Source organism: Podarcis liolepis (assembly GCF_965112155.1).
Source record: "Podarcis liolepis genome assembly, chromosome: 11".
NCBI lineage: Eukaryota > Metazoa > Chordata > Lepidosauria > Squamata > Lacertidae > Podarcis > Podarcis liolepis.
Window position 1 is genome coordinate 54,245,712 of NC_139565.1, and position 245,962 is coordinate 54,491,673.

The 245,962-nt window shown below is 45.0% G+C and overlaps 4 protein-coding genes across 9 annotated transcripts; 1 reads left to right on the forward strand and 3 right to left on the reverse strand.

Moving 5' to 3' along the window:
• The first annotated feature begins 5,018 nt into the window (after positions 1-5,018).
• Positions 5,019-145,324, forward strand: MEX3C (mex-3 RNA binding family member C). Its single transcript, XM_083465824.1, has 3 exons — positions 5,019-5,023; positions 113,805-115,272; positions 141,832-145,324. Exons 2-3 carry the CDS (start codon positions 113,826-113,828, stop codon positions 143,058-143,060), a joined length of 2,676 nt encoding a protein of 891 aa, XP_083321950.1. The 5' UTR covers positions 5,019-5,023; positions 113,805-113,825; the 3' UTR covers positions 143,061-145,324.
• A 9,243-nt stretch (positions 145,325-154,567) lies between these two features.
• Positions 154,568-182,908, reverse strand: SMAD4 (SMAD family member 4). Of its 5 annotated transcripts, none has more exons than XM_083466046.1 (12): positions 182,379-182,908; positions 169,598-169,919; positions 169,145-169,319; positions 167,372-167,401; positions 165,000-165,215; positions 162,228-162,347; positions 161,994-162,107; positions 161,340-161,390; positions 160,776-160,959; positions 160,189-160,357; positions 158,253-158,391; positions 154,568-157,248 (listed from the first exon to the last, which is right to left on the reverse strand). In XM_083466046.1, the coding sequence occupies exons 2-12, from the start codon at positions 169,844-169,846 to the stop codon at positions 157,037-157,039; spliced, it is 1,659 nt and encodes a 552-aa protein (XP_083322172.1). In that variant the 5' UTR covers positions 169,847-169,919; positions 182,379-182,908; the 3' UTR covers positions 154,568-157,036. The 5 variants fall into 5 exon arrangements, with proteins under 5 accessions (XP_083322172.1, XP_083322176.1, XP_083322173.1 ...); XM_083466050.1 differs by having other exon boundaries at positions 160,776-160,953; positions 182,379-182,796; XM_083466047.1 differs by having other exon boundaries at positions 177,329-182,772.
• Positions 182,909-185,229: 2,321 nt separating this feature from the next.
• On the reverse strand, positions 185,230-196,916 carry ELAC1 (elaC ribonuclease Z 1). Of its 2 annotated transcripts, XM_083466378.1 has the most exons (5): positions 195,594-195,656; positions 195,414-195,456; positions 191,174-191,354; positions 189,247-189,714; positions 185,230-185,890 (listed from the first exon to the last, which is right to left on the reverse strand). In XM_083466378.1, exons 3-5 carry the CDS (start codon positions 191,328-191,330, stop codon positions 185,406-185,408), a joined length of 1,110 nt encoding a protein of 369 aa, XP_083322504.1. In that variant the 5' UTR covers positions 191,331-191,354; positions 195,414-195,456; positions 195,594-195,656; the 3' UTR covers positions 185,230-185,405. The 2 variants fall into 2 exon arrangements, with proteins under 2 accessions (XP_083322504.1, XP_083322503.1); XM_083466377.1 differs by lacking the exon at positions 195,414-195,456 and having other exon boundaries at positions 195,594-196,916.
• Positions 196,917-199,757: 2,841 nt separating this feature from the next.
• ME2 (malic enzyme 2) lies at positions 199,758-241,051 on the reverse strand. Its single transcript, XM_083466033.1, has 16 exons — positions 240,893-241,051; positions 226,009-226,130; positions 221,486-221,619; positions 218,628-218,777; positions 216,986-217,061; positions 214,662-214,823; positions 212,282-212,385; positions 211,733-211,842; positions 211,528-211,625; positions 210,882-210,995; positions 210,663-210,777; positions 208,860-209,002; positions 206,493-206,595; positions 205,827-205,897; positions 205,266-205,364; positions 199,758-204,482 (listed from the first exon to the last, which is right to left on the reverse strand). Exons 2-16 carry the CDS (start codon positions 226,114-226,116, stop codon positions 204,318-204,320), a joined length of 1,752 nt encoding a protein of 583 aa, XP_083322159.1. The 5' UTR covers positions 226,117-226,130; positions 240,893-241,051; the 3' UTR covers positions 199,758-204,317.
• Positions 241,052-245,962: the final 4,911 nt, after the last annotated feature.

Here is a 245,962-nt window from a genome sequence, read left to right on the forward strand (position 1 = left end):
CGCTGCTGGGCTACAAAGATCCACCCAGTGCCCCCAAATTTAGTTTAGTTTCTTGTTGTTGTTTAGTCGTGTTCAGCTCTTCGTGACCCCATGGACCAGAGCACGCCAGGTACTTCTGTCTTCCACTGCCTCACGCAGTTTGGTCAAACTCATGCTGGTAGCTTCGAGAACACTATCCAACCATCTCGTCCTCTGTCGTCCCCTTCTCCTTGTGCCCTCCATCTTTCCCACCATCAGGGTCTTTTCCAGGGAGTCTTCTCTTCTCATGGGGTGGCCAAAGTCTTGGAGCCTCAGCTTCAGGATCTGTCCTTCCAGCGAGCACTCAGGGCTGATTTCCTTCAGAATGGAGAGGTTTGATCTTCTTGCAGTCCATGGGACTCTCAAGAGTCTCCTCCAGCACCATAATTCAAAAGCATCAATTCTTTGGCGATCAGCCTTCTTTATGGTCCAGCTCTCACTTCCATACATCACTACTGGGAAAAGTTTAGTTTAGGTGCCCCCAAATTAAGCTTTTTGGGGGAGGGGGAAGCCAAAGTTGTTGACCTTTTTTAGGGGGAGCGAACTCAAAGATGTTGAGCTTTTTTGGGGGGGGATTGTTCACCTGTAATGATGATGCTGTTGAAAAAACTGCTTTTGTCTCCTGACTCATCGGAAATATTTGATGCTATGGAGTAACAGAGTGACGGGGGGGGGGACTTTCACTCCATTGCTTTTCACTGCCGCCGATCGAGAGGGACCGGTATACAGTAGGTATACATTTGGCGCCCCCCAGAATTTGGCGCCCGGGTGCCCCGCACCCCTTGCACTCCCAGGTAAAGACGGCCCTGGCCAGCATTATCTGGTAATCACCTATTGCAATGCAGCAAAAGAGCTTCAGGTGTTCCTGGCTCTTCTGCAGTGGAGTCCTCTGGGTCCAAGATGCATTTTGGTTCTTGAATTCTGCTGGGGAGTGCAAATGAGAATGGATTGCCTTTAAATAAGAAGTGTACTGATAACATCTCTCTCAGCCTTACCTCAGCACCTGCTGCCTGGGGCTATTGTCTCACTCTGCCTTATGGTAGGGCCGGTCTCACTGATAACCTGATTGCGCCGAACCCTAATCTTGCATTTCTGCAAAGAGATTTCTCCGGAGGGGAACCTACGGTGGTTTAATTCCGAGCACTTCCGAGGAAATAAAGAGAGAACGGATGCTGAGGGAGCCAGATGAACCTTGACAGAAGACTCTTGTTGCTGCCCCATACCGAGACTCGGTTTGGCCTGCAGTTATTGCTTTCCTATTAAATCATGTCGGGAATGTTTACGCCACGAAGCACCACAGGATATTAACAGTGGCAATAACTATTTTATGGTCCTAGGAGGTTCGTAGGCCCGAACTAGAACTAATGATGAGTAATGAGGGACTCGTGGCGTTGGTAATTACTTCCACAGCCAAGAGGGCTCAATTAACCCCAGTGGCGTGCCCAAGCCCAGGTGCCATATCCCTGGGCAGCCTTCTACAGGAGAGTTAATAGAGCCCCTGGGGGGAACCATCTGCGTGGATAACCCCCAAGTGCTGCTCCACACAGCAGATCGCACCGTCAAAATCAGTAAATGCGGAAAGGAAGAAGGCTGAATGTCACTCTTCCCAGTCGTGCAGGATTGATCAAGCTTAGACTGTGAACTGTGGGCAAAGGCAGCCCACAAAGCCTAGTTGCAGCTGAGGCAGCGAGCCTGTGGCTGCTTTGGTTTTAACCTTTTCCCCCATGACATGCTGCTTTTCTACATGCGGGGAACAGTCTTCTATGGAGAAGCTTCCTGTTGCCCTCAGTATGAAATGGTATCACCTAGACTCAGGTGTGCCACCACTGTGGCCGTGACAAACTGAAGTGTGGCTAAAAGAGAGCAGGCAGGATGGTGAGGTTTATTTTCTCAGATTTTAATTAATGTATAGGCTTTATTCTGGAAGTGAGAGCTGGACCATAAAGAAGGCTGATCGCCTGGGGTTGCGGCACTCATCTCGCTTTATTGGCTGAGGGAGCCGGCGTACAGCTTCCGAGTCATGTGGCCAGCATGACTAAGCCGCCTCTGGAGAACCAGAGCAGCGCACAGAAATGCCGTTTACCTTCCCGCCAGAGCTGTACCTATTTATCTACTTGCACTTTGACGTGCTTTCGAACTGCTAGGTTGGCAGGAGCAGGGACCAAGCAACGGGAGCTCACCCCGTCACAGGGATTCGAACCGCTGACCTTCTGATCGGCAAGTCCTAGGCTCAGTGGTTTAACCTGTATACATTAAAAGTAGTTAATTAAATGAGCAAATTAAATGAATTTGGATATGCGAAAGATATAAAAAAATAAATTTAAAGAATGGCAGAAAGGGGGGGAAGGAAGTGAAACTTTGAAATGCCAAAATGATTGTAAAATTAATGAAATCTGTAAATTTGAAAAGTATAAATAAAAACTTTTTAAAAAGCAAAATTATGATCTGCCCTTCACCAATTAAAACACGCATCTCAGGTGTCAAATGCCATGGTAAAAAGGTGTGTGTCTTAAGTATTTGCAAAAAGCTGTATAGCAAGGAAGCCAGATACACTTCTGTGAGAAAGGAATTCCACAGCTTTGGGGCTGCCACACAGAAGGCTCTGTCTTAGGTCACCAACCTTCTAATGGATTTCAGTCTGGGGGACAGTGGCCTTTCCAGGATGAAGAATCATAGAGTTATAAGGGACCCTGAGGATCATCGAGTTCAACCCCCTGCAAAGCAAGAATATGCAGCTGTCACATATGGCAGGCATGTCCAACAGGTAGATCGTGATCTACTGGTACATCGTGGGGTGTTCCTGGTAGATCCTCGTTGACCTCTGGCCCCTCAGTGATCTCCTTACAAAAAAAAACACCCAACTTTGGCTTCCTAAAAAAAGCTCCACGACTTTGGATAGATCACTGCCAGTCTTTTTACGACAATGGGTAGACCACTGCCAGTTTTTTTTAATACTGTGAGTAAATCGCAGTCTATTGAGAGTTGGAAGTCCCTGCAATATGGGGACTAAACCTGTCATTATCAGCACCATGCTGGATAGCACCATGAGCTATCCAGGCTCAACATAATCTTTTTTTTTATAACTTTTTTATTCAAAATTAAAACAAAACATATTATCCAGAAACATACCATCCTTATTTCCCCCCCATTTTTCCTCCCTCCCCCCACAGAACCCACCCACCCCCACCCCCCGACTTCCCTCAGTTCCAGTCTTTGATTGCATGTTACACAGTTGTATAGATCCTCAAACTATTTAGCTGATTATTATCAATAAAAAGTTTGTGAATGTTTATTCAAAGCCAGCTCAACATAATCAGTCACCTTCTGCTTTCACTGAAACAGCATGTTGGTCATGAACTTCCTTGTTCAGATGGTGACCATATCGTTCATCTTGGCAGCCTCTCCTGAAGCAACAACCATAATAGCAACAGGCCCTGTCCTGGGGTCACCATAACTCGAAGGTCTGAGGGAGGTGGAACTACCAAGAGTGAAAAGTCGCAAAGTGATTTCATGCTCTTTATTCAGCTCATAGTGGTGAGGAGGAATGAATGAATGTCCCCTCAAAATATCTGCTTTATATACATTATTTACACAATGGGCTGCACATGATTGGCTAATTCTGTAATTCTACTGTAAGCCAATCAGGTTGTGGATTCACTTATATCTGGAGCATGATTGGGTGGTTCCTGCCAACCAATCATACTGCTGCATTGTTCTAGGACCAATCAGACTGCTGCATTCTGAATCCTATTGTTCTAGGACCAATCAGACTGCTGCAGTTTGGATCCTATTGTTCTAGGACCAATCAGACTGCTGCATTCTGAATCCTATTGTTCTAGGACCAATCAGACTGCTGCAGTTTGGATCCTATTCAACTCAGTACATAACAAAGAGGAACCCTTCTGCTGATCTTAACACCTGGGAGGGAAGGAGGTGGTCTTTCAGGTATTGGGAGCCTAAGTCATTTAAGGCTCTAGTGGCTTAACATGAGTGCCTTGGACTGGACCTGGAAACAAAATGGCAGCCAATACAGCTGTTTTGGAATAGGGGTTACAGGAGTTCTCAAGGCAGCCTCAGCTGGTTGCTGCACTTTGGACCGGTTGAAGTTCCCAAGTCATCTTCAATGGCAGCCCCACATAGAGCTCGTTGCCATAACTGTATTGCATAAGGCACTTTCCTGTGTTCCTAAGCTGAAAACTACTAACCTAACTCCGAAACTGTATGTTTTTTCTTCTCTTCGTGGTGCTTGCTCTCCATGCATCTATTGTCTTCAGTATCAACAGTTCCATGGGTGCTGGTGCTCATCTATAATAGCCATTATGATGTCATCTAAAAGAGACTTGTGTTGTGTTCATGACAAATGTTTCAGTGGGGTCCCTTAAGGTTTCCTTAACATCCAAAATTACACCTCGAAGTCAACTAGCTTTCCCCCAAGGAGTTGTTCCTACGGCTTCAGTTTTGTAAAAGGTAACGCACGGAGGGAAGTGAAGAGGAAAGCATCGGAGACAAAGCAAGCAATTTCACTGCAGAGGACCTGATGCCTCCAATTATATCATCACCCAAGAAATCTATAGTTAAAACGTTTAAATTCTTAACCTCCCTCTAAGAATGGCTTTTGTGCATTGTTCAAGAGACGTTGCAGAACACGCAGTGTGAGTCAAAACGTTATCACGAGGGCAGGTGCAATCAAAGCCGATTCCTTCTCCAAAGCAATGATTAACGACAATCTCGGGACATCTTCAGTGCATTAAAGAGACATCCATTAATACATCAAAGTATGAAATGGAATCAAGCATGACAGCCACAGAGGAAATGTTACTCCTGCTTTTCAATGGTTGGGGAATATTGCATGCATTATTTGAGTTTATTTAAAAGACAGTTCTCTTACAGATGTGAAAGACGTCGAAGATTCTGGTTTTGAACTTACTTAACCAGAGATTATAGCCCACTGATTTATTGCAAGACGAGCAGAAGTATAAGAACATAGGAACATAAGGCGAGCCTGGTGGATCAGGTCAACGGTCCGTCCAATAGCCCATCATCCTGTTCTCACAGTGGCCAACCAGATGATGATGATGATGATGATGATGATGATAATAATAATAATAATAATAATAATAATAATAATAATAATAAATTTTATTTATACCACGCCCTCCCTGGCCAGATTCGGGCTCAGGGTGGCTAACACCAGTAAAATCACAGTAAAAACATTATAGGGGAAAAAGAGAAGGGGGGGCAAGCAATTTAAAATGCAGGTCAAAATGCTATTTAAAATGCAGCCTCAAGACCATAAGGGGAGGGAAACATAAGGGTCAGACCGAGTCCAAACCAAAGGCCAGACAGAACAGCTCTGTCTTGCAGGCCCTGTGGAAAGATGTCAAGTCCTGCAGGGCCCTAGTCTCTTGTGACAGAGCGTTCCACCACGTCGGGGCCAGTGCTGAAAAGGCCCTGGCCCTAGTTGAGACCAATCTAACCTCCTTGAGGCTTGGGACCTCCAAAGTGTTGTTATTTGTGGACCTTAAGGTCCTCCGCAGGGCATACCAGGAGAGGCGGTCCCGTAGGTACGTGGGTCCTAGGCTGTGAGGAGCAAGCACAGCAGCACTCTCCCCCTCCTGTGGTTTCCCACAACTGGTGTATGGCATCTGACAAGGAAGGCACAGCATAGCAATGGTGGTTAGTAGCCACTGACAACCTTAGCCTGCAGGAATTTGCCCAGTCCTCTTTGAAAGACATCCAGGGCTGTAGCTCAGTGGTAGAGCACCGGCTTTGCATGAAGATGGTCATGGGTTCAGTCCCCAGAATCTCCAGGTAAGGCTGGGAAATATTCCCTGCTGGAGAGACACTGCCAATCAATGTGGATGATAGTGGGCTTGATAGACCAATGGTCTGACTCAGTACAAGGCAACTTCCTAAGTTCCTGAAGCATCTTAACATAGCTTGAAATACTGGTCTATTTCAGTTCCATATAGGGAAAGTGTTCTTTTTTTATAAGGATTTCTAAACTGCATTCCAAGCAATGTTTCCAAAGTGGTGGACAACAGGACAAATTGATGTACTCGTTGTATACATGTGACGGTATTTCATCTGATCCATCCACTGTAATTATTAAGTTTGCAGATGATACTACCATAATGGGTCAAATTACAGGTGGAGATGAATCAGCGTACAGGGGTGAGGTTCAAAAAGTATCTACCTGATGCTTAGAGAATAACTTGCACCTAAATATTAGCAAGACAAAGGAGATGGTGTTGGACTTTCGGAGGAAGAGAGGGGAACTAGCCCCATTGTATATCGGGGGGGGGGTTGTGGAGAGAGTCTCTTCCTTTAAATTCATGGGAGTTTACCTTAGTGAAGACCTCACTTGGAAAAACAATGTAACTCAGGTGGTTAGGAAGGCCTAACAGAGACTCCATTTTCTCAGGGTCTTGCGAAAGAACAATGTTAAACAACAATTGATGACCTCCTTCTACCGGTCCACAATAGAAAGTGTCCTCTCATATTGTACCACAGTGTGGTATGTTGGCTTGACAACCACGGAGAGAAGGTCTTTACAGAGGGTGGTGAACACAGTACATGATATCATGGGCTGTCCCCTGAGCCCGCTAGATGACATCACAAGGGATCGTTGCCTTAGGAGAGCAAGAAAAATTCTCAGGAAGGATTCACACCCCGGCCAGCACCTCTTTAATCTTCTACCCTCGGGCAGGAGATATAGAAGTATAATCAGTCGTACCAAGAGGCTAAAAAACAGTTTCTATCCATGGGCTGTTAGGCTGCTGAATGGAAAATAATATAGTGCAACTGACTTTCGGGGAAGGTGGGTTGTGCAACAAGCACACAGAGTGCAATGAGATTGAGTGTTTGGGGGGGAGGCTTGGTTAATTTCATTGTACAGAGGTTATACATTGACAATAAAGGTATTATTATTATTATTATTATTATTATTATTATTATTATTATTATTATTTACAGAAGGTACCTCTTTATAGTATACGGGAATATAAGAAGTTGCCTTATATTGAATCATGCTATTTGTCCATCCAACTCAGTTTTGTCTACACTGACTGGCAGTGGCTCTCCAGGATTTCAGACAATGGGCATTCCCAGACTCCCAGACCTTCTGCATGCAAAGCATATGGTCCATCATGGAGCTACATCACCAGTGATCATCTCAGCCAAACAACATCCAAATGTGTCAACACAAGCTAGGGATCAATAGTGCAGTTTCCTGTTGATTTGCTTTTGCAACCATGCAAAATGAACTGATCTGCACAGTTGAGTTTTTAAGACACACTATTGTCACAATCACATGGACTGTAATGCCCCAGGCCAAGTCCTAGAACAAATACCTTGCTGAAATTCCATACTTGGGCCAGAGTCCACTGGCTGGATCCTGACTGAGACTGCAACCCTAACTCCACTGACCTGGGAGCAAACCCCATTGAATTCAAGGGGACTTTCGTCTTAGCAGAACCATTGGCTCTCCAGAGGTTGTTGGACTACAACTGCCATCATTCCTGACCATTGGCCATGTCAGCTGGGGTTGATGGGAGTCAGAGTCCAAGAACAACATCTGGAGGGCCATCATGGGTGCCTATGGTCAAAGTAGCCCACCTAGTCAGGTAAAAGGGAAAGAGAGAAGAATTACACAGGGTTGTTGCTTTTTCATTGTAACCTGCATAATGTATTGAAACAGGCATGTTCAACAAAATGTTCCTTATGATATTCCATGAATCAAGACTGACATTGTTATGCATTCTCTGTTTCAGTTCTTAAAGATGTAGCTCTTCCTTGTGTAAGATATTGTGATAATAATGGATTTACCGGAATATCCATTGATATAATCATACTGGTTAATTTCTAAGTGTAGTGTATCATGTAGCTTTGCTTTTGTACTTTCATTTAAAAGAAACTTGCAAAAGATGTATTGTATGCATGGTTTGGTGTGAAAAGATTAAAATGTTGCGCGGAGGTAGGTATTAGAAGACTATGTATAGTGCTTGCTCACTTAAGCATGGATTATAAGTGCATTCATTCACATTATAGAATTATCAGAATTATCACCAGAATGTTGGGGTTTAGAGCTGCCATTTTGGACCCAAATCCATGGTGTCTCTCTCTCTCTCACAGCCCCCCTCCATTTTCAGCAATAAGGTAACTTCCAGATAAGGGATGGGGGAAGAAATTTGATTCAGTTCACATTTAAAGGAGAAGATATCACATTCACGCTTTCCCAAACAATACGAGAACCAAGACAGTCAGCATTCAAAATTCGCGTTTATCTGAATTTTGTGGTGCAGTTCTCCAACAAAACCAAAAATGTGTGTATTATTGAAAAATGACGATAAAAATTAATACATTGGGGAAAATAACATGCAAAATGCAATCTCCTAGGAGAAATTGCTTGCAAAAATGTATATATTAGTCAAAACTGCATTAAAGGGTGTTTTATTAGAAATCCACACTAAAATGCTGGTGAATATTCATGAGGCTTAAGAAAAAAGAATTGCAGTTTGTTGCAGAAATGTTATATTCTGTGTGTGTGTGTGTGTGTGTGTGTGTTGTGTGTGTTGTGTGTATGTGCACGTGCACACACGCACATGAATCCATAACTACTGTTTCACATTGCAATTTATAATTTAGTATTATAATTATGTGTTTTTCAGTTGTATTCATGTATTGTATTTATGAAACTGTTTAAGTGCAAGCGCAAATAAAGTGATGATGTTAATAACTGAATTTACAATCGGGGGAAATGAGAAAGTAAGAGAAGCAAAACTGGCAGATCCTTCCATCCCTACTTCCAGAAGATCTGTTTATTGAGCATTCATCCTGATTTGCTTGCAGAGAGGTTATATGATGTGGCATCAGCCCAGTGTTTTCCCACATTTTGCAATGCATTCTCCCCATAACTTCCCTTACTGAAAAAAGGGGCAAATATACTCCCATAGAGACTACCTTACACTGTGTTTAAAACTAAAATCGCATTTGGATAGAAACTGTTTCTCAGGCAGCTAGTCCTAGTCTTTATAACCCTGTACCTTCTTCCAGAAGGCAGAAGCTGGAAGAGATCATTTCCGGGGTGTGCACTATCCTACACTATCTCTGCAGCTTTCTTATGGCACCTGGAAGCATAGATTTGATCCAAGGTGGGAAGAGTGCACCCAATTATTCTCTCCGCAGTCTTTACAACCCTGGACAGCATTGTTTTTTCCCTGACCGTGCAGCTCCCAAACCACACACACAGACCATAAGTTAATACACTCTCAACAGTACAATGGTAAAATGCCATCAACAGGTCCTTTGAGAGATTGTTTTTCTGGAGGATTCTCAAAAAATACAGCCTCTGCTGTGCTTTCTTCATCAGGTCTTTGCTGTTTTCTCCCCAGGTTAGGTCATCTCTCAACTCCATTCCCAGAAATCGAAACACCGAGACCTGTTCCACACATCTGTTCCATTGGCCTGATCCTGCAAACACCCCTTATGTCCTTACATTACAACATGCCTGCTCTTTCCTCACCATGTGTTGGGCTAGATAAGGGGAAATGTATCATCCAATCATTTCTAAGCTAATGGTGAACATGCACATGCGAACCAACTTGATGGTTTGCAACAAAAGCAAACAGTTCACCTCCTTTCTCTACATCCATGACCTGCCACTGTGAATAAGGCTGTGCCTACATAGATCAAAAGCTATGAAAGTTTTCCATGCATAACACTCTCCCTCCTCCCAGAATAGCAAGCTCAGTTCTTCTTACTCTTTTACTTAAAACAAAAACTTAATTGGCATAAAATCAAAGGTAGAGCACAAAGATTGTCAGATCCGAGGATACGGCGTGGGTTGGGCTCCCCTCCGCATGCAGACAGCTGCAGGAGATCATGCGCAAACCTGGAGCTGTCAGCAACTAAGTCAAAGTTAATTTGGAGGGTCTTAAACTGACAAGGCACCTTCAGAAAGTTGAGAACAGCCGAAACAAGTTGGGTGAGATTAGTTAACATGAGAAGAGCTTTTCTCGAACAGGCCAGAGGCCCATCAAGTCCAGGATCCTGTCCAAGCAAGCCCTGAGTGCAACAGCACTCTCCCCATTTGCAATTCCCAGAAACTATAGAGGCATTTTTTAAAAAGGTAAAGGACCCCTAGATGGTTGAGTCCAGTCAAAGGCGACTAGGGGGTGCGGCGCTCATCTCGCTTTCAGGCCGAGGGAGCCGGCGTTTGTCCACAGACAGCTTTCCAGGTCATGTGGCAACATGACTATACTGCTTCTGACGCAACAGAACACCGTGACAGAAACCAGAGCACACAGAAACACTGTTTACCTTCCCACTGCAGTGGTACCTATTTATCTACTTGTTATTTATCTACATGCTTTTGAACTGCTAGGTTGGCAGCAGCTGGGGCAGAGCAACAGGAGCTCACCCCATCGCAGGGATTCAAACCACCGACCTTCTGATCGGCAAGCCCAAGAGACTTGGTTTCCCTCTCTTTTAGGCATGTCAACACGCCACACCCCACAGCAGCCATTTTGTGTTTGTCATGCCCCATGGCAGCCATTTTGTGCTAGGCTCGCAACATTTTCTCTAAATTCTATACCTGCTCAGTGGCCCAAAATGGTTTGGCAACCCCTGGAGTAACTTTTCAGAGGGATAGCCGTGTTGAGCTTGCTCCAGCAAAAGCCAAAAAGGAACCCTGTGGTAGACTGGCAGATTTCAAGGCTAGCAGACTTACTGCGGCATAAGGCTTCGTTGACTAGACCCTCACATTCTTGGATGTTATACCACAGCAAATCTGCTCTCCCTTAAGGTGTCACGAAACCCCTTGATGTGCAAACCAAAAATCTGCCTCGCAGATCCTTCAGCCAGCAAAATCCTTCAACGATTGCTGGCAATCGGAACGGAGGCAGCTTGTGAGGTTGGTTGGAAAACCCAGATTAGCACTTCCACCCACAGAAGTGAGCTGCGTCTGTCGTTAGCGAATTGCTCTGTTTTCGGAGAGAGATTGGCAGCGCCGGCAGTAACAACAGTGTCATTTGGAAGGTTTACTTTGCCGAGGTGGTGAAGACGCCAGACAGTAGCTCAGGGGCAGGAGAACCAGCCAGCTCTGAGAGGGACAACAGCTCCCTGCTGGGAAAGAAAACTGAAAGTGACCTCATAGCCTTGAACCTGCATGCCGGCTGCAGCGCTAATGTTCAAGCATGGCTATTGTCACGGTCATTAGCTAATTGCATCCCAGGGGTGTTTCCAGCAAGCCAAGCACAGGCTCTTTCTCACGCAGGTGATGCTCTAATGCAAGCTGTTTCTCCAGTGGAGATCACCTCATTATTGCTCATGCAAGTCAAAAGCCAAAAATTCCTGAGCACCACTGAAGAAAGGGCTGGGCAGTGGCCAGGGATAGGCAAATCTGTCTGTCTTGGTTTCTCCATTTTGCATTTCTCCAGATCTCCACATTTTGACATCAATTTGAAAATTCATCAGCATATAGTGTCAATTTCTCCTAATATGTCCATTACAGTGGTACCTCGGTTTACGAACTTAATCCGTTCCGGAAGTCCGTTCTTAAACTGAAACCATTATTAAACTGAGGCACGCTTTCCCTAATGAGGCCTCCCACCGCCGGTGCCCTTCTGCCGTTCAGATTCCGTTCTTAGACCGAGGTAAAGTTCTCAAACACTTCTTCCAGTTTTGTGGAGTTCGTAAACCGAATCAATCGTAAACAGGACTGTTCTTAAACCGAGGTACCACTGTATTGTATGCAACTTTGCCCAACAATTTTGGAAAGAAGAAGAAGAGTTTGGATTTGATATCCCGCTTTACCACTACCCAAAGGAGTCTCAAAGCGGCTAACCATCTTCTTTCCCTTCCTCCCCCACAACAAACACTCTGTGAGGTGAGTGGGGCTGAGAGACTTCAGAGAAGTGTGACTGGCCCAAGGTCACCCAGCAGCTGCATGTGGAGGAGCAGAGACGCGAACCCGGTTCACCAGATTACGAGTCTACTGCTCTTAACCACTACACCACACTGGGAAAAGCAATTTCCCTTAATTTAATGCCCTCCAGACAGCTCCCCTCAGGATGCACGAAGGTCAAGAATGATGGGAGTTGTAGTCCAACAAAATCTGGAAAGAAATAGGTAGATCCTTTTCAGCCTGGTCTCATGCCTAGTTATGAGACAGAGACAGCTTTGGTCACCTTGGTGGATGACCTATGCTGGGAACTGGACAGGGGGAGTGTCCCCCCTTTGGTTCTGCTGGACATCTTGTCAGCTTTCACAGAATCATAGACTTGTAGACTTGGAATGGACCCCAGGGGTCATCTAGTCCAACCCCCTGCAAGGCAGGAATCTCAACTAAAGTATCCATGACAGATGGCCATCCAACCTCTTCTTAAAATTCTCCAAGGAAGGAGAGTCCACAACCTCCTGAGGGCATTCGTTCCACTGTCACGCAGCTCTTACTGTCAGAAAGTTCTTCCTGATGAGGTGCTGTGGGTTAAACCACAGAGCCTAAGACTTGCTGATCAGAAGGTCGGCGGTTCGAATCCCCACGACGGGGTGAGCTCCCGTTGCTCAGTCCCTGCTCCTGCCAACCTAGCAGTTCGAAAGAACGTCAAAGTGCAAGTAGATAAATAGGGACCGCTCCGGTGGGAAGGTAAACGGCGTTTCCGTGCGCTGCTCTGGTTCGCCAGAAGCGGCTTAGTCATGATGGCCACATGACCCAGAAGCTTTACGCTGGCTCCCTTGGCCAATAAAGCGAGATGAGCGCCACAACCCCAGAGTTGGCCATGACTGGACTTAACGGTCAGGGGTCCCTTTACCTTTACCTTTCTTGAAACTTTTGATACTGTCAACCATGGGATCCGATCCTTGACCACCTTGCTGGGATGGGACTTGGAGTCACAGTTTACAGTAGCTCTGTTCCTTCTTGGAGGGGTGAACCAAGAAGGTAGTGTTGGGAGACTTCTGTTCTACATCTTGGCCTCTTACCCACTGGGTTGCTCGGGATTCTGTTTCTTCCCCCATGCTATTTAACATTTACACGAAGCTGCAAGGAGAGGTTGTCCAGAATTTTGTATTTCATTCTATTTAGTTTTCTGTTTTACAATTGAATATACTCATTTTACATCCTTAAGATATCAATGACTTCCCTTCTTCTCTTTCCATGGTTCATTTTACATATCATAAATCCCTGCATATTTTACAAAAACTGTACCATTCAGTATTCCATTATTGCATCCATCAAAACTTGTTTACACTGTTGAATTTATCTTAATGCTGCCAGCGTTTTCAGCTGTACACACTTATTTCCCATATATTCAATAAACCTTTTCCAATCTTCTTTAAACGTATATTCTTCTTGTTCTCTTATCCTGGGAGTTGTGGAGGTTGTCTGGAATTTTGGGGTTTGGTGTCTCCAGTATGCTGATGACACCCACTTCCAGTTCTGCTTTCCACCTAAATCCTAGGAAGGTGTTTTGGTTCTAAAACAGTGTCTGTCACAAGTTATGGACTGGATGAGGGTGAATGAATTGAAACTTTGCCCAGAGAAGACAGTGTTGCTCTTCATTAATCAGAAGGGAGAACAGGGAACAGAGATTCAGCCTGGGCTGGATGGAGTAATGCTCCCCATGAAGACACCAGTTTGAGTTTGCAGTTTGGGCATGTTCCTGGACTCAGCCCTGATGCCCAGGTTTCTGCAGTGACCAGGAGTGCATTTGCACGGTCAAGGTTAGTGCAGTAACCGCACCTCTTCCTTAAGATGTCTGATTTGGCTACAGGGACACAGGCCTTAATTACATCCCATTTGGCTCACTGTACCACGTTCTGTGTAGGGCTGCCTTTGAAAATGCTCAGAAACGTCAGCTGGCTCAAAGAGCTGCAGCCAGATTGCTGACAAAGGCTGATAGGGAGCCAGGGCCGAATTTAGGTTTGATGAGGCCCCAAGCTACTGGAGGTAATGGGGCCCTTTATATGTCCAGCTGTCCTTTATCAACAACAAAATGTCAGTGTTTTTTTGTGTTGAATATATGCTAGATGGTAATTTATGGACGTAATAGGTATCTAACACCAGTCCTGAAAGATCTTCATTGGCTCCCAGTATGTTTCCAAGCACAATTCAAAGTGTTGCTGCTGACCTTTAAAGCCCTAAACGGCCTTGGCCCAGTATACCTGAAGGAGCGTCTCCACCCCCATCGTTCTACCCGGACACTGAGGTCCAGCGCCGCGGGCCTTCTGGCAGTTCCCTCATTGCGAGAAGTGAGGTTACAGGGAACCAGGCAGAGAGCTTTCTCGGTAGTGGCGCCTGCCCTGTGGAACACCCTCCCAGCAGATGTCAAGGCAATAAACAACTATTTTACTTTTAAAAGACAACTGTTTAGGGAAGTTTTTAATGTCTGACTCTGTATTGTTTTTAATATTCGGTTGGAAGCCACCTAGAGTGGCTGGGGAAACCCAGCCAGATGGGCGGGGTATAAATAATAAATTATTATTATATTGTTGTTGTTGTTGTTTAGGGCCCAAAAGAGTGCAGCCCTAAGCTATAGCTTGTTTAGCTTATACGTAAATCTGGCACTGTAAGGAGCTGATAGGTAGCAGGAAACTTCCTTGCTAGAACAAGCTCCACTGCCTACCAGTCTGTCTCAGGGAACAATTCAAAGTGCTGGTTCTGACCTGTAAAGCCCTACACAGCTTAGGTCCAAGCCAGGCATAGGCAAACTCCGGCCCTCCAGATGTTTGGGACTACAGTCCCCATCATCTCTGACCACTGGTCCTGTTAGCTAGGGATGATGGGAATTGTAGTCCCAAACATCTGGAGGGCTGGAGTTTGCCTATGCCTGGTCCAAGCTATCTAAAAGACCATATTCCCTCATATGAACCTACCCAGGTTTTGAGAATTTCAGGGGGAGGCCCTTATTTCAAACCCACCACCCACACAGGTAAGGACAAGGGAGAGGGCCTTCTTGGTGGCTGCTCCCAAGCTTTGGACCTCTCTCCCTAGTAAAGTTAGACTGGCTCCCTCCTTGCTGCACTTCTGCCAGCAGGTGAAGACTTTTTTTTTTTTTTTAAGGGCTGGTGCCATGCTGTGGGGTTTTTTTTTTTGTAATTATCTGCATGGTTTTAAATAGATTTTATATGTGTATATAACATATTTTTCGCCCTATAGGACGCACCGGCCCATAGGACGCACCTAGTTTTTTGGGGCGGAAATCAAGGGGGGAATTTATTTTCCCCCCAAGTTTGCGCAGCCATCCCCAAGCTAGAAGAGGGAGACGGAGCGCTCCGTCTCCCTCTTCTGCCTTCAGGGACAGCCTCTCTAGCCTCCGTGGGGCAGCAGCTTGCCCCGCTGTCCCCCGAGCTTGTGGGGCTGGCGATGGGGAGAAGCAAGCTTGCTTCTCCCCCCCACCAGCCTCCAGACCAGGTCCGGGAATAGTGGGGTGGCGGCGCTCCGCCTCCCCGCTATCCCCCGAGCTTGTGGGGCTGGCAGGGGGGGAAGCAAGCATTCGCCCCATAGGACACACACACATTTCCCCTTCATTTTTGGAGGGGGAAAAATGCGTCCTATAGGGCGAAAAATACGATAGTTTTACGTCTATCAATGTTTAATTAATTTTTTCTATGTTTTTAGTGGGCCTTGTTTTAATTCTGTAAGCTGCCTTGAGTCCCATCAGGGGAAAAAGGTGTTGTATAATAATAATAATAATAATAATAATAATAATAATAATAATAATAAATTTATTATTTATATCCACCCATCTGGCTCCCCAGCCACTCTTGGCAGCTCCCAATCAAATGTTAAAAACAGTACAGCATTAAATATTAAAAACTTCCCTAAACAGGGCTGCCTTCAGATGTCTTTTAAAGATAGGATAGCTGCTTATTTCCTTCACATCTGGTGGGAGGGCGTTCCACAGGGTGGGCGCCACTACCGAGAAGGCCCTCTGTCTGGTTCCCTGTAACCTCGATTCTCTCAATGAGGGAACTGCCAGAAGGCCCTCGGCGCTGGATCTCAGTGTCCGGGCTGAATGATGGGGGTGGAGACGCTCCTTCAGGTATACAGAACCGAGGCCGTTTAGGGCTTTAAAGGTCAGCACCAACACTTTGAATTGTGAGGAGGAGGAGGAGGAGGAGGAGGAGGAGGAGGAGGAGGAGGAGGAGGAGGAGGAAGACGACGTCTACCCTTGGTCTAGACCAGGCTTCCTCAACCTCGACCTTCCAGATGTTTTTGGCCTACAACTCCCCTGATCCCTAGCTAGCAGGACCAGTGGTCAGGGATGATGAGAATTGTAGTCTCAAAACATCTGGAAGGCCGAGGTTGAGGAAGCCTGGTCTAGAGTCTATTTGTTCCCTTAATACTGTGTTGTCTTATTTACTGATTTGATACATTTCCAAGCCACCCTTTCTCATCTTATTCCATCACAAGCATCCATCCTGAAGTTCACGAGATCTTCCAGTTCACCAGCCTCGTGAACTCCATCAACCTTCTCTCTCCTTAGGCCTGAGAACAAAGCATTAAAAATTGAACGTGCCTCTACTTTGCTGAGCAATTATCTCACTCATTGGCTCGATTGACTTGATATCTTAATGACAGCTTCTCCCCACTGCTTTTTTTTAATGTTTAAAATATGAAATAAATGTGCCCCGTCAGGCTGAAGAAATCTGCGTAGGCTTGAGTCGCTGTTTTCAATAAATAATAGGGAGTTTCAATTTACTCATCATCTGACACATCGCTATGTGATGGGATTGTCATTTCCCTTCAGGCTTTAAAAACTCACTCCTGCTCACCTTGATGATGCCAAAAGAGAACATTTCATCATCTTAAAAAAGAAAGAAAAACAGTGTTGTTTTTTTCCCTCCCCCTCCACATTAATCCAAAATAAACAGAATGGAAGGAGAGAATATGTGATCTGCAGGGAAAGTTTATTTTTACAAAGCATTCCAAATGGCTACACAAAAGAGGCGGTTGGGAGTCTCATTATGCTGTGATGGTGTTTTGCTTGCAAAGTAAATATTATGAGCTTTGGAGCAGATTTAAGAATGTTTCCCGATTACCTGCAAAATCCAGCTAGGGGTAACATGTATATAGAAATTGGTTTCTGAGTGCATTTCTCTGCAGAGGTGGTGAAGCAAAAATGTAAATGGGTGCTGAAGACTCCTTTTTCCTTCTGGATTCAACAGCAGGCCTTTTTTAAGAGGTCAAATCCTGCTGGTTGGCAGTTTTGGAACAGGAGCTAAGGCCTAGATTCACTCCGTCCAAAAGAACCTCTTGGTGTGGATGGGCAAATCTGTTAATTCCATTTTCTCTCTTCTTCTCATTTTTTTTCAATATTAAATTCAGTTCTCCACATTAGTTTGTGGTTTTTTTTTAAAAAAAATTAAAAAGTCCTTGTGAAAAATTGTCTATGTTTTTCTCCTAATGCACACATTTTATATGCAGATTTGTGTAATATGCACATTTCTGCAAAGCAGTTTCCCCTAATATAATGCATTTGGAGTGTTATTTATACTCCATAACTTTATATGCAGGTTTTAACATAGCATGTGCAATTTGTACAATTTACTTAGCTGGAGCCCAGAGAACTGTATTGCAAAATTTGGGGAAGTGTGAATTTTCAACACTGCAATCCCACGCTGTGACATTTTGTTGCAGGCTCTTGTTTCTGAATGGTCTGTAAACTGTAGCTGCGCAATCAGAGTCACTATGAAATGAAACACCCTATTAGACCCTCTTAAGCTTTCTTCTTTTTAAAATCAGTGCTTATGGTCAGTTTGCTAAGAAACTCTCCTCCCGAAGCCAGTGTAGGACAGATCTCTGAAAAGCAAATGCGTGGCAATTAGAGATCACACTAGAAAAGAGTTTCAAAAAGCATGGGGAAAATGCTGAGAATACTTCACAAAACAGTGTCTTAACATACATACCTGGACTTGTTTCGATTAATGTCTGCAGGAGACTTTGTGGATATTTAAGTTATAATTAGAAAAATCTTAATAAAGGAAACAGTTTATAAGAAGTAAATAAGGAGGCCAGATACAGGATCAAGGAAGTCTTTTATTTCGTTGTTTGTATGGTTGCATGTTATGCTCACTGTATGTTATGTTCACGTTTAGTGAGGGTGGATTGTGTATTGGGGGGGTGGGGGGTTATGTTACATTGCAAATAAAATTCCAATAAAAATTATTATAAAAAATAAAGAGCAAATGAATACAAGAAGAAAATAGTGCCGGGGAAAGACTCTGGCATGAATATGGAGATGTTCTAACTACTCAAGTGTGTCTCCAGACTCACCTGTAGCCTGTTGGAGCCTATGGCGTAATCCCCGTTGAAATGGACTGATTTATTTTAATCCTTCTGTTTTTCATTCAGCAGCTGTTCAGTCGCTCCGGCTTTGCTGTATTGTAACTGGGATCACTTCCTGGAGTTTTGGGGGGAGAGGAATATTTTGTTGTTTTAACCTATTTGTAAACTGCTTTGGGGACCTCTTGAACTAAAGCGGTGAGATATCAATATCTAAAATAAGTGAGCAAATATGTATTTTAAGAGAAGACATGAAAAGGTAAAGGTAAAGGACCCCTGACAGTTAAGTCCAGTTGCGAACGACTCTGGGGTTGCGGAGCTCATCTCGCTTTACTGGCCAAGGGAGCTGACGTTTGTCTGCAGGCAGTTTTTCCGGGTCATGTGGCCAGCATGACTAAGCCGCTTCTGGCAAAACCAGAGCAGCACATGGAAACACTGTTTACCTTCCCGCCAAAGTGGTACCTATTTATCTACTTGCACTTTGGGTCTGCTTTCGAACTGCTAGGTTGGCAGGAGCAGGGACCGAGCAACGGGAGCTCACCCCATTACGGAGATTCGAACATCCGACCTTCCGATCAGCAAGATGTCACATAGAAAGCAGACCACAGGAGAAGCTGTTTGACAGCAAACAGGGTACAGACTGCCATGGATGCTCTCTCCTTTACCGGAAGTATTTGAGATGAAGTAATGGCACCGGTGATCACTGGAACTCTCTGCTGCTATTAATATAGGCAGGCAACTTTGTGTGACTGGTTTTGACCCTGCTAAAACCTTTCTCATTTAGGCAAGTCTACCCATACTTATAATTTTATATCGTACATTTGGTTTTTAGCACTGTTGAGTGAATCTATAATTTTATTGATAGTTTTATTATTATTTATTTGATTCATTAGTCAAATGCAACCCCCACCCCACCCAGGTCTCTCCATCTGACCCTGGGGACTGTGCCTAGGCCATACCCCTCTCTGTAGTTATGTGCACTCTCCTTTGGCTGCAACATGCTTCTTCTTAGCCTGGATGCAAGATGGGTGTGTGAGAGAGGATGTGTGGCCACTAGCTTCCTGCAGAAATTTACCATCATTGCTGGGTTGTTGCCATTGCTTAAAAAAAAATCAAATAAAACTTTCCACATGGACATCTGAACTCTCGCCTGGCAGGTGGCCCCTTCTGTTCATCCCTTGGTCTAACCTCGGCCCGTGCTGTCAATCCGTCATTTCCTCAGGTTAAAGGCACCCTGTCCTTTAAAGCTTTGTGCCTGGCTGTGTTTTATTTTTTTTATTAACGGCATTTCACATTCCGTTCACAGAGCTGTTTGTAATACCACGAAGAATGAGCCGCAATGGATATCTTTCAGACAAAATCTCTTCAGGTCTCTGTTTCATCCTTCTGGTTCGGAAAAGAGAGAAAGAGAAAAACCAAGCAGATTATATCAAAGGCTTCATCAGATGCCTATTGTCCTGTTGGGTTAGATTAATCTGAATGGCTTTCAAAAGAAAGCCGCTACCTGCTGGTATCTTATGGTAGCTGTCAGTTACCAGATGTCTGGCTTTTGTTGTCTGTAACTTCTATAATTTCTGCACAAAAAAGGACTCATGAAAAATGCTCGCAATTCTTCAGAACAAAATGCACCCGGTGCCAATTTATCCCAATGGCCTCTCCTTGGTCTCAAATTTTATTTTAGTTGGCTGACTGCATATCTTTTTCAACCTGCCTTTTTATATAGCCAAATGAGGCACCCTGCTTTTGCCTTTCAAATGCCATCTTCACATTCATGATCTTGCTTTTAAGAGCTGGAATCACTGTCATTTGTCCACGACACAAGGAATGGGTTGCAATTCATTGTTTCAACGGGTGTCTTGGGTAGGGACTGATGCCTCATTCCTGCTATCAGGGGACAACTACAGTGAGCCTGAGACCCTGGAGAGCAGCTGCTGGTCAGAGTTGAAAATACTGATACATTTATTAAAAAAAACAAACCAGAAGCATTTTTACTTGGCATTGTAGGGGAGGATATTAACAGACAGGATAGTAAATTGTTTTTATATGCAACAATGGCAGCAAGAGTATTATTGGCACAGAAATGTAAACAAGAAGAACTATTGACGAAAGAAGAATGGCAGACGAAATTAATGGACTATGCAGAATTAGATGACAGGAAGGATTCAAAACCTGCGGGACCAGAGATTCTCAAAGGACTGGAGCAAATATGTGAACTATTTGAAAAGCAATTGTAATAAACAGATTATGCTAGTACGGCTGCAAGAAGTTTTGTAAGGAGGACTATGCGAAATATTGCAGAGAAAATTATGAAGAGAATTATTAGTTAAGGATTATTAAAAGTAGTAATGAAATGAATGAAATGTAGATTAAGTGATAAAGACTGAAAAATCTTCAGATGTGGTTGATGGCAGTCCAAAACATTGTATAAGATAAGAAAATGTGTTATATGATTTTTGGAAATTATATGTAAAAATCAATAAAAATATAATAATAAAAAATAAAGACAATACTGAGCCAGATGGGCACATAGCCTGCCTTGTTTATAAACTTCTTACATCGCTGTGCTTTTTGGGAGATAGATGTGTCCCAGGGATTCCATGTATGTTTCTGAATAGGGAACAGCACCTGGAAAGAGCACTGTTGCACTCAGGACCTGTTTGCAAGGTTTCTGGCCATCGAGAAGAAGGTGCTGGACTAGATTGCATTGCAGGGTCCCTTCCACCTCTAAGGTTCTCTGATTCTCTGACTAGATGGACCTTTTCTGGACTAAATGACAAAAGCATTAAAGGAGGTTGTGGATCAGGTTTGGTAAGAGGTGTGGCCTACCCCGTCTGAGATAACCTAGGGCCAATTATTTAGGACATTTACAAGAAAACCTAGGGTAAAGTATGACTTGGATTTGTATAGACTCATGTGTGAAATATTAGTGGCTGGGTGAGGTCTTGCCTTGCAGCCAAACATTCGATTATCTGGCCTTTTGTTTCCTTCCGACTTTGTTATTTCATGCCAATGGAAAATAACCTGGGAAGCAGCCCTGAACCTTCGCAACTTCAGTGGCCAAAGATCACATGGTTAACTCCGGCAGTGGCCCTGGCAGCAGGTGTGAAATCTCTGCCATCATCCAATGTGCAGTTTCTAATCTCTAGACAAATGGATGGTGTCAGTTTCCAGATTGTCAATTTGCTGTTTTAAAAAGGTACACAACATTCACCGAAGAAAGAGAAATAGCATCTCGGTAGGTTTTCACCTTGAGGTCATCTTTATATTTTTCCATCCATCCCTTTTGACTCTCCTTATGACTTACTCAATCCATCTGTCTGCAAATTCCTACTTAGATATCCAAGTTTGCTGGCATGTGAATTTATTTGCATCACCTTTATCAATGCTACTGTATTATTCTGCCATCTTCTCTTGTCTTTCGTGTAGATTTGTTAACTCTGGAATTTACTCCAAAAAAAAAAGTGGTGGCTGTCAGATTGGACAGCCTCCCAGGCACCAGGATCCCTGGAAATTTTCATTTCCCAAGCTTTCTGGGCCCTTCGTAAGAACCCAGGAGCCTTGGGAAGTTATAATTCACACAGATAGTAATTCCTAGAAAGCTGTTCAGCATGCCCATGGATACTAGGATCCTTGGGAATTTAACAGGACATACTGAGAACCCAGAAGTCCTATTTTCCAGAGGTTTCAGCACACCAGAATGCTGTTTTCACCTAATTAATGCCTCAGGAGCATTTTGGGGGAACGGAAGGGGCGGCTGTTGAAGAGCTGGGGTTGGATTAATTATAATCAAAGCCTGAAATATGGATTGATTTGGACTCTTCCCATAATCAGCCTGGAAGTTCTGAAGAAATGTATACTCTGAACTCCCTAATTTTGAACTTAAGAGCATTGCTAGTTGTATGAAGAGGAACATAGTTATTTATTTCATAAAATTTATATACTGCTTGATCATTTTTAAAAACAACAACCTCAAAGTGGTTTACAAAGAGAACAAAACAATAAAATGATCAGTAAATGCAGTGAAAGACAGCTATGTAAAGCATTCAAAAATAATCAAAATCAACAGTAAGTTAAAAGAAGGTTAAAACACATGTCAACATATCTGGGTAGACTTGCCTGAACAAAAATGTTTAGTAGTAGTAGTAGTAGTAATAATAATAATAATAATAATAATAATAATAATAATAATAATAATAATAATTTTTTATTTATACCCCACCCTCCCCAGCCAAGGTCAGGCTCAGGGTGGCTAACAAGCAATAATAAAACAAGTTGAATGAATACAACTTAAAAACAAGATTAAAATACAACATTAAAATACTGAAACAGTAAAATGTTAAAATGTTAAAATGCAGCCTCATCACAGGAGGAGAAAGGAAAGAAAGAGGTGGAAGGAATCAAATTGGCTCCAAGCCAAAGGCCAAGTGGAACAACTCTGTCTTACAGGCCCTGCAGAAAGAAATCTGATCCTGCAGGGCCCTGGTTTCATGAGACAGAGCGTTCCACCAGGCTGGAGCCAGTGTTGAAAAGGCCCTGGCTCTGGTTGAAGCCAATCTAACTTCCTTAGGGCCCAGGACCACAAGGTCCTAGAACAGTGAAGGACCTACCCTAATGTCAAAAGGCGGGGAGTTCCCAAGTGTGGGTGCCTCCTTTTGGCAGTCCTGACCTTACTAGCCCATCAGTTTATTTAAAAGATCCCAACTTGCAGTATTGCAAGAGGACAAAAATAAATGGCAGTGACCTGGCCACAAGAAGAAGCCAAGAGGCACAACAAGGCAAAGCAGGCCAGTAGCTGCAGCACCCTGGACAGCTCCAGGTGAGCTCCTTGCTGCCATAAAGGCTCCAAGAGCATTCCAGGATTGCTGAACCTACCCCTCCACCATGTCCTGAGCAACCCAGTCCCATCACCATCCACACACTGGATCTGAAGATCTGGTGCAGGGAAGCTGATGTAGAGCAAGTTCCCTGCTTCAGACCTTAGGAATATGGGCATAAAGGAAGATGCCTTTGTGCCATTGATCCATTTAGCTCTCCAGGATTGCAACTGGGAGATCTACCAAGTCCTAGCTGGAGATGCTGGAGACTGAATATTGGACCTTCTGCATGGAAATCGGTTGCTCATCCACTGAGCTAAGGATCTTACCTAAATATAGAAACACAAGAAGGCTTACAGATCAAATGTTCTTCTAGCTCAGCAATGTCTTCAATGAATGACAGTGGCTCTCAAGGATTTCATTCATTCCCAGTCCTACTTGGAGACTCTGGGGACTGAACATGGATCCTTTTCAGGCAAGGCAGCTGTTCTACTATTGAGCCGTGACTCTTTCCCAGTGCATGGATGGTGGCAGAGCTGGGTCATTAGGGACACAACAATGGAGGTGTGGCCAGCAGGTGCAGTCCCCCCCCCTTTCCTAGTCCATTCAGTTCATATGTACTGCTACCCCTGACAAGAGCTAATATCTGGGAATGAACTGAACAGTCAGTTGATGATAAAATCATCTCTAGCATTGAATTTCCTTTGGAGACAAGAGCAGAATGATGGGCGGCCATCCTGGAAATGGCACAAAGCTATCGGCAGTGCAAAGGCAGCCCGATGTGCTTATGATTGCCATGGCAAAGCATTCTGAAAATTGAAGGTATCACGGCAGGACAGAGGACGCCCCCCCCCCCATTCAAGGGTTAGGATACAATTGCAGTTAGGCACTGTATATTGTAAGAGGTTTTCTTCCTTCCTTTGTGTGGGTTCAGTTCAGGGATCATTTATAATATTGAAGCCTAAATCGTTATCCTGTTGTCAATGACACACTGTAAATACAAGAGCAATTTTCAATGACTACCGGGGCACTGCTTTTTGGAGATAACAGATTTCTTGAATTAATGCCCAAAAGATCCTATTCTGCAATATTTTAAATGGCTGTGGTGGGAAAGGAGAAGGTAATGACAGGTACACTCCAGGGTTGATACAGTGAGAATGGGTTATTTGGGTAATTGGTGACTTTGCTCAATATACTTTTTCATGCAAAAAAAGTGTTGTTGTTTTTTTAAAAAAGCAGTAGGTTAAAAAAGCATGAAGGTGTAAAACTAAGTCATACTCAGAGCAGTAGATCCATTGAAAGCAACTTAAGCCATTTAAGTCCAATGATTTCAACCAGTCTACTCATAACCAACTATGATTAATATTGGATGTCATCCAACATATCAACACAGGAGATATATGAGATGGCAACAGTCACTTCCAGACATATGGAACAATTGTGCTGATTTGGTTTCACATTTGTGTGGAGGTCATATGACTTTGCTTTCAAGTAGTTGTTAATCTGCCCTTGTCACAATTTTCTTACTGCACAAAGTCCATGGGGGAGGAAACAATTTTGTCGCACAAGAGTGCTATGTAGCCATTACTGCTACACACCACACACCTGCTTTCTATGCGGCAGGTTCGGAAGATGCACATCTACTTGAATGAGGTGAGTGCCATGGGCCTCTTGGTTCCATCAGGATCTGGCAGAATTTGGCAGCCTCAGTTGGAAGAGGAAGGAGAGGAATCAGGGGTGTGTCATAACCCACCTACTCTCAGCAACCAGAAACATCATAACCAGACTCTGGAAGAGACCTGTCAGGAGTAAGCATGGACCAATGGTACCAAATAGTATGGGAAACAGCCCTACTAGAAAAATTAACCAATAAACTGAAACTGGCATGGGGACAAATAGAAGAAGACGCCTTTACCCCAGAATGGCTCCTCTTTGTCACATACAAAGCCCAACAAGACAATGACAAGAATCCATCAACAGCATACGAATCAATATGGCTAACCTGATCCAAAAACACCCACCCACCCCACTCACACATGAAAACAAAGTTCACCACAGCCAATCACAAACAAGCAAGCACACCCTAGGCCAACCTCAACCTCTCTCACCACCAAAGGAACACAAGTGAATAGTAAAGAGAACCCGCACAAGTGACGCTGACACAAAATCCCACACATACATTAAGTAGAATAGAAACATCACCTCCCAACCCCACCTCTTCCCCCCTTTTCTTCCTAATGTAACCCTAATGTCTCAACAAATGAAACTGACCTATGGAAAATGTAACTTGAAAAAAGAGACATCGCGCCTACCTTTGTAAACCAAGAAAACTTTAATAAAAATATCAACTGGAAAGAACCAGGGGTGTGGGCTTGAAATCTGGCACCGAGGGGTGGAACATGGTGGTCCTTTCCTTGTGATTCCAGATGTCAGAGAGAGGGAAGGAGATGCACCAGCTCTCTCCATCACCCCTCCTGAGGAGCACAGATGAGCACAGAGCCTCATAGGAGAGGTGGAAGGTTTTGGCCAGCCAGTGAGAGGAAATGACCAGGAGTCACTGGGGGTCAGGACAGAGTCTTGTCACTGAGAAGCAATCGTTGCCTTCATAGATTAGATCAGATGCACCCATTCAGGCAGAGAACACATATAGGTCTTGTAAGGCGAGAGAATCTCATGAGTGAGCTCACCCTCAACTCGCCTTTACAAGCTGGGTAGAAAGGGTGTGGCAATTGTTGAGGTATCTTCATTGCTTCTGTTCTGCGTCTCTTGCCTTGCTCGTGAACCTTGGAAGCATGGCTATACCACTATTAACCTGCATAAATACATTTTCCCTATTCTCAGGCAAGAGCTGCTCTCGTTGTGTTTTGGGATGGGAGTATGGCAGTGAGAGATCCTCACAAAAGGGCAGCAGCCTGTTAGCACCCAAAGACGACGCAAGAAAATCGGGTGGGTTAACTGGTCTTCTGAAAATGCATGATGAATGAGAATGGGTTGAATCCAATGCTGGTTCTACTCAGAGAAGACCCATTGAAATTAATAAACACGACTAGCCAAGGCCCATTAATTTCAATGGGCATACTCTGAGAAGGGCTTATTTATTTAGGCCCGGAAAGCTTGCCTGAGTTGTGGGTTTCAGTTTTAATTTCACCTTCACTCCTTTCTTCCGTTGCCGCAAGTAATGGCTGATGATTCTAAGTAAAGATTTGGCTTGCAGTTTACTTCTGTGCTTGTCTTCCATGAGATAGAAAGCTACTCTGCAGAACATTCATCCTGAATTCTTCCTTGCAGGCTGTTTACACATCTTCCTGTTAGTCATTCATCCATCCCACACTTTTCAATGCACTCCCCTGTCACTTTCCAACCTACAGGCTGCTTTTGTTTTTAAAGAGGGTTTGTTGTGTTCAAGCAGGAATGGGGGAACTGCAGATCTCCAGATATCACTGCACTGTAACTTCCATCATCCCTGGCCATTGGCCATGCTGGCTGGTGTGGATGAGAGCTAGAGTCTAACAGCATATGGAGGACCACAGGTTCAGCACCCCTGTGCAAAGGTGACAGATCCCTTTAGGTAAAGGTAAAGGGACCCCTGACCATTAGGTCCAGTCACAGATGACTCTGGGGTTGCGGCGCTCATCTCACTTTACTGGCTGAGGGAGCCGGCGTACAGCTTCCAGGGCGTGTGGCCAGCATGACTAATCCGCTTTTGGCTAACCAGAGCAGCGCACGGAAATGCCATTTACCTTCCTGCCAGAGTGGTACCTATTTATCTACTTGCACTTTGACGTGCTTTCAAACTGCTAGGTGGACAGGAGCAGGGACCGAGCAACGGGAGCTCACCCCTTCGCGGGGATTCGAACTGCCGACCTTCTGATCGGCAAGTCCTAGGCTCTGTGGTTTAACCCACAGCGCCACCCACGTCCCTATGACAGATCCCTTTAACTAGCTTTAAATGCCTGGTCCTAAATTTTTGGTATGCAACTGAATCACTCCTGCAAAGTTCCGATAGTGTGGAAGGGCCCCAGGTCAACTCTGCTGCCTTTTGTCAGTTAGATGCCTGCAGTTCCAGAAATGATCCACCCTGGGCATTAAGGGAACAGGAGCAGTAATATATGCAAGCCATCTCTCTCTCTCTCTCTCTCTCTCTCTCTCTCTCTCTCTCTCTCTCTCTCTCTCCTCCTGCCACCTCTAGTTGAGGCCTGCTGAACTCTCCAGGAACCTCACGCTGGAGAATAACAGTGGAGGGCTTTGAACTTATGAGACTCCCACTCTGCAGCGATGACAGCCACCCCAGACCCACCTTTGCCAATGAAACCGCAGCTGCGCACCACATGAATAGATAAACAAGCTTGATTGCAATGACAGCTCTCGATTCCTAATGCATTCTCCCAAGGTGCTTCTGGGCATCTGTTACACAATTAGCTTTTTTTAAAAAAGAGAGAGAAAGGCAAGTTATTTTGTCAATGCACAAGCAATTCCTTTTTAAGAAACACTTTCTCACATCACTCCATCACGATTAATGGTGGTGTCGTTAAATTGATGGGTCTCTCCAGTGGTGTCATTGGAGCCATGAGCCCAAAGAGTCAAAAAGTGCATGCATACAGCCTTCACCAAGGGTGTCATGGACTTTGAAGAAGCACAAGCTCAGGGCGAAAAGGAGAAACGAGCTAAGAGGAAGGCACGTTTGGCAAACCCTCACAGTGATCAACTCCCACCCAGAAACCTATGTCCCCACTGTGGAAGGATGTGTGGATCCAGAATTGGCCTCCACAGTCACTTACGGACTCACTGTTAAGACTGTGTTTATGGAAGAAGAAGGGTTTGGATGTGATATCCCACTTTATCACTACCCAAAGGAGTCTCAAAGCGGCTAACATTCTCCTTTTCCTTCTTCTCTGTGAGGTGAGTGGGGCTGAAAGACTTCAAAGAAGTGTGACTGGCCCAAGGTCACCCAGCAGCTGCATGTGGAGGAGCGGGGAAGCAAACCCGGTTCACCAGATTACGAGTCTACCGCTCTTAACCACTACACCACAATCTTACTCAGCTATGAGTGATCGCCAAAGAAGAAGAAGCAGCATGCAGCAGTCTTGATCCATTATATCAGAGATGGGGAACCTCTGGCTGGAGAATCAAATGTGACCCTCCAGCCCTCTCTAAATCTGGCCTGGGGACTCTCCCCAGGCTGCAACCCTGAGGCACCCTCCTCAAATGTTTTTGCTAGGCTGGCACATGTCCTTGAGCTCTGACCATGCTTCTTATTTACCTAGATCAGGGTTTCCCAAACTTGAGTTTCTAGCTGTTGTCGGACCTCAGCTCCCATTACCTCTAACTAGCAGAACCTGTGGTCAGGTCCCCCACCCCAACATTGCACCGATGCACACACTCACACATCCACATATCCCACAAATAGCAGCAGTACGTGGCCTAACGCCCAATAACCCTTTGCGTAGCATGATTGCAGTCCTAGAAAAAGGAGAAATCGCTGGTCATTTTCAGCAGCGAGTCCCTGTATATGAGCTGCCTTTCCATCTCCAACTTGCCTATCTTCATGGAGGTGGCAGGCTCAGTGGACTAGAAGCAGGCAAGAATTCAAGCAGACAAGCAGGGCAGTCCGAGGGGAGGTCACTTTGCAGTTAAGCAAAGCCTTGAGCAGACCGGGAGCCAGGCCAAATCAGCAGCTGAATTCAGGAGCAGGCAAAACCCTGATGACCTCTTCTTTCACCTGGTGCCTTCCAAGTTGGAAACTGCAATGCCACCGGCTGGCCACATTGAGTGTTGGCAGTGTAGAGCAAGCCAGTAGCTCTTTCCAGTGGCAAGCTGACATGACTGGACCTCAGTGCCACAGCTAGCACCTAGCATTTTGCAGAGGGGAAGGCTGTAGCTCAGTGACAGAGCATCCGTTCTCCATGTAGCAGGTCCCAGGTTCGATACTCAACATCTCCAGGTAGAACTGGGAGAGTCCTGCTTGAAATATAAGGGAGCCACCACCAGTTAGTGTGGACTATATTGATCTAGATGGGTTAATGGTCTGACTTGGTAGACAACACCTTCCTCCATTCTTTTTTCAGAACCAGTTCTTTATTCAAGATCATGAGGAATAGAACCTTACTTTACCTTTAGGGGAAGGATAGCAGCTCAGTGGCGGAGCGCCTTAGGTACAGCTGTGAGAGAATCCTACCTTAAAACCCTAGAGAGTCTCCACCAATCAGCGAAGACAATGCTGAGCTAGAATGACCAATGGCCTTAAAGACTACCTGCAGAAATACTGCAAAATTAATGAATGTTGAAGGAATGTTGGACTGAAAATAAGCGGTATTGGTAAAAAGATGAACAAGAATATGTAAATGCAGATTGACAATGGTTGGAAATATATAGTTATAATAGGTTAAGATAATAAGTAAAGACAAATGATAGAGGGTAAGGATTTGCTGAACTAACTATGTGAACTGGAATACAGAAAAGGGGGGTGTGAGGAGGTCAGGAAATAAGTAAATGAAATATAAGACATGAAAATATTGATTATTTTTCTTTCTTTAACTTTCTTCTTTACTTTTTATGTATTTTGTCTTTGGATTTTTTTGTCTTTTATTATTGTTATGCTTTTTTATTTTCTATCTATAATTTTGTAACTTTCTACTGTCTGAAAAAGTTTAATAAATATCTTTTTAAAAAAATAATAGAATGACCAATGGCCTGCCTCGGTGCAAGTCCCTGAAAGGAACTCTTATTAGGCCTATACAAGAGTTAAGGAGAAAGCCTGAAATGGGGGAAGGAAATTGACCCATTACAAAATGGTGGCGAGTCCTTTTCATCAGTTGGAAGGACATCCTCTGATTCCCGCATCATCTCCAGGTACTGCATTATTAGAAGCGGGGAGGGAAATCCCCCCCCCCGACCTCTTTGTCTCATAGCGTACCAAAAATAGAGAAAGCCACACTGAATAATTTAATAAGTCACGGCTGTTGCCAAGAATTGGAGGTGCTTCTGGAATGCAATCAGAGACACTCTTCTCCTCCACACGACGCAGGCTTATAGTTAGTAATTGAATCTAAATATGTGGAGTTTTTCACATTCCAAGTAGCCAAGCGCCGGGGAGAGCATTTGGATCCAATTTGCTTGTCGCATGTGCTGTTGGCGATGGGCACTTTGACAAGAGAAGCGGGGGAGGTATTCTTTGGGATTTGAACGCCTGGGGTAGGCTGGCAGACGAGGCCTGGGCGATTGCCTTCAGGAACATAAAACGACATGGTCCCTTGTTTATTTTAAGGCAGCCAGGATTAATCGACGCAACTGAATCAATAAGAGATTTGCTTGATGAGTGGGCAGGGAGCAATTTCAATCAGAGGGGCTAAGAATTAAGCAACTGCCCATAACAATGGCCAATGGGGAAAGAGTGTTAGGCCCCATCTGCACTGTGCATTTAAAGCTGTGTCGTACCACTTTAAACAGGGATTTCCCCCAAAGCATCCTGGGAAAAGTGAAGAAGAAGAAGAAGAAGAAGAAGAAGAAGAAGAAGAAGAAGAAGAAGAAGAATAGTAGTAGTAGTAGTAGTAGTGGTAGTAGTAGTGGTAGTAGTAGTAGTTTGGATTTGACATCACTCCCTTTAAGGAGTCTCAAAGCGGCTAACATTCTCCTTTCCCTTCCTCCCCCACAACAAACACTCTGTGAGGTGAGTGGGGCTGAGAGACTTCAAAGAAGTGTGACTGGCCCAAGGTCACCCAGCAGCTGCATGTGGAGGAGTGGGGAATCAAACCCGGTTCACCAGATTACGAGTCCACCGCTCTTAACCACTACACCACACTGGCACAAAGTGGTTTGTTAAGGGTGCTCCTATTCCCCTCACAGAGCTACAGTTCTCAGAGTGGCCTAATAGTCCATCCATCGCACCAGGGAACTCTGGGAACTGCAACTCTGTGAGGGGAACAGGGGTACCTTAACAACTCTCAGCAACCTTCACAACTACAACTCCCGGGGTTCTTTATGGGGGTGTGGTCAGCCAAGACTGTTAAAGGGGCATGATCCTGCTTTAAAGGAATAGTGCAGATGGGGGGGTCTACACTTCTAGTTGTCTGAAGAGTTGTTTGTAGCTTGTTATGGACCCATAACTGGCACCAACCTTTCATTTGACTTGTCCTCCATCTGCACCAGGGGTGGCCCACCCATGAGGCAAGGTGAAATAACCCCCTTGGTTGGGAGAATCCACACAGGCAGCAAATCTAGCCTCCAAAGAATGCATCGACTGCTGCTGCCACCACTATGGCAATGGTGCCTGAGTCCTGCTCCTTGGAGAAAGGATTTGCCATCTCCTCAGCAACACCCCCATCAATGCCACCTCTACATTAACTTCTTGGCAAACAGGAGGCAGTGCTGGTCTCCTCCCACACTGGTTCCTGATATAGATCTTCACTCACCCCTACTTCTCTGGCTATGAGGGTGCCATTTTGAGGTAGGCTTGGCTGAAAGACAGTGACTGGTCCAAGGCTACCCAGCGAGCTTCCTGGTTGAGTAAGAATTCAAACCCTGATCTCCCAAGTCCTAGTCCAATGCTCTGCTCAACTGTCTTGTGCTGGCCCTAAATAATAATTGTTGTTGTTGTTGTTGTTATATTTATTTATACCTCGCCCATCTGGCTGGGTTTCCCCAGCCACTCTGGACGGCTTCCAACAGAACATTTAAAAACACAATAAAACATCAAACATTAAAAGCTTCCTTAAACAGGGCTGCCTTCAGATGTCTTCTAAAAGTCAGATAGTTGTTTAAATGACTCTCTATTAACACTGTCCCCTCTTCAAAACAGCCCATAATAAAACTCTCTCTCTCTCTGAAACACTTAAGAAAAGTTCTGCTTAGTGGGAGATTGAAAAGGGTGCAATTTCCAAACAGGGAAACTTACAGAATCGTAGAACTGTAGAGGTGTAATAATAATATAATAACAATAATTTATTACTTATACCCTGCCCATCTGGCCGGACCTCCCCAGCCACTCTGGGCGGCTCCCAGAACATTAAAAACACAATAAAACAGCAAACATTAAAAACTTCCCTAAGCAGGGCTGCTTTCAGATGTCTTCTAAAAGTCAGATAGTTGTTTATTTCCTTGACATCTGATGGGAGGGTGTTCCACCAGGCAGGCGCCACTACCAAGAAGGCCCTCTGCCTGCTTCCCTGTAACCTCACTTCTCACAGTGAGGGAACCACCAGAAGGCCCTCAGAGCTGGACCTCAGTGTCTGGGCTGAACGATGGGGTTTAATATGTCAAGGGCTGTCACACAGATGGTGGCAGGAATGTTTTTCTGCTGCTCCAATAGGTAAGGCCAAAGCCAAGAGTTTTAAATTCTCAGAAAGGAAAACTGCGCTAACTTTCCAACAATAGGATCTATTTAACAGCAGAACAGACTTCTGCAAGGTGGTACTGGTGTCACGCACCTCTGATTTTGCAAGATTAGTCTCAGAAGATTTTGTGAATATGTTCACGTATTCATGTGGCTTGGGGAAGTTTTATTAGTACATTTAATGCAACCTCTTAAGAACTGCATGAATGAAAGAATGAAGAGTGATCCTCTGCAAGGTCATCAAAGAAGGAAAACGGGCCCCCGTGACTGGTGGCAATCGTGAATAAAGAGGGCTTTGTTTCAAGGAGAACACCAGAATAAAGGAAAGCAACGTTCCTTGGAAGATGAGCCAGCAAAATCCAGGGCAGGTGTTTCCCATTTGCCTAGAGGCACCCTGATAAGCGGCATCTTAAAAAGCAGAGACATCACCTTGCCAACAAAGGTCCGTATAGTGAAAGCTATGGTTTTCCCAGTAGTGATGTATGGAAGTGAGAGCTGGACCGTAAAGAAGGCTGATTGCCAAAGAATTGATGCTTTTGAATTATGGTGCTGGAGGAGACTCTGGAGAGTCCCATGGACTGCAAGAAGATCAAACTGATCCATTCTGAAGGAAATCAGCCCTGAGTGCTCACTGGGAGGACAGATCCTGAAGCTGAGGCTCCAATACTTTGGCCACCTCATGAGAAGAGAAGACTCCCTGGAAAAGACCCTGATGGTGGGAAAGATGGAGGGCACAAGGAGAAGGGGACGACAGAGGACAAGATGGTTGGATAGTGTTCTCGAAGCTACCAGCATGAGTTTGACCAAACTGTGGGAGGCAGTGGAAGTCAGGAGTGCCTGGCATGCTCTGGTCCATGGGGTCACGAAGAGTCGGACACGACTAAATGACTAAACAACAACAACAACAACAACAACACCCTGATAAGGCCATAGATCCTCACCACTGACATCGTCTTCATCAGTTTATTTGTATGCCCCTTTTCCACTAAAATTGTGCCCAAAGTGACTCACAATATATCAAATGAACAATAACTATAACAATGCAAAATGTATTAGCATGAATAATCGTAATATCAACAAGGTGCGCCGGCTTATTTGGGCCACCTCTGATTTGGCCAGAGCGGGTGGAGGCAGCCCCAAGTTTTCCCAGGTCAGATTGGGTCCACCCAGAGTGATCCCGGGCTGTCCAAGGGAGAGGATGGCCTAGAATTGAGGGTGGGGAATACACACATGGGCCTCATTCCATGCAGGCAACAACTGAGTTGAATCCCATCCAACATTTTGATTGGTCTAAAAATATAGCCTTTGAAAAAATAATAATTTGGGGCAGCACTGAGCAGGAATTTGGACCCCTTGTGACAATGGAAACATTGCCCAAATGAGATGTGCCTTTGCGCTTTTCCCATTCATTCCAATGGGATTGGTGTGCGAAAATTCCCTGGTGTATTATCCCCATAACCATCTTCTTCCACTTTCAGGGCTGTCACACTGCTGCAATCAACATTTTGAAAGAAGGATAATGCAGGCCAGTACAGGCATTGACCTTTATAATACACATTGATACTTGCTGATGGGTGTCTTCTTCTGGTGGCTAATTTCAGATCGGTTTTGGCCCGAGTCAGATTATATTTTTGGCTGGAAGGCTGTGTTTGGCTAGTGAACTGGCAGGCGGTGTGCTTGGGGCCATTCCAGCTGTCTGCAGTTTCTGGAACGGAACATGCTTTCCACTGGCTTTGGCCAATACAGTGGGCATTAATTGAATAATTGTTAATTCTCCTCTGAGAGCCATCTGCTGAAAGCCAGGCGGGTTTGTTCCTTGCCGGAAACCTGTGAGACACCGCCATCTAGTGGTGCAGGAACTGCCAGTGTTTTACTCCCAGAGTCTGTGCACTCTGCCACAATGAGAAAAGTTAAGTCAGCGTCAAAAACCTTCCAGCAAGTTAATGAATAAATGGCAATGCAGGATATGACAGCTTTACACACAATTTCTACTCCTGCAAATGGCACACAATAAAGCACAGTTCCTTGATGCTAGCCTGTTGTCTGATTGCTAATCCCTCCTGATGTAAACTTCATTTTACCCATAGCCTATCATGACCTGGCAAATAGAAGGCGAAGAAATGGAGGCAGTGAGAGATTTTACTTTCTTGGGCTCCATGATCACTGCAGATGGTGACAGCAGACACGAAATTATAAAAGTTTTTTATTGCGTTTCTTTTCATGGGTTCACAAGTTTATTTACATAGCAACATGCAAGAAACATTTTTTATATATAAAGAAAAATAGAAAAAGAAGAAAAAGTTAAATATGTTTCACATCATCTTTCAACGACTTACTTTCTTTTGGACCTCCTCACATCTTCCCAACATTGCATTCATTATTCTAGCCTAATCAGCAAATTGTTACCTTGTTTCACCACTTATTGTATCTTTGAATTTATTATGTTACCAATTTCAAAAGTTTGTAGTTTAATTTTAATACCTTTACAATAAACATAATATATTGTTTCAAATTTGTTTCCTTTTCTTTTTTATCTAAACTTACTTTATCATTTACTTAAATAAGTTGCAGAAGCATAACGTTTCCTAATCGTGCACAATCTTAACATTCAAACAGCTTATAGTATTTTTGCAAATATTCCTTGAATTTTTTCCAGTCCTCCTCCATTGTTTCTTCGGTCAGATCTCGAATTCTGCCAGTCATTTCTGCCAACTCCATGTAATCCATCAACTGTGTCTGCCAGTCCTCCAGTGTGGGTAAATCTGGTGTCTTCCAGTACTTTGCGATAAGAATCCTTGCTGCTGTTGTTGCATACATAAACAAAGTTCTGTCCTTCTTTGGCACCTTCCGGTCCACCATGCCCAGAAGAAAGGCCTCTGGTTTCTTAAGGAAGGTATATTTAAATACCTTTTTCAACTCATTATATATCATTTCCCAGAAGGCCTTAACTTTCGGGCAGGTCCACCAGAGGTGAAAGAATGTCCCTTCTGCCTCCTTACATTTCCAACACTTATTATCAGACAGGTGGTATATTTTAGCCAACTTGACTGGGGTCATGTACCACCGGTATACCATTTTCATAATGTTCTCTTTCAAGGCACTACATGCCGTAAATTTCATACCGGTGTTCCATAACCTTTCCCAGTCCGCAGACATAATGTTATGTCCTACATCCTGTGCCCATTTTATCATAGCAGATTTAACTGTCTCATCCTGTGTATTCCATTTAAGCAGCAAGTTATACATTCTCGAAAGTACCTTAGTTTTTGGTTCTAATAACTCCGTCTCTAGTTTCGATTTCTCCACCTGGAAACCAACTTTTTTATCCGTTTTAAAGACCTCTTGAATTTGAGCATAATGTAACCAGTCTCGCACCTTGTTTTTTAATTTGTCTTGGCTTTGGAGCTTCCAATTATCTCCAACTCTTTCAATTAATTCCCAATATTTTGGCCAGTAGGCCTCCATATTGGGCCTTTTTTTAGAAACCTTGGCTTCCACTGGTGATAACCACCTCGGGGTCTTACTTTCTAGTAAATCCTTATACTTCATCCAGACAGCAAAAATTGATTTTCTGACAATATGGTTTTTAAACAATTTGTGAACCTTCGCCTTGTCATACCACAAGTATGCATGCCAGCCGTAAACATTGTCGAACCCTTCCAGGTCTAGGACATCGGTGTTTTCCAACAAGAACCAGTCCTTCAACCAGCAGAAGGCTGCAGCTTCATAGTACAACCTTAAATCCGGCAGGGCAAACCCCCCTCTTTCTTTTGAGTCAGTTAGTATTTTAAATTTTATTCGGGGCTTTTTGCCCTGCCAGACAAACCTAGATATATCCTTCTGCCATTTTCCGAAACATTCCATTCTGTCCACGACCTGTAGGGTTTGAAATAAAAATAACATTTTTGGCAAAACACACATCTTTATAGCTGCAATTCGGCCTGACAAGGTAAGTTTCAATCTTGACCATATATCCAGATCCTTTTTAATTTCCAGCCAACATTTTTCATAGTTATCTTTAAATAAATTTAAGTTTTTGGTGGACAAAAATACCCCCAGGTACTTCACTTTTTTTACCACACTTAGCTCTGTTTCTTTCTGATACCCCTCCGTCTCTGTAGGTGTCAGATTTTTGACCAAAACCTTGGTTTTTTGTTTATTTAGCTTAAATCCCGCCACCCGACCAAACTCCGAGATAAGTTCAAGAACTCTTTTTGTGCTAGATTCTGGCTCCTGTAATGTCAAGACTAGGTCATCTGCGAAAGCTTTCAGTTTGTACTGTTTCGCTCCGACCACTATACCCTGCACCAACCGGTCCTCTCTAATCATGTTCAGCAATACCTCCAGGACAGAAATAAATAACAGAGGAGATAGGGGGCACCCCTGTCGTGTCCCTTTTTCAATTTTGAGTTCCTCCGACACCACATTGTTCACTATCAATTTGGCTTTTTGTTCTGAGTAGATTGCTTCTACTCCATTTTCAAACCCCCGTCCCACTCCCATCCCTTTCAAGTTTTTCTTCATAAACCTCCAAGAAATGTTGTCAAATGCTTTCTCCGCATCAATAAAAATTAAAGCCGCCCTTGTATTCCTAATTCGCAAAAGCTCCAATATGTCAATAATATTCCTGGTGTTGTCCGACATATGTCTACCAGGGAGAAAGCCTGCTTGGTCCTTGTGAATTACTTCATTTAATACTTTTTAAAATCTATTTGCTAGAATGTCTGCAAATATTTTGTAATCCACATTCAGGAGTGAGATGGGACGGTAGTTCTTAAGCTGGGTCTTTTCCGTTTCTGACTTGGGAATCAATGTGATGAGTGCTTCTTTCCACGTTTCCGGTGCCCTCTTCCCCTCCATAATCTGGTTGCAAACCTCCAACAACGGTTGTATCAAAAAGTCCTTCAAAGTCTTATAATATTTGGAGGTGAGTCCATCCGGGCCTGGAGATTTGCCGGGTTGCATATTTTGAATGGCACCTTCAATTTCCTGTTGAGTTATTTTACTGTTGAGAATTGATCTTTGGTCTTGACTTATTTTAGATAGTCCATTTGTCCTCAAAAATTGGTCTATTTCCGATTCTTTCTGAGGCCCCTGTGCATAAAGATCTTTAAAATATCTGTGGAAGCACTTCCTTATTTCTTCTGGTTTCTGCACTATTTTTCCTTGAATCTCTAAATTTGTAACCGTATTTAACTTTTGTCTTTTTTTCAACTGCCAAGCTAGCAACTTTCCACATTTATTTGCTGATTCAAACGATCTCTGCTTCATTTGTTTAATTTTCCATTCAATCTCTTGATTAATCAATTTCGAGTATTGTGCTTGGTGGAATTTAATTTCTCTTAGCACCTCTTTTGATTTTGGTTTGGTTCTCAACTTTTTCTCTCCTTCACTTATTTTGTCTAAGATTTTTTCCTTTTTCCCATTCCAAAATTTTCTTTTTATTGTGTTCTGTTGTATCAGAAACCCTCTCATTACAGCTTTGCTTGCGTCCCAGACTGTTCTTTTCTCGACCGTGGTGTTCAAATTTATTTCAAAATAGTCCTTTAGCGTTTTTTGGGCCTTCTTAACAATCTCTTGATCTCTTAACAAGGTGTCATTCATCCTCCATCTGAAGGATCCGGTTGGGATAAGTCTCAGTTCCATTTTTAAGGCATTATGGTCGGAGCAGGTTTTTGGGCAGATTCCCACTTTTCTTGTTTTAGGTGCCAGCCCTCTAGATATCCAAATTTGGTCGATTCGTGTCCATGACAGATGGGCCTCAGAAAAGAAGGTTCCTTCTTTGCCCAAGGGGTTCCTTGTCCTCCAAATGTCAATCAAGTCCATATTGTCTGTCATTTCAAAAAACGTTTTAGGAAGTCTGCCGTCTGTTGTTAAGTTTTGATTTTGGGATTTGTCCATGTTTGTTGAGACCACCCCATTCATGTCTCCCATCACGATAATATTAGAATAGTCCAGATAGTCCAGCATTGTCTCATGCAGCTTCTTGTAGAATTCTGATTTTCCATCATTTGGCGCGTAAATTCCTAGTATCAGAATCTTCTCCCCTTGTGTTTGAATTTCAATTGCGAGAATTCTTCCATGGTCGTCTTTGAATAAGAATTTTGGTGTCAGGTTCTCCTTTGCATATATAACAACGCCTCTTTTTTTAACTTTGTCTGATGAGATAAATTCTTGGCCTAGTCTTTTGTTGATTAATACTTTCCTGTGGAGCCTGGTCACATGTGTTTCTTGAAGACATATTAAATCCAATTGTTCTTTTTTTAGGATGTGAAATATCCTCCTTCTTTTTTCCGGAGAATTCCCGCCATTTATATTCCAACTAAGTAGCTGCAGAGACATCCTGTTCTAGTTAAGATGTTCTTAAGATGAGGTGTCTTCCTTTTGCTCAGATCCCGAGGGTGCAGGCGTTGGCCCGCTTCCAGGCAGTATTGGTGTTGGTAAAGATGGAAGCCAATCTACTCCTTTTTGGAGATCTTCACCGTGTTCGTGAAGGAACTTTTGGTTGTCTTCAGGTGTTCTAATTTTAACCTTCCTTTCTTTGTAAGTGAAGGATAATCCTTGTGGAAACTCCCACCTGTAGGGAATTGCGTTGTGTCTCAGTAATTTTGCTAGTTCTGTATAGGTGGCTCTGAGGTCCAACAGCTGTCTCGGAATATCTCTATAAATTTCCACCCTTTTGTCTTGTATTTCAATTGCTTTTTTGAAATGAAGGCCTAGGATCTTATCTCTCTCTTCCCTTGATCTTAGAATTATCAAGCAGTCCCTGGATCTGTCTTTCCTTACCAATCTTCCCAGTCTATATGCCGAGACAATTCTGAAGTCTGTATCTTCTGTTATGCCCCAGAACTTTGAAAATTCTTGTGTCAAATATCCAATCAGGTCTCCTTGCTCAAGTTCTGGAATACCTCTCAATTTGATGTTGTTCTCACGATTTTTCAATTCCACCATTGACAGATAAATTTGTTGTTCACCCACCTGTTTGTGCAGTGGCTTGACTTCTCCTTTTATTTCTTCAACTTCTTTTTGTAAAGCTCCCACTTTTTGAATTGCTTCTCCAGCTAGTTCCCGGTTTTCCGCTGTTGCTCCTTGCAAGTTCTCTATTGCTTGCGTGTGCTGGGAAACTTGTTCAGTCAATTTTTGTATCGAGGAAGTCGCTTTGTCTATTTTCAAAGACTGATCATCCACCTTCTGATTTAAGCTTGATAATTGCTCCAATATTTGTTTTAATAGTGTATCTGACCCACCTGCTGCCATATCTTCTTCAGTGGACTTCTCGGTTATTTCAGCTTGCTCCCTCTGTGTCACCAGTACAGCTGGGACCGACGATCGACGTCCTTGGGTCAGTGTTGTTTGTACAAATTGTGCTGGTTTTCTTTCCTTTTCTTTTTCCTTAGCCTCTTTAGTTTCCTTAGCTTTAGATGCTCTTGTTCTCCCTGCACCACTCATTACACATCTGTCAGTGTTCAAGGTCAGATTGTCTATTGTTCCATGGGAAAGACAGGACCAGTTATAAACAACCAGTAGGATGAAAGTCAAAACAAAAATCAGTTCCCAGGATTTTGTAATCCGAAAGCCCTGTAGGGGGAGTGCCACCAAGTTTCAAAGACAAAGAAGGAAGTATTCCGCCATTAAAATTCCAAATTGTTTCAGCTCAGTAAATCCAATAATCCAACAGTCCCTTCACCAACCAAGAAATTCCCCAAAGCAACTCTTAAAGTTCAACAAAGTTTCATCAACTGTGCTTGCAACAGTATCTCATCCAGTCTTTTCTGCTCAAATGTATCAGTTGCACTCCAAGAAAGTTTTTGCAACTGTTTCCGCAGTTAACGCAGCCTCTCTCCCCGGCAGCCCGACGATCTGGCTCTTTAGAAATACAGCCCAAAAGGGGAAAGAAATAGGAGGAAAGTCCACGTTTACAGCTTGATTTAATCAGTATCCGATCCTACCTTCCGTTTGATAGAAAACAAGTCTAGTAGCGCAAGAAAGTTAAAACTTCCCACAGTCCCGTTTCAAGCGCTTTCCGCTTCTTAAGACTTTGCTTTGATCTTGTCAGCAATGTCGGGAGACGGACTTCCCTTTTCTCGTCTCCCGCTTTCAACCAAGTCCAACAAATTCTTTATCAAATTTAAATCCCTTTACTCACGGGTATGTTGCTTGCAGTTTAGTGTTGATTTTAGGAAGAAAGGTCAGCGCTCATCTGCAACAGCCGCGCGGCTTCACTTCCGCGGAAAGAGCGATGAACTCACAGCACCGCTACCCCTCCTTCACTCCGGGTCTCCTTACGGGGTCCCTTCTGTGTTTTCAGAGCAGCTTCTGGTGCCCGCCGAGTCCCACGGCCACGGGCTCACTCTACCCATGGTTTATCTTGATGGGTCGTCGCTATGCCGCAGCGAACGACCCTTTTCCGCGGAGCCCCTCTTCAGAGAACGAAGAGGACCGCCATTACAGTTTCGCGCCGCCTCCGGAAGTCTGACAGCAGACACGAAATTAAAAGACGCCTGCTTCTTGGGAGAAAAGCAATGATAAACCTAGACAGCATCTTAAAAAGCAGAGACATCACCTTGCCAACAAAGGTCCGTATAGTTAAAGCTATAGCTTTCCCAGTAGTGATGTATGGAAGTGAGAGCTGGACCATAAAGAAGGCTGATTGCCAAATAATTGATGCTTTTGAATTATGGTGCTGGAGGAGACTCTTGAGAGTCCCATGGACTGCAAGAAGATCAAACCTTTCCATTCTTAAGGAAATCAGCCCTGAGTGCTCACTGGAAGGACAGATCATGAAGCTGAGGCTCCAATACTTTAGCCACCTCATGAGAAGAGAAGACTCCCAGGAAAAGACCCTGATGTTGGGAAAGATGGAGGGCACAAGGAGAAGGGGACGACAGAGGACGAGATGGTTGGACATTGTTCTCAAAACTACTAACATGAGTTTGACCAAACTGTGGGAGGCAGTGGAAGACAGGAGTGCCTGGCGTGCTCTGGTCCATAGGGTCATGAAGAGTCAGACACGACTAAACGACTAGACAACAACAACAACAAATTGTGACCTGTGGCTTAGTCACAAGTTTCTAGGCAGTGTTTACATACGGCTTTGACTGGCCAACTAAACCAGGAGAGGGTAGCTGATGAGTCTCAAACCCTCGGTGTGTTAGGGATTTGTCCATACCTTCCAAGTGTCCTGATATTCCAGGGGCAATCCTGGAATTACAAAAGCCACCCCAGCTTCTGATTTGATCCCTATTTCCCCCACCAGCACCATGAACAGCGAGGAGGACGCTTGTCCCAAGTGATGACAATGGCAGCAGTGACAGCTGCGAGGGAGCACCCCATTGCCTCTCCATGGCTGCCGCTGCTGGCCTCCTCCCTTGGGCAGCTCGTAGCAGGTGATGGAGAAGAGGAGGAGAGGCTGCGGCTGCCCAGATCCAGCTGTGTGCCATCAACACAAGTATAATGTCCAGCTCAAGGAAAATCACAGTACCGCTCTTATTCTGCCTTGGTCAGACCACACCTGGAGTGCTATGTCCAGTTCTGGCGCAACAATTTAAGAAGGATATGGAGAAGCTGGAACAGAAGAAGAAGAAGAAGAAGAAGAAGAAGAAGAAGAAGAAGAAGAAGAAGAAGAAGAAGAGTAGTTTATTTTTTTCCCCTTGAAGGAGTGATTAGCAGCCATTCATTTGCACGGGGCTTAAATTTTTATTAGTATTATTTCTGTGTCTAATGCTTGCTTATCCTTAACTTTGTGGTTTTGATACTGCATCTTTATACTTTAATCTGCTGGTGTTCTTTTTGGGGGGACGTTTTGTGTACATATTGGTCAACGTGAAGGCAAAAATACAATTTTCCCAATGATAGTCAGCACCCAGACATTCCCCGTCCCTACTCCTTGAGGTCATGTTCCTTGGGGTGACGTCAGAGTGCCCTATTAGAAGAAGAGGAGGAGGAGGAGGAGGAGGAGGAGAGGGAGGAGTTTGAATTTGGGAAAGCCCAGCCAGATGGGCGGGGTATAAATAAATAAATTATTATTATTATTATTATTATTATTATTATTATTACTTGATATCCCGCTTTATCACTACCCGAAGGAGTCTCAAAGTGGCTAACATTCTCCTTTCCCTTCCTCCCCCACAACAAACACTCTGTGAGGTGAGTGGGGCTGAGAGACTTCAAAGAAGTGTGACTGGCCCAAGGACACCCAGCAGCTGCATGTGGAGGAGCGGGGAAGCAAACCTGGTTCACCGGATTACGAGTCCACCGCTCTAACCACTACACCACACTGGCAGTGGCAGAGCTTCAAGCTCTGGTGGGGGGGCGGAGAGCAGGTGGGGGCGTGGCTGGCGAGCGTCCCAGATTGTGGGGGGGCTGGACTAGATGACCCTTGGGACTCCTTCCGACTCTACAATTCTATGATTTTTTCGGTAACATCTGTACTACCTTTCAATCATATTGCTCTTTTATATCGTCCGTGCTGCACCTTCTCATATAATCTAGTTTTCTTGTAGCCTCTCACATCAAGATGCACGGGTATCAATGGGCTTAAAAGTGATTGAAAGTGAGAAGATTCAACCTCGATTCGCTGAATTAAAATCCTCTGCAACTCTTGAGGAGGGGCTACGCTTATTTCTCAGGAACAGGACCGCTCTACAGGCCCAACAGGTTCAACCTGAACAACGTTTTTAATTTGCTAACCTCATCCGTTATAAATAAAACATTTCCAAGAAGCCTGTTCTGACAGGAAGACTTAAGCCCTGGCCTGCTTCTGTCAGAAATTACTCCATTAGGCACAGGAGGGAAGGCGGCAGGAGGTCACGGTGTCAAAGACTTGGCTTGGCTTCTAAAACCAGCCTGCATAATTTCATGACTACTAACCAGGTTTCTTGAGACACAAAAGACAGCTAATTAAAGGATATAAAGAGGCAAAGGAGTCTGTTAACCAATCAGGCAAAAAAGAGTAACTAATCTCCTCTTATAGACCTTGCTTCAGATGGCCGCTCACCCCTAGTACAAGGATAGCTGGGTATTTACTAGGAAATTGTGGGTTTGTCCATTTTGATATATCCCAGATTCTCATTTATTTTTTCCCCCTCTTCAGTTCTCCACATTCCACACCAGTTTGCAAGGGAGTAAAGAAGTATGCATGAAAATTCACCACTGTTTCGGTGTCAGTGTCTCCTGACACACATTCATATGCAATTTCGCCTAAAATACACTTTGTTCCAAAGCAATGCCCCCCCCAATGTATTTTGGAGGTCATTTTGATTTCAGCAAGGCATTTGACAAGGTGCCCCATGATATTCTTGTAAAGAAGCTGGTAAAATGCGGTCTTGACTATGCTACCACTCAGTGGATTTGTAACTGGCTGACTGACCGAACCCAAAGGGTGCTCATCAATGGTTCCTATTCATCCTGGAGAAGAGTGACTAGTGGGGTGCCACAGGGTTCTGTCTTGGGCCCGGTCTTATTCAACATCTTTATCAACTACGTGGATGATGGACTCAAGGGCATCCTGATCAAATTTGCAGATGACACCAAACTGGGAGGGGTGGCTAACATCCCAGAGGACGGGATCACACTTCAAAACGACCTTGACAGATTAGAGAACTGGGCAAAAACAAACAAGATGAATTTTAACAGGGAGAAATGTAAAGTATTGCACTTGGGGGGGGGAATGAGAGGCACAAATACAAGATGGGGGACACCTGGCTTGAGAGCAGTACATGTGAAAAGGATCTAGGAGTCTTGGTTGACCACAAACTTGACATGAGCCAACAGTGTGACGCGGCAGCTAAAAAAGCCAATGCAATTCTGGGCCTCATCAATAGGAGTATAGCATCTAGATCAAGGGAAGTAATAGTGCCACTGTATTCTGCTCTGGTCAGACCTCACCTGGAGTACTGTGTCCAGTTCTGGGCACCACATTTCAAGAAGGACACTGACAAACTGGAACGTGTCCAGAGGAGGGCAACCAAAATGGTCAAAGGCCTGGAAACGATGCCTTATGAGGAACGGCTAAGGGAGCTGGGCATGTTTAGCCTGGAGAAGAGGAGGTTAAGGGGTGATATGATAGCCATGTTCAAATATATAAAAGGATGTCACATAGAGGAGGGAGAAAGGTTGTTTTCTGCTGCTCCAGAGAAGCGGACACGGAGCAATGGATCCAAACTACAAGAAAGAAGATTCCACCTAAACAATAGGAAGAACTTCCTGACAGTAAGAGCTGTTCGACAGTGGAATTTGCTGCCAAGGAGTGTGGTGGAGTCTCCTCCTTTGGAGGTCTTTAAGCAGAGGCTTGACAACCATATGTCAGGAGTGCTCTGATGGTGTTTCCTGCTTGGCAGGGGGTTGGACTCGATGGCCCTTGTGGTCTCTTCCAACTCTATGATTCTATGATTCTATGATTCTATGATTTTCACCAATACATGCATTTGTGTGCAAATTTACATGCAGGTGGTCCCTTTACCAATGACCTTTAATGCCCTAAACAGTCTAGGTCTTTCCTAGAGGAAAGAGAAAACAGTTTTGAGTATAAAGCGCAGGTCAGTCTTGATAATAATAATAAAAATTGATCTGATCCTCCAGCCTCCCGCTTTTTTCCGTCAAAAGACAGATTGTGCATAATGTAGCAACTTGTACCGACACTTCATTCAGCTGGTATCTCATGTTCCAGCGGTGCAGTTACGCCGCTGCAGATAAGCTTGCATAATTGCTTCCATAATAGGGCCTCTTTGCTTTCTGCTCTTCTGGTGCATCATAGCTATGTAACTTGTAACCCAGATCAAGTATGACTTTCACAAAGTAAAGAGCAGCTTATTGTTGCTTGGCCTTTAAATAAGCTCAGGTTGAGAAGGGCGACAGTCGCCTTATTTTACCCAAACGTGGTTTTCTTTTTTTAAGTATAGATAGTGCTAAATGCTTGTTTATTTTGAGACCTCTCTACTAAGCGCTGTTTATTTATTTTATACATCTCTACATCAGTTGCTTTCTCGCTTTGTGTATTGAAAAACCTGTCAAGATTCAGCCCACAACATAGAAAGCTAGATCTCTGGGAGCAGTAGTCCTAGCCTAGCTTTCAAACCGGAGGGGGGAGGGAGATTCTTGGGACCACAAGCCAGTGGTGAGTGGGGCCAGAAGCAAAATGTGGGAGGAGCGACAAATACGACTCTTACCTATGCATAGCAAGCTACATTCCAACCACATCAAAGCCAGGCTTCACTTTCAACACACACATCTCCCAACCTCCCAACCTTTTTGTAAGAGGCCTTATCACCATCCAATGACCCATTTCAGCCAGGAAAGAGCTCGCAAGGACTGAAATGCTGAATGTATTCAGTAGCCACAGATTGTTGAGTGCCTGTTGGAAAGAAAAATGGAAAACTGGGAGAGAGGAGTGTTAAGTCGTGGGTTGACATAGCAGCCGGCACAGCGATTTCTTCAAGTAGCTCTTTATTATGGTAAGCTGGAATAGAACTGACTGGGAACAGCTCAGCCGGCCTGTATTTATAGGCAGCCGGCTGTCAACATTGTAACCACCACAGCCCAGAGTTCCCGCCTAAAATAACTGCCGCGGACCTGAGTGAAAACTATCTACAGACCTGAGTGAAAACTATATACAGTATCCCCCTGTTGGCCCAGGGTGAAACTACACTACATAACACCCCTCCCCACCGAGATAAGGCGTTAGTTACAATCGTAATGGTTTCCTTATATACAGCACTACGCGTAATGGTTCAATTAAGGACAAAAGCGTATCGGTTACATTTCCCATACTTAGACCAACAGTGATACCTGTCCAACAACATAGTCCTTTAAATAAGTTGGGCGCTTGGAAACTCTGCCAGACCGCCGGGGACTGGTAGCCAAGTCCGGAGGGCCACACAGTTCTCGCTGAGGCTGTGGTGCGACCCTAGGTGGCGTTGGAACCAACTCCCCTGGATCCGCTGCTGTGGGTGGAGCCTCCGCAAGTGGAGCGGTCTGAGTCTGTTCTGAAACGGCTTGGTTCGGCTCCACGCTGGCAGTTTGCGAGGGAGGTGTAGGTGGGGCCTCGCCATCTGTACGTGTCTCTTCTGGAGCCGCAAGCGCAGTTGGGGGCACCTCGGTAGTGTCCAAGTCCCCAACCCTGCGCCTAAGCTGGTCTATGTGCCGTCGCCACAAGCGTCCGTCTTCGAGTGCCACCTGGTACGAGCGAGGTCCAGTGACTCCCACTACTGTGGCTGGCACCCAAGGGATGTCCCCCACATAGTTCCGGGCAAAGACCTGGTTTCCTGGGACAAATGACCGTGGTGCGTTGGCACAGCCTGGGGGTTCAGCCACGGCAAAGTCTGGGTGTAGCCGGTCGAGCGGTGACCTGAGGCGGCGGCCCATAAGCAGTTCAGCAGGACTCCTCCCTGTGGCCGCATGAGGGGTGATGTGTTGCACGAACAAGTATTCGGCGACCCGCTCATGCCAGTCTCCCCGGTCCAGGCGCGCCAGTGCCTCTTTTGTCGAGCGCACCATTCTTTCCGCTTGCCCGTTGCTGGATGGATGAAAGGGTGCCGTTAGGGCATGGCGGATGCCCAGTCCCAAAAGATACCGCTCAAACGTGCCTGACGTGAACTGCGGTCCGTTGTCAGAGACAAGGACATCAGGACACCCATGCGTTGCAAACAGGCCTCGCAGCACCCGGATGACAGCTTCGGTAGTGGTGGAGGGCATCAGGGCGACCTCCAGCCATTTGGAATAGGCGTCCACCACTACCATAAAGGTCCGGCCGTGAAAGGGGCCAGCCAGATCGATGTGCACCCTCGACCAGGGTGTCTTTGGCGTCTCCCAGGTGTGTCCCTTAGCTGCCGGTGGTGCAGGCCTCGACTCCTGGCACGCTTGACAGGCGGACACCCAGGCAGTGATGGCATCGTCCATATTAGGCCACCAGACGTAACACCGAGCCAACGCCTTCATTTTGACAATTCCCGGGTGGCCAACGTGCAGAGCCTCCAGGACGCGCTGACGGAGTCCCTGGGGAATCACGACGCAGTCTCCCCACAGCAGGCAGCCGCGATGAGCTGAGAGTTCATGTTGTCTGGTTGCGAAGGGCTGGAACTCCGATGCAAAAAGCCCTTGTGGCCACCCCCTCCACACCTAGTTGAGCACCCGGCTGATGGTGCGATCCTGGGCAGATGCGGAGGCCACAGTGGCAGCCGATACAGGCGCTGCCGGAAGATCCTCAATCAGAAGGAGCGATGAAGCTGGAGCCGGGTCTTCCACAAATGCTGGAAGAGGGCAACGGCTGAGGGCGTCGGCATGGCCCATCGATTTCCCCGGGCGATGGATGAGCCGGTAGTGGTAGGCAGCCAGGAAAACAGTCCATCGCAGCATGCGTGGTGAGAGGACCGGTGGAGTTGGACGATCACCGGCGAGGAGGCCCAGGAGTGGCTTGTGGTCAGTGATGAGGTCAAAAGTCCTGCCATAGAGGTATTCATGGAACCTCTTCACTCCAGCCACAAGTGCCAATGCCTCCTTGTCGAGCTGGCTGTAATTCCGTTCCGTCGGAGATAGTGTCCTGGAAAAGTAGGCGAGCGGTGCTTCTCTTCCATCTGGAAAACGGTGACTAAGGACAGCACCGATGCCAAAAGGTGAGGCGTCGCAGGCAAGGACCAGCGGCCTGGATTCACTGTACTGTACCAGCACACTGTCTGAAGAAAGGAGAGCCTTGACCGCGTTGAAGGCCGCCGTCTCCCGATGACCCCAGGCCCAAGGCGTCTTAGTGCTAAGGAGTCGGTGAAGAGGCTCAGCCACTGTGGCTTTGTGGGGCAGGAACATGTTATAAAAGTTCAGCAGCCCCAGGAATGCCTGCAACTCCGTTTTGTTCTTTGGGGTGGGGGCCTGCTGGATAGCGCGGATCTTGGATGTGGTTGGATGAAGACCGGAGGCATCGATAAGATAGCCCAGGAACTCTACCTGTGGAACGGCGATCTGGCACTTCTCCCTCTTTACCTTGAGCCCGGCCTCCTGGAACCTGGTCAGCACGGCACGGAGGCGCTCGAACAGCTGCTGGTGTGAGTCTGCAGACACCAAGACGTCATCAAAATATGGTACCACGCCCGGAAGCCCTTGCAGGAGACGCTCCATAAGGCTTTGGAAGATGCCAGGAGCCACACTCACCCCGAACTGCAACCGGCGGCAACGGAATGCCCCCCGGTGGGTGACGATCGTCTGGGCTTCAGCAGTGGCATCATCGACTGGCAGTTGTTGATAGGCTTGGGCAAGGTCCAGCTTAGCGAAGACCTTACCCTCACCCAGGGAATGCAGCAGGTGTTGGACAACAGGAACCGGATAAGCGTGCTGCTGAAGTGCCTTGTTGATCGTGCACTTGTAGTCAGCGCAGATTCTCACCGACCCATCTGGCTTGACAGGTGTGACGATGGGGGTTTCCCACTTTGCGTGGTCAACCGGCTCCAAAACTCCTTGGGCGATCAGTTTGTCCAGTTGTTCGTCCACCTTAGCCTTGAGAGCAAAGGGAACCCGGCGTGGCTTTAGCTTGATGGGGGCGACTTGTGGATCAAGGCTAAAGGAGATGGGCGTACCTGTATATTGGCCCAAGGTGCCGTCAAAAACCTCGGCAAAGTCTTTGACCAGACCCTCAGTCTCTGCGTTAGAGATGCAGTTGATGCCGGTGACTTCCAGGCCGAGGGCATCAAACCAGTCTAGCCCTAGGAGGCTTGGCCGCTGACCTTCGACCACCACCAACCGGAGCAGGCCCGAAAAATCCTTGAAGGCGATCCGGAACCGGCCAACGCCTACCACGGGAATGTCGTTTCCCTGGTAGTCTCTCAGGTGTACGCGGTGAGAGTCGAGTTGCCTTTTGGACACTCTGGGTACCAGTCTTTTGATGGTGCTCCATGACACGATGGACAGGGCAGACCCGGTGTCGATCTCCATGTCACATGGAGCTCCTTCAATGAGCACCGTGACGTTCAGCTTGCGTCGCGTAGTCGAGTCGGTTTGGCCAATCGTGGTTCCAGACGGGCAGCGGCAGTTGGTGAGAGCGAAACAACTTTCCTTGGCAGACTGGAGTGAAGACTTGGACTTGCGAGTCGATGAAGGGGGGGTGTCAGACGGAGCCGATCGGCAGACCTTAGCGATGTGGCCCCTTCTGGAACACTTCCTACAGATGGCGTCTCTGAATCGACACTTGGCACGGGAATGGTTGCCTCCGCAGCCAGCACATTCCGGTTGGCCCTTGGACTTCTGTTGGAACTTCCTGCGCTCCCGCTTTGTCTGGTGCACGTCATCGTCTTCACTGGAGGATGCCTCCTCACTGCTGGCCTCTTCATGATGCACCGGAACTGGCTCCCTAGCAAGACGCGGGCTGCTGGACTTGCGGATCTCCTGGGCGGAGCGTTCAGCAGCTTCTGAGGCCACAGCCTCCTCAATGGCTTTCTGTAGCGTGAGGTCTGGCTTGGCTAGGAGGCGCCGTTGCAGATGGATGTCCCAGACCCCGCAGACGATTCGATCCATCAGTGCATCGTCTAAGTCTCGGAACTCACAGTGCATTGCAGCCTGTCGCAGGGCGGTGGTGTAGTTGTTGATTGACTCCCCCTCTGCCTGGTTCCGGTGGTAGAACGCATGGCGGGCAGCAATCTTGGACGGCTTTGGTGCGTAGTGGTTGCGGAGCTTCTCTTGGATCGTGTCCCATGGTGTTGCCTGGACTGCTTCAGGCGCAACCAACGCTCGGGCCGTCTCAAACACCTCAGGCCCACAGAGGCTGAGGAATAGGCCCCGCTTCCGATCCTTTGATACTGCTGTCAGCTCGTTGGCTTGGAGGTAGCAGTCGAACCGAGCGAGGTAGGAGTCCCATGATTCAGAGGCTGGCGCAAACGGCGGTAGAGGCACAAGTGAAGCCATGATTCCGATGCCGGCGTGAAGGGCGATGGATGGAACACAGTGCTCTAGCCAGAACAGTCAGCTCTGAATTGGTTCTTCCCAGTGATTTCGCTCAGTGATTTCGCTCTGTGATTCAGCTCAGTGATTCAGCTCAGTTCAGAGGCTGGCCGCATCTGGCTGTGCTCTGATGTCCATCCATCCCATCCTCGTCGCCAGTGTTAAGTCGTGGGTTGACATAGCAGCCGGCACAGCGATTTCTTCAAGTAGCTCTTTATTATGGTAAGCTGGAATAGAACTGACTGGGAACAGCTCAGCCGGCCTGTATTTATAGGCAGCCGGCTGTCAACATTGTAACCACCACAGCCCAGAGTTCCCGCCTAAAATAACTGCCGCGGACCTGAGTGAAAACTATCTACAGACCTGAGTGAAAACTATATACAGTATCCCCCTGTTGGCCCAGGGTGAAACTACACTACATAACAAGGAGTATCCTGGAATGGAGTGAGGTTGCCTGGTTAGAATTCTTAAGAGGAGAACTCCTATTGCAACATGATGGTGCCGGTCCCAGTAGCGATGATGAACGACAACAATGTCCTCAATAGTGTAAGGAATATGCCCAATGGAAAAGCCAAGTGATTAGTCACACTGCAACGTTGTACTGAATGTCTTGGTCAAGGAATGCTTGATGATGTGTTCATGGGCCACCAATTCCTTGTCTTTTTGTGTGTGTGTGTGTGTGTGTGTGTGTGTGTGTGTGTGTGTAGGGACGCGGGTGGCGCTGTGGGTTAAACCACAGAGCCTAGGACTTACTGATCAGAAGGTTGGCGTTTTGAATCCCCGTGACGGGGTGAGCTCCCGTTGCTCGGTCCCTGCTCCTGCCAACCTAGCAGGTAAAGGGCGTTTCTGTGTGCTGCTCTGGTTCGCCAGAAGCGGCTTAGTTATGCTGGCCACATGACCCGGAAGCTTTGCACCGGCTTCCTCAGCCAGTAAAGCGATATGAGCACCGCAACCCCAGAGTCGGCCACAACTGGACCTAATGGTCAGGGGTCCCTTTACCATATATATATATATATATATATATATATATATATATATATATATGTGATATATATCAGATTTTTTTATATATCAGATTTTTAAATTTACAAATTTACAAATAATTATCAAACAACCAACACAGAAAGAGAATTCCAAAGCATTTCCAAGTGTTATTCCAGTCCTGCTAATAAGTGTTATTCCAGTCCTGCTAATAATTTTAATTGTTTATAATGGTTTTTAAGGTAAATTATATATTTTCCTCATTCCTTATTAAAATTTTGGCCTTCCTGATTTCTGATTCATTTTTGCCATTTTGGCATAGTCCGTCATCTTAATCCGCCAATCTTCTGTGGTTTGGGACTCTGTCTTCTTTCCATCTCTGGGCTAGTAACATCCGAGCATCAGCGGTCGCGTACGTAAATAGCACCAATGAAGTCCATTCCTGGTGGACTTCATTGAGATCCGGCAGCCATACTTTGAGTTCAATATACTCAAAAGAACTGGGCAGAAAAGCTATTGAATGAAGGACAACATTTTTACAGAGTAGAAAATTAAAGGAGCAACAGTGTGCAAAATCCCACAAAATGATTTCCAAAAGTGAACAGCACGGTGTATACCTTGATGAGAGTGTGAATTGGATTGATTTTTGTTAGTATGATCAGTATTTATGGGAGATGAGAGTTTGATAGGCTGGAACATGTGCAGAGGAGGGCAACCAAGATGACCAAGGGTCTGGAAGCCAAGTCTTATGAGGAACAGTTGAGGGAGTTGGGTATGTTTAGACTGGAAAAGAGGAGACTGAGAGGAGATATGACAGACATCTTCAAATATCTAAAGGATTGTCCCATGGGAGATGGAGCAAGCTTGTTTTCTCCTGAGAGAGAAGTGTGGCTCTCCTGATGAGAGCCAGTGTGGTGTAGTGGTTAAGAGCAGTAGATTCGTAATCTGGTGAACCGGGTTCGCTTCCCCGCTCCTCCACATGCAGCTGCTGGGTGACCTTGGGCTAGTCACACTTCTCTGAAGTCTCTCAGCCCCACTCACCTCACAGAGTGTTTGTTGTGGGGGAGGAAGGGAAAGGAGAATATTAGCCACTTTGAGACTCCTTCGGGTAGTGATAAAGTGGGATATCACATCCAAACTCTTCTTCTTCCTGCTCCAGAGGGCAGGACTCAAACCAAGGCTTCAAGTTACAAGAAAGGGGATTCCGACTCAATATCAGAAAGAACTTTTTGAAGGTAAGAGCTGTTCAGCAGTGAAACGGACTCTCCTTCATTGGAGGTTTGTAAGCAACAGATGGCCATCTGTCACGGGTGTTTTAGTTGAAATTCCTGCATTGCAGAGGATTGGACTAGATAACACTTGTGTTTAAACTTGATTTCCTACAATATAATTTTTCACAGAATGGTATTTCATATAAACAGGTGCAAGAAGGAAGAATTATCCAGGGTGTACATTTTTAAAAAAAAAAAAAAAGTTTATTAAATAATACCAGTTTGGGCAAAGGGAGGGGTAGGGAGAATCTAAGTATTTTTATCAGAGCAACTAAATAGTTCCATTAGATATTTCTGCAAAAACAAAACATCCCCCCCAAGTTCAACAGTAAATAATTTTTGTGCACAATGTACATTACCATTAAGGATTTTTGCACTGCGGTAATAGCTTTCATATGCCAAATTATAAATGGTTTTGCATATAGGGCTTTCTGTGTGGTACAGCATTTTAAAGAATGCAGGAAACTTGTGTTTGGAAAAGCCAGCGGAATTTATCATTTTTAAGGCTTCAGGCTTTATTTACTGTATTGCTTATTAACTTGGCATTGCTGAAATCTGCAATATGTAAATTGTTGGTTTCTATTAATGCATGAAATACTTTTCTGGTGCAAACAGAACTAATTCTGGAACATTTAAACATTCATTTCACCCTTCTGGAGCTACACCACTTCAGACTGCAGTTGAAATAAAATTCCTGGATCTTCCTCTCCATATATGCAATGGCAGCTGGCAACATTTTCACTTTGCAGGGCTGCCATTTTTAACCTTGCTGTTTTCATCACAACAGGACTTTTATTCAGGGCAGTGTGCCATTGCACATGTGCAGAGTGCCCTTGCCTTCTTCTGCCTAAAAAGAAAATCAATAACACTGGTCAACAACAAATTTGTTGTCTGCGTTTTTTCAGTTGATTTAGGATGAATCTGATGCGCTGAATCCAAAAATCACATTGGTTTTGCTCAATCAGGTCAGGTTTTTGAGCTATGGCCACATGTCTTTTTTACGTTTTTGTTCACATGTACGCTTGTGTGGAGCATTTTAGAAGAAGTTGGTGGGGGTAAAATGCCATGTCGCATAATTGTTTTGATTGGAAATGATTATTTTAATGACAAGAAGTATTCAGGTCCGATAGTTCTGGGTGATTATGTCGAAAAGGGATCAGTTTGAAGTCATAAAACCTCAAAAATCTTCCATAAATTGGTGCAGCACTGCATAAAGTTGGGGGATCAAAACTAAGTTAATGGGGCAGCCGCCCCATGAAGTGTCCTGATCTTCAATCAGCACGTCGTCCTGTAGCTCATTGTGATGAAATTCCAGTGCCTATCTTCGGAGAACTTCCTGACATTAGTGACGAAGATGCCTCCAGTGTTGAAGGACATGAAGAAGAAGAAGTGGTTCTTGAAGATGATGCTCCACATCCATTTTCCCAAAAGGAGTTGAATGATCTAGTTCGCGACCTCAGCTTGTCAAAGGACTCTGCCGAACTGTTGGCATCCAGATTGAAGGAAAAAAACCTCCTCTCTGACAGTGCTCACATCAGCTTCTTCCGCAACAGGCATCAAGAGTACCTCCATTTTTTCTCGGAAGAGAAGGACTTGGTGTACTGTGCAAATATTGCGCAGCTTCTGCTCAAGCTTTGAGTGCCACAGTACGAACCTAAAGATTGGAGACTGTTCATTGACAGCAGCAACCGATCACTGAAATGTGTTCTGCTACACAACGGCAACCAGTTTGCCTCTATACCCCTGGCTCACTCGAGTACATTGAAGGAGAACTATGAAGCGGTGAAGTATGTGCTGGAGAAAATTGGTTATGATCAGCATAAGTGGTTTATTTGTGTTGACCTGAAGATGGTGAACTTTTTGTTGGGACAACAGTCTGGCTTCACCAAGTAGCCATGTTTTCTGTGCATGTGGGATAGTAGGGACCGTGCTCAGCATTACACGAAGAAGGACTGGCCTGTGCGGGAGGAATTGGTGCCTTGCAAAGAAAGGAACGTCATCAACGACCCTCTGGTGGACAGAGACAGAATATTCTTCCCACCGCTGCACATCAAGCTCGGCTTAATCAAGCAGTTCATCAAGGCTCTGGACAAGGATGGTGACTGCTTTATTTACTTGTGCCAGGCTTTTCCAGGATTGACCATGGAGAAGTTGAAAGCTGGCATCTTTGACGGTCCTCAGATCCGTCAGGTCATCAGAGATCCAGAGTTCGGAAACTCAATGAACGAAGTGGAACTGGAAGCGTGGAAGGCATTTGTTCTGGTAGTGAAGAACTTTCTTGGCAACAATAAGGCCAGAAACTACGCAGAACTTGTCAACAACATGCTGATTGCTTTCAGAAACCTGGGCTGCAACATGAGCATCAAGATGCACTACCTATTTTCACATATGGACCGGTTTCCTGAGAACCTGGGTTCAATGAGTGATGAGCAGGGGGGGAGATTCCATCAGGACATGAAAGAGATGGAGACCAGGTATCAGGGTCGCTGGGACGCAGTCATGATGGCTGACTACTGTTGGACTCTGAAGAGAGACCTCCCTGCTGCTGAGCATTCCAGGAGTTCCAAGAAACAGAAGTTCAAGCCCTGAAGTTTGAAAAATGGTGAAGCAACATGCAATTTACGTGTACTTACCTTTATCAATGCCCACCATTCAGTTTACAGTAAACCTGACCTGATGGAAAGAAACGGATGCCATTTCCTGATTCAGCAGTGCAAAAATACCCTAAATCGGTTGTAGAAATCTATGCAACATTCAAAGAGTAAAAAATTGTTGCCCAGTGAATTCTCTCCACAGCTATGCACAGGGAAAGAGCTTCCATGCAAGAGAGCCATTCTTCTTCTTCTTCTTCTTCTTCTTCTTCTCCTTCGATCACTCGAAGTCAAGTAAGATTGTCTTCCATAAACACGGTTTTAGCAGTGGGTCTGTCAGTGACTGTGGAGGCCAATTCTGGATCCACACGTCCTTCCACAGTGGGAACATTGGTTTCCTGACAGGAGTTGATCACGGTGTGGATTTGCCAAGCATGCCCTCCTCTTAGCACGTTTCTCCCTTGCGTCCTGAGTTCGAGTGTCTTTAAAGCCCCTGACACCTTTGGTAAAGGCTGTTCTCCAATTGGAGCGCTTGCAGGTCACTGTTCCCCTATTGTCGGTGTTTATATTACAGTTTTTAAGATTTGCCTTGAGAGAGTCTTTAAACCTCTTTTGTTGACCACCAGCATTACGCTGTCCATTTTTAAGTTCAGAATAGAGTAGTTGCTTTGGAAGACAGTAAACAGGCATCCAAACAACATGACCAGTCCAGCGAAGTTGATGTTGGAGAATCATCGCTTCAACACTCATGATCTTTGCTTCTTCCAATACACTGGCATTAGTTTGCCTGTCTTCCCAAGTGATATGTAAAAAATTTCAGAGACACTGTTACTGAAGCTTTCGAGGAGTTGGCGATGGCGTTTATAAGTGGTCCATGTTTCACAAGCATACAGTAAGGTTGGTGGTACAAGAGCGTTGTAAACAAGCATTATGATTTTCAGACACGATTGACTCAGTACCTCTTATTTAGAAACTAAGTCATACAATATGACATAAGTTTTTGAATGCATGTATTGTTTACACCTCCACATCCATTGCCAATTGATCAGTCAGGTGCCAGGACAACATTCTCTGTTGCTGCTCTCTGCATCCACGTAGGTCCTGTTCTTGGTTTTATATCAGGCGTAGGCAAACTCCAGCCCTCCAGATATTTGGGACTATAATTCCCATCATCCCTAGCTAACAGGACCAGTGGTCAGGGATGATGGGAATTGCAGTTCCAAACATCTGGACTATGCCTGTTTTAGATCATCCACCCATCACCTAGGTGATTGTCCCTTTGGTCTTTTGAAATTGTAGGGTCTCCACACTAACACTTCTTTGTTCCTTCAACCTGAGTCATCTTCCGCCAGATGTCCCTCATATTTCCATTTTAGCTTTGTGGCCTTTTCCACTACATTCACAACTTTTGATCTTTGCCATATCCAATCATTTACTTTTCTCTCCTGCTATTGCGTGTTGCCCTGTTCTTAGGCTGCTTGTGTTTCTCTGTGTCACAGTCCAGCTCTCCGGCTCCATAATATATCACAGATAATATGCACATATTGAATATTTCAGCTTTCAAATCTAGGGAAATATTTTTTTACTTTTTCCATTATGAAGTTGAGTTTTCCAAAGGTCACACACGACTGCCTTGTTCTCCTCTTTATTTCCACTGTTTGGTTCTTCCCTCCCCGGTATGACTTTTTTTTGTCCTAAATTGATATATTATTCAACTTCTTCAACTCAGCTCATTTATATGCCGCTTAATTAATGAAGTTTCCAAACAATGTTTCTACATGCTGGAAGGAGGCTCAGCTGGAGAGCTTTGTTTTGTAACATCCACAGCACGATCCAACTTCCATGCTTCTTTTACAGTGGGGTGGCATTTGAGGGTGCTTACCCCCCCCCCTCTTTCTAGCCACTGCTGTCTCTGAGAGAATTCTTCCTGTCGTAAAACGATCAATTCAGATAGAATGGCATGCATGCTTAAGCAGCTTTCAGAAAGCAAATAGGCATCACTCCCCGCAGTGCCTTCCTAAACGAAATGATGGCGAGATGAGTGGCAGGGTTTGTTAATTTAAGATTGCCAAATGGTGCGTTTCTAGGCTCCGAAGAAGGTGAGAAAGGCCAGTGTGTGTGCTGTACACAACTTGGCTTGAAAGCTATGGGGCATAAGAATAATAGAATTGTATAGCATTCAAAGGGACCCTCCTGCTCAGGGTCATCTAGTCCAACCCCCTGCAATGCAGGAATCCCAGCTAGAGAATCCCTGGCAGATGGCTGTCCAACCCCTGTTTTAAAACCTCCAACGAAGGAGAGTCCACCAACTTCTGAGGGAGTCTATTCCGCTGTCAAACAGCTCCTGCCTTCAAAAAGTTCTTCCTCCTAATGTTGAGGACTTGTAACTTGAAGCCATTGGTAGAGACCGATAAGGGAGAGACATGTTTTGTTGCAGCTGGGGCAGATGAAGGCGTCCAGTTGCGCTGCTGCAGATGTACCATGGCGTTTCTTCTCTCTGCGCTCCCCCCAGCAGCCATTGCTCTTCTGGTCACTGCTGCGGCTGCACAATCTGACTGTCTGCCTCCAGGCACTGTGGTCACCTGCAAGCAGTTCCCACACTGCAGGGTTGGTGTTGCCAACCTTCACGTCACATTTACAGACATCTTTGTAGCAATTCCCAGCAACTTGCATTCACGGGCATTTTGCCTACAACAAGGCAGATAGGACATAGCTATTGCAGTTGATACATGCTGTTCCTAGTGAAGATCTGACCTTTTGTGGTTCATCCAACAGGGAAGCTGTGATCTCTTGCCAGCTGCTGCAGCCACTATTAAAACTTACATAGCTGCAGGGAGCAAGGAACCTGATCAGGTACTAAGAACATCGTAAAAGCCTTGCTGGATCCGAACATTGGTAAAGGCTTCTTTCCCTCTGTTTACCTGAAAGAGTTTCTCCACCCCCATCGTCCAGCCCAGACACTGAGGTCCAGCTCCAAGGGCCTTCTGGCGGTTCCCTCCTTGCAAGAAGTGAGGTTACAGGGAACCAGGCAGAGGGCCTTCTCGGTAGTGGCACCCGGTGTCACGGCAAAAAATTGGCCACTGTTTCTTTAATGTTAAAAGAACTAAGTCAGCATGAGTCAGCAGCCTACAATGATTCATGCAACCTTTCACCAAATTGTACCTGTATATATACAGTGGTCAATGTTAGTGTTGGGTGTGGGTTGGTTGGATGGTAGAAAGCTGGTTGCGTTTGGTGTGTGTGAAAGCTGTCAGTCGTGGTTGGAGAAGAAGACTTTTTAAGAATAAAAGCAGCAATACTTTGCAAGAATACTCTTTCTCAAAGACTCTTTTGTGCCAAGTAAGGTCTGAGGACTAGGCAAAGGAGTAAAAAGGAGGTCAGAACCCTTTCTTTTTCAAACACTGACACCCGCCCTGTGGAACGCCCTCACATCAGATGTCAAGGAAATAAACAACTATCTGACTTTTAGAAGACATCTGAAAGCAGCCTTGTTTAGGGAAGTTTTTAATGTTTGATGTTTTATTGTGTTTTTAATATTCTGTTGGGAGCCGCCCAGAGTGGCTGGGGAAACCCAGCCAGATGTTCAGGGTATAAATATTATTATTATTATTATTATTATTATTATTATTATTATTATTATTATCTCCCATACTCTATTTTAATCCAGCTAAAGTTCATGTACATGAAGCTATTGTATAGCCATTGCTTCTTCATCCCTGACTCCATTTTCCCTTCCCTTCCTGTAATGGCGCCATGCTTTCCTTCCCCTTTGACAGTAACTGCTGCTTACCCACTTCAACCAAAGACCCACAAAACAGTCTCCCAAACAGAGAGACTTAGTTCTTCAATGAAGATAGATAGGGCTGTGATTTAGCCCCTTCCAGATCCCGCATTACTCCTTCAGATCAGACTGCGCTTCGTTGAGCAAACCTGATCTAATATACAAGGAGGCGAAAAGCTCCATTTTTCACTTGTAAGAACTTGCCGTCGTCTCAGCCATTCTTGGTTAGTGCTACGCATAGCTGCCGATATTGGAACATCTGCAGGAAAGGAGATTGAAAGCTGACTGGACTATCGCAGACTGCAAATGTCAGGTCTCCTCTTTGAGGCTCTCTCCATGTCAATAGCTGTTTCTTGGATAGTTTGTAGGTCCTCTAGATCAGTGTTTCCCAACCGGTGTTCCGCGGCACACTAGTGTGCCGTGAGATGTTGCCTGGTGTGCCGCGAGATGTTGCCTGGAGGGAGGCGGGCGAGGGCGTTTGCTTCCCGGAGGACTTGTGGGAAGCCGCCCCTTCCCTGGGCGACGCGCCGCCTCGCGACTCCGGAGTCAGTCCCGAGGGCTCTCGGAGGGACTCGCGAGCGACGGCGCGACGGCTCCGGGGCGCGCTCAGCCGGGCCGCCGCGCGCCCCTACTGCAGCTGCCCGGCGTGGAGCGCGACGCGGAGCCGGCCGGGCTTGGAGGCGCCCAGGTAGGGCCGAGCCGGGCGGGGGCGGGGAGGTCTCGGTCTGCTGCGGGCGCAGGAGGGCGAGCGGGAGAGGGGGAGCCGTCGGGTCTCCTGGAAGGAAGCGAGGCGGCGGCTGAGGGGGATGCAGCCCCGTCCCCAGCAACAGGCGCTCCTCGAAGTGAGGCCACAAGTCGGGGCTCGGACAGGGCCTGGAAGCAGCGGCTCCGGCTCTTGGGAGCGGAGAAGGGGACTTCGAAAGCGGCCTGGAGGAGAAAAGCCCCGATGCAGCGAGAGCGGGGAGCGTGCTGCCTTGTCCAGGCCTCCTCGCTTTGTGCCGTCCGCTGCCGGGAGCAGGACACGGGGGCTCCTCGTTCGCATGCTTTCCCGGGTGATCGGTGAGGGTTAGGGTTAGGGTTAGGGTCCCTCAGTCCCTCGCTTTGCTGCCTCCTCCCCCCCCCCACCCCCAAAGCTTGGAGGTTCCCCGGCAAGGGGGAGGGAAAAAAATTGAAAACTTCCCTTTCGTGCGTCCCTCCCGGCGTGATGCTGCGCGCTGACGTCACGGGGCTGTAATGGTGGTGTGCCGCGAGATTTTTTTCATCAAACAAGTGTGCCTTTGCCCAAAAAAGGTTGGGAAACACTGCTCTAGATCTTAGAGCCCAATCAAAGCATGTATAGGGGATTCAGTTTGCATTTTAATGCAAACTGACGTAATTTGCACTTTGCAAACCAATAAACGAACCAAAATCCTTCAAAATGTTCACTTCTCTGAATTTAACAATGCAGTTCTCCAACCAAATATTGCATAAAGGACCAGGTGCACAGCCTGGGGAGTTTTTTGGACTCACAGCTGTCCATGGAGGCACAGGTCAATTCTGTGTCCAGGGCAGCTGTCAATCAGCTCCATCTGGTACACTGGCTGAGACTCCAACTGCCTGCACATTGTCTCACCAGGGTGGTACATGCTCTGGTTGTCTCCTGCTTGGACTACGGCAATGTGCTCTTCGTGGGGCTACCTTTGCAGGTGACTTGGAAACTACAACTAATCTAGAATGCGACAGCTAGACTGGGGACTGGAAGCGACTGCTGGACCATATAACATCAATCCTACATTGGCTCCCAGTACATCTACAAACTCAATTCAAAGTGTTGATGCTGACCTTTAAAGCCCTAAACAGCCCTGGCTCTCTATACCTGAAGGAGCATTTCCAACCCCATCATTCAGCCCGGACACTGAGGTCCAGCTCTGAGGGCCTTCTGGCAGTTCCCTCCTTGCGAGAAGTGAGGTTACAGTGAACCAGGCAGAGGGCCTTCTCGGTAGTGGCACCCACCTTGTGGAACGCCCTCCCATCCGATGTCAAGGAAATAAACAACTATCTGACTTTTAGCAGACATCTGAAGGCAGCCTATTAGGGAAGTTTTTAGTGTTTGATGCCTTACTGTGTTTCTGTATTTCCTTGGAAGCTGCCCAGAGTGGGTGGGTAAACCCAGTCAGATGGGTGGGCTTGAAGGACAAAGCTAGAAGGAGTGAGCCAGAAGTCAGGACCAAAGATACAGGAAGACCTTGTTTTTCAAGAAAGGCTTTCCTTTTATACACCATTCTCTCCAGATGGAAGTCACGCCAAAGCCTCGAGGTGCTTATCAGCTGCAGCTCAATGGTTCACCACATGGGGGAGATGCACATAACCCCTTCAGAGTTGATCTCTCCATTGGAAACCCAAAGAATGGGTGAAAAGGTCAATTTGCAAAACCTGAGTGCTATTAGAGGCAGGAGAAGCCAAGTGGTCACTGTGAGCAAAGGGAAATGGGAAGAACTTAACGCCACAATGACTGTTAAGCGCTCCTATGAATCCACCTGGGTTCCATGGGACTGGTTACAGCAGTCGCCACGGCAAAATGTCTCTGGAAGAGTTCTCTATTGTGCCTTGGAAAACGCCTTTCATCCCAGCAACAAGAGGCTTGTAATTAAATGAAAATGAGACTATTAATGCAAATTGCATTGAAATGTAATTTGGGTGATTTCAGACGGAAGAGCAAAGACGCAGCGACTAACTCATTATGAAATATACATGAAGGGCCTGATGCCTTTCAAAAATAGTTACATATTTATCACTCTCCTTTTTAAGTGGATTTTTCATGCTGGGGTCACGCTGCGTTTGATACTCCCAAAGCTCAGGCAGGAATATATGAAAGGTCCGACACTGAGAACATCTGGGGAGATCATGATGTGTGCTTCCTTGATCTGGCAGAGGATAAAGAATTCGTTATCATTATTCATGAGCCAAAAAAGGGACCGATGTGTTCAAAACCTCCCCTTTTTAATAGTCAGGCTTGAGGTTCCCCCCCCCCAACTTGCTTCAAAACATACATATGCAGTTGGATATCTGGATGGAGGGTCCAGAACCACTCAGGAGCAATTTGTCCAGATCTCCTTTTATAGAAAAATGAGTTTACTTGCAGGGAGTGCCAGAGCCATCAAAGGGTGTTGGAGACTGCCAATCAGCATATGCCTCGTTGATCCGCCTTTGCAAATTCCCCGCTCCCCCGCCCAAAAGAAAAACCTCCCTTCTAAGGAGCACAGCACTGGTACTGTTCTAATTCATGTACCTGCTGCCCCCTCCTGGACGCAGTCTCATACTGGACCCTAATGCCTAGCGAAAAACCTTCGCATTTGAAGATTCTTACAACCTGCTTTTTAAAAATGTAAGACTATAGGTAAAGGTAAAGGGCCCCTGGACAGTTAAGTCCAGTCAAAGGTGACTATGGGGTTGTGGCGCTCATCTCGCTTTCAGGCCAAGGGAGCCGGCGTTTGTCCACAGACAGCTTTCCAGGTCATGTGGTCAGCAGGACTAAACTGCTTCTGGCACGATGGAAACCAGAGCACACAGAAATGTCATTTACCTTCCCACCACAGCGGTACCTATTTATCTACTTGCACTGGTGTGTTTTTGAACCGCTAGGTTGGCAGGAGCAGGGACCGAGCAATGGGAGTTCACTCCGTCACGGAGATTCGAACCGCCAACCTTCTGATCAGCAAGCCCACGGGGCTCAGTGGTTTAGACCACAGTGCCACCCACATCCCATAAGACTATATAACAGGAGCTTTGCAGGACAATAGATAGCTCTACCTTCATTTCGATCTGCTCGTTTGACTCAATATCAGGGAGAATTTTCTGGTGGTAAGAACTGTTCGATCGTGGAACAGACTCCCTCAAGAGGTGGTGAGCTTCCCATCTTTGAAGGTTTTTAAGCAGAGGTTGAAATTCTTGCATTTCAGGGGGTTGGACTAAATGACCCTCAATATCTCATCCAACTCTACAATTTTATGATCTCAGGAAGGCTGGAGAACTCTTGGGATGGTGCCTGGAGGTTGTTTTGGGATGGATGGGGGATAAACAAGATGAGGATGAATCCAGGTGAGAAGATGAAAGTGGGGAAACCAGGTGATCTGGGTGGAGGTTTGCAACCAGGGAGGCTGGTCCATTAGAGTGAATGGCTGCTCCCACCTGTCTGCCTTCTTATTTACAAGCAATCCAGACTGTCTGACTGTCTGACTACAAGCACTGACTGTCAGCTTCCTCCTCAATCTTAGCGACGCCTTTGCAGACCACAGAGAGGAGATTGAGGACAAAGCTAGAATTATTAGGCTCTGTCTCCTCCGGGCTGTAGCCTTCCTAATTCCCACCCTACCTGTCTCAAGAGGCGCCCATCACCACTCTTACCATTGTGATACCATGTGACTTTAATAGAGGATGATGAGGATGATGATGATGATGATAATAATAATAATAATAATAATAATAATAATAATAATAATAATAATAATAATAATAATAATTTATTACCTATTCCCTGCCCATCTGGCCGGGCCTCCCCAGCCACTCTGGGCAGCTCCCAACACTCCCTGGTTCCTGCTATAGATCTTCACTCACCCCTCCTTCTCTGGCTGTGGGGGCGCCATTTTGAGGTTGTTGTTTAGTCGTTTAGTCGTGTCCGACTCTTCGTGACCCCATGGACCAGAGCACGCCAGGCACTTCTGTCCTCCACTGCCTCCCGCAGTTTGATCAAACTCATGCTAGTAGCTTCAAGAACACCATCCAACCATCTCATTCTCTGTCGTCCCCTTCTCCTTGTGCCCTCCATCTTTCCCAACATCAGGGTCTTTTCCAGGGAGTCTTCTCTTCTCATGAGGTGGCCAAAGTATTGGAGCCTCAGCTTCAGGATCTGTCCTTCCAGTGAGCGCTCAGGGCTGATTTCCTTCAGAATGGAGAGGTTTGATCTTCTTGCAGTCCATGGGACTCTCAAGAGTCTCCTCCAGCACCATAATTCAAAAGCATCAATTCTTCGACGATCAGCCTTCTTTATGGTCCAGCTCTCACTTCCATACATCACTACTAGGAAAACCATGGCTTTTACTATACGGACCTTTGTTGAGGTAGGCTTGGCTAAAAGACAGTGACTTGTCCAAGGCTACCCAGTGAGCTTCTTGGTTAAGTGTGTATTCAAACCCTGGTCTCCCAAGTCCTAGTCCAATGCTCTGCTCAGCTGTCTTGTGCTGGCCCTAACAATATTTATTTATTTATTTATTTATTCATTCATTCATTCATTCATTCATTCATTCATTCATACATACATACATGCATACATACATACCCTGTCCATCTGGCTGGGTTTCACCAGCTACTCTGGGCAGCTTCCAACAGAATATTTAAAACACGATAAAACATCAAACATTGAAAACTTCCCTAAACAGGGCTGCCGTCAGATGTCTTCTAAAAGTCAGATTATTTATTTCCTTGACATCTGATGGGAGGGCATTCCACAGGGCGGGCGCCACTACTGAGAAGGACCTCTGCCTGGTTCCTTGTAACCTCACTTCTCGCAGTGAGGGAACCACCAGAAGGCCCTCAGAGCTGGACCTCAGTGTCTGGGTTGAACGATGGGGGTGGAGACGCTCCTTCAGTGGGTCACCACTGAATACAGTTTTCCTTTTCGGCTGTCACTTAATCACCAAGCAAAGGCGATGCAGGGAGCCTGAGGGTACTTAATAAAGTTGCACAGACAACATAGGGAGATTTCTCCCAAGGCTTCCCCATGGGCCGGCCAACCACCAGCACAGCTGAAGATCAACATGGAAGAAGCTTGTCAGCCTGATGGATTGCAAGTGATGGGTAATTGGATTCTCAAGGCTGGAAATTGCTTCTTAATGATTGTCATGACAACTTGGCTACACACTAATGCATTCTGCCTAATTAAGAGTCCACACGGGGTATCTACCTTCTGGAGTAAATTCAGGCAGGACGCTTGCTGGCATTTACTTGGCAAATCACTCTGACTCAGAGAGGAAATATCTCCCAAAGAGTAGCGATCCCACCTTAAAGTCGGTATCTTTAGTTATAAGACACTTATAAGACACCTAAGAGGAACTCGCAGGCAAGTATGGCTTCCAGAATAGACCCTAACCCGAAACCTATTCCCCTCACAGAACTGCAATTCCCAGAGCTCCCTGATTGATTGTTAAGCCAATCTTGGGATCTGCAGAATCCCATAACAGCCAACTCTTAGGGGCCAAGGTCCCTGTGGGGCCCCCAATAAAATACCAGCTGCCAAAGTTGATGGCCATTGACATTCAAATAGTGTGCATGCGCCACATCATGTGACTGATTATACAGGGTGGGGCTTACCTGCCCCCTCCCCCAATATTTTAATCCAGTTGGCACCCCTGGTGTCTCCTAGCAACTCTCGGCATCCTCAGCCCAGTATACCTGAAGGAGCGTCTCCACCCCCATCGTTCTGCCCGGACGCTGAGGTCCAGCGCTGAGGGCCTTCTGGCGGTTCCCTCATTGCGAGAAGCAAAGCTACAGGGAAGCAGGCAGAGGGCCTTCTCAGTAGTGGCGCCCGCCCTGTGGAACGCCCTCCCACCAGGTGTCAAAGAGAAAAACAACTACCTGACATTCAGAAGACATCTTAAGGCAGCCCTGTTCAGGGAAGTTTTTAATGTATGACATATCCGTGTATTTTTGGTCTTTGTGGAAGCCACCCAGAGTTTCCCCAGCCAGATGGGCGGGGTACAAATAATAAATTATTATTATTATTATTATTATTATTATTATTATTATTATTATTATCCTGAACAAACCACATCTCCTTGAGAAGAAGCCATGGCTGTTTGAAAAATGGTGTGAATGTGGCCTAAGAAGTAATACAGTTAAATACTTTGATGTGAACTTATGTCCATGACCGTTTGCAACAGCTGCCCACCCCTTTCCCCCACTCGCACATCACCAAGGATGAGGGAGAAGAAATTTGATTCGCTTCGCATTTAAAAGCAAAGCTATCGAATCCACACTTTCTGAAGCAATATGGGAACTGAAGCGCAGCCATCCTACAGAACTGGAGTACACAGGAAACTCCAGAAAAGAAGAAGACTTCATCCACACGAGAGTCTTTTCTCTCATGGTTCTGAATTAAACACTACATCACAGTTGCCTTCAGCTTTAAGAGCAGCCAAATTAGGAGCGACAGCGTTTTTTATTTCATTATTTCTATTTAGTGCTAATGTAACGGAATTAATCCTCTCGTGCACCAGCGCAAGGCTGTCACCCCAAAACTAACGCTGAGGCCATCTCTTTATGCATCGCTTAATTGCATTATTGAACTATATTATTAACAGCCGCTCGTTTGCGTGTCCGTTTGCCCTGAGGGTATTAGAGCAGAGATATTTTGGTGTCTGAAGCTATGCTTGTGGGTTTTTAATATCCAATTTCGAGGGGGGGAGGAAATGTTTTACTGCCCTATTATATAGCCTGAAATGGTCCTTTCTCTCACCCTCCCACCCCACAAATGCCTTGTAATTGAAAATAATAGATCCAAATGGCTTTTATTTGACCTGTTTAAAAATGTACACGAACAAATGAATTGAAAACATAATATGGCAATGTTCTCTCTTTCCTGCATAGCATCAGGTCACACACTCATCAAAGGACAGATGGGCTTATGAATACAGATGACCGCTTATTAACTTGGAACTGAATCATACAGTCAGATGAGTCCTGGGATGTGTGCTACTTTAGTCAAATTACAGGTGGGGGAATCATTCGTTTTATCTCCCATTTCAGTGTTAAAAATGTTTCCCGTACACAGAAACCTAACATATTGGGACAAAGCTTAAGGGCATCCCAAAGCACTGTGGGTTAAACCACTGATCACTGAGCCATCGAAGCATTCCGTTGCCCTAGTCCCAAAAATCCACTTTTTAAAATGTATTTTTGCAGTTAGGAAAGTGACAGGAAAATGCGTTGAAAAGTGTGGCGCGAACGAATGATTATCAGGAGGACATATAAGTATTAGGCAAGCAAATCAGGATGAATGCCTATTGCTATGGAACCTCCCTGCAGACAAATCACATTGGATGTTTGATAAAGACCAGGTATCTGGCACTGGTTGAAGTTCAATAGATGACACAACCGTCAAAGCCTGGCCATGCCTCTTTTGTGTGGGCTTTCTTAATACAGGAGGTAAAGGTAAAGGGACCCCTGACCATTAGGTCCAGTCGTGGTCGACTCTGGGGTTGCAGCGCTCATCTTGCTTTCTTGGCCGAGGGAGCCGGCGTACAGCTTCCGGGTCATGTGGCCAGCATGACCAAGCCGCTTCTGGCGAACCAGAGCAGCTTACAGAAATGTCATTTACCTTCCTGCTGCAGTGGTACCTATTTATCTACTTGCACTTTGACGTGCTTTTGAACTGCTAGGTTAGCAGGAGCTGGGACCGAGCAACGGGAGCTTACCCCATCGTGGGAATTTGAACCACCGACCTTCTGATTGGCAAGTCCTAGGCTCTGTGGTTTAACCCACAGTGCCACCCGCGTCCCAATATAGGAGGTAGGAGTTTGCTACAGGGAATCTAATGAAAGCATGCCTGAGAGATGAATCAGTGAGGAACTTCCTGGTTCCACTCTTACATGGCAGCAACTATACAAGTGATGTAGCCCCGGTTCAAGTTAGGCTCCTGTGCCTTTAACAGTTAAGTGGCAGGAAGAGGCCTGGGCAGGTCTCTCTTCTCAAATCTTTTGGATTTGATATCCCGCTTTATCACTACCCGAAGGAGTCTCAAAGCAGCTAACATTCTCCTTTCCCTTCCTCCCCCACAACAAACTCTGTGAGGTGAATGAGGCTGAGAGACTTCAGAGAAGTGTGACTAGCCCAAGGTCACCCAGCATCTGCATGTGGAAGAGCGGGGACGCGAACCCCGTTCCCCAGATTACAAATCTACCACTCTTAACCACTACACCACACTGGCATCTCCACCCCCATCGTTCTACCCGGACACTGGGGTCCAGCGCCAAAGTCCTTCTGGCAGTTCCCTCACTGCGAGAAGCCAAGTTACAGGGCACTAGGCAGAGGGCCTTCTTGGTAGTGGCGCCCACCCTGTGGAACGCCCTCCCACCAGATGTCAAAGAGAACAACAACTACCAGACTTTTAGAAGACATCTGAAAGCAGCCCTGTTTAGGGAAGCTTTTTATGTTTGATGTATTACGGTGTTTTAATATTTTGTTGGAAGCTGCCCAGAGTGGCTGGGAAAGCCCAGCCAGATGGGTGGGGTATAAAAAATAAATTATTATTATTATTATTATTATTATTATTATTATTATTATTATTAACAATTCTATGCATGGTGCTGATAACGCCAAAGTCAGGGGTTCAGTCCCCATAGAAGCTACTTGCATATTCCTTGCATTTCAGGGAATGGGAATGACCCCCAGCTAGGGGTGTAAGGAGTGCGGGGCACCCGGGCGCCAAATTCTGGGAGGCGCCAGGCTTTCTCCGCTGAAGCCGCCTAAGCTCTTAACTATCTACCTGTTATGAAAGAATAAATAATTTTGATCAAGCTAGAAAAACAAAATACAGTGGATGCTCGGCTTACAAACGTGATCCATGCAGGATGCACATTCGCAACCCGCAGTGGTGCATCTGTGCATGCATGGGTTGTGATTCGACACTTCTGCACATGCGCAAAGCGCAATTTAGCACTTCTGCACATGCACAACCGCCGAAACCTGGAAGTAACCCGTTCTGGTACTTCTGGGTTTCGGCCGGTCTATAACCCAAAAAAACACAACCTGAAGCATCTGTAACCCGAGGTATGACTGTACATATATACCTAGGTATTACCAAAACGTATACCTGCTGTTTCCATTCTTAAGGAAATCAGCGCTGAGTGCTCACTGGAAGGACAGATCGTGAAGCTGAGGCTCCAATACTTTGGCCACCTCATGAGAAGAGAAGACTCCCTGGAAAAGACCCTGATGTTGAGAAAGATGGAGGGCACAAGGAGAAGGGGACGACAGAGGACAAGATGGTTGGACAGTGTTCTCAAAGCTACCAGCATGAGTTTGACCAAACTGCAGGAGGCAGTGGAAGACAGGAGTGCCTGGCATGCTCTGGTCCATGGGGTCACAAAGAGTCGGACATGACTAAACGACTAAACAACAACAACAAATACCTACTGTTTCACTAAAGGACTTTCGACTTCGTGCACTCATTTACCAAAGGCGCGCCGTGCCGGCGGTGGTGCTTATCATTCACAACAGTGGCGCTTGTCAGACTCAACGACAGCTCTTGTCATTTTCAACAGCGCCGTGCACACGAAATTAACTCTTACATCATAATAAAAGTTAATTTGGGGGCTTAACTAAATTTGGGGGCCCTGGGAGAAACTTTGCACCCCAGCGGCACGTATGCTAAAGACTGCGCTGCCCCCAGTGTCAATTCCAACTCTGCAGTTCTATGATTCTAACCATGTTTGGAAATTGCACTCTTTTCAATCTCCCAGTAAGCATAACTTTTCTTATGTGTTTCAGAGGGGGGGTATTATGGGCTGTTTTGTAGAGGGGACAGTGTTAATAGAGAGTCACTATTAAGCTGGCATCCTGACTCTAAGGGAAGATGACTCTCTCACACATCGGTAATAAATTTTCAGCGTAGAAACAAGGAGTGGGGGAAAGAGCAAGCCACAACATTAAGGGCAATTCTGCTGAGTGAGCGAGGAGACAATGCTTAAACGCATAATTACACTCCTCCTTGCTGTAACAAGTAGGCTCTGCAATTTGGCGGTTAATAGCAATCAGTGCAATTTTCGTCCTCTCTCGAAATATTCGTTGCATCCGGCATTAAGAGGATGCAACCCGATTCTGGTTAGGCTGCTGCCATTTTAATTACTGCAGCCTTTCGTTAGACAAAGAGGCAGGCCCACCTATGCCCTTGTAATTAAAAATAAATAAATAAGGGTGCGGGTTGCCTGGGTGAAACTTGAATTAGGCTGGCAGATAAGCATCTTTGCAAACAACTGGCTGGTTCTTTATACCACACCCCAACCTGCAGTGAAACACACTTAGGCAATCTCTTACTGGGGGGGGGGGATTTTTTAAACTGGGAATGAGCAGCCCTGATCAGAGCATGCTCATCAGCAGTGAGCAGAGTTGGAGCCTTCTTTTGGTTGAAAACAAAAAGACACAACTCCTTTTTAAAAAAAATAAATAATAATAATACTTTTTATTAAGTTTTCCATTTAACAATCCAATCATATCACATTAATTATTCCAAATTATACCAATACATATTACATATTACATTGTTGGGGGTTCCCATGTTTCGAGCTCAGTAAGGGTCCAATCATATCATATTTCTGCTGCTTTTGATATTCACAAATCCTATCTTCCAGTCTTCTTGTTGTTATAATTTTTCTTCTTAATAGCCTCTGAGTTGTTTCCGCAGGCAGGTTAAACCAAACATTGTTATATTTCTGTGTGAACTCTGTAAGGCTCTCCTTAAATCTCCACACACTGATCCAACAGCCCTGTTCGAGCGGCAGGCGCCATTTTAGTCACAAAAAGACACAACTCCTAGCATGGCTTGATTTATAACACAGAACACGACTACTTTATAAGATGATCCTGAGACATCCAGAAAGTATGAAACAATGCAGCTACGTAAGAACACAAATCATTCCCAAAATATAATTATGAATGAGCCTCTTTCATCTCTTCCTTATTAATGTATACAAATGCAATGAGAGGTGTGAGCTTGCTTTTGCCGGGAAATCTCATTTATATTAGGCCTAATTTGAGACAAACAAACTCTCCTCTCCTCTCCTCAAGCTTTTCTCTTGTCTGAGCTTTCATAGTTGCCAAAGTCGAAAATCCCTGTTTGCAGCAATATGTTGTGTTGCGAGTTCCCGCCTCCCACCAGTAGAAATAAAGACACAAGACACCATTATTAAGGTTAATGGGCTAAAATTGGCCACAACTTTATTGGTCACAGGTGATGAGCGGTATTGGCTTAGGCATTGGTCCTAATCGACTTCAGTCTGTCTGTCTGAAGGCCGGGAAGGGTTAACACCAGCAGGGGGAGCCCTGCTGATGCACATCAACGAGGCACTCCCCCGGGGTCACCGCTCGAGGGCGTGCCTTGGGCCCTGGCCTCCGTAGGCTTCGGATGGGGCCACGCCCCCCGGAATCCTTTACCAGACTACCCTTCAGTAACCGGGGGAGGTGATCGCGCTCCTCCCCCCCCCATATATCTACATAACAATACCCCTGACCAATGCCTAACTGCCAAACCAAGGAAGTTGTGACGATTTGCTACGAGGTAGGTGAAAAAACCCAATGGCTGGTGCCAATTTGCCAAGTGGAAAAATTCCTACCAGGCCCCTTAACGGCGACCAACCGAAGTCCATAGCAAGGTCAATGGAGAAACCTTGAAGGGTGGGTGGGAAATTCCCCAGCTGTTCGGCGGCAAAAGAGGACGCTCCTCTGCCGCGCTTGCCTTAAATGCTTGCCGATTGGCTGGCCAGGAGGATGACGCGGCAGAGGATTCCCCTGATCGTGCGGGGCTGGGAACCAGCTTCTGCTGTTCAGGACTTACCATACATTGGATGAGGAGGAAATGGCCTGCATTTTTGATGATCGCATCTTGAAAATGAAACATGGGAGTATGCCACTGTATCCAGCAAATGGGTCTGAATGTGTTGTTCCTAATTTTGGACTGGTAACTACCGTATTTTTCGCTCTATAACACGCACCCGACCATAACACGCACATAGTTTTTAGAGGAGGAAAATCCGTAGGCATGCCACCCATAGGCATTCCCTCCATAACACGCACAGACATTTCCTCTTACTTTTTAGGAGGAAAAAAGTGAGTGTCATGGTGCAAAAAATACGGTAAATACACCTGCAAAGCCGCATAGATGGGAATTGGGATCAAAGGCAAATTTAAGGGTTGATGCTGTGTGGCATCTGTTGGTGATCCTGGCTGTTCCTCCCCTGTAATCCATTTATTTATTTCAACTTTAGTACGCTTGCCTTTCAGACATACCATATTTTTCCGTGTATAAGACTAGGTTTTTTTCCTTTAAAATAATGGCAAAAATTAGGGGGTGTCTTATACACGGATACATGTCTCTCCCCCACCCCACCCCATTTTCTTAAATCTGAGTCCCCCAAAATAGGGGTCATCTTATACATGGGGGTGTCTTATAGACGGAAAAATACGGTATATCGAAACCATAAAATTCATCAAGGCATTTAAACATTTATTTTAAAAAGCACCAATATTGCACCAGCAGCCCTTTAGAATAGTACAAACATTAGATAAATTAAATCAATGCAGCTAAAATTAAGCAATTGGAGTAGCGGCAGTTTAGATTGCTGAGCACTAGATATTAATTAAGTGCAGCTTGGAATGGAAAGCCCATTTAAAAATCAGTGGTGCTCCAAGGTGCGGGGTGGCAAGGGGGAATACATACCTGTCCAGGGAGCAACATCCACAGATCTTCCATAAACATGGGGGTCACACCAAAAAGTCCCTGCTTTTAGTGCCCACCAATTTCATATATAGTTGTTGGGTTAATGAGTAGAAGCCCTCTGAAACTGATCTTGGAGTTCAGGCAGGTTCATATGGGTGCAGACAATCCTTCAAATAACTTGGTCCTGAATCAAGGATGGCTTTCTTATTTAAAGGGTTGGCGCCTAAAGAGTTGCTTCAAGCACCACCAATTGGAGACCCAGCACGAAAACTCAGCAGTGCCCTCTTTGTGCCCTACCATTCAAAGCTGGCACACAGAACACCATTTTTGAGAGAGGCTCCCTGCTATGCTTGCTTTATTCATCCAAAGATCAAGGGACTCGGCTACATTAGTAAAGAAAAAGTGTTTTATATACAGTGGTACCGTGGTTTAAGAACAGCTTAGTTTAAGAACAACTTGGATTAAGAACGCTGCAAACCTGGAAGTAGGTGTTTTGGTTTGTGAACTTTGCCTTGGAACAAGAACATGTTCCGCTTCCTGTTGAGTGTGTTCCATTTGTAAATTGAGTCCCCCACTGCTATGGGAAAACACGCCTTGGTTTAAGAATGCTTTGGTTTAAGAACGGACTTCCGGAACGGGTTAAGTTCATAAACCAAGGTACCACTGTACATTATATGCATATGTGACACCAGATGGCACTGTGGAGTTCCGTCTTTCGCCAGTGTGATTTCCCACTTTGAGGTTTACAACGCGTTTTCCTAAAATGCTTTTTGGATGTGTCTAGATCCAGCCAAAAACTCTAAGCACCTTCCATAAGCAATGCAATACTTTTATTCAGGCAAGCCTTGAAAGGTGTCAGGATGCTGTCAGCAGCTCCCAGCTGGTTGCCCAGGAAAGTATAAAGACAAGGGAAAGTTTCTTACTGTCCATTTTTATTTCAATCTTTACAGAGAGAGGCTATAGAACCCAGACTCTTGGATAATGGCGTAGTCCCGAGTGGATTTCCACACACACCCTCTCCTCTCCCCCTTCCTCATTCATCACTTCTACGTGCCCTCTGTCTTTGAGCTCTTTGCTCTCCTACTTTTAAGGCTCACCGGGTTCTGGAAGATGGAGGGTCTGGAATACTTTCTAATGACAACGTGTCAGCTGGGTGTTGTTCCAGCTCTCCCATGATTTCCCAGCTTTCCTCTCATCTTGAAAGACCTACATTGGCTCCCAGTACATTTCCGAGCACAATTCAAAGTGCTGGTGTTGACCTTTAAAGCCCTAAACGGCCTCGGCCCAGTATACCTGAAGGAGCGTCTCCACCCCCATCGTTCTGCCCGGACACTGAGGTCCAGCGCCGAGGGCCTTCTGGCGGTTCCCTCATTGCAAGAAGCAAAGCTACAGGGAACCAGGCAGAGGGCCTTTTCGGTAGTGGCGCCCGCCCTCTGGAATGCCCTCCCATCAGATGTCAAAACGATAAACAACTACCTGACATTCAGAAGACATCTTAAGGCAGCCCTGTTCAGGGAAGCTTTTAATCTGTGATATTTTAGTGTTTTTTGGTTTCTATGGAAGCCGCCCAGAGTGGCTGGGGAAACCCAGCCATATGGGCGGGGTACAAATAATAAATTATTATTATTATCTGCCTCTGAGCTGCTACCTCCCTCAAACCCCTGTTGTAAATCTATACTGTCTTCCTCTTCCTGCTCCCTGGAAGGGTCAGGATGGGGAGAAGGTCTCCACCATTCCTCCTCTGCCCAGACCCACCCCCTCTGGGCCAAAGGAAAGTAGAGCAATACATTTGGCACCAGCTTGGCTGCAGAAGTTGCCAGAAGAAGGCATGCAAGGTACCATAAAGCAACATATATTGCTCAACAAATAATAATAATACCTTTATTGTCAATGTACAACCTGTGTACAATGAAATTAACCGAACCTCCCTCCCCCACACACAAACACTCAATCTCATTGCACTCTGTGTGCTTGTCGCACAACACACCAACCCAAAAAGTCAGTTGCACTATATTATTTTCCATTCAGCAGCCTAACAGCGGACAGATAGAAACTGTTTTTTAGCCTGTTGGTACAACTGATTAAACTTCTATATCTCTTGCCCGAGGGTAGAAGATTAAAGAGGTGCTGGCCAGGGTGTGATTCGTCCCTGAGATTTTTTTTCTTGCTCTCCTAAGGCAACGATCCCTTGTGATGTCATCTAGTGCAGTGTTTCCCAAACGTTTTTGGGCAACGGCACACCTGTTTACCGGAAAAAAATCTCGCGGCACACCACCATTAAAGCCCCGCCCCGTGACGTCAGCGCGCAGCGTCACGCCGGGAGGGACGCACAAAAGTCAAAGTTTTTTCCCTCCCCGCGAAGCAACGAAAGAGGGCGCCTCAACACCGGGAGGTGGGCAGGGAGCGGGGGGAGCGGCCAGACGGGCTCCGCTGGGGGACTTTCGGCTGCCGGAGGCGGGGAAGGGGCGGCTGCAGCGGACCCGGAAGTGGTTGCGCCCATCGGGGGCGGTGGGAGCGCGCCGTGCGGGTTGGTGGGTGGGGGAAGGAGAGGAAGAGGAGGGGGGCGGCGGCCGGAGGCTGGACGGATCCGCGCAGGGGCGGCGCGCGAGCCGGGAGGAGGCGCGAAGAAGGAGGCAAGGCGAGAGCAGCGCGGCTCGGGATGCATTCGGACTGCCGGCTGCTGCGCCCGAGACGCGGGGTATGGTGAGCAGCCCGGAGCGCCCGCTCCCCCGGGGGACCCGGCCGGCGCTGGCCTCCCTCCTCCTCCTCCTGTTGCTGCTCAGGCGGGACGCGGCGGCGCAGAAAGGTGCGTGCGGGAGCCCCGCCGGGAGGGGAGGGACCAGAGCCTTCCCGCCTTTCTTGCTTGGCGCCCACCCAAAAGCCCGCCGGGTTTTCGCGCCTTCCTCCAGTAGGCCGGCCGAAGCGAGCGGCGATGGGATGTGGGAGCTCGCTCGCTCGCCGCCCCGCATGTGCTCGCCGCCGCCGCCCCGCCTCTCGCCGCCCGACTCGCCCGTCTCCCTCCCACGGAACACAAGGCAATGTTCGGCGGCACACTAGTGTGCCGCGGAACACCGGTTGGGAAACACTGATCTAGTGGGCTCAGGGGACATGATATCATGTGCTGTGTTCACCACCCTCTGTAAAGACTTTCTGCCCATGGCTGTCAAGCCAACGTACCACACTGTGATACAATATGAAAGGACACTTTCTATTGTGGACCGCTAGAAGGAGGTCATCAATTGTTGTTTAACATTGTTCTTTCGCAAGACCCTGAGCAAATGGAGTCTCTGTTGGGCCTTCCTAACCACATGAGTTATATTGTTTTTCCAAATGAGGTCTTCACTAAGGTAAACTCCCAGGAATTTAAAGGAGGAGACTCTCTCCACACAACCCCCCCCCCCCGATATACAATAGGGCTAGTTCCCCTCTCTTCCTCCGAAAATCCAACACCATCTCCTTTGTCTTGCTAATATTTACGTGCAAGTTATTCTCTGAGCACCATGTAGATACTTTTTGAACCTCCCCCCTGTAGTGGGGGCGAAACTAGCTGCAAAAAAGGGTTTATTTAAATAGCACCCAAAAATGTGCATATTATGAGAAATGTACACTAAAATGTTGACAAATTTTAAAATAATAATAATAATAATAATCACAGGCTGCTGTGGCAATATGGAAAACCAAACAGAAGATTGGGAAAATGAGAAACTGAAACAAACTGATTTGTGTATCCCTAACTAGTGATTATCAGGCATGGAATGGCTTTTAATCATGGCTGAGGTGAGACATGACCTGGATACTTTTTTGTTCAGAGTCCCTTAGCAATTCTTTGGTTCTAGAAAAATTAATAGCAATACTGCAAGAAATGTTCTCCATCAGTAAAAGTTCTTTCTGAAGTTCCCGTCGACGCCCGAGAAACAATATACTTCTGGCTTCTCCTTTTCAATTAGGAGAGAGAGATTTACGATAAGCTTTGCAAAGGTGGCAAAGGAATTAGTGGTTTAGGGGTTTTTCTTTTGCCGCTGTTGCTTATGTACTTCATTTGACAGTTCCTCCTGCTCTGATCATCCTGAGATCAATAAAATGCTTCAGACAAGTAACCCCGAGCTATCCTTGTTAATTAGATTTGCTAACAATAGAAAGGGCTGCATTATTGCTAAGGCAGAGAAACCTAGACAGAGGAAAGTTTTTAAATGAATCTCCTGGAAAGGAACTGAATATAGAGCATATTTTAAAACTTGGAAATTTATTTAGAGCAGAAATGCACATTATGGCCCCCATCTGCACTAGACATTTATTGCATTTAAAGCCCTACCTTGTTGCTTCCTGCTCTCCATCTTGACCCTTGGCTCTGTGATAATCCGGATTCCCTGATCTCTGGACTGTCTGACTTTGTATGTGGATTCTGCTCTCAGACAAGTGTTTGTCAGAGATTCCGAACCCCTGCTTATTCAGCAAAGGGTCTCAAAGGGGCTACAACAGCTTCCTTCTGGCAGGCCAGACCAACCATGGCTTTTGCTCAGTGGTACGTACATACACAGGACGCGGGTGACGCTGTGGGTTAACCCACAGAGCCTAGGACTTGCCGATCAGAAGGTTGGCAGTTCGAATCCCCGCGACTGGGTGAGCTCCTGTTGCGCGGTCCCAGCTCCGGCCAACCTACCAATTTGAAAGCACGTCAAAGTGCAAATAGATAAATAGGTACCACTCCGGCAGGAAGGTAAACAGCGTTTCCGTGTGCTGCTCTGGTTCGCCAGAAGCGGCTTAGTCATGCTGGCCATATGACCCAGAACTGTACGCCGGCTCCCTCGGCCAGTAAAGCGAGATGAGCGCCGCAACCCCAGAGTCGGCCACGACTGGACCAAATGGTCAGGGGTCCCTTTACCTTACCTTTATGTACATACACACAGAGAGAGAAAGGTTTTGTTCAAATCTATCTTCTTTGGTTCTCTTTTTCGGCAATTTATAATTGGCCACCTTAATCCAGAAAGTTGGAAGGGGGAACTAGGAGAGAAAACAAGCAGAGGATCAGCAGACTAGGAATTGCAGAGGTGAGAAAGCACATATTGATTTGACATAACCAGCAAAATGTTTAGTCAGCAGGCATCAGGGAAGCTTTTAAAGCCTATGGAGTCAGGGTATGACTCTTATAACAACCTGGTCAAATGCCATGCAATTTGATGGCACCAAATAAATAGTGGGCAATAAAAGGAATTTGTTCCTGCTTTATGTACCCAAGTGTCTCACAGCAAGAGCCTTATTCAGCCTGGTGCTCTCTAATGTACTGTTTCCCAAACTGCGTGCCATCAAAGTGAGGTGAGCTGAAGTGTGTATTTCCAAAAAAAAAATTTAACCCATTCTGTCAGGTGTGTCCTTCGTTCTATGTCCCTCTGAGCAAGGAAGCTTCAGTAGTATGGAAGTAGTATGTTATTTATTTTTATTACAGTGGTACCTCAGGTTACAGACGCTTCAGGTTACAGACACTTCAGGTTACAGACTCCACTAACCCGGAAGTAGTACCTCAGGTTAAGAACCTTACCTCAGGATGAGAACAGAAATCGTGCTCCGGCAGTGCGGCAGCAGTGGGACTCCCCATTAGCTAAAGTGGTACCTCAGGTTAAGAGCAGTTTCAGGTTAAGAACGAACCTCCAGAATAAATTAGGTTCTTAACCTGAGGTACCACTGTATTGTCTTAAAGCTCAAAATGCTGAGGAGGGTTTGAGAGGCCAGTGCAGTATACAAAGAGCAGAAGAGGCAATTCATTTCCGTAAAGGTTTACCATGCAATAGACACATAACAAAAAGGAAAACGGATGGGGAGGTGAGAGCAAAACAGGCAAATTCAGAAACCTCCAGTTCCAACACTCTCACCCAGTACAGCTGTGCTGGCTAGGGCTGATGGGAATCATAGTCCAAAAGATCTGGAGGTCACCAGGTTGGCAAAATATGTACTATGTGATCCTACAGTTCCATGGAGGTTGCATGTATGTTGTGGGAACTGAAGGGGAACAGAGAGAGGGGGGGAGAGTATAGAACCACATAGGCCTCCATTTTTTAAATTTTATTTTTCTTTAAAGTGTCCCACAGATCAAACGTTTGGGAGCAGAGCCGAGAAATTAAGCAATGGCTGAATGAAATGTGATTCTCTAGTCCTCTTCATCTCTTTTTTTCTTCCCGTTTCCTTCATAAACTACCGTGGAGCAGCGAGCCATTTTCTCTTGTTCTTAATTCCAGTCAATTCCTCTTTGCCTGCAACTATAAAATTAATATCTTCCTTGCCACCTGCAAGGCATAATGTTCACTCACAGCAGTGACCGAGCACTTGAATTATTTGTACATGCTGCTAACGTAAAAGAGATTTAGTGGGATTAATAAGGAGAATAAATGAAAAATTTGTTAAAAGAGGGCAGGGAAAATAACCTGTGGATGGATCTCTCCTTCACGCTGGTGATTGATTTCCCTCAATTTAGTTCTGAATGAGAGTGTGGATGTTTTTCAGATTTACTTTTGAAAACAACATTTAGAATAAAAGAAGAGGAGGAGGAGGAGGGAAGGAGAGAGAGAAACACAAGCATCAGGATAAATATTTTCCTATCATCACTCTAGTATTGAATAACGAGAGAGAGAGAGAGCGCACAAAGGGTGCGATTATTCTGTATACAATCCCTTGGGTCATCTTAAGATTCGTCCATAGTTATCATGACGCCTGAATCTAGCAGGGAGATGGAGATGGAGTCACAGGCTACAGGATCACCAAGTGGGGTGTCAGGGCAGGCTCAGGTCTCAGCAGTGGCGTAGCAAGGTCAGATGGTACCCGGTGCAGAAAATTTATTGTTACACCACCACACAACACATTTAAATGTAGTTTACAGTCAAGTTGTTTACTCCCAAGAGACTGTGATCTACTCACAGTATAAAAAGACTGCCTGTGATCTACCCATTCTCATTTGTTGTTGAGCTTTTGGGGGGGGGATTCCAGGGTTTGGGTCCAGAGTTCCCTCTGCCTGTTTGTTTGTTTGTTTGTTTGTTTGTTTGTTTGTTTGTTTGCTTGCCTGCCTCCTTTGCGTCCTCTCCCTGCATGCCTCCTCCAGCAGGGCTGTCAAAACGAAGTGGGAAGTGGGGAACGCCACAGCTCCCCCTTCCCCAGATGGATCTGGGTAGACGGGAATCGCGAGCGGGCAGCACGCCTTATGTCACACACACACACACACACCCCTTGGAGATGACACCCAGGGCGGTCCGCCCCCACTGCCCCCACCTTGCTTCGCCCCTGGGACTCAGAGCTGACTGCATGTCAGGGACTGGACTGAACAGGAGGAACGGGAAATGAGCCCTTGGTCTGGTCGGCGCCTCTCGGAAGAGGAGAAGGAGTGAGAAGTCCCGTCCCCCCGTCCCCCGTCTCCAGCAGTTTCAGTGTGGTGTAGAGGTTAAGAGAGGTAGTCTCGTAATCTGGTGAACCGCGTTCGCTTCCTCGCTCCTCCACATGCAGCTGCTGAGTGACCTTGGGCTAGTCATACTTCTTTGAAGTCTCTCAGCCCCAGTCACCTCACAGAGTGTTTGTTGTGGGGGAGGAAGGAAAGGAGAATGTTAGCCGCTTTGAGACTCCTTTGGGTTCTTCTTCTTTCAGGAGGAGAGGGAGACAGGGATGATGTACAACTGAATGAGGAAATCCCTAGTTACGAGATAGTGGAGGAAGAGGAAGTTAGATAGCAAGCAGCAGAGACCTCCCTGGAGAGTATGGGAGACCCTCCTAGTCCACGGACTCACCAGTCCTTCTGTGTGGCGTTTGCCCTCCTATGCGTGTGACATCATACTGGGTACATAGGGAAAGGGTTAACTACCATATTTTTCGCTCTATACGACACACTTTTTCCCCTCCAAAAGTTAAGGGGAAATGTGTGTGCGTCCTATGGAGCGAATGCAGGCTCCTTGGCTTCAGCGATAGCTCCCTCCGCGCTCCCTCCGCGCTCTGGAGGCTTCACGTTGCTTTCGCTGAAGTCTGGAGAGCAAGAGGGGTTGGTGCGCACCGACCCCTCTCGCTCTCCAGGCTTCAGGGATAGCCGCCTGAAGCCTTCAGAGCACAGCGTGAGTTCTCGCTGCGCTCCGCAGGCTTCAGGTTCCTTTTGCTGAAGCCAGGAGAGCAAGGCAGCTTCAGGGATTTTTGAGGTAATTGTAAAATGACTAACCAATGGGAACCCAGGGGGCAGAGTTAACTGTGCATAAGGTTTAAGCACAGAGGGTTTTTGGGAGAGTTAGAATTAGGGTGGTTGAGAAGACAGTCTGGAGTTAGAAGAGACAGAGAAGATAAGTCTGTGGGTTGGGCTAGTCTGGTGTGAGAGAGTGAGAGAATTTGTTAAGAGGAGTCAGTCAAACAGTTGAGATAATCAGTCAGAAGGTATTAGGAAGGTATAGGCCGGTAAAGAAACTAAAGTTAAGATACTGACAGGAATATTATCTGAGAAACCATAAACTTGTTAATGTTTGTAAAATAAACTTGGGGGGGGGGTTGGTTCACTTTTAACAACTGTCTGGACTCAGTGTTTTACCAGAGAGTAACTGCTTGGCGGCAGCAGGGAAGCGAGCACAGTGGTGGCTCAGGGATCAATAGACCGTCAAACGTCCGGGGACCCTGTGTGATCGCCACATTCTGCATTCAAGAATAGAGGATGCTGAGGGTTGTGACTCCTGTGACTTCCCGTAGGTTCCCAGGATGTTGTGGGAGATGGAAGAGGAGGGACTCAGAGTAGCCAATGTCTCCTATGCATGGAGACATTGATCTGTTGTCTTGCAACCAGATGACTGAATAAAAAGCCATAAAATACGAAATGTTTGTTCTTCTTGCCTCTGAGGCTATGGGGGAAGAAGAGGATACTCCACGCCCGAACACTACAGGAGATAAGGAAAGCATTGCACCTGAGGCCATTGGGTAGGACCTCCCCAGAGGAACCTCCCAGGTCCTCAGGGCCTGCAAGACCACAGCCTGGACCCTCACAGTTGCCTTCCTGAAGAACCAGATGACTCCTATCTCACCCATTTATTCCTGAAAGCCCTGGTTATTTGCCATATACAGCAGTGAGCACATTAGAGGTGACTTTTGATTTTTGCCTGACTAAAATCACCTCCCGCTACCCTCAGATTTATAAAGTTTTCCTGGGATTTCTGCATCTATCAAATCGGTTTGGAGGGAGTGAGGAACCTCTGCCCCGAGGGCCAAATGTGGAATTTGGATTTTGGATCTTACAAATACAAACTTTGCAAGTAAACTCAATTTTTAAAAAAAGGTTTTGTAAATAGAAAGCCCAGAGAGGTAGTCAGTTGTGGCTACCCAGTGCATTGCATAGGCTGACACCTGTATGATCATCTACCTCAGGCATGTCCAACTTCCAAGAGACTGCAATCTACTCCCACTATTTAAAAAAACTGGCAGTGATCTACCCATTGGATTGACCAAAGTTGTTGAGCTTTTTGGGGGTTGGGGGAGATCAATCGTGATCACGCGATCAACCAGGATCGATCACGGACACCCCACGATCGACTGGTAGATTGTGATCCACCTGTTGGACATGCCTGATCTACCTGATAGACAGAAGTTGTGGGCATGTGTCTTTACAGCAGTGATCTCCTGCCTCTCAGGAAACAAGATCATTCCCTTCGGGCTGTAGTATGCTGCATTGATTCAAAGAATCCCAATTATGCTTATGGTCCACTGAAAACAATGGACAAATAATAATAATAATAATAATAATAATAATAATAATAATTTTTATTTATATCCCGCCCTCCCCAGCCAAAGCCGGGCTCAGGGCGGCTAACAACAATCAAATAAACAATCAAATAATAACACATTCTAAAAATATTTCATTATAAAAATTAGTTAAAATCAAATTGATGGCAACCGATTAAACAAAATTCTGTGCAGGTTGCCAGAGGAGGGAGTCAGGCTGCGCCCTGACCAAAAGCCTGGCGGAACAACTCTGTCTTGCAGGCCCTGCGGAAAGATGTCAGGTCCCGCAGGGCCCTAGTCTCTTGTGACAGAGCATTCCACCAGTTTGGAGCCGCAGCCGAGAAGGCCCTGGCTCTAGTTGAGGCCAGCCTAACCTCTCTGAGGCCTGGGACCTTGAGGATGTTATTATTTGCAGACCGTAGGTTTCTCTGTGGGGCATACCAGGAGAGGCGGTCCCGTAGGTACGAGGGTCCTAGGCCGTATAGGGCTTTAAAGGTTAAAACCAGCACCTTAAACCTGATCCTGTACTCCACCGGGAGCCAGTGCAGCTGGTATAATACCGGATGAATGTGCTCTCGCAGCGAAGACCCCATAAGGAGTCTCGCCGCGGCATTCTGAACCCGCTGGAGTTTCTGGGTCAGTCTCAAGGGCAGCCCCACGTAGAGCGAGTTACAATAATCCAGTCTGGAGGTGACCGTCGCATGGATCACAGTGGCTAGGTCAGGACGAGAGAGATAAGGGGCCAACTGCTTAGCTTGGCGGAGATGAAAAAATGCCGCCTTTGTTATAGCTGTAATCTGCGACTCCATAGAGAGGGAGGTATCGAAGATTACACCCAAACTCTTAACGGATGGTGCTGGCACTAATTGCACCCCCGCAAGAGATGGGAGTTGCCCCCTCGATCCCATATCGTCCCGCCCCAGCCAGAGGACCTCTGTCTTCGAAGGATTTAACTTCAACCGGCTCCCACGTAACCATCCAGCCACCGCTTCCAGACATCTGGTCAGCGTGTCTGGGGCCGAGTCAGGATGGCCATCCATCAACAGATAGAGTTGGGTGTCATCAGCATACTGATGGCAACCCAGCCCAAAACTCCGGACAAGCTGGGCGAGGGGGCGCATAAAGATGTTAAAAAGCATCGGGGAGAGAATTGCACCCTGAGGCACTCCACACACCAAGGAGTGGCGTGATGACAATTCCCCCCCAAGCGCCACCCTCTGTCCCCGACCAGAGAGACGTCACATCCGAGACTGATGGGTTTTCTTCTTCTTCTTCTTCTTCTTCTTCTTCTTCTTCTTCTTCTTCTTCTTCTTCTTCTTCTTCTTTTTTTAAAAAAATTATTTTCAGTTTTTTATGATGATGATGATAATGATAACAATAATGATAATTTATTTGTACCCCGTCCTCCCCAGCCGGAGCTGGGATCAGGGCGGCTAACATCATAGGACTAACACAGTATAGAAAGAACATAACATAAAACAGGCAATCAATTAATTTTTTAAAAATCTTAAAATTAGCTCAGAGCAAATTAAAATCTGGACAGATGGCAGTCCACGGGGAAAATTGAGAGTGGTTCATATTCTCCAGGGCCAAATGTTACCACTGGTCTTGTAAAGGACCTGTGAGCGGGCTAGGAGGCCTCTTTAATGCTTGTTCTTATACAAAAAGAAAAGAATCAGACTGAACCCAGACCAAAGGCCTGGCGGAATAGCTCCGTCTTGCAGGCCCTGCGGAAAGATGTCAAATCCTGCAGTGCCCTGGTCTCTTGTGAGAGAGCGTTCTACCAGGCTGGAGTTATTTCCATACACTCCAAACATTATATATATATATATATATATATATATATATATATATATATATAGTACTGGGATTAAACAAACCCCCAGTTTCCAAATTTTACCCTCTTTTCTTGCATATAATTATATTTATCCATACTATTTCATCTTCTTATTTTTTACTTTAGTTCATATCACTTCATAAATGTTATAACAACCCTGCTAAAGTTTCTAAGTGACTACAGTGGTTTTTAAGGTATTCTACAAATTTTCTCCTTTCTTGATTAATTTTTTCGTCATCTTGGGGCCTGAACTTCATGGTCATCTTTGCCATTTTAGCATAGTCCATCATTCTGGTAATCCAGTCTCCTTTTGTTGGGACCTTCTCTTCCTTCCACATCTGGGCTAACAACATTTTTGCAGCTGTTGTCGCATACATAAATAGTCTTTTTAGGTCTCTTGGTATTTCTGGGTTTCAGTGTGTCTTAAGCATAAATAACTTCCTTTGGATTTGTGTCAGGAAGCGGGAAGTTCTGAATCCAAAAGGTCAGATCCCAGATTTTTTGGGGGGACAAATCTGTCACTATTCATGTAGTTTGCAGGAAAGTCGACAGGGACGCGGGTGGCGCTGTGGGTAAAAGCCTCAGCACCTAGGGCTTGCCGATCGAAAGGTCGGCGGTTCGAATCCCCGCGGCGGGGTGCGCTCCCGTTGCTCGGTCCCAGCACCTGCCAACCTAGCAGTTCAAAAGCACCCCCGGGTGCAAGTAGATAAATAGGGACCGCTCCAGTGGGAAGGTAAACAGCGTTTCCGTGTGCTGCGCTGGCTCGCCAGATGCAGCTTGTCACGCTTGCCACATGACCCGGAAGTGTCTCCGGACAGCGCTGGCCCCCGGCCTATAGAGTGAGATGAGCGCACAACCCTAGAGTCTGTCAAGACTGGCCTGTACGGGCAGCGGTACCTTTACCTTTACCTATCGGTGAAGGATTTCAAGCAAGACTACAAAAAGAAGAAAAGGATCAGATTGCATTTAATAACAGCTCCATTCCATCTTGTGGTAAAAGCAGTGCAATTTGGGAAAGACATTTTCATCCAACAAATCAATTGATAACTACATGAAAGGCTTCCAGCTTCCCTAGTTTGTATGGGTGGCAAGCTGTTGACGAAGAATGAAATCTTTCTCCCATCCCCAAAATGTAATTACCCATGGAAGATTTATGTTTCATACTCCAATATGCAGAAGCCACTCTCAAGAGACGTTTATAGATCACAATGAAACTTTAGCAAACACAGACAGAATGTAATGGCACACAGATAGGTCACAAAGAGCTGCTCAAAAGGAGGAGTGCAGGATTCATCCCTCAGTGGAATTATTCAAGGCTTCTTGTTGGATGAGAAGGCATTTGCGAACTCCAAAGTATGCAGAGCTGCAACAGCAAAATCCTTAGCATGTTAATTCAGAAGCAAGTCCCTCTTTGTTCAATGGGGCTTACTCCCAGGTAATGCATGCAACGCAGATTTTATCTGCAGTGTATTGTGGCTGTTGGCATGTAGCTCCTTTCACTGATTGACTGAACTGGTGTAATGGCCCAGAACATTCCAACGGCTCAGGGACATAGGCGCCATCTCTGGGGAGCCCTGAGTGCCAAGGCACCCACAAAATTTGGGCGACCCGATGCTTCACGAATGTGACATCACAGGGTGTGCCAAGTCCCGATGGGGCTTGTCACAGCCACGGGAGGGTCCGATGGGGCCCATCGTGCCGTGTGACATCTCATTTGTGCAAAGCACAGGATGCCACGCTCTCTGGGCACCTCCAGTGTGGGGCAGAACCTGGCATGCCTGCTCAGGGAACAAATCTTTCAAAGTGTTTGCAGTTCTGCTTCTGTCAGGAAAGGAGAAAATGGCTGACTTCTGTTGAGATTAAAACTTCACAGAGACTGTGGAAGTAGAAGCAGTTTTGTGGTATGCGCTGAGAGAAAAGTCCCAGAGTAAGATCAACGCTTATCTTAAAGGTAAAGGTAAAGGGAGCCCTGACTGTTAAGTCCAGTCGCAAACGACTCTGGGGTTGCAGCGCTCATCTCGCTTTACTGGCCGAGGGAGCCGGTGTTTGTCCTCAGACAGCTTCCGGGTCATGTGGCCAGCATGACTACGCCGCTTCTGGCAAACCAGAGCAGTGCACGGAAATGCCGTTTACCTTCCCACCGGAGCGGTACCTATTTATCTACTTGCATTTTGTGGTGCTTTCGAACTGCTAGGTTGGCAAGAGTTGGGACCGAGCAATGGGAGCTCACCCCATCATGAGGATTCAAACCGGCGACCTTCTGATCGGCAAGCCCTAGGCTCAGTGGTTTAGACCACAGTGTCACCCGCGTCCGAACGCTTATCTTAGGTAAAGGGACCACTGACCATTTGGTCCAGTCGTGGCCAACTCTGGGGTTGCGACACTCATCTCGCTTTATTGGCCAAGGGAGCCGGCATACAGCTTCCAGGTCATGTGGCCAGCATGACTAAGCCGCTTCTGGTGAACCAGAGCAGCACACGGAAATGCCATTTACCTTCCCGCCAGAGCGGTACCTATTTATCTACTTGCATTTTGATGTGCTTTCGAACTGCTAGGTTGGCAGGAGCTGGGACCGAGCAACGGGAGCTCACCCCATCACGAGGATTCAAACCGGTGACCTTCTGATCAGCAAGCCCTAGGCTCAGTGGTTTAGGCCACAGCGCCACCCACGTCCCAACGCTTATCTTACCCTTCCATTATTACGTGCAGTCTTTCAGGGGCCACATGCCTGAGGCCAAAATGGACAGAGCAATTTACCTTTGTGGTCAGTTTGGCCATAGCAGATCCAGAGAAACCTGAGCCCCTGAACCCATCACTAGAGCCCATTGATAGACTCAGCCCACTCTGTGTGCCAGCCATAACAGCTGTAAAAGTCAAATTCTGTTCCACTTCTATCATAATCCCTTGAGATGGGTAACATGTCTTTCGGGGGTCAGCTGCTTACTCCCCAAATCTTCTAGCTCATTCTAAAGGCAAGTGTTGAACACGAATTCCAGCGCTTGGCTAATATTGCTTCCAACACACATTCTTGGGTGGTGTTAAATAAACTTGACTTATGAAAGGTCCCTGTGGTTTGGAAACAAAACTGCCGTCCATCAATTCTGCTGCAAAATGCATAAGGAAAAGTTCTCTGAAATGCAAAACTGTTGTATGGTTTGGCGTTAAGAAAAAGGCACTTTTGAAAAGCAGCGTGGACAACAAGTAGAAAAAGGTCAAAGCCTTATTTTATATACCCTTATCTCATTTGTTGCAAAACTGGCATGTCGTTACTCAAAACTGTGATTTAAAAAATGAGGCGATCGCATTCTATTTTACTGCTGTACAAAATCAATTCCTTTATATTTGAGACATGCAGAGGCCAGCATTGCATATATCTGCAGCCTGTAGAGGGGAGGGAACAATGTAGATGTTGATTGCGATGGGATGCAACTCATGTAGCAATGCACTGATCCAAAGTCCGCTATGTCCCAGGGTATGGTCTGAAGGAGCATGGGGCCACCAGCTTGCTGGAACCAAGCAGACTGGGGTTTGGTGAGCACCTGGATGGGACACCACTAGAGATGGCGGAGAAATTAGATTCAGTTCACATTTAAAGGTGAACCTACCTGATTCACACTTTCCGAAACAATATGCAAACCGAAGCACAGCTGTCCTTCGAAATTCACACTTCTCTGAATTTTGCAGTGCCCAAACCCAGTAATGTCAACAAAAATGCATGAACTAAAGAGTGCATAAAAATGCTTCATATTAGGGAAAATAGCTTTGCAAAAAAACACACCATGTGTGTATTAATCAAAATTGCATTCAAAAATATGTATATTAGGACAAACATGCACTCAGATGCTAATGAATTGTCATGAGGACTTTATAAAATGCAAACTGATGTATAAATGTGAAGAACTTGAACTGAAGACTGGAAGGAGAGGTAAATAAAAAGGTAAAGGACCCTTGGATGGTTACGTCCACTCAAAGGCGACTATGGGGTTGCGGCGCTCATCTTGCTTTCAGGCCGAGGGAGCCAGTGCTTGTCCACAGACAGCTTTCCTGGTCATGTGGCCAGCATGACTAAACTGCTTCTGGTGCAACGGGAGACCATGACAGAAACCAGAGCGTATGGAAACACTGTTTATCTTCCCACCGCAGCTGTACCTATTTATCTACTTGCACTGGTATGCTTTCAAACTGCTAGGTTGGCAGGAGCTGGGACAGTGCAATGGGAACTCACCCCATCATGGAGATTCGAACCACCGACCTTCTGATTGGCAAGCCCAAGAGGCTCAGTGCGCAAATCTACACCTTTTTTTAGATCTATGACATCACCTAGCTCCTAGCTGCGATTGGTCAAGCTACGGGGCAGGGCCAATTCCTATTTCCTTTTCTTCAATCCATCCCCCATGTAGCAGTGGTGGGCTTTAAGCTTTCCAGTCAGTCCTCTACCATTGCACACCCTCGTGTTTGTGTGAGGGTCCTTCCAAGATGTTCTGGCCACCAGCCTGAATCTAAGAGAATGAGGAAGATGGGGTGCATTTATTTGACCTGCACCAGAACCAGGAGGACCCCCCCCAAACCAGCTAGGGAGACAGCTTGCTGTAGGTTTTAGCCCCTCCACTGGCGATGAACAGAGCTGTTGTCCAACCAGCATCCATTCAGCGCTGCCCAAGTCACCAGGCGTCTTCCTCTAACAACTTCATGGTGAGTTCCAACACCTATTTTTCTTGGGGGAAAAGCACTTCTAAAACAGCACCCTTGGTTGGAGCTCAGAGGACATAATGGGACATATAAGAGGGTGGCTTCTAGGGTTATGTTGGGATTGACCCATTTGGGGTTTCTGCAAAACTATTGCCATCTATTATGCCTGGAAAAGAACAGAGAGCCGCTGCAGATGTTAGAGCAGTGATGTAATGTGTTGCCATCCCTTAGCAGAATATGGCCTTCCTTGCTTGCAGTATGTCATCTTGCAGAGATTTACAGGGCTGCAGCTTGGATTCATTGCCCGGTCAAAATAGATTTTGTGCCAGAGCCCCATTATTACAGCTGACATGCAATCTTCCATGTTTAAAGTTTCATAGTCCCCGAGTCGACAGGTGAGGTCTTGCTTGCAATAACGAAGAAAGCGCTGTCAGTGAGATGTAATAGAGAGAGAGATTACTGCAAGGGCATTTATGCAGAACGCGCTGGAGGAAACCTTGCGGATGCTCCTCAAAGTGGCCGTTTGTCACCGGTTTGGGATGAATTCATGAAAGACATTGTGAAACCATGCTTTATAATTGCATGCCTCTGGCTGCAGCTCAGTGTGGCACAGCAGACACGGGGTTCCTGTCCCTGTGCTTTGCTAGTTAGCCTGGCATCTTCAAAAAGTTTGTTTTACAAAACATTGTCAGGGAGATGTGTGACATCCCCCACAAGGTTTAGGAAGGGCTCAAGTTGTGCGTTTCAGGCTTTGGGTCATGATTTGTGCAACGTCAAAACTATACTTGTGGAGAATGAGCTGGTCGCTGAGCATCACGGTCAGAACTTCATGGACCAGTTTACTCAGCCGTTTCATGTTCTTTATTGTGTGACACAAAATGAACACCTTTTTGAGCATTGGTTCCCAGATCTATGTCAAATGGCAGCAGGAATCCAGCCATTTGCACCACAATCTGGAAGGACTCTTCCTAATAGTCAAGAAGATTATCTAATTAATATACCAACCTCTGCTAATCTGGGCCCCTCCAAAAGTGTTGGATATAAAAAGTATATTGGACTACGGCTCCCATTCTGGCTGGGGTAATAATAATAATAATAATAATAATAATAATAATAATAATAATAATAAATTTTATTTGTATCCCGCCCTCCCCAGCCGAAGCCGGGCTCAGGGCGGCTAACAACACCAAAACAGTGCAACATTATAAAAACATTATAAGAATTAATTAAAATCAAAATTGATGGCAACCATAAACTAAAGTATTGTAAAGATTGTAAAGATTGCCAAAGGAGGGAGTCAGGCTGCGCCCTGACCAAAGGCCTGGTGGAACAGCTCTGTCTTGCAGGCCCTGCGGAAAGATGTCGAGTCCTGCAGGGCCCTTCTCTCTTGTGACAGAGCATTCCACCAGGTTGGAGCCGCAGCCGAAAAAGCCCTGGCTCTAGTTGAGGCCAGCCTAACTTCTCTGTGGCCTGGGACCTTCAAGATGTTTTTATTTGAAGACCGTAGGTTTCTCTGTGGGGCATACCAGGAGAGGCGGTCCCGTAGATACGAGGGTCCTAGGCTATATAGGGCTTTGAAGGTTAAAACCAGCACCTTAAACCTGATCCTGTACTCCACCGGGAGCCAGTGCAGCTGGTATAGCACCGGATGAATGTGATCCCGCAGCGAAGACCCCATAAGGAGTCTCGCTGCGGCATTCTGCACCCGCTGGAGTTTCTGGGTCAGTCTCAAGGGCAGCCCCACGTAGAGCGAGTTACAATAATCCAGTCTGGAGGTGACCGTCGGTGATGGAGGTGATGGAGTTCAAAACACCTGAAGGCTGGTATTTTGATGAAGGCTGGGGTATACTTTTCATATCCAACTCTTTTCTGTGCATACTTTCTAGCAAAGTATGTGCTCCTTCATTATTGTATTTCTTCGGTCTCTTTGAAGGACTTCTTTTCCTCTTTGAATTTGCAATTCTGATATACTTAATAAAAGTACAGTTTTAAAAGAATAATCAAGTGCTTATTCATGCATTTACGATCCAGCTCCTAGCATAGCTTATATCAAGATTCCTCAATCTCGGCCCTCCAGATGTTTTTGGCCTACAATTCCCATGATCCCTAGCTAGCAGGACCAGTGGCCAGGGATGATGGGAATTGTAGTCTCAAAAACATCTAGAGGGCCAAGGTTGAGGAAGCCTGGCTTATATGATTTAAACAATTAAATAATATAGAAATAAATGTTCAGTGTTGATGTTGGGATTTCAGTCAATAATTTCTCAAATTAATTTGTAGCAAACTTCATTTTATAACCACTCGCCACTATTACTTGGGTATTAAAATTTGATATCCGATGAGCAAAACAGAGGTGTTGGAGTTTAATTAAATCCATTAACTGTTGCTCTCTTACATGAAACAACCACTAGAGGGAAGAAAACACTTAGATTTTTCACTCTTTTAAAAACAAACCTACAGTTGAATCCACAGTACAGTGGTACCTCGGGTTAAGTACTTAATTCATTCCAGAGGTCCGTTCTTAACCAGAAACTGTTCTTAACCTGAAGCACCACTTTAGCTAATGGGGCCTCCTGCTGCTGCCGTGCCGCTGGAGCACGATTTCTGTTCTCATCCTGAAGCAAAGTTCTTAACCAGAGGTACTTTTTCTGGGTTAGCGGAGTCTGTAACCTGAAGCGTATGTAACCTGAAGCGTATGTAACCCGAGGTACCACTGTACAGTGGTACCTCGGGTTACATACGCTTCAGGTTACAGACTCGGCTAACCCAGAAATATTACCTCGGGTTAAGAACTTTGCTTCAGGATGAGAACAGAAATCGCGCGGCGGCAGCAGGAGGCCCCATTAGATAAAGTGGTGCTTCAGGTTAAGAACAGACCTCCAGAACGAATTAAGTTCTTAACCAGAGGTACTACTGTATCTTATGTTCCCATTGTCCATTGAATTCCAAAAGGTAGGCTAAATGAGGAGACAAAATGACGTCTATGGACTGTTAATCATCTGATCCAAAGCCACCCTCACAACACTATTTGTAAGTAATATTCAGTGCTTTTTTCCCTAGGAAAAAAGTGTCGGTACTCACCATGATGTTGTTACAGTAAGTGCCACACCTTACAACAACAACAACAACAACAACAACAACAACAACTGTGCCAGTACTGTGTACCCTTGAGTGCCCTCCCGGGGTGGGGAGCACTGGTGATCTCCGATATTCAGCATCAGCATTTGACAGAATCAATATGTCCTTAACAGATTGGTAGTGTTGCCATATATCCTGGAAAACCCGGACATGTCCTCTTTTAGGGGACCAACATGCCTATCCAGGCAGATTTTTACATTTTAAAGGAAATGTCTGGGGTTTGGGGGTTTTTTGGGTTCAGGCTGCTCTGCACACCATGGCTGCTGCCATATTGAGCCATGAAAAGAGGCACAGGGGCATGGCAGCAGTGGCCCCATGCGCCCGCACCCACGCACCACTTTCCCTGACTCGGGCTGGCAGCAGCTCAGGCTATCCTCTTTTTTGCTCTTCAAGATATGGCAACCCTATGGATTGGATAACTGTGCCTTCTCCTTCCCAAAGCTGGGCAAGTGATAAGTAGGTTTTGTGAAGGAGGAAGGAGGACTCCAGTTCCCTGACAGAGCACTCATGTCTCCTACCTGTTGGAATTTATATATAGTTTTTTGGGGGGTTGCCCCTCCAGCAGATATCATACACATGCAGCCCACTACCAAAACTAGCACAATCACTTTTGTGACATTTGTGATTTGTCCCCACAAAACACTTCATCACAGTTTCTTCCTATCTATTCAAAGGGCCTTTGCTGCACGATACCAAATGTAACAATTCACTGATATATGTATCTATAGGTACTGGCTCACTGGGAAAACTTCAGAAATTCATATAGACATGTGAGCTCAGCTACTCAGCAGCCCCTCTGCCTGAATGATAATCCCTGGCATCCTGATACCTGAGTGCCAGACAGGTAGCCATTCCAGAAACAACAAACCCAGATGAAGACAAAAGGGTGTGATTAACTTGGCTGGGAAACAGGGAGATGTAAATATATTTTTTGTTACACTTGATGGATGTTTGGTGGAGGGCAAGGAGAACCATGGGGCAGGGTCCAGGATGCTCAGATTACTGCCACCAGACCTCCCCTTTCATGATGTAACCGTGATGTGTGAGTGATGTAGTTTGGGGGAGGTGTAACATGGGTATTAGTAGCTAATGAAAGTTTGGGGGCTCTTTTGTTCAGGGCTTCCATCTTTTTCCACCTTGTGGCAGGTGGGAGTCCTGTCGCGACAGTCTTCAATAAAGACCAAGCCTACTGGCTGCTGTTTTGCTCTGGTATTCCTGGCTGGTGTCCTTGTTTTTTGTCCAAGGGAGCCCTCATATTTCTCCATTAACATGCCCAAAGCCCAGCACTAATTAGGCTTTGGGGAAAAGGTGACCCCTTACCTTTGCAGCCTGTGGTGGGGAACCAGTCGCACTTCCCTAAATCTGCCTTGGCCCCAAAGCTTGTGCTGATAGATTTCTGTGTGTCAGGCTGCTGTTACAAGTGTAAGGGGCTGGACCAGTAATAACATATGGCAATCTGAGGGTTAATCTGTGAGGTTTCTTGGATGGCCCATAGAAGCTGGCATCTTCCTTAATGGGAGGCAATTGTCATGCCATCTTAGTGCAGTCAGCACACCTACAGGTCTTAATTACCTTCTCTGGAGGTTCCTATGCTGACATAAGTGTGTTTAATTCATATTATTACAGGCCTTTGATTCTGAAACAGGACATGCCCAGGGCACAGACTTCCTTTCCTTCCTTGGGGAAGGAACCATACATGTAAGACAGGAACAGTTTTCATCTTGAGTCCCTCCCCCCATGTAACACCATACCCTCCAACATTTCTCCAATTAAAATGTTGTTGTTTAGTCGTTTAGTCGTGTCCGACTCTTCGTGACCCCATGGACCAGAGCACACCAGGCCCTCCTGTCTTCCACTGCCTCCCGCAGTTTGGTCAAACTCATGCTGGTAGCTTCGCGAACACTGTCCAACCATCTCGTCCTCTGCCGTCCACTTCTCCTTGTGCCCTCCATCTTTCCCAATATCAGAGTCTTTTCCAGGGAGTCTTCTCTTCTCATGAGGTGGCCAAAGTATTGGAGCCTCAGCTTCAGGAGGCTCCAATTAAAATAGGAATTGTCCTATTCTATTATTATTATTATTATTATTATTATTATTATTATTATTATTATTATATTTTTATTACTCCACCCATCTGACTGCTTTTGTACAAATCTATGGTGCAACTGTATTTGGAATACAGCACTGAGTTCTGTTTAGGTCACCTCATGTTAAGAAGGATCCTGCAGAGATGGAAAAGGTTAACAGAAGGGCATCCAAAATTATCAAGGGGTGGAGTTTCCATGAAGAAAGATTGCAGCATTTGGGGAAATTTTAGTTTAGAGTCAATGAGAGTAAGTGTCAGGCATCAGGGAATCCAATCCCCTCGCTGCCGGGAATAGATAAGACAGGGAAAGTTCTTACCGATGTCATTTATTCCATATTCACAGAGAGAGGCTTAGAAATGCATCCTCTTGGAGTAATGGTGTTGCTCTGAGTAAATCTACACACACACACACACACACACACACACACACACACCTTCGCTCCACTTCCTCAATCGTCAACAGCGCCACCCACCTTATGGTGGCCACTTAGGGTCATTTGTCTCTGAGCCCTTTGCTCTCCTACTTTCAATGCCCGCCAGGTTCTGGGAGGGGAGGGTCTGGAATGATTTCTACTGATAACGTGTCAGCGAGCTGTTCCAGCTCTGCCTCCTCTTCCTCTTCTCCCATTATTTCCCAACTTTGCCCTTCATCTGCCTCTGAGCTGTGAACTCCCGCAAACCAGTGGGTTTTATTATTATTATTATAGATTTTCTTGATTTACAAAAGTGTGTGCAATGTCTCTCTCTCTCGTATTCCCCCCCCCCCAGTAACATTTTTACAAATCAGTTTCATTTGTTGAGACATTGGGAAGAAAGGGGGGAAAGAGGTGGAGTGGGGAGGGAGATGGGTGGGAGTGAGGCGGCGATGTTTCTATTTTACTTACTGTATGTAGGGTTTGGTGTCAGCGTTTCTTGTGCAGGTTCTTTGCTGTTCACTTGTGTTCCTTTGGTGGTGAGAGAGGTTAGGGTTGGCCTAGGGTGTGGTTATTCATTTGTGGTTGGCTGTGGTGGTCTTCATGTGTGAGTGGGGTGGGTGGGTGTTTTGGATCAGGTTAGCCATATTGATTCGTATGCTGTTGGTGGATTCTTGTCGTTGTCTTGTTGGGCTGTGTATGTGATAAAGGGGAGCCATACCGGGGTGAAGGCGTCTTCTTCTATTTGTCCCCATGTCAGTTTCAGTTTATTGGTTAATTTTTCTAGTAGGGCTGTTTCCCATACTCTTTGGTACCATTGGTCCATGCTTACTCCTGACAGGTCTCTCCAGTGTCTGGCTGCTGAAAGTAGGTGGGTTATGAGTTCTTTGTGGTGTAAGTGGGCATTGTTGTCTTGGAAGATGTTTATTAAGGTCAATTCTGGGGTGATTTCTAATGCTCCACAAACCAGTGTTGTAAATCTATACTGCCGTCCTCTTCTCTGGAAGGTTCAGGCTGGGGCGGCAGTCTCCACTACTCTTCCTCTGTCCAGTCCCTGACAGTAAGAGGTGTCATGATACAAGTTTATAAACGTATACATGGTGCAGAGAAGAGTTTTTTCCCCATCTTTCATAACACTAGAACTCGTGGACATCCAATGAAGCTGTAGGTTGGAAGATTCAGAACAGATAAAAGAAAAGTCTTTCTTCACAGCACATAGTCAAACTATGGCTTTCTGGACTAGATGGGTCATTGGCCTGACTTAGCTGGCTCGTCTTATGTTCTTAAGGTAAAGGTAAAGGGATCCCTGACCATTAGGTCCAGTCATGGCTGACTCTGGGGTTGCGGCACTCATCTCGCTTTACTGGCCAAGGAAGCTGGCGTACAGCTTCCGGGTCATGTGGCCAGCATGACTAAGCCGCTTCTGGCAAACCAGAGCAGCGCACGGAAACAGAGTTTACCTTCCTGCCGGAGCGGTACCTATTTATCTACTTGCACTTTGATGTGCTTTCGAACTGCTAGGTTGGCAGGAGCAGGGACCGAGCAACGGGAGCTCACCCCGTCGCAGGGATTCGAACTGCCGACCTTCTGATTGGCAAGTCCTAGGCTCTGTGGTTTAACCCACAGCGCCACCCGCATTAATAATAATAATAAGAAATAATAAGAAATTTTATTTATATCCCGCCCTCCCCAGCCGAAGCCGGGCTCAGGGCGGCTAACAACACTAAAATAGTGCAACATTATAAAAACATCAAAGAATTAATTAAAATCAAAATTGATGGCAACCATAAACTAAAGTATTGTAAAGATTGCCAAAGGAGGGAGTCAGGCTGCACCCTGACCAAAGGCCTGGTGGAACAGCTCTGTCTTGCAGGCCCTGCGGAAAGATGTCAAGTCCTGGAGGGCCCTTGTCTCTTGTGACAGAGCGTTCCACCAGGTTGGAGCCGCAGCCGAAAAAGCCCTGGCTCTAGTTGAGGCCGGCCTAACCTCTCTGAGGCCTGGGACCTTCAAGATGTTTTTATTTGAAGACCGTAAGTTCCTCTGTGGGGCATACCAGGAGAGGCGGTCCCGTAGATACGAGGGTCCTAGGCTGTATAGGGCTTTGAAGGTTAAAACCAGCACCTTAAACCTGATCCTGTACTCCACCGGGAGCCAGTGCAGCTGGTATAGCACCAGATGAATGTGATCCCGCAGCGAAGACCCTGTAAGGAGTCTCGCTGCGGCATTCTGCACCCGCTGGAGTTTCTGGGTCAGTCTCAGGGGCAGCCCTACGTAGAGCGAGTTACAATAATCCAGTCTGGAGGTGACCGTCGCGTGGATCACAGTGGCTAGGTCAGGGCGAGAGAGGTAAGGAGCCAACTGCTTAGCTTGGCGGAGATGAAAAAATGCCGCCTTTGTTATAGCTGCAATCTGCGCCTCCATGGAGAGGGAGGTATTGAAGATTACACCCAAACTCTTAACGGACGGTGCTGGCACTAACTGCACCCCCGCAAGAGATGGGAGTTGCCCCCTCAATCCCATATCGTCCCGTCCCAGCCAGAGGACCTCTGTCTTCGAAGGATTTAACTTCAACCGGCTCCCACGTAACCATCCAGCCACAGCTTCCAAGCATCTGATCAGTGTGTCTGGGGCCGAGTCAGGATGGCCATCCATCAACAGATAGAGTTGGGTGTCATCAGCATACTGATGGCAGCCCAGCCCAAAACTCCGGACAAGCTGGGCGAGGGGGCGCATAAAGATGTTAAAAAGCATCGGGGAGAGTATCGCACCCTGAGGCACTCCACACACCAAGGAGTGGCGGGATGACAGTTCCCCCCCAAGCGCCACCCTCTGTCCCCGACCAGAGAGAAACGAGCGCAGCCATTGAAGGACTGTGCCCTGGATACCCACGTCGGCTAGGCGGTGGTCCAGGAGTTCGTGATCGACCATGTCAAAGGCTGCTGACAGGTCTAGAAGAATCAGCAGCCCCGACCCGCCTCGATCCAGCTGCCTGCGGATGTTCTTAGGTTTTAGCAAAATCTGCTTCTGAGCCTTATTTGTGGCCCTGTTCCTAGCTATACTCCTTGATGTTGTTTCTGATACAAACTGTACAATATATGTCTATAACGACCTCATTAGAAACTTCACATCCTATATATGTTAAAAGCAGAACCATGCTGGACTATAGCAAGCTCATCCCTGCTTTTGACAAAGGAATCTCCTAGGACCAAAATCCCTAAGACTGGGTTTCTGCTGTTTTTCTTTGCACAGGCTTAAATTTGTGCTGCAGTGATCCAAGAAATTAACATTTGGTTCTTTCAGGCAGCATAACTAGAGACATTGCCCGTGTATTGACCCATTGATGAATGTTTCCTTTTTTAAAAAAAATTAAAACTGCTGCCAGACACAGAATTATATCTTTGCTTATAAAACGCCAATTAAGGATCAATGTTTGCCAATTAAAATTTTTTTATCAGCAAGCTTTAGAATCGGCCAGTGATTAATGGGTTAGCAATTAACCTTTTCACCTTTCCCAAGTTGGAGAGTATATATTTTTTTCACGGCCAGGAACTTGTTCAATTAAATATAGATTAATGGTGCCCGTTGCTGAGTTTATCATCTTTCTGGCTCACGGTTCATTCGTTATCACATAGATCGCTGTGACAGCCCATGCTATCTACAGATGCACCTGTTTTCAATTGGCCTGCCTTTCTAATACTTTGGCTATCTTTCGGACACCCGCTAGAAATAAGAATCACCCACTCAAATATGTTTTTATTAGGCTAATAGAGGTCATCTCTTACTGAAACCCCAAAGAGTCTCTGAAATGCTATGCTGTTTCTCCCATTTTCCAGTAGCTCAGTTAAGGTTGCCAACTTCTTACCAACCCTGCTCCAATGCCTTCAAAAGCAGGTGTGCCGCACAAAAGATTTAGCAATAAATAAATACATAAATAAGGATGTTCTATGTTTTAAAGGGATTGTTTTATTGTGTATTTTAATGGTGGGTGTTTATATTTTCATGATTGCACGGTTGGTTTTTATACTTGTAAACCACTTGGAAGCCTGTGTTGGCATTCAGGGGTATATAAATGAATAAATAATCCACCTGTAAGGTAAGTCAGCATTTTTATTCACCCTATTGTGTGGGGTGGAGTTGGGGTTATCAAGAGTGGCTTGCCCAATATACAATGCTGATAAATAGAGAGATAGAATGGAAAATCAAAAGACTGCGTCAGAGGAACTTCGAACATGCCAACAAAACAGGGAAGTTATTAGCCTGGCAGCTGAAAAAAAAGAAAGGAACAAAATACAATAAATAAGATAGTGGTGGAAGGAATAGAGATAGACAAACCTAAAGAAATAAGGAGAGCCTTCATGGACTACTATGGAGAACTTTTTAGAAATATAGAAAGGAACCAGACGAAGGAAATAGAGAGATATCTAATAGCTAAGAACATCAATAAGATCACCGCAGCAGACAAAGAGAAATTAAACGCCCCAATTGAGGCGGAGGAAATAAAAGCAATAATAACAGACTTAAAAAATGGGAAAGCCCCAGGCCCAGATGGGTTTACTAGCAGATATTACAAAGAGATGGAATCAGCCCTGCTAAACCCATTACAAGAAGTAATGAACAACATTTTAAAGGAAAGAGAAATACCGGAGACGTGGAAGGAGGCGTTGATTACACTAATCCCAAAGCAGGATACAGATTTAAAGCAAATTAGAAATTACAGACCGATTTCCTTACTAAATACAGATTATAAGATCTTTGCGGGAGTCTTGGCTAGAAGAATTAAAATTATTTTGGTAAACAGTATCCATAGAGACCAAGCCGGCTTCTTGCCGGGGAGGCAAATGAAAGACAACTTAAGAAATATCATAAATATTATAGAATATCTAACAGAAAGGTGTGACAAACAAGGTTTACTGTTATTCGTAGACGCTGAGAAAGCGTTTGATAACGTAAATTGGGAATTCCTGCTGAAACAATTGGACCACATGGAAGTAGGTACTGAATTCTTCAATGGGATAAAAGCAATATACACGGAACAAAGAGCAAGATTGATAATAAACAATGTAGAGACGGAAGAATTAACAGTAACTAAAGGAACAAGACAGGGATGCCCACTGTCCCCACTGTTATTTATAATGATATTGGAGGTTTTATTGAATTCCATCAGAGATAACAAAAGAATCAAAGGTATCAGGGTCGGTCAGCACGAACATAAAACCAAAGCTTTTGCAGACGACCTGGTCGTAACAATGGAAGACCCATTGGATTCAATGAAAGAGGTACTCAGAGAATTCGATCAGTTTGGAGAAGTGGCAGGCTTTAAATTAAACAAAAGGAAGACCAAAATATTAGTTAAAAATATGCAGGCAGATGACATCGAGGAACTACAAAGAGAAATAGGAATAGATGTAACAAAGAAGGTGAAATACTTAGGGATATGGGTAACGCCAAAAAACATAGACTTATTTAAAAATAATTATGAAATGGTTTGGAAAGGCGTTAAAAAGGACATAGAAACGTGGGGTCGGCTTAGATTGTCATTCTGGGGCAGAATAGCCACAATCAAAATGTCGGTATTACCAAGAATCTTATTTCTCTTTCAAAACATTCCGATTATCAAAGGTACAAAGATATTTAAAGCCTGGCATAGAGAGATTTCCAGATTTATTTGGCAGGGGAAGAAGCCGAGAGTAAAGTTCAAAATCTTGACGGACACTAAAGAAAGGGGAGGCTTCGCCCTACCAGATCTGAAAATATACTATGAGGCATCTTGTTTATGCTGGGTTAAGGCATGGATAAAATTAGAAGACAGTGAAGTGTTAGACTTAGAGGGCCACGATAACCGATATGGGTGGCACGCCTATCTGTGGCATGGGCGGAAGAAGGGCCACAAAGGATTTGGGAATCATATATTCAAGGGCCCTCTGTTGGAGGTTTGGGAAAGGTATAAAGATATGTTAGAACCCAGAACACCCCAATGGTTATCTCCGTTAGAGGTTATGGCTATCAAAAAGATCAATATGGGAGCCAATTGGGCAACCTACGAACAACTATTAATGAAAGAGGAAGGAAAGTGGAAAATAAGGCCGTATGAACAGATTAAACCACTAGTATACGATTGGCTGCACTACCACCAGATAAATGATATGTTTAGGAAAGACGCCAAAGATAAAGGCTACGCCGATAAAAGTTCCAGATTTCAAACTGAGATTTTGGGGAATAATACAAAAATACTATCAAAAATGTACAAGTATTTATTGGACTGGAACCTAGCTGACGAGGAGGTCAAGGTGGTAATGACGCACTGGGCTAGAGATCTTGGTCGTAACATTTACTTAGAAGAGTGGGAAAAACTCTGGAAACAACATCTCAAATTCACAGCTTGTGTGTCACTCAAAGAGAACTTAATGAAAATGTTTTATCGTTGGTACCTAACCCCGGTTAAACTTGCCAAAATGTATGGATCCTGTAACAAATGCTGGAAATGTAAGGAAAGGGAGGGGACTTTCTACCATATGTGGTGGGAATGCCGAAAGGTCACACAGTTTTGGGAGAGCATATATAATGAACTGAAGAAAATGTTAAGATACACCTTTGCCAAAAGACCCGAGGCGTTTCTACTAGGTTTGGTAGGAAAGGAGATAAAGAAGGAAGATTACAAATTGTTCCAATACGCAACAACTGCAGCAAGGGTCTTAATAGCAAAAAACTGGAAACAAGAGAGTGTACCGACAACGGAGGAATGGAGATCTAAACTATTAGATTATGTGGAGATGGACAGGATGACAGGTAAAATCAGATATACCAAAGATCAGAGATTTGTTAAAAATTGGGAAAGTTTTACGAAATATCTGGAAAGCTTAATTGATGAACAGACAACACTAGTAGGTTTCAGAGGTGCTCTGTAAGAGGTAAAGGGTAATGCCAAAAAAAAAAAAAATGGAAGAATGAGAATGACTTAAGGCATTACAAATACGGAAATGCGGATATATTGTTTACTGTTATTTCGGACGATTCGTGGAATGGCTGAAGGAAGTCTTTTATCTTTCTTTTGGTGAATTGATATGAATATTGAAATAGCTTATTTTGTGTTTTGATTTTTGGAAACTAATAAAAATTATGCATTAAAAAAAAAAAAAAAAAAGAGTGGCTTGCCCAACTCTGTCCTGAGTTCATGACAGAGGCAAGATTCAAACCGGGGACTCCATGATTCCCTTCACCGGCTCCTGCAGCTGCAAAGAGTACATTAAAAAGAGAGAGAGAAACAGCTGAGAGTATGATATCAAATGCTTATTAACAAGGGGTACATTTTATGCTTCCGACAGCAGCATGCCTCTAATCTATTATACAGCGAGAAGAGAATTACACAAACCTGAATTCCAAGCATGGCTAGCCTGCCTAACAAACCCCATTCCCCTGAATGCTGAAATAATTAGGATACTGCTCATTCATAAAATTAAAGCCACAGATGTAAAACTGCAGCTGTGCGAGGGTGGGTTTTTAGTTTTGTTTTGTTTTTTGGTCGCCATGCAGAGCAGGGGGAGAAATTACACACTTTTGTGCACAATTCTTTCTGGGGAATGAGTGAGAGGCCAGGATTGCCACGCATGTCAGAATTCTTTTCTCTCTCTTCCCAAGATGTGCTTGTGTTTTTTGGTTTTGAAAACTTAATAACTGAAAACATACAAACAAAACAAAAAACAACAGCTGTACCTTGTTGCACGTAGAATAAAATAAGCAGAAAGTTCGGTATACTTTCGCAGACATCAGAATAAAATGCCACATGCCTCTGCGACTTTTACTTCCCCAATGCCCCTTTGATGAATCTATTTCATTGTGTACATTCTTGTACACGGTATAAGACCCTCTATGCTCTCATTTCCAAATTTACAATTGAAGAGCCCAAGGATTAAGCTCAGGCTGTGCAATAATTCATAGAATCATAGAATTCCAGAATTGGAAGGGACCCAGAGGATTATCTAGTTCTGGGGTCAGCAAACTTTTTCAGCAGGGGGCCGGTCCCTCAGACCTTGTGAGGGGCCGGACTATTATTTTTTTTGGGGGGGGGGGAATGAACGAATTCCTATGCCCCACAAATAACCCAGAGGTGCATTTTAAATAAAAGCACACATTCTCCTCATGTAAAAACACCAGGCAAGCCCCACAAATTACCCAGACATGCATTCTAAATAAAAGGGCACATTCTACTCATGTAAAAAAACGCTGATTCCTGGACCGTCCACAGGCCGGATTTAGAAGGCGATTGGGCCGCATCCAGCCCCCGGGCCTTAGTTTCCCTACCCATGATCTAGTTCAATCCCCTGGAATGCAGGAATATGCAGCGGTCCCTAAAGGGGATCAAACCTGCAACCTCAAGGACTGCCTCTTTCCATATGAACCTACCTGGACCCCGAGATAATCTTCTAAGGCCCTCCTTCGTGTGGCCCAACCTTGAGAGGTCCAGAGGGTGGCAACATGAGAACAGGCCTTCTCTGTAGTGGCTCCCTGTCTGCAGAATGCTCTCCCCAGGGAAGTTCACCTGGTGCCTTCATTACACACCTTTAGGCGCCAGGCAAAAACATTCCTTTTTAACCAGGCCTTTGGTTAATCCCATTTATATCCTATGCCTTTTAAAATGTGATTTTTTTGGGGGGGTTGCTATTGGGTTATTTTTATTTTTATTAGGTATTTTGTGGTTTTATAGCTTGATTTTATTCTGTGAACTGCCCTGAGACCCCCGGGTGTAGGGCGGTATATAAAATTATTATTATTATTATTATTATTATTATTAATCAGCAGCAGCAGCATGTTCTAATCCAGGGTTACGCAACCTAAGGCCCATGGGCCAGATGTGGCCCAATCACCTCAATCCAGCCCACAGACGGCCCGGGAATGAGTAGAATGAGTGCTTTTATTTAAAATGCATCTCTGGGTTATTTGTGGGGCATAGGAATTTGTTTATGTTTTTTTCCAAAATATAGTCCAGCCCACCACATGGTCTGAGGGACGGTGGACCGGCCCCCGGCTGAAGAAGGTTACTGACCCCTGATCTACCGGCTAAGTTATCCAGACCTTTGGTATAGTGCAGCCCAACAGTGCAGCAAATGGCCAGCGAGCAACTTCGGTCCCCAGTAATCCCAGTTCAAAGGATCTCGAGTTGCAGAACTAGGACAATGTCAGGAAGGCAGCCAGAAATAAATCACACGGAGCACATGAAGTTAACTCTTTATTAGTAGAATTTGCCCCTCTCTTCCTTTCATGCCTCTTCTGCTCCTGCCTGGAAGACCAGAGGGAAGGGAAGCATTTTGCAACATTTTGAGTCCCCTCCTCTCCAGCCTCTGCTTCTGGACTGCTCTCCACCACAGCTTCTTCCTGCTCACTAAGCCCTGTTACCTCTTCAGCTTCCGACACCTCCTCCTCCTCCTCCTCTGCTCCCTCTTCTTCCTCTGACCGCTCAGTGCCGTCCCACCACAAGTCCCTAGGCTCTGAGCCTTCTTCCCTTGGGTGCTCCCCACCTAGTGCCTCCCACCATTCCTCTGTGTCCAGCCAGCCTGTGACGTTAACATACGAGAGTGCTGGAGGTGAAATAGTTAAACAAGTTACCCAATCAGAACCTGGGGGTGGAGTCAGAGGGACTATAAAACCAGCTCTGGGAGGGGCAAAGGGAGGACTTCATTGGGAGTTGGGTGGCTGGTTGGAGTGGGAGTGAATTGGGATAGAGTTTGTGGGTAGGTTGAGTTAGTGTAGCGAAATAAGCTGAGTCAGGAACAGTTAGGGGCTAGGAAGACAAGTAAATACCTGAGAGGTGGTTTAGTGAGTGAGAGCAGATAGCGGAAGTTATAGGTCTGGATAGGCACCCCATGATTGTAATGGACCGATACCGTTTATGAAACCACACGCTTGTTAAACTGCAATAAATAAACAGACGTTTATGTTCCAATTTAACCCTGACTGGACTCAGTATTGAACCAGGTAGGGCCTGGGTGGTAGCAGCGAGAAATAAAGTGATGGCACAGGGATCAATAGACGGTGAAACGTCCGGGGACCCTGTGTGATCGCCACACAGCCCACGACAGGCCATCATTTCACTGGACATAGGACAGCCCGTCTTCTAAGTATAGCGTTGTATCTTTTCTTTTTCATATGGGTAATAAAACCATTTTTTTGCTTCTCGTGAGCAGCTGGCCATGCTCTGGGAGTTGACGATCGCAACATTTTTAGAGGTTCTGTAGTTCTTCCCCCCTGCCTATGGTTAGAGCAGGAACAGAGACAGAACAACATTAAATTACTTTGGGAGATTTGCAAACCGTTAGTCCACACGGTTTCCAGCCTATTAAAAGAAATTCCAGGGAAAGGTCTAAGATGCCATTCCTAGAAATCATGGGAAGATCCCTTTGTTATACAAATGTCCAGAAGGGTGCTTTTGTGTGGACTCCATCTCTAACAAAAGGCACTGAATGTTGGACTCAGAAAGTTCTGGAATGCCCCACGGCAGTTGGAAGATGGCTGGAAGGAATAGGGACAAGCAACTTTTCATAGAAAAAGGGAAGGGAAGTCAGAAGTGAGTATGCAAAGGAGAAGACTGTGAGGTAAGATAAAGTCTCTCTAAGTCTCTCTCTCTCTCTCTCTCTCTCTGTGTGTGTGTGTGTGTGACCTGAGTCAGTGAATGAGGGAGTGGAAAAGAGAGAGACTAAAGGAAAGGGATGCAAAACAGGAGACCTTTCTGATGAACTTTAAAAAATAACTATCACCTTTCCAAATTTAGATTATCTTGATCATCGGCAAGCCAAAACAAAGCACATTTAAAGGTAGAACTATTGCCCTACATTTTCCAGGTTCACATTTAGAGCTCCATGCCCCAGTGCTCCTTTTTTTTCTCCCCTGAGCTTTCTCTGTGAAAACCCGCTCCTTAAAGCTGAAGCGCAGCAGACGTCAATTCAGTTTTTCTGTAGATTGCTGTTTGCTCCGATTCAGCAGTAAAGAGCAGGCTTTCACTGGGAAAGCTTCAAAGCAAAAGAGAGAGCACTCAGGCACAGGGAATTCCTCGTGGGTCTTTTATTTTTATTTTTTATATTATTATTAGTTTGTTTTAATTTTCTAAATATTTTAACTGTTTTTACCAATAAATTTATTATTTTAATCTTTTTGCAAACCATTTTGAGGTAGGTTGGTTTGTTTGTTTTTCAATCAAGCGGTATAGAAATCTTAGGGGGGGGGAAATCAAATAAATAAATTCAGTTCAGATGAGATGCCAGAGAGTAATTTAGATCATGAGAAACACATTGAACTATTGCTTCCCAAAGCAATAGCAGACTTCATTAGAGCAATGGGCATATTTTTTAAAATTCTCTTTTCTTGACCCACCAGTGGCGTACAGTCAGTGGACTGGGAGAGGAGGCTAGTCTCCTAATTGCTCCCCTGGTGCCTCCTCCCCAAAGCCCTGGAAGCTTCTGCCCGGCTTAGGGAAAGACGCATGATGCTCTTATGCATTCAAGAGCCCTCCCGCCACCTTCCCAAAGTCCGATGGCCTTTGGGAAGGAGGCAGCAGAGCTCCAGTGATGCTCACACACACAACATTGGCCCCCTGCCCTAATCGCCCTCGCAAGTGGGCACCTCTGGCCCTAACTTTTGCCCTACAGAAAGTTTCACCGCATGCCACTGTTACCCACCCACCCCAAACTACTGTGTATTGTAGCAACTATGATGGTGCTCTAAATGTTAAGACTCCAACTGCAATCAGCCCCAGGCAGCCTGGCCAATGGTTAGCGGTTATGGGAGCTGCAGACAAACATCTGGAGAGCAGCAGATTAACCACCCCTACTGCAGCTGATAAGAGGGACGTGGGTGGCGCTGTGGGTTAAACCACAGAGCCTAGGACTTGCCGATCAGAAGTTCGGCGGTTTGAATCCCCGCGACGGGGTGAGCTCCCGTTGTTCGGTCCCAGCTCCTGCCAACTTAGCAGTTTGAAAGCACATCAAAGTGCAAGTAGATAAATAGGTACCGCTCCGGCGGGAAGGTAAACGGCGTTTCCGTGCGCTGCTCTGGTTTGCCAGAAGCGGCTTAGGCATGCTGGCCACATGACCCGGAAGCTGTACGCTGGCTCCCTCGGCCAATAAAGCGAGATGAGCGCCGCAACCCCAGAGTCGGCCACGATGGTCAGGGGTCCCTTTACCTTTACCTTACTGCAGTTGATAAAAAAGGTAAAGGTAAATGACAAAAGCAGCATAAGCCTGATGCCGACCAATGTAGCAAGTATTGCCATGCAGTCAGCTGTAGCAGTGTTAGCCAATCACATGGCAGAACAGCCATGCTTCTGTTTCAAACAGAAAGGCACCTTAACCCATTCTGCTGGTTGCTCAGCTGCAGTGACAAAATACATACTTAGCTAGATGGACCAATAACCTGAGTCAAGATAAAACAGTTCCTTGTATCCAGCTGCTGTCTGGAATTGACAGCCTTTGTTTCCACAAAATGTTTTGATGCAGAAGTTTGGGTGGAAAGTTAGAACCACTCTGAGTCTGGGAAGGCCTTGTGATCTTTTTGAGTAATAGTTATAGGAAGCAGCCTTATACTGAGTCAGACTTTTGGCCCATCTAGCTCAGGATTTCTGTGCTCACATACCCTTCAATATCTGGACAGTGAAAACTGGGACACAATCTTCATGGACACCACCTTCCTGATTTTTTTTATGGCAAGAAAATGGCGGCCATTTTGATCGCTGTGATCTTGCTCGATTTCGTGCCACAATTCACACTTTCCCCAGGTGGAAATCATGGCACAAAATGACACAAGATCACGCTGACCAAAATGACTGTGTTCTCTCGCAATAAAACAGGATGTCCTGGTTTTCCTGGAAGGCTTGTGGGGAAGAAGAAGAATTTATTTATACCCCGCCCATCGGACTGGGTTTCCCAGCTACTCTGGGCAGCTCCCCACAGAATATTAAAAACACAATAAAACATCAAACATTAAAAACTTCCCTACACAGGGCTGCCTTCAGATGTCTTCTAAAAGTCAGATAGTTGTTTATTTCCTTGACATCTGATGGGAGGGCATTCCACAGGGCAGGCGCCACTACCAAGAAGGCCCTTTGCCTGCTTCCCTGTAACCTCACTTATGGCAGTGAGGGAACCGCCAGAAGGCCCTCGGAGCTGGACCTCAGTGTCCGGGCTGAACATTGAGGTGAAGATGCTCCTTCACGTATACTAGGCTGAGTCCATTTAGGGCTTTAAAGGTCAGCAGCAACACTTTGAATTGTGCTCAGAAACATACTGGGAGCCAATGTACGTCTTTCAGGACCAGTGTTATATGGTCTCGGTGGCCACTCCCAGTCACCAGTCTAGCATTCCACATCATTGGCACAGACTGTCCAGGTTTTCACACAGGGATCTCTCCCAGCCCTACCTGAAGATGCCAAGAGTTGAACCTGACTTCACTCTGCCCTCCCAAATCTCAGAGGTGATGACCACAAACGGCAGTATTTACCTGAAAGCTCTCCTTCCTCCACGTACTACATACTTGGTTGTTGACTCATAACTAATTATGGATGGTCCATGAGGACAATGGGGCACTGCCCCACCAACCTCAGCCAGCTTCCACCTATCCTGCCTTCATGTTTGCAACCAGTCCAGAGCGGGGAGCACAGACGATCAGCTTCCTCTTCCTTGGTCTTCCATTGTAGAGCTCAGCTTGAAGAAGAACAGGAGCTAAATGAGAATTTGTTGGTTCTCTGGCTCCATCTGCTATTGGTCTTGTCTGCCTTCTATCTTAACAGTTCCAATAGACACCAGCCACCACAGACCATAACTATGGAACTGAAGGCCAAACCACCCATTATGCTCTACAGATAGCATGAAGCTACATCTTTTTTTCCCTTCAGTTACAGGCCAATGGGGCAGTTGTTACTAGGATTATTCATTTACAAAAAACCCCCACAAAAACCTATTTCTATACTGCTGTAGCATTGTGTGTGTCACATCACACAGTGGTTTACAGCAATATAAAAACGAAAACCACACAGTAAAATCACGAGAAGTTAAAAGCAAAAGAATTTAAAACAGACCATTGTGAGTGATGTGCTCTTCATCGCCTGCATAGGCCTGGCAGAATAGAAAAAGTTTTCGGATGTTTAAAAGCTGGCACAGAATTACCTTCCCTCAATGTCCCAGGGTGGGTTACAGTATTAAAGCACAATATTAAAAACATATAGATAAGGAAAGGCACTAGCAAAGTTTGTCCTCCTATCGGAAGAGTTACCAAAGTAGGTAATGGTGCAAACTATCAAGCATTGTCCAGCAGCACTAAACATTTTTAAAAGAACACAAACATGGCCTGGATATTTATTTTAGGTAAATATTGTCAGAGCTGGGCTCTAAGAGCCTGTTCCATGGGCCTACTGACTTTCCTGATTAACCAGTAAGCCTTTATAATCTGCAATTAAATTTTTAATGGATTAGCCATGCAGATGAATCAATTAAATTCCAGGACCTCCAGCTGAGTATTATTTTAGACTGTTAACAGTCTGCAAAGATTTATAAATGAGAGACTCCAGGTCATCTGAGGCTAGTTATGGAGGCAGATCACATAATCCTGGCCTCCTAAATACTTGTGGACGTTTCCCAGGATTCCCAATGTGCTCCTAACAGCTGCATTCTCCCCTTGAGAAACTAAACAGCCTTCGGCTGTTGCAGCAGGGCTTTAAATGCAAACAAATTTAGAGCAGTTATACAATAGGGAGTCACAAGTGGCAACTGCAACAAAATGCTGCAGTCTGTTCTCCCCCCCCCCCCAAAAAAAAAGCATGCTTCTGCTCAGGATGCCAGCAAGCCATTTCCTCCCAGCAAGGCATTCCACTCCCCTTTCAAAAACAGTTCAGTTAGGACTAAGCATGCTCAGCAGCCTCTGCAACCTGGAGAAGGGGGCGTGACACCCTTTGGGGTTTCGTTTTTACTGCTTTTCCTTTTGTAGTTCTGCAAACCATAGTATTCCCCCAGAAGCATGGGAATATCTCTTTCCCAATGGCCCCATTTTGACTCCAGGCCTGTTGGCACTCAGCACCTGAGCTCAGTATTAGATGGAGTGATAGAAATAGCTACTCTCTCCAGTCAACCATGGAGACAGCAGGTTTTTCCTATGAAGAGCTATTGTGTTCCTTTGGTGTCTAAGTTATTGCCTTGACCTTCTGTCAAGTGTGTGTGTGTGTGTGTTTTTTTTACCCTTTCTTAAGACCTTCCCCCAACAATTCCTGTGCTTCTTAGAGACCAGTTAGTTATGACTTCAACAGCCAGACTTCTTTTATGCACTTAAAAATATACATCCTGTTTTCTCTCCAAAAGGCGGCCTTGAAATGAGTTACAAGAATGCCTTTGATGTTCCGCCAGGTTGTGGGGAGTGTGTCTGTATACGTGTGTATATAATTTTAAGGGACGTGTAAGTTGAGTTGTTTATGTGCAATCACAGCCAGCCATGGTGCACATTCACCAGGCCACGTACAGAATGGGCATATGAGCTATTCACAAAGATGGAATGTTGTACATTCTCTGGTCATTATGCATAATCCCCAACTGGAGAATGTGCATATATCAACTGAATTTTGTACATTCTCTGGACATTTCAGATACAGATATATACCCACCCACCACAAACAAGTGAAAAGCTGAAAAGATGAGCATCCCAGCTGGAGTAAAGGGAAATAGGGAGAGATATAGGCAAACAGAAAAAGGAATAACAGATGAGGGGAGAGAGAGAGACTGTCATTGTCCAAGGCAACTAAGCACACTTCTATTTATTCTGTTGTGTCAACATTTGTTTCATTTCAGCAGAGCCTCAAGAGGCAAATTCTAATGAGCACAAGAGCCCTGCCGGATCAGGCCCATCAAGTCCAGCACCCTGTTCTCACGGTGGCCGAGCCCATAAGGAGGACCCACCTATGATTCCTACCAAACGGTAATACTAAATGGAACCATGCCTTTGTGTTTTGTGCAGATAGCAAAGCACATATCTAGCTTTATATATTTTTCTCTGAAAGTGCTAGGACAGACACACCCTCAGTCCAACTATCAAGTTTAGGACCGAATAGTCTTTCCATGACCACTCATGCTCCAAGGCAGCTTCTGTCCATTGGACAGTGCCCATGACATCACAGCATGCCTTCTTGAACCCACTGTCATTTCCAAAAGCTTTCACTCTAACTTTTTAACCTACCGTATCTTCTTATCCCTCCTCCCCCCGTAGGGATAGCATTAAAGCATTGGTCAAAGTGATGCAAACCCTTCTTCCTTCAACACCATCCTATTTCCTGGTAACATGCAAAGCCCTCCTGAATTCTGTGGGGATTCTACTTAACTTTCTTATTCATGTAAAAGCCCACATTTGTGGAACTGGCAAACCACTTAAGCTAGGACAGTAGGGCGTTCTGAAATCCACAGTCCAGTCCTATTTGATGTACTCAACAACACCATAACATCCCAATTTCCACTGAGATACATTGGCACAGAAATCACTACACCCCTTCCGAACCCGTCCTCACTATTTAATAGCAAAACAATCCTTAGAATTAGGCTATTAGTCTTATTGATGTCAGTGGGGCTAAAAGCCTTCTTAAGTGGTTTGTGGGTGTCAGCCAGGATGACTCAAAAGCATATTTGCAGAGCTTCAGGCATGCAGGAAACATAAGACGCGTAGCAAAGGCAATATGTGTGTCATCCTAACTGTTTTATATCACATAAAGTTTGAATAAATATTTATTTTCCAGGGGAAAATGATGAAGGTTGGCTTAAAATAGAGCCTTGCAGATAGTCTGGAAATAGTCTAAGCTCACACCATATTGGGATTTCTCCATAAAGCATGTGTCCACAGGAAAAGGATGAAAAATTCAGTCTTCTATGACCTACTTTCCCCTCTAATATTCTCCTATGTAACAGTAACTTTAAAAAAAAGGCTGTGGAACAAGTTAACAAGGGAGGTTGTGTGATACTTATCACTGGAAGACTTAAAAAAACTAAACTGGATAAACAGCTCCTATCGGAGAGCTAAGGTGTAGTTCTTCTACCCTCACAGTTTAAAAACACATCATCAGCTCAAACTTTGTTAATTGTAAAATTATTCAGAATGTTGCAACTCCCAAATTGAGCAGCAGACTCAAGTTGCCAGCCTAAGTAATAGGCCCTCAGACTCACATTTCATCTCAACTCGTCTCCCAGTACTGTATACATTTGCATAAGGCCAAATGGAAAGTGGGTTTTTTTGGGGGGGGGAGGGGTTAAGTGGAGACATTTTCAATCATATTGCTTGAGGTGCCTTCTCCCTTGGACCCATAAGCACTACCTTCCCATTGGCAGCATTCAGATATTGGTTCAAACAGACCACTCCATTAATGGTAGCTGCTTGAAAACGCTAGCTTCGTGCAAGCTGTTCTAAGTGGAAAATAATTTGTCTGAAGTAGCCACCACTCATGAACATGAAATTTATTACGGTCAGAGACCAGCTTCTGAAACACAAATGGAACTCCAATCCCAAAAGCCAAACAAACATTTAAAACAATATACATTTAAAACAATAGCAACCACTCTAAATCACCAGTTTTCAAACATTGTTGGCTTCTCCACTGTGGAATGCCACGTTTGCCATGAAACCTCTGTGTACTGCAGAGGACGTGGGGCATATTCTAGGGTAGAGCTTTGGAGTCTGAGTTGACCCATGTGCTCCCGATATCCCCCCTGCACACTGCAGAGGAAGATCAAAGATTGGTTCGCAACCTGTCCTTCGAAGAAGCTTGCCTGCCATTACTGATCTCCTCAAGGAACCCCTTTTACGTTTGAAGAATCCCAACGGTCCCTAAAACAAAGTCTTAAAAACCACTGCTGTGGTACAGATATATGGAGAACACTGTAAGCCAGGCTTCCTCAACCTCGGCCCGCCAGATATTTATGGCCTACAACTCCCATTATCCCTAGCTAGCAGGACCAGTGGTCAGGGATGATGGGAATTGTAGTCTCAAAACATCTGGCGGGCCGAGGTTGAGGAAGCCTGCAGTGTAAGCAATTTGCTGGCGACAGTTTTACTTCTCCTTTACATCTGCAAATGGGGCAGTGGATGGGCTGGATCATTGCCTTGTCTCAGTAATGGAATGGATGAGAGCTAACAAAGTGAGGCTCAATCCAGGTAAGACTAAGGCATTCTTAGTGGGCGGTAGGGTTGCCACCTTTGTCCTGGCAAAATACAAGACAGGCTGGGGTGGTTGGGGATGTGATCTCCCCCCCCCCCCAAAAAAAAAAATGTTGCAAAGTGACTTCAAAGCAACCCATTACAATCTATTTCAGCCTAACAGGATGACCCCTCTGGAATTTGTCACATACACACGTGCACATGAATTTGTAAATCCTTCTGTGCTTGGCTACCCAGAGCTTAAAGACATGACCTCACACACACTCTTTCAAACATGCATTTGGAGAGGATGCCTAACTTGGCATGCACACACACACAGGGGCAGAGACGACCTGTAATACATGACAAAAGTGTATCAATGCAGGACATAGCATTTTCCACTGAAATACGGGACAATCCTGTATTATAAAGGACAGGTGGCAACCCTAGTGGACCGTTCCCTAGATCAGCTAGATGGGATGTTGTCTGCTCTTGATGCGGTTACACTCCCTCTGAAGGTGCAGAAATGTAGCGCCTATATCTGGACAGGGATAGCCTAACTTCTGTCACCTACGCTCTGATAACCTATAGGTTAGATTACTGCAATGTGTTATAAATGGGGCTGCCTCTGAAGGTGGTTTGGAAACTTCAGCTGCTGCAGAAATTGGTGGCCAGGTTGCACACCTAACACTTGTTGTGTTAGGAATCCACATCATCTGTTGTGTTAGGAATTCCCCACACTCTCTCTCTTTTGTCAGGGCTGGTGCCACCCTGCCATTTATTAAAAAAGAGGCTTAGACTTTCCTGGGTGGAAGCCATGCCTTTGATCTGGGGAAGCTTCTGGGGACGAGACTTGCACAAAAAAAAGCAAATAAAAAAGTTGTGCGCGCGGAGGTGCGTGCATTCTGTGCATGTTCAGAGGCACGCTTGCGGTGTGTTTTGTGTGTGAACCCGTCGAATTTATTATTATTATTTTAAAAAATGGCATATAATCTCTGGACGGGCGCCCATCCTTTGTCTCCTGCTCCTCCCTCGCCTCAGAGCGGCTCCTGCCCTTCAACCTTCCCTCCCTCAGGCGCCTCTGCCTTTCTCCCTCTTCCCTCCGTTCCTCTTCCCACGCGGGATGAGGGAGGGAAGCGGGAAGCTGACCGAAGGCCGGGGTGAGTGAGGGGTTGGACCAGGCCAGGCCGCGGAGGGCAAGCAGGGCAAGGCCTCGGCTCACCCGGCCGGCGCCGCCGCCGCCTCAGCCTCCCTCCCGCCCCCGTCACAATACCCGCCCGGCCGACCCAACAATCCTGCGGGGCCTGGCGGCGAGATTGGGCCCGAGGCGAGCGAGGGCGGGCGGGCGCGTGGATGGTGTCTGAGGAGACCAGAGGGCAGGAGGGAGAAGAGCAGCAGGAGGCGCCGCCGCCGCCGCCCTCTCCGCAAACGCCGCCGCCGCCGCCGCCGCTTCTTCTCGCCCCGCGCCCCTTTGCCCGTCCAGGCGCGGCCGCCGGAGCAGCCGCTTTCCCCCCCTCCACCTCCGCCGCCTCCTCCTCCTCCTGCGGCCGCGGCAGCAGCAGCCACCGCCTTCCCGGGGCCCTGCCCAAGCGCCGGCTGCTGCTGCGGTTGCTGAGCCGCCGCTGCCACCACCCAATCGCCCGGCTGGGGGAGCGGCGCGGGGCGGGGCTGGAGCTGCCTGGGCCGCCGCCGCCTGCGGCCGCCGCCGCCGCCGCTGCTGCTGGAGGAGCCGGCGGGGGGAAGCCGCCATGGAACAAAAGAAGCGCTGAGCCGAGCGGCGGCCGTGGCGGCGGCACCACCGTCGTCGTCGCCGCCGCCGCTCCTGCTGCCAGCGCCTCGCCTCAAGCCCCGCAAGAGGCGGAGGAGGAAGAAGAAGAAGAGGAGGAGGAGGAAGAGGAGGAGGAGGCCGTCGTCCTCGCCGCCGCCGCGGGAGAGCCGGCAGCAGCAGCATGTCGCCCCGGAGGGCCCAGTAGCCCCAGCGCGTCGCCCCTTCCTCCTCTTCCTTCTTCTCCGCCCGCTGCTGCTGCCGGCGGCCTTGCCGAGGCCATGCCGAGCGGCAGCGCCTCGCCGTCGCCTCAGGAGGAGCCGCCCGAGCTGGTGGGGCTGCTGCTGCCGCCTAGGCCACCGCCGGGCCTGCTGCTCCACTATCACCACCATCACCCGCTGCTGCTGCCGCCGCCGCCGCCTTCGCCGCCGCTGCTGAGGGAACGCCTGGCCGGCCTGGGCCTGGGCGAGGCGGCGCCCGTTCCGTCGCTGGAGCGCCCGGAGGAGGAAGAGGAGGGCGGCGGCGAGGAGGAGGAGGCGGCGGCCCCCGAGGGCGGCGGCGGCGACCTGGAGCTGGACTTGGAGGAGCCGCCTGACGAGGACGACGACGACCGAGGAGGAGGCGGCGGCGGCGGAGAGGACTTGCTGCTGGAGCCCGGCGGTGGCGGCGTCCCGGCGGCCTCCCTCCTGCTGCTGCCGCCGCCGCCGGCCTTGCCCCCCGGGCTGGGCTCGGTCATGCTGCCGCCGCCCCTCTCCGCCGGCTCGGCCTTCGAGGCCCAGGAGGCGGCGCTCGGCGGGGCGCTGTACGGGCCCGGCGACGATGCCCACCACGGCGGCGTGATGGCGGCGATGCTCTCGCAGGGCTACGGGCCGCCCGGAGGAGGTGTGGCGGCAGCGGCGGCGGCGGCCGGGATCCCTCCGGTGCCGGCCTTGAACGGCGAGCAGGCGGCGCTGCTGAGGAGGAAGAGCGTCAACACCACCGAGTGCGTGCCGGTGCCCAGCTCCGAGCATGTGGCCGAGATTGTGGGGCGGCAGGGTGAGTGCTTCGGGGGTGGGGAGGAGAGCAGGAGGAGGCCTTGGGGGTGGGGGAGGCTGAGTAGATCGGGGATCGGGACCCCGAAATCAGGTGGGCGCTGGGAAAGGAAGAGGAGAGGCTGGTGCGTGGGGGGCGGGGATCTGAATAAACTGGGTTCGGGCGAGGCCTGCCTAATTATTATTATTGCCATTGTTGGAGGCTGCCCTGTTCTCTTGTGCATGGGAAGCACGAGGGGGGCGGGCGGGTAGCATGGCCCATTGAATGCACACACACGAAATTTGCACGAGGCCAGGGAAGCCAAGGGTAAGTGCAATGGGATACTGGGAAGGACTGGGTCCGATGGAATGGGATGCACGCGGGGTGACTTGGAGCGAAGGCGAAGTTCCGGGGTGGGTCAGGAGACCCCCGGGCATTCGGAGCAGGAGGAAGTCGGGTCTGAACTTTGGGATTGCCAGGATGCCAGGTGGGGGTAATGGGGAGGAGGGGGAAATTGTCTGGAAGATAAGGGGTTTGGACTCGGGCAATGCAGGATCATAGCTGTCAACTTTTCCCTTGTGAGGAATCCTATTCAGAATAAGGGAATTTCCCTTTTAAAAAGGGGAAAGTTGACAGCTATACGCAGGATTGACATGTGTTGGAAGTTGGGAAGACCTCTTGGTTTTGGAACTTGGGGGTTGAGATTGGTAGGTGCCCTGCCCGGTTACAGGGTTGCTAAATGGGTTACCTTGGTGGTGCGGGGGGGGGTAATACCAACAGGTGGGTGAGGAAGTGGCGTTCCGAAACATGGGTGCTTTCTGTTGTTCCTGTGACCTGTAGAGAAAGGGAAGCTGCGCAAGAGTTATGAGCTGGATTGGGAAGGAAAGGTCCAAGGTATTTTAAAACTAAATGTAGGAGGCCTTTGGACAGGCCTGGGCATGTTCCACAGAAAGCATGAGCAGATTTGGGTGACTTAAGTTTTCACAGACAGTAACAACTTAGTTGTATGGGTGGTAGAACTGAGTAGGGCCTGTGGGGTTTGTTTTTTATTAAGAACAGACACTTAGAAAGAAGAAGAAGAAGAAGAGTTTGGATTTGATATCCCGCCTTTCACTCCCCTTCAGGAGTCTCAAAGCGGCTAACAATCTCCTTTCCCTTCCTCCCCCACAACAAACACTCTGTGGGGTGAGTGGGGCTGAGAGACTTCAAAGAAGTGTGACTGGCCCAAGGTCACCCAGCAGCTGCATGTGGAGGAGCGGAGACGCGAACCCGGTTACCCAGACTACGTGACTACCGCTCTTAACCACTACACCACACTTGCTTCCATTAAGTGGGGATGGGAATACTGTATACTGCTCGTAAAGAAAGGATCAGAGATCTTTCAGGAAGCCAAAATAAAAAAATTCCTTCCAGTAGCACCTTAAAGACCAACTAAGTTAGTTCTTGGTATGAGCTTTCATGTGCATGCACACTTCTTCAGATACCACACGAATGCACACAAAAGCTCATACCAAGAACTAACTTAGTTGGTCTTTAAGGTGCTACTGGAAGGAATTTTTTTATTTTGACTATGGCAGACCAACACGGCTACCTATCTTTCAGGAAGCGTTATTTTGGAGAAGACGAATAGAACATTTATCGCAGGTAGAACTGTGCACAAAGTCTTATTGTTGCAGAGTTTGGAATGGATGATATCGAAGCCTGGTGTTAGGAAAAACTTTCTAAGTAAGCATAACTTAGCAGTGGAAAAGATTCCCTGGGGTGTGGTGGAATCTCCACCCTTCAGGCCAGGGGGAGGTTAGGAAAGAATTGAGTTGGGATAGGTGATGAATTCAATGCCTGGGGCAGGGAAGAGGCATGAATATTGAGATGACTTCCTGGTAGAAAGCTGGTGTGATGTTAAGAGTACTAGCGAGACCAGAGTTCAGTCCCCAACTTGGTCATGTAGCTCACTTAATGATGCGCTTGTCACCTGCTCAGTCTTCATTGTGAGAATAGGTCCCATTTTCCTTTGGAAAGATAGACATGTAATGTGGTGTGAGGCCATTGCTAATATACACAAGCACCTTATAGCCTGTGGTAAAGGACTCCTACCACAATAAAGGGCTACTTCAGTTGTATGATTCTGAGAGCTCTTTCAATGAAAGATTTGATATATCTTAACTGCATGCTATGTGGTGATTTGCAGGGATACACTTGGGAAAATGCTGTTTTGTTGCTGTAGGTGGTCTGTAATGCTGTCAGTGGTAATATAAGTGTGGGAAGGGAGAACTCTGGCGACAGATCTACTGGAATATAATAATTTATAGTTGAAGGGTTGGCATAATCCAAGCTGGTGCAGTATCAGGGGTGGGTTAGAAGTTAATTAGCAGAGCCCCTTTGTAAAGCAATATGCAAATAAAGATGAGACACAGCCACTTTTTCCACAGCTTGTTCTTTCCTTGTCCCCCTCCTCTCCCATCTACAGTGTAGAGTACTGTATTCCAAGTTTCATAAAAGCACAAAAACAAACTAGTTGAATTAATGCCACTCATCCTTTCCCATTCTCTGTCAGTTAATTGTCAGTCGCTTTCCTGTCACCCCTCCTCCTCTTCAGAGTTATCTCCCATCTGTCCTTTTTTGTCTGGGAGCACAATAACCTGAAGTTGGTGGGAAGGCGTATTCAAGGACACAACAAAAGCGCCAGGCTGGTGTGACCTGTGAAGCAATAAATAAAAAGCTGAAGCGGACATAGCTGGCTTTGCAGATACAAGGATAGGCATCATTTGCTGCTGTAAATCTTAAGTGCCTATCCTTTCCCCAAAAAAACTTGATTTTGTTGTTTTTAAAAACTTTAGCTCTGATTATAACTGAATATGAAACCTATTAACCTCAGGCCAGATGCTGCCAGCAGGCTTTTAACCACCTCTGTTAGCAGTCAACTGACTTGTTAGGGACTGACTCAGATGAGCAAAGTTATGCTACTGTGACTTTTACTTTGACATGCTTCCCTTTGTGCTGAATCAGGCCATAAATAAAAAGAAATGGGTTTTACAGTAAACAGATTTAAGGAGGGAATACATGTATTGTTTCATGTTTGCCTGGCCAATGTCTCCCGTTCTCCAGCTTCTTCTTTCTGCTGTTGCTTCTACCAAGTACCCTGTTTCTCAGTTTGTGCTTGTCTGATAAGGACATGACTTGTGATGTCATAAAATCAAGTTATCACTTCCTTGTGGATGGTGTGGTCAGTGATAAAAGCATTTCCATTAAACCAAAGTACTATATAGCATGTGATTTTTTTTTTTTTGTTATTTGATAAACACTTCAAAAGTTTGGCTGTCTCTTGTGTTTTAAAAGTATTTTTAGTGCTTCTTAACTGATTGATCATCTACTTTAAATTTGGTTAATTTGCATATTATTTATGATGCTGAAAGTCATTTATTATTTAATAAACGGTACTTATTGCTCATTATTAGAAAATATTAACAATCCTCTTTCCCTGTATTTCATTCCATGTCACAATAACATTCCAGAACCTACAGCTTTTCTGCTTCAGGCTAGATAACCTTTTAAAGATTACTCATGTGATGTACTTATTCAGCAGGGCAAATTGGACTATACTTTCCTCCTACCCGTGTCCATCATGTGGAGAGGAGACTGGCCCACTGACCTTCATCTCTAGCATCCTCAGCTGTCCATGTGGGAAAATTCAAATATATCCAGCACTCGTGGTGGGGATCCTCCTGCCCACAGGCTTAATTATGCTTGGCCAAGCCATGCCCACCTGCCATACACCTAACTTCATATGTTGTCAGGTATGGGCAGATAATGGCACAGTGGGGCTGCAAGGACGTCAGTCAGCTGATCAGCGGGACTTGCATAGTCCTGTGCATGAAAGCTCAATAATCAGCTGATTGTTGGAGCTTGCAGAGCACAGGGTTAAGGCTTCCATGCTCATGCTATGCAAAAACTGGTCATTGTGATGCCAGCTGATTGACAGGTGGATAGCCCTGTCCACCTGTCTAACTTAGCCCTCAAGGCTGTGGGAGGTAAGAAGCCCATCAGCCAGCCAAATCCTGTTCCCACTTATGTCCTAAATCAGGCACGTCCAACAGGTAGATAGTGATCTACCGGTAGATCACTGGACGTCTGTGGTAGATCACTAGACAATCACTGGCTTCCCCCAAAGAAGTTCAACATTTAAACCGCCCTGGACCCCAAAAAATGGGGCTTTCGTCCTCACTAAAAAGGCTCAACAACCTTGACCTGAACCCAAAAAAGGGGGCAGATCACTGCCAGTCTTTAACTCTATGAATAGATCACAGTCTCTTGGGAGTTGTCCACCCCTGTCCTAAATCATCCTTCCACAACCTAGTGGATTTTAGACTGAAACTCCCATCATCCCCACCCAGTGGTGGGAAATAATGGTAGTTATAGTCTAAAAAGATCTGGAGGGCATCCAGAAGGGAGCACTTATCTTATGTGCATAAAATTTCAACATGTGTAAGTCGAATCTTGTAATCAGTTTATTGACAAAATCTGCTGATGAGTAATACACAGTTTTAGCTTGCGCACATAAGAAATTATGCACTTAGATAGTATCTGAACATGACATCCCCATGGTTAGGGGCATCAGGGACTACTAAGTAGAGAGAGCATGCATGCTTATGCTTCTCTCCACGTAATAGACTGCCTTTGGGGGCATGTAGTCCTGTGGATTTTATTACCTTGGTAACTGGCAAAGGAGAACACTATTTAGAGATTAGAGCTGCCATGGAAGTCTATTTTAAATCTCAGAGGCAGATTATAGAATTGCAGAGTTGGAAGGGATCCGAGGGGTCATCTAGTCCAGCCCTCTGCAATGCAGAAATCACAGCTAAAGAATCTCTGGTAGATAGCCATCCAACCGCTGAAGGAGGAGAGTGCACCACCTTCCGATGTAGACATCAAACAGCTCTTATTATCAGAAGGTTCTTCCTAATGTTTTGTTGGAATCTCCTTTCTTGTCATTTGAATCCATTGGTTTGGGTTCTACCCCCTGGAACAGGAGAAAACAAGCTTGCACCATCTTCCATGTGACAGCCCTTCAGATATTTGACGATGGCTATCCTATCCTATAACCTCTTGGTATTATCTTCTCCAGGCTAATCATGCCCAACTCCCTCGACCGTTCCTCACAATGCTTGGTTTGCAGGCCCTTAATTATCTTGGTTTCCCTTCTTTGCATACATTCTAGCTTGTCAATATCTTCCTTAAACTCTGATGCCCAGAATTAGATGTAATTCCCTAAAAGGCTGTATTGAAGTAATAATATTTTTTAAAAACCCATTACAAACTATATGTTAAATAAATAGCTGTCCCATCGTTTCTTATATGACTTAGGTTGAAGTTTCTTGGGCGCCTGCTTTTTATTTTCATGATTATGACAAAAAGGCTCTTCTGCTCTCAAATTTATGCCCTATCTACTCTAGATTCTTTATTTATAGCTGTCCTGAGGATCTTACTACATTGCACAAAAGCAGGAAATCATACTTTCAAAGAAGAAAAATGCATTTTTAAATGTGGACCTTTTATACAAACAAAAGCAGAAGAAATGTGTTGGAGTGTTCACAGTTACTCCTTTTAAGAGAATCGCAGGCATTAGAGAATTTAAGAAATTGTGTGACCATTTACAGTGCAATCATGACTCCTACATACAGCACATCCCCACTATTCCAGCTGGTATATTTTTGACCCCGGCTGAGCTCTTCTTAAGCTGGCGACATAACTTGGCACATTTGCTTAGAATGCCTGTGTTCAAGCCATACTGGCACAAATCAAAGTGGTGGTGGGGGGGGGAGAGAGAGAGAGAGATTAGGGCAAAAAGGGTTCTGTCAAGTGTGGGAAATGAGTGTGCTAGGGTGGGGAGAGGTATAAAACAACTTCATCCTGACTCCATTCACTGATCCTGCCCACCTGTTTGGTGTAATATACACCACCAAAATACAAGTGTAACTAAAATTCATCCCATAGGCATCAATGGAAGGGCAGAAAATGAAGGTTTACAGTTCCACCTATATACACCATACGCACAAGAGAAGTTAGGATGTAGTTAAATTTGCATAGAAGATAGGTTGGATTATCTGCCTCATTAGTATTTCTCTGGAGGCTAGAATCCTATGCACAATTTACTTTGGGTGTAAGTCCCATTGAACTTAAGAGTTGTCTACCTAGAAATAAATTCCTGCATAGGATTGCTTTGCTAGTCCAGTATCTGTCAAGTAATATCTTCTGCAGCCTGGATTGTAAAATACTAGTTTGTTGATTCTACCAAGAAGTAAGGAAAGAAGTAGCAGCCAATCTAAATACATTGTTTCCCCAATCTCCATTCTCAGTTCATAACAAGTGGTTGAACCACCTTTTCACAGTGAGGCATGAGCTACTGCAAAACAAGCACACTATAGGATCTGTTGCTTGGCATCTGTCATAAAGGTTGGTATGCAAGTTATGTTAACTACCTGCAATTAAATGTTGCAAGATACAATCCTCAAGTGTGGTATATGCTTCTGATATGCTCCTCAATGTTGAACAAGTAGCTCTTCCCCAGAAGTACTTTATCAGCGATTCAGTTCCTTCAGACCAGATTCAGAAAATGTTATTTGTGTAAGAATTGAGTCCTGTTCTGTTTCCCCACCACCAAAGGCTATTGTTGTTTATTGCAGTTACTTTTCGTACTACATGTTCCTGCTATTTAGTTTCTGATGCCACTACAGAGTCAGCATAGCAAAGAACATGTCATAAATAGATTTGTGGCTCCGCAAAGAAATTCCTGTTGAAAAAAATGTTTTCTGTAAGAGGCATGAGTGAGGAGAGGAATAAACAAACATTCGTGCATCTGTACATTTTAAACAGTTCTCAAAATTATATTGTGCTATTTGCACCTAGAAAACAAAAGTTGGCTAGTTGAGATGTCTGCATTCAAGACTACACCCGGCCAGCTCAGCATTCTATGCCCCCATGGTAGAATTTAACATTTCTGAAAGTACCTAAAACAGTTGCCCAGGTTATTTCTCCAGCCTTCCAAAAGCCAAGTGGGTGGGACAAAGGAACTATGTTTCATCCAGAGGCAAAAAACCCCACTAACATGAATGAATCTGAGTAGAATTTGCCTTTAAAAGTGGATGAGGCTAAATAGATTTTCCTTAGTCACATGATACCTGCTTTGCCAGGCATGCTCAGTGACAAAGTTGCCATAAGAGGCATAGTTAATCCAGGCTAATATAATCTCAGGTAACAACCCCCCCCCCCGTAGTTTTTTTGTGTGGGGGGGAGAGTTATCACCATTTTATAGTGAATGGCTTGTTCCACTTAAAGATGTGGTTATCATAAAACATTTTGAGGAATGTTGAAAAATAAATACCTGTTCAGAAGGACATTTTAGAATCCTTGCTTACATTGTACAGTACAATTGTACATACCATGTATAGTCAGAGCTTGTATTACCAAAGCAGGTAGAGCTCCATCCCCTTTGATATGGATGGGCAAAGGGCTATTGGTCCCATTTTGTATGATCAGCTCCATAATATTCTTGCAGTGAAGCTGGTAAAATGTGGGTTGGGTGGTATAAGTCTTAGGTAGGTTTGTAGCTGGGTGTCTGACCATACATAAAGAGTTCTCACTAATGGTTCCTCATCATCCTGGAAAGTAACAAGTGTGGTGCTTCAGAGTTCTGTCCTAGGCCCTTTGTTGTTCAGCATCTTTATTAAGTACTTGGATGAAGAAATTGAGGGGATGGCCGCCAAATTTGCAGATGGGAGGGATAGTTAATGCCACGGAAGACAGGATTCACTCTGACCTTAATGGATTGGAGAACAGGACCCACACTAATAATATGAATTTCAATAGGAACAAATGTAAGGTTCTGCACTTAGGCAGGAAAAAACATCTGCACGCATATAAGATGGGGGACACTTAGCTTGGCAGTGTGATGCAGCAGCAAAAAGAAAGAAAAGCTAATTCTATTCTAGGATGCATCAACAGATGTACAGTGTCCCGATCAAGGGAACTCAATAGTACCAGTCTTATTCTGCCTTGATCAGACCACACCTGGAGTACTGTGTCCAGTTCTGGGCACTGCAGTTTAAGAAGAACATTGACAAGCTGGAATTTATGCAGAAGAGGGCAACCAAGATGATCAAGGGTCAGAAATCCAAGCCTTGGGAGGAATGGTTGAGGAAGTAGGGTAGGCTTGATGAGAGGAGATATGATAGTCATCTTAAAATCAGACTCAAACTCATTTCCTCTCCAGTGTGACAAGTCACAAGCAGGGGAGGAGCAAGAGCTCTTTTGTGTTTTATTTACATTACAGTGGATGCTCGGGTTGTGAATGTGATCCATGCGGGAAACACGTTCGCAACCCGCAGCACCACGCATGCGCGGGTCGTGCTTCTGTGCATGTGCAAAGTGCGATTTAGTGCTTCTGCGCAGGCGCCGAAACCCGGAAATAACCTGTTCCGGTACTGCACATAGTTTATGTTGTGTGCAAACTAGGCCAATGTAAGTTGTTTCTCCCAACCCAATTTGACACTTCTTTGAGGACAAGTATAGCTTCTACAGTGCTATAGAAAGGTAATAAATTGAAGGTACATTACATGTTATTAAAGTACCCATTTGACATAAATAGTAATTTTATGAAAATGGATTTAGTTAAATGATGGTTAACAAGGGGAAAATAGCTCTAAAGGTTTTAAGAACAGTAAATGGCTCCCCTGCTAACTAGACTGCTCATTTTTACCCATTGTTACCTTGTTTGTTCTTTGCTGACTGAAAAGTGTTAGGTTTAAAAGATACTTGAAATTTTAATAGAGGTAATATGGGAGGACCTCTGTGCTTTATAACGGCAAAACAAAAAAGACAATAAAGCTGATTTATTTAGCTGGAAATTGCCATTTAAGTTTGCAATTTCTTCAGACAGTCTTTTGTACGCTCCACATTTGGGATGGAGGAGAAATCAAATCAAGTTCATAGAGGATAGGTCTCTATCAACAGGTGTTAGCCATTACAGTTCTATGGAACATCTGGATTCAGAGGCAGTGTGCCAGATGCTGAGAAGGGCTGCTGTCTTCCTCTTCAGCTTGTGAACTTCCTGGAAGCATCTGGTTGGCCATTGTTGGAAACAAGTTTCTGGGTCTTGATCTGATACAGTAGGGTACCTCTTATATTCTTATGATGACTCCTGTGAAATTTGCACAGCAAGAAACTGAATTCCAGAGCATTAATAATAATTGGAGTGGAGTAGTTGCAGAAGGAGTGATTTGATTTATTTTTTAAGACAAGGGAACTTCACAATGGTGAAAAATTTGTGAGCTTTCTGAAAACAGGGCCAGATGGACATTAAGATTACAGTTCTTGAGAGAGTTACTGAAGAGTGGTAACTTAACAGAAATGTGGTAACCTAACCAAGCAAGGTAATTATGCATCTTGATGACAGATGTTTTCCATCCAGAATTAGTATATATTGAAATATGCTAGTGGCATATTCTTGTAACTTCCACTGTGGAATATTAATACATCAGAGTTCCCAGAGTCCGAAACTGGAATGTGTTAGGTATTTTAGGTCTTTCCCTTCCTTTTTTTGGCCTTCGTGTGATTTCAGTGGGTGAGCATTATGTGTGCACATTCCATTTCTTCAGCTGCTTGCGAATTTATAGCCTTACATTCAGCACCGTCAGTACTGAAGCCATTGCTGGCAGGGCTGCAGTAAGTATCTCACAGCTCCATTCACTACAAGCTTTGCTCTGTGTTATGAGGCACAGAGTCATCCAGAATGATTTGCTGCCAAAAATGGACAGTGTTACGCACACTGCACAGAGAATTCAGGCCAGGAACAAGTTTCAATGACCACCTTGAGAAGAGGTTGGTGACCGCTGCTGGTTGGCTTGCATTGTCTCCAGTCCAAATTTGGTCGCTGGTCTCACCTGCTGCGTGTGATGACATCACAGAAACTTGTAGTATCATTTCCAAAGAGGAGGGCCAGGCAGCCCCCAATCAAAGCTTTTTTGGAGTCTGTACAACTCCAAACCTCCTTGAAATAAGAATAGGGAGGTCAGATGGGGGGGGGGGAGAAACAAACCCCAGAATCTCCAGAACAGAGGTCAAAAATTAAAAAGTAGGCTAATTTCTAAACCTGCTAAAGAAAATACTGTCGTGTCTGTCTGTCTGTTTGTATTTTATATAAATTATGCCTTTTGAGTGCCAACATCAAGAGGCAGCTGTTGGTATTTGACTCCTGAATGAGTAGGAACATAGGAAGTTGTCTTGTATTGAGTTTATCTAGCTCAGGAGTTTATCTAGCTAGCTCAGTATTGTCTACACTGGAAGGCAGCAGCTTTCCAGGATTTCAGCTGGGGTCTCTGCCAGCCCTTCTAGCCGGAGATTGAACCAGGGACTTTCAACATGCAAAGCAATTAATCTCTGACCCTGCCACAAATAAAAATGAATTTATCTTTGTGGACATGGGGAGCTCCTCATTCAGAGGATAAGAAATCACTTCAGCTCGTGACACAGTCGTTAGAATGTGTTAGGAGTAATAATAGAATACTGGAGTGCATTTCCAGACATGAACTCCAAAGTCAGAGAAGTCAGGGGGAGAGTCCCATATCGCATGCTTACATCTCTTCATGCATTTCCCTAGATGAGAGTCAACCTGAATATACTTGATATGCTAATCGGGTTACGAAAAGGTATGTGGTGTAAAACATTTTCGATCTTTTCAGACCCAGCACCCACTTTTAACTCAAACATGCATTGGGGGGACCCATTTCTTAATCCTTTACCATATACAGTGGTGCCCCGCAAGACGAATGCCTCGCAAGACGGAAAACTCGCTAGACAAAGAGTTTTCCGTTTTGGAGGTGCTTTGCAAAACGAATTTCCTATGGGCTTGCTTCGCAAGACGACAATGTCTTGCGAGTTCCTGCTGGTTTTTTCCCTCCCCCCCTTTTTCTAAGCCGCTTATCAGCTGATCTGATCAGCAGATAAGCTGCTTAAAGGCGCTAATAGCGCTAATCCGCTAATCCTTCAATGGGCTTGCATCGCAAGACGAAAAAACCGCTAGACGAAGAGAATCACAGAACGGATTATTTTCGTCTTGCGAGGCACCACTGTATGTGCATGGTGTTAGTTAAAACATTTGAGAAGCAGTGATACAATGGACCACGTCCTTTTCATGGTGCTTTATTTTATTTGCTAAAATAAATAAACAAGCATTGAAATGCAGACATCCAAGACTCCAGGAGTGTGAGGCTACAGAGCCCTTGAAACCTTCTGTGTATTTGTCCAATCTGGCGCTTTTGAAGGGGTATGGGACTTAGGTGCTTTGTTTGGTGTAATAGAACATTTAAACCTGACTCAGGGAGGTGGGTGTTCAAATCACCAACCAGTTGTGACTCTCACAAGATAATCCTGGGCATAACCTACTCTCCAGGTAATCTGAGCTTTCTGGGAGAAAGGGGCATGCAGATTTGTCAAAATAAAAACGTATTTTTCCAACCATGATCATAAAGACACACAATAGTCACCTTAATAGTGATGGGGTTTGAGAGCTATTGCAAAACTCTGTTAGTCCTGCAAAGATAAGAGGAGGGATTGCTCAAGGCTGTAGATTCTGGAACAAGAAGCCGGGCTAGAGGCTGTGTTGTGGGTTAGGGAATTCTGATGATTAAGGAAGTTCTGCCCGTGCTTCCTGCTCGCATCCTCTCTGGTTTCAGTCTTTTGGCAGGCGCTGTCTGCACGTGATTTTAGTTTTGCTTGACAGCTGTGAGGGCTCGAAGCACTTCTCTGTGTATGTTTTTGTTAGGCTTATTTTAATGAAAGCTGAGTTCCCAGAGTCCTCCTAAGAGGCCAAGGCCAAGTGATCTGATCACAGCCATGGAGGTTTTGTTTATAACTCTTCTCTCTGTTCCATAACCTTTGTGACTAATGGTAGTCGGTGCCCTTTCCATGCAGAGTGATTGTGACTGTTATCTGAGGGCAAGTTACGAAGCTCATTTGGGCTCAAAAAAAGAAAAAAAAATCCTGAAACACTTCCTCCAGTGCAGATAGTCTCGCTTAACATAACAGTTGTGAACTCCAAATGTAATTCAGCGTGTTATATATTGATATGGCATGTTAATTTTTTCCATTATCATTCTTACTGGGGGATTCTAAATAAAATTTCAGTAACTTGCAGCAGTGGCGTAGCGTGGGTTGTCAGCACCCAGGGCAAGGCAAGTAATTTGCGCCCCCTAACCCGTGGATTTGCGCCCCCTAACCCTAACCCCCAGATGTTGCGCCCGGTGCACCCGCCCCCCCCTGCACCCCCACGCTACGCCACTGACTTGCAGTTCCCTTCCAGTTCTTAGGAAGTTCTGCAACATTTCCCCCAGGACCCCCTACAATTGTCTTATTTCAATGTTATGGTTACCTTTTGAAGGTGAACAGATTTGTGTCAGCCACTGAAAAGTCTTGGTAGTGGAAATCTAGAGGCTTGGTGAGTTCTGGCTTTTAGAATAGTTTTTCCCATTCGTGATACATTAGTATTTCAGGCTTATTTCTACATTCTTTAAATAAATTTGTTTAAAATCAGTGCTAAGGTAGTGCTTCAAAAGTGCATCAGTACTCACAAATAATGTGTTACTGAGGACTCAGCTATACAGCTGCAAATAAAAAGGTTTAAATGCGTTGTAAAATACAACATACAAATGTGACACTAGATGGCGATGGCGAGCTATGGCAAATTCAATGTATTTTTCAAAACATGTTTTAAAAAAGCATTTTCACAGCGTTTTTCATATCTGTGTAGTTTCCACCTGATGAGGGATTTCAGTGCTCCTCTGTGCTCCTCCTGCTTGCAGCTGTAACAAGCAAGAGAGCACTGTGGTTTTTATACTGTAAAATAATATCTACTTATAGGTAAGTACAAATGGGTGAGTTACCCTTGGACTGGCTCAGAACCAGTTTGATTCGAATCTCTTACCCATACACAAATGACAAAGCAGCCAATAGAGAGAAAGAACTGCTGGCTGTATGAAACAGTTCCATGCATTTGGTGATCACACGAGACATCAAAGTTAGTCCACATAGTGGGAAACAGGCAGCACTGCCCAAAGTACCTGCTTGGGGCCACCCCCACTAGGGACCCTCTTTCCTAGTGACACTTGGTAAGTATTTGCATCCCACCAGTATAGTGTTCATACGGCTGGACTGTAACAATCACCAATATCTTTTCAGAAGCAATGAATTATAGTTAAAACAGAACAAAGTAGTGTTTTCTGTGTAGTGGAAATAGACTATTCATTTTGTTTATAGAAATTATTTCAGAACTTTAATACATTGCAGTTTCTGGGTAGTTCAGCATAAAAAGGGAGTATATGATCCTCATAAGTACTCGGTGTATGATCCTAGTGAGATACAGAATGGCATCAACTAGATTCTGCTGCCAGGGATCAAACCATAATATGAGCACATGGACTGTTGTGCTGCAGTGATAATTACTGAATATGTTTTCCCCACCGTGATTGCTTTTCAAAGAGTAGCCTTTCATCAAAAGCTCACAAGAGTGACATAAATATGGTTTTTAAGAGATACAGTGGTACTTCGGAAGTCAAATGGAATCCGTTCAGGAAGTCTGTTTGACTTCCAAAACGTTTGGAAACCAAGGCGTGGCTTCCGATTGGCTGCAGGAAGCTCCTGCAGCCAATTGGAAGCTGTAGAAGCTGCGCCAGACATTTGGGTTCCAAAGAACATTTGCAAACTGGAACACTCACTTCCAGGTTTGCGGTGTTCGGGACCCAAAACATTTGACTCGCAAGGCGTTCGTCAACCAAGGTACGACTGTAACGGGCGGGATTCACCTTACAAACCCCCTCAACAGAAACCCTTTGCAACTGGGCTCCCTCCCTTTTACTCCCTGTTCACCCTGAAATTGGCTCAGGGTGTGTGTGTAGGAGAATTCCCAGCATTGGGGGCGGGGGGCGGGGAATACTATCTAGCAAGGCTGATAAGCTTATGCAAACGAAAACACTTGTAGTATCACATTAAATTCCACCGTAAATGTTTGCATTACGTTCAGATTTCATTTTTACCAGTTTTTTTAAAATAGAAACTTGTTATACTTGAAGCTTTTACAATCTGGCAATTTTCATTAAAATAAAACTTTAAAAGTAATCAGTTTTTATCTCTCCTGGCAGTGGGTGGATGAGATAAGGAGGATATGATAATGTGTCCCACATACTAGTTAACTATGTTTAAGGTTTAGGTTTTTTACAATCAGGCGGTTATGTCCATTTTCTTAAATAAATGAATTCACCCCTACCATTTCTGTATCTGTGACTTTTAAGCTGCTAAACATGAATAAACCATAATGCCCAGATCAGTCTTTGTACATAAGCTACACTATATAATTGCATGGTTCTTTCTCCCCATCCCCACCAGTTTAAGTTGAAGTTTTGGAGGCTAGTTAACAGGTGTCATTGAACAAGTGCTCCACCTTGTTTTGTGTAATTAAAGTTGATGAATTAATTGCTCCTTTGATTCAAATATACTCACTGTAAGACTAGTTGAGCTAGTATAACCTGGCTTCTGGCCTTTGAATCAGTACAAAATAGTGAAAGTTCCCTTTTGGGTGTAGGGTTATTATTTAATGAACTTATTATCCTGCCCTTCCTCCCAAAGGTGCCTAGGGTGGCAAGCAAATTCACAGTTGTTGTTTTTGTAAAATCAGCCTTCTAAAACAAGATAGAAGGAACTGGTCCACCTAGCTTAGAATCCTCTCTAGAAGTGGACTTAGTTCTCCAGGCCTTAGGCAGCAGGCTTCTCAAAGCTATGCTACCCAGCTTCCTTTAGCTGAAGTTGCCATGGATCGAACCTGGACCCTTGTGCTTGCAGGTATATGTCCGACCTGCCAACTTATATGGCAATCACATTTTATTTACAAGAGCTTGGAAGCAGAGACGTCTTGCACAAGCAGAAAAGCACTTACGCAAGGCAGTCGCCTGCCAATTTATCTCTTGTTACCCTACCCTGCTATAGTCCCCCATACCCAGTCACATGCCATTCCAGAGAGTCCCTCACCCTTCAGAAGTGGCTTTCCAGGGATTCTTGGAATTGCAGTGCAGATATGTGCCTGGAAAGCCCTGCCACATGAGTGGAATTCTGCTAATATATCTCAGGATCCAATATTTTAATTGCTGTGCGTTTCCCCCACAAAGATGTATCTTTCGGTGCGCTTTATTGTAGTGTTTCTTCCAAACTGACCTGATTTGGAGCCAAGTACTTTGTCTTCAGCAGCCTACCTTGAGTGAGAGTGAGAGGGAGCTATCAGGGATTGTTAGTTACTTAAGAAATGTGCATATATTCTTCTAGTTTACCTCGGCAGTATTTCCATATGTGCTGTTTCCCTCTTTAAAGTTATGCATTTCAACATGGCAATGCTAATAGTAATTACTTAACAGACATGCCTTGCAGAGACTAGCGCAGGCTTGTTATGTGCATCAGTATTTGGGGGTAACTGCCAGAGTTCCCTCGGGTATTGTTTTTCTCTCTCCTTAGGCTACTCAAAAGTTGCCAGTGAACAGACAGTTTTGTCGTCATATAACATAACTTGCACTGTAAAACTAGCAGAGCCAAGCACCTAACTTTGTTTGGTTGGTGTTGCTTTTCTCATCACAGGAAAGGGTCCAGACTCCACTCTTAGAGCAGGATTGGAATATCTGTGGCCTGCAAACTTTAATTTTGTGGGGAGTCTTTTGCACCCTGATACCTGTTACCAATCAGAAATGTGGAGGAATATGGGGTGCCTTTGCATGTGGCTATGCGGTGCAGACAACCGGCTCCCCATGTGGTTGTGTGCATCTTGCAATCAAATAATTGTCACTTTGGTTCACCCTTTGCTGTTGGAAAGAGAGAATGGTAAAAACACATGTAAAACAGGCAAAGGAGGGAAGGCTGCAATGATACAACAGATTGGTGGGTGGGGGTGTATGTATATACACACACAGAGAGAGAGAGTGCCCTGCTTTTCCTCTTTGAGACTGTTGTCTGTCAGTTTATTGGCATACAATAAGCCTGATAGCGCATCACATTTTGCTGAAGTGCATAAATGCAAGGAGACAGGTTTTTGGGATCTGTATTCCAAAATGTGGGAGCTTCCTATTGTTCACACTTTTTTGTGCAACTAGAAAAATGCCTGCCCTAATTAGAGTTAAAAGATGTCCAGAGACTTTAGCGGTTGCCTTGACTGTAGCTAGAGACCCAGTGAATTCAGGCACTTCTTAACCTCTATACAAGTTATATATTAAGCCAGCTTTTGCCAACCTGGTGGCCTTCAGATGTTTTGAACTAAAACCCCACCAACCCCCCAGCCATCGCTGCCATATTGATGCTGGTGCTGATGGGAATTGCCGCCAAAAAGATAGGGAGGACACTAGATTGGTGAAGGCTGTATTAAGCTATATACAGAAGTCACGCGTTTGGCCTGCATATCCCAAGGGCAGTTAGCAGATTTTAAGGTGTGCCAAGTCTAAACAGGTGTCAGCAAGAGAGGTGAGAGGGCAAGTGGAACAGCCGACTTCTGAACTGCCAAGTGTTCCAGACGAGAGGCTGACGGGTAAGCACGAGTTTTCTTGTTTCAGTTCCTTATTCTTCAAAGACCAGCACTTGCAGTGACGTAGGCAGCACTTCCTTAATTTGGTGCCTCTCTTCCATGTAAAGAGGAATAACCAAGTTGAAGGAAACAGGTGGGCTTGACTGCTAAGAAGAGCTGTACATTTCAGCAGGCAGCGTGACGTTGCCACACATGTGCAAGCAGGCATAGACTCCTGGAGATTAAAGCAAGGACTGAGATAGGCTCAGCTGGGCTGCTTGGAGAGTTTCTGTCATGTCCTTGCTGTGCCTGAGGACATCACCTCTTGACACTGAGATGCCCTTTCTTTGAATAGGAAATAATTTCTTGGTTGTTTAGCAGCAAGCTTATTTCCACACTCAGCTGCCTTGCAAATATCCTGAATGGTAGTTAATTGCCGTATTTTTTGCTGTATAAGACTCACTTTTTCCCTCCTAAAAAGTAAGGGGAAATGTGTGTGCATCTTATGGAGCGAATGCAGGCTGCACAGCTATCACAGAAGCCAGAACAGCAAGAGGGATTGCTGCTTTCACTGAGCAGCAATCCCTCTTGCTCTTCTGGCTTCTGAGATTCAGAATATTTTTTTTTTTGTTTTCCTCCTCCAAAAACTAGGTGCGTCTGGTGGTCTGGTGCGTCTTATGGAGCGAAAAATACAGTAATCCATTATACTTTTGGTAAGCGTTGCTCCAAAATTGCTCATCTTAGTGCAGTTTTTTTTAAAAAAAGGAAATTCTGGTTTAGAAAGATTTTGGTTGTTTTAATTGTTGCTTAGCTTTTGGGTTTGTAGGGTTGTATTCAAAAGATATTGGGATATACAGTGGTACCTCTGGTTACGTACTTAATTCGTTCCGGAGGTCCGTTCTTAACCTGAAACTGTTCTTAACCTGAAGCACCACTTTAGCTAATGGGGCCTCCTGCTGCCACTGCGCCGCTGGAGCACGATTTCTGTTCTCATCCTGAAGCAAAGTTCTTAACCTGAATCACTATTTCTGGGTTAGCGGAGTCTGTAACCTGAAGCGTATGTAACCTGAAGCGTGTGTAACCCGAGGTACCACTGTACTCTTCAGAAGGAAGCAATGAGTTAGATCAAGGCGGTCCACTTTTCATACCTGCAGGCCACACACTACCTTGTTGCACAAAGTGGGGAGCCAGACCAAAAGGGGGTGGGACCCCACCCTTGTGCTGCCTTCTCAAAGCCAGCTAAGCGAGGTGTCAGGCTTTAGGAAGGAGGCACAAGGCTCTGGCAGGGTTCTGAAGTCTTCCCACCTCCTTTGGCGCCTTACCAGGCTGTGGGAAGGTAGCACAAGGGCCACATGTTGGACCACACTGAGTTAGATAATGCAAAATGCATTTTTGTGTTCTCAGCCACTTTTAAAATGTGGTCATTTGTAAGGGAAATAAGTAAGTTATAATAGAAGGAGTGTAATAACTTAGGCACAGGCAACGAGTCTGTAGAGAAACATTTCTGAAAATCAGTGAAGATTCAGTAACATTTCATTCTGCGGTGGAGGAGAGACAAACAGATGGAAGAAACATCAACTTTGTTCTCGTCTGACCCCAAACCTGCCATGTTTGATTTTGAGTAGATCTTTCCTTGGCTACATAGTATTCAAAAATATTTATTTTTGGTGTATTATAATTTGTTTCTATGATGTGATGTCTAAATAGAAGGTGTCATTTCTAGAGTTCCTCTAGTTGCATAGCAGCCAGTTATTTGCTTTCTATATTTCCAGGAATAATTCTTTCTATGCTTGATACAGGGGTCAGAGATATTGGCATGCCTTGGTACCCAGCCAAGGTCTTCCTGTCGTTGCCCTATCCCTCCCCTCCAGAGAGAGGGATTCCTCGCCCCCAAACATGCAAATAATATGGAATTATAACAAGAATAGGTTTTAGATAACATGGCGGTCAAGCTTAGAGTAGGGAATTTTAGCACCCGACTCCGCGATAGATGGCTATTGCCAGTTATCCAAGCTGACTTGAGTCCCATCAGGGGGGAAAGCAGAGTATAAATAAATTTATCATCATCTTCATCATCTACTATGCCCCATCTCCTTGTATTTTCTCTTTCGATCATCCTCTGCTTCCATTGACAGCCCCATTAAATGTCAAAATCTTTTGAAAGCATCTATGTTGAAAGCTGAGTTTATGTAAAAGAAATGCATGCAAATATGCTTAGCTAAAATAATGTATTCTAACACAGAGTTTGCACTTTCCTGGCAAATAAAATAACATTTGTGTGCTGCATGCATCCTACCCACAATACCAGAGAGAGAGAGAGAGAGAGAGAGCGCGAGCGAGCGCGCAGGATCAGCTCAACAGATGCAGAAAGTATCAACTAGCTGACTTGAAGGATAAATCTATTATTATGGAAATATAACCCAGGATACATGTAGAAAAGTTTAAAACTACAAATACAGTGGTGCCCCGCAAGACGAATGCCTCACAAGACGGAAAACCCGCTAGACGAAAGGGTTTTCCGTTTTTGAGCTGCTTCGCAAGACGATTTTCCCTATGGGCTTGCTTTGCAAGACGAAAACGTCTTGCGAGTGTTCCGATTTTTTTTCGCTCCCCCCCTTTTTCTAAGCCGCTAATAGCCTTTTAGCCGCTAATCCACTAAGCCTTTAATAGCCGCTAAGCCTTTAATAGCCGCTAAACCGCTAATAGCGCTAAGCCGCTAAGCCGCTAATAGGGTTGCTTCGCAAGACGAAAAAACCGCTAGACGAAGAGACTCGCGGAACGGATTAATTTCGTCTTGCGAGGCACCACTGTAATGCACAGATATGGGGGGAGTGAGGGGAGAGGAGTGGTGAACCTACTCAAAATCATGATAGGAGCAACCTCAATTATTGCAAGCAGCTCCCAGTATTAAATTTTCCTAGTGAGGTGAAGCGCTTGATAATAAGCATCTGTCAAGGAAATACTGCTCCAGCCCTAAGGAATGTATAAAAGAAACTCGGCCAGAAAGAGGGGTGGGCACATCCCATTAATATTAGCAGCAGCAAAAAGCACCTCGCTTGGCACAGTAACCTTTTGGACATGGCTTTGAGAGAGGGCAAAAAGATAAATCCATTGAGAGTGAGGGCAGTCCTGCTATGTTCCATCTCAGCCACACCAGCATGTTGTCAACTTTGGCACCATCTTCCTCACTATACGATACCCACTAGGCAATGATCATCAATGAGATTATTGCCAGGAAGAAGACTCTGTTTACTTACTCATTTTGAGGATTTATAGCCCAACTTTTAATTGAGTGGATTAAATTGAATGTTGTTGTTTTTAATGGCATTGAAGGAGACTAGTAAAAAGCAGCGGACTGAATGGCAATAAGCAGGGTTTTTTTATAAAGAATGTTCACAGCACTTTGGGGGAGAGGAAGGTGCTATTTAGCTCTGTTCCCAAAGCAACATTTTCTCCCTGAGCATGAAGCTGGCAAACAATAAGGACCGCCCTAGTATGTAATTTGGCCAAGCTTTTACCTGTTTGTACCAGTGGTGGTAGAAGAGAGCTGGAAACAAAAGGCTCACAACTATTTTAAGACACTATTAGGGGTGCAAACAGTCTTGCAAAACTTAGGAGATAGATTGGAGGAAGAGATATAGGCAGAAAGAGAACTGATTTAGGGAATAGGAGCCTGCTCTATCTTATTCTCCCCGACCCCCAAAACCCCAATTTCCCTTCAAGTATTGCTCTTGGAAATTATTATCTCCAGGCGTCTGCTGGCTAGGGACTACTTAGAAGTGAAGGAAAATAATAAGAAAAACCTATTGGACCAGGTCAGTGGCCCATCTAATCCAGCACCCTGTTGTCACAGTGGCCAACCTGGTGCCTTTGTGAAGCCTGCAAGCAGGATCTTAGCACAAGAGTACTCTTACCTGTAGTTTCCATCAACTGGTACTTCTGTATGGCTTCCAGAGTTCCCACCTCTGAAATGAATTCTGGAATTCTGCTCTGGGAAACCTTGGCTCAAAGAGAAGGTGGAGGAAACAGCAAGATAGTACAGTGGTACCCCGGGTTAAGAACTTGATTCGTTCCGGAGGTCTGTTCTTAACCTGAAACTGTTCTTAACCTGAAGTACCACTTTAGCTAATGGGGCCTCCTGCTGCCGCCACGCGATTTCTGTTCTCATCCTGAAGCAAAGTTCTTAACCCGAGGTACTATTTCTGGGTTAGCGGAGTCTGTAACCTGAAGCATCTGTAACCCGAGGTACCACTGTACCAGCTAGCACCGTGGTATCTACAGCTGGACAATCAGATCACATTTTAGATCTTATTCCACCTACAGTGGTTGCTTATTTGCTTCTGACCACTTTAATGCCAGTGTTAACCTTTAAAGCCCCTACCAACCTAGGTTACCTCAAGGACTATCTATTTCTGTGTAAAGGTGCATGGTTTTAAAAAAATAAATGTCAGAGGACATCTCCCTTTCTATTACAGTGTTAGTCAGGCAGGTACAAGACACAGGATCTTCTGAAAGCACCAAAACTATGAGATGCCCTTCTTGTGGAGATTCATCTACTCATAAACTTTTCATCACAAGCTTTTAATGCTTAACAATTTGCTGCTTTTAGGGATTGTTATGGACTGCCGCTTCTAACGTGATTTTGTAATAGTGCTGCTATTTTTAGTACTTTATCAGCTGTAATTGTATTCTACAGAAAGGTAGAATATAATTAAAATTAATAATACTGAGGGGTCTGCTTTTTGCCCTCATCAGCAGCCTAGACACCATTCACTGAGCCATCTTCCAGAGGAATCTGGGGCCCTGGATCTTGCTGCATGTCATACTGGACTGCTGCAGTGGGGAGAAGCAGCACTGGTCTTGGAAGGAAACCCAGGTCTGTTTTACCACCTGAGAAGGCTAAAAGTAAATAAGAGTCTGTCTTGCTTCTTCTCCAAACTTCTGGAGACTCTGGAAAAAGGGGAAGCTGGTAATGGTGATCTGGAAAGAGGGATTTGCCAAGCATTCAGGGCGTGGACACATATTTCCGTACACAACCTCCTTATCTCACACACTGCTGCAGGAGCACCACAGATCCACCCAAGCAAATCAGACCAAAACTTATGCGTCACAGAGCATCGTACGTATAATGCCAGCCACAGTTGGAAACAAAATGAAAGACTTTATTTGTCTGTGGGTCCTATCCAAGTGGGTCCTATATCCGTGACGGGGTGAGTTCCCGTTGCTCGGTCCCTGCTCCTGTCAACCTAGCAGTTCGAAAGCACGTCAAAGTGCAAGTAGATAAACAGGTACCCCTCCAGCAGGAAGGTAAACGGCGTTTCCGTGCGCTACTCTGGTTCACCAGAAGCGGCTTAGTTATGCTGGCCCCATGACCCAGAAGCTGTACGCCGGCTCCCTTGTCCAGTAAAGCGAGATGAGTCCCGCAACCCCAGAGTCGGTCACGGGGTCCCTTTACCTTTACCTTACCTATCCAAGTGACTCTTACAAGGTTCCCAGAAAGCTACTTAAAGCAAACAGCTTCAAGCTGACCCAATCACATAGTCAAGCCACGTGAAGCAGAAAAGCTAACAAAAGTAGTCTGGATCAACAGTCAATCTGAGTAGAGAAATTCTTGTCCAATTCTAATTAGTGGTCAGTGGTGAAAAATGAGCCTATGCTAACTCCCTGGGCAATGGAACTTCCTGAGCAGTTGCATTGGAAGGCAGACTGCAATATAGTTTGCAGGCTGCTGAACATGGGACTAGGTTTATTTTTATTCACAAGTATGGTGATGGAATATTTCACCTAGCAAATAACTAGTCAGCTCCATTTGTGGAGGGGGTTCTCCAACAAATTCTACGGTCAGAAAGGGCAGCAGTGGTGCATAATGAGTATCATGGTCTTTCTGGGAAAGGGCAATGATTAGTTCTCCTGGTTCTATGAGGGATTTGGCACTGAGTAACTAAAGAGAGTTTTCACATACACACGCACACCAGAGAGTAGACAAAAGGTCTTACAAATAGAGGTTGATCGAACCAGAACCCTGACATCTCTTAACTGCACATGGCCAAAGACATTGTTATCTTATTACCTGAGAAAAAAATTCCAGGGCTGTGATTCAGGGAGAGCGGGGTACAAGACTTGTAATGTAAAAATCAGCAAAATGTTAAAAAGCAAACCATATATATCTCTTTCACCTGGAAACTTAGTGAATCATGTGTTCCATCATATTCCACGCCAATTTCATAATGCAGAAATCTCAAAAGGCTCTGTACCACCCACCCTTAGATTATGAAATCTACATTGAGACCATCCAAGATGGGTGCAATAGGCACACATCTTGAATTCTCTACAGTCTCTCTCCCTCTCCTTCCGCAGTAGGTAATGGGCACAGCTTCTGTCTTAAGCAGGTCGAGAGGTTATAACTGTTAGTGTCCTCCCCCCTTAACTATGTCATCAACACATCACACGGATATTCAAGGATAAAAGGGAAAGGACCATAGGGCTTGCACAAAGTGCACCTTGCAGCATGCAAGCTCCAAGCTCTCCCCACCCCCTTCAAAGATGCAGTGAGAGATTGACCTTGGAGGACATGCACCCTCTGGTCCAAACACCCAGTGGCCCAATTCCCTCCTTCCTGAAGCATTGTTTTAGCTACAAGGGGAATGGCCCATTCACAAGTTGCAAGAGGAGCAGAGGCTTTGCCTTGGGAATGCACTTCCTCTGAGCCCAATACTTCACTCTCCTTTTCCACCCATGAAATGCCCACATATCCCAGTTTGTGGTACATTTAGGCATAGTGGTATATATTTTGCATGTACATACTGAAGAAAATTACAGCAGCTCTGCACTCCAGTCCTGAAAACTATCTTTGTTTATTCCCTCCATCCTTCTGCACATACCTGGGTGACTTGACTTGGGCATCCTCAATGTGATCTTTCACCTATAGAAATAAGAGGAATAATGAAAGGGGGGTGGTAAAGTATCAATTTTTTTAAAAAAAACCACTTGAGAGAAGGACTGCCAAGCTTTTGCTTTTACTAAAATTGTTCATTTTTGTTTAGAACGATGGAAATATTCAACTCGCAGGCAGGCATATCTGTACATAAATCTTGGTGACTACATTGAAACACAATGTAGTCTTTCGGTGTTCCGCATCCAGAACTGAGCATGTAGTTCAAGGCCTCAGATAAGAAAAAACAACTTCCCATGGGTGGATGTCAGTTTGTTTGTACATACAGTTACACCACCTTGTACCAGTAAATAGGGAATCACCTATGTAGTGTGGTAGTTCGTTCTCATAGTTGTAGATCAGTAGCCCTAGGTTTATTCATGAACTGTGTGTATTCTTTAACATCTGTTTGAGCGTGTACAATATCTTGCTAACAAATCAGCACTGCACAGTTTAACTCAGTTTTTCCAAGCATCAGATCTATTCTGTCATCACAACAGAAAATGCATGTGGCAATCTCTCACATGTCCAGGGATTAGGAAACAAGGTGTGGGAGATTGTAAGTTTCCCTCCTTTATAGCTTTGGGCCTCAGCATCCAGGACAGTCTGTTAGAAGCATAAAATGTACCAGTAACTCACCCTAGCTTAATACTTTTACCAGGCTATTAGATGGCATGTTGAAGGCGTGATTTAATGGAGAAGACAAGGAAGGCAGCAGACACGAAGGTCAGCCAGTGGAACTACAGAAGAAGGTTAATGGCCTCTGTTTTGGCCTGGCTGCCTTTACAGTAGTCTATTGCATCTGTATCTTGCTACCAGTTCCTTACAAGCTAAACTCATTTAGCATTGATTGATGACGCATTCAGAAGTTTCAGGTGTCGGAGGCTGCGGCTTCCTCTCGATTGCTGTTTCTTTCCAAATAACAAAGGAGAGATTGACCTTGGAGTCTGTAGAGTCAGCTTTCCTGTAAAAGTCACTTTAAGGAAAAACTTTTTAACGGTCTCATTGTGTTGGCTTTTCACATAATAGATCGGGACTTGGCATTTTTCAGTGACGTTCCAAACCGCATGCATTTCTCTTGATGAGAAACCTAAAGCCACTAAATAGGGTGTCTTCGGCTCGGGAGGCTTAATTCTGTACTGTACTGTATATGCAATGTTTTAATGGTACAACCCTGCATGTGTCTACTCAGAAGTAAGTCCCATTGAGTTCAACAGAAATGTCTTGTTTTTGGCAATCTCTGTTCCGAAAATTCACAAATTCCAATTTCAAGTAAACCCTTTGCCTAACTTTTCTAAACCAAGCTAAGTGGGTAAACTTTGTGAAATATAGTGTATCCCACACTATTCACCCTGTTATATTTCTGCACACCTTGAATTTTTTACTTTTAAAAATTTATTTGCTACCTCAGTTGGAGTTGTAAAATATTAAGTTGCCCTCCAATTCTGTAAACTTCAGATGGTATTATATCCTCAGTGTATCTTAGAATAATTCTTACTGGTGATGGCAATAATGTAAAGGTGCGCAGTGATTCTAATCTCAACAATTTCCATCCAGTTCCCTTAAGAACCCCACCACATATGAAAGAAACATCCTCTGTGCTGGAAATGCACTCACTCTGTCATTACCCTATTCATTTTTGCTTAATTTTAAAGGATTTAAATGTTTTTTTGTATAGAACTTTATAATGATTTTCCTTTAAAGCAGTAGGAATTGAGATATTAGAGTTTTTTTTATGAAAATAGCTTCACCACCCCACAATAATTATTCCATCTAGCTTTTAAACCTAGCTATATTTGCTTTGCTTTCCTCAACCATTACGCTCCAATATATTTTAGATAATTATTCTTTAGAGTTCTGTAATTATGAAGTTAATTTTTCAAACCTTGTTGTCTGTTAATTTCATTTTGCCTTATAAGGTCTTCTAGCAGGTGCATTACTTGAAAACATTCAAACCACTGAATTCTATTATTCCATCTTGTGCCAATTATCAAATACTGCAAGACTTGCCATTTTTTTTGGGGGGGGGGAGAGTGATATTTAACAAAAACCCACATTTTCCTGGGCTATGAAACTGTAAATGTTATTGTTGAATATAGTTACAATATATATGCCACCAAGCAATATCTGCACTCAACTAGAACTGAACATTTTCCCAGTTAATAAGAAAAGATTATATCATATAATTAACAGAGATATCAGATGACCATCTAGCGTAGTTATACCTTTATTAACACCTTTAATAAAGACCATGTTTATTCTTTTATCAATAGTAACTCTTGAGAAGGCAGCGCCATACTATTATTGGACCAAACTTTGTTTGTTTATTAATTTCAGAGAGTCTTCTCTGGGTGTGTTTTTTGTTGCTCACTCATATGTGGTTATGTTGCTTTTTCTGCTTCTGTTGGCCTTATATGGGTTTTACTCATTTTATTGTAAACAGCTTTGATATTCTTTGATGAAAAGCAGCATATTGAAGAAAATTAAATCTCTTGTTCAGTTAAATAACCTTCATGTAGCTTCTGTTTAATTGCTATATACGGAATGGAATGAAACTGTCTGCTGCACCATTGATCAATGTGTTTTTGGCTTCAGCTAATTACTTGGAAAAGATTTCTTTGAAAACCTAAGTGCACTGGCTTTGGAGGTTGTTCCTCACTCCGCGGAGGAACAGAACAAATACAGAAGTCAACAACTTTTATTAGCTTAAGACAATGATTTGGAAGAGGCTTGTAAATAGTCACTAGCCAGGCAAGGAGGCTTTTCAAAAAGTTAGCTGTCTTTTTCAAATTGCAGTTTGGTATGGATGGGTAGGTTGCTAAAGGTTTCTGTGAGTTTAGTTACTTTGTGACTTAACTGCCATGCTTCCTAAGCACTTGTTCTCAATAGCAACCTTCTTTAATTGGGTAATTGCTGTTTTCACTGTAATGGTGTGATTTTGCACTGACCTAACGGTGGGGAAAGGGAGATGTTGAGGATCAGAGTGTCAGCACAAAGCGATTTTTGCTTCTTGCATCGTTTTCCATTCAAGATTCTTCACTAAAGCACTGTTATTTGTGCTTTCTCCACGCAGGTTGCAAAATAAAGGCATTGAGAGCCAAGACAAATACCTACATCAAGACCCCTGTCCGCGGAGAAGAACCCATTTTTGTCGTCACTGGGCGCAAAGAAGATGTAGCCATGGCCAAAAGGGAAATTCTTTCTGCTGCTGAACACTTCTCCATGATTAGAGCTTCACGCAACAAAAATGGCCCAGCGCTGGGAGGGCTGTCTTGTAACCCCAACCTACCAGGCCAAACTACAGTCCAGGTCAGGGTGCCTTACCGTGTCGTGGGGCTGGTGGTTGGCCCCAAAGGCGCTACAATCAAGCGGATCCAGCAGCAGACCCACACCTACATAGTTACTCCCAGTAGAGACAAGGAGCCAGTCTTTGAGGTTACCGGTATGCCTGAAAACGTAGATCGTGCTCGCGAAGAGATAGAAATGCACATCGCCATGCGCACTGGAAACTACATTGAACTGAACGAAGAAAACGATTTCCATTATAACGGTACGGACGTGAGCTTTGAAGGAGGGAACCTGGGGTCTGCCTGGCTTACTTCCAACCCAGTACCTCCTCCAAGCCGCACTAGGATGATTTCTAATTACAGAAACGACAGCTCCAGTTCTTTAGGAAGCGGCTCCACTGATTCCTACTTTGGAAGCAATAGGCTGGCTGACTTCAGCCCCACAAGTCCATTCAGCACAGGCAACTTTTGGTTTGGAGAAACGTTGCCTTCTGTAGGTGCGGAGGACATTGCAGTTGACTCTCCTGCGTACGACTCCTTGCCGACGCCTTCTCAAACCATCTGGACACCCTTTGAACCCGTTAACCCGCTCTCCAGTTTTGGTAACGAACCTGCTAGTAACGTGAAGGCTCCACGGAGAGGGAGTCAGCCATCCACTCCTCGCCTGTCGCCTACATTTCCCGAAACCTTGGAACATCCGCTGGCAAGGAGAGTCCGAAGCGATCCACCCAGTACAGTCAGCCAAGTTGGCCTTCCGATCTACATCCCTGCTTTTTCCAATGGTACCAACAGCTACTCTTCTTCCAATGGTGGCTCCACATCTAGTTCCCCTCCAGAGTTGAGAAGAAAGCATGACTGCGTGATATGCTTTGAGAACGAAGTAATTGCTGCCCTGGTTCCGTGTGGCCACAACCTATTCTGCATGGAATGTGCCAACAAGATCTGTGAAAAAGACGTACCCACGTGTCCAGTTTGCCAGACAGCTGTTACTCAGGCGATTCAAATTCACTCTTAAATATATAGAGATATTATATATGGACTTTTTAAACTCTTAATGGCTTGGATGTAATGGTACCCCCTAAGTAAACTTATAATGAACTCAGACTGTTATTGGGCTTTCTTGAGATTAGGCTAATGTTGTTTGAAAGGCATGTACTCTCTTTTTTTCTTTTTCTTTTTTGGAAAAGGTCTGTACAGTTTAACACTAAGCCTAGCCAGTCTTTGTCCATTTTGGTTGCAGCTGTGGCACCTGTAGCAAAGTTCTGGAATGAAGTTGTGAGGCGATAGGAGGGTCAGGAACAGTTTCAGAACAGAATGGAGCATGAGGCTTCGCAGGTCATGACAGCAAAAGCCTGACACAGCCCTGAATGTAGAAACTGTCGGTTTATAAGAGGGAAGGGTACAAAGGATTATCAATGTATCAAACACACTTCCAAAGCTGCCTTCTTTACACTGCCAGTTTTTCAAAACAGGTTTGGGGGCGCTTCCTCCCCCCCCCCCCACTTTACAACATAGGCTTAACTTACCTAATGTTGCAAATAATTTTATGATGCACAATTTGATTTCCTGGCATTCAGCAAGTAGCGTAGCGGTAACTTTTATTAATGTGATCATTGTTCATAAGGGGACAGAGGACAGGGCAAAATGGCATGAGTTGACCGCCACCTCCTCCAATATGCAAATGGGGCATCTTAAGAGAATCAGGAATGTGCGGGTCTTCCCTTGCTGAAGCGTGGGAAAGTCTGCCTTGCCTCAATCAGTGCTAAGGGATGCGGGGGGGGGGGGCTCCCAGCACAAGCAGAGAGTCCGTCCCCTTCCACAAGTGGCTGGCCTCCCCATTCATTTCAAGGGAGGGAGTCAGTCTAGCCTTTTGTATCCATAGATTGGCTCACCCCGTTGAGAGTAGGGGGGACCCCTCTGCTTGCACCGGAGCTCTCTGTGTTCGACCTACACCACACATGGAATCCATGTGAAGAGCTGTGGTGTTGCGAGCAGCCCACCAAATGTCCCTTCCTTCCCCCTCCCACCTCCCTCCCCCCCCCATCTGCTTCAGAGGAGGCGTGTCTGGTGGACGGACAGCTGTCAGGTCATGGCACCCTTTGTATCTGATAGCGAGGATGCTAACATTCCATTGGCTAGTTTGATCAAGCTGTTCTTAAATTAACTATTTTAGAGAATATCAGAGTTCAAAAAATGTGAATCATTTTTATGTTTCAACCATAACTTGCACATTATGTGAAGCATGTATTTTATTTTTAGTAATGTAAAAGGGGGGGACGACGACGACAGAGAAGCAGTCACATTCATGCTCTTGTATCATTCATGAGAGCAGCTGCGACTGTGGCCCAGCGAGGGGTTTATCTCATTTCAAAGCCACCCATCTTCCCCTTTGCAAGTCAATACGAGCTTCTCCCTGTTCCTTTCCTTTGTGTTTTCTTTACATTTCAACCTGTGGATGTTTTCTTGCTTCTTCATACTCAGAATGTTCCCAAATCTGTGCTGGCATTTGAAAAAAAGAACACTCAGAAGTTCTGGTGGATTTCTTTATTTTTTTATTTCTATCTTTTCTTTTCCTTTTGGAGCAATACCTTCCCGAGTTGAAACAAACAGGTTCCCCGCTCCCCTCAGTATAGCAAATTCTATGTGTATTGAACTAGTAAATATACAGAAATCTTTATTTTTTATTTCCACTTGAAAGGGTTACATTTCGTATTAAAAGAAAAAGTTTACAGATAACGGTTTTTATTTTATGATTTTTTTCAGTATAAAAGTTGCCTTGATGGCATATTATTATTATAATATTATTATATTATGAAATGCATAACTTTAACGCTAACAGCTTGTAGGATAGTTTAAATGTCAGTATTGAAACCTTAACCTTTAGCTGCAGTCTTGTAGATACGAACAATCTCGTTCACCGAGCATGTATTTTGTACTCTTGCATTGTACACTGCAACTATAAGCCAAGGAGTCGACAGACATTAGGTGCGTGTACCGTTTCTATAAACCACAGACTCAAGAATGACAAAGCTCTCAATATAGTTTAGTATTTGCTAATTTTACTACACTCTTTTTGTTATGTATATGTAGGGAGGTCATAGGGATTATAAATTCAATTTGAGTAAATTTAAAAAAAAACAAAACCATATATTTTATGATAAAGGGCCTTTAACTTATGGTGGCCAAAGCACTGATATTATATATTTGCTGTAAAGAGAATTATAAGAGTTTTATTTTTCTGATATTAAAAGTTACTTAATAAAGACTTGTTTCCATTAACTTGAATGTTTTCTTGACTTCACTCTTTTCATGGTTTGCATGTTGCCTCATGTTAAAGGACATATTAGTAACCTGTAACTGAAGAGTTCATGGAGGGTAACTGGTTAACTGAGAAGAAAACAAGGGAGGCAAACAAAGAAAACATCTCCAGCTTACACTGTTACCTTGTGTGCACACAAGGGCCATATACCTCCCACTGCCAAGGTCAGCCGAAGACATATTGGCACTCAGGTGAACCACAAAATGGTGCCTCCTGCCAGGGAAGAAGGGCTGAGTGAAGATCTACATCAGAAACAAGAGGGAAATACGGATCTGCATTTGGAACACAGTGGGGTGAGACCAGTACAGTGGTACCTTGGGTTAAGTACTTAATTTGTTCCGGAGGTCCGTTCTTAACCTGAAACTGTTCTTAACCTGAAGCACCACTTTAGCTAATGGGGCCTCCTGCCGCCGCTGCTGCACAATTTCTGTTCTCATCCTGAAGCAAAGTTCTTAACCCGAGGTACTATTTCTGGGTTAGCAAAGTCTGTAACCTGAAGCGTATGTAACCCGAGGTACCACTGTAGTGCCTATTCACCAAGAGGTCTTCAAGGTGCCTGCTGCAGCCATTGCTGCCACCATGGCAGCAGCGGCAGTAGGCAATACATTCCTTGGAGGTGGCAGGAGCTGCTGCCACTGTGGATCCTGCCGCCTGAGGCGGTCACCTTGCCTCATGGATGGGCCGGCCCTGCCAAATGCCCTCAGAATAGAAAACCAGGTGGCACTCGTTGCTCCAAGGTGGAAAGCAGACTTACCCACTTTATAATATTGCCAGGAAACTGATTTCTTTTCTCGCACAACGGACCTGGTACAGCCAGCTATCTCAACAATGTGTTTGAACCATAGCTGGGTGGATTGTGCAAAGGAAGCATTGTTGTGGAAGACCGTCGCCATTTTGGTGTGGGATTCAGTCATATTATCAGCAAATTCAGGCTGTCCAATCATAGTTTGGGAGGGCTTGCGCAAGAAACCCACTTTTCCCGAAGACTGGAAATTTTTGTGAGAAGGAAATGGATAGGGAAAGCAGTGGTCAGTGTGAAATGGTCTGGCTTCAACACAATAAGGCTTCAACCAGTGTTGGCTAGGGTTACACTCCCCTTGAAGACTCAGGTTTGTAGTTTGAATGTTCTGGATTTCTCCAGCTTTCAGTGCTGGCCAGGAATGCACAATTACAACTCGTGCAGCAACGAGTTTCCTTTCCTTGCAATGTTGGGTATGGCCATGGCTATGCATGCCTTAGTTACATCCTACCTGGACTACTGTAATGTGCTCTTAAATGGGACTTCCTTTGCAAAGTGTTCTTCAGCTGGTCCAGAATGCTGTATCCAGATTGCGAAGATCCTCAGTTGAGCATCGTTTCTCACTCCCATCAATATCGGAGACACATTTTGTGGTGACACACAAGATCTGCAAGTGACCTGATTTTCATTTTCTCCCAAGACTTATTTTCCCTGTGTATGTGTTGTGGCATGTGCAGATGAGCAACGCATTTCAAACAGGACTTGGGAAATCACTCAGATGTTCATGAATTGCCATATTTGATACTGCTGCTGCTAAGGCAACGCACAGCTCTCTTTTGTAACAGCTTATATTCAAAGCAGTTGAGACTAATTACCTTTTAGCAACGTTTTGCTTTATCTCAGCTGTGGAAGAGGAATATTAAGTCAGATTCAAGTTCTTTCAGGCTTTTAAAACTGCAAACTGGAGAAACATGTCTTTGCATGCGTACATTGTCTTTTTCCAAAGAAAAGGCAACTGATCTAGACTAACAAAATCTACCAGCTGCTCCATACTCATTACGTATTAAATTTCTATACAGCCCTTCATGCAAGGATCACAGAGCGGTTTATAATAAAACAACACAAAAATACACAAAGTAATAAACAAAAACAATGCAGTTGCACACACACATTTTAAAAGGATATAGATAGTTGAATGAATGAACGACCTAGGAGAAGGGATTTGTCTAGAGATGACTCACTCGTGTAGGTAGAAACCAGTGTATAGGAAATTGTATCTGATAGTTGTCATGTGTGTGTTTGTGCATATTTGTTGGAATGTTGACAGTGCAATGCTCTGTCTCCTCGCAAGTAAGTCCCCTGAGTCGTGTGGTTTAGGGTGCTTTTGACACAAAAAAATTGTTGTGGAATCATTTGTGTGTGCACATTTGTGGGGGGGAGACCATAACAAAAAGTTATCCCATATCCCCCCCCACACACACACTTGATTCAGATTTACCATTTTTTGTTTTTATATACTTACTGGATTTTTAGCCCCAAATAGCTGTAGGGCACCAGGGTGGTGTGCTAGACCTTTGATTTACTCATGCCTGGACACAGCAGAATGGACTCTCTTCAGAGGCAGCTTCCCTGGGGGGCATTTGAATGAATTGCACAGAGTTGCATGCAGCAGGCTCTCTTCAACACAGGGCATTGTGTGTGTGTGTGTGTGTGTGTGTGTGTGTGTTTACAATATACTGGAAGGGCTGAAGCATATGGGATTCGGCATAATTTAGGTTCAAATCGGGTGGCGCTGTGGGTTAAACCACAGAGCCTAGGATTTGCCGATCAGAAGGTCGGCGGTTCGAATCACTGCGGCGGGGTGAGCTCCCGTTGCTCAGTCCCTGCTCCTGCCAACCTAGCAGTTCAAAAGCACGTCAAAGTGCAAGTAGATAAGTAGGTACCGCTCCAGCGGGAAGGTAAATGGCGTTTCCATGCGCTGCTCTGGTTCGCCAGAAGCGGCTTAGTCATGCTGGCCACATGACCCGGAAGCTGTACGCCGGCTCCCTCGGCCAATAAAGCGAGATGAGCGCCGCAACTCCAGAGTCGGTCACGGCTGGACCTCATGGTCAGGGGTCCCTTTACCTTTACCTAGGTTCAAATCTGGCTGCAGGGACCTTTGATCTGTGATTGGAGCCACAGCAGTGCTGAGGTATAGTGGTACCTTGGGTTAGAAACGCTTTGGGTTACAAACACTTTGGGTTACAAACTCCGCTAACCCGGAAGTAGTACCTCGAGTTGAGAACTTTGTCCCAGGATGAGAACACAAATCATGCGCCAGTGGTGCAGCAGCGGCAGGAGGCCCCATTAGCGAAAGCGTGCCTCAGGTTAAGAACTGTTTCGGGTTAAGAACAGACCTCCAGAATGAATTAAGTACCACTGTACTTCAAACCTTTTCCTCTATGACATTTCCTGGGTCTAAATCCTGCTCTTCCACCCCCCAGCTACTATTTCCCCAGCTGGAAGGGACGGTGGAGAGCAATACAGACAGTACCTATTTTGTTCCTTGCCACTTGGCGCAGCCTCTTTTAAAAACCTGTTAGTGCAAGTTGTTCTTCTTCAGGTTTCAGTTGACTATCCCTCAGCTGCAGAAGTGCCAAATCCAATTACACCTTTCCATTCACAGAAAGGCTTTTGATCCAGAGACTAATGGAAGAGGATTTCCACCAATTTACCCTATAGGCCTTCCGCCCCCCCCCCATCTGCTCCAGGACCAGGGGGGCTGGGGACCCTTCCAGTTCTGCACTGAAGGCGTTGGGGGAGGGTGTTAGGGGAAATATAAATTGGCAAAAGTCACCTCCCCTGGCTTGTTATCGGAGACCCATTACCTGAAAATATTGGGAATCCATTGCATACCTGCAATTTCAGGTTGTGCTGTTATAGCTTATTGGGCGCAAGAAGCCCACTTGCTCCAAAGGAACGGACCTTATGTGATAAGGAAAAGGGATGACGTCATCTAAACTCCCCACAAGCGAAGAATTAATACTTGCATCCAACATCATCTAATCTCTCCAGAAACAAATGTTTATGACTCCTCAAAGTCCACTCTTCTGCGTACCAAAGGATTCTCCTTTTGTAAAAGGGCACAATTGCATCGTTTCTCTAGTGCCCATGCAGGCAAATGAAGAATAAGGCCTTATGCCTTTAATGCGGTTGGAGGATGGATGGCAGCTAATGGATTGAGATTGAATCCTGACAAGAAGTACTGTTTTGGGGGGACAGGGCGGGTGGGTGTGGGGAACTCCCTGGTCCTGAATGGAGTAACTGTGCCCCTGAAGGACCAGGTGCGCAGCCTAGGAGTCATTTTGGACTCACAGCTGTCCATGGAGGTGCTAGTTAAGTCTGTGTCCAGGGCAGCTGTCTACCAGCTCCATCTAGTACGCAGGATGAGACCCTACCTGCCCATGGACTGTCTTGCCAGAGTGGTGCATGCTCTGGTTATTTCTCGCTTGGACTACTGCAATGCACTCTGTGTGGGGCTACCTTTGAAGGTGACCTGGAAACTGCAACTAATCCAGAATGCAGCAGCTAGGCTGGTGACTGGGAGTGGCCGAGACCATATAACATGGGTCCTGAAAGACCTATATTGGCTCCCAGCACGTTTCTGAGCATAATTCAAAGTGTTGGTGCTGACCCTTAAAGCTCTAAACAGCCTTGGTCCTGTATACCTGAAGGAGCATCTCCACCCCCATCGTTCAGCCCAGACACTGAGGTCCAGCTCTGAGGGCCTTCTGGTGGTTCCCTCACTGTGAGAAGTGAGGTTACAGGGAACTAGGCAGAGGGCCTTCTTGGTAGTGGCGCCTGCCCTGTGGAATGCCCTCCCATCAGATGTCAAGGAAATAAACAACTATCTGACTTTTAGAAGACATCTGAAAGCAGCCCTGTTTAGGGAAGTTTTTAATGTTTGATATGTTAGTATGTTTTTAATATTCTGTTGGGAGCCACCCAGAGTGGCTGGAAAAAGTCAGCCAGATGGACGGGGTAATAATAATAATAGTAGTAGTAATAATAATAATAATAATAATAATAATAATAATAATAATAATAATAATAAATAATTCCACACACTACAGACCCTCAAGTCTATGGTGAACTGTTGCTCATGTATAATTGGGCAACCATATTTGAAAAAAATGTTTGAACTGAAGGCACATGCCAACTGGTTTTTTAAATCTATGGAAGGCAGATTATGCCTTTAAAGTAGATTCTCCAGCCTTCCAAGAGATTTTGTCAATGTAGTTTGCACCTCGTAGTTACAATTCCCAGCAACTCTTAAACTTACAGTGCCCAGAATTATTTGAAGCAGGAAATGGGCTTTGACTGTGCTTTAAAGGTCTAATAGGTCTAATATTTCCTAAAAGTTATTTTCATCTGTTGTACTTCTGTCCGGCTCTTACAAAAGAGGCTTCTAGTGATCTCTTAATCCCAGTGAGTGCTACTCCTGCCTTGCTCAAGCAATTCTACAGCATCTGTAGCTTCCAGACCATTTACTATTCCCAAGGCCATAGTATTTTGAATTCAGGCAGGTGTACCTGAGGACAGAATGTACAATGAGAACCATCATACATCAGACAACTCCCATAATTGGCTAGCATGACCACATCTCCAGTCTCATGGAGTCGGAAACTGGTTTTCTTCCTATCTTGCTTTGTCCAAGCAGAGTGCTGTTCTGAGTATATTTCCTGTTAAGAATACAACCTAAGTTGGAAACGGAGATGAGTCAGCCAACTTGGGCCTTGTTTTTCAAGGTGTGGCTATTGCTGTTCCAGAAAGTCCAGCGTCCTTGAAAACAGTCCATGGGATAATTTCACCAGTGACTCACCTGTACTGCAAATAAAAGAGCCCAAAGGTAATAATTAATCGTATATTGCAACATCTGGATAATTGTCTGCTTTTTGTGGCTGATGTGAATGGCGGGAGGGGATCGCAAGGCTGCAAAGACTTCAGAGGCCTGCTCATTGTTAAAATTAATATTCAAGGCCTACTTGACACTGCAAATTTAAGAAGTAGCTATCTAGTACAGTGGTGCCCCGCAAGACGAATGCCTCACAAGACGGAAAACTCGCTAGACGAAAGAGTTTTCCGTTTTGGAGGTGCTTCGCAAAACAAATCTCCTATGGGCTTGCTTCGCAAGACGACAATGTCTTGCGAGTTCCTGCTGGTTTTTTTTCCTCCCCCCCCCCCTTTTCTAAGCCGCTAAGCCGCTTATCAGCTGATCCGATCAGCAGATAAGCCACTAAAAGCCGCTAATAGCGCTAATCCGCTAATCCGTCAATGGGCTTGCCTCGCAAGACGAAAAAACCGCTAGACGAAGAGAATCACAGAACGGATTCTTTTCGTCTTGCGAGGCACCACTGTATAGTACTTAGGGTGGTGAAATCTTTGCTGATGCTTGGTGGTGTCATTAGAAAATGTTTAGCTGCTCAGGAAGCGGTTGGACAGTCCAGCTTCTCTGAGGGAAGGGCACATTGTCAGTTTGGCTCGGCTGGGAAGAAAACCTCCAACACAGGCAGATTGGAAACTCAAGAGAGGACCTCAAGACCTATGGAAATGAAGAGAAAGGGAACTTCTAGGCAACACAGCGGAAGGATGAGAACACAGCAACTTGCAAAAAGGATAAGTGGAGAATGAGACTTGCCAGGTAAGGACAGGTAAGAGGGAGTGCTGAAGAAACTTCACAGCATGTAAGATGAAAAGGAGTTGCATGCTAGGGGGCAAGGAAGAGTACTTAGGAGTTTGGGCAAGAGCTAAAGCAGCAAAGGAAAGTGGGACAATGTAGGCAGTGATCTGAAAAGCAAGAACCTGAGGGAAGAAGTATGTGGTGAAGACAGGAGTGGGAGAAAGGAGGAGCTAAGAACAGAGGAATGGAGTTACGTGCTGTTAGGAAGTGAGCAAGCAAGGGAGAGTTGGAAGACTGGCAATTATGGACCAGGGAGCCAAAGCAGAATAGGGTCGCTACAATTGGAAATTCAGCCTGTCAAGGAAAGTCGGCTACGTGGGGTTTTTCACTGCAGTTTTGGGAGCTGACCACAGGTGTTTTTTTAGTGGAAGCGCTTAGATGTGCAACACACACACCCCTCTCACCAGCAGCCCAAAATACCAGCTAAGAAGCATGTAAAAATCCCAAGAAACTGAACTGCAGAACACAAGCAGTATTGATGTCTAATGGGCATGCTTGACTTCTGCTGTTTTCCCCAAGCCTTCCAAGTCTCTAATGTACATTGCCAGCCAGTGTGGTACAGTGGTCAAGAGTGTTGGACTAGGACCTGAGAGACCAGGGTTCAAATCCTTGCTCGGCCATGAAGCGCACTGGGGAACCTTGGGCCACTTACTGCCTCTCAGACTAACCAACCTCACAGGGCTGTTGTGCGGATTAAATGAGGGGGAGAACCATGTACACCTTGGAAAAAAGGTGGGATATAAATGCAATAAATTTATATTTGCATAGAAGACGTAGCCAACAGTTGGAAGAAATGGCATTTGTGCACCCAATACATTAATGTCTTGTCTTAAGGGTCATACTAGATTATTGCAAATAAAGCTCTCTTTCTTCATGAGAAAAGGACAAAGCAGACACATTTTATGAGACATTTCCTTCCAAACGTGGAAGAGTGAGGACACCTAGTGGCTACTTGCACTGTCAAGAGTTGTTTCAAGCAGCCCAATTATCATCAGAATATAAAATCTGCCCCGATGGATCACAGCAGAGCCTGCTTCTATTCTAGTACAGTGGTGCCTCGCAAGACGAAAAGAATCCGTTCTGTGATTCTCTTCGTCTAGCGGTTTTTTCGTCTTGCGAGCAAGCCCATTGACGATTAGCGGATTAGTGCTATTAGCGGCTTATCAGCTTATCGGATCAGCTGATAAGCGGCTTAGAAAAAGGGGGGGGGGAACCCCGCAGGAACTCGCAAGACATTTTCATCTTGCGAAGCAAGCCCATAGGAGATTCGTTTTGCGAAGCACCTCCAAAACGGAAAACTCTTTCGTCTAGCGAGTTTTCCGTCTTGTGAGGCATTTGTCTTGCGGGGCACCACTGTAGATGCAAGACAGATCCCAAACCCTCTGGACATCATGGTTAAACAGGAACTTCCTGGCCACCACCAGCTGGCATACGGCTCACAGGAAACTCTGGGAGACAAGCTAACCTTCACCACAGGTCTCATTGGTCCATTTCATGGCATTAATCTTGCAGCTCTTGACCAAAAGATTTTTATGTGGGCATAGGCTTTCATAATAGGGACACGGGTGGCACTGTGGGTTAAACCACAGAGCCTAGGACTTGCCGATCAGAAGGTCGGTGGTTCAAATCCCCGCGACGGGGTGAGCTCCCGTTGCTCAGTCCCTGCTCCTGCCAACGTAGCAGTTCGAAAGCACGTCAAAGTGCAAGTAGATAATTAGGTACCACTCCAGCGGGAAGGTAAACGGCGTTTCCATGCGTTGCTCTGGTTCACCAGAATCGGCTTAGTCATGCTGACCACATGACTCGGAAGCTGTACGCCGGCTCCCTTGGCCAGTAAAGTGAGATGAGCGCCGCAACCCCAGAATCAGCCACGACTGGACCTAATGGTCAGGGGTCCCTTTACCTTTTTAAGCTTCCATAACCACAAACCATCCAATGAAACATGTTTTAACTTTTTTTAAAGGTGCCCACAAGAATGCTTGTTCTTTATGTAGTCTGAGACAGACTTGACACAGCTGCACCTTTTAAGGATTTGCAAACTCATGCAATCCACAACTGCCATTTTCCCCACTGAGAACAAAGGTTTAAATTAAAACCACTTGGTACAATCATATTGAAATCTGTGAACGACTAAATACCTTGGCTGATATAGACAAAAAGCAAGTTATCACAGCAGCTCAACATCTACAGCAGGTAAGGTGTTTTTCATGACCAAATAATGCAGAAGTGGGGCTGTTCCCCCAAATATGCATCTCTTACCAATTCCTTTGTGCAGCACAGCAATTTTCAAGCAATGAGTGTATGCTCCAGGGGACGTTCTTGCTTGTTAAGAATATCCCAGCAGGCAATTATACACAGCCTATCTCTATATCTTGTTTTGCAACAGGAGTGACATCAGCTCTGGAGGTTTTCGAAAATGGGGAGTGTTTTCTTTTCCACTTTGAAAGACCTAGAGCAGAGCTGTTTCTCAGGCAAGAATTTCACAACCAGGAAGGTGCCAGGACCATAATTACCTCACAATTCTACAACTGCATTATGCAAGCACATAAGCACATATAGATCCTAGAAGCAGAATTCAGCCTGAGAATTTCAACTTTCACTTACTTACTTACTTACTTATTTATAAAGAAAAAAGTATCTTGTCCCAAACACTGTAAACAGAAGCAGGGGATAAGGGAGGTGTCCTATGCAGGTTTTCCAACATGCCCAGTCTCGTGACAAGAGGAGGAATTATGCAAAATAGGCAAGTATGCAAATTTGCTTTATTTCTATTAATTCGTACAGTTTGAAGCATTCCATTTTTCTTCACACAATTCTGGGTTTTCATGATATACATAGTCTCCAGGTTGGAATAAATTGTTTGCCTCCCCCCCCCCCCGGGGCTACACAGGGTTCTCCTTCAACCACTGACCATTCAAAGTAGCCCAAGATGTATACGGAGGATAGACTTGGGATGGGAGCAAAATCTGGCACTCACACATACTCTCCCCACAAGGCCTCCCATGCTTTTTTTGAAAGAAAGCCAAGGCAATTGGTACATTTGCATCTCTGAAGTGAGACTCGCCTAGGAAAACCTGTCTGACTGCTTTGATGCTTCTTGCACTATTTACAGACTTGGGAAAGCTCTAGCACACATTGGGTTCCAGCTGCCCTCCACTCTGATGCCCTGGTGTGCTTGTCAGGCCCTACACTGATGACTAACTCATTCAGAGGCTACATCTGGGGTTGGGTTAACCATTCTGCTGAGCCTGATTTAGAGAAGCCCCTGTGTTTCAGTTCAACATTTAAGAGCAGGGCAAAAAATTCTCTTCCAGGAATTGCAAAGTTTCAAACACCCACACCCCACCCACAAGATGCAAAGCCTTATTTTATTTTATTTTGCTTAAGCGTGGGGGCGTGGAAGAAATTCTACATGAAGAATAAAAAATGCCGAGGACATAAAATTACTTAACTTCCATTGGGGCTGTCGCTCATTTAAAGAACTCTTTCGTTGATTAATTGTATGGCTTTTAATTGATTATTCAATTAAGTCTGCATACGTTTGCATAGGAATAACATAGTTTTGAAGAAAAACCATGCTTTGTCTTTAGGTTATAAAAACAGGCACCATCTTACAGAGCACTCCTTTTTCAGGCAGCAGGGGAGAGGGACGCCTCCACTAAAATTGGAGGTTGCCGCCTACAGTTTTATGTACGCACTTATACTGACAATTATTAACTTTAAAATAAAATAAAGAAGTTGCCTGATTAATCAGGACACCTTTTCAGATGATCAAAAGTTTTATAATCCTTTGGTTTCATAGAAAACTGGAGGGCGAGGCAGAAAATAAGTCAGGCTGAATTGAGGAGGGAGACTAAAACAGGCAGGAGACTCAGATAACAGGAGCTGGGTTGGGCATAGGGGAGAGATGCTGCAGGCCAGATGTGCTCCTCACTGTTCTGTATGCCTGCTAGCTATGGGAACTGCCAGTGTCCATTCCTGCCACCGTTTGTTCTTATAATACTGGATCTACGTAAAGGGGAAAGACAGCTGACACCACAGGGTTTGAAAGCAAGCCGGAAAGTGGAGAGAATCGCTCCCATTGCTTCCTGCAGAATTTTCAGGCAGAAACTTTATCCAGGACTCCAAATGAAAGGATTCAAAACGTAGGAAAATACTTACAAAAACTGTCGATAAATTTCTATCAGAGTGCTGAGAGTTTTTTTCCAGTAGTTTTATTAACTAGAGAAAGCATAATATTGCATCTGTCATACAGCCAATACATTTGCAACTTCTACCTGAAATTCTCTATACAAAGTCAATGCAAATAGATAAAATCATTGATGGGATAAAGAGCTTAAAATAACCAAGAGGTATAAAAACAAGTTTGCCATCTTGCCCTGAGTAGAAATGTTAAAAAATATAAAATCTGGATTCTCGGCGATGCAACCATCAACATGATTATGAGGTTTTGAAATGGCACTCCAAGTGCAGTAAAACACATATTAATGCTATCTCAACTGTCCAGGTTTTACAGCCTTTTCACTGTAGCGGAAATCAGTTGGGAATAGTAATGAAAATATGTATCATTGCACACTGGTTACATAATTTAGCTGGCAGTTCTCCTTCCTGAATATTTTATGTTGCATTTACATTTAGTGCCAGGTTCGAAGCCCATCCATTTCTAGTGTGTTTCAAATGATTATGTGTACATAAATATTTCACATACAGAGCCTTGCTATGAGACGTGCCCCAGTGCTGTAGCAGAGTACAGCACCAGAAACCATCCCTTTAGAATAATCAACATGATTTTGCTCATTTGGGGTGGATCCAGCTAAGGGGCAGGCTGAATAAGTGCTTAAAAGGAGCCCCCCAAAATCCATGCCGCCAAGAGAATGGAGCGGGGGGGGGGTTCCCTTAATCAAGCCAAGTGAGATTTCCAAGGCCTAAGCACAGCAGTGATCACGCCAAGACCACAATCAAAACTTTGCTGCTTGGCGTCAGCTTCCCACAACTACAGAACAAGCCCGAAGGTGTGAAACTATTCAGAATTCCTGCAGGTTCTGATTTTTTATTTTTTTTTCTGCTGAGAGCAAGGTGGCAAAGACATTTTCTCTTTAAAACCTGGTTAAAAGATTAAGCAGAACGGAAGCAAAATATATCTTCCGGTTAATAAAATTGTATTTTACAATCCGCCATCCTCACTCTATAACAGCTAAGAACAGCAACAAGGTCTCAGTCTAGGGGCTGGGGGTCTGCAATAGGCATGGTATGAAGAACTTCGTCTAGGAGCTGCAGGGCCCGGTGCAGGTGGATTTCGATCCAACACGGCGTCTCCTTAATGCTCTGCCTCGGGTAATCAGGTCCCCAACCTTTGACAAAGCTCATCCTGAGGATGCACAGGCGCCGAAGGTCATCCACGCCAATTCCAGCTGCAGCTGACAAACCTAAAAAGAGCCAGGGACTACATTAAACACCCTTCTTAGCTTTCGGTTTCAGGTAAGCAATTTGCCAGCCTCAACCCAGCTTTCGAGTGGCTTGGGTGCTTATACAGCAACAATGCTTGCTGCCAAACACTTGCCAGATTTCTGAAAATGTTTTAAATTTGTTTGCTGGGTGAGCAGCAACAGTTTCCAATAGTCTCAAAATGTTTATGCTCTTGGCTAAGGAAAATATGCAACAAATGTGTAACAGATATTACTGTCCTATTAGAATTCTCGAGGCCTAAATCCTGATGCCAAAGCTCAATTTAACAGAGCCTAACATTCCAGCAGCATTTCAGAAGAAACCTACACTATCCCCCCGAATCCATGATTCTTTTGTCCAATTTTGGTAGCAGGTCCTAGCTGGTGCTTACCAACCCCTGCTTCTGCCCTGCAGGGAACTTTTTTTAACCATCTTCCAGATTTAAAAAGCAGTAGGAGATAAAGCTGTCTCATCTGAACTCCAGTTTCCTGCTTCATGACATTCCAAGCATTTATCAAAAACTGCTGCACCATGTGAATTCCCATGGGAAAGGAATTCTGTAAATGCTTTCACACCCAGCACTCCTGTCAACTCACCATAGGGGTATGTCATGTTGAAAGGGGACAAAACAAATTCCCTGATGAAAAACAAGATAGACACGTGTACAGCTCAAGCCAGACATTGTACAAAGCTATGGTTCAATAGGGTTGCGAACCACGGTTTGTTTTGTCTGAACTGACAAACCACAGTTCTATTAATTTGTCTGCCTCCAGAGGTCACTGCATCTGGAAATGGGAGTGATGAACAAAAAAAGAAAAGGAAACAAGTGAACAACTATAAATCATGGTTTGTTTACACATTTGGAAGCTCAAACCACAGTTTGGCATGATCGAATTTAATTTATCCCTGCCAAAATCATTTCAAAAGTGAATAATAGCAAAGAGAGGTGGGGAAAGCTGGTAATTTACTTTTATATGCCACTTACTGATGGCTGGAGCGATTCCTCCTACAGATCCTGGCCCAGGAATATTTCCTGCAACTGCAGCAGCTTGAGCAGCAGCTGCAGCCTGTGCTGTAGCAGCCTGCTGTTGCATCTGACGGTGACACTGACGCAAATCGAACACCTTATTAAAAAAGAAACAGAAGAGATTACAAATTAGTCTTCGAAAGAACGCCCACCAAAATTAAAACAACTGGGAATTCCCACCACTTAAGGCTTTCACAATGCAGAAAGTGCAGGTAACTCAAAAAATTAGGACAAACTTGTCTGGCGAAGTTTATTTCTAGAACATAAAGCTGACTGTTCTCTCCCTTTGCTCTTCTCCTTCTAAGAATCTCCTTCTAAGATTCTGACGCCACTGGTTTGTATGCACTGTGGAAAACACAACAAGGGCTCTGCGAACTGCAAAGGCAGACACCAGGAATCATGCAGAAGAAGCCACATAAGTGTATTCTGTGTAGGGGTGGTTACTACATAGAGTAGCAACAGTTTGTTAAGTTCTTGCCACATACTTTAGGAACAGAAGATCATGGACCAGACTGAATGATGGTGGCTTCTGTGAAAAGGCACACGGGCAACTTAGGCGCCAAATCAGACCAAACTATTTGTGCACATGAGAATTATAATGAATGGCTGGGCAACAACATAAACAGCACGCTTACACCACATGGTTTGAGGCTATTGAATGTTGGAGAAGTGACATGTTGGAAAGACAGAAGCACACACACACCCGCCCCTGGGGAGGAAGCATTAAGGGTGGGGGTATAGGAGAAGAATGAAGTGAGGGGAAAGTGCTGAAGGGGGTGGAAGTGAATTTGGGGGAAAGAATAGGGATCTATAGTAAATTATGTGGGAAACTGCAGCCCAACACAAGCATGCATGACTGCTAGCTAACACATGAAGGTTTTAAGACCACAGAGTTCTGTTCCTAGTCTCAGCTAAGTCACACACCTTCTCTTCCACAAGGGAAGGTGTTTCTATTCCTTTCTCAAACTCTCTTGTCGCCATGTAATCCACCAGGACGGATGTGTCTGAACTTGGTCCATGTTCAGAGCACATGTTTGAAATTATATGCTGTATTTTGCACCCAAGAGTAATCTACCTGTGTTCTCTTTGCTGCTGCATGGAATAACACATGAACCACTTTTGGATTTAGTAATTAGAACATTTTAAACTTATTTATAACAGTGTGTGGACTGCTCATTGCAAGAAGGGTAGAAAGCGGGGCAAGCATTTTATGGTAGACTAAACGGGATATGAAACAGGGTTTAACAACCAATATTCCACACTGTGCTGCTAGCTAACTGGAGAGTGTGCAAAGCCCCATGTTTTAAATCTAGACGCCCAGCCAAGTCTTTTGTTAAATACCCACACGTGGGTCAGATCTATTTTCCTTCCACAAATTAAGGGAGGTCAGCCTGATTTCATGAAGTTTGAGAAAGGCCACAAATACATGTTGGCATGAGCATGGGTTGAGTTCTTAAAACAGTTCACATTCTAGTTAGAATTAAAATGACAACCTGTCAACATCTCACAAAAATCAACTTGCATAAAACGATTAATTTTGATGTTTGAAGTCATCAAGCCTAATTGAGGGTTTTAAATCTGATCGTGGGTCTCATGGCTTACAGAGAGAATGAATGAATCCAATGTCTGTGAGCCCAGCAGCAAACCTCGAAGGAATGGTCTCCATCTTCCCACCCCTTCCTAAGACTGCTCTTCATAAGCTTATATTTTAATTCTTATTTTGGCTATAGGCTGTTGTTAGAAAATAAAAACTTGTTTCCCTTCTACTTGCAATGCCAAACACAATTACATTGTTTGTGCTAACAGTAAAAAGAAAAAAAGAACAGGGGGAAAAAAACAAGCCAGGAAAGGTTTCTAGAAAATATTGACTGCCATCCAACAGATTCACACAAACCTTTATATATGCACTTGGATAAATTTTGTGGACTGCATCGCCTGGCGCACGCCCTGCTTCCCGATCTAGGTAGTAACTCTGAACAAAGACCGCATGATCACTGAGGCACCGAACCCACACGTCACCTTCACCTTTGCATTCCAGCTGCACACCTTTGCCTATATGCAACCTGAAAAAGACCAGACCGCTCAATGCAAGAAGGAGAAACAGTTATATAGAAAATCAGTTCAGTTTGTAGGCAGCTCCTTCAGGGGGAGGGATACTTAAAAAACATTAATTTCCAGTAGGATAGCAGTCCTAATCGGTGGACAGCAAAAACAATAAAAAGTCTTGTGGTACCTTAAAGCGACAATTCCACATTTAATACTGCACAAAACAACTGCTGATAACACAGGGCTCCTGGGATTAGCGCTGCCTTTTGTCTGTCTTGAATATTCCAACATTTAGCTTCATTACATGAAATTTCCCTCTGTACCTGCCTTTTTTCTAAACTAAAGCTCCCCAAATGTTGCAGCCTTTCCCCACAGATTTGCTCCAGCCCCTTGTTCATTTTGGTTGCTTACTTTTCCAGAAATAACAAAACATACCTCGCTCTCTCAATGGCTTCTGTTCTATGAACGTTGGAGAGCTGACCGAGGCAAAAGCGGTCTCCACCTGAAGGGTCCACATATCCATCAACTGTAACAATTGGGCAGCTTGAAGGTACTTTAAATGTTTCGCCAACTTGGACATCCATCTCAAAATAGGCAATTGAACACCAGTATTCTGGAGCTGATTTTTATCCCCCCAGGAGTAGGGAGGAGGAAGAAAGAGAAGAGAAGTGAATGCAGAGCACCAGGCAAACAAGCAGCAGAGAAGGAGCAGAGGGAATCAACTTCTGGAACATAGTTGTTCAAGCTTTTGCTAAATCTCTTCACTGTGTGTCTCTAGAAATAGGGAGCTTACTCAATTTTGCCTTAAAGCTTTCAAAACTGTAACATTTTTCACAGGTGTCTTTAAAAAAGTTTACATATGATTTTTTTTAAAGGTTGCCCATACATCAAACGAATGGTAGAAGAGATTTTAAAGGGAGCATGAAGCTGCTTTCAATTTGACATTCTTAGCTCACAGAAGAACACCAATTCAACTGAACGTTCTTTATATGCACTTACCGGGGTGGTTTGAGATAGGTGGCTGGAATGCAAGTTCATTATGAACTGGCCCTAAAAAAACACACAAAATAAATACAATCATGGTGCTTATTCTTTGTCTACTCTCCTCACAAGTCCTTGCATCCTCCAAAACCAAATGACCACTAAATATTTGGATTTATTAGTTATAGTAAATAGGGCAGACAGTAGAAATCAGCAGGGGGATCGTGCACAGTGCAAATTTTATACATAAACTCAGATAACTCAGCCTTTATAGATACACATAGAGAATGCCCAAATGTGTAAGGAAGAAACGACTTGTGGAATAGTACCCCAACCATTGCTCAAAGTGTTGTTTGTACAAACACTTTCAGTTTGTTAAACAGAAGAATAAGAGATGAGCATGCCTACCTGAAACATGCGTGGAGTTTTCCTTATTTTGTTTCATTACATTTATATCCCACCCTTCCCATATCACTTCCTTTCCTGTGTGGTAGGTTTGGGTAAGAACAGTGACCTACCCGAGACCAGACAAGGGCCTCTGTAGCTGAGCAAACACCTAAAGTCAGATCTTTCTGGTCCAAGCCCTCTGCACCATTATTGCCTCTCCCACAGCCACCAAGATGCTGCACAAAAAGTAAGTGCATCTCAATACGGTAATAAAAGGGTGCTTACAGTAATGTCCAGGATGGGGCATAGGTGGATGATGTTGAAGATGCCCATTCTGATGGTGAGGGATGGTAGGTGTATAGGCGGCAGTTCGACTCCCAGTCCAAGTTGTTGTACTGTCTTAAAAATGCAAAGCAGAAAAGTCTGACCAATTTGCTTTACCTAGGAACCCCCCCCCCCTTTCGTTTGAAAAACTAGCAGTGCCCCAAAACACTGATGTACAGTATAAATAATACTTACTGTGGTGGTAAGTAGCTGGCTGAGCTGTAAAGCCATTCTGCTGTGTCCCTGGCTGAGGCCCTGAAGCAATCTGCAAAAGTCCATCACTGTGGCTACCTGGCAGCATACTGGGGGGTTGACCTGGCAAAATGTAAAACAGTTAATACCTGCCTTAAAACGAGTTATCATTTCATTAGACAGATGTTAGCATCACAATTCTGCTTCTTTGCCCTTTATTTTGTAAAATTGCTTCTTTGATTTTGGCACCTTCAGGAAGCCATGACACAAAATATGGTTCATTACTAACACCGGCTGCTTAATGCCAAATAACTTATAAACGGAGCTGCTCCATATGCCCCAAACCTGTAAGGTGGGAACAGACAAACTAGAACAAGGAGATTTCTTGTTGATGTTTTGCAGTGTGTGTGAATGGGTCAGGAAAAAGAGCTCTAGCATACCAGGTAAGAGAAGGCTGTGGATCAAACTATATCAGTGCTAAAGACTGATAGAAGTATGGGCTACACCATGGGCAGGCAAACTAAGGCCCGGGGGCCAGATCCGGCCCACAGTCCTGGAATCAGTGTGTTTTTACATGAGTAGAATGTGTGCTTTTATTTAAAATGCATCTCTGGGTTATTTGTGGGGCCTGCCTGGTGTTTTTACATGAGTAGAATATGTGCTTTTATTTAAAATGCATCTCTGGGTTATTTGTGGGACATAGGAATTCGTTCTTTTTTTTTCTCCTTTCAAAATATAGTCCGGCTCCCCACAAGGTCTGAGGGATGGTGGATTGGCCACCTGCTGAAAAAGTTTGCTGACCCTGGTCTACACCTTTCCCCCACCCCAACAAACTGTAATGCAGTGGATCTTGTTCGATTCCCTATTCTTTCATTTACATGTGTATGAATTAATGACAAAAAAGACACCGCTTGACAGCCTTTTTCTTAGTTATACTTGGAGGTGCATGGGCTTATTTTCTTCCTCTGGGTAGGTTTTAAATGACAGTCTGAAAATCTTAGTATTAACTTTCACATAAGTTTGTTTATTCGTCATAGTGGTTCTGTGTCTGTTTGTTTACTGAACAAGTGAAGTGCAACGATGTACAGAAAACTCCCCATTTACATTTGCTCTATTTGCGTGCGACCTTGTGGTGCCGGGATCTCAAAAGTGGAACCTGGAAATGGGGAACACATCCTCTTTGGGCTCTGGGGAGGGTCTTCTCGTGAGCTGGAGGCCCAGTGGGGCTTTGCTGAAGCCTCCCCACCTAACAGCTGATGAGCAGGGTAGCGCAACAGCAGCCACTGCCCTATGTGTCAGCTGTGCAAGAGCCTAAGAGGCAAGCCCCACTGCCCCTCCGAGATGCTCCCAATAAATATGGTTTCTGTTACACGCAGGGGGCCCCGGAACATAACCCCCACGTAAATAGATGTTGCCTGCAATTCAGATGTACTAACATACTTTATTATACTGTACTAACATACAGATAACTTCCTCTGCTTACATATTTACCTACTTCTTGAAAACTCAATAAAACTATTTAAACGAAAAAAGAATTAACTTTCACATGTTGATATTCAATAGTAGATACTTTCATGAACAGTGTTATCCAGCATGCACAGAGTAGTAGTAATCAGATGAGCAAAAAGGACCACTGCAAAGCAACTATTATTATTATTATTATTATTATTATTATTATTATTATTATTGCTATTATTGCTATTATTGCTATTATTATTATTAAATTTCTATACCGCCCTATACCCAGGGGTCTTCCATTAACTCTTCACTATCAAGTCACTAAAGCATTTCTCAGTCTTCTGACTTCTGTACTTCAGGTATCTGCACAGACAAGTTCTCTCTACAACAATGGGAACTAGAACTGAATTTCAAAATGTTTTCTAATGCTAAACTGTTGACCACATACTTGCACAAACAAATCTGCACTTACACAATATACACAGTTGTGAGCATGCAAGTGTGTGTGTATGTGTGTAAGTTTTGCCATGTTTCCACTGCTCGTAAATTATCTTCTTCAATCCAATCATTTGCACAACGCCAGGAACCAAATGATAACAGCTATCGAGACTTACATTCCTACTCAGCTTAACGGTTTCTTAAGAAGCATATGTCATATAATTACAAAGCATATCAAATTTCCCCACTAATTAAATTGCAGTAAAATCAATAATGAAATGTAACGAAATATCAATCAAGGATATGAAGAGGAGAAAACATATAAGGTAATTTGAGACTGTGGCTGCATTCCAAACCCCTGACCAGCAGCAGTGGGGCTTAACTGGAGTGGTGCAACCACTGCGGTATCCACAGTCCTGCAGTTCACACTGGCCAGAGTAGAAGGGAAGCAGGGAGAGAAGAGGGGGAAATGTCTGTATGCTACACTAGCCCCCATGCTAGCATAGTGAAGAGGCCAGAATGGGCCAGCCGCCATCATGTGACAGAAGCACAGCCAACTCTACCCCCTCCGTCGAATTTTGGTGTGTTCCACTGGCAACAATCAGCAGGGAGGCCACTGGAAGTAGCTTCCATTTAGGCAGGTGCCGTGGGGCGTTCTCCAGTGGAAAAGCTCCTGTGCCAGCACAGCCAGGTGGAAGAGCACCACCACCTCATCCAAACCCCCTCCAATACAGCAGGAACAAGGTTTCTGTTGCTCTTTGAACCACATCAGTATTCCAATTTGTAATCTCGCCAGTTTGGAATCGAAGTTAATTTTGCCAAGTTTGAAAGACGTTGAAACAAGTTTTGTGATATTTAAAATGAACAGAGTTATCTTACTTGTGGAAGCGACAGGAATGTTGGGAAAGTTGGTGGTGCTGGTGGTGCTAGACTCAGAAGGAGCTAACATGGATGGGGTGCTGTAGGTTTCAGTAGATGCCCTGTTACTAGGCGGATGTTGGATAGTCTGAACTGAATGGCCTTCAGCAGTTGACAGCGATGTCTGCCCCTCAAATTCATGAACATATTCATCTTTCACCAACATGCTTGAGGGTGCTGTGATAAGATAAAAGGTTATGTTACAAGGAAATATTAAGGGATGGAATACACTTTTCAAAAAAAAAAAATCTCAGAAAGGACAGCAATTGTTGACGTTATCCACAGACTAGAAAGAGAAGATACTGTTTTAAATTACAAGGAAGGAAACTTAGGATAAGTGAATTGGGGAAACTCTTCTAAGGGCAGATCTGTAATACAGTAAGCTGCTTGGTGAGATACTCAAAATAAGGTTGGACAGGCAACCCCTTTAGGGATGTATTTTCCCCCATTATTTATTTCATAAAATGTGTACACCACTTGACTGTAAAAGAAAACATCAAAGCAGTGTACCAAATGAGTAAAACAATAAAATTATATTTTAAAGTGACTAATTGAAACATTCAACAATTAAGACCAGCAATAAACTAAAAACAGTCATCAGCATTCTACATAACAAAAACATTTTAGGGGCCAAAACTCTTAAAATTCAGAACTGGTATTATGCTTTATGTATGTACAGATTTTTCAGTTTTGGAAAGTGGAGCAAATAAAGCAATTCAAATCAAAGCCTATTTGCCTGGTCTATGCCTATTCCAGTTTATTTTGTTAGGTCTCCTAATCCCTTGGATCCATCCCACATTTGTGCTCTAGGGATTAAATCGGAAATCTCTGGGGCTTGCTTAGAACCCCTAATAGTTTCAACTGCTTTAGAAAATCAAAATAATACAGATCAAATATAATATGAATAGAACACAGATACCTCTTTATGTTATGTAGGTACAATTCAGCACCATTATCCAAAGATGCACATTTGGATATGCAAATAATTCAGTGATAAAACATAAGTGGCCATCAAGAATGCACAAAGCTGATACTGCAGATATACAGACTTCCTACACTTTTTTTTGGGGGGGGGGTCACTTCCCCAGCAAGCAATGGAAATGGATTTAATTCCAGTTTGACAAAACGAAACCATCAACAATTCCTAAACTTGTTTTCAACAAACTTTGAACAGAAAAAGAGTTGAAGATATCCAACCTAATCATCTTGTTAGTGAACACATGGAACAAATATAATTAGAATTTTAACATTTTAGATACAGTGGTGCCTCGCAAGACGAAAATAATCCATTCCGCGAGTCTCTTCGTCTAGCGTTTTTTTCGTCTTGAGAAGCAACCCTATTAGCGGCTTAGTGGATTAGCGCTATTAGCGGTTTAGCCGCTATTAAAGGCTTAGCGGCTAAAAGGCTATTAGTGGCTTAGAAAAAGGGGGGGAAAGCGGAAAAAAATCGGAACACTCGCAAGACGTTTTCGTCTTGCGAAGCAAGCCCATAGGGAAATTCATCTTGCAAAGCAGCTCAAAAACAGAAAACCCTTTCGTCTAGCGGGTTTTCCGTCTTGCGAGGCATTCGTCTTGCGGGGCACCACTGTACATGCAATATTTTATTAAGATTCCTAAATTAACTTTAGTTGATTTAATTTAGTTAGCTACATCCAGTAGCAATGAAATCGTTGGTGTAAAATGTCAGTATACCCCAGCCTAAGAACCTTTCTCTCTCCACCCCTCATGTCTGTACACGTTTGTGTGACCCATAGTACAGGCGATTCCCCACTTACACAGGGGTTACCTTCCAGTGCCCCTCACACATAAGTGAAAATTGTGTAAATGGGGAACACCCTCTAAACACCCTCTCTGGTGTGCTCTCTCCAAAAATCAAAAATATTGTACCTAAAATATCCACAACTGGAACTGAAGCTCTGGGGCTGGCTGGAGGCAGTGCAGGAAAGCGGCAGCTACTGCTGTGCTACCCCACACACCAGCTGTTAGGTGGGGAGGCTGAGCAGCATAAACAAAGCCCTGCTGGACCTCTCTTCTCCTCTTCGGTCCTCTTTGGACTCCGGGGAGCGTCTCCTAGCGAGTCACAAGGACTCTCCATCTCTCTCCCTCCATTTCCAAGTATGAATTAAATTATTTTACTATTTCCCGGCACCACGCCTATATGCAGGCGGGCATGAGTCCATCACACACAAGTGGAAGATGTCTGTATATCAATTAACTTGAGTATTCTCAAAGTAATTTCCCTAGCAATGTTTTGCATATGCTTTAAATTGAAGAGGCGTTCACCTTAAAAGATATTGCTGTTTATACTTCCTATGATTTCACATATAGCTTACCTGAACTCTGCAGTGTCAATCCTGAAAGATCTTTAAAGAGAAAAGAACATATAAAGTCACTAATTCAGTTTTAAATACCAATAAACAAATATTTTACTATCTATATAGCCTATAAACAGAAGGTGGGTAAGTAACTGCAGGCATACTGCAGATTAAGCACAATTAAACATTTCCTTCAGCATTTGTGGAAAACTGGAAAAGTGAAATTTTACTCTTAAAATACTCCTTAAAATAACTTTCTATCACAACTTTTATAACAAACTGGAAAACTGTCTCCTTACCTATTCACTTCCCTCTACCACCAATACTGGAGGTAAATATGGAATTGTTTCTAAATATGGAAAGGTTTTAGTTGTTTTTATATATGATGTTTTCAATTTTTTTGAATTGTTATAATTGCTTTTAGATAGGAAATTGTGTAATTGTTGTTATAGCTGATGCTTTTCATATGAAATCATTTTGAGATTTCTACGTAAAGCAATTCATAAATGGAATTTAATGAATAAATTACATGATTAAGGTCTTCCCTGCTCAGTCAGTGAGGTGGCTTTAATAATAATAAAAAGCCTAACAGATCTCCAAACTGGACAAGGGACCGACCCTTCCTCTCCACCACGAAAGACACCCCCCTTTGGTGTTTAGACTCTCATCCAACCCCTATTAGAGGAACTTTAAAAGATCCTTCAAAAGGAAGGAAGATTCATGAGACACAACTGTTTTCAAAAGCCTTCCTGAATGCTCTATACATTTTGTTGGAAGACACTGCATTAGCAGTAGGTGCCACCTATGAGGGATAGCCTAAATCTTGTAAGATAGAACAACATTGATCAAGGGTCAACTTTCAGCAAGAACAGGTTGGCTGCAGCAGTACAGAACACAACCCTGATGCAACAGGTATCCCGATCCCTGAAAGGAAAAGACACAGCTAGACAAAAAATGCCAGAATACCGCAGTAACCGAAGCCAAAGAAGAATTCCCAAGGTCATCTATGGCACTGGACATCAACTGGTAGCACAGGACCTACTCCCAGGTCATGGCCTAATCTAGGGTGGCAGGACTACCACCATACAAATATATGGCCTTTTAATTTTTTATTTTTTTTTAAAGGGAGGGTCACCAAATGAATGTTTAAGTTGGGTCTCAAGTCAGAAAAGGGTGAAGACAACTGCTCTGTGATACGGTATTTCAAATAACCCTGTCCAAAGAGAGGCAGGAACTCTCTACTCATGTTAACCCCACAGCTGTTGTACCTTTTCCTGCTATTGCTTTCCCTAAGAGCAGAGAAATACAGAACATCACTCCCTGGTGTAAGATTTGGCCTGCATCCCCACTAAAGTGGGAAGGAAAGGTCTGGGTTGTTCCACTGTCAGGAAAGCCTGTTCTCTCAGATCTCCCCAAGCGCTTGAAGCTACTTTGTGTGAGGGAAAGGCACAAAGAACTGCTGGCTTAAGTGACAGAAGTGAAGATCAAGAGGACCTGAGGGCTGCAACCTTGCTTCTACCAGCACAGCATTCATGGTAAGAAGCAACCTACCTATAGACTAAAAAGTAGTATATTCCTTCGTCCCTTACAAAAAGCAAATATATGCAACTGGGTTTTGGAGGGATGGGCCCTTGTCCAGCCCCAAGGGTGTTTTGCAATAATCTAGAATCAACTGGCTACATGAAGTATCATGAAAAAGCACAGGACAGCAGGGTGAATGAAAACCTGCAATACTCCAGGTAATGAAACATTAATGAAATGCAACTCCACATACAGTATGAACATACTTACCAATGCCGGGTGATACAACACGCTCATAATGATATGGATTCACGCAGACACTATCACACTTCAAGTCAAAAGCATACTGACAATATTTGACATGTTTGAGTTCATTTTTGTGAAGATCAGGCCACCTCCATAGCCGTGCATAAATTACATGAGGAAAACCCTTACGACCAGCCACCTAGAAAGATTGAAGATCAGAAAAATTTCAAATGAGAATAGGAAATCACAAAGGATGACAAGGATCAGAATCAAATGTCACTAAGCGGTAGCAACACAACACTTTATACCCTGTGAATACCACCACAAGGAACCAACCCCATTTATGAACCCCAGATTGATTTCCATGACACAAAGCAAATTATGCTCTCGTACCACTACTCTCCCTACTTCAAAATGTCCCATACCCTGCTGCTCTCAGAGTAAGGATATTAAGGTATCATATGTGCTTCTACCAACCTGAAGTCTTCCATCCAATGTTCTCTGAATTGTAACACACTTGCTAGGATGAGCTCCATTTGTAGTTATAGCTGTAATCAAAGAATCCAATTCATCTTTTTTCTCCTTCAGTTTCTTTACTAAGCTTTCAATTGCTCGCTTTGCAAATGTTTCACTCTCCCCTCCTTGTCGATGGCACATCAAACTGTGAACAATGCTCAGGCAAGCATCATTACTTGTTGGTGTGTTAGTAATAGACATATTGTCCATTTGGTACAGCTTTTACTTCCAAGACCAAATAATCTTGCCAGTCAGTGGGCCAAGAACTGTCTCCAGCATGCACCTAGAAGGAATAGAGAGCAAACATCACAAGAATGGCCATGAAATGTTTACTGTCTGGGCCACCAGGAAGTATCACGCATGAGAAATCAACATGTTTTTTCCATGTGCAATATTTGAGTGTGTTCAAGCTATTTTTCGAGACGATTATTCAACAGGAAGTAAGCATACTCCTATTCTTCTGCAACTATGTAACAGCCTTCCCACAAGTATCTATACTTATTTGACAATGTTTTATTCTGTTGCCTGCCCTGAAAATGTAGCTCAGTGGATCTATCTGGTTTAACCCTTTATGCCCTTTGTTTTTCAAAAAGTAACCGCTGTAACAGGATTGCTGCATTGATAAGAGCCAAATCATGCATGTGAGTTTATCTCAATTTTAAAATTAGTATCAGTAAGAAATTGAGTGAGGGGGTGAGGAAGAGCCCATCATTTTCAGTAATCACCACACATATTTTTATAATGTCTAATTCCGCTCTCAAGAGCCACAGTAGACATCAAATCAGAGGATACATTTAGTGTCTTCCAAATTATGTTGGCTTTTTAATACTTTGGCGCTGCCAAATCAGAGATTGGGGGGGGGGTCCAAATCTGACTGGCAAAGCAGCAAGGCAGAAGGAGTGTTAAAAGTTTTTCTCATGCACAATTTTTGCTTTCCTTTATAAAGGGGAAAAGATATAGAGATGAAAGCAACTGGGAAAGCCATTTCTGATTTGATAAACTGTCCAAAGAAAAAGTGCCAAGCATTCCACACACATACACATCTGCAGCAATATTTAAGTTTCCTGGACACACTAACCCCTTTTTGCAATAGAATATAACAGAATAGAATATTACCAGAGAGCAAGTTCATGCCCCTAGCTCTGCCCCTGAAGATATACAGTTTCCCCTACATTCTCTATTCCACAGTATTCACATATTAGGCATGCTTTGTGATGGATTCCAGCTCTAATGGAAACCTATGCACATAGGCTTTCCCCTTACAGAAGTCCATGTGCAGCTCCGCTCTCTGGTAACTGAGAGTCCTGGATGGCCTCAATAATGGGCTGCATCCACTTAGTCATACTTACAGCAGACTCACTGAAATAAATGAGAATTGAGTTAGTCCTAACTTGTTTCTTTGATTTCAATGGGTATACTCTAAGCATTTAGTCTGTAGCCAATCCACTATACCCTGTCAACAGAGTAGCTGCAATTCTTTCCAATTAAGACTTATTGTACAACTGACATTTAACATTCAGAGCAGCCAGGAAGTTATAAAATCACTTCCAAGAAAGCATTAGCAACACACAAATGTCCTGTTGAATCACAGAGCTATCATCAGAATACATTTTATGCATGTGTGGCTTAAAGTAGTCCCCACAAAAATGCCACTTTGAGCTGACCAATGCACTGATTTGGTATGGGATTATGTCTTTTCAACGGAGGCGTAGGTATTCAAAGCAGATGGCAGTTCTTCCAATTAACATTGCTATTATGGTGCAACATGCTGCCTCTTTTCATTCCTCGGGATATTTCTGTCCCAAAGGGGTATTTGAACAATTAAGAGACAACATTTGTAAGCTGCATTGCAAAGATAATGCCTTGCATGCTTTAAATGTCATTGCAGATACTGCATAGCTTGCTTTAGCATCTCTTCTATTTACTGGTGTTTACGCCAAAGAAAGCAATATAAACAGGGATCTGTGAAAATCACAGGATGTTCTGATGTGTCAATTAAAAGTTAGAAATTCCTTCCTTCTCTTCCTGGTTCCCTCCAGATGCTGCTGAGCCTTGAACGGCCTTGGCTCGCATGGCCAAATGTCATGATCAAGGAGAGTTGCACTTCAGCAACAGGAGGGCCCAGGTTGGGGCTGAATGCTTTAGTTTCTCAGCTTAACACATACCACCCGCTTGCTTTTCTCTCAGTCACTGATAGGATAGCCCTAATTTGCTGCCATTTGCTGCCTTGTGGTGCTGGGGCACACATGATTCAGAAGGTGCACATCCATAAAGCCAAAATCCCCTGCATCAACCTTTTTGAACTCTGGGTCCCCAGATGCAGCTAGACTACAATTCCTTTCACTCTTGGCTAAACTACCGTATTTTTCGCTCTATAAGATGCACCAGACCACAAGACGCACCTAGTTTTTGGAGGAGGAAAACAAGAAAAAAGATATTCTGAATCTCAGAAGCCAGAACAGCAAGAGGGACCGATGTACAGTGAAAGCAGCAATCCCTCCTGCTGTTCTGGCTTCTGGGATAGCTGCGCAGCCTGCATTCGCTCCATAAGACGCACACAACATTTCCCCTCACTTTTTAGGAGGGAAAAAGTGAGTCTTATAGAGCAAAAAATACGGTATTTGGAAATTATCAGAATTGGAGTCCAGAGCTGGGAACCCAAAGTTGAAGAAATGTGCACTTTATTTTTTTTAAGAGTTCCAATAGAAAAGACAACAGGCAAAATGCTCTCTGCTAGTGGTGATTCTAGATGGCTTAACTACAGCATACAGTGGTGCCTCGCAAGACAAAATTAATCCGTTCTGCGAGTTTCTTCGTCTTGCGGATTTTTTCGTCTTGCGAAACACGGATGCACCCTGGTACTGTATTATAATGGGATAGCGGGCAAAGCACAAAGCGGGTCGCTCCCCAGCAGGAGGAGTTTCCCCAGCCTGGAGGATCTGTTGCCGGGAAGAGGCAAAGACACCCCCTCCCACCTCCCCACGAAAACAGCCCCCCTTCCTCTGTCGCCAAGCCTTGCCGTGTCTTCGCTCCGCCAAACTGCGTCCCACATCAAAGCCCCAGCCCGCTCCTCTCCCTCTCTCTCCACGATGTGCCAAAGGAAGTTCGAGCCCAGGAACCGAGGGCGGACGCACGAAGCGCCCGGTGCAGACTCTCCCTTGCTCCCCCCGTTACCTTGCGCCACGCCGCCGGGCTCCCCACAGTCTCTGCAGCTGCTCCCGGCTTCTTCCCACCCCCGCAAAGGCGCCTTCGCAGCAGCCCAAGCGCAGTGGATGCCTCCTCCTCCTTTGTCCCGCCTCCTCCTGCCTTCACGCAGTTAGGGCAAAATGGAGCAGCCACGTGGGGAGGGGGAGAGAGAGAGAGAGAGAGGCAGAGGCGGCGCAGAGACCCAGCCAGATCCGCTGGATCCCAGCCCACCTGCCTCCTCTGTGCCCTCTCCAGAAGAGGATCCCTCTGGAAAAGGTAGGTCGCTCCCTCGCTCGCTCCCTGCCAGCCCAGTTCCCGCTTCAAAAGGAAACAAACTCGCAAGATGTTTTGTCTTGCGAAGCAAGCCCATAGGGAAATTCGTCTTACGAAGCACCTCAAAAACTGCAAAACCCTTTCGTCTTGCGAGTTCTTCGTCTTCCGAGGCATTCATCTTGCAGGGCACCACTGTACATGTAAAATCTCCATCTACAGATGTCCTTCCAGTACCCTATTCTCTCAAAGGATCTCTATTATCTACTCTCAGGGTTGACGAGTATGTGTGAGTAAATGCACATCCCCTCAGTCTTGATGCTTAATTCCCAGGGTGCAGTAGTTTTGTGCGGGCAGATTCATCAAGGATGGGCAGGCTCCATCATGCCAAGGGACCCTAATCAATCTTACACCACCAGCTCCAATTCCTCATCACCCACATACTCATAAGAACAGATACAAAACCATTATTATACATTTGGCACAAGCGGAAACATGGAAATGTAAAGTGCTTCTCATGATGTGGCCACCAAATGCAAGGTGCTTCAGCTTAGATTGCTGTGACATCTGTTCCAAAAGCCCTGGCTGGCATACAATTAATAATATACTTCATTAATAAAGAATAGCTAGAGGCCGCAAGCTGCCACTGCATCTATTTGTGAGCTATATAGACTTGAAAGTAGCGAGGTGGGGCAACACAAGTGCAAACTTGTCTTCCATGTTTGCAGGTTACATTGCTCTACATGTTTCCCTCTTTAACACCCTTCTCTTGTTGGTTGCTTTGTTTTCCTCCTTGCTTCAGGCACCCGATACCTTCACAAGTCTCTTCCTCCTACACCAGGGTTGGCTAACTCGAGGCCCTCCAAATGTCATTGGGCTCTTATCTCCCATCAACCTTACCCAGTACAATGATCTGCACCCCTGCTCCCCCTTTTCGCTTCCTAGCTAGTCTGACCCTGGTTCAATACACAAAATGGACAAACTGAAGCTCAGACCAATATGTTTACTGGAATCCTGCTGAATCGGTTAGTGACCTGACTGTTAGTCTTGGGAGTTGAAATCATGCTTATCACTGTAAGAGGACTGATGTGATGGATATATTATCACAACACTTACTCAGCCAGTCTTCAGTTGGCGTTCTGGACTATATTTCCTAGGGGACAGCAGTGGCCCTCCAGGTTTCATTGTTTCCTGTACCTCTTAGCACTGCCCAAGACAGCAGGGGTTGATGGGAGTGAAAGTACAACATAGGTACTGCACCACAGTTTGCTCACTGCTGCCCTATGCAATTCATAAAGACCAGAACCAGGCCATTAACTCTTCCTCTTTCTGGTTACAGATAGGTAGCCGTGTTGGTCTGCCATAGTCAAAATAAAAAAATTCCTTCCAGTAGCACCTTAAAGACCAACTAAGTTAGTTCTTGGTATGAGCTTTCGTGTGCATGCACACTTCTTCAGATACACTGTGTATCTGAAGAAGTGTGCATGCACACGAAAGCTCATACCAAGAACTAACTTAGTTGGTCTTTAAGGTGCTACTGGAAGGAATTTTTTTATTCTTCCTCTTTCTGATCATGTACACCATATTTCTTCTGCCCAGGCAGACACATGTGGTTTAGAGAAGCAAAAATACACCCATATGCATGTGAAGTATTTTATACATACAATCACAGAATTGGAGAGTTGGAAGAGACCCTGAGGGTCATCTAGTCCAACCCCCTGCAAAGCAGGAATGTCAACCAAAACATCTATGACAGATGGCTATCCATCCTCTGCTTTAAACATCCAATGAAGGAGAGTCCACCACCTTCTGAGGGAGCCTGCTCCGCTGTCAAACAGCTCTTATCACCAGAAAGCTCTTCCCGATGTTGAGTTGGAATCATCTTTCTTGTAACTTGGAGCCATTGATTCAGGTCTTACCCTCTGGAGCAGGAGAAAACAAGCTTGCTCCATCTTCATGGGACAGCTCTTTAGATATTTGAAGATGGCTATCCTATCTCAGTCTTCTCTTTTCCAGGCTAAACATGCTCAACTCCCCCACAGATGATGCTAAATAGACTGTTTTGAAACATATTCCTAGAATTGGCCTCTTCTGTTTTTTGTGTGTGAATATTTTCTTAATAAATTAATAAGGATGTCAATAGCCAAGATATTCAACACTAGAGTGATGCTGCTACTGAAATATAAGGTAAAACAATAAATGCATATCTCAAATGATATGTATTAAACCATCTAATGGACCAAAGCTTTGACCTCAACTCATTTCTAGACCAATAATCTAGTACACAGCTTAGATACTTAACTGCTGAAAACATGGCACAAATTCAATAATCACAATCACTGACCCCAGCTACAACAAATTTCAAGGCTGGGGTGAATCATTCAGCAACTGTGCAGAGCAATAATGCTTTTAAGATCATCACACCACTGGTCTAATGGAAGCCATTCAAGCACTTGAATCAACAAGAGGCTACTGAAGTTTTAATCTAGCTTTTGAGAGCAGTAGCAACCGCCACTGCCTTCTCAGCAAATAAAAATAGGACTTTAATTTGTATTCAAAAGGGGGGGTATTCACTTGCCAGTCAATCAAAGGAAAGCAATTAGACAGCACCCATTAAAATTAATGGACTAAGCTAGTCAGGTCTTTTCAATGGATCAACTCTGAACAGGACTAACATTGGATACAACCCCCAATTTTAACCTTATGGTGCATAACTACCTCATCCTGCAACATCATATATTTATACATTTCCTTTTACTGACCTGGGTGAAATATGTTTAATTAATGTTGTAAAAACAATATGATAGGAGAGCAACTCAGGAATTCCAGATATTTAAGCTTGCTTGCTTACTTAAAAAAAAAAATCTACCTGTTTTTTATTTGTGTGTGCACACATGCACACTCACATTTAACTCTTTCTTCCACATGTTTAATTCTCAGGTTTATCTGTAGATTCCGATCCAATGCACACTTACCTAGAAGTAAATTCCTTTAAGCTCAACAGAGCTTCCCTCCAAATTTATCTCTATCTATACATGACTGCACTGTAATAGGGCTTACCCACACTTCCCTTTTCTCCTGCTCTTTCTAGGAAGGTATAATGCTCCGTGTCCGAGACAGAACGGGCTCCCATCCCCAAGCTTTCCCCACAAAAACCCATTCTTCAAAGTTCAATCAGAGTAAACATCAATTCAGGTTTCGAGCAGACTGATGCTTGCTCTGACTGAGCTTTAAAGAGTAGAGTTTTGTGGGGAAAGCTCTGGAGAAGAAGAAAAAAGAGCCTCAGACACGAAGCTTTAAATCACAAATTGTGCCTGGAAAGAGCAGAGGAAAGGTAAGTGTAGATAAGCCCATAGTTGGCATATAAAGTGATCAATCCTTAAAGAAATATAATCATCATTATATATCCTCCTTCCTCTCAAAGGCACCCACAACAGAGTGACTAAGACTGCAATCCAAACCCATCTACCTAGGAGAAAGCTCCACTGAATTCAATGGGATGTACTTCTGAGCATACATACCGGTAGTTAGGATTGTGGCCTAATCTGATATTGGCTACGGTCAAATAAACAACAAAGCTAGCTTTACAAGTTAACAACCTCTATAAACCTAGGTAAATAAACATAACAAAATGTATTTATTGTAGAATTTATATTGCACCTATTTACAGTTGAAGGCAGCCAACAATGCAAAAAACCCACACAATAAAAATGGTGACAGAACAAAAAAATAAAAAACAGGAGCTTCTAGAACATACAAAGCTGAAGGAGTAGAAGCTAAATCAAACAGGAATATTCTTTACAAATGTACAACTAATCCAAGCTTGTAAACAGCAGCTTGACAGGTCACCTGTCCAGCAAACCCAGTGCTTGTAAATTGGAAATATGTCAGTTCTTTTTTTTCATGTAGTTGAGATGCCCACATGACTAACAGAGCCATTGCCAATGTTTTTGAAATGTTCGTATTGTTTTCACAATTTTGTTGTTTCCTGTCCCGGTCTCCTTTGGAGGAAAATGACTGATAGAAATGAAAATAACAGTAATAATCCTAAATTCAGTGGTCCAAAATATGTGGAGGGCAGCAGGCTGGGGAAGGCTCGTTTAGATTATTCATTGACTGGTGTAAATCTGCTTCAACGAAACGCATTCTACAAGAAGTAGACTTAGGTGTGCCTCTCACTGTCCCCTTTCTACCCCAAAAGACCTCCTCTTCTTGTCACCAATTAAAATCTGTTACCTTTAAGTAGCAAGAAGTTGTTTTTCAAAAAATGCTTCATGTGGTTGTATAAAAGGATCATGAAAATGACTGCAGCATTTGTCCATCTGTGCCAAACACTGAAACCATCAACTAAGCACCCAACTCCATTTGATCTTTTTATTCACTCCAGAAGTTATGTGGCTTTTATCCTTGTTAAAAACCTGTGACAATTTTATTTAAAAAATCAAGAAGTTACATCTCACTTTACAGCCACACAAGGCTCTCAAAAACATTTACAAAATCACCACAATAAAAACATCATAATTATCTAAAAGTAGCAAAAAGCATACAGTAAGAAAAGCTTTCCAAAGAAGCCACAACCATCACATGGAAGCTCAGAGAGAAGTGGATATCATGTTAGCACATCCCACAGTAAGGTGGGAACTACAGTGGTACCTCTGGATGCGAACGGGATCCGTTCCGAAGCAGAACGCAACCTGCGTCTGCGCGGGTCGTGCTTTGCCACTTCTGCACATGATGTCATTTTGAGCATCTGCGCATGCGTGAGCAGCGAAACCTAGAAGTAACGTGTTCCGTTACTTCTGGGTCACTGTGGAGCACAACCCGAAAACGCTCAACCTGAAGCAACTTTAACCCGAGGTATGACTGTACTGAGAAGGTTCTGTGCCTTGTAGCGAGCCAAACTTTAGAGTCTAAAGGCAGGTGGGTTATCTGGGATGACCTTGAATGCTGCTGGGATTTATGATGTATTGCGTAAGGTTAGGGTGACCTTCAGTGTGTGCAAGAATGCTTACATCAAGGATAATTACTAAGTATCTTAATGTCTGAAGGCACACCAGTCCCAGAATGTGAATTCATAAACTGAAAAAATCTCAAAACTCATAGATTTAAAAGCTTAGTTTTATATTCTGTGAAAACCTAACTGTTAATTAAATGGGAACTCAGGTCTACTATGTGATTCTGTTCTGCATGCACATTTGATTTCCTGATGGCATAATGGAAATTCAAAATATGAATTTGATTATCAAGGGGAAATCCATGTTAATAATAATACAGTAAGGGGAGGGCAAATAAATAATAATTTATGTTTAGCCATGGGTCAAAAGCTCTGGGTTTCATTAAAAAGTAGCATCAAATTACATTGTGTGAAAGCATGGTTTAGCATCAAAACAAAAGAATAATGAATAGGGATTATATACAAACAGGAAAACTGATGATAAAGATTTCAACATAGCAACATACAATAATGAGATAAGGGACAGCAAAGACTTAAGATATATAAATGGATACTTCTGTCAGAAGCAAAAACAAATAAACCCCAAAAGCTTTGAATAATCAAAAGGAATTACTTAACTCTGGCTAGCAATAGGACACTGTTTTGTTTAAGAATGTGAGAAATCCCACATAATAGGGGGAGGAATGGAAGAACCAAGCTGGAGAGCAGTGAGAGTGCTTGCAGCATGCAAAGTGCTTGAATACGATAAAATAAATAAGTTTCTATAAAGTAATTGAGATTATAATGTCAGAGGTGTTCCTAATACTTAAATGACATTAAATGAGTACACTAAAATGTTACATACTGTTACTAGCCAGAACATCCAATCCATTAACAATACAAAGAAAAAAAAAGATGTAATGGCAGGATGCGGGGGAGATTGTCAGGAGGCAAAGAATGCTTATTTACTGGAAACACTCTCAAATGTTTGGTCCCAGTAAAAAGCCATTTACAACTGCATGGAAGATCACCTTATCACCTGAAAGAAAACAGCAAGGAAAGGGTGGCTAAAAGTGTACAGAATTAACTTAATGGACAGTTAGGATAATTTGCTTAAGTGTAGCTATAGCAAGGGAATCTAATCACAGTCAAAAAGTAAGATGCCTACAAGATTCCCATATTCTCTGATATCTAGGAAATGTGATCATCCTATTCAGAATGGATAGTAGTTTTTGCATCTAAGGAAAATTCGACTCAGACAGCTTGACTTAGCCCACTCCTAACAGGCTGGTGGACTCACAGTCAATGATACATACAAGCAACTGATCAGTTTTTTAATGTCAAAGAAAAAATAATAATTGGTGCATTAATTGTGGTGGGGAAAGCTATCTAAAGAGAATGTATCCATAAAGCATGGGTGCTAGTCTCTGGCCCTCTAGATGTTGTTGAACTCTGAACTCCCATCAGTCCTAGCCAGTGTGGCTAATGGTCAGAGATAATAGGAACTGTGGTACAAAACATTTGAAGAGCCACAGATTACCCAGCCCTGCCACCAAGTCTATTGGAAATAGCTATCCAGTTCTATCACCCACCGAATGCTACCACCACACTGTCAACCCTTTCAACGGCAGTCACAGTGTCTAACCTTTTCCAATGCCTGGTTGCCTGAAGTTGGCCTTCATTCCCAGAATACTGTCTGCTCATAGCTTTATTCAACTCTGTTAGCTGGACTTGTTCAAGGATGTGTTATCATCTGACATTACTTTCAACCCACTCCCTTCCAACACCTGCCAGCACCCAAGGCTACACACTAATCATGACACATGTTCAACACATTCGCTCTAATCCTTGCTATCCATCTCAGTGATATTTTTTTCTGTGCTTCTGAGTTTAAGCTTATTTTACATACCGATTTTTCCCATTCCACCAACATAAGTGGCATCAGTATGTCATGGAGTGCATATGGAACTTGTTCTCACAGGAGGCAGCAATGGCCACCAACTTGCATGGCTTTAGAAGAGGATTAGACAAATTCGTGGATGAAAAAGCTATCAAGGGCTACTAGCCATGAGGATGATGATCTACCTTCATGGCAGGAGACAGTAATGCTTCTGAGTAATAGTTGCTGGAAACTTCAGCGCTCTTGTGCTGGGGTCCTGCATGTGGATGTCCACAGGCATCGAGCTGGCTACTGTGAGACCAGCCTTATCCAGGAGGCTCTTATGTTCTTAATCCACATTAATGATAGTGAAAAGAGGATAAAATGTGTGTAATTGCATGGGATGGATGACATGCATCCCTACTTGACAGATGAACAGTAGAATAAATATTCGCAGCAAATCCATACCTACTTAATATGTGATGGAAAAACATTGTAAGCTACTATAAGTTCGTTGCCATTCACAATAGAGCTCTTTTACTATGCAGTATTTTTTATTTACTTAACAAAATGTATATAGCGCTTGATTGTAATAAAACCACTCAGTGGTTTATGTACCTCTGAGCAATGAAATGAGGCAAGATTAGTTTTAACACAGTGCATTGGGGAAGTTCTTTTGCACACAAGTCTTGAGCTACTAAGATTAAAGTCAATAGATAACCCACCCTTCTTTTCACAAACTGAGGCTGAAAGGCAATAGCTAGCAATACCCCCAAGGCTAAATCTAGATTTGGAACCTAGATCCAACACTGACTCACATTTCTACAGTACTTCTACATCAGGCTTTGTGTTTTAACAACAATGTGAAGAAGCATAAAGAACTTCTTTCGACACTTACTAAAGAAGTGAATAGCTTCTACAACCTTGTATATCAGTACTTCACAATCCTTGTATGACAAAGACAAGCTTCTTATATTGACTGTACAAAATGCTTCCCACTTACTACCACTGATTCAGGCAGTATTATTCACTTCCAGATCACTTTTTTCGGGCACAGCACAGCATGCTTTACAAAGCTTCTCACTTGACCCACCAATTCACCTCTTGTGGGTGTGTAATCTCCTTCCATATTTTAAATATGGATGGGGGCTATTATCCAGAAAGACATAATAACAGAGTTTTTAAACATGACATTCAGGAGCAACTTTTCAGTTCAGGTTTTAATGAAGTTGGTTATAGCCAACTTCTTCATTAACTTACTGTAGAGGTATACAGCAACCCACAGAAGCATATGAAACATTACAGCTAATTATTAAAATTAGTTTTCTGAATTCATTCTTTAAATGAAAATTAACAGAAGTATCCATGCATTTTATAATAACACACACAGACATAACTGTCTCATGTTGCTGAGGGCACTTCATTACTATGGTTACTACTAAAGGCTAACAGGTGCTTTTTTAATTAAAAAAATGGCATGAGCTTTCACAGACTAGAGCCTGCTTCATCAGATGCAGAAGAACTCATCACAATAAGACTGCTAGTCTCCAAGGTGCCACAGGACTGTTAACCGCAATAATTCAAAAAGAGCAGCTTTGTGACCCGTGAGAGATTTAGCAGATGTACGGTGGCAACAGCTTTTCTTCCCTTCATCAGATGAAGCAGGCGCTATTCCATAAATGCTCGTGCAAACAATAACTCTGTTTTAGGTTTTTACGGTGCCACTAAGCTCTTTGTTCTTTTCGCCACAACAGTGTCACCACAAGCTTTACGATACTTTAAAAAACTAGCAGGTTTGCTGTGGCAAGTGTTCTTGCTCCGCTGCAAACAAAACAAAAGCCCACTCATGCCACTGCAGGGGGTTAGACTAGACGACCCTCGGGGGAAACTCCCCCCCCCTCAAAAAAAAAACTTCACGATTCCACCAACTAGTCCCGTTAAGCTTTTAAAAGGTACCATATTTTTTGGGGGGGGGGTCTCCTTCCGCTGCAAGAGCAACAGATGAAAGAAACACTTCTGGAACTCTTATACCGCGCAAAGGGGGCAGGAAAAAAAATTAGAATAATGAAGTCTCGAAGCGGATTTGCAGGGGGCTTCCACGGAGAGCCGCCACCCCCCCAGAGCCACTGCTCGGGCTTCAATCTTAGGCAGGAGTTACTCGGGAGTAACTCAAGTGAGCAAACGTGCAGAGTTTCCTTTTTAAATAATTACAAAAGGGGGTCCCGGGGGAGGGGGGGAGAGAGTAGGGAAAAGAGACCTCCCAGGCTCCCTTTGTCTCTCCTTCTCTGCTCGCGGCAGATTTATTACAATCACAGCCTCGCAATGTTTATACACAGAGACAGATTACTACTCCTCGCCTCTTAACTCGGGAAGGAGCTTCAAGGCCGAGTAAGTAGTAAATAAAGCGAGCGGAGCGAAAACAAAAGCCCGAGCGGCGGAGAGGGGAAAAGAAGAAGGGGCTGAGGGGGCGTTACCTGGGCCTCGGCCGGGACCCCGTGTCGGGCGGCGGTGGCGGCGGCAGCAGCAGCAGCAGAGGCGCCGCCGCGGCCTGCCCGCCCGCCCTCCGGTGAGGGGCCTTCCGGGGCGCCCCTAACCCACCTCCTCGGCCGCCCCTCGCGATCGCCTTCCCGCCTCCTCAGCGGCCCTGAGGGAGAGGAGCCGGGAGGGGGGAGGCTTCCTGAGGGGCGCCGCGGCCTCTCGCTCTGCGCACGCGCGCGCAGACGGGCGGGGAGGGGGGCCGAGGCGCGAGGAGGAGGAGTAGGGAGGAACGTTCCAGCCGCCGCCGCCGCTGCTGCCACCTCCTACGTCGTGCCCCTGGCTGGCTGGTGTTGTTGTTGGTGCCGCTGTTGCCGCCGCCGCAGACACGGCCAGGCAGGCGCCGTAGCGCGCATGCGCCACATCCGGGGGTTTTTCTCTCTCTCTCTCTCTTCCCTTCTCCCTCCCACCCTCCCGCGCTTGCTGCCGCCGCACGCCACCCTCTGCTACGGCTCCTTCACCACCTCCCGCAAGCGTGCACACAGCGCGCATGCTCAGTCGAGGGCAAGCCAGGCGACGGCGCCCTAGGTTTTTTTTTCTCCTTGGAAAAAAATGCGGGCAGGCGCGGAGTAACCGCGGGAACCAGGAGAGGGAAAGAGAGTTGGGTTTTTGGTTTTCAGGAGCGTCATTAGCGTGCGAACACAGAACGGGCGGGCGGTTTTTTTAAAAAAACTTTCTTTTGCCCTGAAATTGCTGGCTGGCGAGGAGGGGTCGATTCCTTCCCGGAAATACCGCCGATTTTGCTCAAAAAAAAACCCCGCACTGCTTATTGTTTGCAGCGTGCACGCGGTACTGGATTGCTACCAGGCGACAGCCACCAGCCTTGATCTGCCAGCAGCGCTGGGTGCACACACACACATTTTCAAGTAGAGGTTGAATGGCCATAAATAATAGGTGACCTAGTTGAGATTCGCGCATTGCAGGGGGTTGGACTAGATGACCCTCGGGGTCCCTTCAAACAAGTCTGTTTGTATAAAGCAAGGGATCTGAGGGGAACCACCAAATGATGTCCCCCTCCTCACTTTTTGAATGGGGTGTAAGGTCCTTACACCCGGCCCAACTTCAGCTTGGGTCAACAAGGCGAGAGAATCCAATTGTTTGCTGGTTGCCAAAGTCCTTGCTTGCTTGCTGGTTGCCAAAGTCCAGTGATTTCCACGGTTCAGAATCCCAGCCCCGCCAACCATAAAAGCACCTAGCACTTGGGATGCGATTAGATGCAATAATTGCAAGTTGGATCCGGGACCTGCTTGCAGGGAGAAAGTGTTGAACTCCCAGTGATTAGTTGCAGGAAATTTTTCCTTGGCTTGGGACGCTGAACAGGAGGAAACCCTGGGGATAGCCGAGCCGGGCTATGCTATTTAAGGGGGAGAATGTGCGCAGCAGTTGGGATCTTCGGCCCAAGCCACGCCCTCTTTCTTTGAACATGGGAAAGATTCAGCCTTCATGCCCAATATGCCTGCCAAGTTTAAAATTAGATCAAGGACATCTGAGCTCGGATGGGATCTGGGGGGAGGCCGAAGTATTTTTAAACTCTGGATGCACTTGGATCCAAAAAGCAAAAGGGGAAGTAAAAGATATCCAGTTTCGTGACATTTTAGAAGCTGCAGAAGAGATGAACCACATTTCGCAATCCCTCGTGCATCTCGCTTCTATGCAGCGGCTTCTGCTAAAGCGAAGCCTCCAGCACAGAGCTGCCTTCTGCTGCATTCCTTTCCATGCAACACAATACAGTAATTTGAACACCAGTTCTTGTGGTACTATTAGTAAAGGTAAAGGGACCCCTGACCATTAGGTCCAGTCGTGGCCGACTCTGGGGTTGAGGCGCTCATCTCGCTTTACTGGCCGAGGGAGCCGGGGTACAGCTTCCGGGTCATGTGGCCAGCATGACTAAGCCGCTTCTGGCGAACCAGAGCAGCGCACGGAAACACCGTTTACCTTCCCACCGGAGCGGTACCTATTTATCTACTTGCACTGGTGTGCTTTTGAACTGCTAGGTTGGCAGGAGCAGGGACTGAGCAATGGGAGCTCACCCCGAAGCGGGGATTCGAACTGCCGACCTTCTGATCGGCAAGTCCTAGGCTCTGTGGTTTAACCCACAGCGCAGGTGCCAAATAAACTGCATTTGTAAGAAACTGATATTTGATTACGATGGTACTGCACATTGGAACTCCTTGCCTCTTGACATGAGGCAGGCACCTTCACGGTACTCTTTCTACCACCTGCTAAAAAATATTTGTTTATACATGCCTACATAGATATCTATCATGCCGGGGTGTGTGTGTTTAATCTGTTTTTAGTTTATCACTGATTATGTATTGTTTCGAATTGTAAAAATGGTTGTTCTTAACAGTTTTGACTGATAATTTTAGCGTTTTTTTGTAAACCGCTTTGAGGTTTCTGACAATCGAGTGCGATACAAATTTTATGAAATAAATGAACAGTGGTTTTGTGAGTTGATGTGCAGTCTGTGGATATGATCGTGCACTTGAGTTCTCTGACTGCACATATTTCCAATCCCTGTTTTATGATTTTGCCACGTTGCACAGGTCTGTGTTATGGCAGATGGATCCTGGAGCCTGATATCACCTGCAGGCACTAGGGTCTACCCACCTTTTCCCCATTATAATTCCATCCCAGATTGCACTTCACACCAAACCTATTTTCAACAGATACACATTATGACTCTTAAGAATGCTTAGTTTAGGAAACTGAAATTTGTAATGGTTTGCCTGAGATCAAAGGTTAAGCCAGCTCATTATGCCTTCAGCAGAAAGTAAGCTTGCTAGCCCAGTCTTTTGATGATTTAATTAATATATTTGTCAAAAGGAAAGTGAGGATTAGGTCTTTCAAGTAGGAAAAGTGCCCATAAGCAAGTCCAATGAATCAGGTCCGTAAGTGCCTCCAACTGGGCATTAAGAAACTAATTTGGAAGTAAACTATAGCTAGAGGTTCAGCCTATCAGCAAATTAATATGGCGGCACTATTGTTACTTTTTTCATTGGAATATCAATGGTCATAAAATCCTCGGCTAACACCACTTCTTGGCCATCCAATACCTCCTCGGCTTGCCTCTTCAGCTCCATGACATCCACATCTCCTTCACCAGTCTGACCTGCGGGCTTGTATCTCTGACTGAAGTGAGACAGAACCAGTTTCTTCACTTTGCACAACTTTGCAAACTCCGCCGCCACCCGTGGGGTGCTGTGACCATGCTCCTTCGCCTTGTCTGCCTGGGCATCGTCCAGCGTGGCTTCGTGAACCAAGAGATCGGCTCCGTAACAAAGGGCCGCCGCTCCGTCTCCTACAATGCCAGAGCAGTCTCCTAAAATGCAAACTTTTCTCCCAGGAAGCGGGTCTTCCATGACATCTGAAGGAAAGATGGTTGTACCATTTTCCAGGACAACTGTAGCCCCGTCTTTCAGTCTGCCGTATATAGGGCCTGGTGGAACTCCTAGAAATTAAAGCACAGGTCCAAAGCTATTTGTCAAGAAGCTTGGCTTGCAACAAAATTTCAAACCCACTTTTGAGCAATCGGCAATTCCCCAAAAATTCACGCAACCATGCCACCAAGTTTCTAGTCCTTATGAATGCATATTTGCAAAATATGCAGGCATTTTTTACAGCATACTTTTCCCTCTGATGGTACCTATCCAATGATCCGTCCCAGATCCATAACCATTCCTTCCCTGCATCAGTGACTGCTGCTAAAGAACATTTAGCTGGACGGCTCAGATGGTTAGAGTGTGGTGCTGATAACTCCAAAGTTGCAGGTTCAGTCCCCATAAGGGACAGTTGCATATTCCTGCTTTGCAGGGGGTTGGACTAGATGACCCTCAGGGTCCCTTCCAAGTCTGTATGATTTAACATTTTATGCAGGGGAAATACTGAGTTTAGAATAAAGTGCATGCAGGGTTTCCATTTTTAGGTACTGAATTGTTTCTGTTGCCTAACAAGTTCTACACATGGAAAAGTTCCATCCTATTCAGATTCCTTTTCAACCCTTTCTCGCTGCATCCATTGCCACATGACTTTTTGCCCTATAGATGATATACATTTTATTACTTGCAATATCTGCAGTGCTTCAGCCAAGGCCAGCCTGATACTCCAGCACATTAAATATAGCTGTTGGTTAGCCTTGGTTGAAAAATAAAAAAGATAGAGCTATAATCTTATGCAACACTGATTTTTCCTTCCCTGTTACATGAAGGATTCTCTACTTTGAAATGCTTTTTTGGGGGGGTGGGGGGTGGAAGGAGTTCTGCTCTTACCCCCCCCCCCTAGATTTCTGCACTAAAGTTTTCAGATCTGATCAGAATCATTAACCAACATTACCTGCGTCTCTAAAAGAGAGAAATGTGTGCATTAGTCTATAACAGCGAAGGGAAAGAAGAGCGCAGGCATCTCAAAGACTGGCCTCAAAAGCACATCCCACATGAAACCAATGGTGATTACATGGAGCAGACAATGGCTTTGAAGACACACACACACAAGCACTGCACTAAATTAATTATTCCCTAAGGTGCCACAGCACTCTCTTTTATGGGTAAAAGCAAGCCGTTTCCCCTGCTCGGAAAATTATTAGTCACACTCAGGAGCTGCGGTGTGACATCAGCGCTCACGACGATCAGCAGAGGCACTGTGGGAATTTGAATCCATCAAGTGTACAGCCGTGGCTAAGAGGTGGCGCTGTGCACCAGGAAGCCCTCTGCTCAAATCTCTCACGGCTCCCTCTGCCAGCAGCACAATGCTGAACTACAATTCAGGGTCATTGTGGGAACCATTGAGATACTCTGCCTGAAGTAAATGCTAAGTACGACCTTTGTTTACAAGTAGGCCTGGCTGATACAGTGGTACCTTGGTTCTCAAACGCCTTGGTACTCAAACAACTTGGAACCCCAAACCTGCAAACCCGGAAGTAAGTGTTCCAGTTTGCAAACTTTTTTCGGAAGCCAAACATGCTCCATTTTAAGTGTTACGCTTCCGATTTGAGTGCCACACTTCTGTTTTGAGTGTTATACTTCCGATTTGAGTATTACGCTTCCAATTTGCGAGGCACACTTCCACTTGAGTGTTATGCTGAGGTCTGTCTGTTTTTGCTATTTATTTTGTGTTTTTGTTTTTGCGGCTCCTTTTGTTTTGTTTTTGTGACTGTGTGTAACCCAGTTCGGCTACTGTTTGATTGTGTGACTGCGGTACGTTGTTTATTGCTTTCATTTTATGGATCAATGGTCTTGTAAGATAGTAAAATTCATGTTAAATTGCTGTTTTAGCGGTTTTTTAAAAGTCTGGAATGGATTAATCCATTTTGCATTATATTCTATGGGAAAGCATGCCTTGGTTTTGGAATGCTTTGGTTTTGGAACGGACTTCCGGGACGGATTAAGTTTGAGAACCAAGGTACCACCGTATATCGATATATCAATCAGGAACAGACCGTGATGTCGGCTTCATTCAGTGCTATATTGCTGGTGAAACCGCCACCGCTCCTGAGTCCCTCTGCTAGCGACTTCCTCCAGTGAGTGTTGCTAGCAGAGGGACTCAGGAATGGTGGCCGTTTCACCAGCGATATACCGCTGAGTGAAACCACCATCCCACTCTGCCTCCCTCTGTACAGTGGTGCCCCGCAAGACGAATGCCTCGCAAGACGGAAAACCCGCTAGACGAAAGGGTTTTCCGTTTTGGAGGTGCTTCGCAAAACAAATTTCCTATGGGCTTGGCTTGCTTCGCAAGACGAAAATGTCTTGCGAGTTCCTGCGGGGTTTTTTTCCTCCCCCCCCTTTTTCCCAAGCTGCTAAGCCGCTTATCAGCTCATCCTACGCCGCTAAGCCGCTTAACAGCTGATCCGCTAAGCCGCTTATCAGCTGATCCGCTAAGCCGCTTATCAGCTGATCCGCTAAGCCGCTAATAGCGCTAATCCGCTAATGGGCTTGCTTCGCAAGACGAAAAAAACGCAAGACGAAGAGACTCGCGGAACGGATTCTTTTCGTCTTGCGAGGCACCACTGTATCTTTAACTGCTTGGCTGAGGAGTGTGCAGTTGCCACTACCCTCGGCAGAGCAATTAAGGGAGCCCCCAGCCCAGCGCTGGCTCCCACACAAGCGGGGGGAGCACCAGGGGTGTCTCAGCTGGGGATCGGGAGCACTCCAGCACGCCAGCTGAGCCATACAAACAAGCTGCTTTCTCCCATCCCGCTGGAGGTAAAATCAAACCTTGACTGGGATCCAATGAATATTAGTACATTGACCAGGAATTGGCATTGTGTGTGCTAATATTGATTGGACCACCGGATTAACATGATCAGGAGCATCCTATATGCTAACAGCAAAACCATTCTTCAAGTATCAATCCTTATGTAGCCAAAACAGGACCATCCACACACAAAAGGGCACAACCAAGGAAATTCCAAAGTTTACCGATGTAAAAATCTTACATTCTAATGAGGACTGAGCATGCTCAGTTGGCTACAGAACACTGACTGCTGGGCAGGGGAGGGGCAATGGAATGGAGTACCCTGAGGAAAGGGCTTGGTTGGCTGGTACCCTGAACAGGAAACCTCCATGCTGCAACTTTCTGTTGCAGGTCTCACTAAAAAAGGGGGGGAAAGATTAGAGGTAACCACTGGGTTCCCTTCAGAGGTGTAGATTCCCATCATCCATAATCATTGGCCATGCTAGAAGGGGCTGCTTGAAATTGCTATCCACAAACTCTAGAGGGTACCTGTTGGTTGTCACTGTTTTAAGACAAACTTCAAAACACCTGCTACAGGACAGTTTTCCTAAGGGTCGAAAGAGGCAGGCCCATTATTACCTAGTTCCTTCAGCTTCTGGGCGTTGAGTTTGCCAGGCCGTGGCTTCTCTTCCACGAGAAATCCGAAGGAAGGTATGCGGTGAAACAGCCTAAACGCCTTCACCACAAACTGAGAGTTGTCCACCAAGCTGTACGAGTCTTCTAGAGGGTCCAGGCGAAGGGTTTTTCCTGGTGCCTCTTCAGACGAGACCTTGTCTCCGTCCACAAAAGACAGCTCCTTCCGTTCCTCTGCAGGGCACTGGTCTGGCGTAGGCACCAGTTCGTGAACGACCCAAGGGAAGGCGAGCTGCGAGTGGGAAAGCTCCAAAGTTCTGCAAAGGAAGCTCCTCAGCCCAAGAGGTCCATAAATCTCAACCGGCAGCTTGTTTGTGGCAGGGCTACTCTGGAGGCTGATCGTACAAAGAAGCCCAGGCAGGCCAAAGACGTGGTCGCCGTGGAGGTGTGTTATAAAGATCTTGGCAATCCTACCTAAAAACACAACAATGGATTGGAGATGAGAGAATTCAGGAGGCATACGTTGAAAACAGCACATGGAGAAAACAGAAGTTCACACCAGAGAAGTACAAATATATTAGGATATAGTTCCGTTCCACCTTTAGAACAGGCATATGGAGTTGTTCTTTTTCTTAACTGCCATCGCTTCTGTCGGCGAGGTCCACAGAGGTAATTTTGGTTCCAATATTCCTTTATATTTTATCCAGATCTTATATAATGATTTCCTTATTAGATGATTCAGGAAGACTTCACCTTCTCATAAATTAGATAGGCATGCCACCCATTATTGATTATCATAATCGGTATGAGTCAATATTTTATTATTGTGATGCCTCCTAGCCTGCACTTTAGCTTCTTCATTTTATTTTATTCTTGGCTATGTTTGCCCTTCTTAACAAAATCAATAAATATTATATGAAATAAAACATCAAATGAATAAATAGAAATGGTTGGCGACACCTTGGTGCACAGTATAGGATTGCCGCCTTAAGCATGGAACTGGAAACACATACTTTTCCAAAGTTGCCAGCTTGGCTAGAACTTCTAGCTTCTGCTGGAAGAAACAAGATTTACCAACTATAGAAGAATGGCAGATGAAGATGATGGACTATATGGAACTTGCCGAACTAACCAGGAGACTCTGAGACCAGAGAGAAGAGACGGTGGAAGAAGATTGGAATATTTGAAAAAATATGTTAATATTTAAATCTTAGAATAGCTTTGGAAGTGGATTTGGGCTGTAGGTTTAGAAGTAGAAGATAGTGTATTTTAAAATAGTATTATTTGCAAGTGAAGATTTTTATGGTTAAAGTAAATGTGATAAAAAAAATGGTTAGAAATTATGATATATGTAAACTGCTAAAGATGAGGTAAAATAACAATCAGATTGGGGGGACTCGGGGAAGCCCACCTAACAATGTTTCAAAAAAATAAGGATAAGGCAAGAATCTGTTTCTATTGTTTGTTTTCCTGTTTGTGCTGTTTATTTGTGTTATAAAATGAATTTAAAAAACTGGGGGGGGGGGGGAGAATAGAACTTCTAACTTCTACCAGCGACTTTAGAAAAGAGGTTGCTGGCATCTACAGTGGTGCCCCGCAAGACGAATGCCTCGCAAGACGGAAAACTCACTAGACGAAAGAGTTTTCCTATGGGCTTGCTTCGCAAGACGACAATGTCTTGCAAGTTCCTGCTGGTTTTTTTCCCTCCCCCCCCCCTTTTTCTAAGCCGCTAAGCCGCTTATCAGCTGATCCGATCAGCAGATAAGCCGCTAAAAGCCGCTAAAAGCCGCTAATAGCACTAATCCGCTAATCCTTCAATGGGCTTGCTTCGTAAGACGAAAAAACCGCTAGACGAAGAGAATCACAGAATGGATTCTTTTCGTCTTGCGAGGCACCACTGTATCTGACTTGAGAGACAATGGAGTTTGCTGACCTGCTTTCAGATGACTTTTCATGAACTGGGTTTGCGTCCCCTCACCACAATCGAACAACCAGCTTTCTCCTTCAAAACGGACCACCGTAGCCGAGGCCCCTCTCGTTGGAGACGGGTACGCAGCCCCGGTTCCCAGGAAAGTAACATCCATCGCCATTTTGTTCCAAATCAGCGTGGCACCCTAGCAGAGACAGTAACAAATGGGATTTAATTTTAGGTTTTCTGGCCCCGAGCACAAAGAGAAAAGCTACGTGACATCAAAATGTACTGGTAAAGGCTAAGGCTGCAATCCTAAGCACACTTACTAAGGCGTAAAGGCCTAAACACCAGAATTATTGAATACCCAATGAAGCTGGATGTTGCAAGATCAAGGCAGACAAAAGAAATCCGCTCCCAAAGAGGTAATGACTGACGGCCGCCAGGTTGGATGGCTTTCAAAGAGGATTAGACAAAGTCATGGAGGATAAGGCTCTTGCTTGTGGGTTTTCCATAGACATCTGGTTTGCTAACTGCTGCCTTTCGTCTGATCCAGCAGGGGTCTTCCTAGGTTCCTAAACTCCATGGAGCTCAGGTTTACTCCTATCATAGAATCACAGAAGAGTTTGAAGTAGGGTTACCAGACGTCCCCGTTTCCCAGGGACAGTCCCCGGATTTGCAAATCGGTCCCCGGACAAATTCTGTCCCCGGAATGTCCCCAGATTTGCAAATCTGTCCCTGGGAAATGTGGCAGCAGCTGCCTCAGCAGCCCGGAGCCAGCCTGGTAGCGCAGTTGGCTCTGGCTGGCTTCAGGAGTTGCTCGCTGCTGCCACCATTGCCAAAGGGGAACCGGGGACGTCTGGCAGTACAGATCTCCTGCCCCCTTCCCCCTTTGTTCTGACAGATCGAGGGAGGCTCGGGAGTCGTGGGCGGGCAGCTGTTGCTTAGGAGGGGCGCTCGGCGCTCGGTTTCTCTGCCAGACAAGGTGCAAAGCCCTTCTTTTGCATCCTGTGAAACATAAATGCAGTTTTTTAAAAAACTGGGCAATGGCCACCCACCCGCGACTCCCGAGCCTCCCCCGATAAGTCAAAACAAAGGGGGAAGGGTGAGGAGATTGGGGAAGGTGCAGGAGTCACAGGGGGGCAGCGCACTTTTGCTCAGTTTCTTAAAAACTCTGTGCATTTATGTTTCACAGGGTGCGAAAGAAGGGCTTTGCACCTTATATACAATATGCATGTGTGCTTGGGCCCAGGGTCTTTTGCCTCACCATCCCCACTACTGACTCCCTGTTGCTACTCAGCTTAAAAAAAAGGGGGGGGGGTCCCCGGATTCATTGGAAAAAAAATTGGCAACCATAGTTTGAAGGGACTCCAAGGGTCATCTAGTCCAACCCCCTGCAATGCAGGAATCTCAGCTAAAGCGTCCATGACAGGTGGCCATCCAGCCTCTGCTTAAAAACCTCCAAAGAAGGAGAGTCCACCACTTTTCGTGGGAGTCTATTCCACTGTCAAACAGCTCTTAACTGTCGTAAAATTCTTCCTGATGTTTAGTCGGACTCTCCTTTCTTGCAACTTGAAGCCATTGGTTCGAATCCTACCCTCCAGAGCAGGAGAAAACAAGCTTGCTCCATCTTCCATGAGACAGCCCTTTCTAGATATTTGAAGATGGCTATCATATCTCCTCTCAGTCTCCTCTTTTCCAGGCTAAACATACCCAGCTCCTTCAAACACTCCTCATAGTTTCCAGACCCTTGATCATCTCCTCTGCACACATTCCAGCTTGTCAATATCCTCCTTAAATTGTGGTGCCCAGAACTGGACACAGTATTCCAAGTGTGGTCTGACTAAGGCAGAATACAGTGGCACTATTACTTCCCTTGATCTGGACACTATACTTCTGTTGATGCAGCCTAGAATAGCATTAGCTTTTTTGCTGCCACATCACACTGTTGACTCACTGTTAAGCTTGTGGTCCACCAAGACCCCTAGATCCTTTTCACATGTACTGCTAGTAAGCCAGGTGTTCCCCATCCTACATTTGGGCATCTTGTTCTTTCTGTCTAAGTGCAGAAACTTCAGTTTTTTGCTTCTTCTTTTTTTAGTTGCTGTTTTGTTAATAGTGTTTTATAGATTGCAATGGTTTTATTAATGGCTTGTTAATTATTTTACATGATTTGAGCTGGATTTGTGGTGCTCGATTATGTTTTATTATGGTTATTGTTATTTATTATCTGTAAGCTGCTTTGGGATCCATCTGAATGAAAAGCAGCACAGAAACACAACCAACCAACCAACCAGGGCCGGATTTAGGTTTGATGAGGCCCTAAGCTACTGAAGAGGGATGTGGGTGGCGCTGTCGGTTAAACCACAGAGCCTACGGCTTGCCGATCAGAAGGTCGGTGGTTCAAATCCCATGACTAAGCGGCTTAGTCATGCTGGCCACATGACCTGGAAGCTTTACGCCGGCTCCCTCGCCAATAAAGCGAGATGAGCACCGCAACCCCAGAGTCGGCCACGATGACCTAATGGTCAGGGGTCCCTTTACCTTTAAGCTACTGAAGGTAATGAGACCCTTTATATGTCCAGCTGTCCTTTGTCAACAACAAATTGTCACTGTTTTTTGTGTTGAATATATGCTAGATGGTAATTTATGGACCTAATAGGTATCTAAAGCCATTTGCACATAACAAAATATTTATTTTATCAAAGTAATTGTTGAACTGAAATACAATTAAGAAGAAGTAAAGTATAAAAGGGACGCGGGTGGTGCTGTGGGTTAAACCACAGAGCCTAGGGCTTGCCAATCAGAAGGTTGGCGGTTCGAATCCCGGCGACGGGGTGAGCTCCCGTTGCTCGGTCCCTGCTCCTGCCAACCTAGCAGTTCGAAAGCATGTCAAAGTGCAAGTAGATAAATAGGTATCGCTCTGGCAGGAAGGTAAACGGCGTTTCCATGCACTACTCTGGTTCGCCAGAAGCGGCTTGGTCAGGCTGGCCACATGACCCGGAAGCTGTACGCCGGCTCCCTCGGCCAGTAAAGCGAGATGAGCACCACAACCCCAGAATCGTCCGAGACTGGACCTAACGGTCAGGGGTCCCTTTATCTTTACAGTATATTAATAGTAAAATTTTGGGAAGAGGCCAAGAGAGTGGGGCCCTAAGCTATAGCTTAGGGTAGCTATAGCTACCTTTGAAGGTGACTCAGAAACTGCAATTAATCCAGAATGCGGCAGCTAGACTGGTGACTGGGAGAGGCTGCCAAGACCATATAACACCGGTCCTGAAAGATCTTCATTGGCTTCCAGTACATTTTCGAGCACAATTCAAAGTGTTGGTGCTGACCTTTAAAGCCCTAAACGGCCTCTGCCCAGTATACCTGAAGGAGCGTCTCCACCCCCATCGTTCTGCCTGGACACTGAGGTCCAGCTCCGAGGGCCTTCTGGTGGTTCCCTCACTGCGAGAAGCCAAGTTACAGGGAACCAGGCAGAGGGCCTTCTCAGTAGTGGCGCCTGCCCTGTGGAATGCCCCCCCAGCAGATGTCAAGGCAATAAACAACTATTTTACTTTTAAAAGACAACTGTTTAGGGAAGTTTTTAATGTCTGACTCTGTATTGTTTTTAATATTCAGTTGGAAGTTGCCCAAAGTGGCTGGGGAAACTCAGCCAGATGGGCAGGGTATAAATAATGTACTACACGACACGACACGACACTACACTACACATTGTTTAGCTTTTATGTAAATCTGGCACTGCAACCAACCAACTAAATCAAACATTCTGCAAGAAAAGCTTGTCTCCCCAGGTAGAATGGCCTGTGCCACTTCAGGTTGCAAAGGAGGTATAGCATTGCTTCCAAACGCTACTTGACATGAAACTCTCGCTGCAGGAAGAAAACCAGCATTGATCGATGCTAGAACCAGGCTGCTCCATGTCAAGCTTTCCTTTCGCAGAGAATGCTGGTGTGTTGTTGTTTTTTGTTTTAAGACAGAGTATTAAAAAACAGCAACCCCCTACTCATTAAAACAGTGGCATGCATTTTAACCCTTTCCTGGCATGCATAGAACCTCAGCCAATCTGCAGACGGCATTCATCGACCTGGGAATTCCGCCCCCCCCCATAGCGTTGGACTACAATTCCCATCATCCCTAGTCATTGCTGGGGCTCATGGGAGCTGGAGTTCGCCACCTGATTTTGCTCCTGGGCGTAAAAGCAGCTCGTTTACAGTTTCATGGGGCGTTTGGGGTGTGTGTGGTTTTTTTTCCTACCCACCTGGGGTTTTCTCTCTCGGAGTCCTCTTAGCTTGAGAGCCCGGCTACCAAGGAAGGGAAATAAGAAAATAAAGAATAGGTGATTTTTGTTTAAAGAGGAGGGTTTTTCGGGGCTCTAGCAAGCCTCCCTGCTTGAAAATCAGGTTTGCTCATTCGGACCTTTCCCCGGTCCAAAACGAACCTTGCAAGCCAGCAGCCGGAAGCGGAGGAATGAACTGCCCTCTTTGCAAGCTCAGAGGCGCCCTTCTCCTGCGGGATGGGGGGCTATTGCGCATGCTCAGGAAGTGAGCCGAATAGGAAAGGCAATAGGTTCCGGGGTTGAGTCCGTTCAGGGGGAGGAGGAGGAGGAGGAGCCGCTGCAGAGGAAGAAAAGGAAGCGCTTTGGCATTTTGGATGTAGCTGCTGGCGAGTCTGGAGGTGAAATGGCTGAAAATCGGGAACGCTTCTAATTTCATTATTTTATGCAAAGTATATTAAAAAGTGCATAAAAGGAAAAGGTACAATCGGCAGCTGAAACTGATGGAATAGGCTGAATTAGCAAGTTTAACTAGTAAAATTGGACTAAAATGGTCAACCCAAAGCTTTACATTTCTGGTGTTTATCACCACAACAGTTCTCAGCACTGGGTTTTAGGAAAGCAAATAATTCAATTAGGCAGCGCCTATATGATACTGAGCGGCAGAAAAATTTGGCCGCGACAAGAAAATTTTGTCCATGGTTATGATTATTTCCCACCTAGTCATTTTGACACGTTGGCACTCTATTTGCAAAATTTAGCAATTCCAAAATACAGGCTGTACTTGAGGGTCGATTTCAAAAAACTCCCCTGGAAAAACGGTGGAAATGGCAGGATTGAATCAGTAGCTCATCTGCTTCTGGCTTGCACTCTTTATAAAGATTTGAGGAGTGAGGTTATTACTTATTACCCCTCTACTCCTATCCATACCACATCGCTCAACCATTGCTATTGTGTCCTTCTAGCAGAGAGATGTCTAACTGGTACGTAGATCCCGTGCTGATCCTGGTGGATCGCGGGATCCTTGTGTACAAAAAGTTATGGGGGGAAAGCTAAAAAACCCCTGCAATCCTCCACCCCCAAAAAGTTCAACAACTCTGGGCAATCCACCCACACAACGCACAATGGGTAGATCACTGCCAGGGGTTTTTTTTTTATACTGGGAGTAGATCAGAGTCTCTTGGGAGTTGGAAATGCCTGTCATCAAAATAATCAGGTGACAGCAAAAAAAAATATGCAGGGGCAATTGGAATAAGAGCTATTATTTGATTATTGATGTGAACCTCCAGAATGTATTTTCTTCTATCAGATCAAAATGAGCAGATAACATCATAGGTTCATAGCAGGGGCAATCAGAATAAGGGCCACTAACTGACTGCTGATTCAGGACTTTAAATTGTGCTTTTATATCAAATTTCCTTTTCTGCGTATACTGTAATGTTTTACTGTTGCTATGGCCATTGGCTAATGCGAATAAAGTTTTATATATCTATCCAGAATGTATTTTGTAGAGTTAAGTTTTTACCTCTATCTTCAGTACATTTTTATTTTGTTGTTATGGCTAGTGGCTGGTGTAAATAAAGATTCTTCTGATGATGAATTAAGAGAGCAAGGTGAGATTGTTTATAAGGAGGACTGGGAAATGTTTGTAGATTTCCTTGATTTTTTTTGTAAACGTGTTAAAACGCAAGGCGGTTTTGAGTAAGAACAGCAGCAAAGTGTACCTGAGAAGGTAAAGGTAAAGGACCCCTGGACAGTTAAGTCCAGTCAAATGCGACTATGGGGTTGTGGCGCTCATCTCGCTTTCAGGCCAAGGAAGCCGGTGTTTGTCCACAGACAGTTTTCTGGGTCATGTGGCCAGCATGACTAAACCGCTTCTAGGGCAACAGAAACACCGTGACTGAAAACAAAGTGAGTGGAAATGCTGTGTACCTTCCTGCCGCAGCAGTACTTATTTATCTACTGGCACTGGCATGCTTTCGAACTGCTAGGTTGGCAGGAGCTGGGACAGAGCAACGGGAGCTCACCACGTCGCAGGGATTCAAACCGCCGACCTTCTGATCAGCAAGCCCAAGAGGCTCCATGGTTTAGACCACAGCGCCACCCGCATCCCCTACACTGAGAATACGGTGGAGGAGAGACAACGTAGTATAATTTTAATATGCAGCAGTATTAGGAAATTTGGGGAAACCATGGAAGGGTGGAGGGGAAGTCGAACATTAATGGAATGCTAATTGGAAAATGTTGCATAATTTATTTTCTTTTGGAAAACTTGAGAATTAAAAAGAAAAGGTACAACATATCACTATGTATGCAAACAGCTGCCATTTCATATATGCTTGTCTAGTATGTAGGTATGTTATGCAAGTACATATATAGTTTTATATGTAGGGGCCACCCTGTGGAAGCCACAGAGACCTGCTTCTGCATGGACAAGACAGGTGCATCACCCACAATCAGTTTATCATCAGCTTGATCATATGTAGAGGATTTTATGTGTCAGCCTTCCTGGTGCCCATTCCAGATCGGTGCTGTCCACTGATGCCAATAAGTGCTGCAGTTTTCCTATGGCAGCACCCCTATGAAGATGATTGAAAGGCATATTGACAAGCAGTACATTTCCGAGCACAATTCAAAGTGTTGGTGCTGACCTTTAAAGCAGTGTTTCCCAACCGGTGTGCCGCGGCACACTACTGTGCCGTGAGACACCGGCTGGTGTGCCGTGGGAGGGAGGCGGGCGAGTCGGGCGGCGAGAGGCGGCGGCGGCGGCGGCGAGGATCCGCGTCGAGCCGGGGGCGGCTCCGCGGTGGTGGTGCCGAGCGGCGGGGCAGCTCGCGCAAAAGGGAGGAGCGCGAGACAGCGGAGGAGGAGGAGGCCGGCATGTCCGGGCAGCAGCAGCAACAGCAGCAGCAGCAACTCCCGGCGACGGCTCCTCCTCCGCCCGCTATCGCCGCCGCCGCCTCAGCTGCCCTCGCTCTGCTGCCTCCTCCCACCCCGGCAAGGGGAAGGAAAAAAACGTTCACTTTTGTGCGTCCCCCCCCCGCGTGACGCTGCGCGCTGACGTCACGGGGCGGGGCTTTAATGGTGGTGTGCCGCGAGATTTTTTTCCGGTAAGCAGGTGTGCCGTTGCCCAAAAACGTTTGGGAAACACTGCTTTAAAGCCCTAAACGGCCTCGGTCCTGTATACCTGAAGGAGTGTCTCCACCCCCATCATTCATCCCGGACACTGAGGTCCAGCACCAAGAGACTTCTGGCAGTTCCCTCGCTGTGAGAAGCCAAATTACAGAGAACCAGGGAGAGGGCCTTCTTGGTAGTGGCACCTGCCCTGAGGAACGCCCTCCCACCAGATGTCAAAAAGAAAAACAACTACCAGGCTTTTTGAAGACATCTGAAGATTATTGTATTTTAATATTGTGTTGGAAGCCGCCCAGAGTGGCTGGGGAAACCCAGCCAGATGGGCAGGGTATAGATAATATTATATATATTATATATGGGAGGATATTGACAAGCTGGAATGTGTGCAGAAGAAGGCAACCGAGATGATCAAGGGTCTGGAAACCAGGCCTTATGAGGAACACTTGAGGGAATCAGGCATGTTTAGCCTGGAAAAGAGTAATCTGAGAGGAGATATGATGGCCATCTTCAAATATCTTAAGGACTATTCCCAGAAGCTGGAACAGACTTGTTTTCTCCTGCTCCGGAGGGTAGGACCCCAAACCAATGGATTCATGTTACAAGAAAGGACAACGTTTTGACGGTAAGAGCTGTTTGACAGTGGAACGGTCTTCTTTGGGAAATTGTAGACTCTCCGTCCTTGAGAGGTTCCCCCCCCCCCAAATAATATTTATTATTCTCAGTAGATAAACATAGTAAAAAAAAGAGAAAAGATTAACAATAATAAAGACAATCAAAAAATGAAAGAAAAAGAGAAAAAAGATACATTCAACATATTATCAATTAATTAAAATTAAGTACCATCCATCTTCATAAACATAGTATTTGACTTCCTCGAATCTCTTCCATCCGAATTTCTTAGGAATTATATGTAGCAGTTTCCAATATCAGTGTTTCAAAAGACCATATCACAGTCCTAATTACATAGAGGTTTTTAAGCAGAGGTTGGATGGCCATCAGTCACGGATACTTTAGTTGATATTCCTGCATTGCAGGGGGTTTGACTAGATGACACTCAGGGTCCCTTCCAAATATTATTCTATGGTGTAGGAAAGCTGCATCAATGAATGAATGAGTAGAGAGGGGCAGGGCTCCCTTGTGTGTGAGCCGAAGGCTCGTGCAACTTGGCAAAATAATAGTTTCACACACACAACGTAGGCAAAAGGGACGGCTTTTACTATGAAAATAGAAGACCATTAGCACATATCTCAGTACAGTTACAATATTACCAAAGGAGAAAAATAAACCCACATTTTTAAACACAGTGTTTGTTCATTTTTAAGCCACACAGACTACTTCGCAATAAACCATATTCTGAAAAAAGGTTCATCCTGAGGATTTGTATTTTGACTATGCAAGAATTGCTCCCACAAAGGTGTTTGAAACAGCCCAAACAGCATTTATGCAAGACACAACAGCTGATGGAACTAAAATTGCCTTACTTTTATGCTCCGCTTGGGACATTTTGGGCTACCAGAGAGAGTTGGGGTTTCCCATCAAGATTCCTCATGCAGAGGAGCCAGAAAAATGAAAGGGTTTTCCCACTTGAGCCATAAGAAAACCGTCCCTTGTTTCTGTATACAGTACATGGTTTCAGGGCCAAATCCAGGAGCCCAACCAGAACATGGCAGTCAACAGAGATTTCCTGTTGTATAGATCATCGTGTACACATGCATATGTTCACTTTAAATTCAGACCACATTGGGTTTCGGCACATCTCCAAAAATGTAGCTTCTGTCACATTTCTGGTGGCATGTGCCTAAAGCAGATCTGGGCTGAATTCAATAAATAGTGGCTGTTACGCAGACCCAAAAGGGCATCATGGGTTCAGGTGGTTGTGTGAACAGCTCCTTCACTGATGCTGGACAGCTAAGGAGAGACACGGGTCAAGTTTTCCAAACACGAGTTTCACCTCTCAAAAAAGAATTCCAAGCTAACAAGATGTACAAATACATAACAAACCCTCTTCTGAAGAATTGCTTTCAGTCCCTCTAAAGCAGCATTTAAGCTTTTGTTGCACTCATGGAAAAGCAATCTTCATGCACAAAGCCACAAGAGCAATCATTAAAACAGATTCGTTAAAAATGACTTACAGAATAAATAAACGTCGCTAAAAAGAAAACAAGGGTTAGGAAGTGGGGAAGTGCAATGATGAAGCCATGTTATAAGGCAAACAAAGGGGAGGGGGAATCCCTTCTAAAAGAGGTGCCAGGTGATGCTATTTTGTGTGCAACCCCCCACAAAAAATACATTACAACTAAGACACACTTTTAAATAGCATTGCCGACACCCCATTGTTGTTTTTGCCAATAACACAAGAGAAACTTACGCTCACAGCTACATTATAGTGCCTTGTTTTTCACATGTTGTTTTACTTGTACTATTTTCAAATTGGTATTCGTCAAGAATCTTGCAAAGGTTGACTTGAATGGAAGGCTCACATCCCTGGAGGAGGAAGACTGATTGGATCGGAATTGAACTACACTCAGCAAACACAAGATTCACCTGTTCCCAGACTACCACTTCACACTTGAGGGGGGCAAATAAATATCTGAATATCCCTATTTTATTTTTTAAAACACCTTCCTGCACATCACAGAACTAGTATAAAGGGAAGGTTGGTTCAAGGCAACTTTCTCCTTAACATATTAGTTTTGCATGTGCACAGCGCTCTCTCGCTTTTTATTCTGGGGAACATTTAAGCACGCAATTCCCCACCTGGAGTCTGAAGAAGGTGCAATCCAGCGACAGATGCATCACCAGAGTCTGATAGTTGTGTAAACTCAGTTCTCACAAGAGCAACATGGGAAGAAGGGAAACATTAGCTGGACTATCTCTCAGACTAAATACATTCTGTCAAAGCTTGTGTACTTGGATCCAAGTATGACCACACAACTACCTCTAGAATCTAGCAAATTATGTGCCCAATTGCATTAACCTAGCTATGCCTATGAAGGACAGTGGGAAGACAGTTTCAAACTATGCGAGTGCTCCTGTATCTTAAAACTGTAGCATGGAAAACACCCTTAAAATACTCCTTTGAATGTTCTGTGTGTCCAAGACACACTGGGCTGTTCATATACCGTATGTATGATCCAACTCTTAAAGCCTTGAGGGTGTGTATAGGAGAAAAGGACCATTCTGTTCTGCTTTCTGTTGAGAAGTGTGGCACAAGCACTGCTGCAGGAACAGTCCACACACCTCAGTGAAATCCAGGAGACTTTACCCAAAGAACAGTAGCTGGCTTGCACAGCTCCAATGAATTTACTGGAGCTTGTGCAAACTCTGGTAAATTACGCCTTTTGTAATCACAACCTTTGCTGGTGCAAAAAATTCATCTCTTTGCTGTATGAGCATGCAATCATCTTGGGAGACAAAAAATTATGCATAGAGGTGAAGTAGGGGAAATGGCAGAGAAGACATTAGCATAATGCCAATCTAATACTAAGTGATGCTTGTCCGGCAGCTCATCAGTCTGCTGAGAACATTTGAATTAAATCTGTTCAGAAATGTACCCCGTACGCTTGATTGGTTTAATTTCTTTCATCACAAACGTCTTCCATCCCTTTTGGCAGGCAAAAGAGCCATTAAGGGCAGCGAGTGTGGAGTGCCAGATATAAACCCCGATATCTCATTGTTGCTTCTACACAAAATGAGGCGGTCAAGAAATCCTAATCCGTTTCCCAAGTCTGTTTAAAACTAGAGCTGCTGTCGCCTGGTGCTTATCGGAAGAAGTTTCTCCGTAGTAAACAGGGAACAATGCCCACTCCCCATTTCCCACGATCACCACAATTTTAGGTAGCAACTCATTCGAGAGATTAAAAAAAACACACAGCCAGGCACCAAATAAGTCTTTGTACTAAAATTACAATCAGTTGGAAAATCAGTTTTGCAACAGCTGTACACATAGCGGATCTATAGTTAAGGGTGGCTCAGTCGGGTGGAAGCCGTGGCCGGACTGCTCACTGACCACATTGCATGCTAAATGCAAGCCTTGCATCTGGTCAGGTCAAAATGCAGCTTAGCACTGGGGAAGCCCACGCTGAAACTGCCCCTTGTTTTAAGAGGCACAAATCTTGCTATTATGTTGTAAAATAAACCCAGTTCAAGCTAATTCCTAAATGCATGCCTCCATCCAACGTTTGGGAGTGTATGCGTTTTTGAATGCAGAATTTCCATGGGAACTGGGAATGACCTGTACAGGAGGCTGAAATTTAAATATGGGAAGACCACCCCGATGCTGATGCCATTGGGACAGAGCTCTGAGGATGCACTGGAGGCCCAGGATTTGGGGCTACGGAGTGTAAGCACCCCGCAGAGAAAAACTTTGAAAAGGCAAAACTGGAACATTGTAGAAGCCAACGCTGGTACGTGGGGTGTAGAACCTTTGGCCCTCCAGATGTTGCTGAACTCCAACTCCCATCAGCCCCAGCAAGCATGGCCAATGGCCAGGGATGATGGGAGTTCTAGTTCAGCAGCATCTGGAGGGTCAAAGGTTCTCACACCCCTAGTATAGATTCGAGAGACTTAGGTCACTTTCACACTGTGGACTCTGTGCTGTTCACGCATAAAAGCTTTTTGCTGCATCCCTGAAACATCATCCTCATCAAAATGCCACCCCATAATTTAGCCCACTGCATTTAAGCCAGTTTGATTGTCTGGGTTGGTTTTTTTTTGCGAGGAGGGTGTTACTTGCTGGGTTTTCTGGAAGATTTTCTGGATTTTTAAACTGGAAAATAAAATGGGAGGCATTGTGACATTGTGTGGATGCTGCATTTGTGAACAACACAGACTTCACAATAAACTGCCATGTGGAAGCACTCGAAAACCATGCTTGCTGGCAAGGTTGTTTTTCTTTTCGTTTTTGTAGCAGAGCTAAGAAGGGCAAAGTTGCTTACTCGAAGCTCAGAACAGACAACTCGCCATGTTTACCTGCAAAGGAAGCTGGTAGCCCGTCCTAAAATCTGACACTGCCCAATTGAGGCCACAAAGCTCAGCACATCAGACAACTGCAAGGGCCATCAGGGCACATATAAAATAGGCAACCAGAGTACAAAAAGGGATGAAGAGATTTGGTAGCCGGCTTAAGGCCCAGTTAATGCATGCAGCAGGATCAAGAGGTAAAACCATTTCTACGCTATACCACTTTAAGATGCTGGAAGGTTGCCTGTTTGAATGTTTTCTCCATCAAAAACAAGTTCTGTGCAAGCAGAAAAGCAGCACATGCCAGAAGGCTAGGCCGAATCTTTCTGACATGCTCATTTTCTACACTCGGCGAGTTTATTCGTTTCCAATATAGATAAAGAAGATCATTTGCAGTCTGAAGTGGGGCAGCTCAGAAGAAGCTCTACCACTAAATATATAAACTGGGTCTATATAACAGGAATGACAAGATAATTAAGGATTTCCTGTATACGGTTAAGTGACCCTGAGGACTGTAAAAGTGATTTTTTTAAAAACCACACCAAATCAAGGTAAGTTTTTGTATCTTGGTTCCAGATAAGTCACTTCCATCCACTGGAATGCAAATCGTCGGAGGGAAAATCTACACCAGGAGCAATCCAGGCAACTGTTACGGGGCAAGGCTTAAAAATACTTTTGCCGTTGTTGAAAAAAATCAAAGTCTCAAAACGTTCCTGGTTTTAAATCTGTTCCGGAAAGAGATTCCCTGCAGAATTTCAGGTGCCACCTGAGGAACATGCCCCCTTCGGTGAGTCACTGTGTTTTTGGTGGATGCGCCGTAGATTCTGGCCAATCATACAAATCCGGCAGAAACGATTCATACTTGTAGTTCCAGATCCTCGACCGTATGTGCTTGTTCTTGTCTGCAGGCTCAGGGTAATGGAACGCCATGTTGTTGGCATACAAAAATTCCATAACCTGGAGCGGGAGGAAATCAGATTATTGATCTGCAGGATTCCCATGATCCATCTCAGAGATGGAGAACACAGAAAGCTGCCTTATGCTGGTCCATCTCCTTCAGTATTGTCTACACCCTGGCTAGCCAACCTGGTGCCCTTCAGATGCTGGACTACAAAACCCATCATCCATGACCGTCGGACCATGATGGCTGGGGCTAATGGGAGTTGGAGTCAGGCAACAAAGGGTGCCTCTCTATGGTTTCACATGGGTCTCTCTCAACCCTGCCTGCAACTGGATCTGGGACTGTCCGCACGCAAAGAAGATGTTCTGCCACTGAGATGCAGTCCTCCTTGTGGTCCTCCAGCTTGCCGTTGGACCCTCCAGCTCCCATCAGCCTCAGCCAGCAAGGCCAACCATCAGGGATGATGGAAGCAACATCTGTGGAGAGCCACAGATTCCCCATCACTGGTGTCTTCCTATTGAAATATTTTGTTTCCAAGCACGAGCAGCCAATTGCTTCTGGAAGCTCACAGACAAGGCTTGAAGATGGCCTTGGCATTTTGGGCCCAGACGTGTGCTACCTTTGTCCTTCAAGGTTTCCGTTCAATGATTATCGTCATTATCCAAACCTTGTTTGGACACCTAGAATGGGCAGTTTAGGTTCATCCCACATAATCAATTCCAGCCCCTAGAACATCATTGGTTATCCCAACCCGCTCCACCCTCCAATATTCAGAAAAATTAAGGTGGGCTGTACATCTATCCAAACGCTCCTCCTGCCACCCCCAAAATTGCACTTACTTTAACGGCAATGTTAATGGAAACCTCCCGGATGTTTGCAAGAGGAGGATAAAGCCGTCCCTCAGCAAGTTCTTCCTCAGTCAGCTGCTCTGTTAACGCCTTTTTTAATACAAAGAGAAAAACATTACACAGGAACGAACCAACATCTGGGGTTACACTGGTCCTGGGCCATTTAAGGCTTTAGAGACGATACCAACACTTTGGCTGAGGCCTGGAAATGGCTCTCAAGCCAGTGAAGTTGCTGCAATAATGAGAGCCACGCAAATCGCAGTAACAGGCTCCGGTCTACATCCTTGCTGCTACGTCTTTGAACCAGAGGACGTTTCTAAACTGTCTTCCAAGGCAGCCCCATGTAGAGCACATTGTGGTAGCCCTGATCTAACCAAGGCATTTGACGTCATGGAGCAAACTCCTCGCTTCTAGCCTCTTAAGCCAACCAATGCACAGGTCAGTTTTGAACTCATATTCTATCTTTTCCATTTGAAAATCCCCTCACACGTGCGGAAACTGCAATGCACGTACTATTTCACCCACCAGGCGTTTCGCCTTCGGACCGCTTACCTTCGCAGCCTCCAGGAAAACTTGATCGCTAATGTGCCGAACCCCACTGAGAATAACAGCAAGAGCAACGCCTAAAGAACAGAGACATTCAAAGTCGTTTTACAAAAACGTCTGGATTTGCGGAACTGAAAGGCTTTTATGCCACTGTTTGCGTAAAAGCTAACAGCAATGTTTATTTTTATAAGCGTTGCTACAAACAATGCTCAGCACTGAAAGCCAATAGCATGAAGGGAACTAAAGAAGAAGAAAAAGAGGAGGAGGAGGAAGAGGAGGAGGAGTTTGGATTTGATATCCCACTTTATCACTCCCCTTAAGGAGTCTCAAAGCGGCCAACAATCTCCTTTCCCTTCCTCCCCCACAACAAACACTCTGTGAGGTGAGTGAGGCTGAGAGACTTCAAAGAAGTGTGACTAGCCCAAGGTCACGGAGCAGCTGCATGTGGAGGAGCAGAGATGCGAACCCGGTTCACCAGATTACGAGTCTACCGCTCTTAACCACAACACCACACTGGCTCTCTGTGGGGCAGCACAGAATTCCCTGATGCCCTTGTGGCAAAAAATATTTTTTATTATGAACTTGTAACCTGCCATCATAAAGCCCATCTCGCAATGCAAGAGGCCTTTGGATTCTTACAAGCCAAAATTGTCTCTTAACAAACGGCTTTACCTGGAAATATGTATGCATTGTTCCCTTGTCCAGGTTTGAAGGATCGCCCATCACTCAGCTTCACTGGCTCAAAAGGGCTGCCGCTTGCAAACAGACAGCGCCCCTGTCGAATAGAAAAAAGAGGGAACGATTCATCAGGAAGCCACTTCTGCAAGAATAAGGGCAATACAATACAGATGAAGTTCCACTGCAATTTTATACATGTGAGTATTTGTACACTGGGCAGACACAACACTTTTAGCTACACCAAGAGGTGCTCACACGTGTCTCCAGCCAAATAATATTACAAACTGCCAGGGTGGATTTGATTTAAGTCAGTAAGACTTGGTTTAAATCATTTAATTTTTTTTTACATAAAGGCATTCCTGCTGGTATAGTCTTAATATTTACAACCAGATGAAGGTTTCATTTTTGGAATAATAAATTTTCAGAGTAGTTTTTACGGTTATATCAAAAATTTCTGATTTGGTTGTACTGTTAGAAATACATAGACAGATAATTATGAAATTATTGTGAGGTTTAATAAGTTCACTGTTTATATTTGGACAACTTTTTAACTATACTTTATGGGAAGGAGAAAAATAATCATTTCCTTAATAACAATTTAAACAATTTATTTAACTAAAACAATAACATTATAGCATATGTATCCATGTTTGTTAACTGATGTGGTTAAACATTAAAAAAAAAAAAAGAATTAGACTGAGTTTCAACACACATGAAAAGCTTAAAACAAATCCTTATTTCCTGGTGGCCTTTGAACTATAATGTAACTTAAATAGAAAACTATCTTTAGAAAGATTTTTTCCTCCAAAAACATTTTATTTAAAAATCCAATTTAAATTGAAAAAATTGATTTAAATAAAAAACAAATCCTATTTTATTTATAAATAAATAAATCGTTGATTTTTATCCACCCTGCAAACTGCATTACAGCAGAATCTGACCCCATTGGCAAACCTACCAGATATCTATAGGCTGGACCCATGTTTCCTTAGGACCTTTGGAAGTGTATAAGCCCAACAATACGACAGTTAACTTTTGCAAAGAAAGCGCGGGGTGTGTGTGGATAATATTGCCCTATTCAGTCCGTGTGTTTTGGATCTGGTGTGTGTGGATCATAAGTGATTATGACATCCAATGTGTGGGTGTCCGGTACACCCAGAGGTAGGGCAGATATTCTTGCTCGGCAGCTGAGATTCTACTTCGCCATGCCGATTCCATATCTAGTTAGAGCCTAATCAGAAGTTGCTGCTGGTATCCATCTGTCTCAAGGGACAATCGAGTGTGCCTCTGGGGATTATCGTCTTCCAAAGCAACTACTCTATTCCGAACCTAAAAATGGAAAGCGTAATGCTGATGGTCATCAAGAGGTTTAAAGACTCTCTCAAGGGAAATCTAAAAAAAATGTAGTATAAACACCGACAACCGGGAAACACTGGCCTGCGAACGCTCCAGTTGGAGAACAGCCTTTACCAAAGGTGTCATGGGCTGTGAAGACGCTCGAACTCAGGATGCAAGGGAGAAACGTACTAAGAGGAAGGCACGCTTGGCAAACCCTCACCATGATCAACTCCCACCCAGAAACCAATGTCCCCACTGTGGAAGGATGCGTGGATCCAGAATTGGCCTTCACAGTCACTTACGGACTCACTGTTAAGACTTTGTTCATGGAAGACAATCTTACTTGGCTATGAGTGATCACTGAAGGAGATGGAGAAGGAGAAGGAGAAGGAGAAGGAGAAGGAGAAGGAGAAGGAGAAGGAGAAGGAGAAGGAGAAGGAGAAGGAGAAGAAGAAGAAGAAGAAGAAGAAGAAGAAGAAGAAGAAGAAGAAATCAAACCACTGTGTTAGCAGCACCCAAGTGACCTCCCCGACGTGCAAACTTGGGCAGTCTCTTGAGGTCCTCGTGAGAGAGGGAAAGGACCATTGATACCAGTTCTCTGCAGGTGAGCTGATCAGCCACACTAGCGCACAAGTCACAACCACATAATGAGAGCCAGTGTGGTGTAGTGGTTAACAGCGGTAGTCACGTAATCTGGGGAACCGGGTTCGCATCTCCGCTCCTCCACATGCAGCTGCTGGGTGACCTTGGGCTAGTCACACTTCTTTGAAGTCTCTCAGCCCCACTCACCTCACAGAGTGTTTGTTGTGGGGGAGGAAGGGAAAGGAGATTGTTAGCTGCTTTGAGACTCCTGGAGGGGAGTGAAAGGCGGGATATCAAATCCAAACTCCTCTTCTTCATATTGTCTTCAGCACAGAAGGTGCTTCCTGATCAAGCTTCCGGCAGCTCAGTCAAACAAGTCAAGTTGCACAGGCCAGGAGAAAGGCTGTGATGACCAGTGATGCTTCAAGTTATTTGGCTCACCTCTGTTAACGTGTATGCTTCCTCAGCGGTGCACTCGGCTTTCGCAGTAGGGTTACTCAGTGCAAATATGATCGGTCTCTGGTTGATGGAGCCCATCACTTTGAGAACGTCGTGGGAGAAGAGTCGGCCTGCGCCTGCGACTCCTGGAAGAAGCAAATAACATGATGCCTTTTCCCCCGCCCTCCTGCCAAAAAAAGGCTCACATGCAGTTTTTTGAAAAATGGTAGCAATAAGACACTGGAACACTGCAAGTATTTCTGCGCCCACTGGCGCACGGCCACTCTGCTCCTTATTTCTCATGCTCCTCCTTGCCTCAATGCCAGTGGAATATGAAAGCAGCTACTGCTGGAGAGGCAACACACGGACTCAGCAAGGTCTTGTCTCATGGCAAGTTCATATATTCCCTTGTCTCCACACGTAACTGACAGGGACAAGGGTGGCACTGTGGTCTATACCACTGAGCCTCTTGGGCTTGCCGATTGAAAGGAGTGAGCTCCTGTTGCTCTGCCCCAGCTCCTGCCAACCTAGCAGTTCAAAAGCACGCCAGTGGAAGTAGATAAATAGGTACCACTGTGGCGGGAAGGTAAATGGTGTTTCTGGGCACTCTGCCATTTGTCACGCCTCAGATGATGCATGCAGGGTCTGGGATGGTTTATATGGGGAGGGGCGGTCCTTGAGGCATTGAGGTCCCAAGCCACACCTCTGTGGGAAGTTGCACAACTTTAGGGGCTACAACAGAGAATGCCCCCGTCCCAGCAAGCTTCTGAGTGGAGGACCTATCAAGAGGGGCCCCTCTGTTGATCTTAATATCCAAGAGGGACTGTAGGGAAGGAAGCGGTCTTTCAGATATTTGTGGCCTACACCTCTTAGGGCTTTAAGCATCAAGAGGACCTGGGCCCAGAAATATTCAACCAAATGCCTACGGGAAGTCATTAAACAGGGCCTGCCACCTCTGATCCTGGAGGCAGTATCTAGCCACTAGTATTAGCAGCCACTGATAAATTTATAGAGGATAAGGCTCAGTTCTGCTTTATCGGGAATAGCATGGCACAGGATGACCAACACACCCATACTGAGAGTTCAGTTGGGATGCGGGTGGCGCTGTGGTCTAAACCACTGAGCCTCTTGGGCTTGCCGATCAAAAGGTCGGCGGTTTGAATCCCTGCAATAGGGTGAGCTCCTGTTGCTCTGTCCCAGCTCCTGCCAACCTAGCAGTTCGAAAGCACACCAGTGCAAGTAGATAAATAGGTACTGCTCCGGCGGGAAGGTAAATGGTATTTCCATGTGCTTTGGTTTCCATCACAGTGTCCCGTTGCGCCAGAAGCGGTTTAATCCTGCTGGCGACATGACCCAGAAAGCTGTCTGTGGACCAACGCCAGTTCCCTTAATCTGAAAGCAAGATAAGCGCCGCAACCCCATAGCTGCCTTTGACTGGACTTAACCGTCCAGGGGTCCTTTACCTTTACCTTTTACCTTACTGAGGGTTCACACGGGTGTCCCCTCAGGCCTGTTGACAGTACAAGCACGCACAGGCCAGTCACTGTGGAAAATATAATTCTTGCAGGTCTGGTGCTCAGTAACCACATAGCCTCCTTTGGGATGCTTTTAATGTTTGATGCATTACTGTATTTTAATATTTTGTTGGAAGCCGCCCAGAGTGGCTGAGGAAGCCCAGCCAGATGGGAGGAGTATAAATCATCATCATCATCATCATCCACCTGACATTAAAAGCCCTTCCTGAAAGCATCAGTATTATTATTTCTGGGCTGCTAACCTGATATGAGAAGCGTCCGCAACACTCACCAATGATAGCTGAAGGCTGAAGCACATTCACTGCTTCTAAGAAGGTCTTTGGCACCTGGTCTGGGGCTGCGTGAGTAAAGGACTCTTGGTTGGCATCAACTGTTTGTTCCCGACCCTAGACATTTTAAAAATAAAGAATTATTGAGAGTTGGCAGGGCAGGGCAGGGGGTGGGGTGAGTAGAGCATTAAGATTGTGCCCAACCAAACCCCAAGCCTCACCTGAACCAATAAGCCGTATTTGTCGAACATCCATATTTTCTTATAAGCTTCTTCCGGAGAAAGACCGCTTTCCACCATAGCCATGACGATGAGATTTGCAATTCCAAGGGCAGCCTGATAAATAAGAGAAATGCTGGGAAAATACCGTATTTTTCCGTGTATAAGACGGGGGGACTCCGATTTAAGAAAATGGGGGGAGATGTATCCGTGTTTAAGACGAGCCTCGATTTTGAACATTTTTTTAGAATTAAAAAAACACAGTCTTATACATGGAAAAGTATGGTATGTCACTCTGTAGAGCTGCTGACCAACTGCCTTTCAATAAATTAGTTAAGTGGTCTGGAGCAAGGCAAACCATGAGCCCGGGTGCAGATGATGCAGTTAGCCAAAGCATGGTTTAGCTCAAGGCATCAGTAGGAGGACCAGGAGCGAGACAGCAGCGATCACTTCTCCAGGAATACTTGTGAGCGTGTGCTAAGCCACAGTTTGGCTTGATGGGTCATGTGAAACAGGCCAATATTATACGTGCAAAGCTTTCTGTAATCCCTTATTGTGTTTGGTCATTGCAACAAAGCTGTAAAAGGTCAGTCGCAAACCTTTTCCAGCTGGGAAAGAACTACATGCCTCACTCAGAAGCACAACTCACCTCTCCTGCACCAAGGAACAAGATCTGGTGCTCTGTAATTGGTTTACCAAGAACTTTCTGCGCCGCCAACAACCCAGCTAAGGCCACCGAAGCTGTCCCTGTGAAAGGAACAGACCTTGCTGAAAAGAGCTGGAATAAAAAAGGCGTCTACAAATACAGCCAGCAAAATATCATCAAAACAGATACCCAAGAGGGGCTGATTTACCCTGTATATCATCATTGAAGGTACAATATTTCTCTCTGTATTTCCTCAAAAAGCGGAAAGCGTTGTGGTTTCCAAAGTCTTCAAACTGAATGAGGGTGTTTTGGCCGTACCTAGAGGGCAGCGTGAGAAATACGGAGTCAATAGCTGTGCTGCAAAGGGCACAATGTTTTAATACTTCGTGCATCTTCATGCATGACTTGGAAACAACCATGTAAGAATCTTGCCACGTAAGGAAACAAGGCAAGAAAACCTTTGTAAATCTAAGCTGCTGATTCTCTTCTTAACTTAGTTACTTTACAGTGAGTTGGTTGGTCCATCTAGCCAACTATGGCCTTCCTTATTTTTTACTTTTACTTTGCTTCAGGACGAGAACAGAAATTGTGCTCCGGCAGCACGGCAGCAGCAGGAGGCCCCATTAGCTAAAGTGTTGCTTCAGGTTAAGAACTGTTTCAGGTTAAGAACGGACCTCTGGAACGAATTAAGTACATAACCAGAGGTACCACTGTACTTGGAACATGGGTTGATGTTTGCGATTATTGGAACGCATACCTGTCTACGATGGCTTCCATGAACTCGTCGATGAGTTCATCGTACAGCTGAGAGCGGTCTCGCTTCTGGTAGAGCCCCATATAAAACGGGTCATGAAGAAGCGTCTGTGGAAAACGAAGAACAAAAGCCACTAAAGGAAGCGCTTAGATCATTCTGCAGTACCCTGCTCTACAGAGGACTTACTTACAGTGGTGCCTCGCAAGACAAAAAGAATCCGTTCTGTGATTCTCTTCGTCTAGCGGTTTTTTCATCTTGCGAAGCAAGCCCATTGATGGATTAGCGCTATTAGCGGCTTTTAGCGGCTTATCTGCTGATCGGATCAGCTGATAAGCGGCTTAGCGGCTTAGAAAAGGGGGGGGAGGAAAAAACCCCACAGGAACTCGCAAGACATTTTCGTCTTGCGAAGCAAGCCCATAGGAGATTCGTTTTGCGAAGCACCTCCAAAACGGAAAACTCTTTCGTCTAGCGAGTTTTCCGTCTTGCGAGGCATTCGTCTTGCGGGGCACCACTGTATTTTGTGCCATTCCCAGGAAGTGTGGACTTTGGCAGCAGATATCAAGTAGCTTCTCACACCTTAGTCAAATTTTAAACGCTTCACCATCTCTTTAAAAAGAAAACTAAGAATACAACATTCCCAGACCAGGACCACAGTCTTCACCATGACCCACTACCCAAGGACCCCAGGCAGAAAAACATCTGGCTGAGCTGGCTTAATAATGAGCATTATGGGAGAAATAACAGCAAAAGAAGAATGGCAGATGAAACTGATGGAATATGCAGAGATGGCGAAACTGATGGGGAAGATCCGAAACCAGGAAGATCGAGTATTTTCTAAGGACTGGAGTAAATTTGTAATTTATTTAAAAGACCACTGTAAACAGTTAAAATCTTTGGCAGGGATGTAATGACACTTGTAATGTGGAATTATTTATGGTAATTATGGTTATATAATAGATGGATAATAGTAAAAGATGCAGCAAATTTAAACTTAAACATGGAACCCATGGAGGGAGAGGAGGAGATCCAAAAGTTCAAAAGAACCTTGTATTTTAATGTTTGAAATGGTTATGTTTTATATGTATAAAATTATCCAAAAAAGGCCTAATAATAATAATAATAATAATAAGCTTTATATGTATTTCATGTGTATTTTAATGAACAGAATAGTGTTAAAGATTATGAGTCATAGGTTGTGGAGTGTGTGTTATGAATTTAACAGTGCTTAGCTTATTTTCTTATAGTTGTTATTTTGTTAATGTTGTTAATATTGTTTAATAAAGTATAAATGTTGGATTGATTTGTTAATCATATAATACAACATTTCCTGTAATCTTGGCTTTTTTAAGTTGCTGCTTTGTTAATAGTGTTTTATAGATTGTAACTGTTTTATGATTTGCTAACTATTTTATATGCTTTATACTGTATTTGTGATGTCCTATTATGTTTTATTACATTACTGTTATTTATTGTTTGCAAGCCGCTTTGGGATTCGTCCGAACGAAAATTGGCATAGAAATGCAATCAATCAAATCAATCAACCATTCTGCAAGAAAAGAGTGTCTACCCAGGCAGCAGAATCAGATGGTGGAATGAATGAATGGCCTGCACCACCTCAGACTGTAAAATGGAGAGGACTACATTGTTTTCAAATGCTACTCTACATGAAACTCCCTCTGCAGAGGGAAAACCAGCCTAGGCAAATGCTAGAACCAGGCTGTCCTATGTCTAGCTTTCATCTTGCAGAGAAATCCATCAAATCAAATCAAAATCCAACCTGTCATGAAATTCTTGAGAGGACCCACGGCTCTGGAAAAGGCTAAAAAGATAAAAGGTAAAGGACCCCTGGACGGTTAAGTCCAGTCAAAGGAGATTATGGAGTTGTGGCGCTCATCTCGCTTTCAGGCCGAGGGAGCCGGCGTTTGTCCACAAACAGCTTTCCAGGTCATGTGGCTAGCAGGACTAAACCACTTCTAGAGCAACGGAAACACCGTGACAGAAACCAGAGCGCACGGAAATGCCGTATACCTTCTCGGCGCAGCAGTACTTATTTATCTACTTGCACTGGTGTGCTTTCAAACTGCTAGGTTGGCAGGAGCTGGGACAGAGCAACGGGAGCTCACTCCATCGTGGGGATTCAAACCACCGATCTTCCAATCAGCAAGCCCAAGAGGCTCAGTGGTTTAGACCACAGTGCGACCCGTGTCCCTGACTGGAAAAGGCTAGGGCTTTTTGTGGCAAACCAAGTGGCAAACCAAAACGTGGAAGTCTAAATAACAACACCCCATAAACAAAAGGAAGGCCAAACCTCCCACTAGGTCTGAGCGATGTAGCGATACAAAACTGGTATCGGGAGAGGGGATGAGGCAGTGTTGTAACTTACCTGATTGTCTGTGCCGACATCAATACACACAGGGAGGCACTTGTCAGGTTGTATTCCAGCACATGCTGTGTATAAGCAGAGCTTGCCAACAGGAATCCCCATCCCATACACACCGAGATCACCAAGGCCCAATATCCGTTCTCCATCTGTGACGACAACAGCCTTGAAGGCACAAGGGGGAAATTAACTTCAGGCACACGGGTAAAAGATGGAAGAGGTACAGTATAAATCTCTACAGTCTTTCTTTTCCAATAGGTAAGAATGTTTAGGCTGAAGAAGCAATTGTTTTCCTAATTAGGATAGGGATACTAGGAGGACCTGGCAAGCTGCTGCGCTATAGACAAATCAGTTTGTTCCCCTTTCCCAGAGAATCCTGAAACCCTTAGATCAGGAGTGAGGAGGAGGAACCAAGAAATTTCTCAGCTCCCTGACTAAACCATAGGCAAAAGAGGGGACGATGAGATGCCACTTTGAGATTGCAAAGAGGTAGGGGCTGCACAAATAAAAAAAAGAATAGACTTGGATTGCCTTGGATTGGGGAACAGGTAGACATGCATGTGGGATGTGATACGTAAGTAGCAGTCAAGTACAACATTCCTTGTTTTCCTAGAGAATACGTGCAGGGGAATGTTTGGTCCAGCCAGTCGAAAACTTCCTGTTTCCTCGTGGCGTGGAGCATCCTTCCTCTTGCATGTGACTAGAGGTGGGCATGACCGTACCTGTCTAGGTAACAAACGGACAAGGCACGCAACACACCTTCTATTTTTTTACTTCTTCTGTCGTTGGAGCAGCTCTTTTTAGCTAGAAATGCTCTGTTGGCTTTCTGCCAACAGAGGACACCGGAATTAGAATCATAGAATCATAAGAGTTGGAAGTGACCACAAGGGCCATCGAGTCCAACCCCCTGCCAAGCAGGAAACACCATCAGAGCACTCCTGACATATGGTTGTCAAGCCTCTGCTTAAAGACCTCCAAAGGAGGAGACTCCACCACACTCCTTGGCAGCAAATTCCACTGTCGAACAGCTCTTACTGTCAGGAAGTTCTTCCTAATGTTAAGGTGGAATCTTCTTTCTTGTAGTTTGGATCCATTGCTCCGTGTCCGCTTCTCTGGAGCAGCAGAAAACAACCTTTCTCTCTCCTCTATGTGACATCCTTTTATATATTTGAACATGGCTATCATATCACCCCTTAAACTCCTCTTCTCCAGGCTAAACATGCCCAGCTCCCTTAACCGTTCCTCATAAGGCATCGTTTCCAGGCCTTTGACCATTTTGGTTGCCCTCCTCTGGACATATTCCAGTTTGTCAGTGTCCTTCTTGAATTGTGGTGCCCAGAACTGGACACAGTACTCCAGGTGAGGTCTGACCAGAGCAGCATACAGTGGCACTATTACTTCCCTTGGAATTATCCCCATATGGGATAGATCGACAGGTATATACTTTGTAACTAAGTCTGCCTTCAGGAATCCAACTGTGAACTGATGATGTGAGTAAACTTCTTTTACAGTGGTACCTCGGGTTAAGAACTTAATTTGTTCTGGAGGTCTGTTCTTAACCTGAAACTGTTCTTAACCCGAGGTACCACTTTAGCTAATGGGGCCTCCCGCTGCCACTGTGCCACCGCCGCACGATTTCTGTTCTCATCCTGAAGCAAAGTTCTTAACCCGAGGTACTATTTCTGGGTTGGCGGAGTCTGTAACCTGAAGTGTCTGTAACCTGAAATGTCTGTAACCCAAGGTACCACTGTATATACTTTACACAAGATTGTGGCGTTTTCATTCTTTTAAGAGGGATATAAGGGAACTTACCAGGAACCTAATATTGAGAGGTTTAAACAAGCCTGCAACCAGCTATCTGCTGTGCGTTTAAAAGGGGAATGTAAAACTCTGCTGTTATAGAACTACCTAGCGCAAGTTTTGAAGGATATTAATAAACAATATATCCTCTCCTGCCTCCCTGAACATTCCCACAATGCACACACATTTTAGAAAGCTCTGTCAATTGTAGAGAAGCAAGGAGATGCAAACAGTTGCCTAAATCAGTTTTCCCCCACCTGATGGAGCCTAGCTGTTTGGCTCAAAGAGTGAGCACAGTGGGTCTCACAAAAATGGTCCTGTTTTGATGCGTTCCTAAGTTTCATACTCAGAAACCCAGAAGCGGAGGACATGTTCATCAAGACATGGCACCAGGTGGCTGTGCAATATTCATAGTTCTTGCATGACACAAATCCCTGACTGCAAGACAAATAACCCCCAGTATTTATCTATCCAGTTTCCCCATTGCTGAAAAAGCAAAGCTGGAATTAAGAGAAGCACACACATACCTTCACATCATTTTCTGGCCAGTTATTCACAACTGATCTGATATGGCCCCTATCTGTTATGGCAATGAATAATCCTCTGCAAGAAAATAGAAACATATTACTCACTGTTGCATTCAAATCCTTCCTTTTCTTTGCAGTGTGAGCTTAGCAAAGGGCACCCTCTCAATTAATAAATCAAGCTAAAGATAGTGCTTTTAAAAAAAAGAAGATGACACAATGAATATTAGATTGGAATTTTGGAATGTATTATTAAAAGGTTATGGAGTTTGAAAAATGGGAAATTAATCCACCCCAACTTCAATCTGTCACATGAAATAAAATTAGACAGAACTTCATAAATCAGCAAACTAAGCTGACAGAAGTACTTAGGGTTTAGATCAAGTATAGGACTGAACAGGGAGAGAAAGATGCGGAAGTGGGAACCAGTCCTAACATTCTCTTCTCCATCTTATTCTCTGTGAACAGCAATTCACAGCTGCACAAAAGGCAAAGCAGATGTTTGTCACCTGTGAGGGAAGGCAAAGTTGTCTGTTTTGCTGGGCTGAAAAGCTCACATTAGCGTCAAAGGAACAGGAGGATGAGGATCTTGGTGGAGCAAGTTGAAGACTAGAAATCAAATCAAGTAGGTAGGAAAGCTCAAAAGGATGGGGCTGAATACTGAAGGGTGCAGAGAGGTTAGCTCATAGAATATCTGCTTGCCCTCCCTGCTCGCAGACTGTCTCACCGGAGTGGTGCATGCCCTGGTTATCTCCTGCTTGGACTACTGCAATGTGCTCTACTTGGGGCTACCTTTGAAGGTGACTCGGAAACTACAACTAATCCAGAATGCAGCAGCTAGACTGGTGACTGGGAGTGGCCACCGAGACCATATAACATTGGTCCTGAAAGACCTACATTGGCTCCTGGTATGTTTCTGAGCACAATTCAAAGTGTTGGTGCTGACCTTTAAAGCCCTAAATGGCCTCAGCCCAGTATACCTGAAGGAGTGTCTCCACTCCCATCGTTCAGCCCAGACACCGAGGTCCAGCTCCGAGGGCCTTCTGGCGGTTCTCTCACTGCAAGAAGGAAGTTACAGGGAACCAGGCAGAGGGCCTTCTCAGTAGTGGCACCTGCCCTGTGGACTGCCCGCCCATCAGATATTAAGGAAATAAGTTACAACCTTTACAAGACATCTGAAGGCAACCCTGTATCGGGAAATTTTTAATGTCTAATCTTTTACAATTTTTTATGTGCTGTAAGCTGCCCAGAGTGGCTGGAGAAACCCAGCCAGATGGGTGGGGTGTAAATAACATAATCACCATTATTATTATTATTATTATTATTATTATTTCTGAATTCAACAACTGCCACTGTGAAACAGATTAGGCAATGGACTACCAAACACAAATCTAAAGGAACGATAGATGGAGAGGAAGGCTTGAGGAAAAGGGTAAACAGATAAAGTTGTCAATTTGGACAAAATTAGTCCATTATTTGGCTGCATGCTCCTGGTTTATTTTTTATACCACATGTACACAGTGCTTTATCAAGTAACATAAGCAAGCAAACAGACAGCTCTTGAGTCACCATGGTACAGCAACTGTAAATTCTGAAAAGTTTCATTGGTTGAGACATAAAAATCAGAATATAAAAATGTTCTTACTTTGGCCTCCTAAAGATATGTCCATACTGGGAACACGCTAAGCCTACTGTTGGTGTATAAACAATTGGCATTAATTGCTCAATATCATCTTGCAATACCCTGTAGAACAGCTTCTCGTTTCTTTCCTGCATGCCCATCACATAGATGTATCTGTAAATGAAACAGTGGAGATGCAAGATTAGATTTATTTATATACCTTCCCACTAATGAGGAATACTCTGAAGCTGAAATGAAAGATGGAGAACAATAACAAAATCATTCTTTTTTCCACCTTTTGCTTTTTGAATTTGTAGTTCTCCTGTGCTATCCTTCTCAGAGAGAAACTATTCATTTCACTTAGATGAGTATCTCTTCTCTTTAAAAACAAAAACAAAAAACACAAGCAGTGTTAAATTTCAGCAGCAGGGCAGCAAAAGGGTGGAGGGTGAGAGAAGGGAAGGGGCTGCTTAATCCTCTCCCTTCCACTCATCTTTCTGCTTCTCACCCACAGGGGAAAAGATACAAGTATTCCATATATTGTGCCCCCCCCCCCCCGTGGAACAAAAAGCAGCTTTTAAAGAGGAGTGAATTTTGAGCAAAAATTGCCAGAAGAGGGGGGGGGGGAATTAAGCGGGGTGCTGCAGAAAGTATGCAGTTGGTCGAGGGAGCCGTGGACTCAAAAAGGTTGAAAACCTCTGAACACTTTGTTCATGGAGCTTACTTCCAGTTAAACTAATGCAGGATTTTGGACTCCAATTCAAGGTTGTCTTTACAACCGACACTAAACTTTTTGTTTTTATTTTGCATTTAACAGTTGCATTCGCTGAATGCCAAGTAACCTCTATGAACCAAGTGGTAGTTTCTTCCAAGAAACACACACTGGATCAGGATTATGGGAAAACCTACTTAAAGGGCAGTGGAAATTAAAGAGATCCAGTGTAATCATCATTTGCTCAATGGACATGGCGCTCCCTTGATAAGAGAACTGTTTCATTAGGCAGAACACTGCTTTACGGGCACCTTATCTATCTTTCAGTTACTGCCCAGATCCTAAGTGCCTACACATTAACACTCAAGTCAGTAATTACTCTTAGATTGATATCAAGGGTGGGGCAAGGGCTCTAGCTAAATGGCAGAAGGTCCCAGGTTCAAGTAGGGCTGGGAATCTCAGAAATGGAGAAAAGAAAGCAGGTTGCTTTAATAGTAAATATATTTAATAAGAAGCAAAGCAACAAAGGCTTCAAAGGGATATATTTGGAAAATGGGAACGAGTTGAAAGAAGCATGGCCTTTGCCTGGTCAGAGATGCTTTGATGGAAGCCCTGATGATGTTTTGATGGACGTGTTTATTTTTATTTTATATTCTTTATTGGTTAATAAAATTGCATGTCTATACAAACATTATGTGCTATCTCTTAACAGGTAGAAAAAAGAAAATTATATAAAATAGAAAATTTATAAAGAAAGGGGGAAAAAAGAAGTAACAAAGATAAGAACCAAAGAATATTTTTTTTAAAGACGAAGTTATTTACATAGTAAAAGTACTCATCGACACAATCCTTCCCATCCTTCTCATTATACTGTTTGATATAACATTCTTTTTTACATTTTTACACAGGTTTACATTCTATAATATCATTTCTTTCTGCTTTGTATACATTCCTTTGATCTTTTTCTTTACAAAGATCACTCAATTTCTGCTAATATGGAGTTATTTGTACAATGAAGTTTTACATAATTCTTAAATATTATCCATTCTCTAGTTGGTTTTTTTTGTTTCGATATTCCTCTAACTGATCCCATCAGTTTTGCTAATTGTAGATATTCTAACATGAGTATCTGCTAATCTGTAATCTCTGGGAGCATTTCATTTTTCCAGTTCCTTGCTATAAGGGTTCTAGCTGTTGTTATACCATACATAAACAGTGATCTTATATATTTTTTAATTTCTGATGGTAATATACCAAGTAGGAAAATCTCTGGGAGTTTTTTGAAAGTAATTTTAAATAGTTTCTTAAACTCGTTATAAATATCATTCCAGTATTTGCCAACGGCTACACAGGTCCCAGTAGTGATGTATGGAAGTGAGAGCTGGACCATAAAGAAGGCTGATCGCCAAAGAATTGATGCTTTTGAATTATGGTGCTGGAGGAGACTCTTGAGAGTCCCATGGACTGCAAGAAGATCAAACCTATCCATTCTGAAGGAAATCAGCCCTGAGTGCTCACTGGAAGGACAGATCCTGAAGCTGAGGCTCCAATACTTTGGCCACCTCATGAGAAGAGAAGACTCCCTGGAAAAGACCCTGATGTTGGGAAAGACTGAGGGGCACAAGGAGAAGGGGACGACAGAGGACGAGATGGTTGGACAGTGTTCTCGGAGCTACAAACATGAGTCTGACCAAACTGCGGGAGGCAGTGGAAGACAGGAGTGCCTGGCGTGCTCTGGTCCATGGGGTCACGAAGAGTCAGACACAACCAAATGACTAAACAACAAGGTCCACCACATATGATAGTATGACCCGTCCTCTTTTTTACATCTCCAACAGGTTGATGTTTTCCCTTTATACATTTTAGCAAGCTTTTTGGGGGTAAGATGCCATCTATATACCATTTTCATGGTATTTTCCCTGAGATTATAGCATGCTGTGAATGTAATGTCTGTCGTTCGATGGACGTGCTTAGGCACTGTTGAGGGTTCTCTTATCAGACATTTTTAAAGGGCTGATTCAACCGGCTACTTTCAAAAGCTGAGTTTGGACCAAACCGGCTTTCCCCCGTGGATCTGGATCCCTGAAACATGTCCAAGATACAACAGCAATAGCAATAAAAACTCGAGAATGAATGATATAAGACTAAGTGCCTGCCAACACACACTTACTTTTCCAAAGGGTCGGTCATTTTTGCCACGTTCCTGTGAAACCGTAAGGCTTGGATGTCTTGCGTCTCAAACTTTGGAGGTAGAAGTCCCTGGAGGCCAAGCATTTGACGTTCTTTTAACGTGAAAGCCATGCCCTGGAGACAGAGAGGAACAAGAGAAGTCAGACGCTGTTCAGCCTGGAAAAGAGGAGACTGAGAGGAGATATGATAGACATCTTCAAATATCTCAAGGGCTGTCACACGGAGGTGGGGGAAAGCTTGTTTTTGTCAGCATCGCCCTTGAGCCAGTGCCATGAACTGGACTCATCCACTTCAGCCCCGACTGGGCCAAGCGAGCTGGGTAGCACTTCCAGAGACCACCTTCTCACAGGAACAGGTCAAAGTGCTGTGTAGAGTTGTGAGCACCGGATTCACTTCCACAAGAAGACAGTTGTCGCACAGCAGAGTATAGCAGAGCATAAATGACTCGGAGAGCAGCTCTGTAGAATACCTTCTTTATTCTATCTGCAACTATACAAACTATATACAGAGCTAAATGAGGTCTTTGCAAAATGAATGCTGCACTGCACTGAGTGTCTGCAGCTGCTCTTAGCAGCAACCTTATCTATACACACGATCTCTAACACTCAGTCTCTCTCTCTCTCTCTCTGACACTGACTGACTGACTCTTTGATGTGGTGCTGGAGCAGAATTAGTAGAGAGCAGAACACCGCCCCCCTCCTCTCTGGAGAATCAGCAGAGAATCAGGAGATTCTTGGATATGGGAGGAGTGAAATCTCCTCAGTTTTCTCCCGCCCTGCAATGTGTTGGCTGGGGATGCATATTGCGATGTTTGGCTGGTGATACATCGTGATGTTGAAAGGCTGATCTTGCCTAGCGCTAGTCCAGGATTCTATTTAGTTCAGGAGCCCACAAGCAGGACATTAGCGAAACAGGCCCCTCTCACTCTTGTTTCCTAGCAACCAGTATCCCCAGCCCAACTCTTAAGATTTGCTTCTATGGGTTAAACCACAGAGCTAGGACTTGCCGATCAGAAGGTCAGCGGTTTGAATCCCCGCGACGGGGTGAGCTCCCATTGCTCGGTCCCTGCTCCTGCCAACCTAGCAGTTCGAAACCACGTCAAAGTGCAAGTAGATAAATAGGTACCGCTCCGGCGGGAAGGTAAACGGCCTTTCCGTGTGCTGCTCTGATTCGCCAGAAGCGGCTTGGTCAGGCTGGCCACATGACCCGGAAGCCGTACGCCGGCTCCCTCAGCCAATAAAGCGAGATGAGCGCCACAACCCCAGAGTCGGTCACGACTGGACCTAATGGTCAGGGGTCCCTTTACCTTTACCTTAAGAATGCTAAGGAAAATAAAAACAAGCACCGCTGTTCTAGTTACCAACACTAATCTAATTCAACAAGCCAAAACAATTCTTGGCAATTCTCAGTACCATCTAGTTGTGTTTTATTTTTTTTAGCAAAGCTGAATCTCAGCGAGCCTGACATCTTATTGAGCTAACAGGGCCCATAGTTTCCTCAATTTTAATCTGCCAGGGATGAGGAGGCTTGGAGAGTAATGAAGGATATTGTTTTTTGAAGGAAAGTCGGGGTCACTAATCTCAGATGGCATCTTGTTCAGTCTCTGCAGAGATTTGAAATAGTGTTCAGAGGCCCTCCTTTTTCAGAAGATTGAGCTTCAATGTGGCCTACTTATGGCTTACCCAGATGCTCAGCAAACATCTGTTTAAGAAATAATAAATATTAAAATATTATTGTTAAAATGGGCAAGGGTTCTTTTTTGGGGGGAGGGGGCAGAAGAGAACCAGGCAGCCATTATTTAGCACTTTTATTTTCCAGAGCCCATTCCCTCTCAGCAACCCCAGCTACGCCTTTTGACATCTATCTGTCTCGACTTCATTCTTAATCCTCTTATGACTCAGCCTCAATAAAAACTGCCGGATTGAACAATAAACCCAGCAGCGACCTCGGGGTTCATCACTCCTATCGTCTTGTCACGCGGAATTGCTTCTTATTTTTCCTGTCAACAGAATCCTAACTCTTTTTTGGTGTGGGGGGAAGAGATCAGTCTGCCAGAGCTGCGTCCTGCCCTACCTCCCCTGTGACCCTCCAAATGTCGTTGGACTCCAACTCCCATGAGCCTCAGCGAGCATAGCCAATGGTCAAGGATGATGGGAGCTGCAGTCCCAATGACATCTCGAGCAACCTTTTCAGAAGTGAGAGCCACCTTTAGATTAAACATGCATTTGGGGATTCACTTTTAAACGAACACCATATACTTGTACCATTGTAGTGTTGCAGCTGTGACCCATTGTAGAGCAGGCTATAGGTTGGAGACCAGCTAACGAGAGGGCCACAAGTTTTGTGGTAAGACACTTTGGAAAGGGGACAGTAGGTCAGTTGGGGCAGCCGACACCCAAACCTATTGCCGTACCCATTACTCCTCTCTTGGCTCTGGGCTGGCAATAAGGCAGCCAGGTGACATTCTTCTGAAGGTCAGATTTAGCCAAGAACCACTGAAGATAATCCTGAGAGTTTTCAAGGAAATGAGCCCCGTATTTAGCAGGCACCCAGCACCCGCCCCACTTCTTGTTACTTTCCATTCACTAGTTAGGAACTTTGCAGTAGACCAAAAGTATGTGGAGAGTGTTGTTGAGAAAAGGCCTGCTTTAAAAGTTAGGTAAAGGTAAAGGTACCCCTGACCATTAGGTCCAGTCGTGTCCGACTCTGGGGTTGCAGTGCTCATCTCGCTTTATTGGCCGAGGGAGCCGGCGTACAGCTTCTGGGTCATGTGGCCAGCATGACTAAGCCGCTTCTGGCGAACCAGAGCAGTGCACAGAAACGCCGTTTACCTTCCTGCTGGAGCTATTTATCTACTTGCACTTTGACGTGCTTTTGAACTGCTAGGTTGGCAGGAGCAGGGACCGAGCAACGGGAGCTCACCCCGTCGTGGGGATTCAAACCAGCGACCTTCTGATCGGCAAGTCCTAGGCTCTGGGGTTTAACCCACAGCGCCACCCGCGTCCCTGGTGCTTTAAAAGTTACATACCTTAAATAACCCAATTCCCTCCCTCCTGGTAAATGCTAATCTTAAACCATATGGAATGAACCTCTTCTCTGATGCAAACTTTTCCTCTTCTCTACCCTTTCTCTCAAGATTCATTCTCATAATTCCCACAGCTTCTTCTTCTCGTCTCAATTCTCCCTGTGCCATTCCTTGTCACTAGATTCCTTTATCCTCTAGCTGACCAGTTCCCTGTGCTTTCCCTACCAGCCCTGCATCCGCCACATGAAAAGTTTTGATCCCAGCCACACTGACAATGTCTCCTTCCCTTATGGAAGAAGGACTGCAAACTGTTGTGTTTTCCGATCAGCTAAGTATTCCATGACACTGCACCAACACAAGCACAATGCACTATCACCACCAGTATTATACAGCGGTACCTCGGGTTAAGTACTTAATTCGTTCCGGAGGTCTGTACTTAACCTGAACCTGTTCTTAACCTGAGGTACCACTTTAGCTAATGGGGCCTCCTGCTGCCGCTGCGCCGCCGGAGCCCGATTTCTGTTCTCATCCTGAAGCAAAGTTCTTAACCTGAAGCACTATTTCTGGGTTAGCGGAGTCTGTAACCTGAAGTGTATGTAACCCGAGGTACCACTGTACTGGTATACAGACGTACCTAGGAAGTCGAATGGAATCCGTTCCGGAAGTCCATTCGACTTCTGAAAAGTTCGGAAACCAAGGTGCGGCTTCCAATTGGTTCCCAATTGCGCAGGCGCACCGGAAACAATAGCGGAAGCCATGGCAGACGTTTGGCTTCCCAAAAAAAGTTCAAAAAATGGAACATTCACTTCCGGTTTTTGATCGTTTGGGAGCCAGAACTTCCAACTCCCAAGGCGTTTGGGAGCCACAGTACGACTATACAGTGGTACCTTGGGTTACATATGCTTCAGGTTACATACGCTTCAGGTTACAGACTCCACTAACCCAGAAATAGTGCTTTAGGTTGAGCACTTTGCTTCAGGATGAGAACAGAAATTGTGCTCTGGCGGCGCGGAACGAGGAGGCCCCATTAGCTAAAGTGGTGCTTCAGGTTAAGAACAGGTTCAGGTTAAGTACGGACCTTCGGAACGAATTAAGTACTTAACCTGAGGTACCACTGTACTCATATTACAAGAGGAGGATTTGTTGTGATTCTCTACGTTGTCGCCCTTCCATTCAAACTAATAAGGATATGCAAAGTTAGATGTGGTCATTCAGGCTTTGCTTAAAGTAAGGCTTCTATCTCATTTACAACACAATCTGAACCACACCGACTCAGAAGTCAATCCTATTGAATTCAATGGAGTTTACTCCCAGGAAAGTGTGGGTAAGAGCTGCAGCAGCCTTAGTCTTTTCTTTTGAGGCTACGAGTCTCAGCACCCCCCCCCCCCCGCTCTTGCAGAATTTTTTAGCTCTGGGTAAGATCCACAGCACAGATAGCAATTCAAGAACAGACGTGAAAGACATTCCATGCGACCGACCTTATTTGTTCTCGGGTTCAGCATCAAGACCTTCCCTTTTTCTTTTGTATGTACTCTGCGACAGGCCAACACGCAGGGAGCGGAAGCTATTCTTAATCTGGAGAACATTCTGTATGGTTTGCCTGGAGAAAGAAAACATTACGTTACACGTTACAAAGAGGGCAGTCTTGTTTCACGCTGGCAACACACAGAGGTACAAGAAAACCCTTTATGGATAGTTAAGCTTTTCTCATGCTGGCTAGATAACACCTATAGCCTTTCAAAACAGCAACAATTCAGTCTAGAAGCAAGGCAGGGAGAACATTTGGAGGAATGAAAAAGAGCTAAGAGAAGGAGGTGGAAAGGAACAGTAGTGCTTTGCTTTACCCCTGGCACTTTGTGGCTGCGTATATGAGGGTGTGTGGGACGCGGGTGGCAATGTGGGCTAAACCACTGAGCCTAGGGCTTGCCGATCAGAAGGTCGGCGGTTCGAATCCCCGCGATGGGGTGAGCGCCCGTTGCTCGATCCCTGCTCCTGCCAACCTAGCAGTTCGAAAGCACATCAAAGTGCAAGTAGATAAATAGGTACTGCTCCGGCAGGAAGGTAAACGGCCTTTACGTGCGCTGCTCTGGTTTGCCAGAAGCGGCTTAGTCATGCTGGCCACATGACCTGGAAGCTGTACGCCGGCTCCCTCGGCCAATAAAGCGAGATGAGCGCCGCAACCCCAGAGTCGGCCACGACTGGACCTAATGGTCGGGGGTCCCTTTACCTTTACTATATGAGGGTGCAGCACGACTACAGGAAAAAAAACAGGTATAGGTAAAGGGCCCTGGACAGTTAAGTCCAGTCAAACACAACTATGGGGTGTGGCGCTCATCTCACTTTTCAGGCCGAGGGAGCCAGTGTTTATCCACAGACAGTTTTCCACGTCATGTGGCCAGGAAGACTAAGCTGCTTCTGGTGCAACAGGACACCGTGATGGAAACCAGAGCGCACAGAAACGCCGTTTACCTTCCTACTACAATGGTTCCTAGTTATCTGCTCACACTGGCGTGCTTTCGAACTGCTAGGCAGGCAGGAGCTGGGACACAGCAACAGCAGCTCACTCCGCCGCAGGGATTCAAACCGCCGACCTTCCGATCGGCAAGCCCAAGAGGCTCGGTGGTTTAGACCACAGCGCTACCCGTGTCCATCGTGTGTCATCGCTCACCGAGTTGCAGAAATCGCAAACCTAATTCTCATAACCATAGAGCAGCAGTTCTCAACCTGTGGGTCCCCAGATGTTGTTGGACTACAACTCCCTCATCCCTGAGCTCTGGCCTTGCTAGCTAGGGGTGATGGGAGTTGTAGTTCAACAACACCTGGGGACCCACAGGTTGAGAAAGGCTGCCCTTAGAGGCTCAGAGATGTCCAATGAAGCTGAATGCTGGAAGATTCAGAATGGACAAAAGCAGGCATTTCTCTGCACAGCTAACCTGTGGAATTCATTCACACAAGATGTAGTGATCGACACCAACTTGGACGGCTTAGGAAAATCCATGGAGGACAAGGGCTAATCCACGGCTACGAGCCATGGTCAGCCTCCATGGTCAGAGCCATGGTCAGCCTCCATGGTCAGAGGCAGCAATGCTTCCGAAGGCCAGCTGATAGAAAGCGCAGAAGGAGAGAGGAATGTTCCCACAGGAGTCTGGTTGGCCAAAGGATGCTGGAGCAGACGGGCCACTGGCATGATGCAGCAGAGCTCTTACTATTGTTACCGGAAAAATCCGAGGTTTCTCTTGGACAAAAACAAAGACACCAACCAGGATAACTTGGAGCAAAACAGCAGCCTGTAGGCTTGGCCTTTATTGAACTGTTGCAACAGGGTGTTCCCTTCACTTGCAAGAGAGAGGAAAGACCCAGAAAGATGGTGTGCAAGACCTTATAAAAACTTTTGAAATTCCCCTCCTCTAGGTCAAGCCCACCCCCAGAAACATCATGCATACATTACAGAAAGGAGGGGTTGAGGGAGGAGTTGTGGTGGTAACCTGAGTGTCCTGTCACCTGGCTGGTTCCTCCTTTCCTGCTCCCCATGAGTCACTTCCAGGAGACAAAGGGGAGTTGGCAGTTTCCTGCCCCCAGAGGGAAGATCTGATCATTGTCCTTTGTTTCAGTCCATGCTGAATCCACTCCCATATGTAAGTTCTTTGTGATCTTGATTGTCTTCTGTCTGGGATCATCAGGGTTGACATAGCAACTGGGCAGGGCTCCTGTGGATGTGCTGGGATGGTGAAGGGATTATGGCTGACCAGAACCAAGCCACCCCCCTTTGATAGTCCTTGTCATATGGAGTAAAATAAAAATGGAACAGTGCAAATCCGATGTATGGTCAATTTTTCTATGAATTTATAACAGAAATGTGGCATATGTAGTGTGTGAGTGTGAGTGTGTGTAGTTTGTACAAACTGAATGATTGGGGTGGGGGGTTCCTGCTACACTATGTTCTTACTGTAGCTCAGGCATGTCCAAGAGGTAGATCGTGATGTACTGGTAGATTGCAGGGCATTGCTGGTAGATCTCCCCCCCCGCAAGCTCAACAACTCTGCCTTCCCCCCCCCAAAAAAAGCTCAACAACTTTGCTCCATCCAATAGCAACCACGTCTAGGCCAACCCCAACCTCTCTCACCCCCAAAGAAACACAAGTAAACAGCAGAGAACCGGCAGGAGTAACGCTGACACCAAACCCTACCTACATTAAGCAAAATAGAAACATCGCCACCCAACCCCCCCCACACACCTTCCCCCCCCCTCCACCCCCTTTCCTTCCTAATGTCTCAACAAATGAAACTGATTTGTAAAAATGTTACATGGAAAAAATAGGAGAGACATTACACATACCTCTGTAAAACAAGAAAATCTTTAATAAAAATAAATAAATAACTGCGGGGGGGGGGGACAATGGGTAGATCACTGCCCGTTTTTTTAATACTGTGAGTAGATCACAGTCTATTGGGAGTGGGATGTCCCTGCTGTAGCTAAACCAAAGTACCTGTAACTGAAACAATCCCATTTCAGGGAAGGGGTACGTAGGATACATTCTACCATTCTTCCTCTGTTGCTTCCTTGGGTATATTTTAAGATTGCTAGCCCTTTGCAGTAGGGACTTTAGTAAAGCATCATATACGTGGCACAATAGAAATAGAATCTTCCGAGTTGGAAGGGACCCTAAATATCATCTCGCCCAACCGCCTGCAATGCACGACTCTGCAGCTGTCCCAGACGGGGATGGAACCTGCAACCTTGGTGTTATCAGCACCACGCTCTAACCAGCTGAGCTATCCAGGCACTATAACAACAGCAGCATCTATTGAGTCTTAAGTATTCGTTTTGCAAGCTTGGGCGCAACCTGCATTTCATGGTTTGAAGCAGAGGCCATGCCTATAAATGCTGAATTTTTCAACAGGGGGGAAGGGGGGGGGCTTTCTTTGATATGCCATAGCAGTGGTGGCGAAGCGGTGTTTCATTGGTCTCATTTGGGCCCCGGAATAATTTTATCTGGTTTTCTAATGTCATTTTATAGAATATTAAATGTGGCGGGGGAAGGAGCGAGATGCCAACATATTTTAAACACCAATGAAATGAAATTCTGGTGGAGGCCTCTTTTGAATAGCATACTGTTCCATGTCTCAAGTTATTGATTAATTAGCAGGGAAGCAGTCAAAGTTCTAGGCACAACAATATGTTAATCAATTATAAACTAGTGAGTTGGGGAAGTGGTTATAAAGGTTTGATGAGGCCCTAAGCTACTGGAGGCAATGGGGCCCTTTATATGTCCAGCTGTCATAGAAAACGGGAGATACGTAGCCATTCCAGCAATATATCTCTATTTCCTCGCACCCAGAAATGCAAGAAGGGCTTTAACTCTTGCTAGAAACTCAGAACTGGAAGGCTCCTATGGAAAAGTCCTGTATACACAGAGACTTTGCACCTGCCCATTAGGGGAAATAGGAAGCCCCGAACATATATTTTTTAGACGTCCTTTTTATGCTGAGATTCATAGAGACACCATTGACCCTTTGCTGAAGAGGCTCGCCGATCTTTCAGAAAAGTCTAAACTTAATTCTCTCCTCTTGGACAAAGATCACAAGATGACCTGGCTGGTAGCCAGATTCTGCGCCCAGATTTGTAGGCACAGATCATCCTCTAGAATAAAATAGCTTATTGGGGAAAAGCTGAAGTCGTCCTTTGGGGTGCCTCAGGGTCAATTTTTATGGTAGCCCAAATCTCAGTTGTACGGGTGTATGCATATATCTCAATTTTAACACATGAGCTATTGCTGCAATCTGCTCTAATTGTATATTTTATCTTTATGAACGCTGTTTTTATTGTGTTATGCGAGCTGGTCTTTGACCGTAATAATTTATCTCTCTATATTAAGTACGGCTTTGAAATCAAGATTCAGGTCGCTATTATACAAGGGGAGGTTACTGCCATAAATTGCTCTTTAAAAAAATAAATAAATCCATTGCCAGGAATGTAAAAACCTCCAAATGTCCTTTGGAAAGTTCCAACAGCAACGTGGGAACCGATTGTGCCTTTTTATTTTTAGTCTGCCTTGAGTTCCACCTCTCTTAGCTGCCCGCTTTAAGATGCAGGTATTACGGGAGAGAGTAGTGACTTTGTTTTATAAATCACAAATTTGGTGCACATCTGCAAACCTTTGCCCTTTAAAAACAAATCAAAGTAAAAAAGAATATGAATAAGAAGTTTTCTTTTGAATCACGCTAGTTCAGAGGGACCTGTAGCCAAATTTATTCATTTACAGCCTGGCAACAGAAACAACGGAAACTTCGTTGCTAACAGAAACACAAGCTGCGTTCTGAAGAGCGCTTGGGTGACTGGGGACAAAACCCAGCTGGCCTGCTGGAATTAATCGGTCGAGAAAGATCTATAGCAGAAATCTGTATCAAATCCAATTTATTGAAGAGATGTCATTAGTACACAGACAATTCAAACCTGAGCTAGGTTGAAGGTTTTTAGAACCCGCCAACCAACAAAAAGATTTTGGAGCTTATTTGCCACTCGGCTTTTAATGGAACTAATTAACTAATGCTTTGAAGTTTTGCACTGCAATGCCTCAGTGAAGAAGCTGTGAATCAGCCGGAGTTCTCCAATAATCCCCCCTGAAAGGTGATTTCCCTGGACACAGTCTGAAAGGCAACTCTAGACAGATTCGTCAATTGCTAGGGGGGGGGGGTTGCACCTCAAATAACGCTGGTCCTTAGATCCCAATTTGACAGCAATTATCACTACGTTCTGCTTTGCATTACTGACAGGCATCCATTAGAAGAGGCTAAGCACCTTCAAATATATTTAGCCATGATATATAGCCAACAGAAGGTACTCCTCCCAACAAATTAATTTACCTGTCTCCAGTTAATGAGCAACCTGTGGAACAGGATTGCTCTCCCGTTGCAGGGGGAGGAACAATTGAAATATGATACAAGTGTCATCTGGCCCCGGTACAATCTAATTAGCCATTACTTATTCTCTCCCGAACTCTGTCCTTGAACTCATAATTTAAAATAAATGCCGATTAAACCATAATGAATTCGGACTTTCTACTTGTCCTTCAAATTAATTCCTTAATTTAGTTTTTCAACACAAGGAGAACACACACATTAGGTTTGTTTGCTTTTTAAAATTTCTTTTTGCCAAGGGTAAGAATAGTTGCCCCGGTGCTTTAAACCATGGGGGCAAGCAGGAGTTGGGGGAATGAGGTAGCGTGGGGAAAATGGGGCAGGGCACTTGCCAAGCCCCTGCTCACCTAGGGGCTACTGCTAATCGCCCCAGGTGAGCGTGTGAATATGAGCGTGCAAGGTTGAGTCAAGTGTGCCACATACCAGTCTGGCAAAACAAGGACGTCTTGCAGTGGTTTCAGGCTTAGGGCTGACCCACAAAGCCCAAGAGATTTTTTCCCCACTTGTCCTGTGCTGTCTACGCATGAGTCCAAGTAGTTTTTCATTTGTCACACAGTTTTCTCTTAGAAAACCCGCTATTTACTGCTGAAGCGGAACAAGCTGCTATCCGCAGAAAAACCAATTAATGTTTTGACCAATTAATGTGTGGATTTCATGCTCTTTATTCAGCTCATAGTAGTGGGGAATGGAAGTTCCCCGAAATGTCTGCTTTATATACAGTGGTACCTCAGGTTAAGTACTTAATTCGTTCCAGAGGTCCGTTCTTAACCTGAAACTGTTCTTAACCTGAAGCATTACTTTAGCTAATGGGGCCTCCTGCAGCCGCCGCGCCGCAGGAACACGATTTCTGTTCTCATCCTGAAGCAAAGTTCTTAACCTGAAGCACTATTTCTGAGTTAGCAGAGTCTGTAACCTGAAGCGTATGTAACCTGAAGCGTATGTAACCCGAGGTACCACTGTACATTATTTACACAATGGGCCCCAGGTGATTGGCTAATTCAGGATTCTCCTGGAGGCCAATCAGGTTGCGGATTCACTTCCACCTGGAGTTGGATTGGGTGGCTCCTGCGGACCAATCGGACTGCTGCATTCTGAATCCTATTGTTCTAGGACCAATCAGACTGCTGCATTTTGGATCCTATTCAACTCAGTACATAACATGTTTATTCTGATTCAGCGGTGAACAGCGGGCTTTCCCGGTGGGGGGGGGGGAGAGCAGCGGGACAAGCAGAAGTGGGGGCGACCACTTAACTATCACTAATGTGGTCACTTACTCCACACAAAGCACTGGCCCAGCTTTCCTGGGGGAGGAATCCTCAGCAAACAGGTAAGTAGGAGGTAAGTTGAAAAGCCACAGCAGTTCAGACGAGGAGGAAATCAGAAAGATGTGGACTTGGCAAGCCACGGATGCAGGATGAAGCGATGATTTGGAAAGGGATACAGCTGCGATTGAATCCCCTTCAACGTTTTTATTTTGGGGGGATGGGGTGTAAGTGCAATTGTGGCAACCCCAGGATGCAGAAGGGAGCCATGGTGCTGGGACAGGGGGAATCATAGAGTTGGGAAAGACCCCAAGAGTCCATCTAGTCCAACCCCCTGCAATGCAGCAATATCAGCTAAAGCATCTAAAAAAGCCAATGCAATTCTGGGCTGCATCAATAGGAGTATAGCATCTAGATCAAGGGAAGTAATAGTGCCACTGTATTCTGCTCTGGTCAGACCTCACCTGGAGTACTGTGTCCAGTTCTGGGCACCACAGTTCAAGAAGGACACTGACAAACTGGAACGTGTCCAGAGGAGGGCAACCAAAATGGTCAAAGGCCTGGAAACGATGCCTTATGAGGAACGGCTAAGGGAGCTGGGCATGTTTAGCCTGGAGAAGAGGAGGTTAAGGGGTGATATGATAGCCATGTTCAAATATATAAAAGGATGTCACATAGAGGAGGGAGAAAGGTTGTTTTCTGTTGCTCCAGAGAAGCGGACACGGAGCAATGGATCCAAACTACAAGAAAGAAGATTCCACCTAAACATTAGGAAGAACTTCCTGACAGTAAGAGCTGTTCGACAGTGGAATTTGCTGCCAAGGAGTGTGGTGGAGTCTCCTCCTTTGGAGGTCTTTAAGCAGAGGCTTGACAACCATATGTCAGGATTGCTCTGATGGTGTTTCCTGCTTGGCAGGGGGTTGGACTCGATGGCCCTTGTGGTCTCTTCCAACTCTATGATTCTATGATTCTATGATCCATGACAGATGGCCACTGAACCTCTGCTGGAAAACCTCCAACGAAGGGGAGTCTACCACATAGCTGTCAACTTACAGATTTGAAAATAAGGGAGCAGCAGCCTCGAAAATAAGGGATCAGCAGCCAAAATAAGGGATTTTCCGGGCACAGGTATGTTCAACTTCTGAGCCCCTCCGAGCCAAAGGCAGAAAGCCCAGCCAGCAGCCAAATGAAGCCTCATCAATAAGGGACAGCAGCAGGACATGGCACTGGGATAAGGGACTGTCCCACCAAATAAGGGACGCTTGACAGCTATGGTCTACCACCTCCTGAGGGAGACTGTTCCACTGTCAAACAGCTCTTGCTGTCAGAAAGTTGTTCCTGTTGTTTAGTCCTGTTGTTCAGTCCAAATCTCCTTTCTTGTAACTCGAAGCCATTGGTTCAAATCCTACCCTCCAGAGCAGGAGTAAACAAGCTTGCTCCATCTTCCATAGGACAGCCCTTGAGATACTTGAAGATGGCTATCATATCATATCATATGCAGCAGCTAGACTGGTGACTGGGGGGCGGCCACTGAGACCGCTGATCCTGAAAGATCTTCATTGGCTCCCAGTGCATTTCAGAGCAAAATTCAAAGTGTTGGTGCTGACCTTGAAAGCCCTAAACGGCCTCGGCCCAGTATACCTGAAGGAGCATCTCCACCCCCATCGTTTTGCCCGGATACTGAGGTCCAGTTCTGAGGGCCTTCTGGTGGTTCCCTCGCTGCGAGAAGTGAGGTTACAGGGAACTAGGCAGAGGGCCTTCTCGGTGGTGGCACCCGCCCTGTGGAACTGGTGACAGACATGATTCTCCTCCTTCCCATTTTATCTTCACAACAATCCTGTGAGGTAGGGTAGCTCAGAGACATTGGCTGGCCCAAGGTCGCCCAGTAATCTTGATGGCTGGCTGGGGACCTGCACCCTGGGATGCTAGTTCTACTCTGAGTAAACCCATAGGTCACAAAGTAGGTGCATTAATTTCAACGGGATTACTCTGAGCAGGGCTTGGTTGAATACAACCCCAGGTTCGCTAAGTCAGAGGTCAGCTTCCTACAGCTCCCTGCCTGATTTTATGTGGAAAAGTTCTCACACCCATTTTTTTCCTGGACAGATGTGATTTCCGTTCAATCAGACCAGAGGCACCAATGGCTTTCCCCTTCCTAATTGCATTACCCGTCTCGATTTCACACAGCTAATAATTTTTGGTATCTAGAAGTTGGCATTTCTCTGAGTCACGGACGATTGCTGGTTTCTGAGGGGAAACCTCTTATCAGAAGGGCAGCCAGCCAGTTCAAACTAATCGTTAGCACTGTACAAAGGCGCTTATCTAGGGAGCAAATGTTTCCCATCAGTGGGACCCAGTGTACACTGATGTTGAGTTTCAGTCTGTTTTTTGTTTATTGTTAGTTTGAGCTTTTCCAAATTATTGTTGTTAATTCTTGTTCTCTTCTTATTTTATCTGCAAGCCGCCTTGAGTCCCTGTCAGGGGGGAAGGGAAGGCATAGCTAAATATATTCTATTTTTGCTATAATATTTCTTATTGATAAAATCATTGTTTTATATTTCCTGTAAACCATTTACAGGTTTATTTTTATTTATTTTTTACAATCTAGCAGTGTATAAATTCCATAAAATAAATAAATATTAGAGCCAGCTGGTGCATTTACATTATTCGTCCCCAGCCAGCCCCTAACACTCAGGGGTAGTTATCATTTAAAAAAATTTCAAAAAAGAAAATGAAGACGGGGGCACGAGAGAGTATGTTACACTGCAGTAGCCGTATCATCTTGGAATGTACATTTCTGACGATCAATCGATTGTCAAATGACTTATATCTGTGGAATACACTTTATTTACACTGCAATATTGCAAACAGTTTGCCCAACAATTTATAATAACAACTCAACAATGTGGAAGGTACTGTGTCATTAAATCTCCAAAGGAAGGTTTGGATAACAGCCTGGATTGGAAGGATTAACGGCTTGGGAGTTGCTGCGTCATGAAACTTCAGATAACAGACTTGGACAACAGCCCAGACTGGAATGGAGTCAGGAGAAGCTGCGCTGGCAAATAGACAGTTGGAAAAATATACAGACACAGATAAAGCTGTATTCGACGGACGAAAGGATATATGATTTCTGACATGATTGAGAATCGTAGAGCCAGAGACAGAGAACTTTAAAGCGTTAAAATCGGGATGTGGAAAATATGAAAACAACAAGGAGAGGGAGGACTGAGATTTGGAGATATGCTTCAGAGGTCCAGACTATGGGGAGGCCCAAAAAATTAATAATTACAATTTGGATTCTAATTTGGTCTTTTTTGTTGTAGTTTTTTGTTTTAATTGGTTTATGATTGGATATGTTGATTGGATGTTTTTTATTGGAAAATTAATAAAAATGATTTTTTTTATAAAAAGGAATGTACATTTCTTCTGAATTTTAAAAAAGGTATTCAAAAGCAGTCAAAGCAATGTTTACACGAAGCATGGGGGAAAGTGGACGGCTCAAGGATGTAAATTTTATTTATCTGAGCTTGGCTAGTTCCTACACACATTGACACATGCCCTCCATCAAGACAAGCGAGAGGCCAATTCCAGCCAGGCAAAAACACTCCAGGAGGGTGCAAAGTCAGACCACCGAAAAGCATGGGCTGGGAAGCGGGTATGCAATGGGGAGAGAAGTTGGAGCACTGGGCTAGGAACTGGGAGACTAGGGTCCACACTCAGCCATGAAGTTCACTGGGTGAACTTGGGATGGTCCCCGACTCTCAGCCTAGCCTTCCTCACAGGGCTGCTGTTAGGAGGATAAAATGGGGAGAAGAATGCACACCATCTAAACATAGAAATAGAATAAGCAGAGAGGTCTATGCCGAGAGATCCTGCTCATGGATAAAGCAGAGGTGTCTGTTTTTATTTTCACTGGAAAGGGGGCATGCGGGTGAAGAGAACTAAGCCTTCCCTAGACTTCTTCTCCTCCCTCAGCCCAACTAACTTCCAGAACTACTAGGGGGAAAGTGCTTCAGGTAATGAGGCACCATTTGGAAGGAGAGGGGAAAGGGCTTCACTAAGATGGTAAAGGTAAAGGGTAAAGGGACCCCTGACCATTAGGTCTAGTCACGGCCGACTCTGGGGTTGCGGTGCTCATCTCGCTTTATTGGCTGAGGGAGCCGGCGTACAGCTTCCGGGTCATGTGGCCAGCATGACTAAGCCGCTTCTGGCAAACCAGAGCAGCGCACGGAAACGCCGTTTACCTTCCCGCCAGAGCGGTACATATTTATCTACTTGCACTTTGACGTGCTTCCGAACTGCTAGGTTGGCAGGAGCAGGGACCGAGCAACGGGAGCTCACCCCGTCGTGGGGATTCGAACCGCCGACCTTCTGATTGCAAGTCCTAGGCTCTGTGGTTTAACCCACAGCGCCACTCGCGTCCCTTACACTAAGATGGTAAGTCTATGTTATTGGCCAAACCACTTCAGGCTCCGTGTGGAGCCTCACAAAACGGAACACTCCTCCATGCAAATCCTTCCTTGCATATAGAAACCTAGCATGTCAGGAGAAGGGGAACCCATTTCCTTGAGCATACTGAACTCCCTGCATTCTGAAAACTACGAGATATGGGAGCCTTTCTCCCTGACATGCTAGCTTTCTGTGGGGAGGATTATTTTCTTTTTTAAAAAGACCACATGGGCCTCCAATCTGCAGTCCAAAGTAATAAAGAGCAGAGACCTTGCACAGGATTAGACCTCATCCAAAGGCATGAGGACCATTAAAAAAGAAGGACTTTATGCTCCTTGGAACGAGCAAGATGAATCACAGTACTAAGTGTCCACACATTTTGTGGAAATAGCCAGACCTTTTTATAAGCTTGAGACAGAACAGCTCATGCTAGATTGGCTCACCACTTTAGCAGAGATAAAACAGGCTATAATTTATTACGCTGGGCAAGTTCCAGGTACAAATTGATCGCTGCATTATGCCTCTGCTTCAAACAAATAGAGACACTGCCTCTGCATATTAGATTTCAGAATCAATTAATTCTTCACATTTTTGTCCCGCAGCAAAAAAGTGAAGACATTTATGTTAGATGTTACAGCCATATTAATGCAATTATCTTGCTCAAAATGATGACTACATCAAAAATATATAATATACCAGAGTGCAGTGAGCAACCACATATTATCAGGTGGTCCTAAATAATCTACTTCGGACTTATTGACTTTATAGACAGAGCAACAAAATTGGAAACACGTTAATGCCCGTTTTTAATAGTTTGTTTCTAGACCTGTAGTTAAAGGTAAAGGTAAAGGTACCCCTGCCCGTACGGTGCCCGACTCTAGGGTTGCGCGCTCATCTCGCTCAAGAGGCCATGAGCTGGCGCCGTTCGAAGACACTTCCGGGTCACGTGGCCAGCGTGAAGAAGCTGCAACTGGCGAGCCAGCACCAGCGCAGCACACGGAAACGCCGTTTACCTTCCCACTATAAAGTGGTGCCTATTTATCTACTTGCGCTTAGGGGTGCTTTCAAACTGCTAGTTGGGCAGGAGCTGGGACCGAACGACGGGAGCTCACCCCGCCGCGGGGATTCGAACCGCCGACCTTACGATCAGCAAGTCCTAGGCACTGAGGTTTTACCCACAGCGCCACCCACGTCCCTCAGACCTGTAGTTAAAGCCTCCTAATAGTGTAAATAGTAAAAGTAGGCATACAGTATTTAATTCCTTTGCCTGTGTATGAAACAGAGACACAGAAAAGAAACTTCAAAGTGGCACTTTTGTGGCAAGCAAAACACATCTACAGCCAGCTTGTTCAAACTAGAAGCGAGTTTTAGGTTTGCTCCTTTCAGGGATGAAGGAGTATGTAAGTATGTGATGCAACTGTCTAAGAAGGGACTCTCTAACATTGTCTCTCTACTTTATTTCCTGTTAATGGTAGATCTTAGAATTTCATAATGCTAAGAAAAAGGAACCTACCTCATTCCACGACAAGCCACTCTCCATTCCCAACAACAGGGGAACTTAAAGACCACATATCAAACATAGTTTGTCCTTGTATTTTTGTGTGCTTTGTTTTACAAATTGTGGACATGGAAGCATTTTCCAGCTGTGTGGAACTCTGCTTTTGTCGTGATACACAAGCTCCTAAAAACTTATCGACTCACTGCTGCTTTCTTGTGATTAAGGCTCTTAACAGGCCTGCTGCAGTTCAGCTATTGATTTTGACCCTGAAAGGCGGGTTATGCACATTTAAAATAAATAAACAATAACCTGCAAAGGAAAGTGGAAGAGCAGTGCGTGAAGTGGGTGGGGTTTTCAACCTCTCCCATCATACCCCTGCTGTGAAGAAGCTGCTTAATTTGGCCTGCAAAAGAACCTTTGCATTTTATAACACAGAACAGAAAAGGATGAGGATGAGGACAGACAACACATAACTAAGCCCTCATGGCTAGTCTTGCACTAATTTTCAGGGACTTAGGAAAGAAACTGAAGAGAAGGCACTTGCCACTGTGGGTATGTTTGTTACACCCCTCCACCACATAAAATGCAGTAAGACTGACAGCTCCAAGCCCAATACTACAATAGAGAATTTTCCTTGCAGCAATATCTCACAGGACATTTACAGTGCTCTGGAATACATAAGCAGGTGGCAGAAGCCAAAGTACTCTACATGCAAAGATGGGCACATGGCAGGTGGCTCTAGGAAGTGAGCCACTGAGCATATTACAAGGAACAGATTGAACACTATAGAAAATACCACAGCCACCAGCCCACCTGCTATGGAGAGACACTCCTGTCTTCTGTGTATGTCCCTAAGGAAATTGTTTCATACAACAGAAAGCAAAACTCACTCTGGCTGTGCTGACAGCACAAATAGTCTTTATTTGCAGCAATTAAAGGTGGAATGGAAAATAATATTCCAGTGAACCACAAGCAAAGAAAGGATCAGGAAAAAAGAGTCAAGAATTAACCATCAATTAGTTGTTGCTATTTCTGCAGTTTATGTGATAAACGTACGAGGAACATTTCGTTATTTCTATTCTGGTCTCCTTTCTATGGCCCATTAGAATGGAATTTTTATTTCTCTCTTCGCTGCTGCAAGCTCTAAGTGACGTTTTGGCTCTACATATGTCAAAGTCACTGCAAAAGAAATCTGCGATCAAACCCAGATTAGCTGAGTGAAAATGTTTGCTTCCAAGTCTGAAATCTTCACTTCCTGAGTTTTATGAGAAGAGAGAGGTTCACTTCAGGCCAAGAGCTGACACACAAAATGGCTTTGCTCTAAGGGCTGGACGTGCAGCAATAAGGATGACTAGTTTTAAAGCTCAACTACCATCAGATTTTAGCTTGAAGGTTTAGCTACCCTTCAGGATAAGTTTCCTTCCCCTCATAGCCCTGCCTCTTTATTGACAGGTCTTCACTAAAGTGAAGGTTTTTTTGCAAATATGCTCTCACTTGCTTTTATAACACACACACACTTCATTTCAGACAGCTTGTTTCCTTCAAAATAAAACCGTAGACACTGTCCCAAGCAGATTGCGCTGTCCCAAGGAACCTTGCCAGATACCAGTAAGCAGCTTGCAGGAATGCAAACGGTTTCCACTGTTGGAAGTAATGTTTTGCAAACAGAGGACTGCGAAAAATAAATCGGATATGGATCTGAGCAGGAGGGGGACTCGTCCTGCCCAAGCGAAAAATCTGTTTGATCTAATTTCTAAAGACAAATTATTTTTAGGAGATCACCACCCCACAGCATGGATGCTTAACTGTCTACCTAAAGACACACAATCCTATCAGCATCCTAAATCACTCAACGGAGGGCCTGCGGAGAAGCACTATTTGCTAAGCAAGTTTCAACATGCCATTTGAAACAGGGTGACCCATCCAGAGGCCACTGCTATGATGAATTATTATTATTCTTAATTATTATATTATAATATAATAATTATTAATAATAGTAATACCAGCTTGAGCTGCAGTTTAATTATGAATTTGCCCATAGCAAACACACACACACACACGAAAAGTATATGTATATATGTAAAGGTACATTAAGAGTCTAAAAGACAGGTCCCGGGAGGGAAAGGGACTGAACTGAAAAGCAACCAGGAAGAAAATAAAATGAATATAACTACAAAGGGCAACCATAAGAAACGCAGGTTGTAGATTTTAATAAAAGTGAGAAATAGTTTACCAGGCAAGTGGCTGCCGACACCTTCTGCTCTTCGTCGCAGCGCTATGTGATGCTATTCCACCATCTAAGCCCTCTGCCAAGCCCACGATCCTCCTGCAGGCCCCGGGAGTGAATGAAGCACGCAAGCCGAAGTCAGGGAGCGACACCCTGGGGGCGGGTCTCCCCTCGCTGAGCGACATCGCAGCCCGACCAATGAAAGGCGCAGGCGAGTAGACAGCCGGGAGCTGCCGCCAGCCAATGGTGCTTCCGCAGCTCGGTCCCGCCGCTCTCGCCGTGGAACCACAGAAGGCGGAAGCAAGGGGATGGGGGGGGGGCTTATTTGAATTATGCTGAAAAGCTGGCCGGAGCAGCCAATCAGAGCGCTCTCGTAAGGATAAAGCATCTTCAGAAGGACCACCGCGGCGGGATGCAGAGGAAAACATCTGGCTGCGGAGATGATGGCGGACTTGGGAGGCAATGAAAGCAACGGGAGGTTGGTGGGTGCGGCTTGGCCAGCCGGCGCTGATTTAAAGGGAAAGTCTATGGAGAGTTCGCACGAGCATTTGGCAGTCACCTGAAATTCCTCCACCTGTTGCTGGCCATCTGTAGCCAAGCAAATACATATTTTGTTGACAGGGCTTTTTTCAGCAGGGACTCACCAGAACTCAGTTCCGGCACCTCTCAGGTGGACATCATTGCCATTATAAGAGAACAAGGGAGGCTTTCATTTTGAGTTTCGGCACCTCTTTTTCCAGAAAAATAGCACTGATTGTTTACATTTATATCCCACCTTTTTCTCCAACGAGCTCAATATGTTTACACTTCTCCTCCTCATTTGATCCCCACAACAACTCTGTGAGGTAGGTAGTTTTATTACATTTGTGCACTACCCTTCATCCGAGGAATACAGGACAGTTTACAATGTAGAAACACAAAGATACATAACATAATAAAACACAAAACAATAAACCCCCCCCACACACATAAGACACGTTTATTAATATAAGCTGCCAAATGTCCAAACCAGTAGCCAAACAAGAATGACCATTGTTAAGATACATGTCCGAACGTAGAAAGGGAGGTTTATCCTTCCAGCCTTACATGTTTGTACACACCAGAGCTTGGTAAATAGGGACACCTCACCAGGTGAATAGAGATGAGGTGCGTGTAAAGGGTATGACAAAACAACAGTTGCGTAAGAGGCAATAGCAGAGAGAGATAGCTTGGGAATGATTGAGGGCACCTAGAGATGCATGACTGTGGCCATATTCACACCATTTAAAGCACTATGATATCACTTTGAACAGTCATGGCTTCCCCCAAAGAATATTGGGAGCTGCTACAGTTTTTTAAGGGTGCTGAGAATTGCTAGGAGGCCCTTATTTCCTCCACAGATACAATTTCCAGAGTGGTTTAACTATCAATCCCACGTCACAGTGAAATTTAAGTTCTGTGAGGGACAGGGCTGTTTTGGGAGACAATGGAGGAGTGCACCTCTGGCGGATGATGTCAAATTGTTGAAAGCTTGCAGCACCTGCTGTGGGTATAGAGGCAGATACAGGAGGGACATATTGTATTGCATCTGGGGCAGATGATGGTGTCCAGTTGTGCTGCTGTAGGTACACCATGGCGTTTCTTCTCTCTGCACCCAGCAGTCGTTCCTCCTCTGGTCTCTGCTATGGCTACATGACCTGACTGTCCATCTCCAGGCACTGGTGTAGCAACTAGAGGGCATCAGTTTCACAAAAGGAAAACATGGACTGCAGATTGCGGAGGTGTGCGGAGAACTGCCAGAAAGCTACACAAGCAGCCCCATCTCCTGGGGCTTATTCTGATGGGAAGCATTTCCATGTAGGAGTTACCGGTAGTGTGAAATCCATAGGCTGAGCTTCTCACTGTGCATGTGGGCACATGATGGAAGGAAATGCACAACACGTCAAGACACACACACCCCCCACACAGGTTAAAGACTTCCACTTTATAGCCTTCAGCGCAGAATGGAATCTCATTTGATGGTAGTGAATATTACAGGTCATGCCTGAAATCTGGGCTCTGACTTCTGAAATGACCAGGGAGTGCACACAAACCAAATGATGGTTTGGAATAGTAGCCTACAGCAGATAACCAGAAGAGGGCACTCATCAGCTTCTGTTTAATGGTACAGTTTCAAATATTTCTGTGTTGTGTTGTACGTAAATATGTGTTCTTTTCCTGGACACTAAACACAAGGAAGGGCCCTGTGTTATTCAAAAGCTTGCATATTGCATTTTGAACAGTGGCTAGTCTTAGTGAAATATACTACTTCACTGGCACTGTGATTTTAATTCAACTGGCTCCGTTTATTTTTGTTTTTATTTTACCATGTGTTCACACCCGGTGAGTTCATGGCAGAGCTGAGAATTATAACCAAATGCAGTTTCACCACCAATACACTTGTCTTATTCCATTGTGCCAGTTAAAGCAGATAGGATAGTAAAGAGTAAATGATGCCTTTGTTTGAATCCAGCTTCCACAGAACTCCTCATTGAGCCGGACTTGCGGCCCCAACCACGTGCCTTTCTATGCTGCCCCTTGAAGCCCACCCAGCTTGCAACACCTTGCAATGGGCCCACAGCAAAGGAGCATTTTCCCCCTGCCTTTGCTCACACCTTCCACAACTGCTGGGGCTATGGATGCAGTGCTGGCTATGCCGTTCCTTCAGGCCCCACCACTGCCAGCCAGGAGTTTAGAATTGCAGCTTAAACTCTTGATTGAGCAATATACAGTACATACATACATACTTACATACATACATAGAGTATTCCTGACTCTAGTCAGAAACAATGAATACAGAAAATGGATGGAACTATGCTTTCTAAGAGCAGCGCTTAAAGGATTTTGACCACAATATCCCCCCTCCAAATGTAACCTTAATACGTTTCTCATTTGGAGTGCCAGTCTACAAATATTTACCCACAGTTGTGCTTTTCCTCCAGATACTAGTACCACTTTTTTCTATGTCAGTTTATCTGCCAAGGAACCGGCCAGTGGTTCTCACCCTGTGGGTCCCCAGATGTTGTTGGACTACAACTCCCGTCATCCCTAGCTAGCAAGACCAGAGCTCAGGGATGATGGGAGCTGTAGTCCAACAACATCTGGGGAGCCACAGGGTGAGAACTGCTGCAAGCAGAGGTAAAACTAGGTTTTATTTTACCCAGGTCAAAAACCCAGTTTGACACCCCTGCCACGCACATTTGCATACACACACACACACAGAGGCTGGGAGTCTCAATGGCTCCCGTCTGGAGGCTTCACCTGGGGGGGGGCAACTAGCCCCCCCCCCAGTTACAGCACTGCCGCACGTATATGTCACATAACCTCTGGACATTCCAGACCATCTGGAGAATATTCAAGTGTGCACACTCAGTTCTGGGCCTTTAATAAACCTTTTGGGTCTCACTGTGACCACATAAATCGAGAGTGCATTCTAATAAAAAAAAAACACCCCACCCTATTTTATTTACTGGTTACATTTTTCCCCCCACCTTTCTTCTGTTATGGAACTCAAGACAGTATCTTTGGGGTTCTTATCTCCCATTGAGGCACCAACCCAATCCTGAGCTTCTTAGCGTCAGCAAGATTGCTGCATCATGTGTCTTCAGACCATGCACTGCACTTTATTGGGGAACATCAGTAGTTATAGGCAATGTTGTCTTTAAGAAAAGCATACCTACCTGCCATTTCTGATCTTCTAACTGAGGTATCCCAATAAGCTTACAAAGAAGTGCAGGTTTCTCTGGGAAACCATTTGAAAGCCTTACTTCATACCAAAGATATACATCTCCAAACGGAAAGCATTGTTAAATTTCCTTTATTGTTGTTGGTTACATACATGAGAAAGTCTTGGCTCATGGCTGGCTGAAAACAATCATGTGGTAGGTTTAAGAGCGCTCTGTTCTTTTTAAAAGTGGTTTGATAATACTGGAATTTGAAACAGTGTGAACTGATTGTGTACCAGTAGCAGTGGCGTAGCGTGGGGGGTGCAGGGGGGGCCGGCCACAACATCTGGGGGTTAGGGTTAGGGGGCACAAATCCACGGGTTAGGGGGCGCAAATTACTTGCCTTGCCCCGGGTGCTGACAACCCACGCTACGCCACTGACCAGTAGAGATCCAGAGAAAATGATAAAGTACTAAGAAACAGAGTGGTGTGGGGGTTTTTCCTGATTTTTCAATGGCTTCTTCATCACAATGGCCATTTCAAAGAAACAGAATTATTTTATTAACATTCATATCCACGGTGATAAATTTCAAGATGTGTGATGACAGTCAGACTATGTTTAAATGGAAATGCATATGAATAATTACTTGTGGCTTGTTGCTGTAGCTATTCACGTTGTAGTGTATAGCAGCATCAAGTCTCATGCGATGGGAGCGCACTGTCTTTCGTCCATCGTACATCCAGGGTACAAAAAGAGACATTTAAAATCTGACAGTAAAATAGTACCAAATATTCAAACATCCGTTTCCCAGGTGCAAACATTTTAAACATTTAAAATGTAAGATCAGTTGCTCAGATCTTGAATCTTAGAAGAAAGTTTTCGATGCAACTGCAAATACCAGATACTGGTCACTGGATGGGGCTGGTGACAATATTTTGTTGCTCATGCCAACACCCACTGAGATTAAGAAAGTAAGAAAACCCTGGTGGATCAGGCCGGTGGCCCAACTAGTTCATCATTCTGTTCTCACAGTGGCCAACCAGAACTTGCAAGCAGAACCCAGGCACAATAACACTCTCTCCCTGCTGCAGCATTGCTGGCTATCATTACTTCTGGGAATGCTGTGTGAAAAAAGTGCTTTCTTTTGTCACCCTGCCTTTCTACGTTGGAACTCAAGGTGTGGTACACAGCCTGCTAATCTAGGAACTGACCAGAACCACTTAGCTTCAACAGGGTGAATCAGGACCATTCTTTGACACAAAAGGAAGCGTTTTAAAAACTGCTTTTGAAACTTCTGTCTTATAAGGGTTACACCTGTGACCACCACAATGGGCATAGCTGTCAACTTACAGATTTGAAAATAAGGGACCAGCAGCCTCGAAAATAAGGGGT

Excerpts from the sequence above, each read along its gene's own strand:
- MEX3C (XM_083465824.1), top strand. The coding sequence starts at position 113,826 with ATGGTGTCTGAGGAGACCAGAGGGCAGGAGGGAGAAGAGCAGCAGGAG. Across the intron at positions 115,273-141,831 it reads CGAGATTGTGGGGCGGCAGG|GTTGCAAAATAAAGGCATTG; the intron begins GTGAGTGCTTCG and ends TTCTCCACGCAG.
- SMAD4 (XM_083466046.1), bottom strand. The coding sequence starts at position 169,846 with ATGGACAATATGTCTATTACTAACACACCAACAAGTAATGATGCTTGC. Across the intron at positions 160,358-160,775 it reads GAAGCCATTGAGAGAGCGAG|GTTGCATATAGGCAAAGGTG; the intron begins GTATGTTTTGTT and ends GGTCTTTTTCAG. Across the intron at positions 157,249-158,252 it reads AGGAATCGCTCCAGCCATCA|GTTTGTCAGCTGCAGCTGGA; the intron begins GTAAGTGGCATA and ends GGCTCTTTTTAG.
- ELAC1 (XM_083466377.1), bottom strand. The coding sequence starts at position 191,330 with ATGGCGATGGATGTTACTTTCCTGGGAACCGGGGCTGCGTACCCGTCT. Across the intron at positions 189,715-191,173 it reads GAAAAGTCATCTGAAAGCAG|GTAGGATTGCCAAGATCTTT; the intron begins GTCAGCAAACTC and ends TTGTGTTTTTAG. Across the intron at positions 185,891-189,246 it reads CCAGAAGCTGAAGGAACTAG|GAGTTCCACCAGGCCCTATA; the intron begins GTAATAATGGGC and ends TTTAATTTCTAG.
- ME2 (XM_083466033.1), bottom strand. The coding sequence starts at position 226,116 with ATGTTCTCCAGATTAAGAATAGCTTCCGCTCCCTGCGTGTTGGCCTGT. Across the intron at positions 211,626-211,732 it reads CTTCAATGATGATATACAGG|GGACAGCTTCGGTGGCCTTA; the intron begins GTAAATCAGCCC and ends TTCCTTTCACAG. Across the intron at positions 205,898-206,492 it reads CAATGCATACATATTTCCAG|GCGTTGCTCTTGCTGTTATT; the intron begins GTAAAGCCGTTT and ends TCTGTTCTTTAG.